Genomic DNA, 288,358 nt, shown 5'->3' on the forward strand with positions numbered 1-288,358 from the left:
CAAGCTCAATTTAAACATCGCCAAAAAGCTCACCCAGTTTTTGAAGCACCAGTGTTAACAAGAGCTTAGTTTTCCTGTTTTGTCTGTGATATGCACTCATCAGCTGACACAGAGTACGTCAAATGTTTGGCATCACTTAGAAGTTGCTTGTATCTTGAAATAAGGGGAGGACAGAATTCAGTCACCTATCTGTCATAGCTGCATACTGAGTCTATATATCCTATATATCCATATAGATAGATAGATAGATATAAAATAAACCCTACATAGCCCTATACCAAGTTTTCAATGCTGTTACTGTGCAAGAGGAAAAAGCATCCATCCTGTAACAGGAACGGTTGCTTCAGAGAAACAATCCGCTGTAACAATACAAAGTCTAATCACAAAAGCACATTCTGATGCAGTGTACATGCCTTATGTGCAGGGCACATCAGATAGGGTGTAAATCCAGCACTCAGGCTGTAAATAGCCTCAAATTGATCCCTCTCAGGAGTCAAACTACAGAACCAGGTATGAGACCAAGGGTGACAAAAATCCTTATCTTTACTGTCATCCTGTGTAGAGAGTATAGCGTGGCAGCAAATCCCACACAGCCTGCACTCTGAAATCATTCATAAACAATATGAGAAAAATAGGTTTAGCTTGTGCTAATAATCCATTCCAAAGTTATTTGAGCTCTTTTATTTCATATGAGACTTCAGAATCAAATGAAAAAACACCACAGGAATGTTACTTGTTGTGCAGCTTTTGAGCTCAAAGTCTGGTTGTTTAATCTGAGACTGAGCATTTATACAATACAACTAAACAAACCAGAAACTAGGCAATGTGAAATTTTAGCATGTTGCTCCTTCTGAAACACCTATGCATCAAAGATTGAAGTCAGCTTATATTGGCTTTTTAAGATAGTGGTTATAAACAGCATGAGATGTTTGTGGAAGACCAATCCTTCTGATCTGGAAGGCAGTTGGCCAAAATTATCCTCATGGAAGAGAGGGCCAAAAGGGTGATGGAGAATTCATTACTTAATTGATAGGTCACTCCAAATCATAGTGCCCTGTCATTGCAATTCTTACTTCAAGACATACAAAACTGACATTTCTGGTACATTCAACTCCACGCTGCTGTTCCCAAGCTTGACATTCTCAGCCAAAATTGATGCTACTCAAGACAGACATATTACTGAGGGGGAAAATAACTGCCTTACATAGAGACTTCATGAAAAATGTTATCTATGAATCCTGCTGATTTGTTGAGCAATGCTCTGTTTTCATCAGCTAATCTAATTGTGCAAAGCCTTCTGTATGAGAATCGGCCAAATCACTACATTCGCATTTCAAATGCACACGATGTGTTTATAACTCTCGTGAGACACACTGTCCACTCCATTAAAAATAACAACCTTTGTAGTTATGCATGCTAAAGTATCGGTAATCAAATCTCACGCTTCATGGTGTAAGATGATCACTAGAAGTGTCAGGAAGAAATTATTCCCCTAAGAGATGGCACAGCAAGATATGTTTGTTGCCTTTGAATCATCACATATTGTCAGTAACAGCATACTTGCGTGTTAGATCATCGATCCAACAATTTGTTATAGCAATTCTATCATCTGATGTTCAGCAAATCAGTCACTTCAAGACCAGCAAAATATAAATCTACTTTCACCACAAAGTAACCAGCACTAAATTTTGAGATGGTGAGGAATGCAAGCCTGACTCCTACACAAGTTTTGAAGAAAGGCATTTACTTCTAGAACTGCCTAATCAAAACTCCAGATCTAAAAATCTCCTCAAGTTTTGGGGCATCAAGATTTGGCTCTGAAATTTGCTACTTAAGGGCCGCTCTCACTTAGACTACTTTAAGTTTTCCATAACCCTTTAAAGCTGCCCAAATGAAGCAGAAAACATTCAAGGGCAACCGTGTTGGAGCAACTTATACGGCTGAATTAATTTCCCTTTGTCCCCTGCTTTTATGATGATTTCCAGGGAAATTAAATGTAGCAGAACCACCACTCCCCAAACAGACTAACACTGTATAACAGCTGGAATTAGGCAGGGGGAGGACTGCTGACCCAGTGGCATATTTCACACCTCACATTAGCCTTGTTTGCTACTGATGGGCTTTTGGTAACTACAGGAGTCAAGAGATAATCTGTAGTTGATGGGATCCTTCCCAACATATGAAGATAGCAATAACAAAGATGTATGATTTTTATCACTGTAATACAATGTTAGTTTCTGGTGCCATCTGTGCATTAGTCCTACCATAAGTCTGGTATTTTAAATTCCTCGAAGAATATTTCTAGGAGAAGAGAATCAGAGCATTTGCTTTTTGGTAGATCTATTCTGGCACTCTAGAAATTACCCTTACAAAACTGTCAGATTTCTTAAAATTAAAACAGATTGTTAATTCCTGGAAGTTCCTTCAGAAGCAGCATTTTATTATCACCCTGGCACTTCTTGCTCATGCTGGCTGCTATTCAAATCACCTTGGCACCAGAGTCCTGGCCTAGCTGCAGCTGCACATCACCTGGCATCAGTAACCTGGAAACAGTCCTTTGAGATAAATGACCACTGTGCCAAATAGCAGCATAAAACTGGACAATAAAATGTTTTCCTTCCAAGAAATAACTGATGCTGTGAAACTTTGCTGGCTCCTGCTGGCTCCCCAAAAGCTGTCCATGCACCATCTACACACAGCAAACACCCTTGCAGCGCCTGAAAGCTCCTTGCCTTCCAGAGAAAGGTGCTTGAGCATCTGTGCAGTGGCATGGTCCCATGCAGTCATTCCTCTCCTACAGGCTCACATGAGGTGGAAAGGATCTGTGGCTTGGTTTTCAGAAGACCCATGAAAAGGCTTCCAGCCCAGCGCTTCCCTCCTGGCCCACTGCCAGCAGGCACCCCGGCTGCCTGAACATTGCACCCACCCTCATGCCTAGCACTTGGCTCCCGTCACCCCCCATCCCCCGGCACCAAGGTAAAGTCCTCTTAGCTTTTCTAGTTTCCAGCAAGAAGTCATCTACTAATGTGCACTAAGCTGTCTTGGTCTGCAGTTTTACATTCTTCGGCGCAGCCAAGAAAAGAAAAATCACAAGTTTGGTATCACAACAAAACAAGCAGACATAACCCAGGCTATAAACCATTAGGAAGACAAAAAGCTCAGACAGATGCAAGAGGGTTTCTGTCTGCTGAAACGCTAATATCCTCAGTCCTCAGCAGCGTTACGCTGGTCTAGCCGAAAATGCAGCTTTGCCCACCCCTGCCAGTACTCCAGTAACTGGAGCCCAGCCTGCGGCCCCGCACACCCACCCGTGCTGGCGTATGGTCCTCACAGCTGCTGCTGGCTACCAGGGCTAGTGCCTGGCAAGGCTTATCTGTGCTGTAGAGAACTGCAAAGCCTTTCTGTCAGCCCACCCACACTGGCCAGAGCTGGCAATTACATTGTTTATACAAAATACCTTTTGATTAATGGTTAGAGAAATAAAAACTGTAGCATATGTTGCTCTCTGTATAAAATCGTAAGTCTGTCAGGCTTATGGTGCATCTGGCTGGGAACGGGGGACAAAGATTTATTCCTTCTGTTATACCCTGTACCCCCCATGTTTAAGTCTGAGCTCCCTCCATCATTTCACCTATTACAATCTCAGCTAAGTCAGAGAAGACATCTAAGCGTGGTCTCTGCAGCAAACCCCACCAGGGTGTCAGAAAGCATGAAGAAGAAGGTGGGACACGTTCATGCTGACAGACCAAGTGGTAAATCTTCAGCCTCAGCCCAGGCACAGCTGGGACACCTGCTGGCAGTGGCAGATGAGGATCCCAGGCAAGGCATTGGTTTCTCTTGCTCTTGTGGAAGCTGAGGAAATGGTTTGCTCACTCAAGGAGGTTTATGAAATTCCTGTTTTATAGATGGGACTCTGAGCACCCAGTGCACAAAAGTGTTGAAAGTTGGTGTTGTCATCTCTGCTTCACGGGTGTCTGTCACACCGGTTGTACCTGCAGCCAAAATCACACACCTTCACCTGGTGTTCCCACATGCTAACCTGGCAGTTCTGTCTCTCTGGAGAAAACAGACAGCAGCCCTCACCTCACCATGCTCCCAGGGAAAGCCCTCTGTGGTGCCACCACCACTGAGCCCAGCCTACAGGAGGAACTGGCACTGCCCACTGTTGTCTTGGTCATCTTCTCAAGTCCCTTTTGAATAGGTCGTAAGTTAATAGTTCAGAGAGTACATCCAAATTCATGTTTTCCAGTTGCATCCTATTACTTGTGAGGCACAAACAGCAGTGCTGGACTTGTGACAGCACAACAAACCAAGGCTTATCCTAGGGCCTGGTGGAGAGTGTGAAGTCCCAGGTTCCAGCCCACTTATGTAAACCTAGCAAGATGGTTTTGTGCACTCCCTTAATTTAAGGAAAGAGAGAAGCATTCCCAGGGAGGCACAGCCACGTCCCACACCAACCCTAATGAACAGATCAACTCTAGGAGGAAATAGGGCCAGCTGCATGGGAGACTGTCAGATCTGCGGAGAGATGACCGCAAGTCTTTGTTTCCCCAAGTAAGACAGCCAAGACAGTAAGGGGGCCAGGAAAGAAAGCCCAGTGCTCCATCATTTTTCACATTTTTTCATGCATATGTTTTCTGAAAGTCTTTTTGCTGCAAGTAGACTGTAATAATTTCTGTAGCATCGCCAAAAAGATACTTTTCCCTGAAAAGTGATACTATCTCTCTCTGCAAATTTTATCTCAGTTATAAATAAGGTATTGGGCCAGATTCTCAGCTGGCATAATTTCTGGGTCACTGAATCAAAACCTCGTGGAGTTGCACCTATCTGGCCTATTGTCTGTAATGCAGTTTAATAGAGGGACGGGACTCTAAATCAGGTTATCTGTCGCCAAACCACAATTCAAGGCACTTCCTTGCCAGTTCTTTGTGCCTGCGACCATAGATGACCAAAGGTTACAATACAGATCAGAACAAAGTGTGAACATATGGATGGCCCAAGCATGTTAATTTTTGAGCAAACCCTTATAAACAGAGACAGAAGAAGCCCAAGAAGGAACAAAGGAACAGTAAAATCTATTTGCGTTAACAAATTAAAATAAACAATAAATTCAGGAGCAAAGCAATTCTTCCCATTCCCCAGTGAAACACAACATTTATCAGCAAACTACTGGCAACGCTGCTTCAGAACTCCACACGGCTGTATTTATGCATAGCAGAAATCCTGCTAAACTTCTCAGCCTGGCAGAACAGAAACAAAAGCTAGTGAAAGTGATGGGACAGAGGTAAAGCCAAACAGCAAACGAACACGTATTGAAGCTGTAGCATAGAGAGAATGAAATAACAGCTCAAAGCAAACCCTAACGTGCTCCAGGACACATGATTGCTCTGCCAGGGCCCATTAACACCTCATAACTGTAACCCAGCACCCACAGAAAGAATTATATTTTCATATAAAACAACACAAAACCCAAGCTAAGCTCAACAAACCACTAAGAGGTAAATCAGAGTAGCTAACAGAAGTCAGACTCAATTACTTTAAAAAAAAATGTTACATGAAGCAAGGACAGCATCCCAAAACTTTGGAAGGGTCAGGCTGGAAAAACCTGATGGGTAGTCTTTGTTTCATAGCCAGTTATTAGCATAGCTGCTCGACTTGGACCTGCGCTCTTGTATGGGAAGAACAATTTCCCATGAGAGGAAATGTCCTTTCGGGGGCTGCGTGCCTTGTTGGCAGTGGGACCACAGTATGGGGAGAGACTGGGATAACAAACCTAGAAACCACTACGGTGAACCTGAAGGACTCATAAATAGAGATGACATCACCTGCCACCTGGGACCCGGAGAGGGGGACAACTCAACAGGCTAGTTCTTTTCAACTGAAACATTTTCCCAGGTGTTTTCTATCACCCTCCTTTCTGATGTTGCAGCCTTGCATCTCATGGTTGCACCTCTAATTCTTGCGTAGGCCAGCGGTGATTAAGAGACAGCCCTGAACTGCAGTGTTTGTACAAAGATTTTGAATGTCTTGGAGTTTGGGATCTTTGGAGCAGATCCTTTGGCTCAATCTGCAAGAGAGATAAAGATAACTGTCAAAAGGGAAGCCAGTGAATTCATGTTTATAGCGAACTACCCTGTGCGGGCTGAATTCACATCAGAGTTTGTCACAGACAGTTCATTACTTATGGCTGGGCTAGGGGCCCGCCAAACATTTGAGGAGTTGCTGGCCTTTAGTAAGGCCATTAAAAATGAACAGCCATAATAAATACTCCTGTTGTTATGCCTCCAGAAAGCCCAAAGGTTAAATGAACTATGAATCTTCCTCCTCTTTCTCTGACCAAGGTTACTCCAGATCACGATAGAAAAGTACCAGCTGGGGTTAGCAATTTTTTCCATCCGTTCTTCTACGATGTCCAATATTATGCACTGACATAAGTAGTGATCAGGTTGCTCAGGTTTTGCTGTGAGATGTTATGATTGCTGCACAGTATGCAAGCAATGGGAAAATGAAGACAAGGACTTTGAAAGGCATTTACTCAAATAAACCAAAAAAGCAAGCAGCCTGCTAATTGTGATTAAAATTCTGTGTTAATCTTGAACAGCCTAAACTCATGTCAGAAAACTGAAATTATACCATCAGACTGATCTTTGACTGCTGTATGGTGGCAATAGCAACTGCTTTTTAAGAACAGAGAAGTCCAGCAGTTCTAAGCAAATACTCCATCATCCATTTATTTTTCAACATCTTTCCTCTTAGCATTCAAACCTGTACCACCTGGCTTTAAAGTGAAACTTAACTTGCCTTGTAGTCATAACGTGATCTTTGATCTAGAGTTAAATGAAGATTTACTGTATTTTCAGACTGCTTTTGGCCAGCGCTGGAGAAAAGAGAGGAGACAGGGACTCCCTTGTCCAGTATGTCATTCCAGCATGGCTGGTAGGAGACAGCAGCAGCTTTATCAGTCAGTGAGTGCTTAGCTCAAGTGCTAGAAAATGGGGCTGCTCGTTCTGCCGGTGAATGTGTAGACAGCTTTTACTGTAGCTCCGAGTGATAAAAAGGTTGGAGCGTTTCTGAAAGCGGCTCAGGAAGGAAACAAGACCAAACTGCACAGTCACGTAGCACTTACAGTAAAGGGCATGCCTGGAAAAGGGGCCAGAAAGATGTGCTTTAGTCCAGGGTGGCCAATTCGAAAATAATGATACATGCATGTGAAGGAGGGGAGGGACCAAGAGACCCATATGCCACCCTGAATGTCCATCATATTGACTTATAGACTGGACCCAGAGCCCAGCAGGCAGGCCTCTGCTCCAGCCACTGCTTACTTATGTTATTGCGCTTCTGGTTTACATCTGTTTGTTTGTTGTTTGGTTTTTTAAAGGAAGGAAAGAGGTAAGGCAAAAAAAAAAAAAAAAAAAAGTAAGATCATAATGCCAGTCTTTTCACAATACATTTGTATCACCTCACAGAGCTCACACCTTTTATTCTTCTGAGCTCTAGTTAGCACTTCTCTGAAAGGAGTCATTTTGCATAGCATTTAATCTTGATCAGCGGTCGTGGCTGCTCAGATATTTACAAGTGTGATTAAGAGAAATAAAAGCCAGATCTTCCATAGACAGGAACGTGTTAGGCAATTTTTGCACATTGTTTTACAAGTTAGTTTGCAGGTCTGAATTAAACAAGTGTGTGTGTGGGAATTATCCTTCTCAAAGGTATGTTGACTTATGAAAAACTAATCCCAGATATAAATCAGATATAGGAGTCTTTCCCAGACAGAATTAAAATCTAGAGAAGATCTGGAGAGCTGAGATATGCTTGCTCTTGAGCACACTGCTAAGAGAAGCTTAGCTTATTCAAAGTTCAAGTTCAGCACCAGGTCAGTATGTCATGCGTTTCTCAGTGGTGGTAAGATCACTGCTGTTTTACCACGAATCTCAGCCCCTGCCAAGGCAGTTGCCCGGGCTCATCCATGATGCCCAGACCACATTCTGTCCCGTTTCTGATATTTGCACATCATATATTCACTTCTGTGGGAGACTAAGTCTGAGGAAAAAAGCACACATTTTTAAACAGTCTCTTAATGCACCATCAGTTTGTAATCCAGGAAGAAAAGAGGAAAGCCAGTGCTACACCACTGCAGGACTTTGCAAGTCCCCAGCAAGGATGTGGTGAAGTACCAGGGGTCCTTTCTCAGGGCCTCGGAGAACTGTTGTCGTATAGAAATTCAGTAGTTTTTTGGTGTACTCTGTGGGAGAAGGACTAATAGTGCTGATGTGTATCTTGCCTCACAGTGTGCTTGTATGGCAGTCAGTACCACAAATGTGTTGAATTGCTCATCTCCATCTTTCTAGTGAGCTGTTCTGTCCTCAAAACAAAACTTCCCCTCCTTGCTACCATCTACCTAATGCTCCATTTTATGCTCATATGTGTATGTTCACACACATGCCTGAATTCCATCCTGCTTAGCCACCCTGAACCCCCACCAGCTTCATCACTGCATTCACTGGGGCTGGGTTGGCAGCTGCTGTATAGACAACACTTGGGTTTCATCATGGAGCTATCCATGGGGTAAATTTTCATTCCAAACTTTCCTACTGTTTGAGCTACCAATCTGGCTTTTTTTAGCAGGGCGTGCAATTCACAGCAGAAGTGTAGCATATACAACCAAAACTATTTTGGGTACGCAGCACAGACTTTGTGAATTCTGCTCATGTTCCCCCAACTGTCCTAGGCATTTATACTTCCTAGGCAAACACTTAAAACACTTGAACACTGAAATGTACCTCTACTCACCACAGCATTTGACTCCATTCAGTTGGGTTCATGTGCTTACTTTGCAAGTACCCTGTCTTTTTAGTGAACAAAACTCTTAACAGACACCAGCATATCAGATGTATCTTTAAAAACTAACTGCACAGACCAAAATAGCCTAATTTCAAGCTCAGTTGCATTCCTGAACTGCATATTCTGATCCAAAATCTTACCCAATATTCATTTGTACCATTTTTCTTCAACTGTCTCAAGAGGCTTGTCAAATCTATAGCAAAACTTGCTCCATCTTAGAAGAGAAAAAAGTACACGTTGCACCAGACATTAATGCATTTAAATTGAATTTGGCAAGCTTAAATTTGGGATAACTGTGTTTCCTTCCTTATTTTTTTTTCATATGCAAAGTGATTGGTATGAGCATTGGCATCTGTCTTCACTTTTAATCTGTTTAAAACTTTATTGGCACAGTCATATGAGGCAAGTAAATATTTCTTTCATGAACCTATAAAACATCATTAGTTTATTTTTTTCATCATGTCAGGTTGGATAAGTATCTCACAGTGCCTGTACATCTTCATGGGGATTTTATTATTTATTTTGATTTAGACTGAACTAAAATTAAGACATGTCCCAAAGCCCTAAGCTTCTCTGACAGTCTTTAAAATATACAGTAATAAAATTGAATTAACAGGCTCACTCAGTGATTTCCAGATGGCAATATGCTGGTAAGAGCAGAGAAACCACAAGAGCTTTAGTCTCCTCTTTCCTGCCCCAGCACTGTAGCAGATGCATCCTTTGCATCTGCCCCATCCTAAAGTGGAAGAGCCAGAGGGAAATAGCAATGGGGCAGACAAGAACGGTATCCTGTTATCAAATTAATAACCTTGGCCATTCCCAAACATCAGAGGGGAACATCAGCTTTGCAGGCTAGTGCTCAACTGTGCAATTTTTGAGAAACAATAGCTCCCCGATATATAGTTTAGCATTTTATCCACACAGAGGCATTAACTACATCTAGAAAACTAGAGAATTAATTAGCAACACTATGGCTGCATTACTGAAGCTAATCAGTATTAATTCTCCGTGTAGACTACCTTGATGCAAATTAAGGCCATGTCTAAATATGCAGCCTACTGCAGATTTGAGGGGAGACGGGTCTACAGTGGGGGCATCAGGAATCACAAGCGCAGATCTCCCACAGGTTCATATTCCAGCTGATGAATCTTTAGTGCTCTGGAGTGGGCAGTTCTGACTCAGGACATTTAACTATAAATCTCATCTTTTGTCCAGCTGAAATAACCTAAGCCATTTCCTCCCAGCTTTATAAACTGGGTGAAACAGATAAATTGTTTTCTTTGAATTTATCAAATATCAGAAGAACCAACAATAGAGGAAAATGTTGTCCTGCATGACAAAGCCTGCACAACTTTGCCAGCACAGACCCAGTTAACGTCCCTATCATTCAAAAAAGAAAGCCGCCACCAGAAGCATAGGAATTGCTTCTGCTGATGTAACCTGTGCAAGAAACTCAGAAGAATGCAGTATTGTATCCACACTGAGCAAACCTGTACTGACACCTTAAAATGCATTGTCCCTGCGGTCTTTGCTAGCCACCACTTCATAGGAATAGGGCAATTTTCAATTGCAAACAGGTAGAAAATATTTTTTGTGCTTGAAAGCAACTACAGTACTTAAGAAAGAGGTGACTAACATTGCCAGCCACCTGTGGTCGGCACCACTGCAGATGCAGAAGATCTTTTTGGACTGATTGCAAGATGTGGGCTTGATCCATTACAATTAGTGTCTTCAAAGACAATGGTAATTGAAGGGGCTTGGTAGCTGCAGGATTGAGACCACAGTCCTGCAAACGCATGGGATGGAGAGAGAAAACGAGGAAACTACGCAAGCAGAGCTAAATATTTTTCTATTTTTTTCTGTTCCACTCAGGCAATTCTTCCTTTTGCATCCATGGCAAACACAACATGCCTTGTAAGTACCAGATACATCTCGTCCACTTACATGCCTGCTCCTCCCTCTCCTCTAGTCTTCCTCGCAGAGGACACTGGAAAGTGCTCTTTTACAGGAATCAGTTTCTTCAATGAAAAGATAATTCATTCAGAAGAATCCAGAAAGGAAATGAGTGTTCTCCCTCCTTACCCCACCAGATCCTGAAGCAAGAGGGAAGACATTTTATTTTACCTTCAGTCAAGCAATGATGATGTCAACAAGTAGTGCAATTCAATAGAATCAAAACATCTTGCTCCTGCTACCATTGCTGTTGAAAGTACAGAGAAACAATGCTCTGGACACAGCCTAGTTAAAGAGTAACCATTAATAGTTAAACAGCCCAAATGACTACAGACAGCACCCTTGCCATGCTATTGTCTCTTCTCCCTCTTGCACCTGCACCACCTGCAGAGGCACCCAGAGGGGGCCAGGTCTCTGCCGATCTGCAGGACAGCAGCGGGGGCCCTGCAGCTCAGGCAGCTGCCTCCCCATGACAGCTGGGGAGCCCTGGGAGCTGCAGGACCCCATGGTGTGGCAGAGGCCCAAGGCTTCCTCCTCTGCAGTGAAATAAGGAGACCCCTAGGCAATCCTACGTTGCACGGTGTCAGGTGGCGGCAAAATGGGGAACTGTAACAAGCTCTCTGCTGTTTGCTTTTTCCACTATAGTTCCCCTTCCTTCTCCATGGTATCCCGAAAGCGAAGGGCATCAAACACACAAGCCACCATCACAGTTGGAAAAACAGTATGCAACTTAAGTAAATATAACTCAGTTGTACCAATGAAATTGAAAACAGGGAAATGACATAAAAAGAATGTACATTATTTTAAATTGCAGGTTTTTATACGTTCACTTTTATTGCCTCACTCTTTTAAATAAATCCAGGACCTGATTTACTTTAATAAAAGTTTAATTTCACATCTTGGTTTCAGTTCTGTACTCTTAATTTATTCTATGGCCAGCCTTCCGACAGGAAAAGAGCTAGAACAGCTGGGGAGTTTTACGGCCAGGTTATGCCCAAGTCACTGTAGTACAGCAGTTAAAAGCAAATTCAATTGTAACTTCCACTGCATAGAAATGTTCTAATCTCTGCCTCCCCACCCCGCCATGTATTGTTTGGAAAAAGCAGCAAAGATCACACAGACACCTCCTGCTTTCAGAAGCCTCAGCATACCAAACAAAATCTGGATTATATTTCTTTTTACTTTTTTCTTCTAAAATCACCAAGTGAATTCAGAGCACAAAGGTGAATAACAATTACTGTCCTTGCTCTGCAGCTGAGCGGTTGCTAACCTCAAGCTCATTCAACATACAAAACCCAGATCCATTGGCAAAGTCAGTTTGGATACACATGGGTTGGCTGCTTATAAACAAGGGCAGAACATGAAGTGCAAGAATGGTTATCATAAGCAACTGATGCACAGACATTAAATAGCCTCTAAGTCATTCGGGACTCACAGGTCTCACGTTCAAACCCTGCCTCAACAAGTCTGCAACACAAGGAAAAGCCGAGAGGTGCCCACAGACGCACAGGTACGCCTTAGGGAAGCCAGGCTCCATACAGCTACGCTCAGGTTTTCTCCTGAGTGCCCCATTTCCCCAGGGAAGACCTGGCTGTCCCAGCTCTGAGGCAAGGGCTCCCCCCAGACCCTCCCCAAGGGCCCGTCTCTGAGGAGCCACCTCACGAAGCTTCATTTTTGGCCCAAGGCGGGGAGCCTTTACTGCTTCTCTGTCACCTCCAAGCCCCTTTGACCACAGGGCCTCCTCAGGGCACCCCATCCAACCAAGGGTAACCCCGCTGCGGACTCCCCCCCCCCCGCCCCCCGCCCCAGCCCACACATGCCACCTGCTCCCAGCCCTCACACTGTACCAGCCAGCAGCCAGGGAGGCAGTAGAGCCACCAGCGTCCTCCCAGCTGTACCCTCTTACCTCAGCAGGGAGCGTCCCGCCAGCCTCCGCCCGCCCTGCCGGGCCGCTGCCTCAGAGCGCCCGGCGGGCCCGCCTCACCCGCTGCCTCAGAGCGCCCGCCCGGCCCGCCAGCCCGGCCCGCCTCACTCACGCCCGCCGGGGCAGGAGCGGCCGGCAGCCCCCAGCGGGCCTGCCCTGGAGCGGGAGGAGGGGGCCAGGGGGTGGCCGGCGCCTGCCTCCTGTCACGGGCACCAGCCCTCTCCTCACCTGGCACGGAAACACAGCTGAGGCCTGTTACTGTCATCATGGTGGGGGAGGCAGGGGTCGGGGTCATTTGCAGCATGGAAAGGGCCAACCCGTGTCTTTCAGATGGGCACCCCTCAGAGAGCGGTTCCTAACATTTTCCCCCTTTACTGGAACATTCCCTCACCAGAGGCAAGAGCTTTCCCCCTGTAGCTGCTAGGGCAGGCAGGGCGTGATGAAGGCAGGTAGAATTTGCTCAGGCAGGGCTGGAAACCCTATGAAGGACAAAGCTGCCTCGCTCAGGACCAGAACATATGCAGCCAGAGCAAGGAAAGTCTATCTGGAAGAAAATAGCAGGTGTTTGCAAACATAGAAAATGAAAACACCCTTTGTGAGGCAGCTAAGCTCTCCTTGTGTTGAAGACCCGAGCAGCCCAGCCTGGCAGGGGGTCAGCAAACCTGCTGCCCTGGCATGCGACTCCCCCGCCACCTTGCTGGGAGGTCAGCGCACAGGGCCATTTTATTTCTGAAGAGGTTATTTGCAAGCAATGAGCAAAGCCTCACAGTAAAAGTGTAACGTCACAATTAGGATTCAAGACGCTAAGCGTCAGCACCAAGCACGCGGCTCTGCACACAGAGGCTAATGGATGCAAGCACAATTACTCCTATACACTGGTCCCTGTGTTTATAAACCTGCTCAGCTTGCTACTAAGGGAATTTGCATTTAACTTCAGCAGTAAGGACTTGTGCTCTGGCTGCTGAAGGTCTTGCTGATTGCTATAGTGTCTCTGCAATTGTGTAACTCATTACAAATGCATCATTCATCACAAGGTTCCCTACCCCACCAGCCACAGCTGTTACAGCTTTGCTCTGTGCTGACTGGTCTGCAGCTGTAGCATATCAGCATGTGGTTTTAAAACAAACAAAAGAAAAGAAAATTAAAGCAACACGTTTGCTTTTCTACCGTTTTTTCACAGGAGCAGATAATAATCAGCCTATCCTTTCTGCAACAGCAACAAGGATAGTTTTGGTTTTAGCAATGTAAATCATACTGTGATAGAGCACAGGTAGAAGGACCCAAAGCACTGTAGCACAGCTGAGCAGGCCAGCACACAAATGCTTAGCTGTAAACACCTGAATGTCGACTACTCAAGCCCAGATATGTAAGGGAGTCTTACATGAGCTACCGAAAAGAACAGGAAATAATGTTATGTTTTATTCATGTCCACAGAGCAGCACACAGCTCTACAAATGAAAATATAGTGATTTCCTCTCATCGGCCTTAAAACAGTACTAAATTGTAACCAAGGCAGCAGATTTGTTACCATCCTAAATTTATCATTTCTCTACAGCAACCAGGTCCCTTCTGCCTGGCTGTTGCTGCCAGATGTTCATTTCAGTGTAATTTAGCCATACACACAAGACCCTGGCTTGCACTGCCCTTACTCTGTTTTCCCTGTTAGCAATTCTCTTTGCTTCCTGGTCACTATTTCATTAGCAATAAGTCATGCAACAGACAGGTGAAGTTGTACAAAGAAGTTTTTATTAAGTGTGCTGATGGGCTGTGCTGCCTGCTGAAGCTTTGCAGAAAGACAGCCTCTGCATTCCAGGTTGCGATGCTAACCTTCACACTACACAGGAGTAAAAGCCTTCTCAAAAGCCCTTCTCCACTGCCCCTTAGGCCACAGTCACTCATCTCCTTCACCTAAAACAGCAAACCCTACTTCCTCAACCACACACTGAGTAACAACATGCAAGGACTCCACGCTCGTAAAACTAGAGCAACTCTTCATCAGGAGAATGGCCAGGACTTTATTAACACACATACAAACCCAGCTTATTGCTGTCTTCTTCCAACATCTTTTCTCTTTCCCCTTCTTTCTCCCCAACCCCTTTTCATAGCTTGTTCTTGTTCCCTGCAGACTGTTTCTAATGCTATGCTTTAAAGGGATCTCACCTCTATAAGAAGGCTATCAACTAAATCCATTCAAGGCACTTCTGCATTTAAAACTGAGCTCCAACAACATCTTCAAGAAAGCCAGCAGCTTCTGTTCTTCATGTGCATGAGCTAGAATATGTTAACCTGTAAAGCTGAGCACAACTGAGAACTCTAGCATAACATAGTTACAAGCACAAACAGAGAAAGATGAATCCTTCATTTATTAAAAAAAAAATCTTAATTAAAAAAAGCCAGACTGGAAGAACAGTGTTCCTGTGTACCTGTAGAAGCAGTAGTAACTGAAAAAGCTGGTTTGCCTTGTGGTTGACCCACTCCCAAGTATTTTATGAGTCCAAGGAAAACTGCAAGGCAGAGCACACAGACTATCTGAAGTGGATGTACACTAACTAATGCTTGGGGGTTTACCACACAGATTCTCTAGTATTAAGAAACGTTGAGCTGACATTTCAGCTTTTATTTTTCTCGCCAGCCCAAATTATTGTTGGCATTTTCCACAAAAACCTGTAAGCATTTAATATGCCGTATCTTTGTCTTATTTGGGTTTGGCTGAAGATGTCCACCAAGCTCAAAAGCTTTGGTGGGGTCAAAGGGAGAGGCGTGAGGAGCAAACTAAGCAGCAGAGATAGTGCATTTGCTTTGTTTTCCTAGCAAATTAGGCTAAACCCAGAATAGGTCCTAATAAAATCAAAGAATAAACTTCAAATATACCTGGGACTATGCTCTAAGCCCATAGTGGTCAGTATCTTACCTAAGTCTTGTCAGCAAGTGTCATTCTAAACCTGAGATTTTCATGTAGCATTCAGCTCACCATCTTCCTTACATTTGCTTTCTAACATTAGCCAGATTTACTTTCCTTAATGACCACCTTTTATGGCCTCATCTCTACATATATTTACCCAGCTGCTATGTATTTGCTAGGTGAGCATGTGTGTCACTTCATGTTTCAGAAAGGCTTTTAACCCTCGCCTCTGGGCAGCCAGGATTTCCTGCTCTGCAGCAGCAGGAACAGTGCGAGACAGGAAACACTGCTGGCTGCTGCCACAGGCTGGGAGGGAGAAAGGTCAACGGCTGTGTTTGTACCTTCTCATTACTCCCACATCCTCAGGCTTGTGTCTAGTCAAGATTGCATTTATCAATGCCACTATTGATAACCCATTTATGAATAACTGCACTTACCAAATTGCCATCTTATTTTCAGTATTTGCTGAATTTCATTTGAGTACATAGCATCAGTGCCATTCACTGTCTTCAAACTGTTTGCAATATTACGTTGCTGAGCTAGCACTGATTGATGCAATAGCAAGGCCAGAGATCCATTTGCTCAGTGTCCATGTCATACATAGGAATAGAGCCAAGCCCTCCCAGCAGCCTGAAATGGGAGTAGCTTTATTAAGGCCTTGACAAGGATGTCTTGAGACCATCCACTTTTTATTTTGCTTTGTTGAAGCGTCTTGGGAGGTCAGGCACACTAGGACAAGCCACATGGTATTGAACTGCAAAGTTGTGACAATCATTTGGAGCTCCTAATCATTAAAATTAAACTACATTTTATAAAGCGTGATTTTTAAACAAAACCATTTCCCACTTGTTTCCTAATTTGATCTTAAGTTCTAGAAGCATCTGCTTAAACTTTACATGATTGCAGTCACATCATTGGGTTTTGCGCACCATCTTCTTGCATACACACAACTTCATCGCTATGACCAACACTTCGGTTTTATCCTTTAGAAGGCTGCTATGATACTTTGTAGTACTACAACAAATATGTCAATTTAAAAGTTGTTATGTCCCCATATGTAGGGAGTGACTGCTACGTACTACCATGAAGGTAGAAATAGGCTGAACGCTACTCAAATGGGAATGTTATACCGGAATTTCTGAACAGTCAATTGAAACAAATTTAGCTTTATTCTGAATCAAAATTAAACATTCATAAAGTTTCCCATAGAAAGTTCAATGCTTTGTTTTTCCAAAGTGCAAAAAAATTCATAAATTAAAACATTTCACAGCATTTCAGTAGAGGTACATATTATTGCAACTTGTATTGGTAAATATTGCAAGTAACAATACAATTTGAAATACTATAACCCATGTATTTTTGAAACTGACTTTTTAATTTCAAACTGACAGCACTCGTATTTTTCAAAGACAGCATGGCAAACATTTTTGAGAAATATCTTTGATCACCTCTGCTCTTGAGCATCACAGCAGACCTTAAAGCCGAACACGAACAAAGCAACCACCTGTCAATTCTGGTCTCCATAAAGAGCCTAGGGAAAGACATCAGTTTATGTTAAAGTTATGTGGAATTCAGTCAGTGTTGGGACTACAAAACCATAAGCAGTGAGCATATAATATTTACACAGCTGTGAGTTCAGGTCTGAGTTTAGAAAACTTATTTTTAAGAAAGAGAACACTAATGGGATCTGGCTGTTGTCCTGACAGAAGTATATAATCATTTAAGATCTCCTTCAAATTGAGACAATCTGGATCTAAGTAAAGATGCTGCATTTTTATGCTGTTAATAAAAGGGAAACAAAATGCTTGACTGTCAGGTAGTTTTCTCCTTCCTGTGAACAAACACAAAAACTTGGGTCATACTAAGCAATTGTCATAGTTCTATAAACTGAGCTGTCATTAGTTCTCCTGTCCCCTGCACACTATGGCTTTTGCCATTTTTGAGTTGTATGCACTGAAGAAACTGCATTAACATAAGACAATTCAACAGCTCTTTCAAGATGTGATTTCACCCATTTTCACTTACAGGGCATAAAGGCTTTATAGCAGTGATACAGATACCCAAAAAATACCTCTTCTGCTTGCATGCGGTACATTCATGCATGCAGAACTTCCAAGATTCTAGGACCTGTAAAAAGGAAGTTTACATGAGACATGCGCACAACATAAGGAAACTATGTATCTGTTGCAATAGCTTAATATAGCCAGTCTTTAAAATATGGCGAAACTAAGTAAGAGTATGTACTCTCCTGTATTATATATTGAGAGAACTTTCCAAGAGCAGTTGAACATGGTCCCCTAGTTGCCCAAACAGGGAACACTGAGGAGGTAAAATTTCTGAACTGAGTAGACCGGTGTTCCGGTGCCATTTTGCCCTTCCTTCACTGCAATTCTCTTGCTTTCCTATTTTTCTTTACATGGGACACAAAAGCAGAGCTTCTAGTAGCACACATTTACAAATTCAATCTTACTTCTCTCTGCAAATGCCAAAGCCTTCCTAATAGTTTTCCTTAGGCAAGAGTTCACCGGCAAACTAAGACAAACCAAAGAAGACAAGTTAGTAGAATATAATTGTTTAGCTTCATCACAAAACCACAATTGTTTGGGCCCATTTTCTTTTTATTAATAATATAAGGTTCTATAGAATCTCTTAACATTACAACTGAAGTTTTACAGTTAATCTCACACTAAAATGACAGACAGTTTGGCTTTATTTGCAGAAATTTAAGTTACAACCTTGATAAACACACATTTCCAAGATTGAAAGCAATTTGGGTTTTCTGGATTTCAGTGCTAACCTATCCATGCCTTTGAAACTGGTATCAGTTAATTAACATTGCTATGGAAGAACTATGTGGCCTGGCCTCTCTTTACAGCTATAAGGCAAAGATGACATCTCTAACTCAACCAATACACTGTAAGTTAAGAAGAGAGATGTTTTCCTAAATCTGTAGGATTTAGACCCTGGATCAATTTCTAATAGATTTTTCCCCTTTCCCCTCAAAACTTTTATGAAGGTGTCTAATGTAAATAGATTTCAACAGGCAAGCTATACTCACTCTGCACCCTTCCTCCTTCAAAGGGAGCAGAAGCTGTGTAATTGGAAGTCATGACAAAATTAAAACTGCTTATAACTTACATATGGACAAAATAGTCAAACAATCCATGTGTTATGCCAAGATACACTTCTGATCTGCGTGGATCAAACTCCATCTCTGAACAGGCTACAGCTATGGGAACATGGAAGACTTCAGTATCAGAGAAGAAAAGATTTCTTTTCAATGGGTAATATTGTGTCTAGGTCTCCTGAACTCACGTTCCTTTTCTCTATTTTCATTAGAAATTAAAATGTGAAATTAAAGACAGTCAGTAATACATACATTTCAACTGCAGTTAAACTAAGCTCTGACCAGTTCATGAGATAGAAGAACCATTTAGGAAGACAGCAATAAGGTGGCCATTAGAAAAAAGTTATCCATTACATTTATAGTTAATCTTTTCCTCAAAGCTATCCAGTGACATTGCTTTGGGACCCTTATAGCCTGTTATTTCACCTTCCCATAGGACAATTGACATGCAGTAAAAATCTTTACTGCATTTTAAATCACTTCAGAAGCCAGTGGCTGTTTAAAGGTTAGACAGAGAATATGAGGTTTTGCCTGTTTAATTTCAAAACAAAGAGGGGATGAGGAAACCATAGTCAGCAAATTAAGAATTGGAAAGGATGTTGTAGAGCTGTGTTGTACTTTAAGTCAAAATTAGAGCTATAACTACTTGTTTTAGCTCTGTGCTGTCATTCTGAAAAAAGCCTTCAAATACTTTCCTTCAAAACTGATCCTTCATAGTTGGAAATACACTTTCACTGAGGCACATAAACACCCTTCATATTCACCAACTCCTAGAAAGGTCTCTTTCAGAGTGATACAAGTCATTAGCAAGATGTCAGCTGTGGTCATGTAGTCACCATCATACAGTATGCAAGATAAGTCCCTTGCATAAACATGTAGGTTCACTTTGCTGAGATACCATTGCATACTTAAGGAACACTTAACCACAGTGCAAAGACAGCTTCCTAAAACAGACTACAGATATTTTGGTTGCAGTAAGACAAACTCTAGGGGCCAAAGCCAAAAATATAGAAGAGTAGATTTTTGTGTCGAAATGTTGCAAAACAAAGACCATCCAAAATAAATCTAGCTGCACTGCAAATATCATTGTTTTATGACCTGCAGATCATAAAAAGTTTACCTTAAGTACCCTGACAGCATGCATTTTAAAGTGATGTTTTGAGTGGTCCATTTTTTTTGATCACTAATTATAGCATTGAAATTAATCTTTAAACAAGTTCAAAGTTGTCTGATATACAATATTTTTCAAGCATTTTAAACTTTTTGGTGTATTACTAAAACTGAGAGCTAAATCAGACTGTATTCTAAAATAGTTTAAAAACAAAAATGCAATTTTCCTCCTCATTAAGGGCACTACCAATACAAAAGGTGTCCAAACTGACACTACAGAGCTGTGAAGCAGTTGGCTAGAGACAGTGTCCTCAAAGGATAGTCTGTATTTTTATCCTATGCAATCATATACACAAATTATCAAAAAGTTGGATAATTTGCTTTAAGAAAAGAACCACCTTAAAAATGGAACATGAGTATTCAGAAATATTTTTAGTTTTACTGATTAAGCTTCAAGTTTCAATGTAAAAATGCTTACTCATACTGATCAAGAAAATATTTCATTTTCTTAAAGTTCAGTGGACAATTAAACTGTGGCTACTAGTGAAGTAAATGAGTCATAAAGGCCATAGGAAACTGTACAAAACTAAAATGGGAAAGCTCACTTTCAGGATGACAGTATGTTATCCACTTAAGTGTTTTATTAAATTGTTGAGACTGTTTCAAAAGACAGTGCTGGGCAGTTTCATTTGAATAGCCAAAACTTCTTTTCTTAACTGAAAAAGATATTTTGCATCTCTGCAAAACAAACTGGAGCAAAACCCATACACACTAGGACTGAAGTACAGATGAATTCAAAGTTTTGTTACAAACCTGTTTTCAACATACAGTGAGAAATGTCCATTGTACAAAACTTAATAGTGACTGACCTACAATTAATTTAAGATTATCCCAGCAATACAAATACAACTCAGAACTGCTCAATTGTGTAAGATTTTTCCAATAATACTGCAGTGGAGACCCAGTTTTTAGGTCTCTTTTGATCAAAGCCCACCTTCCAACATTAAGTATTCACCGGTTACAAATCTGTTACATACTTAATCCTTCAGTATGGTGAAGTACTTCTTGGTGTTCCCTCATCTGTCTCTTAGCAGCATTCCTTTAGCAAGAAGCTGGGTTGAGCAACTGCTTCTGTAGAAAACACTGTTGCCAGTCTTTGTTCTCCTTGCAGGGAATGCTTTAGTAAGAAACATATGGCAGTATCCAGCATTGAAAATACTGTCAGCTGTGTTGCCTGACCAAACCTGCAAAACCAAATCTGCATTTCCTGGCTGATAATAAACAACCTACTGGGCACAAAGTGTAAGAGTTTAAGAGCATTGTAAAGTAAAAATCCATAAACATCAACAGCAACGTTTACACTTTATTGGGGGGAGGGGGAAAGAGAGTGGCAAAAAATCAAGTTACTAGTTTAGTCTAGTTTAGTTATGTTATATTTGATTACTGGGATACCAATACAATGAAAGTGGAGTAATTTCAATAGTAACTTTGAAGAAGTTTAGTACATCATGTTATGCAGGGCTTTATAAAAGATTTTTGTTTCCAAAGATGTTATTGGGGTCCACATATTCCTTAACAGATCTCAGCATTCCCAGGCCAACATCAGAGATGCTCTCCTTCATCCAGCGCTTCCGTAATTTGCCTACTGGAAAAACAAAAACAAAGTGCTTCAATATATGGCAGGATTCTAGGAGCCAATCAATCTTGTGACCATGAATGAATAAACACTGTGTGATAAATGCTTTTATTCAAAAATGAGAAATGTTTTGCTTTATTTGATTTATTGAGCCCACCAGACTATCAAGCTCATTAAGCTCAGCATACTCCCAGAGGAAGACTGTGTTCCACACTGTCTACTTTCTTTAGAAACTATGAAATTCAGATTAAGCTTAGACTGAAATCACATTCTATTAAAACAGGGAATCAGTAATAATTTTTTAAAAGCCACCAAGCTAATTTTAAGGCCGTAGAGGAGTTTACTAAAAAGCAGAACCCCACACCTCTTGATTGCTTCAAAGTGAAAATATAACTCTATAATCAAACTTGAAACAGTACTGGTTTAAATAGCAAACAATTGTTTTCTAAGGAGAAGACTTAAAGCCTAGTTTTAAATCAGCAAAATATCTTTCACTCAAATTTTTACACAGCCTGGTAATTGCTCATACCATTACATAATAGCTTAGCTTCCCCATGTAAAAATAGATATTCACAACATACAAACAAAGCAAAGCTGAAACACCAGCCATTTAAAAACTCATTTCACTGAAGTCTCACAATAGTCCTGTTAAATGGCCGAGTGTTCACATACTAATTAACCAAGTCATCAACTCTGATTTAACAGATCATTCAAAATAAAGGACATTTTTTCATTAAACACACTATAACATTTAACTTGACAGCCTGAAACACAATCCATTTGTCAGTATGATGCCATATAGTAGAGGTTTGAGAGACAGATGCTTTAAGAGTATCTGAAGCTAAATTCAAGCCATCTTTTGTGCCCTGTTTTCAGGGTAACCATCAAACTGTCATCAGAATAATAAATTACAGGGAGACCTCTGGAGAACAGAGTATATTTGTTTATACCTTAAGGAATATGAGCTAGTCACAATGCCAACTGAAAAAGCAAATAAAGTGAGAAAATGAAATTTGCAGTTTGCTAGAAAACTATCAGCAGCATGTGTGTCAAGAGCAAAGATCATAACTGAAGGGCAAAAGAATTTGTCATGTGGTAGGAACTGTGGTTGTATTTTGCAGCCCAGCTCACGAAAAAAAAGACCCCATCTGTAAATATACCATCACAACAATCTGACTGAGCAAGCTGATGTACTTTAATTTTATCTGGGGAAATTTAATGCTACTGCTACAAAAAAAGAACCATGGATGTGGCTTGACCATCACCTCAAGTCACTCACACTGGCTCTTACACAAACAGCTGAAGAACAGTCATTACCATTCTCAACTGTTATCTGTAATATAGTTTCAGTGAATGTGTCCTGTGGTTATGGATGTAATTGTCCTGAAAAGACTGCAAACAACTGCTCCAACAAGATGGAGCACATTAGAATCACAGCAGGATGCCCAACAGCTAGCATGCCTGCCTCTTTTACACCTCCAGTAATAATGCAATTCCACAAGGAACTGAACTACTGTCTGAGCAGCACCAAACAGTCGTTGCATATTTAATGAAGTCGCTCACCAAGTGCTGGAAAACAGAAGGTGCTTGGAGTGCATCATTAGTTCTGTCAAAGTGATAATTTACACATCTATCTTGTCAAATTTTCTATGGTTTATACTTTTGCAATAATAAATCTAACATACATTTGATTAGTGAACTGGAAAGAAAAAAAAGCTGTACTACAGTTACCAGCAGTCCTTCACAAACAAGTTCAATGAAAATATTTTAACCCCTTGATAACAGTAGGTTGAGCCCCTGCTCCTACTGCTCATGTCAATAAGATATACATGGATTTTTCACCTACTCAGGTTTTCATATTAGAGTTAAAAAGCACTGAAGCAGTCTCACCCTTCAAATTTTAAATCCATCTGATTAAATGGAAAATAGACCAAGTGAAAGAAAGGCTCTGTGCAGACAAGAGCACCACTTCGAAAAGCAATGTTTATGTTTGTTTCACTTCAGGTTAGTGCTGCCCTTCTCCTCCACAGGACAATCCAATTAGCTTCAAGGATAAGAGGGGAAAGGAGAAGGAATTATTTTTACATTCATGGTAACATCTTTTACTATTATGGCATTTTCTAAGTGGCAAAGTTGGTTAACTCCACACTAAGCCTTGCCAAAGAACAGCTGTGGGCTCATGGAAGCCTTAACTTCCCCACCAATAAAAGATCTCAGTTAAGACTGATCTTACCATGGGCTACAGAAAACCACCTTTCCATTTCTAGCCTTTTAGTTTTAGGCCTAGATGATGCCATTTATATAGACATTTAACTGACATGAGTGTGCACAGAACTAGATTTTATCCAAGCATCTACCACTTCTGGGCTGTCAGCCCAGTACACTTTTCTCAATTAAAAATGATATCAAATTCATTTGATTCTGTACAACATATCATAACATTATTAATAAAGGTTCTCAAATCAGTTTAACATTGTACAATCAATTTGTAGCAGCTTAACAAGTCACTACTTAGCTATACACACCATTACACACACAGTCCTCGTTGCCCCAACTGGAAACAAATACAGCCATTCCTTCTTGCATCTTCTTCCTCTGAAGATATCTTACATCTTAATTATCCAAGATGAAGTACAACAGAATTAGTTTTCAAGTTTTACAAGTGGCACGTGCCCTGTTCCTGAGGTGTGCTGAGCAGTCCAATGCCTTAAAACATTCACTGAAGATTTATGGCTTCCTAATCTGAAGCCCAGCCTGTTACATAGAGTACAAACTCCCTAACATGACAAGATGTCTACTTCACACAACATACTTCAGACCAGAAAGCCAAGAAGCTTGTTCAGTAGCAACCCTGAGACAGTCCAACACCAGTTTTTTTGCAGCATTTTCAAATTTTATCATTATAGTCCATATAATCTCATATATGAAAGAAAAAAGCATGTGAGCAACTTCTCAGTTCTGATATGTGGCTGGTCCAACCCTTCACTGATTTCATTAGAAAGGTTGCACATGCTTCCAGTGCCCTTTTAATCTGTTAGGGAATAAAATACACTTTTGAGAAGGGCAACCATACTCTATGCTGCTCCTGCAGAACCCACTTTTTGAAAAAAACACCAAACATGCATCGACATTACACTCTACCAAAACTTTCCTATGTGCATGATTTTTCAAAGAAGTGCATAGAGAGCACATATCTGCTGGCCACAAAGATGATAAAACTGAAGTATAGCTCTCCTGGCTCATAAAGGCTACATGTGCTCATCTTCAAAAATGCATCTGGATAGCTGCAGAAAATCTGGCTCCTAAGAATGGAGCTACAAACAGCAGGCAGCAATTGTTTTTTTCACTTTTGGAATATGAAATACTTGGGTACACATGAACACTCTTGTAAGGAAAGTTTTAATTTAGTGACCAATCCCAGAAATAACTCTGCACCCATACAGATTTACAGCAGTGTGTGGCACCAGTGGAAATAGGCTCTAGTGGCACTGCACATGGCTCTAGACTTCCTCTGCTGCAGCCCTTTCAACTTAGAGGTAATTATTGCAGCATAGCTTTGCAAAAGGAGAAGCAGTAACAGGTCGTGAGAAGGGTGGGACTCTTCCAGCTGTTGCACACTTCCTGAAATTGGTGTTCTCTACAGAAAGCATCTCTCTACTCATAGAAATTGCTTAACGGCTTACTACTCTTCCAGAAAGAGCTGCAACACTGAGAAAGGTCAGGACATTAATACTGTAGTAGTGCTGAAGTACATTGGACCAGCGTACCTGAAATCTATCACATACTTAACACTTACCACCATAACATCTTACACATTTTCACTTTATATCTAAATAACTTCAGTACTTTCAAGTTTTGTGTTGACTAATCAGAAAGCCCTCTGCATTTTTTTTTTGGTGGAAAAGGCACCAGCGATGACTATTCTATTAAGACGTTCAGACCAAGCAAGAACATAAAACTGCATTACTTCACATAAGGTTACTCTGTCAAGTGTCAGTTTAAACTTGTTCTAATCCATACAGCAAGCTCTAGTTTAAAAAAAACCCATATGATCAGCCTCCAGTGCTTAACCTAAAGCTAAGATACTCTTCCCATGTAGATGAGAAAATGTGTTCAACTCCTCCATAATGGAATTTTACAATTCCAGATATTGTAGTTTGTGTGGGTTAATTACTACAGTGTATAGCTTAAACCACAGCCTCTTAATGATGCCAAAGAATTGCAATGAATTGCCTTGTCAAGCATTCAATTGCATGCAAGTAAGGTGCAGGGGGTTTTAGGGTTTGTCTTGGGTTTTTGTGGGGTAGTGGTTTTTGTTTTGTTTCCATACATAACCTGCCAGGAAATTGATACTCTGCCTAAACCTGGGGAGCCTGGGTTACCTAGTTAACCTTTTTTCTAGTCAATCTGTCTAGAAAGTAGAAAATGATTAATTCTATTATGTTAAGTGGCTAAATGGTGGGTTTGAGGAAAATAGCCCAAGCTGGTAATTGTTTCCTTAAGTAACCAGCTTTAGTTAGAACATTTCCTGCAAGGGAAACAATCATTAATTTTTACCCTGTTCCTTAGATTTACATGGGTGCTTGGGTTGCTAATACAGAAGGGATCAGGCTCAAATCCAGTCAGCTCCCTCCTGATGCTGTACCCCAAGGGGTTACAGTTGTATTTATACACCAGTCATACCTACTGATACTTCCTCAGCACACTGCATTTTATGTATACAAAAAAGCATGGTTTTTTACAAAACCTGAATTCAAGAACACAAGGTGTGACACATCATATGGATGGTTTTAGAGTTTGCCCTAGATGATTAGAAGAATCATGTATCTAAATAAACTTGTTTCTACAAGAAATTGTCATTTCTAAGGATGCTCTTTAAACGCTAAGTTTCTAGAAGGTATCGGTGGCTCTAGCAATCCTTATTTACATGAGACTTCAACTCAAATCTAGAAGGTACTCAGTGGCCAGAAATGCATAACAATCAAAGCTGTGTTCAGAAATGTGCACATTCTACCCGTAGGACATAGTCAAGGCAAGGTGAAAACTATGATAGTAGGAAACTAAGACCAGGAACGCTACAACTAGGATATCTAATTCCTGAATACCTTTCAAAAGCTTTTACTAACTCAGATTATGTCATAGCATTAGCCAAAAGGGACAATGGCAGCAGAAGTAATCACTTCAAAGTTACACATTAAAAAGCTACTTTAAAACCACTAAGCAGCTTTTCAGCAGTTTGTTCACAACAAGTTTAGTAAGAAACAGACCTAACACTTAGATTTTTATGATCCTGGCAGACTTGTCTGATAACCTTCTCTATAAGGAAGAATTTCTGGTGCACTGGAGAATGGCTGAATTCCCCCCACATAAAATACATAGCTGATCAAATAGGCTGTTAAGTGTATTTTTATAGCAACACATATGCCTCATTCTTTCTAAATGTAAACTCTGTTCATTACATAATCCAGAATCATTATCAAGTGTTAAGTACTAATATTAAAGTTGGAAAACCATTCCTGACAAATTAAATATTTGAAAGTCAAGAGAAACACTTCAAGACAGAATTTGATTAAAAGGAGAAAGTCATTTAGGTTGCAGTATTATAGAAATGATATCCAGATTTCTAAGACAAGAAAATCCAGGTAGTCTACTCCAAAATACAAGTAATTGTTACATTGAAAGGATAAATGTGTTACACAGATGTATATATCTGACTTCACTATAGCTTCTTGTGTCCATGAGATGCTTGCTGTACAAGGCTGGTATTGATACACTTCTGCAGTTTTTTGTTGGAATTTTCTTGTTCTCACATATTGCAAAGTGTGATCTTCAATATAATCCATTTAAAAATAACAGCTATACTTCTTAAAAGCTTTAAGTCTCAAAAGTCATTGGGAGAGGGGAATCTCCTCATAGTATTACTACCTTTAGTGAATCTTGCTTAAAAGTTACAATTATTTTTCATTAGCCTGGAGGGAGCAGAGGAGAGAAGAGATACTAAGACTAAAATAGAACCTTAAATAAAGTGTTCCTGAAGTTACTCTTCATAAAAGTATCATGATTTCAGTTCTCACTGTAGATTGTAGCTATATGTCTACCTGCAGTTAATACCTCCCTAGATGTGAAGTGATTTAGAGCTTTATGCATCTCAGTGTCACATATGTCCACTTCTTCACTCAAGGAATGTATGAAGATTGACTTAAGCAGGCTTCGTATTTCCTATAGCCTCAAGTCCCAGACTACATCTGTTTTCTTTGATACACAAAACCAGAGTTAAAATAGCTCCATTTATCACAGTGTGATTGTAGGCAGACAAACCAGCCTGTCTGTTTCCAGATAGTGAAAACAACTGTTATTAATCACAATTACAAGACAAATACTAGAAGAAATTGCACCAGTATTTTCTTTTACCCCACACAATAGACTAGTCTTGGCAGTGCTAAGAATGACAAAGCCTGAAGGTCAGTAAATAAAACTGATACTATTAGGCTAATTCTCAGCAGCATATGTACCAAGTATCAAAAAAATGAATCTTCAGTATCATACACAACGACCTGCCAGACAAAAAACACTCAAAGCAGAAAATATTTATCAGTGTAAGAGGTAGTCATGCATACAACAGGAACTTTAGTCTAACAAACCAAGTTTTCCGTATCTGTGGAGTTAGAAAGTTCAAGTGTGCAAGCTTTTGAAAATGCTACATAACAAACTTTTTTTCTTGTTCAACATATGCTGTAAGCAAGGTTTCATACGGTGAGGGCAAATACACCCAAATGTGACAAGCTCCAGCTGCATGTGAGTTAATGGATGAAATGCTAGTCACAGTAAAATACAGCTGCCACAGCAGGGGAGCACAACAGTACATCGGGGATGGTGGCGGTGGTAAATTCCACATCCCATATGTGATAATTGACTAGTCCACTATACCATCATATTAAAGATTTAATCAGAAGACAATAAGAGCATATTAAAAAACACTGAAACTGTTTTCACTCATGTTCTAATCACCTACCAATGTTTCAATATCCTGGGTGCTGCTTTAGCAATATCATTTCAGTTTCTATCAAAGCTAGATGCCCCAAACCAGCCCCAGCTAGAAGTTTCAAGTCCAGGAAGTCACCAAGATGTTTTAAAGCACACACTTCTGTTGTTCCCACACAGAGCTTTCTTAGAACTACAATTTCTTTATCTAATTTTAAAACATTAGACTTCCTCTTTGCTGTTATTTCTGTGGCCAGACAATGCCTCAAGAAAGCAGAGAGAAAAAAACATGCAATAAGTTAACCAGTTTCAAGAAGCTAGCTGCACAAACCAAACTGATTCTGCAACAAGTCTTTCTGACATTTAAGTTCACAGCATTAGAGATTAAAAACCAAGTTAGGTTATCTGAATATGTGGGAAAAGCAAAATAAATCATCAGGTACGTGAAGTATCACATATATGACACTGGTCCTTAAATTTTAATATTAAAGCACAAAATAGCTTGCAAAGAGGCTAGTAATTCAGGACAAGTAATCCCCAAACTCCAAAGAGAGGAAACTGGATAATCAGAAGTTAACAGACAGCAAGCCAGTAATATCAGTACTTACATAACAAATTACACAACAAACAGTAGATTGCAACATGCCCAGTTTAAAGTCACTAGCTCTTATGCAGATACTTTCACCAGGTGCCCTGGAATTAGGGCTAGCAGTATTCACCTAGCCACAAGGGACACTAAACTTTAAGACCAAAAATCCTGTTTGAGGTCTTTCTAACTGAATATACCTCTGCACAAGGTTCAGTAGAAGTTGTCCAAGAAACCACTCAACTACATTTTCAGGTTCTGAAACCTGTAGACTTCCTATCAAAGGTCTGAAGCTGATGCTCATAAATGCAGCACATTGTATGACTTGATGTCAAGCAAACCAGGTCTAGGGACACTCCTGCTGGAAGTCTGGCAAAAGGGTGAGAAGTTTCCAGAAAGAATGCCTGGACATCCCCTCCTCACCCCCAGTAAGTTCAGTTCACGTCTGTGAAATATTTTTCACAGTTCTATTACAAGCTATTTTATGTTACTCATGAATATTTAGCAGTATCAAAGAGACTAATATTAGACTGAGAACATTACCTCCATGGTGATGTGACAGACTCCCTCCATTGGCAAGTATTTCTTCTCTAGCAGCCCTCTAAATTGGAAAGATAAGGATTTATTCAACAGCAAACACACAAGACTTTTTAGTGAAATGCTTGCTACCATACTCATGTACACAGGTCTATGAAAAGTTCAGAAGTAATTAGGGTACACAATACAAGTGAACATTTTAGTTCAAGTCTGCAAATAAATCTAAGTGGGGATTTTTCAAATAAACATTACTAAAGCCAAGACATTTCAAATGGCATCTACTATAACAAATCTATTATTGCAGGAGAGAATATTCTGGATCACTTCCCCCTTGCTGAAACTAGTCTAGCAGCTGGGATGCTCATCTGGAAGATTAAGTGCCTAATGAAAAACTAATTGCAATAAGCAAGTTTGAAAACGTGCTCCTCAGGGTGATTTAAGATCCTTATTCAGACCAGAGTTTAGACCCAGATCTCCAAAATTCTGATCGAGGAAGTGACATACTTCACAACTGACAACCCCTCCATGGGTGAAGTCTGTGGCAGAACACAGAATTTATGTTACAAAATATATGAACACTTTCAAGCTCTAGAATCTTCTTTTCCATCCAGCTGATCATGAATAGTTAGACAGCTTAGAAGGTGTAACAAAGCTTTTCTAAGCACAAGCACTAAATATTTTCTTTAAAAAGCATACTTTTTTTTTTAGGAATAATGTATATAACCATACCTATGCAGTTAGAGATTTTCTCAGTTTGTCACAGAGTGCATATACTTGGTTGGTAAACTCGCTTTGTTAGGTTAAATTTAGTCACTTATAATGGAAGGCTTGCATCCAGATGATCACACTGCTAACCAAATTCCAATAAATGGTAATATCTAAGCATTAATAAAGTCTCATTAAATAAGCACTCAAGTATTAAATTCTCCAATGTCCTAGATTCAACAGCATGAAAGCCTCAGAACTTGTAGATAAAATTTTGCATCCGCTTGCCAGGTTCAAGAGACATTTCTGAAGAATATACTTAGCATATCATTCTTCTCATACTTAAATATAGACCATATCTCCACAGTCCTATTAGCAATTTTCTGGTGCTGAAGTTTGAGCCTATGAACCAAAATGTAGGATGAAAAGCAGTTTAGCCATAGCCCTTCTATGTATTACATATCCAAGTATTAAATCTTCAAGGTAACAAGGATATTAGTTTCCCCTAACTAGGTATAGTGTTTCACCAGCCCAAGTGTTAAAGCAGAGTTATTCCAAAGCTTTTTGATAAGTGTCAAAGCAGCTTACAACTGTTCTAACAGCAGACTATATACCAGCACTTACCTAAGCCTAAACAAATCGCCACAGCAGTTAATTCCCTGAAACAGCACGAAAGACCCCCTCATATACATTATTTTCTACATGCAGCACTATCCAAGTATGATCTTGATGGTTTTACCATGTATTTGAAAGACTAATTGACTATTAAGTGAAAGCAGCAGCTTTGTAAATAATGGAACTGTTTTGTTTCCCATGGATTTGGGTTTTGCAGTTGATAGTTTCTGCCACCTAAGAACAAACTCCAGATCAAGCTTTCCTATACTTTAGTCACAGCTACCCATTTGCTGATGTCTAAACCAGTCACCTAGTAGTCTTTACTTAGTGCACTTCTAGTGCGCACCTCTTTCCCAAGCTGCTAATGATCAAAGCTTTACAAAGAATTTTGAGCTCTTTCCTGTAAAATTCAGTTAGCCTGGCCAATGGGTTCATCATGTATTATAAGACATCACCTTCTCCCCCTCAACTATTGCTCTTGTATACATTACCTCAATTTGTTCATAGACATGAATAGGATCACTAATTCCTCTGTAGTTAAAGGCAAAGTAGAAGTAGACACATGCTCCTGCATCATAAGTCTGCGTCACCCTGTTGACAAGAACTGCATTACAAACAAAGCTTTATGGTATTAAGCCAGCCATTATGTGATTACACAATTAAATAAGTGACCTTATGAAAAGGGTAGCATCTTTTTCAAAATAGTTTTGTATGCTATTTGCTCATACTTCATAAGTGACTCAATGCTATGATTTTGTAAGTTGAAGCTTTAATTGTTACACTTTTGTGCATATAAGCAAGACTACGTGTCAAGACCTATCAAGTGCTGCTACTAATCCCTCCAATTATCCATTCTTATATGCAATCCAATTGCAGGTTAAAGAGAAAGGTCAAGATTACTAGTGTTTGTAATATCATTAATAGATGCACTTTAGCTACTAGCTAGCAAGTTTCATGACCTCTTCCTTAGTTCTCTTATTAATCAAAGGTTATAGAAAAATTTAGGTTGTTGCATGGTTTACCTGCAGGTAGAAAGAGGAGCAAACTGAACACCCTTTTCTTTACATTCTCTTACTATCCTTTCCTTTACATTCCTACAAAGGTCCAAAACCCTGCAACAGAAAACATGTTAAAATATAATTTGATAACATTAAACATGTTAAAATAGTTGATTTTATACAGCTTCCCAAAAACCACAGCTTTGGTTTCAGTAATTTTTTTAAAAGTGTAATTAATAAAACAGAAGATTCCTTTCTAGAACCAGTTTTAACTAGCTTAGTTTTTGTTCTAAGAATACCCCTCACCAAGACTTCACTAGTATTGCTTTTTCTGTACTTATTGTGCACAGCAAGTTACTCTGAAGTACTGTACATAATGAAAGCTCTTTTTCATAAAGACTAGGAGTCAAAAATGTTCAACAGAAAATGGAGGTTACCTACTTCTGTATGTCCTTACTTTCTCAGCAAAACAGCCTCAAATTTTTGGCAAAGTAGTTGACAAATACAGCCCACAGTAGAAAGCCTGAGAACTCTAAGGCCTTGTATACTCTGCTAATTCCATACCTTTGGTATGTTGCAAGGCCAAAACTGGAGATACTCCACCTAAGCACTAGCTTGCCAGCTTGAAATATTATAGTTCTAATATGGCAATGTGCTATTAAATCTTGTCATAAGCCATACTTGTTTTGCTTTTTCCCCCCCCTTCTAGGACAGACCCAGGTGCATCCAAAGTGCTAGAACAATCGAAAAATCACCATATTTCTTCAGCAGTATGTTCTCCCAGGAAGGTCTACAACGCTATACTATATAATTCAGATTAAGGCATTTTACACAGATCTAAAGCTACTTTGCAGATTGAAAGTAGTAATACACAAAAAAGTTTATTTAGTGAATAAAAAAAGTGGAGCTAAATATTTTATTCAAGTATCTCCAGCCTATCAGGAACAAGGTAACTAAATGATTCATGGAAAATTACATAGTTATTGTGAGTCAAAGTAGAAAGAGGTTTTTGAAAGCATTTGCTTTGGTGAGGACAATTTTAAGTATTTTCTTATATTCTTAGGAAAAAAAATATCTCTCCTGAAACAAGGGAGACAAATTCGCAGCTAAGTCAGCATCCTTCAAAATCTATAAAGCTAAAACAAACAACAATTTTGCTTTAACGTTGTCCTCAGATTTCTGCCACCCACAAGATACTATGCCAATTTTCAAAGCAGAGGCTGGAACTTACTGCTGCCACTGAATTCAATAGCAAGGGTACAGGCTCACCAGCTTAAGCCATCTCACTTCACACAGTTTCCACTTTGCATTAAATACTGTAAAGCTTTGAATCAAATCAGCTTCGATCCTGTTTAAGAGGCTTCTGGCTTACCAAATAGTCAGAAGCATTCAAAATTATTTCATATATTAAACTGTCATGGTCAAGTGGTTCTCAACTATAGCTAACAATAAAAGCTTAGGGAAAAACCTTAATCTTGGGTAAAATACATCTTTTCAGTTTTCATTCCCCTGCATTACCGGGGAAAGAAAAAATGTAAATGTTTTGGGTTTGTTTGTTGGTTGTTGTGGGTTTTTTTTCAATCTTCACTACAGACCTTTCTGTGTGAAATACGCTGCTGATCCCACCCATGTGGCTGCTTAGCACACAATATAGTTATTGTAACCACTGTCCAGCTTACTGAACTGGGCAATTTCAAGTCCTGAATTTGTTACAGTAAGCTAACTTAAGTAGAAATATTACTGAATGCTTGCATACATTGCATTTACAAAGTCTTGATATGTAATTTACTAGCAACTTTAGCAAAAACACACAGATGCAAGACTTGAGGCATATCAGGGAACCTCTAATACACATAAGGCCTAAATTAGAGTTCCCCCATAAGCAACCATGAGTTAGAAGTAAGTTGAATGAAATCAAGTACAAGCTTTAAGCAATTCTAAATAATCACATAATTACCTATCCCAAGGAACAGATGTCTCAAATGATTCTCCTATTACATAGTAATCCAGGCCCAGGTCCTAATAAACAGAGAAATTATCAGTAAAATTCAGCATCAACATCCAGGATTACAGTGAATGCTACATAGCTAACAGTTGAGCAACTTCAGTCTGAATGAAAAAAACTAGAAAGTCTATTTAGCAAAAACAACCACCTGTCCCAGTGACATTAGTTTATAATTATGAAAATAGAGTAGCTCTTCAAAGACACAAATGACAAACATTTTTATGCCATTGCTATAGTGAGACAACTTGTCAGGCTGTCAGCATGCCTACACTAATGAAATATTTGTATCACTATAACATCAAGCCAAGAGTTCTGCTGTGCTAACCAATACGTACCTAGAAATATTTGGAATGTAATTCCTATATAGGTAGAATAAAGACAAACATTTTGCACATTTTAAATATAGCCTGCTGAAGTACAGGGAAATTGATTTGACCCTGCCTACAAAAGCCAAATAAAACCTAGTATTCTGGATGTGCATACTATTCTAACAAAAAAGTCTCAAACAGTAAGACTAAAATTCATAAGAACAGCTGCAACAGTTTGGACTAAAGTTCCATTTATCCTGGAATTCTGATCTGAACTACAGCCATAAGCAGATGTCCAAAGAACATTTAAGAGCCAAGTAAGCACGTTAGTATTTCAAGTACTCTCCCAGCCTCCAATTACATTCAACCTCTAGATTTAAGTCTAATCTGGTTTATTTAGCAACAGCTTGTGCATTCTTCCATCTAGTTTTCTCTACCATTTATTAGAAACTATTTTCTTAACACATAAGTCAATGTTTTTATGACATTTTGCTGATGAAGGTCCACAAGTAAACTCTAGTCAGAAAGGGAAGAGGTATAGCCTCTGGGAAAAGTGAGAGATATCATCCAAGGTTACATGAAGATGCTTTCTCTGAAATCTAAATGCAAAAAGATGTGTCTCTTCTATTAACAGAAGTTTCAGCAGGTAGGCAAAAGGTGACCTACCCGAAGGTAAGCAATGACAAATGTCAGCATATATCCTCTCTGTCCATTATCTTCTCCTGCTGCCAAGCCACTGCAATTAACAAGAGTTTTAATTAGTTTTCCAGCATAATCATCACCAGTTTCCAAGAAGAATTACTTTATCAAATATATGTGTAAGCTGAGCTGTCTAAGCTGTGTTAGAATAGCCGCAAATAATAGGGTCTTTTCATTAGAAATGAGAAGTTACTTCAGATCAGACCTTTAACTCTTTCCCAGATTATGGAATGAAAAGATATGCGAAGAGATTAACAGTAACAAAATATTTGATGTGATCTTAAAATAAATCTTCAAATGTCACAAAAGAGCAAGGGAAACTGAACTAGGCATAGTGTATATTTGATGTTCCTTTACGGGAATATGTATAACTACATTTCTAAGCACATTGGATTTATGCACTTGTATGCTCACAGGCCATAAGAACAAGACCGACTTAAGATCCCAAAAATGTAAGTGATGAGAATGGATAAAAAGACACCACACTAAAGAAAAAAGGAAGTCTTGCTAAAAACAAAAAGGAAGCCTTGCTTTCACTATCTATGAAGTTAAAAGCATTATGAAAGTGAGTTTAACTACTGGTTTCTGAGAACAAGGAAGAGCTATGTATCTGTAATCAGTCCTCCTAGAAGCTCCTGTAAATCCAAGGAGGGGAGAAATTAGACATCTTGAAGAATAGAATAAAAGCATTTTAAACCAGGTTAAACTATCCAACAGTTAAGGCTATTAGTTGAGCAGCATAGATAGCACCATCTTCAAACAGATCTAATACAGACAAGTTTCCCCCCTTTATCAATACATCACCTTGAAATACCAAAATACAAAAGGATTCACAGCTGAAGCCTTTTCTAGCATACAACATTAAAAAATAATTAAAATACTCTTTAAGATCAAAAGTAATGTTATTCTTATCGCTGGATGTTAGCAAACTGCTCACATGACATCTCATTTTTATAAGTTGTCTTAAGTGGTAGAATGAAAGCACAGTGAAGACAACTTTCAGACAGGATAGCCCTGAAATGGATAAAACAGTACTTATATATTTGAATAGTTAGGACTAATACTACCCATAACTTTAAGAAAAAAGTATATTCACCATAAATCACACTTAATGATGATTCTTATCAATCATGCTTAATCAAAGTAGAAGGACAGAAACTACCTGATCATTATTCAGCCTGCCACTAATGAATGTTTTCTGTTCCTTTACAAGAATAGAAAACAGTCTGAGGAACAAATTCACTGCATTCCTTTAACTAAACACAAATTCCTTTTAAATAAGTTTCTTATGTTCACATCAATTCTGCAAAGATTTAGTGTTACCCTTCTGGTTTTGTCTTCCCTTTCTGTGGTTAAAATACAGAATCTAGCATTGCAAAACAAGCAGGTTCTATGCCTATAAGCAATTACAAGGGCTAGTTTCCGTTTTAATAACATCAATTCTATATTCAATCAAGTACTTATTTTTCTGTGATAGACAGCTGAAGTTATTTACTAAAGTTACCTATTAAGACTTAGCACAAACCATATTTATCAAAGGGAACATTCAGTGGCTAATTGATTACTGCCAAACTAGTACATTGAGAACATCCATACAGTAATCACTAGAAAAATGCGGTAATTTATTTTTTCCTGAACAGTCAACTCCCAGCTTTGTATGAAAAAGTTCTTGGAAAAGCATACCCAAACTTGGTGGCAATATCATAGACTTGCTTTTCATGCTGAAGAACCTTCTCTCTGTCACCCTCAAAGAGCAAGGTAGCTACACAAAGTACGTTGGGATCAAATCCTTTAAACTGCAAAGAAAGAAAACTGCATTATGCCACAACTTATGTGGTAGAATGCAAGCAACAAGTTTTTACTTTTCAAATTCACAGTACATGTTCTGATTAACAAGCATTGCTGCAACTAAGAGGAGATATTAGGAAACACACACCTTTAAAAGTTTTCCCCCAAACCAGCCAAGTTCTTCCTTGACAGGACAAACATTCAGAAGCCTACTGAAATAACAGATTCCCCGCCCCTCCTTTTAAAAAACAGGATAGACATAAAAGCAGTCTACCTATGCTGAAGAAAGAATAGGTCTTAAAATGTTTTCGGCAATAGGGAGACATTTATATTCTACCAATTATTCCTGTATTAGAGCAGGAAGATTTCTATGATGACTAAGTGTCACTGCCCTCAAAACAGTTATATCAGCAGCATGCCACAGAAAATCTCTATACTGGGAAAAGCACTATGGAAGGAAAAAAACTTGTAGCAAGGAGCATATCCCAGTAGAAATTGGAGAAAATTACTAAAACTTTAGTACTAATACAAAGAGGCTGTCTATGGCTTTGTTTTGGGAGTAACAGTTATGAGTCATATCTTTGCAACTGGTCCAAAAAGTAAAAGCCTTACTTATTTTCTACCTACCTTTTAAAATTATTAATTAGCTCCAGTGAACCACCACTACTAAGACTTCAGAGAGAATGGAGATGAATATAAAGTTGCAATAAAGTTTAATGTCTTTTCACATTTTTCCCTTTAAAAAGGGTAAAAATTTATAATTTAGAGCAATGTATTCTTCATGTATTGACAAGCAATTATTTTTTAAAGCCTTTCCAGTAGCATTCATCTCTTCTAGTCTCTAATGTTTGTGGTAGCTTGTTACTTCAGCACACAGCAAGGTTATATGAGGTTACATTAATAGTTCAGATTCAAATTCATCCTTTAAGCATAATAGCTATGCTGAGAAAAATCCCAGTGAGCTGCGATTCCTTCTTTTACTCCCTTAATTCAACAGATTAACCATACTGGAAGTTAACTGAAAGTACCAGGAGGTTCAAAAAAACCCCCACAAAACAGCTACGAGGTAAAGTATCTTGGGGTGGCTCAGTTCTCTAGCCATTGACCTCAAATCTGTACAGTGAGCCCTGGTCAGAGACATCTGAATTAGTATTTCTAAAGGAGGATATTGCATCCCACCAGCCCAACACTGAAAACCACCATGAAACAGACTATACCTCACTGTGCAAAGGATCTGTTATCCATTAATCCTACAAAAACAGCATAGCTAGCAAATAGAAATACTGTTACTGCAGTGAAACTTCAAGGACAGGAATAAAGATCTATTAAGATACCATTTATGGTACCTTCTTGTTCTAGAACCACTTATATTTCATCTAGTATGAATCCTTTCACCTATTCTGCCATCTTTTGGCTGTAATGCTTAGATAACACCTTAATTAAGAGGCACTGAGGGAACTAGATACTACAGTGTGAACTAGTAGGCAATACCTAAAGCATTCATCTATTAGTAAACAGTCACAAATTACATGGAGGAGTAAACCAGAAAGACTTTGTCCCAATTCTCTTAAGGGGTATCAGTTAAAACATTACTCCACTCAAGAGAAGAATGAAGTGTTAGTCTGATATGTTCTGTATACTGATGTTAACTTTTTGTATAGGGAGCAATTCACAGATGAAGCAAGCATAAGATGGATTTGAGTATCTTTGTCCCAGTAACATCTGCATTATCAGTCTCAGGGTCATTAAACTGGCTCCCTCTGTTCCTACCTCCTATCCCAGCTGGGAGTTTCTCCTAAATAGTGGTTGCTTATATCCACCAGGAGACTGAGCCCTGACAGAGCTCTAGAGTGGTCACCAATGTGGAAACTCTCAGTATTAAACTGCATTTCTCTCATTTTTGCAGCTGTTCTTTTCCTCCTGCAGAGCTGGAGGAATTGGCATACAGCATCCCTTGGTGATACGATAACCCAAGAAGCTGTGATGTTTGTTGCCGACTCCAGAAGCAGTAGATGTTGCCAACTAGGATTTCAAACTGACAGTAACCTTGTTGCCAAAGTCTTTACTACTTTAGTTATTTCCTGCGCTACAGCAGATCAGGGAGGGAAGACAAAATTTTTGGGCTATCTCCAAACCTAATAAGTATTCCCTAGCAAAAAGTTCCAAGACACATGGCATTTTCTACTTCAGTAGCCCAAGAAAGAACAGCAGAATTAACACTAGCCACTGTCTCTCAAGTAAGCCCACTCCCTGAAGACACTAAATATTATCAAATCAGAATTAAATTTTTACCTCCTCTTATCTAACAGTTATCTAAATCTAGTATGATGCAGTTTTCTACATTTGAATACCAGTATTTGCAGGAAATCTTTAGTTACTGGTTTTTGCTCCAAATTAGCTAACAAGACAGATAGCACACACAAAAGCACAAGTGAAGTAACTTTAGCACCAGATAATTCTGGACTACAAAGGGTATTCATTGGGATGAATTCCAGTAAGACAAAAATTCAGTTTACACAGGCAATTCAAGACAAATATCTTGAGGTCCTCCCAGAATTCTAGTTCATGCAACAAGGTAGGCTGCCTTGACAAAAAAAAAATCTGAGAAGAGGAAAAGATAGTAAAGTGTTGGTCTCACTCCATCAGTGTTAACTGATGATCAGTGGTCTGCAAGCTAGGCAAGTTGGTTCCAGTCTTGCTCTTGTCACCAACTCACTGTTAAGACAGGGTATATTAATCTCATCTACAGATATGACCAGTAAGAACAGCTCTCATGGAATAACTCCTCAAACAGATAATCTCATCTTGGATTAAACCACTTTGAGATTGTAGTATCAGTTAACTGGAGAGTGTAGGATATGTTACACCTGAACTCAGCTGCACTAGAGACAGTATACGAGAACAGGTATCTTATGAATAGCATGCAAAACTTGGAACAGTATTAAACCCCAAATATTACCTTTGTGATGTAGAATTTTTTCAGTCCATCCAAAAATGACGTGAAAATGGAAGCAACTTGTGGTTTAAGAGCATGACCTTTGGTAAAACGTGGAAAAAGGTGTGTTAAGGCAAACAGCACTCTTAAAATTACTAATTCAAGGGGCAAATAAAGTTTGATAGTCAAAGTTGCAAGAATCATCTGGGAGCACTTTGATTATCATAATTAAAGGCACTTTCTACTCATTTAGGAAAAGGTTCTTAGTAATTTTTTTTAAAGGCATACATACAACTGTGCACAAATATTTCATCTTACACTTAATTAAGGCTGCCCTAGTTTAGATTTTTGCAAGTATTGGCGTATGGAAAACTTTAGAAGCACACTTCATTAATTTTAGCAGTACAAAGCCAAGCAAATCAGTGACTTTAAGGTTACGCCAAAACTACTGAAACTAATAGCCAAAAGTGGTGCAAATTAGGAGTTAAGCAACTTTTTCCTTAACTGTTATGTCACTTGTGCAAAATTTTCTACACAGAGCTAGTAATTGCTTCCTTAATCACATACGGGGAACTAAAATTCCAGGATATATAAATGGTGTCTTGGAGTTTGTTAAATTAACATCTCTGCCTCAAGACTGGGTTTAATTGAGATGAAAGTCTTTTACTGTTTGTTCCATTGTTTTCAGTTACAAGCAACTTCTGAACTCCCATTACTGCTTCACTTCAACAGTCTTGCATCTGGCCTACATGCTGTGAGCCCAATTCATAAAAAAAGTTATGCACCATTTACATGATACTTCTTTCTAAAATACTTCACAAAGTACTTCCTCCTGAATAAAGCAGGAATTCAGCAATTGATTACTCTCCTTCCCTCTTCAGTAATGAGGGACTCTCCCTGCAGATATGAACATACCTCGAGAGTACACCTCTAAGTGCACAAAAAAGCACCAGATCACAAAAGGGCATGAATTTAAACCACATCTGCAAGAACTACTGTATTTAAGCCTACTTAATGATTACAAGAAAAAAATATCTATATTGACACACCTAAAACTGTTTTGCACATGACCATATAAGCTGCAATCTCAGATCAATGCTAGAAAGTAGAAGAATCATTTATTCAGTGTTGGGTTAAAGCTTGTAACTGGTCAAACGTCTTCCAAATTCAAAAGAAAAAAAAAAAAAGCATCTGCCTTCATTGTACATATCCGAGAGAAACAGTAAAACACAAGAATGACCAAAGCAAGCAGCAAGGCTTGCTGGGCTCAGGTTTTACAAATCCATTTCCTTGGTTTGAAAAACAAAGCTCAGCTTTCTCAGCACCACCATATTAATGGTATTTGAAGTCAAGATTCACCACTGCGGCTTCTGTCCAAAAGAAGTTTCAGAAAATCTGACTCGTTCAAGTGGTATCAACATAGAGGTTTTCAGAGTCCATCTCTATTCACATTTAGGTTTTCTGGATACAACCAAAATAGCACATTCTCAGCAAGACCTTTACATTCTATAAACTATTAGCTTCAAAGCAGTAGAACTTTAGGTTCTCCTTGAGAGTGTCTTGAGCCAGAACACATCTTTTGCCAAATCTCCTACAGTAAGACAACAGCTTTCCCCAATAATTCCTTAAAAATAATTGCTCTGCATGTCTGACATCGCCCTGTTTTGGTATTTGAACTAGCTGAAATTTCACAAAATATTTGTGTTCAGTAATGTTCTAGTAGCTTCATTGACTTTCTGTACTTACAGCCTACAGATTATTTCTGTCTGCATACGATTATGGCATTTACTACATCTAAGCTTCTTTTAAAGCTAGACATGCTTGCCTGAAGTGAGTAGTCATTGCCTCCCCCACCCAAATAATTGTTGCCACATCAGAATATTTTCACAAACCTGATACTTAAGGAATCTGTATATCAACCAACTTACCTTCCAAATAAGGTGCCTGCATTATGATTAATTTTTTTGCATACCAACTTCTCATTAGTACTCTCAGCAAGAAAATGTTTCAAGTACTAAACTGCAAAACTATAATTTCTGCTCCTTCAGCAAAACAGAGGAAGTGCCACCAGAGTTTCAAACTCTACCCAGCAGACTACATACCAAGAATGGAAAGGTAGCAAAAAAAAAAAACCCTCATATTTATATGCAGAGCATGGTTCTTTACTGGCTGTTGTAGTTCATGCTGTTTTCCCAGAGGCAAAGACAGGCTTCTGTTTCTGAAAGTAGACATTATCACACTTTTATAGCATAACTTCAGGTTCGTTGCCTTCTTAGTCTAGTTTTGAGTAAAGGAATTACCACCTAAACCAGACTACCAAAAATCAAAACCCTTAGAAGCATATTTGTCTAAGAAGATCTATGTACTTACCAAACTGAAACTGTGCATTGTCAACAAGGCGAATTGATGCAGGAGCACATCTCTTGGAGACAAAGTTAGAGGAATGAGAGGGAGGAAGTATAGAAAGATTACGTACAGTTTTGCTAGAATTCATAACAATAAAATGCTCATTTTAAAATAGCATACAAGAAAGCTCTTGTAAGAAAACTTTGATACCAGAGACCTATGGCCATCATAATCACTGAAAAGGGGTGACTAAGCTTTTTTTCCACTTGAATAATATCATCTATTAGGTATGTCTAGATATAATGCATTGAGAATTTTCAGTTCAACCTCAAGCCAACAGGAATATCTGAAGATCTTTGACCTTTCAAGTATCAAGTGTTTTTCTGAAGTGCCATATGCAGTAAAGATATCATTCTTCATTAAAATATCAAGCTTATGTTGCTACATAATCAGAGATACACATACATTACAAATACATTGAAAAAAGTTTAATTGTTGTGGGTTAAACCCGGCACGCAGCTAAGCACTACACAGCTGCTCACTCACTCCGCTGCAGTGGTAGAGGGGAAAAAACTGGAAGGGTAAAAGTGGGAAAACTCATGGGTTAAGATGAAGATAACTTGATAAGCAAAATGGGAAACCACCACCAAAAAAGCAATGCAAAAAGAAATCAGTTACCACCAGCTGACCAATACCCAGCCAGACCTCAAGCAATGATAACCCCTGGGAGGCTCCCTCCTCTAGTTTTATTTCTGACCATGATGTTATGTGGCAGGGAATGGAATATCCCTTTTGTCAGCTCGGGTCAGCTGTCCCAACTGTGTTCCCTCCCAGCCTCTTGCCTGCTACCAACCTACTTGCCGGTGGGAAGAGCCTGAAAAATAGAGAAAGCCTTGACACTGTATACACGTTGTTCAGCAACAGCCAAAAGATTGGTGTGTTAACATTGCTTTGGTCACAAGAACAAAGTTTTCTTCATAGCAGCTGATGTTAACTCCAACCCAGCTACACCTAATGTTCTGCCATCACACTGGGCTTAAAATCCATATTTGGGTCCAGCCTAGATCCTGCACTGTACAGAAGTCTGAAAACAAGTGAGAACAGCTGCCTTCAATTAGGCAAGCTTCTGGCAATACATATGCCTACACTGTATAATGTGTGATGGCCATATCCAGTCATACTGACATGTATGGCCACAGGAATATGACAAAGCATGAATTTCAGGCTTGTGTTCTTCTACTCTTCTAATCAGATGGATTTAGAAGTACTCCTCTATCACTTTGACATGTTCACTGTCCATAATATCATTAATATATATTTGGTCACACAACAGGAAGAAAGAGCATGAAGAACAGGCAGGTTGACAGAAGAAGGCTGGAGGAGTGGTTTTACATGAAACCAACCCACCCACAACCTGCAGGTTGGTTAATCTTACATTAACCTAGACCAATACAGACAAACAGCTTTTCAGACAGCTATCACTAATTATTACCAAGATTAATTCAAGGGGCAACAGAAGAGAAGAATAAGTAATTAAGGCTCAAGTAAACAGTGATCAAGTAAGGCTCAGTGAAACAGCAGCAGCAGCTTAGAAATGGAGCAACACTAAGTGGCTAATTGGCCTTTTTTCCTCTTCTAACTAAGCCCATAGCTAGAGAAAAGACACTAGCTCCTTAATTGAACCAAAATGTTGATCAGCAATATGATTAAGTATTCCCACACCATCCGCTTAGATACCTTTAACAGAAGAACAAGCACTAGCAGTAGAAGCACAACAGAACTGGGAAGTGCTGCTGACTAGCATATACATGTCATTCACATACCAGTTTGAACATCTGGTTTGGAACATTAAGTCATTAATTTAGACCAATCACTACAAAAATGTAAAGCTGTGTTTAGTTTAGCATAAATTAAAACATTTCTGAAATTACTTCACCCATTCAGGGCATATTCCAGGATTTGCTAAGTTTTACACGTAGCAAAGAAAAGTTAATGAAGAAAGAGGCTAGCTACTCTAAGATTTGCTTGGAAGCATAGCCACAAGGAAAAGTGTTATTCAATTTGGACACCCATGTCTGAGTTGCTACCTGAAACCACCTGACCACACTATTCAGAAGGCTGTTTAAGTACTACAGCATAAGCACAATTCCACCTCAAAATATCCAGCTCACCTGAACATGTCACTGTGCTTCAGGAAATGTTTTCTAGACATAGACCATATCCTTCCATTGCATGACTTCTGTTCCTTTGTCACTTTAGAGCCATAAATTCAACTACCTTTTACTTGTGCACTGCAACTTAGTTTCTTTAAATACTGGTTCCCTCTACATAGCCCTGAATTAATCTGAGAATTAAGCCCTGTTGAAGGAGATTCATATCTCAGCACAGAAAGTTTGGCTTTGCAAGTAACTCCCTCTGAAAAAAGCAATCAGAAGGCACATCCACAACATGACTCAGAATATCAAGCAAATTCAGAATGTACTCAATCCTCAACTGCATCATTTCCAAAAGCCTCATGGACCATATACACTTGATGTGGTTCGTATTACCTCAAATCCTCACTTCCCAATTGCCAGTAGTATGGCATGAGCATACCCCTAGTGCTAGAATCTGCGTCCTTGAGTGAAGTTAACATCTAGCTTTTCTTTACCTGCTTTGCCACTTCCCTTAAGCAGGCTACCCCTCGTTCAAAATTGGGGAAGACCACAGAGCCATACTTCTGGTATTCAGGGACTGGGCGAATCTTTATCGTAACTTCAGTAACCACTCCAAGAGTTCCTTCAGGAGAAAAAGAAAAACTGAGTGAAGTGTTGCAAGATATACTTCTTGCAAGTTACCCAACTTAACAATTGTTTACCAGGATGTTGTAAGTTAACGTAAATCAGAAGTCCCAAAAATTCACTATTGCAGTAGTAGGTGATTTATTCCTGACATGGTAAATTCTTACAAGATACCCTCTAAATCATGTTTGTTACTAGACTTGTAGACTAACTCTATAGACCTGTTTTAAGCAGTGTTCAGAGTTGCTTAATTTCAGTCCTTATTTTTAAAGTATATATTTAAAGTTTCATTGTATTATCCTAACACAAGAAATTCATGACTGCATAATGCCACTCAGACACACTGGAAGCCACAGCATTAAAGATGTTCAAATCATCGAGCCATTACAGAAGCTGACGGAAGATGCAGTTACATGCAATTACTGTGTTTATACCTTCAGATCCCATAATGAAGTGATGGATATCAGGTCCTGTCGACATGCGAGGTACTTGACAGTTTTTTTCTACTATTCCTCTAGGAGTTACCATTTTTATATGGATCACCTGTTTAAACAATACGCAATGACTATAAATACTTGCATTAGGCACACACAAGTTTTTTGTATGATATTAACTTTCTACAAAACTTAATATTAAGATCAATACAGTTCAGCTTTGTAAGCTTTAAGACATTATGTAGGCAGTCCCAAGAACTTTTAGAATAACCTGAGGACTGTTAATAACAGTCATTTTAACACAGCATGGTTCGCCCACACAGATTGTTTCCAGTTCTATGCCAAATCAAATGAACTGTTGACTACATGCAGGCAATATCAGTTAAAACTGTTTTGTTTTTTTCAGTGTAGACAGCACTTCATAAACATTAGTATTTTAATACAGAATATACATACACTTCAGAGGAAAAAAGTGAGGGTTTAAACTTTGCTTTAATATTGCTGCTTTATAAAGCTTATAATTCAGTTAGCAGTTGCTACAGAAATACTTCTATTAGGAGCAAACATAGCAGTAAGTTTTATGAAATAGATTATCAATATAAAATCTGCCATAAGACTGATATGTATGTAAGGCTAAGGCTCTAAGTTTGTTTTTTTTAAAAAATATTTTTAAATGTTATTGCTTCCAGCTTTATTCATGCACATGCAATACAGAGTCCAGATTTCTTTTTAATCCTTTATTCAATTATTTTATACCAAGGAATGGCGAGTTTTGGGTTTATGTAGTGAAGCCTTTAAATGAAGCAAGATTACTGAATTTCAGCTGATGGGTTTAAAACTTTCTAGCACAGGTAGCTAAGTAATTTTCATCCTGCTCTGAGTTGTTAAAAAATTTCATTATATGCATTTTACAAACTGTTGATTCTACAATAAGTAGATTTTAGGCAGCTTATATAACACACCATTTCTAGATATAAAGTTTCCTCAGAAGGTAAACACTTCCCTGAAACCTTCTCACTGTGCCATTTTGAAACTCACTAACTGTTCCAAATCAATTTTCAATCTTATTTCCTCCTAATGGAAATTTCAGAAGCTATTTTAGCCTGAAGTTACACTTCCATGATAGAAAAGCCTTCTGCTTCACATCTCCCAGTACAAGCAAAACTATACCATCCAGTAATACTTCAGGTAGTAGGAGACAAATGACACTTCACAAGTGTTAGTAGTTTTAGTTCAGCCAGGCCTACTGAATAAAAATGGTGTAGTTCCTGCCAAACTCAGTCACTGATACTGAAGTGTCATATCTGTGCACAGAACAAACATGTCTGAGCTATGAGCTGATGAAAAAGCCTGAGATGATGGGGATCTATTACCTAGAGCGGGGCTGCAGGAAAGTAGTAAGAAAATGTCACATGTGGAACAGCTATTTTATAAACTATGAGAGAAAGCTGGAAGTTTGAAGCAAAAAGGCTGGCAAAGTCTGAACAGTGATTATTTAAATATTATTTAGTATACTTGTCATAACAGAAAAGGTAACTTAAATCAAAAAGTATGTTTTAAAACACAAATTACCTGGGTTAATATAAAGATGAACCATTTTTATGGTTACAACAGATTCAAGAATACAATACTGGCATTCCCAGTCCATTGCTTCCTTCCTCAAAGCTCCTTCAGACCATGTGGCAGCGTTACATTTCACCACTGTGCATCCACATGGTCAGTTAGGTCAGCCTACAGATTTGAAAACTAGCCTAGGGGGGGTAGGAAAGTGGAAGAAGCTAGCTTGCTTGTCAGTTAGATGGTCCAACTAGACAACTTCAGGAACATCGAATAGGTAGGACAAAACATGACCTTTTGGAGTCACCCTAAAATTTTGACAGGATTATTACACTGGATTAACAGAAAGCACAAAATGATAGAAGGTAACACCAGAGTCAGGACAGGGTAACAAGTCCTTAAGTTAGCCAGTGATTACCAAGATAAAATTGACTTTTAAAATTATAATACCAAAAGCAAGCAAACTAGCATTTCAGTCAAGATTTGATGCCAAAACTGTATCACTTAAAACCGAAATCGACTATCCCTTTTCCCCTCTCATTGCGAGTCATTATAGAAGTTAAACCTGCAAACAGAACAATTAGAAAAAGTATTAGAGCTATTTACCAGATCTTCAATGTTTCCATAGATGTTTTTTTTCATGCCCGATGCTCGTGTTGCTACCCATCCTCCTAGTGAACTGAACTCCATGGAGTCTGGTTCATGGCCTGTACAGAAGCCACTTTCAGCAAGCTAAAGAAAGGAAAAAATAAATTTTACAGAGCCTGCATTTGTGTAGTACTCCAAATCTCAGTATTCTAGTTCGGGTTTGTTTGTTTGTTGCTTTTTTTAAAAAAACAGTATCCTGTATCCACACACCCTTTCATTCAGGTACAAGTTTTGGTTTTGATATATAAATGAAATGCAATTGATTCTGCTTCTACTGTGCATACACATCAACCTATAACACTCCTCCTCCATATTTTAAAATAAAGACCTTTATTGTTCATAAGGTGTGAATTCAAGTATGTATGAGAAAAATTTTAACTATGTAACTACCAACTTTGCACAAATGCAGCCAATAAGGCACGTAATCTCTTGTTCTAACCTAATGTGATATGCAGCACGTCTGCAGAAAACATGAGCAAATTGCCTGTACTTAATTCTCTCATGGAGTGATGTGTTTTAACATACAGCCATCTGGTTGGGCTTCCTGTATGCAATGCTGTCAACTATTTGTGATGCAGATCATGCATTCCTGTACATTAAGCAGTAACTTGTTTCTCATTTTTCTGTGTTAGCTTGGCTTTGCCATCTGCACAGCACCTGAGGTAGATTGGATGCCCTCAGAATCACACCACCAAAGCTGTTGAACAGGAAGAATTAAAGACCCAATAGTCTCACATTAAGTGATAACTGTGTTAGTGCATTTGAGATGATCAATCTGTGCTGACCAACTGAAAACAATCATGTTGGACATAGGTATTTAAGTATACCACATAATGTGGATCATTAACTATGTTCTGTTGTACAAAGTGGTTCTAACTTAAATGATTGAAAGTCACTTCTGTGTAATGTCTATGGTGATTCATCTAGCTCATGGTCTCCTCCCATACCAGAGGGGCTTGTGGCTTTATATGCTTACTTGTCATTTATTAGGGAAGGGTTGACCCTGCACCTTCCTCCTACCCCAAAGATAACAAGAAATTTCCTTGGCCAAATGCATATCTGCATTCTACCTGTACTTCAGTGGAAGTCTGCATTGGCATTAACTACAATATTAAATCATTCTTATGCTCAAATTGTACTACACAAAACAAGCACAACCTGCAGTCCTCACTTTAACCACATCCCACTGGCCAGTAATAATGGAATTCCAGTATACACAATAAGAATTTTGAAAATATATATATACATATACTTTAGAGTAGATGGTCTGATTTTGTATTCTTTGCACATTGAAAGAATTCCACAGAAGTCCTCACTTGCTCAGAGTGACTTGAGATATTAAAACCTTTGTACAAATACTAGTTTATTCAGTACTGAACAAATGGACAACTTTTCATAGTCAAAAACCTGATTGAAAAGATTTTGATCAAAAATATTAAAAGATAACTGCAACGGCAGTACTCCAGTTCATAAGAGCTGTAAGCAGAGTAAGGGGCAGTAGTCCTTTACTAAGTGAAAGGAAAAATAGTGGCATTTAAATAGACAGTTGTGAAATATCAAACCATTACCCTAGAAAAAGGTCGGTTAAACACAGAGCATATTCTCCTCACACTTTTAATTTGAAACTTGAAAGAAACAGATCTAGAAAGGTTAAAATATTACGATCAAATGATAAAAGGCAGGCAATGCTACCTTTCTCATCATAAACAGCTCTGTCAGGTACAACAAGTTTTCTTCTAAAAAGTGGTCTAAAAAAACATGTTAAGAAAACCCAAGTCCCTGCATTATTTGTAGAGTGCATTTAGGTACTAAGAATTGTAATTTTAGACATCATTTAGCTATCAAAACAAGTCCTAGAATTTTTTAGATAACCAGAACAGCACATCCTGAAGAACAACAAACATACACAACTTGCTTGATTAGAGGAGCACTTAGAAAGACCCTGAGAAGGGTGCTGTGGCTCTCCTGATGAACTGCAATTAAAAGCCAGTAAAGATTACTTAGAAATGAAGGTGATTTAATATTCCACTGGACTCTTGCTTTGGGCAACTCTCCCTCCTTTCAGCTACTCTCCTGTAGCAGTGCAACAGCATATCTGTTATATGTTCCAGCCTTCCTGAGGAAACCCCCTCTGGCCAGAATGATTAAACCACACATCACAAAGTGACAGTTTGAACTTTGCCTGGTAAGTGGTACCAAGTGTCATGCCTTGCAACCACACTGGTCTATCTAAGGTCTGAAACAGAAAGCATAGCATTACATGCTGTGAATTGTCACCTTATTACTGTAATCACATTTTGCATCTAGAGCCAAAAAGCAAAGTTTTTAAAGTGTTCATCAAATACAGCATTCAATGTGATACGGTTCACAGCCATGCATGTAACGCTTACCACACTAGTCTGCATGAAAACATACAAGAGTTAAGCTACAATTCAATTATTTAGATGAGATAACAGGAACAGCTAAGGAAAGCATGGAGAAATACTAGAGGTCTGACAAGTTAAAAATACCTGTTTTTCCAGATCTTGTCCAACAATGCCAGCTTCCACACAAGCTGTTAAGTTCTTCTCATCTATCCAGAGAATCCGATTCTGTTGAAAAGCCAATCAAAACTAAGAAACAGCATTAAAGATTTTTGTTCATTTCCTTCTCTAATGCTTCGGATCAACATGCTTGGTTATATAGTTTACTATTAATTCAACTCCAGTTATTCAGCAGTTGGAAGCTGAACCCCCTCACTCCCTCAAACAGGTTACAACTTATGAAGTCATTACTGTAAGAGGGTAGTATACTTACTAGACAATTCATACTAGAAATGTTTAAAGAGTCTTTCTGACTCTTCTGCATTGTTAAGTCAAAACCCTCACAGAAATTAAGAAATACAGTGATTTTCACAAGTAACATGAATGAAGGTGCCTGAATCTGACTATCTGGACATTAAGTATACAACAAGTATTCTTGAAGATACTCCATGGGTTAAATAGATTGCTTTCAGTTATTCTAGTTCAGCTCTTGGATTTTGACACTGTAAACTAGAAGCAAATTATACTATAGGATGTCAGAGTATATATATACTTTTGAAATTTAAGATACTTCGAAGGATTCTATTGTTTTATCTGATGAGACAGTCACTTCCCATCAGTACATTCTACTAAACAGGAAAATGTAGTAAACACTACAAACTACATGGTGCACTAAGCAATTGATGACAAGGACAATCCACTTGGAAAAACAAATACAGGTTTAACTTCACTTATATTAAGGACACCGCAGAAGCTTCAGCTTCTACTCTTCATTCTGAAGTATGCTTCTGGTGTACTATAATTTTGTGCATTAATATTCGGAGAACAGCTCTTAACTTCCCTTTACGTTGATTTTTTTTCAAGTGACAGAAATGTCAACATCTCATAGTCCAACTTAAACTATGATTTAAGGCAGTTGTCTCCCCTCACAACATCTGGGCTAACTAATTATTCAAAACCAGCTATTTCAGCTCCTTTCAGACACTTTCAGTTTCAGCATAAACTGCTTAACTGATCTAAGATGCTTATGTAATTAGTTTTTATACAATATAGACCCTACACAGATGAAAATACCCATTAAGTGTCTAATAAAATAGCAAAGCTTAGCCAATCATCTTAATTGCTCTGAGACACCCAGGTTTTAACTCTGGCAGTGCTTCTTTTCACCTTAATTTCCTTCATTACCCTCCTCAATGATTACAATTAGCTAACACTCATTCAAGACATGAAAGCGGTCTATTTTCTGACTTGGTGTATACTAGATAATACAAAAGCATGAGTTAACCACAATCCCTTCCCACTCTCAAACGAGACATAAGTCAGAGCTGTGGGTTATGAATCAGTGAGTTCAAATGAAGGCTTCAGTCAGCACTATACTCTTTGGATTTCACTCCATAGACACCCAAAGAGCTTCCTTCAATACACAACTACCGCCTTTGCAGAAAAGATCACTTTGTAGCCAGACACAACTGAGAAACATGAAGTTTAACTGAAGCACCACTGACTGAGTAGAGAAAATGGGGGTTGGGGGGGAACCAAGCAGCCTCAGATGACTGTCTGCCACTTCATCCGCACGCCAGCCCCCTGTTTAATAAGTTTGAGGACCCCTGTTTTAGAAGTATAAAGCTCCTTCATAACAGAAAGACGAAAACTAGCACTAAGTTTTACAGAACTGCATTTCTAGACTGCCATAAAGCTATGAACTTGACATACTCAAGGTGCTATATACCCAAAAATCTAGGGGTTTTTTTCTTTAAAGTTGATCCTTCAGGTTTTTTATAGATATTAGGTCACCTTACTAACCTTTGCTTGAAGTATTTCTTAGCCTGCAAAAACTAGTGAAATTTGCAGTAACAAATAGCTTCCTCCTAGCCTTTCATTTAACCTCAAATACAAGTTCCAATATAGAAGCATAGTAGCTTCCTCCAATTTTCACTTAAAGCTGCTATAACAAGGCTTAACAGTGATTTTTTTTCCATTGTTAAATACATACCGGTCATATGGAGTGGTACAGGTGTAACTAACATCAGCAAATTTCACTTAAACTGAAGGAGTACCAGTTTAATCACACTTAGTAGGGATAAATACTTCCACCCCTAATTAATTCTTGCAAAGAAAAAATGTCATTCCTTAATGATCACCAAAGTAATCACAGGATAATTTTAAAAGTAGATTTAAAAAAACCAACAGCTGAGTGACATACCATTTGTGATGTATCCAGTGAGACAATTGTTCTTTTTTCTTCTTCAGGACATTCAAGGGCACTAGAGACACTCGTCCCTCCTGCAAATATGGGAGTGAAATTGTCATCAAAAAATTCTCAGGTAGTTTTTCTTCACATAACATTACTCACTCCCTCCTTTCTGATATTGAACTTAAATTAAGATCACTGAAGTTAACTGTTTGAGGCTAGTGATTAGCCTTTTAAGGCTGTCCCTTCTCCTAAACTGGGTTTCAAAAAATCAAGGCAGCAGTGGAGCTGTCAATGCTTTAACAGCCCTTGATAAATCATGAAATTTTGTGACCATCTCAGCTGCTTCTGTTAAGTTCAGAATAGATTTTCAAAACTAGAAAAGTAAGAAATAACAAAGCGTCCAAGATGGAGTGCTATGATTTCTATATGTTCTTTTGTGGTCACTACGGAAGTCACTACACTTCTACCCATAAAACTGGCTTAAGAAGTCTACTTAATGCAAGAATGCAGTACCTATCTGAAAGCAAGTATGTAACTAAAAACACTGAATAAAACCAGATCATAGAATCATTTGTGTTGGAAAAGACCTTTAAGATCATCAAGTACATCCGTTAACCTAACACTGCCAAGTTCATCACTAAACGATATCCTTAAATGCTACATCTGTCTGCCTTAATACCTCTAGGGATAGCGACTCCATTTTCTTGGGCAGCCTAATGTCAAACTTCTCTACAGGCTTCTAATGTATTTTATAGGATGTCACAGAACAGCCTCCAAGGAGCCTTTGGCTTCTCAAAGACTACAAAAGCCATAGGAAAAGAGAGACTAAGATGCTAAAGAAATCCATAGTAAGCTACCGAAGAACAACCAATGGCAAGTACAGATACAGGGACAACTAATAAAACACTCCAAGAGCAGTAGAGCCCATCACCTTTGTTTCCAGTAAAAGGAAAGGGAGCATTTTCCTTGAATACCAATGCCTACAGTAGTAACTCCAGACATTGACTGTACTTTAGCATAAACAGACTTGGAAAGCAATCTGAAGATCTTTCTGTACCCTGGTCAGTGGACAAGATATAGTCAATATAGCTGTTTTCAGCTATACCAATTTACTAGTACCAAAGGTGACTTGTAGCAGTCTTACAGCTCTTCAGATGTACCTGGCAAGGGTGAGTTTTAGGGAGAAACCAGCTCCATCAGTTTGGTATTGTCTTCAAGTGACATTCTTGTCTTTTCAAATGGTTAAGTGTCCTTCCTACAGGGGCTATACTCCTACAGCATAAGCAAGTACCAAGTAAAATGCACGGATTTCTCACAGAATTAAGAGCTCTTGGCAAAGAGCTTCTCACTGAATAAGCTTATGAAAGTAAGCTTCCCGTGCTCCCTGAGCTCTAAGTCAAAGCAAGATAGCTCACCATCTACTTCAGCAGGCTTAAAGGAAAAAGCATCCATGATTAAAAAACCTGGAGTCCTCTTACACACGCCTTTACTTGTACTCTGTACCAACTACAGCCTTAGTCTCCTGAAAAGCCCTTGCCACAGAAGTTTAACTTTCAAACCAAACAACGTCTAAAAGGAAACCTGAATTACAGTTAATGATTTTGCAACATGGTGTCTGACCATAATCCTCTCTGGACCCATGAGCTTCAATAGTACAATAAGAAAAAACCCCAATTCATACATGTTTGTGGGAAAAGAGCACAAGTAATGCATCCAAAAACATGATACCTCTAACAGACATTTGAATCTCTTGACTTATTTCCTAGAAAACTTCCATGGCAGAGGTAGATTTCAGCTTCATATAATCAGTCCTCTTGCACATTCAATATTCAAGGTGTTGACATACTTTTAATGACTTCCACTAAATTGAATATAGCAGCTTTTAATACTGCAAGATCATAAAAAAATTAAGACCACACTTAAAACACTACTATAAAAAGACTAACTATTGAATTATGAGCACAATAAATTACTAAGATCACATATTTAAATTGAATTCAAGTAGAATACATTTTCACTAGTAATGTTAAACAGATTTGAGATTTCTTAACACTTACCACCAAATGGTATTATGCAGAGATTGTGTTTGCAGGCTAATTCCACAATTTTAACTACGTCTTCATGGCAAACTAAAAAAAGTCCAAACAGTTAAAAGAACCAACAGGATTTATGCTTAATACCACTATTTGCGCTTTGTACTAAATACTGCAGTCTGAATAAACAGCAGCTCCTTTTCCAACACCAGCAAGGAAGACATTTCCAAAGAGTTATGTGCTAAGAGCTGGGTTCAGAAGTGTCAGGGTTCCCAGAGTAAAATTTAGACCTGAAACAATTCTACGTTTGAAGAACCAACTACAGCCTTAGTCTCCTGCTCTACTCATGGACTGAGACCTCCTGCAAATTCTCAGGGCAAGATGGGCTACTAAACAGTTAGCGATTAATCTAGGTGTCTTTGAGAACAAATTAAGTTTAAAGCTTTTATTGACAATTGGCTGTCCAATTTATTTTAAACAAGAAATAAGTCTGAGAGCTGAACACCACATCTTTTTCTTTCTGGCTGACATTCAGTTTCAAAAGTAGAGTTGCTGGTGAAATTTACTTTTCTAGAATGTACTCTGTATCTGGTCAAAGAGGGAAGCAGAAATGCTTGTGCACAGACAAGGAAAATGATCAAATACAGCGCATACGTGAGTTTGAGCAAACAGCAGAGAACTGAGCAGGACGGAAATAGGCTTACAAACTGGCTACTTTGCTCTTGCCATGGAGAGCAGATTTAAACAGAGATAGTTATTTTATTTCACTTGCTCTTGGAGCTGCACAAAATAGTGTGCACAAAAGACTGAGTAGCAACTGCTACTCTGTCACCAGTGCTGTCATTGTCAGTACCTGTCCTCAAGTAGCAAGATGCATCTTATAGTACTTTTTTTATGCTTCCCATATGTGATTTTTCCCCTCTAATTAAAGGGGAGAAAACTGAACTAAGACTAAATTCTCATGAGAGATGTTGGTGTTTCTAATGCAGTGCAGCTATCAAAGTATCAAAGTTATAAAAGGTAGGAAAAGAGTTGGATTCGTACAGCTAAACAGAAAATAGCAGGTACTTGGATCAAACCATTTTTTGATTAGCTACTGAAGAATGGCACAGGGGAAGTAGCTCCTAGGGACCAGAGAAACAACTGAAGTAGACAATTCACACAAGCGTGCAAATAAAGTCATATGAGTTTAAGTACTCATACCCTACTAGATAGAAGCAAGCATGTTTTCTGCTACATATTACGTACACCAGCATTAGTTATTTTATTTGAAGTGAGCCTAGCCTGCATTCAGATTGCACTGCTCTTTCAGTCAATGACCCTTTGTGTAAAGTGTTCTGATAGCAGTTACAGGTGGTTTTATTCAAGTACAGCATGTTGTAAAACACAGTTAATACACACATTTCACTACCCTTCCACCATCATGTACTCCTTTAAAAAACAAGATTTAGGCTGCCATTCATACAGCTATTCTTGGGGAACATACATGTTCAAATCACACTGTGGTTAAGTCATGAATTCAGATTTCAATAGAAACTTCAGCTATATTTAATAATAAATTTGACTTTCCTACAGAACAATGGGATTTCACAGGCACAACCTGTAATCCATGTGTTAACAACTATGATTACTATTCATGAGAAAATTCCTTCAGTTTCTGTCAGTCAGTGAAGCAAGAGACAGCTTCCGCATCACAAGCAAGCACAGGAGTTTAGTAAACAATGACCTCCCAGATCAGAAGGGAGAGTAAGACAAAGCTTACCAGGCCATACAACTAGATCAGGAATTCGCTTAAACATTCCTTCCCTGAGTACAAATATCTCATGTAGGCAGTGACCTGAAACACAAACAATAAGTTAACAAGTTGAAACAAGGAAGCATCAGAAGCAGCACTTACATAAATGAAGTTCGCTTACCATGAGCTCTGAATACCCTATCTTCTGCATCTTGTGAATACGATATTTTAGTGGCTTTAAGATCCTGAAGAAATTCTTCATTTACAGTGGATGGAGGTACATCGTTAACATTTAAGGATGCCTACAATAAAAGAAAATAAGTTCATTAAAGGTAGGTTCACTCTTACACTCTTGACAGTGTTTCTGTACAACAACAGGTTAACAATGATACCTAAACGTAACTATTCAAGATCAGAAACACAGAATTTTTCTTCCTTATTTTCATTCACAGATTGCACTTCTCCCTGGTACTCAGCCAACTCAGCACACAGTTTTATTTCAGTAGCACATTTACCTTTTTTCCACCTGACAAATTTGGAGAAATGCACTAGCTTATGAGTGCATAATGAACAAAATAACTTTTTAAAGGCTTCCTAAGATCCAAGACACCTGCCTGAACAGAACTAGAGACTGTTGATGAACAGGTAGCAAGTGAAGGTCAAAATTCTTTTGACTATAAATTCCTCCTTCAATACAGAGAAATACACACTAAAGCCACTACCACTCTGCAAATTATTCTACTTACAGTTTTGTTTCCACCAACCCACTTCCCCTCCTCCTGTCATGTACTGAAAGTTACATTCACCTTGGACCAAAGCCTAATCAAAAGTCCAAAGCAAGACAAAACTAAGTTTGACTACTATAACACAACAGTCATACTTTGTAGACCTCACACATCAGGAAGACTTTCTAAAAATCCATGTTCTGTCACAAACATGCAAATGTTTCCAGAAAGCCTCCAGGTAGAAGTTTTAATCAACACCTTGTAGAAAAGTTTCCCTTTCAAAAAGGCTATACTGGACATTTTGGCTTATCAACAGACCTCAAATCAAGGTTCTGTAAGTGCAGAGGAAGAACCCCTGCTAAACAATTTTAACCACCCATTCTCCCAGGTTCTTACTATAGATGTATAGTATTCTTATAGCTTCTCAAAGTGCAGACCTAGCCATTTAGTTCTCTTTTGAAAAGGCCACTTTAGATATAGGCACTTAAAAACATAGTTCATGTGTTGCCTTCTTGAATTCTCATTCTCCAAGTAAGTTTTTTTTACAGGATCCATTTCCAAAAAAAAGATCTTTGTAGACATTAAGTTTAATGCTTTTAAGTGCTTTAAAGCTTCAGAAAAACATATGCTTTTTTCCCCTCCTTAAAAACAGAGTAAATAATTTATACTTTTCTATAGGTAATCTCCCTGCAGGAAGATGTCATCTTTTGCAAATGGCCTCTAATTAAAGAGCCCCTTAGAGATCAAGCTTTTATTTGACTAAACTAACTTCTCAGCTTCAACTACTCTGAAAGAAAATATTAACATGAAAAACTCTTGACCTCAAGTTTGAAAGCAGAACTGAACATTCTTCACTACCACATCTTTCATTTTAACTACAATCTTAAAAATTAAGAGTTGCAAAAAATTAGATAAAACACAGCGCAGTGCTTTCAAACTTCTGCCATGAAAACCTTCCTGACAAGTTAACTGACATTGCCTTCAACTTGAGAGAATATGGTTGCAATTTCATTACAAAGCTATCAGGAAAGACTACAGGCTGCCTAATGATGCCAAAAAGCTCGCTTAAAGCCCTACTATCAAAAATTATTCTGTACAAGATTGTCCATACAGTCAAAGGAACTTAAGACATTTATTTGATAAGCCTAGCCTATGCTTCTTCACAAGTACAAAGAGAAAACAGCAAAACTGAACTCACTTTTCTTTCACCTTTAAGTTTCTGGAAGTTATACTCACACATCTAAGTTTCCTTTCCTAGAACAGAGTTTTGCCCATCTTTGCTCTATATAACATCCAGAACAGCAGGTATTTTTTACCATTATGTGCCTTAAGATAAAACCTTAGAGGACAGCACCTGTTACCAAGCTAACAGCAACGGAAATAAGAGATTAATAGTCTCCCATGTGCCACCACGGCACTAGTCTATTCTGAATAGGTTAAGTTGGGAGAGCTGAAGCAGGAAGTTTTAAAGTTCAACTGGAAAGTTTTCAGGTAGTTAAAAGATCCAGAGTCATGGAACTTGTCTACCAGTGTCCACTGCTAGCATAGCAGAAACTGTGTAAGGTTATGTAGAAATTAAAAGTACTTAAAGGAATAATTCAGAAAGCACCATCTGCATGATACATTCATGACTGACAGCTAACAACATTCAGAGGTTCAAAAGGATAACCAAATGTTTGTTTCAGAGTTTTCATATGGATACAAAACCTAATAAAAATATAGTTTTAACAATAATTTGACTTCTGGAAGAGGATATGTGCTGTTCTGACTGACTTTAATGATAATACTATACTCCTTGAAATGAGGTGCCAGACATGCAAGGAAAAGGCTTTTCCCTCCAACATATTAGCTTTGTCACCTACAAACACAGAGGCTGAGATTAAGAGTTGTTCAGGTGAGAGGCATACCACTAGTGAGAGATCATGAATTTAGGGGCCAGTCACAATGAGCACAGAGGAAGTCTTGGACTGCTGCTCTTACTATTCTGCACATTCATAGTGCTCTGTTCACCCAAAGGGCAGAGCTCGGAGAGAAACTTGAAAGAAGAGAAATAAATAGATACAAATTAAAGATCTTTAAACCACTTCAAGAAAAAATCCTTGCAAGCTGTGCTTACATTTTCTATTGTAAACTTTGGTTTCTTACTGGATTTCTATAGACAGAACTATTTCATATAATTTTAAGTTGAACACAAAGTGCCTGAAGATTTTTGTTCTCCATACGAGGGACACCAACTATTAAAGCTGTAATGATTCCTTGCTGGTGGGGCTTTAAGTATCTTCATCTTTCTCTTCTACAAGTATTTTAATCCTTAAGTTTTCATCAAGATTGAAAAGTTGATTATTCATCTATAAAAATCTTATACACAACGCCAAACAAAAATATATCTGTATTTATTCTTATGGGACTGAAATATTTTAAGATTTGTGCATTGAAAGGCTAGACAGGAAGCCTGTGTGAACTAGGTCTAAACTGCTATCTCATAAATCTAGTCTGAAAAGCGAAAAGCTATCAGTAGGCCTTGAGCATCACAGAAGCAGGTACATTTACTGTTGTTAATTATAACAGAAGTTGCATACAACAGGGAACCCTCCAGTCTTACACAACAGAGGCAGGACAGGTGAAAGACAAAAGGACCAAGAGATCCCTCTCCTATTGCTGTTCCTATACCCGAGATTCTTCATGCTCTGACAACAATAGAAGATGAAAAAACAATACAGCATGATAACCTGATATATAAACTAGGAACTACAAGAGACATTAAAACGGGGATCCTGCAGTAGCAGTTGATACGTCAGACATATTGGAGACTCCAGAGTCCTATTATGTGTCAAGTCAGCCTGTTTCAGGTTACAACAAGATTTACAGAACCAGAGTGGCACAACATAACAGGAAAGCATTCAACATGGCTGGCAGACATCCTAAAGAGCTGGTTTGCAAGACATACTGTGGAATCAAGATACTATTTGAGAATCTGCTCTTGACTTCCAACTCTACTTCATTCTACATTTCTCTACTACATGTAGAAGAGGAACAACAGCTCTCAGGACCTTTGGTCACAAGAAGTTGAAGCAGCTGCTAGTTAAGACCAAGCCTGGTCAAGGAGAACCCTCACATCAAGATGATTTCTTTTAAAACATATTGGCAGATTGAGATCCTTCAAGTCACAGAAGATGAAAGAATGTTTTTATTAACAGAAGACTGAAGAAACATTTGAATTTTCAGGCCCTAAGAGATTACCTGGTTCAGAGATAACACAATCTTGAAGTCACTCAAGTAATGAGTAAAACTTACTCAAAGCAAGGTGGCTATAGTCACTGTACAAGCACAGTCTGCTTCCAACACAGCTGCTTAAGCAGCTATCTAGTCAGGAACCCAGAGCCTCAAAGGAATTCTTTGAAGGGAGTCAGGTCTCCTGACTAACATTAATTGCTCTTTAAAAAGCAAAATATGGATACTTCACAAAACCCAGAACATCCTGAATGTGTCTTTCTGAAAACATTCAGTTCAATCTTGAGTATTCTGGTAGCCAGTTTTAAGCACCCAGACCCATAAAAAAAATTATGGTCACATAAGAACTTTGAAATCATTAAATACACTGAAAACAGCGCAATTTAACTTCACTGTATCTTCTGTCTCTGTTACCATGAACAACATCGTAGTTGCCTAAAAATTCCCTCTAGGCTAACAGTTTCCAGTCTTGAAAAGCAACCTACAAACAAGGACAGAAAACTCCCTGTGTTGGAAATCTTCATTCCAATAAAAGTACTACCAGTTAACCTGGAACCACAAGTCATACTAAGTCACTGAAGGTTTCACAGCGTTTTTTCAAAGTATTCGACGTATAACTACTGAGGTATTAATACACTATATTTATATGCAATGTGACCTTCAGGACAACAGCTGCATCATCTTTAACAGTGTGGTCTTGGTTATCACCAAGACTAATGTTCAAAAGAACTGGTTCAGCTATTTACTTACTCTAGAGGTAGTTTTGTGCTCCAGACTTGCTCCAAAGGTTTTTTCTATCCATTCCTTAAAAGTTGGTAATACCATACCACCTAATCTGTACCTGAAAAGTCAATATTACAGAGTCATTTTAAATCACTGTATTTCAGATACACTTCTTTTGATTCTATGTATGCACAAAAGTTTTAAATAAAGTTCTTCACCTACAAGCCTACAGAACTTCTGCACATTTCATGCAACTGCACATTTCATTGTATCTGTTTTGTACTTCACAGAAAATCCAATCAATTGTCAACATCTTAGGTATTTTTTTTTCATCACCTTTGGGAATTGTGGCATAAGGCTTTTCAGATATCCCACCCCCCCATCTTTGCTCTTAAAAAAGGTCTCTCCCTTTCAATAGTGTAGAAAGCAGTGTCACAGTTTAAATGCCAGTTACAGGCAGAGGACATGTTTACTGTTTACATTGCAGTGTATCCAGTCTCAGACACATGAACCCAGCTCAGTACACCTTACATGTTTTCAAGAAAAGAACAGTGTTAAAGGTTCCTTCCTCAGAGTGCATCAGAATTCATCAAGCAACATGAAATTATTTTTATCACAAACACTTCAATAACAGCTTAGCCATGTAACAAAAGAACTCAGACATGGGACAGAGGAACTGTTTGTGATCATGTGTACCACATGTGAAAACAAGTAAGGCTGGGGACACACTTTAGCAGGTAGAAACTACTGCTATTAATTGTATACATATACACACCTTGTGCAGTTTACATATGCACAAGCATTCTCCGAAAGGAGAAAAAGGACTTTTCTTTGGTATTAAGAGCTTTCAGCAGCTGAGAATCTTTACTATAGTTTGCACCTGGGACACTGCATTAGGCCCAATGGGCATTCCTTCTAAGATTATTCAGTCACTTAATCCAATTGTGACCCTGTCCTTCACAGCTGTTGCAAACAACTCTACAACTAAGTCACATATTATACAAAAAGATCAATTCCTTTCCTTCCCTTACCTCAACTACCACCTAGTTCTCCTATTGCAAAAAAAAAAAAACAACACCCTACTCTATTCCTAGAGATAAAAGACTACAATTGTATCTCAACTCAAGCTAGACTCTTCAGCTTTGAAGACAGCATTCAAGCATTCCTCCTGCAACAGTTACTGTTCCATCACACCAATGTGAAACAGTTACATTAATTCTATGAAAAGGAAAGTGCAGTAAGCAATGAAAATTTAATGCATTCCCATCAGGGGTTTGCAACAAAGGTACAGATGGACTCAAGTGTCAGCTTGGTTTGTTTTTTCCTCCACACACTTTTTGGTATTGCCAACCTATTACTATAGGTAGCATGCAAGGGTAACCTTAATCACTTGTTCAAAGGACAAACTAAAGCCATCAGAAAACCAACAACTTTTAAGTCAAGACACAGACAAAAGTCACAATATTAAGGGAGTTAGTGAGTTTACTGCACAGAACACAACACAATTACTCAGGAAGCAAGCTTTGTATGTTGATGGTGCAAGAAGCTCTGCATACACACACACACCCCCCAAAAGACCTCCCCACACATACCCCCAAGAAACAGGTTTAGTTGCTCAGACTAGTAAGTATCATCTATCCCTGGTGAGATGGTAGTCTGTAACAAGAAGATGATTTGACACACAGAAAAGCACAACCTGTTGGGAAAGTCAGCATGGCTTTCATAAAGGGAAATCCTGTTTCACTAACCCTTGGAGTTCTATCAGTCTGTGAAGTAACCGAAATGAATAAAGGGAATACAGTGAACATGAAATTCCATGTTCCTTTATACTTCCACAGGTGTTTGCTCCAAAAGCTATTTAAGAAAATACATTGCTACAGTACAGAATGAAAGGTTCTTCTACAGGCTGAAGGATAAGACAAAGTTAAGACAAAAAGCAAAAGGCAGGGTTTATTGATCACTGTCCAAGACAGACTCATGAGTGCAGCCTGCCACACACTAGTACTGGGACCAGTTTTACACAATGTTTTCATCAGTGACCTGGATTCAGAGGACTCTCCAACTAGGTGACTAATATTAAGCTCTTTTGGAGAGACTGGAACTGAGAGAGAAACTCGACCTTAAAAAAACTGGAGAGGCAAATGAAGATAGAAGAGAAAATTTAGGTAATTGCAAAAGCCAAGAAAAAAGCAGCATTACTTGCATATTTTGCAGAATCAGACTGGTAGTCTGTACAGCAAAAATCATGGCATCTTGACTGACAACATACAACAGCAGCCAGTGCTATGCATCAACCAGGCAGCTGTAAGACAGACAACAGTTTTTTGCCATTCTGTAGAACCCTTGTGTATACACACCTTGAGTGCTGCACAGTTTTTGTCCCTGTATCTCCAAAAAGATGTAGTAGAACTAGAGATGTAGTAGAGGTTCAGAGAACAACTGTGAAGACCAAAGGGCCTTACAATCTGACTGAAATGCCCAGGACTCCTCAGCATGGAGAGAAAGTAGAAGAGAAGATATGACTGAGTCTTGCATAATCAATAAAAAAAGTAGATAAGCTGAAGAACTATCATTCACCTAATCCTGCCACACAGTAAGAGATACTTTATTTAAAACACAAGTACTTTACAGAACAGCACAGCAACCCGTAACTTGCTGCCATGGTACACTATAGAGACAGGTAGTATCAGCGGACTTGAAAGCTAGACAAATTCATGGACAACAGATCTTTAAGTGGATACTGAAAGGACACTACATCTGTATCTTTCCAGATGCTTATTCTCCCATTTTGACTTCAAACACTTTTGCCACCGTGACAAACTGTTCCATAGAAACTACACTGGTGTGGCCCAACAGGGCATTTCTAGTATTATCTATCAGTTAGAATAGAGATGGGGGGAAAAAACCCAACACTATCGTCCCCCTTCTAGAACTATGACTGACTGGTACTCATCAGTCAAACAGCAGCCTCAATGCTTCCTCCTGAAAAAAAAATATTCAAGTCCAGTCCTTCACCATTTTTCCCTTCAAAGTACACTGGGTAGATTTTTTTTGTGCAGCATAACCTACCCCAGATAAACAAAAATAACAGATGAAAGAATGAGCAACAAAGTGACAAGTGCCAGAATCCTGGCAAGATAAGAAAGATGATGAAGATCTCCCTAAATGTTATAACATGAACTCAAGTGCCTAAGACAAGGCTAGGCATTTTAATCTGGGCCTGGAAATTAAGAGCTGAAGCACTCAACATCCTAGTTTGAATCAAAGCTTCAAAAACCTAACTAGCTCATGCTAGTTTATACAAGCTCAAAGACCAGGAAAAAGTTTTTCCTGAAGGACAGTACTTATTTCAAACTTAATTCTCTTCCCCATGCTTTTTCTTTACTCTTACAAAAAGGGTATTTTTTGAACCACAGAAGAGACTGCAAGACTACTTTCCGCTGAGGCAGAAAAAACCCCCAGCATTAAGTTGTCAAGTGAGAGGCTTAAGTTTCACTGGAAGAAAAGTGAAGAAATCCTCAAGTAGACTTAATTTTAATGTCATTTCCTTAAAAAAATTCTCAGAAAAACAAGCTTGTGATACAAAGGGCTAGTAGGCAATAAATCAGAAGTATTGCCACTACAGAACATACAACTGAAAAGCCATTTATTTTTAAGATCAGAGGATAAAGCAGCTCCATGCACAATGGTTAAGAAACCTAAAACACAAGTTGAAAGTTTAATTAAGCAATTTGTTGATGATCAAGAGATTCTCAAAACTGCACAGACCTGCTGCACGTTACCTAAAGCTTTAGAACATGGTGCCGATTCTCAGTCTGATGTCATTCTCCAAAGGAAGTTTAATACACAGAGCATATGAAGTTAGACTCATATTAATTTGTCTTCAAAATACTTAGAATTCAAAATCCACTAAGCCAAACTACTTTTATTTTACTACACATTAGACTACTGTGCATAGAATTCAGTAAATCTGTTACATGAGGAACTAATAATCTGTTCTATGAGATAAAGCAAGTGTTACTACCTTCTTTGGATTACCTGAGCAGTGCAGTTTTAAAACTTTTTAAAAACTTACTAAATAAGATACTTCAGTTATATAAGTTTTCAACTTACCTTTTTCCTGTAAATTCTGCTTGACCCTTCTTATTGAAGATGAATTTGGAGTCATTATATCCCCATCCATTCCACTTCAGAAGTTCTTGCCTTAAAGGGAGAAAAATAAGTGAGAATGTTAGCATACTGCAAGCCCAAAATTATTTGTAGTTATATGGCTTTGGAAAAAAGCCTTATCAGATAGCAATACAAGAAATCAAGTACGTATCAGAAGTGCATAGCTTACAGCTAAAAGTAATTCTGCTGGCACAACCACTACTCCTTCAGATAGCATCCTAAGACTTAAAAGACAAGATGCTTTATAAAAACTACCACCAGCTTGCTACATGTAAGTCAGCGCACACTGTAACGTGATATTCTCAAATTGTCAAGAGTAATGTTTGAAAGATGCTTGGTTTTAAATCTACACATAAATATTAACACACAAATAGGTAATAGCCAAATATTTTCAGAATTAAAAAGACAATTCTAGTTGTTTGGTAACACTACTGTAATCTCTGTGCATTCTTAATAACATTCACTTGATGTGGCACTTTCAGAGACACATTTAGATTGAAAATACATTTTGGAAAGTCAAAAAAACCAAACCCCAAGAAACACAGGAATAACATACTAAATGCAACATGAATGTGTCACCATAAGAAAGAGAAGATAAAAAACCAAACCCACAACTGCCAAAATACAACCACAAAATTGAAATACCTTATGCACAACCATATCCTAAGAGATACTGTGTTGCTAAAGTCATTAGAAGTGTATCAATGTAAGATTTAAGACTCAGAAATATACAGAGTAATTACACATTAAACTAAGTAGTCTGCTATTTATTTACAGCAGAAATTAAATACTAACCTAAACCCTGAATTTTATTAATATAAATTCTTAGTCTGAAAACAGATGATCTACCTTGCTTTACCATATACAGTGAACAAAGCTTACTCTGACTGTCTAATGCAAAACTAAGATGATCAGAGGTGACCATTTCAAAAAGACCTCACGATTCAGAGAAAGTACTGCCTCAAGTCAGTTGTAGGTAACACTGACATTAAAAGGTAACTGGGTGATGACTGATTACCAAAGACCTTCATTATAAAGATAATATTAACATAGGCTGCTGACTGTCAGTGTTGTAATTAAGTAGACTTGGCTTAGTAAAAGTTCTTTCTTCAAACTGCCTGTACACAAGATTTCAATTAAATGAAAAAATATCCATGGATGTGTATTTCTTTACAATTGTTTGAACCAGACATTTCAACAAGCCTTTGACAAATCTAGCACTTTAAGCAAGCTTTATCAGTTACTGAGTACTGAAACTGCATTATACAGTTTTGTGAGATATTCAGTCTACACTGTTCTTCCACAGCGAGGAACTGATTCTAAAGTTTCAGCCAGAATTAAACTGTTTGAGCAGACCACTGTCCAGACACAGAAGCCCCTCTGGCTGCCTCCTCTCTTGATAGACTTGATCTTTAGATGTGTAATATTCACTCACAAAAGGGCAAGGATCCACTCATGTCTGATAGCACAGGAATGCCTTGTGCTATTGCACTGACATTACAGATTATGAAAAAGTGTCTTAAAGCATGTTATGCAGACTTGCCTATTTTCACACATTCTTATATTCCATATATGTGTATTTATAAATATTGTATATATTCATAAATTCCACAAAGACAGTAATTCATACAGTTGAGCTGTTCCCAGCTGTGAGCAAGCTGACACAGAATTGCCCAACTCAAACAGCATTTTTTTTTTCTCTTCAAGCTAAATGTTCCCCTCAAATCCCCATCATTTTAGTCCTCCTCAAGGCAAGATTTCTCCCTCTGCTGACTAAATGTAGTATTTCTATATAACTGATCTCTGTAGTCTGTCAAATCCTGTAAAGTCAGAAGAGACTTGATATTATTAAGTGAAATTTGAGGAAGGCTCAAGCAGTTTCCCCCCCAGTTTAGAGAGGGAAGTCCACTTGCAAGATAGTACCAAAATAAGCATGCCAAGTATGATGCATGAAACAGGCTAGAGAAACCAGCTGCAAAGCTGGAGACAGACAGACCAAGACACAGAAGACCAGGCTCTAAAGGAACATAAGAAACTGCCAAAGCACAGCTTTGAAACCACCATTAGTCCTGATGTTGGTACAGACAGATACTTCCCACAAAATCCAGGGGAGGTACTATTAATTCTGGCACTGAACAAAGACCCAGGCAAGAAGTCTTTCTGCTAAGCTGCCTGCATTCCCAGCTGTTTGCCTTTTCTAAAGGCCTACTTTCCTAGATTGGTGTTAAGAGTACTTGGTGCTTTGATCAGGCTTTAAAACACAGAAAAGAGGTTGGGAGTTAGAACTCAAGTTTATTTTCAGGTTGAACTACTCCTGAATAAAATAAGTACACAAAGGTTTATGCTGCCAGACAACACAGCTGCTTTTATTGGTGTGATGAGAACAATTAAATTAAGATCTAATATAACAGACTGCATGTGTGCAGAACTGCTAGTTTAAAACATCTCAGCTACCTCATAACACAAAATCAGGAGATCTCCCCCCATCCTGCATAATGGGCAGTATTCTATCTTATGGCAGGAAAACACCACGAGAAGTCACACAATTTATATTCAAAATTATACCAAGTGAAACAAGGTTTCTGTCTGGAGACAGGAAAGGCTGTTTTTGTAACAAGCCATCTTACATTTATTCTTTCTTTTTGTTTCATCATACCAAAGTATTGCCAGTTCAAGAACTGTTGTTTGATTAATTTATTGTAGTTCCTAGCACTTCACGCCTACATACCAAGAACACATTAGAGGAAATCCTGCATGCAGCTCCCTAAAAAAAAAGAAGCCTAAACAGACCAGATTTTAAAATAAGGATTGGTTAGTCAGCACTGATTTGTAACTGACATGGCCTACAGAAAGAGCAAGCTGTTGAGATCTTCTTGCATATTATTTGAGAAGTATGCCCTTCATGAACAAGAGCTCAAGACTCAAGACAATTACTTTAATCACAGAGAAAAGCAGGAGACATCCAGAGATATCTACAAGCCTCCTTGACTACTGAGGCAGTGTCATACAGATATAATTCAAAGACTGTAGCAGAACTTTTCTTAGGATGAGTGTTACATATTAGTTAACATATTATTCAGAAAAGGTGCAAGCGGCTCTGCAAGACAGAGGCCAAGGCAGTATGCTGTTCCTCCCCAGGTCTGCCTCACTACCCCAGCTCCCTCGATTAAGGGAAATACACTATAAGACACACCTGCTTTGCATTTCCTTGTCTTTCCAGCTTACATTTGGAAATCAAAGCTGCAATTTGACAGCATAAGAAACAGAAGGCAAACAAGGAAAAAGGTCTTTTTCTAATCATAAATGTTCCTTCCCCTTCTTCATTGTAATACTACCCTTTTGCAGCATTTATACACATCACCATTCCTTCGAAAGAGCTTTTCACACCCCAGCTCCAGCACAGCACTCCCACTGTAATACCCTAGTGTAGCAATTAAGAGTTGCCTGCCACATCAGCATCACACACCACATTTGCCTCTGCTCTCAAGAAAGATCCAAATTGTGACTGAGCAATCAATATAGCCTTCTACATTTCCCAAGATTTTCATTCCCAAAAATCTCAGTGTTAAACTTATACTCCAGAAGAGTATAAAGGGCAGAAAGAATTACTGAGCATCTGCAGACCTAAGCACACATTAAAAGCTCCCTCCATGCATGAATACTCAATATATCCAATCCTGGCTCTGACACCAAGGCACTCAAACAACAAATTGACCTGCGATTAATACATACCACCATTATACCCACTTAGACTTCTACAAACTATGTATCCTCTAACACATCAATATTTTGTACCATCTGAAGCAATTTACTTTGCAGTAGTAGTTGCTATCCTTGTTCTCCAAAATTTCAAGAGTTTAACTAAAAATAACCTGAATACCCTGCATAATATCTGAAAACACTGAATATCATCTGAATGTCTCAAAGCATGTTAAAAAGTTCCATGCCCCAACCTGAAAAACAAGAAAGATGCTCAGTTTGGCTTAGTCAGCTGACATCTTCATGCTACATGTGTTCTATGTGTAGCAAGGCAATTTATACACCCTTCTATTTTTCTTCCCAGCCCCCTTTCCAAGAATATATACAGCAAATACTCATCAACATTTTGTATTACTCTTGCTTTGAATTCAACATTACTCAGCTCTGTATTGTTATCTGAACTGTCTCATCTAAAGACAACAGCTTTCCTATTCAGTACATTGGCTTCAACCAAATACCAGGGCTCACTAACTCTACTTTCGGCTTTGACAGAAACATGGAATATTTTAGTCAGAAATAGTAGGAAATTACCAGTTCTTTCTGCCTTCTAACTTAAAAGCCAGAAATTCACTACTGAAATGTATGAAGTAGTATAAGGCAAAGCTTGCTTAACTTTAATACATATACACGCAAAATTATATTGCCTGAAGGGAAAAAAATGAAAGAAAACAAGTTACCATGGAAACAGTGACAATAGGAGATGAAAACAGTGTGACTAGGCTAAATGAATTTAAATATTTCACTTTCATTGCAATGCCCAACACTGAAATACTAGTTTGACTATGCAATAAGGATTTTTTACAGCAAAATACAAGTTAAACTTATTCTGTTTTTCTGGAAAACTGGCTATGGAATAATCAAGGAGACACTGGGCAGGATGCTGTTCAAGTCCCAGCACAAGGCACTATATTAAGCCCCCAAATGACCATTAAGGTGCCTACAAACTGGGCAGAAGCTCACAAGGTGACAGCATGCCCAGCCCAGAGTGGGGCAGGAGGGTGGCCCCTGACCCACCAGCTGAACTAGTGCTCCCGGGGCATCCAGTCACCTAGCTGAGCAAGCAGAGGCCCCCAGACCTGTGCTACTGCAACAAAACTGTACCTGCCAGCACTCTCCAACTTTTGTGTTTTAGCAAGAGGCACAGTGACTAGTTGAAAAGGTTCTTGTCTCTCCCTAGGAAGCTGAGGAACAAGCACAGGGTCTCCCACAGGTATCCAGGCTCAGCATGCAAATTTCACCCACATGGAAATTAAGCCATAGATATAGTTTTTCAGTTGTTTCAAATCCACATCACAAGTACATACGAGACATCTGCATGCACAATACTTATAACCAACAGTGGAGCAGAGTTTTCTACTGCAAAACAGAAGTATCACCAACAGTTAGAGCCTTTTATTTTCCAAGGTCTAAAGCATGTTGATATTGTAACACCGGAAGTAAACAAAGTTTTCTGTTATGATGAAGTTATGAGATTATGTTCAATGAAGTATCAGAACCAAGATAAAATAATGAATCAACTCCAAACATTAGCATCACATGATTTAACAAATGGAATTGCTTCATTACACAGACATACCATCTAAGCACAGATATATCAACAAAACTTCCCCCTTCCCCAAAATAATCTGCAGATATGGTACTTTATACACAAAACTGAGACAAACAGGCTAATTTACTCAAAGAACAAGTGACAGTTTCATGTATTTTCTTCAGAGAAGCCAGATGAAGAGCAGTTCAACCCAGCTGAATCAATGCAACTCAGATTGATGTGTCTTGGCCATCCATTTCCTTACAATAACCATCAGCATTTTCAATTCAATCACCAGCTGATACTCAGCATTAAAGCAACATACACATAAAATGCTCACAGACACTCCTGTTCCATGATCCAAGAACCCACACATTCTTGGAAATTAGTTTAAAGTGGCAGTTTTAAGAACTACCCCATGGACCAAAACACCAGTATTTGCCTAATGCAGAGGAGTCCTGCAGGTTGCAGAGTTCTTGCAAAACTCAGCACACGGGTGCAGTAAAACTGAGGCAGTATTATAGTGTTAAGGGGTTACAAGACCCTACCCAACAGTAACTCCTCAAAGCCCACCTCAGCTGGGCTTTTGGTTACCAACTCAGATCACCAGCTTGAAATTCAGGACACAGGCGATACCAGGAGGTCACTCCCACTCTCTCCTGAAGCAGTCTGGGTTATATAGTCACACTTCACAACCACATAAGCAAGCACTCCAGTGTTTTTGAAGCCAGTAGTACATTAGTATCAGGTGCCTGAAATTAGAAAAGGGAATGTAACCCAAGGAAGCCCTTCAAGAACTGCTTTGCAAAAGCATCATTTATCTGAAGAATGCCATACTGCAGGCAGGGACTATCTGCTGTACTTGTCATTCTTACACTACTTCCCTCTTGGAGGATCTTCCCTGCAGCAAACCAAATGTAATCGCTCTGAAGTCAAACAACATCTGGTTTATAATCTTAGACACATTCAGGTTCTGTAGCCCACACTTCCACTACCCCCCTGCAGCTGCACATACACCCGATTCAGTTGCTATTCTGTTTGCTGAATATCTGATATAGCAACACAAGCCTGGGTTCATAGCAGTGTAGCTCATAGGTAGTGTAAACCTACAATAAGCACCAAATGCAGACACAAGATTTCAGGTCTAAGACTTCAAGGGTTTAGGTACACAAAAGCAGTGTGCTGCTTTTTTAAAAAAACCCCACACTGTTCTGATAAAACAAATATTAACTCTCCTTACACATGTTCCTAGCCCTATTTCATTATTCTTCATTTCACCACATTGTAATAAGCAAAGCCCCAGGGAACAAGGAAATTTGTGTTTCTCTAGTGTTCTTTTGTAGAAAGCTTATGTCAATTAGGGTGAATTAAAGACTCAGGAAAGCCAAGACATTATAGCTATGCTTCTTGGTAGACACTTAGTCAAACGATGATTTTTAAGCTATCTCTATTCCACCTACCACTTCCACTGACACCAGCTTCTTTTATCTTTGAAGAGACTGCTCTACTACAAAAATGCACACACACAGCTACTTCCAGTTTACTTCCAGGCAGTAAACAAATAACAACTTAAAGATATTTTTTATAACACTGCAGATCAGTCCTTTGAGAAGTATTTTTGAAAGCTTGCAAAATCAGGAAATCTGCTTCACTATGTTAAAAAACCCACCACCAGACAACTACTGACTAACTTGGACAACACTGTTTAACCTACTGCATAAAGAACTTTTAGCATGCTCTAGCAAATACATTAGATAGCTGCTAAAGAAAATGTTGGCCTGTACCATCAGCCCTGAAGACTTGCACACAACAGCCCAGTTTTGTATATAACAACACTGCAGAGGCATCATGCTTGTCCACCACATTCAGCCTACAATTGATTTCACACTTCACATTACTTGTTCTCTACTAAGAGGTACAGTAACATCTCAGAAAAGTCTAGTTGGTTGCAACCTGTTAAAACTACAGGTGTCCTTACTTTAGTCCAGCTCAAAGTAGCTTCTAGGAAGTCCAAGTAATTACTCCAATCTATTGCATTAACAGATCATTCTATTCAGTTTAAATAAACAAATCAAGTTTAAATAACTATATATATGCACATCTATTTTCTTGTACATATCAGATCTCTGTACATATCAAAAAGCCTATCAACATTTTCAGGTTTTGCTATAAACTTGTATTTTAAATATTAAACATACTTTAACTTCTTCCTTATATCTAGGTTTTTTCTAATAAAATTTAACCAATGAATATGTCCAGTTTGGTTTACTTGGTATCACATGATCAAACAATTAAAGTCATATTACTTAAATTCTTACAGATTTCTTTCATTTCATCTGGCTGACATTCAACTACTTGGAACTGCTGACAGACAGGAATCACTGTTGCATATGAAGTCACATTTGCCCTCAGATTATGACATTTTTATCAGATTAATGCTTCCATATGAGATCATCTTACTTCATCTGTTCCTCTACTTCAATCATTAACCTTGACTAGCAATTAACTCCTTTGATGCAATCAGAACCTCCTGTGAATAGCCATGCCTTCCTCAAAGCAACAGGTTCTTACTCCTCTGATTTGTTAAGATTTTAGTTGCAACAGCCCTTACCTTCTTTGCTGTAAGTTTCCACCACCTTAAGCTCAGAAGTCAGCTATACTAGAATTCAGTTTAGTGTCGAATGCTGCTTAAACACTATTGTCTAAAGAGTTAAGCTTTTACAGTAAAGATTGCTTTGAGCATTGGCGGCAAGATATGAAGCCTCTGCTGTTACTTGTTAAATTCAAGTAGTATCAACTCCTTAGGAGTTAATGTTGCTGCTTAAAGTCATAATCATTACAAGCAACTACAGCAAGAATTGCAAGAGTCTATATGAAGGTATGGCAATATTAACATATTACCCTGTGAAACCTGAGTGTGCGCTTGATACAGACACACAGCTGACTATACACGCATCCCTTGGTTTATCCTGAATAATAAGAGATCCACAAGCCTCTCTTCATCCCACAGGAAAGAAGCTTCTCCACAAAGAGAGCAAAAATCAGGAAACCCTACCCTGCTTTCTCTTGCTCCAGGACAGAAGAACTTTAAGCCTATGAGCTACTGAATCAACATCTAGTTAAAAGGGAGTATTGCTTGAGTGTAACAAGGGCCAAAGTGTTTAAAATTTGTATAAATTACAATACAAACTATTTTGGCAAGATTAATATCAGTGCAAGCTCCATCTCTGAGGCACTCTTACTTTCTAGCATACATAACAGTTACTCTGGTACAACTGTGTTCTAGGGAGTTGTACTGCTTTGAGAACATAAGGTGCTACATGTTGAACACTTCATGTGCTTCACCTTCAAAATAACCATATGTAAGTTTTTGAACTCAAGACTCACCAGCAGAGCAAGCTTGCTAATAACCAGTCAACAGCATAAAGTTCAGAAAAACTAATTTCAAGGAAAAGTTCTTCTCCAACTCAATTTTTTATTAAGTTTTTCAGCATGCCTATCACCCTGTTAATGCTTCAACACACATTGTATAACTATGATCCCCATCTTCCACTGCAATACTGAATTAAAATACAAAATTCAAGCCAAGAATGCACCAAGGAGTAACATCTCTCTACTCTTACAGTAACTAAGATCTCCCTCAAGAGGATACTCTTTAAGTATAGAATTGCTTGTCTTTTTAGAGGACTTTTCCCATCTCAATCACTGTAATTCTAAGAAGTAGGGAACGTATTACATTCTTTAAACACATCAATTTGCAAAGACACTGTTTAGCCTTCAGAGACATTTTTCTCTGGAAACAGGAACAGTTAGGTGAGCACCCACAGACTGAGTCAATTCCACATACTCCCCTTCCTCTCCTCACTGGTGATGAATAATGTCTGGATAAGATCCTTAACAGTTTGGTCATTGAACTATCAACAAGAAAGTCATGTTCCTGCAGGTCACTGTCTAGTGACTATTGGATAAGCAGCCAGAATTTTTTTTTTCTATGATCAGAGACCTAACATCTAAAGTACTCCAGATGCTTGTTTGGGTTTTTTTTTTCCTTATCACAGGAAGTAGTCTACTTCACAGAAGAAACACAACATGAGGAGAGTGCACCTGGTCTGCTGCAATAGTGTCTGTAGCTTTGACACCACTTCAAACATTACACGTAAGATGCAACAGGCATAATAAACAAAAATCTTGCTTAAGGTACTTTTGGCTGCAGCTTTACTAGGAAAAACTTAAAGTAATAGTTCAAGAGAGGCAGAAAAGCTGAATCATCATATAGAAGACTGCAAGAAAAAAAAGCATCTGGACCATCCTGGTATTGCTGATAGAAGCCACACAGTATCACTGTACCTATCTACAGGTGAACTATTTTTACCAGATTTTTTTCAATCAACCTTCTGGGTCTCACAAACAGATCAACCAGCTCCAGACTAGCTGAAAGTCACTAGAACAGGACTCAGGTGTTCATCACTTGCCACCTCCAAATCAGTATAGGCAACAGAATTGTCTCCCTCCCCATCACTCACTGCAAAACTGGGTATTGCTCTCAAACACAAACTCTACCAAGATCCTCATATCCGAGCTATATTTAAGTATTAGAATTTTCACATGCAACATCTCAAACACATTTCAACTGCCTCTCAGATGTTCAAAGGCAATCTTAAGACAGAGATACAGCTCCCTTTAAGGGGTTGGTGGGTTGGTTTTTTTTTGTTTCTATACACACAAAAAGTCTGGGCTTTAAGTACATCAAGACAGTTGTACCTGTGGTGCAGACCAAGTTATCCAGCAGTTGTACCATTTTGTTCATAAAGTGCTTGAAGCAACATAATTTTTATTCTCAATGCAGAACAAGTTATTTAGAGTAAAAATACATATCCATTATAATCCTATAGCAAATCCTAATATGAGAGAGCTATGTTAATAAGTTATAGAAGTACAGGTGGTAAGTTCACTATGACTGTTTCTATAGAGAAAAGTAGCTATCCTTTGGGTCACATGCATCTTCACAAAAGCTATTTTCTCCTGTTCTTCAAGGATACAATAACTGGCTGTAGAACTTATGCAAGAGTAGATTTAAAATAAAACTCTGAAAATTAGCTAAACTGTTACTTTTTCAGAAACAGTGATTTCTTCCTAAATTCTAACCAGAGAAAAACTCAATATGGAAGGCAACAATTCCAGTGAGCAGCACTGTTTGTACACTGCCTGCAAAAACATCAAATTCCCTCAGTGAGAGAGAGCTAAAGGCTTTCTAGGTTGTTAACACCTGACCACATACCTATGACATCCCAGTCCTCCCAAAGCAGGCAAGCTCAGCTTGTGGCTCTAGGCCACAAATGGCCTGTTAGAACAATTCAGACTGTCCCTTGCTCTCTTCTTAAAAAAAGTTGAGAGCAAACCATGGGCTAAATGGATTTCCCCCAAAAGATCACCCACTACTTGCCCTACCTGCCTTTTTACTGCCCCATACACTAAGATACTAGTCCCTGTACACAGCTTGATGAAAAGTAGTAAGCTGTCTACAACCTAAACCTTAAAATGCTCTTACGGGACAGCAAGCCAACACACATATAGAAAAAACACACTGAGAAAGCAGAAATCCCAAAACAAATAAGTCCGCTCCAGCACAAAGGCGATATCACAACTGTAGCACTTAAAAGAATCTACCAGAAAAATAAATCCAAGAGCCAGTGAAAAAAAATTTTAACTAGCCAATCTGACTAGTTGTCTTCCTTGGTCTCACATGACCTCAAACTCCCTACTACTAAACGGAGCAAGAAACACAAAAGGTAGTGAATATGCTTAAAACTATTCATTTCCAAGCAGCTCTAGTTAGAGCCCAATGTACGGGTACACTGTTGGCAGCACTCATGTAAGGTGGAGGTTCCACACTCCTGCGAACAGGACCGAAGGCCAGTACACAAATGGCGCTTCTCACACGTGCTGCATTTTTCATTATAGCAGCCCCACAATATTTCACAAACATTAAACCGCTCCTCCGGTTACTAAGGTGACTGTCAGCAACTTTCCATTTTCATACAACCCCGCTTACTACAGAAACAAGTAAGAGGCTGAAGACCACCTTCCTTCGGTTTCACCCGGCCCCCACAGTGGTGGGCCGCCTCAGCACTTTACCCGCGCTTGGGCTTCACCTCGTCCTGCCTCCCCCGCTGCCCCCGGCACCTCCCCGCCCCGCAGGGCCTCCCATCAGGCCCCGACAGCCCACGACCGTCCCGGGCGGGAGCAAGACCGCACTCCACAGCGCAGGCCGCCCTAGTCCCAACCCGCACCGACAGCCGACCGCTCCGGGAGACCGCCCAGCCCGGCGGGAACTCCCCGGAGCGGCCCGGGGCCCGATGCCCCGCGGGGACCCCCGCCCGCACCCACCGCTTCTTCGGGATGGAGCCGGAGGCCGGCCCGGCAGAGCCCCCCTGCGCCTTGCAGGGGCTCGGGGAGAGCGCTTCCCGCTCCGGAGCCCGCGGCGAGCCCCGCAGGTGCCCCGAGATGATGCGCAGCCGCCGCAGGGCCGAGGACGGGGAGTCGCCGCCGCCTCCCGCTGCCTCCTCCGCCGCGGCCGCCATCGCACTTCCGTGTTGTGCCGCCGATCGCCGCCGGGTGAGAGGTCGGGCGAGCGGAAGGCGCCTGCCGGGGCTCCCCTCATATGGGCCGTCCCGGCATGCAGCGCCGCCCGCCCCGCCCCGCCCCGCGGCAGCGGTGCTGCCGGCGGCCCCGTCAGGCGGCCCCGGCCCGATCCGCCGGGAGCTGGGCTAGGAGTGCAGCCGGGGCAGGGCGGCCTGCCCGGGGCTGTGGCCCGACCCCGCGCGGTTTTCTCTGCCTCAGGGAAAGGCCTTCGAAGGCGAGGCCTGTGTCCGTGAGCAGGTGCGCAGCCCGCCACAGCAGCCGCCAGCCCAGGCAGCTCGGGGCTTACGTGGCGAAACATGAGAGAAAGGAGGCTTTATTGGCGGTTTCTCACCTCTTGTGCTATAATTATAGCCCCTGTAGATCTCTATAAGCAGCCTTGAGAGAACACAGAGGTACGTGTTCGTTAAAGATGAGGATTGCCTAAGTTAATGATGAAATGCTAATTAACGTCAATAACATAGGTGGGTTACTTAAGAAATAGGTTGGTGAGGTGACAGATAATCCTACAGGAGTTACAGTATTGTTGACAGGAACGCAAGTACCTGGTGAGTGGAGAGCTGCAGAGCCAAGTGCCTCTGGCAGTTCTTCCCCCATACAGAGGCCTCTGATGATCTGCGCCCCCCAGTAAACCCACACCACGAAATGAACGCTGACTGGTGGGAATACATCCCCTTCTGTAGCTGAGGCAGCTGTGCCCTGTGAGAACAGCTGGAATTCACCCTGTAGCACCACTTTGCAGAGGAAGAAGAGCTGGGATTTAAGAGGAGATACAGATGTGACACCAGCCCCAGGTGCTGTCCGCTACTAGGAATTTACCTTCATGCACTGGAGCGCTTTGGTCAGCTTTGAATTTCCACTCAGAAAAGATGTGGAAACTGGAAAGATTTTAAAGTAGAACAGATGAGAAGAGGGATTTTTTCATCCGAGAACAAAAAAAGGCTGAACAAACTGACTCCCTTAAAGAAGACTAAGGAAGATAGGTTGTCAGTCTTCAAATATGTAAAAGACTGCTATGAAGTGAAAAAGGGAGCAATCAACCTGCCCTTCACGTCCTGACTATATTGGTGAGAAGTAATCATCTCAAACTGAAAGACAGAACTTCAGAATTACCATTAGACCACTTTCTAATGGCAGTGAAAATGAAAAACTGTTGTCATCTGCCTCAGTAGAGAACGAAGTCACCTTCATTAGACAGTATTAAGAACAGACATCATACGTCTATCAGAGATGATACCATTACAAGCAGTTCTGCTCAGGAAAAAGTGATGGGCTAGATGACCTGTTCAGGTTAATTCCAACTTTTTTCCTGTGACTTGAAATACCTCACACTGTTGAAGCCTACTCAGTTGTCACACAAGACCTACTTTCATGATTGGCTTTTGCAGTTGGATGGCACTGACCAGTTTTTTGGAAGTCTTGAGCCAGTAATATCTATATGAATACTAATACATTTGTAATGACATTTTGCCTGTCATTGTTGCTTTATTTGTTCATTCCTGCCTTATATACTTCTATCCATGCTTGTGATGTATATGAAATAAAATCACATGAAATTCATAAAACTTTTACTTTCCCCTCTTTTGAATCTCTTTCAGGGACCAATTTCTCCCATGATACTTCAACATGATTCCTTTCCATTAGCTAAGCAACTAGCAGAAAGTTCTCCAGGGAGCAGCATCTAGCCAAAAGTTCTCCAGGGAGCAGTATGTAGTGCACAAGCGGTAAGACTCTGGTTCAGTTCCCTACTTCACATGCAATATTGGTGCCTCTTTGAGTCATAGCTCCCATATATAAACCAGGAATAACAGTATCTCCCTAGAGAGACTGATTTGAAGGTAAATAGACTAAGAACTGTGTGTCGATATAGGATCAACCCCTGTAAGACCTACCAATGAAAAGCAGTACATAAAAGCCACCCAGGTATTATTACTATTTGTTTTGCTTTTATTCTCAGTGTTGTTAATTTATTTTATACCCTTTGTGTACTTTGACTAGAAAATAGTCTGTAATTTTCCTGGGGCAGGAATTGCACTAGTTGCAGTGGGGTCTCAGCTTTAGGTTAGGTTTCTGGTATTACTGCAACATAAACAGCTGTTCCAGCAGTTTGATAGTTTGGTTATGGAGTTAAATTTCCCCCCTGTGAATAATTTGTATACTAGTTTCTGGATGAACTCATGCATACCCACATTTAACTGTCTGCTGCTGTGGAGGCAGTCTGTAGGGAACAAACACGGGTCTCTTGACTGAGTTTCCATTCACATTGTTTACAGAAGTTCTGGATATAGCTGCAGGGACTTTAAGTCACAGTTATCTAAATCTTTCCACATTGCTGAACACTTGCAGAGAGATACTAGATTCATTGTAGTAGGCTTCAGATTTGCCTAGAATGTTTCTTTGTATCACAGACACTTGTAAAGAATAATAATGAGCCTATTGCTCATTTGTTTGGTCCTAATCATAGAGGTTCCCAGTAAAAAAATTGAATTCAACTAGTATCCAATAAGCAGTATTTCTCACCACCTCAGAACTTAATTCTCAGAAAAGTTCCCAATTAATTTGCAAGCATGTGTGAGGCTGGAGATTTAACTGGGGGTGGCAGAGGCATGGTGGTATGGTTTGGAAACCAGTGAGAGCCCTTGTCTTACACAGAGCAAAGGTATAGCTAGGCCATACACAAGCTGTGAAAACAAAGGACTTTTCCGATAAATTTTCTTGCCTTGAGTGAAGTTCTTCAACAGGTTCTTGAAAATCACCTAATGTAACATGAGAGCCCCTGAAATGTAGGTAACATGGAAAACTGATGGAAAACACATCCAGCCCCACAAGCTCCAGCAGCTTACAAGCTGCTGAAATAGCAACTGTACACACATCCAGAAGAGAAGGTAGACTACTATATGCAACTTAAACTGTAAAAAGAATTTTGACAAATTTCGAAAAAGCTTTACTGAAACCTAAGAAAGTTCCTGGTCCCAGCTGAAAATAGCAGGAATTGCCAGTGCTGTAGTACCTGCCTGTGCTGTTCCTTTACTGACTAAATAGCAGGGAAAGGTTGTGGGACTTTTTACTTATTTTTCACTTTTAAAGCAGCACAGCTTTGAGTTGTGAGATAATTCTTAATTAACCTCACTGCTTCTGGGGGCAACAGAAGAACATTATCATAATAGTAGCCAATGAGAAAACGAAAGTAAAGAATCCTTTGTGTTATAGAAAGATGAGGAATTAGAAACTTTTTTTCAGGAGTCTTCATTTCATGGCACTACTTGCAGGGTAAAAACAGAAGGAAACACCTACTTAAATAAGGTGTGATTTAGATGTTCTTGCTTTCTGCAGTGCAACTACTATTTAGATGTGATTGACAGTAATATATTAGGACACCTTTTTGCTCTGTACTGCTGTATAAAAAGCCACCACCTACAGAAGAGGTGGGGTTTTGGCCACCCTAGGTACGGGATGGGTGTGGGACATCCAGAGCTGAATCATGGGCTCACAAGAAGCTGATGAGGCAATAAACGGAGGAAAAGGGCATAAGCCCTTGATATCACCTCTGGATTAGTCATTTTTTTCACCAGAGGGGAAAAAAAAAAAAAAAAAAAAGGCTTACACCCATTATGAACATGTCATTCAACACCAAGTAATTCATGCTCTGGGAGGAGTTTTGTTGATATTTGAACGGGCCGAGAAGTTTTCCTGAAAGGAGCCTATTTATCTAAGACTTATTTAGTCTTTGTGCCATTTTCAGAGAGTCATCAGAAACCCTGAGGGAAAGGCACCACATCCATCCATCCACTGCCAGTTTACTGCAATATAAGGCTCAGCTTGCAGGTCCAGTGCCACAGAACGAGAAGAGCCCAGGGCTTGGAGCTTACAGCTAGGGAGAGGCCTGCAGGGCCTCAAGCCATTGGCCAGGATCAGCCTGGATTTGGAAAGGTTACACAAGGGTAGGAGGAACTGAAATTAGGGAAAAGGTCATAAAAGCCTGCATAGCATGGGTCATGAGTGAAACCTTGGATCTAGTGATCTCCAGCTAGAAGCTGACATTGTTTATATGGAAAGGATTAGTGGGCAGCATGTTCTCTCTTTAAACATGTAAAAAATACAAATGTTTTTGTACATGGTCAACTCTCTCCTGGTAAAGAGAGAAAGTATCAAAGATAATCAGCTATTTCAGCTTTCAGTCAACAGGATGATCTGAACAGCTTAGTAATGCTAGAGCTTAGAAGTAAGTCTGTATCTGAACAAGAGCTGATCACTGGGAAGCAGGTGCTAAACCCTTGTCCATAATATATTTTAAAATGCATATCGACACTTCTGTGAAACTGCTGTGACTTCTCTAAGCCTTCCACTGGTCTCCCAAGCCAGAGTTATTAGTAATACATTATTATTATTATCTATGTACTAGTAATAACTCCAGATATGACTTTTCTATATATCACATTTTGCATGAAAGGAAAATACTTGCTAAATTGCTAGTTGTATGCATGGATGAGCTGTGCATCGATCAGTTCAAGTCTGGCCTTTGCAAACTGAATGATGCATTTCTATTTGTTTCTTCCGACTACTTCTGGTAGTAAAACCAGTTAAACTCTGTCACTGGTAGCAATAGTGGCAGATGTGTTTATCAATGTGCATGCTTCGCAGATTCCCAGTCAGTTCATTTCACCTTCATCAAGGTACATCAGTGATAAAAGGGAGACTAGGGAAAACATGGGCCCTCTCCGGAAGGAAACAGGAGACCTGGTTACCCAAGACATAGAGAAGGCTGAGGTACTCAACAACTCTTTTGCCTCAGTCTTCACTGGCAAGTGCTCCAGCCACACCACCCAAGTCACAGAAGTCAAAGGCAGGGACTGGGAGAATGAAGAACCGACCACTATAGGAAGATCAAGCTTGAGACAATCTAAAGAACCAGAAGATGCATAAGTCTGTGGGATCTGCTGAGATGCATCCATGGGCCCCATCCAGGGAGCTGGCAGATGAAGTGGCTAAGCCACTATCCATCATATTTGAGAAGTCATGCCAGTCCAGTGAAGTTCCCACTGACTGGAAAAGGGAAAAAGTAAACCTCATTTTTAAAAAGGGAAAACAGAAAGACCCAAACAACAGGCCAGTCAGTCTCACCTCTGTGTCCAGCAAGATCATGGACAGATACTCCTGGAAACTGTGCTAAGGCACACAGGAAATAAGGAGGTGATTGGTGACAGCCAACATGGCTTCACTAAGGGAAAATTATGCGTGACAAATTTGGTGGCCTTCTATGACAGGATTATAGCATTGGTGGATGGGGGAAGAGCAATTGACATGATCTACCTGGACTTGTAGAAAGCACTTGACAGTGTCCTTCACAACATCCTTGCCTCTAAACTGGAGAGACGTGGATTTGATGGGTGGATCGCTCAGTGGATAAGGAATTGGCTGGATGGTTGCACTCAAAGACTTCTGGTCAATGGCTCCATGTCCAAGTGGAGACCAGTGACAAGTGGTGTTCCTGAGGGGTCAGTATTGGGACCAGCACTGTTTAATCCTTTGTCGGCAACATGGACGCTGGGATTGAGTGCACCCTCAGCAATTTTGCCAATGACACCAAGCTGTGTGCTGTGGCAATCACACTGGAGGGAAGGGGTGCCATCCAGAGGGACCTTGACAGGCTTGAGAGGTGGGCCTGTGCAAACCCCATGAAGTTCAACAAGGCCAAATACAAGATGCTGCACATGGGTAGGGCCAATCCCAAGCACAAATACAGGCTGGGCAGAGAATGGAGTGAGAGCAGCCCTGAGGAGAAGGACTTGGGGGTGTTGGTGGATAAGCTCAACATGACTGGGCAACGTGCACTTGCAGCCCAGAAAGCCAGCTGAATCCTGAGCTGCATCAAAAGAAGCATGGCCAGCAGGTTGAGGGAGGTGATTCTCCCCCTCTACTCTGCTCTGATTACACCCCACCTGGAGTACTGCATTCAGCTCTGGAGCCCCCAACATAAGAAGGACAGTAGGGCCATGGAAATGATCAGAGTGCTGCAGCCCCTCTCCTATGAAGACAGGCCAAGAGAGTTGGTGGTGTTCAGCCTGGAGACGAGATAGCTCTTGGGAGACCTTACTGCAGCCTTCCAGTACCTCAAGGGGAACTAGAAGAAAGCTGGAGAGAGGCCTTCTACACGGGCATGGAGTGATAGGACAAGGAGTAATGGCTTTAAACTGAAAGAGGGTACATTTAAATTAGATATAGGAAGAAATTCTCTACTGTGAGGGTGGCAAGACAGTGGGACAGGTTGCCCAGAGAAGTTGTGTATGCCGTATCCCTGGAAGCGTTCAAGGCCAGGTTGGAAGGGACTTTGAGCACGTTGGTCAAGTGGAAGGTGTCCCTGCCTATGGCAGGGAGGTTGGAACTAGGTGATCTTTAAGGTCCCTTCCAACCCAAACTGTTCTATGATTCCATGATTCTTTCTACTGTAACGGCAGTCCTGCTGCATCTGAATAACTGAAGGGAAGAAAGGCAAGCTTCCTAGAAAACTCTGCGTAGAGATCTACAGCCCTGTCCAGTTTCAACTCTTCTGCAATATATGTCAAAAGCCCATCAAGAGAAAAAGCTTTCATATTTATTTATTGAGGCAATTCAGTAAAACCATAGTTACCACATATGGCTTCCTGCTGCTTTGTTGGTGAAAGCAAGCATAATTTGACAGTCAGCTTTCGAGGTGTGTATCCCAAAGGAGCTCAAGTGTGTGCACACTTTTTTACTGCCCCAAGGTCTTCTCTCCTTCCCCTTTTTTAAGAGAGCTGTCAATTAAGGTGAAATGTAACTGCCCAGCCTGACAAGGGAGTTGTGTAGAGGCTATTTGCCTCTACACTTTCCTGGCTGTTGCAGCTCCTGTACACCTGCATTTTGTCTTGGTGACTTCACCTCATAACTATTCTCTGTTCTCTTTATTTACTTTCAGAACCTCATTTTTTCATTCCAGCTTTATGCCCTTCTGTGGAAGACTCTGGCAGGAAGTGTTGCAACTCTGAAAATCCCCTTTGGAAAAGGAGCTTTGTCTTTCTCACCCAGTTTATGAATTTCTGCTGAATAGTTGGTAGTTTACTTTTGAGACATTTAATTCATATAATTATGATACTGTCCTCATTTGGATGGTTATGTATGTCTGGACAGGAAAGATACCCTTCTATATTTTCCCAAAATATATTGCTTTAATAGCCAGCCGACAGTAGAGAAGTGTTCCATGGGGAATTGAGGCAGGAGAAGCTGGATGTAGTAAACACTAATCAGGTTCAACAATTTTTCCTGATAATCCTATATCCTGGCACTCTCCTGTCCCTTGTGCTCTAATGCATACGGAGGGTGAGATCAACTCAGGATACTGTTAGGATCATTATGTACGTCTAATCCTCCAGGGAGATACTGGAAGCTAGATTGTATTAGAGCATTTTGTTAAATAATCCATTCTAAGTATGTAGTTTGATGCACTTAAATTCTTGCATTAAAATTTTCTCAATCTGTTACAATTTATCAGAATTTAGAGGAGGAAGAAGAAATGACCTAATAATGGCATTTGCTTAATTCTCTATTTCTCTTGCTTATGCCCCTTGACATATTATTGGTTATCTAACAACCATTTTTGTACTCCTGAGGGGTATATACCATATAAACTGTATTGTGGAAGAGAATGTTGTTTGGGTTTTAATTAGAAACTCAGTCCCTGTGTATCCTTTTGAGAAGATTGTAGGTATGACAAGAGCTTTACAACTTCTGGGTGAGACATAGCATCTTAGGAGGAGAAATACAAGGGTAAAGAGAGGGATGATTGTGCCTGAACGCAGTTTAAGTCTATTGGATTTTTACTTAATTAAAATAAGTAAAAGGTGCTGATGAAAAGCCTAGCGTATTTGTGCAGTTCTTGACTGAATCTTATTACAGAATTCTTTACAGCTGGAAAATGGACACTTGTCAGATAACTTAGCAGAAGTGTTTGACGTATTTCAGTTAAAGCTGTAACGCTTAACTGTGGCTAACTCAAAAAAATCCTTTCCTAGGTCAGATAGCAAGGCAGTTTAACAAACAAATCAGCTGTTGCAAATCCTTCCTCAGAGTTTAATGAGAAGGAACAATTTCTTCTAGTGTCTATTACATTTTAAGACAATTACCTGAGTATCCTCTAGGGAATACCAAGGTATGCAACATCAGACACACAATTAAGCAATGTAATTGCATAAACACTGTATTTGGAACAGGCAGAGTGTTTGCATAGACCATGCAAAAACTGTTCCCAAATGGAAGCTGACAAATAATCATGTGACTCTTTAAAATGAGCAAGACGCTCTTTAAATGTGAGTTGTGTTTCACTGAAGTGTTTGATTCTATGATCTTGAGGGAACTCGGATGTCAAAGCAGAATGAAACATCTACAGCTTAGATTAAAACTGTTAACTCTGTCTCAATAATACTTATATTATCCTCATATGATCCTATATTACCCCATAATTAACTCCCCCACAATATTACAATTGTCCTGTAAAGGTAAGTTAAAGGAAAGTTAAGATTTTATAACTAATAAGAGAGAATTTTATTCAACATCTGAACTTCCCAGTACATGATAGGTGCTTTGTGAAAATGGTAGATGGAATACAACTACTCTGAAGCCTCTGCATTTGTTCTGACAAATGCAGGTGCCCATAATCCTTTTATAATTCAGATCCATAGTCTTTGAACACACAGCTAAGAGTGAATACTGTCCCTGCCATTAAGGTCTGCTAAGGGTGTGAGTTAAGCTGTGTCCTGATATCCTGCAGCAAAATTGCAGTTAATACACTAAGCTACATGCACTCTTCCCCAAACAGCCCCTGTTCTCCCAATCCACTGTACTTGTATCTTTGTTCAGCCCTCAGTGATACTCACTTCCTATTTAGTCTGCTGCCCCAAAGTTTCCTGTAATGCTATATTATTCCTTCCAGTTTGGCCCAGCTTTCCTCTGCGTTGCCAAATCAGAGGTGCCTTCTGACAAATTGAAGGTGCTTTCTCTGTGTGTACTACATACATACAAGGGACCAATACAATTCGCCTTCACTTTTAGAGACACAATTCAGGATCACAAGTTTAGGAAGACATTCAAGAATACATGTAAAGATGATGAGAATAGATTAGAGAAGTCAGGCAGTGTAGACAGAAACAGGTTGTGGTATTAGGCGCTTAATGGTCTCTTCATGTGCTGTGCCAAGAGGGGATCAAGCCCCCTAGGCAATTACATGGCAAGATACAGAAGCAAACTGAATGGCTTTTTATGTGTTGGTGCCACAGAAAGCTTCAGTGGGAGACTGCCAATGCCATGAACTCAAGATAGTCTGTGCCCTTGTACCATGTTTCTTTCGTACCTTGGCAGTTCCTCGAGGGAGTAATGGCAAGGAGGAACTGTAGTCAGCAAAAGAGAAACCAGAGGCACAGAGCTGTGAAGAGGGAACTTAACCACAGGCTGGTGAGCACCATCCACCATGTGGTGTTGCACTCATGGCTAACCACAGCAGAAAGGGAGTGATTTCTTGGTTTATATTCAGATAAATTATCATTATGCCAGTACTATACCATTTGTTTGCTTTTTGTTTGGGGCAGAAGCATGCAGCTCCCACACCTCATTTTCATTCTCCTTTTCTTGGACCTGGATCTAAGCTCTTCAGTTTTGCCTCATCTGAGAAACAAAAACCTGGAGGAGGAGACAGGCTGAAGTAATAATAATGAGATCAATTAGTAAATGAAGGAAGTTTGAACAAATGTAGCCAATTCTGTCATTCTGTGAAACAAATGTTGATTCAACTATAATTTAGGCAAGGGAGCTAAAGACAGCTGAACAGAGTATTTGTATGAGTAAAAGCAACATTTCTGCTCAGATGCAAATCCGTTGCAGTTTTTAAAATACAGTTTTAACATCAGAGGTGCTAGTAAAAAGGGATGATTTTCAGGATTTTGCAGATTACAGCACAGTATATTAAGAGGAATGAGTGGCAATTTATCTGAATGTGGAACACTATAAACCGGAGCAGTTCAGCAGCTGCTGCACAGGCAGCTAAACTGTCTGTGATAAGAGCGAGAGCCTCCTGGAGAAGGGTAGAGTGGACAGTCATGGGTAGGACCCATTAAAAAGCATCATTACCTATAAGTAAGCAAGCACTGCTACAGCAGACTGAATCGTGAGAGTCACTAGCGGGCAGCCTGGTAGTCTATCTCCCTTTCACTTTTGGAATTACTAGTTATTTGTTGATTTTAATTTTTAAAATTTTGTTTCCGATGATGATGTGATTTGAAGTCATCTGCATATTTGATTATCGTATTATAGAACTTTAGTTAAGTATATAAAATTAAAGATTGCTTCAGCTGGTCGTGTGGAATTTACACCAGCAGGACACCTTAAATGCTCCTACTGCTGCTGCCTTGCCAGACCTGAGGGCTCCAGTCTCAGGCACTGTCAAGCCAATGCTGTTCACCAGTGCTTTGTTTCAATAGAGAAATGTGGTGCATACAAGGGATAACAAAGGCAGCTCCTTTTTTGAAGAACACAAAATAGATTAAGCTGGTCTCAGCTGAAAAGGATGCCATCAATTTAGACAGCAGCCTGCTCTTTCAGCTGAAAACATGGGAAATGGAGCAGCACAAATGGGTGAACGGCTTGATTCTCCAAAATATTTGTAAGATAATTAATCTCTACTGCTTTCTTTGTTTGATAGGGGACCAGCTTACTGCTCCATTACATGCAATGATATTGCTAAAGAAGGTAGGCATTTTCAAATGAGAGAAAAACAGAATTTATTTTCTCTTTAACACAAGATTCTTTGTGTGTTGAGAAGTAAAAAAACAAACTGTCCTTGTGTTCACGGCTCCTCAGCACGGCAGCACTGGAAGTGTAGGGGCAAAGGAACAGTTGTAAAACAAAGTGGGGGCAAAGAAAGCAGTGCCAAACTTTGAGGGAGAAAGTACTACTGTAAATATACCTAATGACTAGGCATAAAAAGAAGTACTGAGTGATTCCTCAAGCTCTTGTGAACTGAAAGCAGCTTGGTGAGAAACCTCAGGGCAATCATTCCCAAGCTTGCTGGAACAGCAAGACCCTAGGATAATAGCGTTGGCTCCCCTGCTAGAGCACTCCCTCCTGGCCAATGTATGGATTAGTTTTAAGAGGGCAGTTAAGGATAATAGTACAACCTTGTGACTGAAGGAAGAATAAAACTGTGATAATAAATTCAGCAGAGGGAGAGTTAGAAAATTGGGACATTTATCAGGACGATTGTCTTGCTGTGACAGTAGTTGTACTTACCCTGGTACAAAGCAGCTTGGGCCAAGGGCATTAAAACTGCCTTACCCATATTTAAATAACAAATTTCAGCTGGAATGGAGAGGGTAGACTCCTGGTACACAGAAAAGCAAGACAGAGCTGAAATGCCTGTTCTTCAGTCCATAATTTGAGTTTTTTCTTCTGTGTTTGAATTTTTCCTTAAATGGCTACAGATCATGTTTGTCTTTTTCCTCCAATAAGATGTTTAAATTCCTCATTTACTGCTCAGTACATCATTCAAACTCTCCAACTCTCAGAGCAGAAAGCACTGCTTTTGCACCTTCAGTGGAGAATGCTCTGCTCTTGGAGCAGGAATGCAGAGACATAGCACATTCCCTCTACAGAAAGCTTTTAAACAATTATTTTCTAGTAAACTGAAGCATGAATTTGTTTATCAGCAAAGCATTTTCTAAACACTTGTGTTTTAATGTCTAAATATATTTTATTTTAGCTTCTAATCAGTTTCTCAATACCATTAAAAAATTAAAAAGGAAAAATAATTTGCCTTAGATTTCTTTGCCTGGTACCATGTGTCCGAGAATTGCCAAGTGTTCCTGCCTTCTGTAGATCTTATTTGACTTGCACAGCATTGTTGGCTGTGTTAAAACAGGCAGACTTGATCCTTATGCCCTGTCAATCTTGCTTGAGATTTCAGTTATGTTTTCACTGGATTTAACATAAAAGCTTTCCAATTGGTTGGTTTTTTTTTTTCCCGTCAACCCTTCATTTTTCACTCCCTCTTACCTCTTGCCACCAGGGTTCTAAAATGTACTAAATGCTGGAGTAAGACTCCAGAGTCAGCAGCCCCGGTGCACAAGCATCTCCCAGACTTCTGAAGTGCTGAACTGTGACAAGCTGATCAGAATCAGTGCCTCTGCGGCAAGCTTTTGATACAGTGTCCTCAGCCCTGCAAATCCCTGCAGGTAGTCCCAGCACAAGCTAGACAGAGAGGCAGTGGGTCCTGGAGTCTCCACGTAGGGCAGACAATCCTGCCTTGTGCTGGAACACAGAAGCTGAAGCTGTACCCCAAAATCTGGTGACTTTTCATTTGTCCTACCAAATCTGGGGACAGCAAGAATCTTACATAGATGGCATCTCTATGTGAAAACCATTTAGAATTGTGCAATACTAAATTCTGATCTAAGGACATCTGATAAGCTGAGCAGGGTGGGTTAACAAGACATTTTCCGATCAGACACAGCTTAATCGTGTCATTGGCAAAGGACGGGGGAGTACTATTTGTGACCTTGGTTTCCAAAGCACAGCTTTCCTTTTACCCAGCAGATGGCCAACTGCTCTTGGTAACAGGAAATAAACCTAAGCAGAGGTTTTCTCTCTAACTTGTATAGCCCCACAGATGGACACTTTAAAGGAAAGGCAACTTTCTTAAAACATAAACAAAAAACCTACCATAACTTTAAACTGAAGGCCTGATTATTTTGTGCTCTGTGGTGGATCTCCCTTTTCTTCAGACAACTCTCCTTGAGTAGTAAAATACATGCAAGGCCTCTGGGAAGTGTAGCATGTACTCCAGGGATGTGTGGTTGTTTACTTCTACCATGCGAATGCGAAAGGCTGCACTAACAGAAATAGTAGGCGTTTGCATCCCTGGGAAAGCTTAGAAATATTAAGCTTAATTACAGGAGACAATATGAAGTTTTCTTTAGTGAAAGTCTATCTGCCATTCCTCTTGTTTTTTCTCTGAAAGTTCATTGCTGTTTCCAAGAGCGCTGCAGGTTTAGCTGGATCCAGCTGCACCCACCAGGTGGTTGCAGTTCTGCCTAATGCCTGTGACTTTAGGTAGTCAGGGGGGCTTCCTAGATGGGAATGTGCAAGTCTAAACTTGAGGTAGTATTTTCTCAAAAGTTCACATTCAGGATTAACCCAGGGGCTTGGACATGGTACTGTATCGTTCAGTTACTCATCTGGAGGGGACAGGTTCAACTCGTGCTTAGAAAGATCCCTGATGTTTTGTCTCCCACTGCTAGCTTTTAGACAGTAGGTAGTTACTAGCGTGGGAAGACCAATGGACAGGCATCTTCTAGCATCAGTAAAGGTCTCCCAATGACAAAATGAACTAGCTAATGGAAAACAAACTAGGAATGGAAACAACAAACTTTCATCCATTGCTAGGATATTATGCAGTCTAACACAATATGGCAGCCATTGGCAGACACTCAAAAGCTGGAGCATGGGGGGCTTAAGAGGCTTAGACTGACCAGTCACAGGCTTTGCCAACCCACATCTCCAGGACCTGAGGACACAGTAGATGTCAGTTCTCCTCCCAGACCTGCGCTGTTGGCAGTAGCTTTCCCTCTTCTGCTTTTCCTGTAACTGTTGCAGCCAGCACTATTCAGTTGCCAGGGAGGTATGTACCCACCATCAGAGATTACTGTGGTACAGAGATTACATAAAACAGTTTCCTGCTTTATTTGATATAATTTCTAGCACATTTTGAATTACTGTTTTATTATTCCTCATATGTAGCCAATTAGCTTTTTCTGTCTGAAAATCTCTCAGACAGCAACACAGCAAAGGATATAAATTAAGTAAGTATGACTGTGCTAGAAAACTAAGAAAACTGGCAGGAATCTTACAGGCAGAGAAAGTAAATAAAATAGCATTAACAATTTTAGCAAAGCATTCCAGGTTTTGAAATGACGTCCTTTTCAATAAGCTTTCTGCATTATTTAAACACTGACTGCAATGTTATGTGCAAACAATTTTAATGTTTGCCTCTTACTGAAACAGGAGGTTATGTGACCAGACCACAACATACATGTTGCCTTTTGAAGACAAGTTTAATAAGCAGTAAAGTATTATAAAAGTATTGTTACAGGAGGAAAAGCTCTTTTGAATCATTCTAACTGCTCATTTCATAAGAGAGGGAGGTTGTTTAAACTCTGCTGTGGTACATTACGCATGTAAGCCATAAAAAGTAACCTCAGGAGACAGAAGCACTGCCTGCACCAGTCAATAATGGGCACCACAAATGTTTGCCTTTCAGAGGTGGCAAATAATACAAAATTTGCACTTACAAAGGTATGTGCAAATGGGCTAAGAAATGCCAAACAGGTGGATTGAAAGGTTTCTGACATGGAAAGCAACCAACCTGTGGGGAACTTCTGAACAAGTAAGGCCAAGTGCATGCCTCTCCCCTGCTAATGTTCTCTTCTGTTCCGCCCTTCTAGCTTGGCATCTGTTACCTTGATATGCTTTTAATACTTCCTGCCCTGCCTCAGGTGTCTCTAAGCTTAGTATTTGATTTTTGGCACTCTTTTCCCCATCTTGCTTATGCTTGTTTCAGGCAACAGCAGCTGCATGGAATAAATCCTTTGGGTTTTATAGAGCCATTGTTCAAAGCTTTGTTTAAGAGTGCTCCTACGTGTTTGCAATAGTAAACAACTAAAGAAAGAAGCTGGAACTAATAAAAACATAATAAAAAGGCAGAGATAAATACTGTTATACAGTGAAAGCAATTGGAAGTATGCATGTACAGCCCCCCTGCTTTGGTTAGCACATTATGAAGGACTGATCATTTTTAGAGGAAGAGCATGCAGGGCTTATTTAATTCATGAAGATGTGTCATTGATTTTGTGTTTTGAATCCAGTTTTGAATGAATACCACAGGGTAGAGATGTTAGATTCGCTTTCGTCAATTTGTAAGTAAATTTCACTTTAGGTCCTTTTTCAACCAAGTGACCAGTACTTTGGTGCATACTCAACAGCCTCAGGGGCGATCTGGTTATGTTGGGACTACAGTTGTTCCAAAGGGAATGTTCCAGCTGAAAAGACAAGTCTTCCCTTTTTTCTATCATAACCCCTTTTTACAGAAGAGAAGCATTTGGCATACAACTTCCCTGGCGACACCACACCAGCTCAGAGGATGCCTTGCCACTGAGCTATTCCTTAGAGTCCATATTGGACCTTATTGCTGAAAAAAGAGAATAGCTTGGCTATAGCAAAATTTTCTCTGTAATCTTGTTTTTTTACTGGCTTACTCACAAATCACTAATTAAAAGGAATCAGTCCTTAGAACAGATGAATTCAGAGTTACCAGTAGGACTTGCTATTTTAAGGACTATTTAACATTTTACAAGAAAGAAAAGGAAATGACAGTAAACATCTTTTGATAACCTTGCATATTCCACTTATATAGCCAACTCCTATTTTGTGAAAAGCTCTTTGTATCTTGTGCATTTTTATATTATTTAGAACTTCAGAACACAAGATGGCAGTGTACATTGTAGTGATTTCAGGTTTCAAGTTGCCCCTGCTACTCAAATAGAGCGTATAATACCATATTCAGTCCTCTGATAATCTGATTGTGTACTTGTAGTATTAGAAATAAACCTAAAAGTATTTGTCAACAGCAGAAACTAATGCAACTTGCCAATAAATGAATATTGCATGAACAAGTGTTAGGTAAAGCTTAACTCAAGATTTTATTGTACATAACAACACTTTGGAGACATTAAAAGCCTCTTATGGAACTCCTCAATTGCAATAACAAGAGGGTATCCCTTTATGAAGGAATGGAAGTTGGCTCAGTCCTAAGAGCTTCAGAGCAAAATTGGCTGCTGGGGAAAAGCACATAAGAGAGCTGGCAGCCTGAAATATGTGAAAAGCTCGGGGCTCTCAGAGGAGTAGTGCAGACTACTGAAGTGGAACGTGCTGAACAGTATCTAAAATTGAACAGGTGCCTTTCTATGAAAAAAACAACAAAGCAGACAACTGGCATGACAATTCAGAGAAAAAAAATCCACTAAGAGGCATTGAATTAGAGGATAGGTTTCTGACTGGGGATAAAACTGCTTCAAGAGCTACAAGGAGTCAGACCTTTCTGTGCATGACTTTAGAGAAAGCTCAGAGTCCCTCTGGGTACCAGTGGGCAAAGAGAACTGCAGTAACAAACTTTATAGGCCATGCTTTTCTTGCGTTGGGTTGAGTACTGGACTGAGCAGGTGTAGCTAAAATATTGTCTTGGCTGCCTTTCTGAGCTGAACTCATAGCATTTGTTTATGCAACCACAGCCTTAACAGAAAGGCTTGCTACATAGTAAAAAAAGCTCTAAGGAAAACAGTAATATTTCAGAGTATAAAATAATCCTGGAAAAATTATCCCTGTGGGATGTGTAACACTGACAAAATTCTAGGCAGTCCTGCTTTCTCCCTGGGGAATATTCAGGTGACGTTGCCTCCCTGCACCTGAACTCATGGCACTAATGGGCAAGTCAGACTGAGCCAGAAGGTCAAAACTCAACACCAAAGTTTGGAATTTCTGGCTGTTAATATATCCTAAATTAACATAGTTATTTGGAATTAGAACATGAAAATACATATTCTTCTCTCAGACAGGTGTGATATTTCTGTTTTTCTCTCCAGAATATGGGTATATTTGTCATCCTCCATTGTACTGAGCACTGGAGAACCTCACAGCAGTGTGAGTGGAGCATGGCATACAGAGCTTAACCAACATTTTTGATAGAAGGTGGAACTGGGAATGTTGGTCCCCAAGTCTACTTTTCTTGTAGTCATTACCCATGTGTAAAAATGCTGCCCTGTTCCCAATCTCAGTCACAGTAGCTCCAATGAAAAGTTGTCAGATTTTTCATGGTGGTTCACTCCTGTCATTACAATTGAATCGATTGCTGCTTGTTATTGCCTTATGTTCCCACACATAAATCACTGGGTCTAGTCCAAGACTTTTTTCTCTCTCTGAGTTTGCATAAGATTGAATTTGGCATTGATTCAAATCAAATAATTCAAATGTCATTTTTGCCTGGTATTTAAACTAAGGCTGGGTGTGGGTTCATGACTAAAATAAAGTGTCTTACCTAGCAGTTTCAGTCATTTGGTCTATTTGTCACAGTAGGTTACAGAAAGTGTGGCATGCACAGAATTATACATGCACTTTTCAGCCATCTAAAATGGAGGATAAATTGAACATGTCATGGTTCTAGGGCAGTAATTTATATTGAGTACAAGCTGGGAAGGGACCAAAGCCAAAACCTCAGATCTAAATTACCTTCAGTTCCAGGGAAATTTTAATCCAAATAAAAACTTCACAGCTGTTCATTATATAATTAAGTGAACCAACAAGAGACCATGTCTCAGCACTCCCAAATTAAAGAACTTACACCAAAACTGAAACGTTGTGGCAAAGTCCACAGACTCCCTACACGAGCCCTGATCACCGATGTTCTCTGCAGTCATTGCCACTTGACTTCTGCTGTCTGTTGTAACCACTCCACATGTCTCTGTTGGCTTTGCATATATCTCTGTTCTCTGTAAATGGACTTTTTCAGCCCGATAATGTTTCCTCATTGAGAGTGTGTTATAAGGATTCACAGACTCAAGATTTTTCGTAGATAAACTATTGAAGTTGGTATCATGACCTTCTTTTTATTAGGGGTGCTAATGAAGCTAATCAAGGTTTGATTTGCAAGGGTGACACTTCCTTTTGGCAACCCAGGGAACTGCCTACCTTTCAAATCTCTATGAATCCAGAAACAACCAGTGTCCAGCTTTGAGAGGGGAAAGGAAAACATTGTCTTTTCTTGCTTCTTCTGCATGGCCTTCCCTACAGTCTGTCCCATCTTTTGCTTCTAGTCAAAACCCAAGCACTTTTTAATGACAGTCGTCAACCCACATAAACATACAGTGTAATTCCTTCTTTAGGTAAAGTAGTTCTTACTTTTCTATTCAGAATCATTCCTAATCCAACCTTCTTTAACCAGGTATAACCAATTTCCCCATAATCAAAGGTAATCTGCCCTCCTCCCACAATAAAATGTAGCTGTAATAGCCCACCCCAAGATTAAGCCCTCCCTTCCCAGTATTTCACAAAAACACCTCATTGACCTGACCCAACACAAATCAAAATTAATTTCTTCCCCATAGTCCAAACCAGTAACTTCTCCCCAAAATAAACCCTTTTCTTGACATCAGATTGTAATGACACTTGCAAATTCAGGAAGTCATGGTACAGCAGAATGATAGCAGTCCTAGAGACACTTAACTTTTTCATTGACAGCAAGCATCATCCCTCTGCCTTTAATCAACCCATAGGGCATAAGGCAAGGTCTGGTCTATGAGCGGATGGAGTGGGAAATGTCAGCAGGCTGGAGATTGCTACCTTCTGGTCCAGCACAGGCACCCTGGCTCCAGCTGGGGCTTCGGAGATGTTCAGGGCAGGAAGCAACTGAGGAAAAGGATATTGGGGGTTATTGCTATCACCGATACATTTCCCAAGTAAACACTGATTGTAATAATGAAAATAAAAGGTGATATATTTAAAATTGGCAAAAGTAATACGCCTGCAAAACATGCTGGCCAATGGTATCATTGAGGGCAAGTGCTTAACAGGATTCAGTAAAAGGTTATACATACATATTCATACATTTGTGTGGGGAATTAGATTGGACCTGATAAAAATTCATAATGGATATAAATGTTCACAGTTCGGGGCATAAATCAGCCACCAGCCTGAGGTTAGAAAATAACTTCCCCTATAGTCAGCTGGTTACATAATTATCCATTATACTTGTGGAGGGGGGAAAGGAGGTTGAAGAATAGGGCAATTTCCTCAGAGACATCTGGGAATTACTATTGGCAGACAACTAATTTAGATTTGATCTGGTATGGAAGTTCTTATTACATCAAATAATGTAATTTAGAATTAAAGCATATGATTTATTTTGTATTTCTTACTTTTCATGTAATTAAGTTCATGCCTGAGGGTAGCTGCAAGCCTTTTCCTTATAAGCTGGCCAAAGTTAGTAAAATTCACTGTGCTGTATTTTCTCACAGAACCTCCTTAAAAACAGCTTCAAATTTTCCAAGGAAGTCAGGCAGAGTCCCAGGAATTTAGCCTGTTGAAAAGCTAGCCAACTAATATAGCCAACTTACTGTCTGTATTAGCAGAGAAAAAAATTGCATGCATGAACTGCAGTAAAAATCATATTCTGAAAAGTTCTCATTTTTGTTAAGTTTGGATAATAACATAAAAAGGCTCGCAGAGCTCCTGAACATCACAAATTATAGCACATGTGCTACTCCAGGCCTGCTTTTTCTGTCTGGTGTTTATTGTCAGCTTGCCTAAGCAAGACATAAGTGTTCAGAAACTGTAAGTGAATGCAGGGAATCATTTACATTTGCTGCAGGGGCCACGGGATACTAGCTGCATTCTGCTATAGTTTCTGGAATTCATGTGACACAGTTACTGTAATTACAGCATAAATTATCACAATGGATGTGGGAAACTGAGGAACATTTATTAACCAAACATTAATATTAACCAGTTTTCACAAGAAAAAAGCGTGGTACCTGGCATAAGTCTGTCTTAAACATCACTTTGGTTCCTCATGCATTATACTAAGAACAGTGCACAGCAATTTCCCAGTGTCTAGAAGGTTCTAGAGCCACAATCAACACATGGTATGGTCTTACTAAAAAAATCTTGCTGTGCGAACTTGAGTGATCTCTTCAGACTGATTTATAAAAGGAATGGCTGAAGAGAAGGCAGAAGATGTAATGTAGTAGAGGGTTTTTTTTAAGGTTTCAAATCATATTCTATAAAAATCTTACTTGAAAAATGAATTCAAGCTGGCTTTGCTAGGAAAGCTGTGAGTTGGTTGTGGAGCACATGTCCCCTGATGGCAAGCGAGGATGCCCATCCCAGCTGGGGCTCCCCCAGCTTGGTTCCAAGTGCTGGAGGGGTCAGAGGCAGGAGGCCTTGCAAGCTCTAGTACCAGGCTGTCCTCATGCAACACACAGGGCCTGCAGAAGTAATGCAACTGCTTTATGTCTTTCTCAGAACAAATAGTGCAACAGCCTTAAGCACAATTAACTCTTAACAGTGGCAAAGTTATCAGCCCTGCAGCTGAATCTCAAATGAGGGTTATATAGATCAGGTGGGGTGGGCTTTGTTGAGACCATTTGACACCAGTCTTCTGCCAGCCACATACTCAGTTTTGTTGTCTCCTGCCTCCTTATGTCCTCCTGCTGCTACTGCTGACACCCTGCCAGCAGCAAGCTATTTCCCTGGGAAGCTCTCAGGCTGCTTACAGCCCAGCTGCCTCCTCCTGCCAGCTGCCTCCAAACTGCTGCTCCAGCTCCCACATAGGCTTCTCCCTCTCAAACAAGGCAGCTTACAGTACGCTGGCAACCCCAGTATATACTGGGAGCCTCAATACAGTGTTACAAAGACATACTATACATTGAACTGTGAGATGTTTGGGGTATGATGGATGTGGGTGTGAGGGCTGATTTTTTTGTTAATATTTTCATGAGGAAAATAAACTTCAGCATGCTGCTGACATTTACGGTTGTACATCGCAAAAAGCTGCCAATACTAATGAAGAGCGAATTACAGATGGGGTGTAAAAAATGGTACGCTCAAAAAGTAGTAGTTTTGATCTAGAATGAGGCAAATTGATAAACAGTGTAAAAATAATCCCAATAATTTTCCAGTGGAAGAAATAGTCTGAAAAGCATGAACTGGAAAAGAGAATGATGGTAAACCCTCCTTCTTCTGCCCAGGCAACTAGATGCAAGTATGCAGGGAATATGGCAAGGCAAAAGAGCAATGTAATTTTGGACTCCACATGAAAAGCTGTAACAGCACCAGGTTAAGTCATTTTCTTTGTGAATTTGGCCTAAAATACTCAGTTCTATACACAGCTTTATCAAAAATCAAAATATAAATAAGAAAGAGTTCTGAAAAAATCCAGAAAAACAATCAATGGCTAGAGACCAGATTTGTTTGGAAATACATGTATATGTTTAACTTGTTCAAACCTTTAAGGGTGATTAAGGGGAACCCATAAGGGACGATTCTTCTGGAAGACAGTACTTAGAAATACAAAGTAGGAAAAAAAAGGGTCAGCAGATCATAGGCTGCCAGAGATCCCAACACTGCTTTGTTAGCTACTGCTGCTGAGCAGCCACCAAATTAGTAGCAGATCCCAAAAGAGTGCATAAACATGAGGGTTGCATTTATATTCTGAGAATCAAGCTTACTTTTTGTTTCCTCAGAAACTCACTTTCAGAGACAAACCTCCCTGTTTCTACCACTTAATTAAATAAAAAGTAGGCATACTGTCCAGTGTAGCGCTGAAAATCACACTGATTGCTTGATATTGCTTCCTGTTCAAACACAGTCTTCATCCATCCCTGGGCCTACGTGTTACCCTCTCCCTATAGCACACTAATGGAGATGAGGAGTGAGGCTGATGGGTGGTAATACAATGTACATAATGACGTATTCAGGAGAGGAGAAAGAGATGCAAGTTAAGCTACAAAGAAAAAATAGAAGAACCAGGAAAAATATCAACAGACATATTGTGACTCCGGGGTTTCTGCATTTCTGACTGTTGCCTTAATGCTAAGGCAGAGAGGACACATCGACACTGGAAGCTAGTTTGTGCAACTTGTTCAAGGTATTACCTCTGCCGCCCAGCTAGCAGAGGCTGCATGAGCGTTCCTATGCAGCGCTGGCATCTGCCCTCCTGCCTATGCCTTGTCTTCACAACCCTGAGCACATCTGGAAGTTAGCACCCCACCAGATACATCAGGACAGGCTCAGCACTGATGGTTACTGATAGCTAACAGTCTGCCTGCATAACAGCCCTGTGGAGGAGAAGCAGAGCACCCTGTGCAACTGGCAGAACAGTATGAACAGAGTCAGCAGGTTGCTTAGATTTTAAACATGGTAAGTAAGGACTGCTTGCTGGGTTAGCAGAATATATGGGGCATGACAAGAGGCTGAAGGAGTAAACAACATACTATATTCCTGTCATGTGACTGTCAGGAGGAAAATCTCTAAAAAAGAGAAAAGGCAAGAAAGAAAAGTGGCAATAAAGCAGCCAGCTTCTCCCATTCTCTTTGAGAACAGGAAATAACTTGGCATTTCCTTATTTAGCGAACACTTTTGTTACAGCAGAGGATGTACAGAATGATGAGTTAGAGGATAAGGAACGCATTTCCTAGAAAATATTATGAACTTATCATAAATTAAACGCTATTTGAGTTATTAATTCTAATTGTATAGTTACTGTCAGGATACTAAAATACTTTGATAGGACAGATACTCCACCCGATGTGTGTGTTCCCTCTTGCGTCAGAAAATGAAAGTCAAAGAAACCTCAGTATTGTTCTTGCTTTCACACTTCCTGCATTTTTTTGGGTGTGGAAGGGGCAACAAAAAAAATCCATGAACAATTATAGTATGCATCTGAGAAACTTCTAGGTTCTCTGAGCTTCTGGGAACACTTGAGAATTTAAAGGGAAGGATAGACAGGCAGAGGCTGGGCCAGCTTACCTATGGCATAAATGTATTCCAACATTTGCAGGACAGTTGGGAGTTCAACAGCATATCAGGCATGGGTTTCTGACTCCAAAGCACATGATGCACTTTGGACTCTGTAATATGTTTATTTATAGTTAGTCTGGCGTCAGCAGCTAAAGTCACAAAACTAAGTCTTGTAAAACTATTCCCAGTATATTCAGTGCAGTGCAGGTTGCAACTGTTTCTATTCACGGAATTTAACTTGGATTGTAAATTGCTATATATATAGGAACATTAATTCTGGAGTAAGTTTCTTCATCTATTTTAGCTTATTTCAATATTTAATTCTAGAATGATTATTCTATTCTAGAACTATTTCAGAATTGTCTTGGCTCCAGAAGGTCATAGAAGTGTCTTTCATTAGACACAGTGAAATTGTATTATGCCCTGGGCAAAACAAGCATTAGGATTCTAGTTGAGTTAGGAGCACAGATCAGATCATTCATTATCTGCAGATGCCAGGACATTAAAACTTTCAATTGTTTTCTCACCACACTGAATGAGGCAGTTCATTAATACAATTACCTCTGTATAATTGGAAACTAAATCAATGATGACTGCACGATTTGAATATTACTTTAAATAATTTCGTTTTTATGATGCTATTCTGTTGTACATGGTATCACCAAATAGCTTATTCATTTTCCTGCCTTTCTTTGAGAAGGAAGAAGCACCTTTTCAACATTTCTAGTTTTCTGGGACACAGTGTGCATTGCTTTTAATTATTTAGGCTGACACACATTAACGCTGAAAGTCCATAGTCCATAGAGAGTGAGACAAGAAGGAAGGACCGGATGGATTATAACTGCCCTGGGAAGAGGAGCCAGCATCAGAGGTCTTTGGCAATGCCCTTAAAGGGAAACAAGAATGTGGGGTAGTCAACCAACACAGAACTTGAACACTGTGAAGGATTTCCCCTGCTCCTTTCAGAGGAGCGCCTCTAGTCACTACCTGTTTGCTCTACTGGAAAGAAGCAGTTTTTAAAGTATTTGGACAAGTAATAGGGAAGACGGCCACAAACTACTCACTCTGTGTGACGGTCTGTTTGGATCTCTCAAATTTACAGGACAATGTACTCAGAAAATTAAACTTTATTTTATGAGCTCATTAGGAAAGAAAACAAACACAACAAACAAGGGTTCAATCCCCTTTGTACAGGCTAGTCTAGCATGTGAATTCATTAATTCATCACTTAAATCACAAGGTTTCTAACTCACAAGTTCCCTTAATTCGTAACTTGCAATTCATTAACTCGTAATGTGTGACTTGTAACTCGTGCATCTATGAGCAAAATTATTACTTAGCCAATGCTGAGAGTGCTTATCCTTCCTCCTCTGTCATGGTGCAGGTGTCCCCTGTATCATACTGGGAATCACGAACATTTGTTCCAAGACATATAACCAAATCCAAGACATATAACCATACAAGCTATTATGAAGAAAACTAACTCTATCCCAGCCAAGACCATTACAATCTCCACACCTTATTCCATACCATTTACGTCATTAGGTCCCACACTGTCCAATAGATCCTCATTAGTCCCTTTCCCCCTTCCCATCCTTTGATATATATACACAGGTATCATCCCCTAAGTCTATGGACCAGCTCTGTAAAATGTCCGCGAAATGTCCATTGCGTTCATTAGTCCATGCCTTGGGTTCTATCTGTTACGGTGGTCACTCAGGACAGGAGAGGTGGTGTGGTATTGTAAACCTTGTCCTCCACTGGTAGTGGTTCCTGCTATTGTAATCCTATAACATGCAACTTGAATCATAGGTTACAACAATTTAAAGGTATATGCATTAAAATCTCCGCCTCTGGTCGCTTTGGACACCACAGTGTACTCCTCCCCTTGCTTCTGCATTAGCACGGACTTATCCACAGACCTCAGTCCCTTAGAGGTGGACCTGCTCCACCACGGACTTACTCATGGGCCACAGTCTCTTCAGGGGTAATACTTGATGTGGCCTGGCCACAGCCACAGTTGTTTGGAGGTGTACCTCCTCCAGTGCAGCCTTATCCGTGGGCCACAGTTCCTTCGGCTGTGTTGTGGACTTATCCATGGCCACAGATACTTCAAGGTGTGCCTTCTCCAGTGCACTTAGCTTTGGGCTGCAATCCTTTCATGGGCATACCTGCTGTGGTGTGGGCATATCCGCAGCCACAGACCCTTCTGCTCTGACATGGACTTATCCACAGCCACAGACACTTGGGAATGTCCTGCTCCGGCATGGACTTGCCCGCAGGTCAAGTTCTTTCGACTGATTGACACTGGAGCTCCAGCCAGTCCAGCACAGTAGCACAAGAACAGCAGCGATACCCTGGCCATCAGCCAGCCCAGGCATGTGCCATTGCTGTTATCAAAATGCTCCCAGGCGTAGCTGGGTAAGATGATAAGCCCTACAGCAAACAGCAAGAGCAAAAAGTAGCCGCTAACGAACACTAGAGTCTAACATACACCAAGGCAAGTAAGCCCCATGGCAAGCACAGGACCTTGCCAATTGATAGCCTAACAGCTATAACAGCTATAAATTCAGTCTAGCAAACTCCAATCAACTCTGTCATTACCTCGAACCCTTTGAGCCCCATGTTGGGCACCAAAAAGGACTATTGTGGTTTATCCCCAGTGGGCAGCTAAGCCCCACGCAGGCACGTGCTCACTTTTCCCCAGTGGGTGGGGAAGAGAATCAGAAGGGTAAAAGTGAGAAAACCTGTGGGTTGAGATAATGACAAAAGCTGCACATGCAAGCAAAGCAAAGCAAGGAATTCATGCACTACTTCCCATCAGCAGGTGTTCAGCCAGCACCAGGGAAGCAGGGCTCCATTACACGTAATGGTTACTTGGGAAGAGAAACACCTTAACTCTGAAAGCCCCCCCCTTTCTTCTTCTTCCCCAGTTTTATATACTGAGCATGATGCCATATGGTATGGAACATCCCTTTGGTCACTTGGGCTCAGCTGTCCCAGCTGTGTCCTCTCCCAACTTCTAGTGCCCCTCCAAGCCTGCTCGCTGGCAGGGCAGCCTGAGAAACAGAGAAGGCCTTGACACTGTGCAAGCACTGCGCAGCGATAGTTAAAACATCCCTCTGTCATTAAAAGTTTTCATTGCAAATCCAATACATAGCACTATACTAACTACTTGAAGAAAATTAACTCTATCCCAGGCAAATCTAGTTCAGTAAATAATTTTTTTTAAAACATTTATTGACCAAAAAGTCAGCATGAATTTTCACTGCATGACAGACACAATAAGCTCAACAACTAAGAAATGTTCTTTATCTTGTTCTTTTATCAAACTAACTTAATAGGAGGTGAATTCTTCATTTTTAACGTTGGTAAAATGTGCACCCAGAATTGCCTGTACATAAGCATCTGTACAGTACAAAAAGCTCTTCTGAAAATTGTTATCTGTTGAGTAGATTAGGCTGCTATTGCAAAATGAAGGGCTGCAGAGTGATACTGTCATGACAGCAGTCCTTCATCTCTGTGAATGAAAAGGGGGATTGTGCAAAGTGCCTCCAAAAGCTTCTAAAATACTGCCACAAAGTGGCTAAGTTGTCCTTACAAGCTCTTTTGTCTATTTTAAATGCATTGTTCTCAAGAATTGTTCAACTTGAAAGCAAATTAATTTATAAGGTTAAGTCATCAAGGCATAACGAGACAGAAACTCTGACAATCACGCATTCAAAGCATTTCAATGTCAGTTTATTCTACAGGATGAGACACGTACCAGCAGAAGTCAAACCATTCCTGATTCCTTGGAGCCAAATCTGAAGTTGAACTCTCCTCAGGAAGAATTCATACTCATGTACAAAGTCCTGCCTCTTCTTGTATTTCCATGGTTCCTGGAAATGAGTTCATAATCCATATTTAGTATCTGGGATGTGGGAAAAGGTTGTAGGCATATGGTTTCTATTTCACTAGCACCAGAGACAGGGTCTTCTCCGTGAAGTGAAGAAAGAACCAGCTGCTGTACTTCAGACTGTATGTTAACCTCACCTAACTTTTAGCTGCTGAGGGTTGGGGAAGATGAATTCCAACCACTGTGGCTGAGAACATACCATCTTATGCCAACAACCAAGCAGGGATCCATCTTATGACTTGCTGATGTAAGAACGGAGCAGAGTCTGTGCCACATGTGAAGCTGATTCCAGGGTCCTTGGTTTACACCTCGTGCAGAGCTTTCTGTAAAATACATGTCTCCTTATCACTGAGTGAAAAGTGAGTTTTGTTTCACAGAATCATTTCATCAGTGTTTTTCTAGTGACATAACAGGGAAAAGCTTTAAAATTAAAGTTCTTATTAAAAACATAACATTGAAAAAACTTCTAGTCAAAATCCCAGATCCTCAGAGTCACTTCTCATTACCATCTCAGTCAAAATAGACACTGGTTCAAAGTTCAGAAATTCATTGTGACTGGAATTCACTTGGCAAGTCAAGACTTGTCTCCAACATTTTTCAGAGGTTTGAAAGATTTTATTCCAACAGATATTTTCCTCCATTGCCCATTATTTGAAGGTACCCAAACTAGCAATATTTTTAAAATGTCTGTTTTCAGCAGTAGGTGGCACTATGAAGTTTCTATCTTCATAATTATTCTAATATAAAATAATGTAAAATGTTATGCAGATACATTGGAACGTCATCAAAATGTTAATAGTCCATTATCTGAAAACATGGCCAGATCTTTCAGTTTTCCTATAATTTTAAAAAGAGCATGAAAATATTTTAGCATAAATTCCAATAATAAAATGAATGTTTCTCTAAACATTACAATTGACAAAAAGTTTAATGTGAGAACAGGAATAATGAGATGTCTAATATAAAAATAGCAAACCAATAAAATTTAAAATTGCAGGTGACATAAGAAGCTCTCTATACTCTTTGTTACTCTTACATAAAGTACCATCGTGGGCTGTTCTTGAATATACTACTTCAGCTACTTAAAATTCCCTGGAAATTATATCTATCTCATTTGCATATAAACTGTAATATTACAACAATGGGTGTTAATGTATGTATACTCTTTATGTAAATTTTACAAGGTAAATGACGTATACTAACAGGGATACAGCAAATAGAAAAGCATTTAGATTTTTCTGTGCTTGGCCAAAAATTTGTATTTACAAGCGGAGACCAAAGCACTACATGTGGGCCTATATTCCTCTATGTATACTATATGGAGATGTTAACTATATCCCAAATAAACTCCAGGATTAGAAAGATGCAATGCTACTTGAAAATATTTTCTTCAAAACGTTCCTATACAAAAAGCAGCTATCAGCTATCACACAAGCCTGTGTGTCCAGGTATTTCAGGTTGTCTAAAAAATGAAAATAAATATATTGCAAAAGTATTGCCCATACTTTTGTTTCAGAAAGCTCCTAATGCTATATACGTAATTTGTCAGTGGCATACGGTGGGAATAGTGCAGTGAGATACAGCATTTTCATTAAGCTGGTATTTGGATGGCTGCCTTCTCATCAGAAATGAAGCACTGGTCTGCCTGAGCTGAAGGTGTGAGGAAAAGAAATTAAGCAAGGAACACCAATTAAATATATAGTCAATGCTCTTTTATCTGGCCTGGCCAGAAAGTGTCCTTGCCTTTTTTTTTTTTTTTTCACCCCAGGCTTCAAGAAAGCTGCTTAGCTTTGCATACTACTTCTGCACTATGATACAATCTATGGCAACGCCTAAGATTCACATTTGCTTTTATTTTGCTTCCTATTAAACAAAGCATGTAGAAAAGACACCTTTATAGCTTCAGGGCAATTTTTCATGGACTGACATTGTGTATTACTCATTTTGTGCTAATGTGGTCCGCTTGCTGTTTCTTTTACAATACTGAAAAAGTCAAAAGTTGGTACTTAATAAAAAAAAAATAATCATTTGCAAGCAGCTGGCATGGCAGCAGCTGTACTCAAAGGCTTTTTTAACTTGTGACAGCCCACTTCTGTTTCTCCACAGACTCCTTTCAGTTGGATTCAGTTGGGTTCACTTTTAAACCACAGAACAAAGTGGTACTACAAAAATAATACACAGGAATATACTTCAAACTTTGCTGATGGTTCTCCATTACAAATTATTTATTGTCTTCATGCATTCCCCCTCCACGGAATGAAAGCCATAGCATCGTAAGAGCTACTTCAATATACCTAGCTCATTTGGTGATGCAGCCCATGTTCCACCTAGACCTCCATATGTTTAGTGGCTCTATGCATATGTTTTAACTAAACTTCCATTGTAAGGCAAGTGCTCCTGCTATATCTACTACAGTTATCAAACATGCATATAATAAATCTATTTAGATTGCAGGTTCTTCTTCCTTCAAGGGGATATATCAATTTCATATGATTACAGCAAGCAGTACCTTTGGGTAGGTACTCTCCTGCAACGTGATGGTGCAAATAATTTTTTAAATTATTACAGATTTATTGAATTTATACGCTCGTGGTATTTTTTAAAGTCGCACTCCCGTACCTTGAAGGGCAAGTGTGAAAATGAGATGGCCACGCCAGCCCTGTGTAACCTGCAAGGTGCCTTGACCCAGCTCAGCGGCTGTGAGTACCCAAGGCAGGCAGAGCCCACCAGTGTGAGCCAGGCCATGGTAGCGCTGCCTGCGAGCCACGGTAGCCACACACGCACCTGCAAGGCAATAGCTGGGTCTCCTGTTACGGCTAGTTAAGTGTGTCCCAATTCCATGCTATTGAGTTACTTTAGATCACTCAAAGTAGCCTCAAAAATGGGCTCAAGGAGTGACAAAAGGATCCTTTGGAAGGTATGTATCGTCATCCACAGTCAGCCAGGCTACAGACACAGTGGCAGTGGTCTCACCCTTTTCAAAGCTGTATTCAGTGCACTGAACCAATAGACTCTTTGGCTGCTACTTCAATTTCCAAGTGGAATTCAGCTTGCTCTCTGATTAACGTCACTTACCAAATAATGACTTAAGATAAGCCACTCTCAATAATGTGGTAATTACGACACAGGGGCAGGGACCGGGGCCTGCGGCCCATCTGCCCTAAGGCAGGGACGGGGGACTGCGGCCCATCTGCCCTAAGGCATTCCCGCCTGGCCGCGCGGAGGGGTCGGGTGCCTTGTTGGACGCGTATGGAACGGCTGAAGCCGGCAGTTTGACAAAGGATTATCAGGAGCAGCGGCACGGCTGCTCCGTGGGGGGGGCTCGCCTGACGGTACAAACTCCACCCGATTCGTGTGTATCGAACCCCAAACCCCTCGTTCCTGCTGCGGCCGGTCGGCCAGCACGGCCACTTGTTCGGTGCCACTCTGCCTGGCCCGGTGCCCGGGAGGGCTGCGAGGCTGGGACCGTGTGGCGTGGCCCGGCCCTTCTGCTCCCCGCGGCAGCCCCCGCAGGGGGGTCCCTCCCCGCTCCCCCGAACCCACCGCCCGGCTGCCGGGAGGCGCCGAGCGCGCTTGCAGTACGAGCTGCGGCGAGGCGCAGGAGCCGCGCCGAGCTGCCACGGCTGCCGGGGGCCGTGCGGGGGCTGCGCGGGGAACGCCGCCGCCCGCCCGCCGCGGCCGTGACCGGGGGCGCCGGGGCAGAGGCTCGGGGGCGGCCGTGGTTCCCGGCACGGCCGCCGCCGTTGCCGGGAAAGGAGCCGCCTCCGCGGGCTCCCGCAGCCCGCTGACTGGCTGGACGGCGGCGGGGCGGAGCGCGGGGGCGGCCGCCGGCCCGGCCCGGCCCGGCCCAGTCCAGCCCGCCTCCATCCCCGAACAGCGCCGGAGCCACCGAGCAGGCGGCGCCGGGCCAGCCGCCACCGCGCCGTGCCGGCCTCCCCGTGCCCCCGGTCCCGCGCGATGGAGATCGAGCTGCCCCCCACCGCCCAGGTGAGAGCGCGGCCGGCGGGCGGTGGCGGCGGCGGCGGCACCCCCGCCTCCCGCCGCGGGGCCCGGCCCGGCCGGGTGTCCGGGCGAGGGGCGGGGCGGGCGGTCACGAGGCCGGCGGCGCACGTGGCGCCGCCCCGCCCCTGCGAACGCGCTGAGTCACGGTGGGGGCGGGGCCGCGGCGGCCCCTGCAGCCCCCCCCCCGGCCCCGCGCTGCCGAGGCGGGCCGGGCCGGGCCGAGCAGAGCAGGGCCGGGCCGGATCTCTTCCCGCCGGCTCCGGTCGCGGAAAGGTCAGTCAGGGCCCGCAGGAGTCGCCTCTGCAGCAGCCTCGGGTGGGGGCAGGGGGCCGGGGAGGGCGAGAGGGCCGGAGCCGGCCCCGGCCCCTGAGGGAGCGGCAGCCCGCGCCGGGCGCGGCCTCGCGTCGCTGCCCCCGGCGTGGCCGTGCGCCTCTCTGTCCTCGCTCGGGTGAGTTACCGCAGGTTTCCTTCTGTTGTGGCGTGGCTGCCCGTCGCAGCCGCCCCGCCGGGGCCCCGTCCCCGCCGGTAGCGTGCGGCCCGGGCCGGGCCAGCAGCGGCAGTTGCACAATCATGCACTTCCCTGGGGCGGCTCGGGGTCTGGCTCAGCCTCTCACACGCAGCCTGCGGAGCCTGAACCGGGCCGGCCCCGGCCGCTGGTGCGGGGCTGCGGGCGGGTTGCTCCCCCTGCGCTTCGGCCCGCTGGGGACGGCTCCGGGGCGCTGACCCCAGCGCTTCTCGGGGGCTTCGACGCGGGAGGTGTTTCCTGGGGGTCTTCTCCAAGGCGAGTCGCTGGGAGGCTTTGGGGTATTTGGGTGCGTTTGCGTTTTGCGCTCTTGTGCAAGGAAATCTCTTCTCTAAAAGCCTGGGGAAGTTCAAGGGTTTTGTGTTGCAGGCTGGTTGCAAGAGTGGGGCGAATAACTTAAAACATAATTGAACTCCATTTCAGATGTTTAGAAACGTGTTCTTCATGGGCTTTTAAATGAGAAACAGCCTTATCAGCTAGTTACTAGGTTTAAAGAAGTAATACATGAAAATCTGGAGTTGTTTTAATACTACAGACTTAAGACTGAAAAGTTTTGAGGCTCCTTCAGTGTATGTCAGTACAATACCTGCTGCACAATAGAGTTTCTTTTAATTCTTAATTGTCTGTCTGTTAGCCTTGGATACACCTTTTTCTGTTCATTGGTTGCTGTTGCTGTTCTGTCTTGAGCCACTCATAGCTCTGCCTGGCTCATCTGTTTTCTTAGCCCAGGATGGCACAGTGGTGATCTCTGCCTTGCCTCCTCAGTTGCTTGGAAAATACTGCAACAAAAATTAGGCTTTTGGCTTGTGCTACATAAACACCCTGTGAGTATCTTTTTGCCAATAGTATCCAGCTGTGGCATTTTTGCTTTCATTTCTGAGAGTCTTGACAGACTGATTCCTGTGTACCTGCTTTTGTAGCTCCTTGCCCGATCCACTGTGACTTCCCTGCTAGCAAACCTAGCTTTTATTACTTGTTTGCCTACTTTGTCAAACCCTTTCTACCCAGCCACCTGTTGCAATTTTCCTATTTGCAGGCCTAGCCTGTAAAGGCACTGTGTTTTTCAGATAGTAAATGATTACCATCTTTGACATGTACAGTTTTAAATGTATTTATTACACAGAAAATTCAAATACCCTTTCCCATGGAACATTCACTCAAAATGGGTAACAGGGAGCATGGTCTTCATTTTGCCCTCGGATTGCACAAGCCAGTGGATGGGAAGGATGTGCACTTGTGCAAATACAGTGAAGATTTCAGTCTGTTTTTTATGCCTGGTAGCAGTTGTCATGGCAGTAAAGGTGAATATGAAGGACTGGAGCTAGCTGCTCAACCAGAATGCAAAATCACCTGTTTCTGCTACATACTTCTGTGGGAGTTAGCAGTACTGTTGCCTGCAATATTCTTGGAAAAAGTATTCCTTTATTGTACTTTTCTGACTGGAAATAGGATGGGCCACTGTATGCAGAGGTGAAATGGGATGCTGCCTATTACACACTAACAACACGGGCATCAAAACATCTAAGAAAAAAAGCAATGGAACAAGCGTCAAGAAATTTCACACTTGCAAAAGTATGCTGTTCTCATAGTAGCTGTTCTCTTCAGTAAACTTGAAGTTACTGAAATGGTTGCCTGTAACCTTGTAAAACAGCTCAACAAGCTCATCAGTTATTAGAATTTGAACCTCACAACAAGAAGAGAGCAGAAAGAATTCACTTTCCAATACAAAGAATGAAGCTGTGGGTTGCACTTAAGCTGGAGTAAGACCAGCTCTAGCAAATCCAAGTAGGCAAATAATTGAGTGCCTGCTTTAAGTGTATCTGTTAGGGTTTTCTACCTAGAGAACTGCCCTGAAGAGTCTCTAGTTCAATTAGTGTGATCTCTTCAGTCTAAAGGGCTTTAAAGAGGAATTACACATACTTTTTTTATGACATGCTGCATTAAATTGTCAAGTGAATGGGTTTATTTTTTATTCCCTAATGGCCTATCATTTCCACATGAGGTAGATTCCACAGGCAAAGACAAACAAGTGCACTGCCCAGGCCTGGCAAAAAGTCTTTGTTTTTTGGGTTGGTGGTTCTTTGTTTTGTTTCTTGATACTGAGGTTTAATAACCCTGTTAAATAGAAACATCTGATCAAGATATCTGTAGAAATATATATCTGTGTATGCAGCTGAAATTTCAGTGTAAGAGACCATCCATATTTCTGAATATAATGTTACCTACTAAAATTATGGACAAGTTTGAAGGAAGTAGATTAGAGTAAGTAGTAGTGCATTTATTTTGACCCCCTCAGTTCTTCTGTGCTCATTTTGATATCAGGCTGCACTGATAGAGCTTTCTTTCCCTGAAAACTTGCAAAAGAATATCCTCCAGTTAAGCCCGTGGTAGCTGTAATGCAATATAGCGTATTTGGCTGAAATGAATGTAGACTAATAGGAGCTAACTGTGTCAGTCCCTTCAGGAGAACAGATAACTGGATATTATTGTTATTGTAGTAAATATCATATGAACACTGTTCTGTAGTTTGTCTTTAAAATGTGCTGAGAATTAACAGTTATATTGGAAATAGAAGTGAAAGAAGTTAATTGCCTCGGAAAATCCAACTTGAAGCTTGTGGCTGGCACTCAGAAGTTGGGGAGGAGTTTGGCTTTGAAAGTTTGTTGGGAAATGTTTGAAAGAGATCAAACTGGAACAAAAAAAGAATGTTTAGTGTAAGCAGAGGGCAGCTGGATGATCTTGTGTGCTTTAAAGAACTTGAGACATTTTTGTATCACTGTGTGGGTGGTTAGGAAGGTTTGTGTACACTTCCCTCTAATGTTCATGTGCAAGAATAAATTTTGGCTCTCAGTCCCTTTTTTCTTTTTTAATTGAAAAAAATAGGGACAGTATAATACTTACCCTGAATACGAATGCAGCAGGTTATATATAATCCTGAAGGACAAGAATGTTGTTAAAAGTGTGTCAGATTACTGTATCTGTTGTTGCACCGGAATGCTCTTTTGATTTGTTGGTTTCTTTTCCTCTGTATCTTCAATTTACAAAGCAGCAAAATACCTATTTGATAGGTATTCTTCCTTTTGTGATCCTGAATGAAATGAATGTAGCAGTAGCGTATTCAACAGACTTACTTTGTTAAAGAAATCTCAGTACCTTTGTGGAATATGCTGGCCTTTGTGAAATGAGGTTGAGGAATGCAAGAAGTGGAAGGAGCTAAGTCAAGTATATGTTCCTATGTTCTCAGTAAAATCAATTTGTGCTATTCTTTACTATAATTTTTCCTATATAGTTGTAAATTTTTGTTATATTTGGTCCTTCAGTAGAACCAAGAAACCACCAAAAACCAGCAAAAGCTGTCAAGAGTTTGTCATTATTGCATTCCAAAAGCTCTCAGACTTTAAAAGGAGAGTGAAAAAGTCAATTGCAGGCCCAGAAAAGAACGAGCTTAGGGAAGAAGGAGACAATATATAGGAAGTTCAGATGATGACAGTAAATGATACTAAGTGTGCCCATGCCTGTGACACTGGATGTGTGCTTCATTGGAAAGAAGGAATTTGATTTTTGTCTCTAGAACACCACTTCTTTTCTTTTTCCTCCCTTTATATTACGAAGATGAGCTTTAAAATGACTGAACTGTTCAGTAGCATTAGGCCGATTTGTGAGTGCGGTGTGTTTGCAATGATTGTGTTGGCTGAAGCTAGTGCAGTACAAGTCCAGACAGTAACTTGTCGGCATGAATTAAATATTAATCCCCTGCTGCTGTGCTTGAGTTCCAGCCAGCAAAAAGTCCTACAAAGTCTCCAGGTTAATCACCTAGTTAAAGTTTGTTTTGGCCTCCGTATCATTCCAACCCTAAGTGACCTATTATTTTAATATAGCACATTCCTAGAGAACATGAAAGGGTTTGAAGTTTGTTCGGTTTTCTGATACAGCATATTATACCAGAGCTGGACTTTGTGCCACAGAATACAGCTCTAGGTGAAGGGAAAAGAATACAACATATTGGTGAAATTAGTTCTTTTTTTTTTTTGGCGATAATCTTATTTAACTGGTTTTGGAAACACTTCATCTGCTGTCTATGCAAGTCTTTCTGTGTAGACCAATGAAAAGGAGGAGTTGGAAGTCATGACTTTGAATTTGTGTTACCCAAAGATGGCTGATTATAGCAAACTTAAATCCTCCTCGGGATTGCTCAAAAGTAATAATTTTATAGCATATTTGTTTTATTAAGGTAAACAGTGAAACCAGCCAGTGAGAAATGAAGCCAGCAATGCTCTCTGTGGTGTGTAAAACTGCTTTAAGTCGTGGAAGGCTTATCTGAAACAGATACCGACAAATACATTTCAAGTAAAGATAGGCATTGTGTGCTTTTTTCCTACTCGGTAGCTGCTTTCTGTACAGGAAAAGTAAAGCTAGTGACTGACAGTCACGTATTAATTGGCAGTGGCAAGAAGCTAATTGATCATATAGTACTCAAGTTCTTCTAAAGTGTAAGAACTGTTACTACTGTGCCACACAGTACCGAAGCAAGCACAGACACATGTCTTGTCTCAGGATTTTTTAGATACGTATTTCTTCATTTTTCTCTACCACCTTTTAAAATAAGGAAAAAAAATAAATACGTTCCCCAGCAGACTACCTTGTTTTAATATCAATTTAGCTTTACCTTAATGTGCATAGTCCAATGGTGCCAGTTTCAAACGGAAGCAAAGTCTCTCAGAACCATACATTTAAATTAAATTAATTAAATTAAATTAAATATTAATTTGGATAACCAAGCAGTCTGTAACAACATCAAGTAAGGATAAAAAAGTTGAATTTGACTACTTTGGAGAATAGAATTTGCCTTTGCCTTATGAAGCATCTTCCGTTTTCTGTCTTTAGCCGTTTTGAATTCTTGGTGAAATATTTGCTCAGTTTTCTTTAACAGACACATTGATTATTTTTTTTTAATGTTATGTGTTGATACATGGGCTTTATGTTTGGCTCTTAATTCCTACTGTAATATTCACTTCAAAAGAATAAAGTGCTTTGATATGTTGATCATGGAGATGTTGGAAAGTTAATAGAAGTTAATAAGAGTGTTGTTAACTCAAAGTTAAATTAGCATTGTTTTACAAGCACAGCGTAACTGCTGCTCAGTGGTATATTAATAATCCCTAGCACAAGTACTAATTGGCAAGGTTCTAGTAGAATGGGTAGTATCTAGTAGAATAGCTTAGAAATAAATACTTTTGTGGATGCAATTTATATACTACAGATCCGGTTGAAGTTTTTCATTACAGTTCAGATTTCTGATTTTGGTTCTGATTAGCTGCAGTTTTTATACCAGGAAGAAGGAATATAAAACAGTGTTTATTTTTAGGTGTTATTTTGAAGGTGCTGTAAGTAACTATTAATGTTTCCTATCTTTACAGTTAAGATAAATGTGGAAGAAGTATGTCTTTGATGCTATTGCAGTACTGGGGGAGTTGAGACCACCCAACTTCATACTTGTCTTGCAGTTTTAAGACTTTTAATCCAATTTATGCAGTATTATGGAACGCAATGAAAAAAAAAAAAAGGAAAAGTTCCTTTAAGTTTGATGTTGCAGCAATAAGTTATGTAACACCAGTTTGAAACCATCTCTTTCAAACCTTTTAAGGAAGTGTCTTCTGTATGACTATGAAATATAAAGATACCAACTTTTCCCCCCTTGCCCCCACCTCTGTCTTGCAGTTTCAAAGTTTTATTGCCATTTGCTGTATTGATTTTACATGCTGTCTCTTGTAAGTATAAAAAAATCTACTCCTGGAAACTGCTTGCAAAACAGAGTTTGCATACTTGAGAAATTGACTCAGAAGGAGCTTGGTTGATAGCCTGCCTTGAAGAAGAGGTTTGTTTTATGATTAAGGGTGTGCCTATTTGCTGTGTTTGAAATTAATGTGCACTAAATGTTGAAGCAGGGACTTTTGTACAGCTGCGTTACATGAAAAGCTGCTGTGACTTTGATTTGCTTCCTGCTCAGATCATCACCACTGTTTAGCCGCAAAGAGCTAGGATAGAAAGATCCTGGGTGGGGGGAGGGGGGGGTTTGTCTGTTTGAACCCTTGTGGTAAAATTAGTACCTCCCTACTTACTGCTATAATTAGTGGAGCAGTTCCTGTACTGCTTGGGCTGTTGGAAGATCCCCCCTCAGAATTCCCAGGTAGCACGCAGTTGATGCAGGTCTGCCACTGAATGCTGCCTGCTCCCATGTAAGTGGCCAGTCTTAGGTCTGCTATGCAACTGACATTCATGTTTTGTGCCGCCTGGGCCTGGATGCTTCGTCATTTCTCCCTTCTGTCTTCAGGAGCTGTTTGCTTGAGTTATGTGCTGTTGGGTAAGAAGCTGAATTTTGTCCGAAAACAGGGTATTTCCAGTTAGATTGCATGCAGTTCTGTGACCGGATGACCTGTTCCACAGTCAACTGGGTAATAAAGCGATGGGCATAAGAGAGTGGCAGGGGTGGGTGGGTGGCTCTGAAGGTTGGTGCAGCTCTGCTCAGAGGGTAAGTTTTTCAGAAGCTTGGTGGCTGGAAGGAGAGTGTGGAGACATTAATGGCAGTGGTCATCCACAACGTGTCAATGGGAATATTCTACCCCAGCTTGTTAGGCTAATGCTTGTCTGTACCACTAATGCAGTAGTGGTGACTGATATGTATGGACCGGTGCAGGTAATATAGTCATTGTCTTTGGAACAAGTGTACTGTAGACCTTGGTGCAATGTTCTGTGAATTATTTGGCATGAGATGCATGGGTGTATTTTCTGTTTTATAACACTGAATTATATTTGCATTTTCTTTTTCTGCTGTAGATGGGTCTTGAGCAGATCTGTCAGCTGAGGAATTTCTGGAAGATTGTCCCACTGATACTTGTAAAATCAAACCTGAGTAAACTTTTGAAACAAGTAGGATTTAAGATACCTAAGGATGAAAGTGGAAGTACTTCAGTAGTGAAAATGCTATTATTAAAATAGTGTAATATGAAACCCCAGAACTTACATTTGAAACTTAAGTCATAACTTCTGACACCTGGTCTTCTAAATTATTTGTATGGAATTCTTTGGCTATGGAAATGTACGTGTTTAGGTGCCTCTTAGCTGTGTATGCTGTAACAGAGAGAATTACAGCAGTGACTTCTGATACTGTACTTTCGAATTTGGTTTTTGGTATTTGAACTAGAATATTATTAGATCAATTCAGCTAGTATAAATTGTGGTGACTCAGTGGGATGTTGTAGTTCCATGGATTGTTTTCCAGCTTGATTTGTGATCCTTCATTATCTTCCACTTCAGGAATCTAGTCTGCACCTACCACTCTCGGGAATACTTGTTCAGCTGGTAACCAGTGTGAACACCTCTAGACATCTCTCATTTCTTGAAGTTTATTTTTGCTGGCAAAATGAAGAATGGAAGCCGCTTAAATAATTAAAACTGTTATGGGTGTGCTTTAAAATTATTCTGAAAAACTGTTACTAAGGTCTGAGCCATAGAATTATTTTAAAATCAAAATGAAGCTTGAGATGAGAGTTTTTTGATAAATTATGTGTATATGTGGCAGAGGTGAAGAACAAAGTCTTATAAAATGCAAGTAGTAATGACAATGAACAGTTCATAGCTGAGTAGTGACTTACCGTAACAAGACCTCTCTTTCCCTCATTGTCTGAATTAACTGTGCTATAGAGAAATTGTAGAATCTTGTCATTTTTTCTGATAATTTGCTATAACCTGATTTTTTTTTTCCCCAAGTATCTACTGAGGCATAAGAGAGTGAAGGTCAAAGGCAGAAAACTGGTTAAGATCCAGACCTGACATTTTCTTTGCATACCATATTTCATTATTTTACAAGTGATCTTCCTAACCTTTTTGCTTAGCAAATTTATTCTAATTATCAGGAAAGCAATCAAATCTCTACTAGAAAAAAATCTATAAATTCTGATTTTAGAAACAATCTGCTAAATATAGTGTACTGTAATATACTTGCAAACTGGATAGCCTCCTCCCCCCCAGTATTTAACATTTGTTAACCGTACACTTGTTAAACGTGCCTGGATTATGTTTACTGCTTATGGATGGAAGAGGTGTATTGACATGTTTCTTATTTGTGGCAAAAAGTCTTGGTGCTAGCATAGTGTGTGAGGGGACACATGTCAGGGATTGGCCTCTTCCTTGATTTCTTAGGTACCATTTCTTAGCCCATTTAATCTGAAGGCTGAGTGAGGCATCCCTGTGATAATCAGCTGTACAGGCTGCGAGCCTCCTGTGTACTCCAGGGGCACAGCCATGGAAGCCACAAAGAAAGTGGTTGGTGGTGGAGGCCACATCATTATGGATGATATGGAAATCATATAATGATGGAAAGATGCAATTACGGATGGTTGAGTTCTGCAGACTTTATTGTTCTTTTGAGAATTACTGCTTTTATATGATTTAGTAAGAGGTATAAACCTGTTTACCTACTCTGGTTCATGCCTTGGAAGATGAATTGGCTCCTTTTGTTTTCAGAGTTTATAAACTCAATACTACACAGGACTTTACATAGTGGGGGCGGGATTGCACCATACAGAAACAAAGCTTTAGTTTTGTACAGTGTTGTTCAACTTCTCAGTAGGTTTACAGTTTTTTAAGCAAAAGCTGTCATTGTGTACAAGAATGAGAAATTGGTATGTAGGTTCCTGACATGTTGGCCCATCTTGAGCTTTCTGGTTTAGTTGTTTAACTTTGCAGGACTTTCAAGTGAAAGAGCTTCCTGAAACCTTTGTGGGGGTTGATGACTTCTAGAGGATTGCTTTTTGCTGAGAAACATGTACATTGCAGGTGCTTAAGAAAATTAGTAAAATCTATCTTGCCGTATTCTATGGAAAAACAAATCTCACTGTGTATCTTGGTGGGGCTGGAGGAAGGGGAAAAGCTATACAGACTGCTTTCATGCAAATTAAATAACGACTTCTATGATGTTTCATGTAAATTTAGGGAGAGCATTTTTGGTCATCAATGCACAGTTGAATGGTATTTTTATTTACTGAAGCTTTTCTGTGTTATGTCACTAATGAAGGCAGTGCATGATGTCAAATAAACAGTTTAACCATGAATTACTTGTTTGGAAAGATAGTGTCACCACAGCAAAAATTTGCTGTGCTGGACCTCCCTTCCTCAAATATGTTATGGTCCTGTACTGTCCAGTGGTGACCAGTTGAATAGCAGTGTATTTTTGGCCTTTTTTCTGTTGTGTGGGGTTTTCTGCTTTGCCCTTGTAGAAACTAAATAACCTTTCCAAGTGTATTTGAAGTTGAACACTCACAAAAAAAAAAAAAGACCCTGCTTATTTATTTGCACTGACACTAAATTCCCAGCATTGTCTATATAAATTATGTCTGTGAAAAGTGTGCATTAATTGCAAGACTCTGATCCGTGGAAGTATTTTAACACCTGTGTCCCACAGACTGCAGTGGGAGGTAGGCACTTGCATATTCCGCCAGATGTGGGCTGACATCTACAGGACACCTTGCAGCTGATCAGCTTGGGAGCAAACTGTATTCCTTGCAATGTAACCGTATTCTTAAACTTTTAGCCTTAAGATAGTACTTCAGACTGATCAGGTGTTTGTGTGGCAAGTGAATTTTAAAGCATCCTTGTTCTTTCTTTGTCAGCTCAGCTCGGAAGTGTGGAAGAATTTATTTGGTGCAGCCTTACCGACCAGATGTCGGGTGTTTCTGAAGGAGGGCCAATGGATGTGTGCTGGCAGTACACCTAGTGAACCTCTCCTCTTCTCTTTCTCACACACACAGACTCCAGTTCCTTGCCATGGTAGTTTGGCCCACGAACAACAACAAAGTTGCTTGTGAGATCAGTGAAGTGAAACTTGGTGAGACATGCTTCTTGTAATACTAAGAGCAAGTGGTTTCCACATCCAGGCTGTAGCACAGCTGTAACAACCCATCTGGTGCAAGCACACTGTTTTCATGTTTGGTTTGAAATGCGCATTTCCAAAAATGTGTAATACTGATGAAATCAGAATAGCGGCTCATAGGTTATAACCGAAGGTTAATACAACCTAATAAATATGTTATTTGAAGTTTGGTTAGGTTCTTTTCTCTGGTTCTTTGTTCTTCTTTTCTTGCGCCCTGATTTGTTTCATTGGACATAAGAGCAGGCTATAATTTGACTGGATTGTGTTTCCCAGATGACTGAGCTATTATTATAAACAAGTCCTCTTGTAGATAAACTAATGAGTAGCCTGTGGCAATGTCCGCACACAGTACGTGCCTGGCTGGGTACAGCAGGGTAGCTTGAAGATAATCATTTAACAGGTAATTGTTTTCCAAGTACTGTAGGTTCAATATATAAAATTAATTGGGACACAAAGGCTTTTATATTCCTATGGTTAAAAGATGAGCAGTATTTTCAGATGCTGTATATTTTTTATATTTTTTGTTTATGTCTAGGATAAGGATTTTTTTGGTGTATAAATGCCAAAATTCAATAAATGCCCATTTTCTTATGATGCAGTTTTAACTTGGGAGGAAAAAAACCCAAACACAAATAAAGCCATTAAAGACCAGCTTTTGCTGAAATGAAGTAGACTTCTGAAATGGCTGCTACTGGAATACCTTTCAAAATGGAGTTACAGTGATTAGACAACAGCTAGAAAGTCAGCCACAACAGAATCACTCAGTTTACTTGCTGGGGCAACACATCAGAGCTTTGTTGATGTATCAAGCATGTAAAAAGAAATAGACTAACTCTTATAAAACAATCCCCAGCCTCCCAGTTTCATTGTGCAACTTGTGTAATATATTGTAACTTGAATACATATTATCTGTGTGTGCATATTGCCTTAATCATTTTGTAATGCTGCTGATGCAAGATGGAATAAAGTAGCAGCAAGTAAATGGCTCTCTTAAGCTGAAAGAGGGATTCAAAATCTGAGTAGAAGGGACCACAACACTTTTATACCAGCCAAATATACTGTGGAAAAATGAAATTGATTAACACAATATAATTAAGACCAAAAAGGGAAGAATGGAACCCATCTAACGGAAACAGCACAACTCTAAAAACATGTGAGATCCGTTGCTTTAGATACTGATGTTCCAGAAAGCATTCTGGGATGTCAAGAGATTTAGGACTAAGTTTGAAGAAGTGGGATGACACCCATGACCATTTTCAGCTTTTGCTTAGCAGCCAGGGTATTGCTTGTAAGTAAGGGCATAGTTAAATTTATTCAAGAAAAGTTCATAGTCATCGGCTCACAATGTTAGACCTAACTCTGTCTTTAGCCTAAAGACAAAAATAGGGGACTTTGGAACAGACACAATGCGTGACAGATCTGTCAATCAATACTAGAGAATAACTTCTGAAAAATCGGGTATCGTACAAACAAAACAAGTGCCAATGTCAGATTTAAGACTTTTCTTTCTGTAAACCAATGAGACTGTGGGTTTGGGCGCTTTTTTCCTAATTTTTTTTATTTAAAGATGATGTGGCAGGATTAGTCCTGGGACCATTCAGCCCCTGGAAATCACATACTTTATATTAAACTCTTATTATTTTAAGTCTACCTTCTAAAATATGTATTGATTAACAATTTAGGAAAACATGGCTACCTACTTCTGGAGTGTATGAGATAAGGGCATGAAACAATCTTCTGTAAAAAGATCTGTGGCACTAAGTAAGAATCCACTGATCTGTTGTACCAGAAATGGCCACCTCAAGGCAGACCGAATGTGGTGGGAAAAGGATATATGTATGTATTTCTGACTCCAGAGATTAATGAGCCAGAGAGGAAAATGTCACTCCTGCTGCTGTGCTCCAGGCTGGAAGGGAACGCTGTGAGGCTCTTGCAAATGTTCAGTGTTTAAAGGAGTGGTAGGGAGGTGGGGATTGATTGATTTTTACAGAAAAAGAAAACTGTTGTCGAAGTGTAGTAGTAAACTGCTCTTATATCCCTCCTTTTCTTTTTCTTTGCTGACTTTCTGACAAGGGTGTTTTTCTTTACCTGCTGTGGCCTCGCTCTATTGTTAGCATTAGGATTTGGGAGCTTTTGGAGTTGGTACATTAATGACCATGAACAGCCTACAACAGCTATTCTTTATTGCCCTTACATGCTTGCTCATTTTGCATTCTTCAGGCTTAAAGAAACCTGTCTTTTCACTGTTACTGGTGAATGTATGAGGTGTGTGTTTTCCCTGGCAGCTTGGAAAGCTGGCTTGCTATGGGCTGTATATGGGGAAATCATCATGTTGGGAGCTGTACAGATCTTAGTTGTAGCCTTTGTTCATATCATTCCTGGAAGACGATGCTTCAGGTGAAATACATAAATCATTCATCTCTGAGAAGGAGTTATTTCTGGATTGAGGGTAGGGAGAGTAGGTGGGCAGTTTCCAGAATAGCACCTGTAGGGCCTTCCAGCCAGCCAGAGCCTCTCCCCGTTTTTGTCAGGATAATACCCAGACAAGGCTTGTAGTGAAGCTTTAAGAATGCTGAACAACCCAGCCAAGGAGTTTTTCAACTAATCTGATTTATAAGAGTAGATCCTTACAGTTTTACATTTATTCGGGGAACCTGGAATATAGTGGGAGGTACGGTCTGAAGTGTGAGATCTGCGTTAGGAGAGAAGAGGCTAAATACCAGATCTGCTTCTGTTCCTGGCCTGGCAAAGCATTCTAGAGATTTCTTTCTTCAGTAAGAAAATTATGTTTGCCTAAAAACGCCTTTCAGGGACTGAGCTTACCCCATAAGTCTCTGTTGGGGCAGAAGAATATCCCAAGACATGTGGTTAGCATTCTTCAACGAGCTTAGTTGTATAGACATGGAGTGGAAATTCTCTTACAACATCAATTCTTTAAAGCTATGGCTTTCCAACCCTTTTAGAGTTCTTTTTCAGTTAAGTTACCCTGCTAGGGCTTGAAAAGAGCTTGCTGACCAAGATGTCAGGCGTCCAAAGACTCTTTAGGGCCAGGAAGAGCATGTGGGCATCAAGAAACAGAAGTAGGCTAGTTTATTGTCAGGGCGTACTGGTTTAGTGTCAGTTCAGTCACAGCAGTAGTTAGTGGCACAAGTTTGAATGATTAAAAAAAAAAAAAAAGACACCCCCTCACACCCACTGTGCTGGTTTTGGTTGGGATAGAGTTAATTTTCTTCATAGTAGCTGGTACAGGCTGTGTTTTGGATCTGTGCTGGAAACAGTGCTGATAACAGAGAAGATGCTTTAGTAATTGCTGAGCAGGGCTTACCCAGAGTCAAGGGCTTTTCTGCTCCTCACCCCACCCCACCAGCGAGCAGGCTGGGGGGGCACAAGAAGTTGGGAGGGGACACAGCCGGGACAGTAGAGCCCAGTGACCAAAGGGATGTTCCATACCATACGGCATCATGCTCAGTACGTAAAGCTGGGGGAAGAAGGAGGAAGGGGGGGATGTTTGGAGTTAGGGTGTTTTGTCTTCCCAAGTGACCGTTACATGTGATGGAGCCCGGCTTCCCTGGGGATGGCTGAACGCCTGTCTGCTGATAGGAGTTGGTGAATGAATTCCTTGCTTTGCTTTGCTTGTGTGCACAGCTTTGACTTATTACATAGCCTTTATCTCAGCCCACGAGTTTTCTCACTTCTACTTTTTTGATTCTCTTCCCCATCCCACCCGGGGGTAGTGAGCAAGCAGCTGTGTGGTGCTTAGTTGCTGGCGGGGGTTACACCATGACACCCACCCAAGCACCCTGTTTCCTCCTTGGTTGCCTGGGAGGTGTTGGTGAAGAATGTGGGACAGCAGGCAGCTCCACAGGGCAGTCAGGGATTTGACACAAATCACAGGTTGCTGTCATGTGGCTTTGCTTGACAGCTGTCTGTTCTGTCACATTTCCAAATCCTCAATCCAGACCTAAAATTGCTGTTGTCCCCCTCTGCCCTCCAGCATAAATAGCTTCTGCCATTCCCTTTTCCTCATTCTTCTCATACGGGCTGCTGCTTGTTTGAATTTTTCGTGTCCTCGCTGTCCATTGCACAGTCTTGAGTTAACTTTTGTTCTACAGTTTCTGGTGGTAAGAGATTGGAAATTATGGGTCAGCTTTCCAAACTCAAAATTGTTTTAAAAAAGTTACGGTGTGGGTTAACTATCAGCTTTCAGTGCTTTCTCTGAAGCATGAGGCTTATGTTTCCAGGATCGGGGTTTTTTTATGTAATTATGACTTGTAATTAAGTAACTTACCTTGAAAAAGATTTAGAAAATAAACCAGTAGTTACAGTTATTTCAGAGATCATCTGAAAACATCAAATTATTTATAAATCGTTCTTAAAGCCTACATGAACAAAATCAATTTTGCCTGAGAATGATGACGGGAAGACATTCAGCTGTTGCTTCCACAGCCTGTGCTTTTCTTAAGTGGTAAGAGCTTTCAGCTCTTTCTCTTGCATGGGCTTTATTACTTGATCCCCTCCCTTTCATTCTTGCCTTGGAGTATCTCGGGTCCTTGAGCTTCACTTCCCACACTTTTATATTTTTGCTTCATTATATAAAAAAAAAAGGTGGGTTTTGTTCATTCCTTTCACTTTCTGGAAAATTGGGGGGATATTTTGCCATCTGTCTTTCTGTGAGTAAGCTATAGCAGTGTTTTCCTCCTCCTTGTGGGGTGCCAGTCTGAGCTCTGTGCTGGATGCCATAGCCATGGACTCTGTTGCTCTTTGATTTGTTCATGCTGGCATGTGAAGTATCTCTTCTTGAAGTTCAGTGCTAATGGATCCTGAGAATGAAAACCAGATCCTTGGCTGGTGAGAGATTCTGCTGGTGTTACCCCAGTTTATGTTGCAAAAGGCGTGACGTTAAGAAGTAAATGCGCAATACTTACAATGTGCCCTGTATTAAGGGGATAGCTAACAACAGGTTGAAAATGCTGTATTGAGATAGATTGTTTCTCTGGTGACACTTGGGCTGCTGGATGTTTCCACGTTATCAGTTGTACCTGCAAATGGCCTATATTCCAAACAAAACCAAAACCAGTCAGATAAACCCAGCAGGGGTGAAATGAAAGACTGGCATTTTATTTAAAGCACAAAAGTCAGTCTATGAAAATAACATGAAAACAGGGTCTCTCTCCTTTGTTTACTCTACTGCAAATATGTTTGCTTAGGAGTAATAAGAGTTAATCGTCAAACTTTACAATGTAGTCAGAGATTTTCTCATAAAATGTATAACAGACTCTGCCCAGATGGCAAATGCCGATATGTAAATCTAAAACATGAAAATTTCCATTGGGGGCCAGATGGTGGCTTAATGTGAATTGTTTAACATTTATGTTTATCTTATTAAAAGTGCCTTTATATGTCCAAACGAAGCTATCGATGTGGTTGGAAGAGCATATCACTAAATGAACAGAAAAATCAAACCATGAGTGCAAGGCACCTCCTGCTTACATGGATCATGGGAAAGCAGAAGTTCTTCTCTGTTTACAAAATCATGAAGAACATATTATGAACAAAATCAAATCACTGTTTGCTTGGGAAAAATATTAAAACCATGTTACTTTCCCGGAAGTTAGAAATGTTGGACAATGGTAATACATTAAATACCATAATGTATTTCCCCTCAAAATAGGTGTTGGTGTTTGGTAGGAAGAGCTGAGCACAGTGCCTGCAATCCTTCCCAAGTGCGGGTCCTTCCTTCTGCAGGGGAGGCCCTGGCTCTTCCCGCGCTGCCTCTTGGCTCTGCCAAAACCATCGTTTCCTCTGATGCAATTCAAGGAGTTGCACAACAGGGGAAAGAACAAACGGGCGTTTGTGGAGTCTATCACATGAGGCCTGGCGCCTTTACAGTAAATATGTCTGATATTAGGGGAAGTGGTTAGCATGGCTCCGAAGGGCAGCAACAAGCCCTGGGTCAGATGAATCCTTTCACAGGACTCTCAGTGCACGTGATCCAGTTTGGATGTGAATCTGTGTTTGCTTGTTCCTCCAAATTAATCTTTCTGAGACCAGCACATCATGTTGAGGCATCTAAAAATCAGAGGGTAGCTGATGCACAGGCAAGAAGCGAAATGCCTTTTAATAACTTTAGTTAAACACTCCAGGCGTCAAATACACTGATTTTTGTGATGCTTTCACAGTGGAAGGGGGAAAATGCTTCAGTGATAAATGTAGAGTGCCTGCCTGTGTATGTGTGTGAGTGTTCAATGAGGCAGGGGAATAATTTAAAGACGAAGGCTGTGGAGAGGCTGAAGGAACAAAATTGCAAAATATTTGCTTTAGACTGCAATTTTTAATTTTTTTTTTCTTTGCATCAACTTGTGCTGGGGGTTGTGATTCACTCCTTAGTGAATCACTTGGGTCAATGTTGACTCCATTAACTTTGACCTAAGGCTTTGGGCTGATGGCCAGAATTTTTTCTTCTTGAGAAGGGCAGTATTACTAAAAGCATTGGCTGAAATTATAAATGAGCGTTAAATGGCAGGTTAATATTTAAATGACTGTGCTGTTTGATGGTAGTATCTATTAGTATATTAACAGAACACTTCCTCTGTACAGCCCATTCATGTGAAGAGTAATTTCTTGAGTTGTTACTCAAAGTTAAGGCTAATATTGCTCTATTTGTATAGAGCTTTTCAAACTGAAAATAGGAGGGAACTTTTGCAATTATATGGTGATAAATAAAAACAACCCCACCCTTTTGGTTTTAAGTGCCACAAGCACAACTACTAAATAAAATAAAGGTGCTTCCGACAAGCATCTCTCTCCAGGGTAGAGCACACCACCATTCAGCAAAGCTCCGCTCTTTGCCAGAGAGAAGATACTGGGCTAAATACGGTCCCTTGAAAAATAGTGACAGGAGCCAATCAATGCTGTAGTACTTCTCAAACAACAGCTCAAGATCCTGAAAACCGTGCAAGCATATTCATTCAAAAAATGATCCTGCTTGCTGAATTGATTGCTGCACAGACGCAGAAGTGATGGTGTACAGCCACAGCATTTTTTTTGGCCAGCTGGTGTGTCTTTGGAGGTCTCTCATCCCACAAATGATGCAGTGTCCAAAGCTATTTATTTTGATAATGAATACAGCCAGTAGCATGGCTGAAAAATTTAATAGCAGTGCCTTAAGTTTTTGCACTAAGGCTATGTGGGTTTTCTTCTCAAGGAAAACATGCTATGCCTTGCCTTCTCTACCTCTTTTTTTGATCACTTCTTTTGTTTTTTGTGATTTAAACTGAAACTTAGCACCCGTTTTGCTATTTTTGTGCTGTAGTCTGTTGCAACGTGGGGAGGAGAACAGCTCTGTTAATTCACAACCTTGTGCATTATATACACACACACAAAAATATCTTTTGAGTCACATTTTTAATGGTGCCTTCTAAATGAATAATTCAGAAGTGAGCCCTAAAATACAGATCCTGCAGTTTTATCCAGAACATATTGCAAATGCTCTGAGACTAGGAAACAGTTTTGAATCTGCTGCAGAAGGAGACAGTGAGCAGCTGGTAAACTACTGGCCCTTAATGAAGCTATACCATATTGCAATATCTCCAATTACTGCAGAACTTAATTAGTTTGTTTTACCCTGCCAATCTGGAAAGACCAAACATTGTCTTGGGCAGCCGCTGTAATTATTTCAGCTTCTTCATTGCTGGCCATTAAGGCTGAGTTTGGTCTCTCCCAGCAAGGTATATTAAATATGTCTTAGATTTGGGAATGCCCATATTGTTATGCACAGATATTTTGTGTAACTGCTTGATTTTAGAGAAAATAATTTTCTTTTAGTAACTGGTAGAGTAGTTCAAGCCACGTGTAAATATGAGTGCTAATGGTACAGAATTTTTAACAAAGAAATGAGATTACTGAATTGGTCTGTTCAGTTGTGGACTTGCCCTAAAGCTTTTTGTCGTAACTACTGTACAGAAGTGATTGTCTTGAAAGGCAGCGTGACTTGGTGTTCAGGTTACTTCGCGTCCTTATTTGAAAAGAGCCTTTAGAGAGGTAAGGGAGTGTTTTCATTTGGTATGTTGGCAAAATAGATGTATCTTAGGTATAGAACCGCTAACTGAATTGGTAAAGTTCTGTTTAAATGAAATTTAGTGTTCAGTATATTACTGGTAGTGTGCTAGCATGATGAGAATGCCCAACACTGAACACGATTTTTGTGTGCTGCCACTAAAGGGTAATTTTAAGAATAATGAAACATGACATTAAATGAAAACTCCCAGGCACCAGCTAGGAATTGTTGGCAGTTACCCATCTGACAAATGTGGCTACCAAGTATTAAAATTCTGTGTCAGCTGACATCCGAATTGATGATTTCTGAGTGTTAGGGTTTCTTCACGGGAGAAAGTAGTCCAGACTTCAGTCTTTAAATATTGAGTATTTGAAGAGTAAAAAACCACAATCAACCAATCCACTAACCCCCTTCCTCCTAAAAAAACCCCTTATACAATAAATTAAAAGAGATTATAGCTATATCGAATAATATTAACTGGTTGGTTTTCCCTAAATGGCAGAGTTTAATTTGTCTTCTGAAGCACTACAGGCGCAAGAGGTGATTTCCAAGGCATCGAGGTCGTTGTTAGCTGGCTGATAATGATTGACTCCCTGATGAGCCAGGGGCCATATTTGAGACCTATTGACCCCTAGTTTATACTCAGCTGCTCCAAACCACCCATGCCTAGAACCACACTTAGACTAGAACATCAACTTAGACTAAGCTTTAAATTACAATTTGTTAGTAATAGTCTTAATAATTGTGTTTAATGCTACAGTGATGTTATGTCATTTAGTGACTTTGAAACCAGGTTATCCTCCAACTTTGAAGCCCTGTTCTGCTGATCTTTAATATTAATACTTAATACCAGGATGGAACATAAATATTTTCAAATACATTTTGCAGTATCACATTACAGTTACTTCAGACAGGCTTCATTCTGTTTTTAGCCAGCTTTTACAATTTTATAAGATCATCTGAAAAAATTTTACATAGGCAAACTTTGTGATTTCTGTTCTTTTCTCCTAAAAATTACTTTCTTAATGTGACATAATTCATTCTATAGCTTTGCGTTTTCTGTGAGGTAACTTAGGAAAGAAGAATACATTTATCCTCTGGCTAGTTCATGTATTACCTTACCGTTTGTAAAAAAATTCCTTCAGTTTCTCTGAGCCTGTGTGCAGGCCACAGCAACGAAACCATCAGTTTGCACCCTTCAAAAAGGTCATATAGAGCCATATTTTATTCAGATAATTTCATAGGATTAAGAAAATAAGCCTTAGTTAATGAGTCTACCTGTTCGATATAGAAATTAAAAGCTTTGCTGTTGTTCTGAGCCACTTATGCTGCAGAGGATGCTTGCTCAAAAAAAGCATTTCTGTTACAGGACATGAACTTGATTGACATCCTTTGGAGACAAGATATAGACCTTGGGGTGAGGCGTGAAGTTTTTGATTTTAGTCAACGACAGAAGGAGTATGAACTTGAGAAACAGAAGAAACTTGAAAAGGAAAGACAAGAGCAGCTCCAAAAAGAGCAGGAGAAAGCCTTGCTGGCTCAGCTGGAGTTAGACGAAGAAACAGGTGAATTTGTTCCTGTTCAGCCAGCTCAGCGCATTCACTCAGAAAATACTGAGCCACCCATCGATTTTTCTCAGGTAAACTCTTAACATGTGTTTGTGAGTGTTTAATCCTTTTTCTAGTCACAGGAAGACATGTTAGTGGTTACCTAAAATGAATTTGCATTCATTGCTGTAATGGAAGATTCTTCAGTTATTCAAAGATGCAGTAACATTTTTTTCATTATTTTCCTATTTAGAGCACGCAGACTTCAAAACCAGAAGCAGAGACCTTGTCCTTTGATGACTGCATGCAGCTCTTGGCAGAAGCATTCCCATTTATAGATGACGATGAGGTAAGAATGCTCAACGCAGTGGTTTCACGGGTCGTCATCTAGGGAATCGGTCTCATTTGTTATGTTACATTATATTACGTTAATGTGTGATGGGATTTTTGTCCTCAAGCTGATTCCAGCTGGAATAAAGCGGCGTAGTAAGCTTCAACTGGGGCTGTGTCTGGAGGGAGTGGTACTTCTTGTGTTCCTTCTGCTTACTGAACCCTGCAGCCAGGATTCAGTGTGTAATGCCATCTGATGGCAACCATTCCAGCTACTGTAAAGGATGGTAGTGGACTTTAACAGTTTGGTACACTGAGCTTAGTGCAGCTCTCCGGAGTTGGTGAGTCTGAGTTGCTTTGTTTCCAGGTGCTGACCCAGACTATTTGATGTGTAACAATAAGCCCTTCACCAGCCAGTTTCTAGATACCTTTTTTTCCTATTTCTTTCCTTAATTTGAAAATGCTTTTCATAGGAATATTTTTATGTTATCCTGCTGTTTACAAAAATGCTTTTGTTAAGAAATACCTGTCTGTCTGTTCTGCAGAAATGGTAGAACACCAAAAAACAGATTTTTTGCTTTGGAAAATTCAAAGTTGTTTTTATGAATGCGGTATTTTTGTTATTGTTGGTTGGGTGGTTGGTGGGGTTTTTTACTTTTTTTTTTTTTTTTAAACACTTCAGGCTTCTTCAGCTGCATTTCAGTCACTGGTTCCTGCTCAGATTGATAGGAACCCAGTCTTCATTTCATCTGATCACGCTCAGCCACCGGAATCGCCTGGTTTAGTTTCACTTACTGATGCGGAGAATATGCAGAATATAGAGCAAGTTTGGGAAGAACTATTGTCCCTTCCAGAGTTACAGGTAAAGATTTAGTATGATGAGTACCTGAAAAAAAATAGCATGATATTTTGGAAGAGTATGGTGTTTTGGAGAATGCAATACAGTAGCATCTTAACACATGATCATGATTGTCATGTTGGATTCTACACCTGTAGGATGTCTATAACTCAATAGAAGCTTTAATTCTTTAAATGTAATATATTGGAAAACATGTCGGAAGAAGGAAATCAGTTGTTTATCAGAAGATCTTAATAAAACACAGTCTGTCTTACCAGTCAGAACTTCCCCATGTTTTTAGCAAATCCTTGTTTGCATCTCTCTGTAACGTGTTACGGTATGATCATGGTTGAAATTTCAGCTGCTTTAAAAATGGATAGTTCTGAATATGGAACTACAACAGGAATTGTTTCTACAAGCATTATTGTAAATGCTTTTTTTTTTTCAGTGTCTGGGTGAATCATTTATGGTTACTTTTGCATTCAACTTTCATCTAAGGAAAAGGTTTTGTAAAGATGATAACAACATATATTTAGGTACATAGAAGAGTCAGGTGTAGTTGTTATATAACTGCTGTTTATATGTGTTCAGTAAGAACTAATTACGTAATGTACATTAATTGAATATTTCAAAGGAACGTTACAGAGGACATCTAGGCTTTTTTTCCTCCTATCCTTATGTTTCTTCTTATATTTCATTAGATTTGACAAAACTGAGTACATTTATTTTCAGATACATTACTATAGAATGTCATAATGCTTTAGCATGGTGCTGCTCTACTTTATGCTGTTAGCCCAAGAGACTAACATGAGAAGAGATGTTAACTGCAGTCCAGATTTCCTGGATAGTATTGAGGATCACTTTTCCAGCATTTTGCCACCAGAAGACACCAGCCAGCGAATGCTCAGTGGAATGCCTGTAAATCTAAATCGTGCTTTAAAAAAGTTCGCAGGAGCTGCGTTTTTCCTGCTGCTCTGCATTTTCCTGTCTTCTGTTTATATTTTTCAAAATTTTCATGCTTTCCTAATCTTACTGCTGTGGTAGCCTTAAAAGCCCCACCTTAATTAATAAGGGCAATTGGCTGTGAAAAGGCAGCAGTGATGCTGAAAATACATTAAGAAGCCAAACCAAAATTATCTATTGCAGTAATTCTGAATAGTAATTGAATAATCTTCTGAAAGAAGGGAGATAAATTGAGGGCATTGCCTTTTACAAATTATGTTTGAAGAAAAGAAAAAAAGAGCTCACGTTCTAAACCTTGAACAATCTCTGGTGAAATAATCAGTGTGTGGTCCCTTCCTAAGAGAAGCAGCATCGTTTTGGTAATTGCCTAATTCTTTGGGGACAGCAGGCCCATTTATTTCAGCTTCAGTTAAAAAACTGCCACCCGCTTGGAAAGAACATTGGTCTTTTAGCCAATGAAAGTCCATCAACATAATAGTCTTTGATGCTCACGCTGATGTTAGCCAGCTTAACTAAAAGTATGTCGGGTGAGTTAATGTTCACAAGGCTTCACATCAGCACTCTGCTTCACTGGGAATTACATTCCTCTGCACTGAACAGCTGCTTCATTCAGAAAATCCTAAAAGAACCTTGTTTTTTGAGGAAAAGTAGTCTATCACATAACATGAAAGTAAGAGTGCTGTGAGTAATTGTTTATTAGTAATGCTCATTAAGTCTAATTCGGTAATTTACATTTACTGTACTCATGCCCTTCTTAGCAGTGGTGCTTGTGAGAAGTTCAGACCTGGCACCTCCAAGGGTCCCCACTAGCAATTTACCAGAACAGGAGGGCCCCATGCAGCTTCCATATAGCATTGGAATGGGTCTCTCCAGCATCTCACGATGAGTTGGAGAGGCTCTGCTCTCTTTACTCTGAGTAGCTTTGTCCAGAACAAGTTGCTTCACACCCTCGCTTAGGTATCTAGTCATCTTTCTAGATTGCCTCTCTGTAGTACAAGTCTGTTGTAGTGATCTAAGTTACAGCAACGTTGGAATACCTGTTCCATGTGTATGTTAATTGCTAAAGTATTTAGTGCTTGTGTGTTATAGAAAAAGGTTTTCTCAATTGGAGAATTGTTGCTCAACTTCTCTTGCGTTTCCCGTGTAGTGTCTTAACATTGAAAACGATAACCTGGCCGAGGTAAGCACAATCACAAGCCCTGAAACCAAGCCAACAGAGATGCACAACAGATACAATTACTGCAGCTCATTACCCATCATGAGAAAAGATGTTAACTGCAGTCCGGATTTCCTCGATAGCATGGAGGATCCCTTTTCCAGCATTTTGCCACCAGAAGACACCAGCCAGCTGAGTGTGAACTCTTTAAAAGACACATCCCCTTCAAACTCTGATTTCTGTGAGGATTTCTACGCCACCTTTATTGACACAAAGGCGAACGGTGACACAGCAACAACAAACACTATCAGTCAATCACTTGCAGAAATTCTAAGTGAACCTATTGATCTTTCTGATTTCTCACTGTGTAAAGCTTTTAATGGCAACCACTCAGGAACTGTACCAGAATGTAATGATTCTGACTCTGGTATTTCATTGAATGCGAGTTCCAGCGTAGCATCACCTGAACACTCTGTTGAATCATCTGCCTACGGAGATAAGGCTTTTGGTTGTAGCGATTCTGAAATGGAAGACATGGATAGTGCTCCTGGAAATGTGCCGCAGAGCCATGCCAGCGCGTACTCCTTGCAGCTCCAGGACCAAGTGTTTTCTTCCATGGGGCCGAGCGCTCGGACACCTAGTTTGCAGTGTACAAATGCACCAAAGGAGGAACCCCCTGCTGGTCCTGGCCACCCCAAAGCTCCGTTCACAAAAGATAAACCTTCAGGCCGCCTTGAAGCTCATCTCACAAGAGATGAGCAAAGAGCAAAAGCTCTGCAGATCCCTTTTCCTGTTGAAAAAATCATCAATCTCCCTGTTGATGACTTTAATGAAATGATGTCTAAGGAGCAGTTCAATGAAGCCCAGCTTGCGCTTATTCGAGATATTCGCAGGAGAGGCAAGAACAAAGTGGCTGCTCAAAATTGCCGTAAAAGAAAACTGGAAAATATAGTGGAACTGGAGCAAGACTTGAGTAACTTAAAAGATGAGAAAGAGAAACTGCTTAAGGAGAAAGGGGAGCATGACAAAAGTCTTCGTCAAATGAAAAAGCAACTGACTACCTTATACCTTGAGGTCTTCAGCATGCTACGTGATGAAGATGGAAAGTCTTACTCTCCTAGTGAATATTCACTGCAGCAAACTAGAGATGGCAATGTCTTCCTTGTTTCTAAAAGCACCAAGTCAGAGACTAAACTTTGAAGGGCAGCACAGCTGGCTACTGTTCTCCAAGTTACTATTTTTGTATCATCATCCCGATAGTTCTTACTGTGAGGTGGAATGCAGAATTAAGTAATATTTTTCAAGGAATTCTATGCAATGATAATTTTGAAGTTAATAATTAGTTTATGGAAGATGAGAGTTTAAAACTAATAGCGTAATGCAGATGGACATAATGCAGAACTTGTAATCTCAATTTTGTAACAGACATTTCCTTCTTATAGCACCACTTTGACTAGTTTCCATATACATGTAAATATTTAAAGATACCATATTTATATACTGTTCCTATCCGTTTTATTCATAGATTTATTTGATATATATATAAAAGATTTTAGCCTTCTAAATATGATTTCTTGCAAGACAAGCAGTATGGCTTCTGATACTTTTTTATAAATATGCAATAGTGTTTGTTTCCAATTTTTCTTACACATTTATACTTGCTTTATATTTAATATATGATTTTAATTTAGTATAAAAGTTGATACTTAGTGTTTGATTTTGAATTATCAGTTCATTAAACTTTTTTAACTCTACTTGATACACATTTATTTCCCTAAAGAAGGGAAACTTCACTAGTTCTCCAAGGCTAAGTCTTCATGTAACAAATATGCTTAATAACCAGAGATGTATCGCACAGCCTTGTCAGCATTACTAATGCTTCCTTCAGCAAAATTGTAACTGCTGTTTGGAAGGATTGTGTAACACAAAGTTAAGTTTCAAGTCTATGCTAGGTTTACATAACTTTTGTTTTCCTCTTTGAACACGGCTTAAATTCATGAGGTCTTTCCTCCAAAGGCATTTAAAAAATCTGTTAACTAAGCTATTCTCAGCATTTCCCAACTGAAAACTGTACACTTGAGTAATTGTTTGGGAAATACTCTGTGTGTCTGACTGATCAGCGAGCATTGTTTATCACTGTTATTACTTTGGGGCTTATGGAAAAAGGCATACTAACTGCCAACCAACTGCACTGTTTGGAACCTGTGCTCAATTAATCGTTAAGAGTTGTGGAGTTTAAATTATGATTTATAAGAGAATAAAAATTGGGCAAATAAAGAGCATTGCTTTGTTTACCTCTCTTTACTCTTCAAGTGGATTCATTGTACTTGATGGTCTTTTTTTTTTTTTTTGAATACAGAAAATGCATAACTTGTAATTCTATATATTGATTGAACATCAAAAACTGTATCATCTTCCCTAGGAAGCTTTAAGAAGGCACAATTAATCTGAAATGTTTTTTCTACTACTGATGCCTTGATACCATTTTAGGAATATTTTGTCAGTTACAATATTATGCACAACTTCATTTAGTATAATAAACACCAAGGTGTTTTGCAAGACCTTATAGTACATTTTTTTAAAATAGAGAAGGAACTGGAGATACTAAAGAAGGATAGAGTGAGACCCACAACAATTGTTTAATTGTAGGAAAAAGGGGTTTAAAGAGGGACATCAGATTAGGAAACCAACCTTCCATTCGCTCATTGTTCACAAAATGATATGGTTGTGGGTGAACTCCAGCTTGAGATTTCACAAACTTTTAAACTGTGCTGGAGTTGCATATCCAGCAGAAAGCATCTTATCTCATGGTCAGCCATGAAAGCCACAGGAACAGCTTTGATTATCATAATCCCAGTTCCATACTATATTGCTCTTTATGGACCTTCTGAGTGTCCTCAAAAAAAAAAAAAAAAAAAAAGTGCCAAGAAGTACAGGAAGCCATAGTTCTGATGAATATTATTCCATCACAAGATGCTGTGGGAGGTCTCCTGGTTTTGACTGTGATGTTTGCTGCTTTTGTACAACTTCCCAGTGACCCCAACCCCTCTCACCTGAACAGCATTAACTAGTTTGGAGCCTACAATTATGCAGGTACCAGTTCTGTTCTTTCCCTGTATGCACAGAATGTCAGATGCTATTTTATTGTCCAGCTGGTTATCCCACATAATATTTTATTTCTGGTCTTTGTCACCTTGTCATTCATCTTCCTGTTAACTCATTTACTGATTCTGAATAGCAGAGGACTCTTGAGTACCTGGCGTGCGCACACACTCCCTCTCACTCCGTCTGTGGTGCAGCCTCAGCTAACCAGGGAAGAGCAGGGGTACGAAAGCAGAGCAGTAACAAGTTTCACCAAGAAGGCAGTTTTGCTCCAGAGCAGCACAGTGCCAGGAACCACAATCCTATTGACTATATCCTCTTTAAAAGGCAGGTGTAATGGCCAAGTGCCGGTACCAGAAGAAAGTCTTCAGTATCTTTGGTACCTAAACCTGGGACTATCAGATATTCCAACCCAGCCTACCTTAAAAGAAAACTTTCCCACTTCTCATACCATCTTACTTGCTGCAAACTTCCAGCCCCACAAAACACCTGTCTCCGAGGCAGTAGATACAGTGAAGTCATGAAACCCCCCCCCTGTAGCCTCAGATTTCCAACATCCCTGGAAGCGCTAGGAACCCTGCCCATTACATCAAGTAGCAATGTTTATCTGGTTGCAGAGGACATGGGGAAATGTAAACCCAGGTGACCCAACTTGCACTTGGAGGCTGCTTACCTTGTTTATACTGACCTGCCTGTTAACAGCACGTCAGTCCGTCCTGCTGCGCAGTCCCTGACGCACTCCAAATGCAAGAACACACCTCTTCTGGGAGCAAGTGGTCAATACTGGTGGTTGGCAACCTAGGGGCTGGATTTGATGGATGAAGCAGATCTGTTTGCTCTGGATAGGGCAGGCAAGCACCAGCTAAAGTAAATCAAAGATACTGCAGCAGCGAGGGATATTTTTCTTTGCTGCAGTTGTTCAAATGTGCCTCTCTGGACTTTGCCACCAGCACTGCCCAAGAAGGAAAATGCCCCTGAACAATCACCCAGCTGGGTGAACACGAGGGGAATGTGGGTCACCGCAGTCATTTAAGGTAAGAGGATCTAACCCCTATTTAGGGATGGCAATTCTAGAGCGCAGGCATTACGGAGGAAGCGTGCCAGGCTATGGCCTTGGACAGTCAACACTAGTACACAGTAGCTCTTAATACACAGGTAAGTCAGATGGCAAAGCAGAGAGCCTGCAGAGCAAGAGCTCCTAGTTCCCCCTTCCCCCCCCCTCCGTTAACTAGGTAGCAAACATCCGACAATGTTCCCTCTAGCTGTAATATAAATACTTGAATTACAAATTGGCTATGAAACAGAGACTTGAGTAAAGCCCTGCCCTCCACTTTAATTCGGTCTTTATTTTAGCACTAATGCAAAAACTGAAGGCAAACGGCATCCTTACAGCCTTTGCAAGGGCTGTTGCATTTGTACTACCCACGTGTCTAAAACCCAATACAGGGATACTTACTCCGTTACCAAGAAGAAAAAAGCGACAAAAACCTGAATTAATGCAAAAGCCTTGTTTGAATTCCACCAGGCAAAGAATCAGTCTGAAAGAACTCGCAGCATGACAACTTGCATTGAGTTTAAACAAATTTTTTTCATATCATGAAGAGAGCAAATGCTGTACTCACATCAACCACCAACAGCATTAAGGGAAAAATAAATAAATTACTCCACATTAGATTATTTTGGTATGTGAAAACATCAGATCACAAACTATAGCTTTCATTTTATTATTACGGAGGTACAGAGTATGTTCCCAGACCTGAGAGTGACTAGTGACATTGCCAAGTCTAATGCATCACAATGCTGACCTCATACACCACCAAGTCTCCACGTGGAGACCATTTATTTCTTGATCAAAACATTCAGTGTTAAAACTATTAAAAGTGAAGCTGAGGAGCAGGGCTGAACCAAGGTTTTCTGGCTTGCAGTCCCAACTTGGAAAGATGATCCTGTAACTCAGCGTGTTGCAGTAATTTAAGACCACTTTGTGTTCACAGCACACAGCACTAAAAAAAGGTGATGGCAACGCATTTTAGATTGTAAGTCACTTGACAATATACACTTTATTCTGATACAAAATTAAAATATTTTAACAAATTTCAATCCATTATGGACTATACTGAAATTTTTAATTTCCATGCTATTTTTAAACTTGTTTAACCACAAGTTCTAAGATTTCAGCACACTGGCACCATTGCTCTTGAAGTCTTTGCCAGTTATTACAACATATTATTCTGTTTCCAATCTTGCGATATTATCTTCTATATGAAGGCCATTTTTTCTTCTACGGAGATACTCGCATTACTTTAGTTCAGGAAAAAGCTAATCTTAGATAGAGATGTCAACCTGTAGCACCCACAGCAGAAAAAGAATCACCCATCAGATATCTGAATTTTAGTGACACTCAAGTTCTTTCACGCTCCACACAATTTAAGGTACACACACTTGTCAGAGACCACAAACCAATATGTAAGCGAATATTCCACTGCAGTGTAGACAGTATATGAAAACACGTTAATGTCTTAAACACAGGAACCAAAGACAGCAAGTCAGTACATCACACAATCAATGCTTGAAGGACTAGAAAGAAGCATTCCCCTTCCCACCTTACAACATTTAAAAGATGTAAGAATTAAGATGCTGCATTTTAATTTCCATGTCCTAATAATAACAAAACATCACATCTGCACCAACCTGGGCCCCTTTTGGGGAAACATGTTTTTACTAACTGGAAGTACCATTTGCTTTTAAGATTAACACATGGGTTTAGGTATCAAATAAACTTCTGTAGAACTGCAGCTTGGGGACCAATGCTTCGTTAACTTTACATCTTTACTTCTCCATCTCCAGCCGCTATTTGTAATAGCGGCCGCTACCGGAAAACCTAGCTGTCACACGGTATTCTTAACTCTTGGAAGTGCCTCTTGGACAAGGACACACTGGACCAAGTACTCCTTAAGGACGTGTTTATCTTTGTCAAGGTTTATTTCTGAACAAATTGGGGTATAAGTAATTGAAATTAAGCAAGTTATTCTAAAGCGTTACAGACCAATAACAGATATTCACTGAGCAGAGAACAGGTCTGCAGCACTGGAGAATCCCCTCATGTGGAAGAAAGGTAGAGCTTTGCTCCGTACACAGGCCTAGTAACGGGACGCAAACCGCTTTTTGTTAAACTGACTTTTCTTAAAATATTTTTCAAAATTTTACTGTTAAAAACTTGTAACCTCCCACCCCACCCTCCCAGTACAAAAAGCATTTGCCCTCAACTGAATAAGCATGAGCGGCACGAATGCTTTTCCCCATTACCTGTTGCTACATAAGATGCCCATGGGAGTTCACAAGGCAACTCCGCCTAGCAGAGGAAAAGCAAAGGTTTTCCACTTCCAGGCGTAAGAAAGCAAAGCTCCTCACCTCAGCCAACAAGCTGTCTGGATACTACACTGAGGAGAGACTGTTACCTCATTGCAGCAGTTTCAAATTTTGGCTCAACCCTGTCTAAGCAAAAACACTTAACAACTTGTCAACAATGAAAATCTCAACATTACTGCAGTAAGTTACTTCCAAGTTAACTTTTAATTGTACATTACAGGGTCAAGAATTTGCTTTCTGGATGTTTACAGACAGCAGGTAAAAAGTTTAAATATTGAATCAGTCTGTGAACATGCCTAAGCCCCAGGTTAAACTGAAAGGCACAGGTTCCGTTTGACTTTTGTTTTCTGAGCAACTGAAGCATAACCAACACTAAAATAGAGACTGACTGCACAAAAATAATGCAGACTCAAAAACGTATTGGCAAGTTTAAATAGGTACTACACTGCCATATAGGAGTTAAAAATACCCTAGACCTGTAATAATCAATGATGCAGAAAAGGAAATAGGTGTTCCAAGAGTTAAGAACCAACATGCATAAAACCAGATCCCCTGAACAGTTCTTTTATCGCCATTCATCTGTAAAAATAGTCGTGCTTTCAGCTGGGTATCGTGTGACAGCATCAGCCTCCACTAAACCACCCTGCCTGAAAGCACCAAAACCTGAAAGGGAGCCCTGTGATTTGTACAGGGAAATACCAACCCCCACCCCCCGGTAAGCCAAGATTCCCTCCCTAGGAGGGAAATCACTCTGTACCCAACGCAAAGCGCCCGTACAAGATCACACGCTGCCGAGAACTGCGACGAACCACTCCAGCGTCCGTGCCTTTCTGGGCTTCTTTAAGGCTTCTCTTTCTATTACAAGGTAAGGACCGATTTCTCAAAACCCCCACAGTAACTAGAGCATGTATTTCAAAAACATTTAGCATCTCTGTCTTGTTGGTGTCAGATGCAGCGATTTTGTACCTGCCAGGAACAGAAGACTCTTGAATAGCAATTACGCCAGCAAGCACCCTTCATCCACAGCAGGAAACACGGGACGACACACGCTGCAATACTCGCTCCTTTATACTTAAGGCTTTCCTTGATACTAAAAGGCTGGCAAAGGAAAGCCTGGAAGGGAATAAGGGTTAAACAAGTGTTTTACTATACACTACAAATCTTACCCAGTCAGAAACCTTCAACTGAAGAGGATGTGCAAGACATTCCCCATTTTGTCAAGCAGCAGCTTCTCATTCAACCTGAAAATTAAAGAAATTACTCTTACCTTGTTCAAAAACCTCCCACTACTCTTTATAATTCATGAAAAATTTTAAAGGCAAACCTTACCTATGCTCATTGCCCTTCCTTTCAGGTCTAAATGCTAGACCTATTTTGAGTCAACTCAAGTAGCTATCACTCAAGGAGGTTCCAAAAGGTGAAGAACTCTTGCTAGACTTTCTTCGATATTTCAGCTGTGATAAGCAGATTTAACTAGCCTTTGGAAAGCTGCTCACTATCAGCACAGTATCTTATGCCTTCACTTTTCTGGAAGTTGAAGCTGTTGCTCCTGCTGCCTTGTCATCCTTTCTTTAATTATGCTGACTTCTCCATACTCAATAGGCTGCTGAAGTCCTGTCTTATGAGTCTCCTTAGCAAAGTATGGATCAAAGAAGTACATCCTAGATTCTTTAAAGCTGGTTAATCACTGTCCTCACGGCTTACACTTTTCCACATCACAAACAACAGCTAAGCTACCCCACCCACCTACAAAGCGGTCACTTACATCCATCTCTTAAAAGGTTGCATACAGATCTTGTTCATAAAGTTTATTACGACACTATTTTTCAAAGTTAACATTGTTGTCACAGTACAGCTACAAGAGGCCCTGTTAAAAAGAACACTGTCAATACATTCTAAAAAAATTTAGAAATACCAGATCAATTGTCAGAAGGGACATCAAACCCATCCTCCAGTTGTCCCTGCAACCAGATGCAGGCCCCGGGTACAAGTCTACACATCTTCTAAGCGTAGTAACGTACAAAGCAAGTCGGTAGTTAGGTGGCTCACTCCCTAGTGAGTTGTGGTTTAGTTTCCAATGTTTTCAAACTCCAAATGGGTTGTTTAAAAAACGCCTTTATTGAAATACAGCCTCCCCCCGCACCCCACGCCCAAATTAGTATGTACAACAACAGAAGCGTTCACTAAATCACCAATTCTTGCTTGAACTTTAGAGATACTTTAAAACTCCACAGAAAAGAATGAGCAGACTTTGAAATCCAGTTTGGAGGCTACCATCTTGACACCGGTTCCTTGTTTTAGTGTACTGCAGTCTGAATACACTCCGATAACAGCATTTAAATAACATAGTTTAATTTTTTTTTTTTCAAACAACACACTCATTTTTCTACTACTTCTTAAAATTGTAATTCATTATTAATATGACTGATTATGCCTTGAGCCATTTCATACATCTTTGCAGATTCATTCCTACACTGGAATTGCATTTACCTTATACTGCACATTGACCCACAAGTGAAACAGGTGTAATTCCAATAGCACATTGTCAAGCGTCTGAGTATTTTTCTTCTATTTGACTGGGTCCCTACTCTTCCGAGTCTGAATTGACAGAAAGCACTGTTCTGGCAATAGTTGAGTGAATGCACATCAGAGGAGAAAAGGGACAGACTGTAGCGCCTTAAATTTGGAGGTCAGAAGTGGCAACGAAGTACAATTTCTAGCCGTATGTGCTGATAAGATTTGCTACTCCAGTGCATCAAATCCAATCGTAACACGCTATCATTCTGCCTGTGGACACTCAAGACCATACCATTCTAACATTGTGGGAAGTGTATCTAGTCAGTAAAATACAACTAGGTTGTGTTTTGTGTTATCTTCGAGCTCTTAGCTGAGCACAGACATTCACAAGGGAAAAAGCTTGAAAGCTATACTACTCAGAGCCCATCGTGAATGGGCTTTTGGAACGCATTACCTGGGACTGTCAGTGATTACACCTGTGCTACCCTTGGCTCCCAGTCAGAAGAATGTGTCCAGAAAATTGCCTAGGGTGCATGCAAGAAAGTATATAGCCATTAAGTTATTGAGGAACATACCTATTACTCTCGCTATGACGCCTCATTTAATTGAAACAGCGCAGTCTGGTGTGAGGGAGAGGGAAACGGGGACAAAGGAAGGGGATGAAAATTCCAAGCCACCCTCCCCAAAGTATAGTTTTATTGAAACAGAATCATTGTATATCCCAAGGAAACAGGCACTTGATTCCCCCCACCTTAACTTCTCGGGAATTACAATAAATATAAAGGTAAAAAGCAAGTTTCTTTTCTCTTCACCCAAGACTTAAGCAACTGCAGTTATCCCTTATACATCTCAAATGAGACGGGAGACAGCTTTAATGTGTCTAAAGTTGGTCTTGTTAAAATATTTATCATGCCTTATTTTCTTGAAGCGCTAATACTAATACAGAACTACAAATTAAAAAAATATGCACAAACCAAAAAGTAATTTGAAATTTTCATTAAGATAAAGCTTAGTTCTATAATTCACAAACACTAATTTGAGTAACTTAATCCTAGTTATACATCTGAACAAACTATAATGTAACATACAGATGTTTTCCCTCTGTATGCCTATGTAACTCATGTCAATGACAGTTACATATATACACTGAGACTAGACCCCTTAAGACTGGAAATCAATAGGTGTTTCTATTGTTAACTTTAAATTAATACAAAATAGTAATTGAGAAATGCATTAATCCTCTCTATTAACTAACAAGGAAACACCCTAAACTACATTTTATTTCTGTTATAGAGTTCTCTGTACTAAATGTGGAAAAACTGAACTACACAAATATTGAAAAGTTAAAAATTCCTTATTTGTTTATTCCTGGTACCACTACCACAATTTACAGGGCAATATACCTGATGTAATGGGAAAATAAAAAGAAAAAAGAAAGACAAAGCTACAACAGATAAAGACCTCAGGAATGTACATCTAATCGACACTACATTGCATTAATCAATAGCTGCACTTTTTGCAAACTGTGGCTATGACAGTCCTGAACAAGAAGGGTTTCCTGTTTAAGCTGCAGTAACTTTTCTGACTATGGATCATCGTTCCTTCTGTGGCAGATTTTACAGTTCCTCTAATGCATTTGGGACGACTGTCTCAAAGTAACCTGCAGCTTTCCTGACAACTCCTCGCTCTCTCTCCTGCTAAGAACTGTAGCCTGTTGAATACAGGATAAGAAAATTATTACTCTCAGTGAACAGTTGTACATTATTAATCATCATTATAAAGATGCATTACACCTACCCTTTTTCTGGTAGCATTTTTAGAATCTTCTACCACCATAGCCCCCACTTCCACTTCCAGATCCATAACCACCTACAAAAGACAGGGTATATTATTGACATACAAGAATAACAACAAACTAAGTCCAAAAACAGCTGCTATACGAAGCAGTATTTACCACCATAGGGACTGCCTGAACTTCTGCCACCAAAGCTGCCACCACCTTTCATGGGACCATAGTTAGACTGCTGTTGTCCACTGTAATTGCCAAAATCATTGTAGTTTCCACTTCCACCATAATTACCTGAAATGAAAATTCGTAAAGTCACTTTTGTTCCAACGCATAGGATATGAAGCATGCCAAACTATGACATCCAACATAAGTGTAAATTTTAATAATTTAAAGCAGAATTGCAAGCATTTTGCATGCTACCTCTACTCACAATGCACAAATAACAGAAGATTCTTAGCATTTTGAAGGTTAGAAACAGGCATTTCACTGAAGATTAAAAAACATTACACCGTATCAGAATATTTATAGATTTGAATAGGCCAATAAATTAACAAAACAGACCAAATTTAAGGCCTCCAAACTCAGAAAAAAGTGTTTGTTTCACCATCATTCTTCCACTGCCCAACACTCTGCACATGCGACAGTAACATGAACCACGAACAGTTTATTTGCTCTGAAAGGCAACAGAACTAACAGGCATGCTGCATACACACAGGAGAGGGTATCACGAAGTATGCAGCAGATTTTGCACCATAACTCCCCAAACTTGGGGCAAATGGTGAAAAAACTTACATAAGCTTTGATTTATAGTCTTCACAAAGGAGTATGTGATCTACATGACGTGAACTGGTATCTGACAGCAACAGCATACTTCAAATGGTCAAACAACCTTCAGAATTCTATTCTACCTCCACACACAGATTTATAGCTGCTGCTTTTTGACAATTCCAGGCAAAAAAAAAAATGTATAGTGTATCAAAGTTAGTTCAGATGGAAAAGAACTTTCCTTATGTAACACAGCATTCTACATTAAGACTGAAGTGCACGACCCATTTTATGAAGCATCATACTTTAGGCATTGTACAACTCAAGACTTGGCTAAGTATGGATGTTTAATTAAAGCTGGCATCTTACCACCACCAAAATTTCCTCCTTCATTGTAGCCATCATATCCTCCTCCTCCACCTCCATATCCACCACCTGGGTTTCCATACCCTGGTCCTCCACCACCACCATAACCTCCTCTGCTGCCATAGCCAGGACCACCTCCATAGTTGCCACCTTTGAATAAAACAAGAGTCAAACTGAACACACCAAAGCTAAATACTGGTAAAGAAAGGTCCATTAAAATAAAATTTTAAAAAAGGCAAAACTAACACACACACCCCCCAACACCACCAAAAACCCACAATAAAACTCTCTCACAGTGTTTTCCTCTGTATTATATTCATTTGCACTTGCATCACTTAAGTATTTAATCCAAACAAAAAAACCCCATTAGTTTATGTATAACCTTGAAGCACAATATTTAAGAATATTAAGAATATTTAAGAATATTCTGGCTCACAGGAAATACGTAAGACATGCTGCTACCACCACCATCCATTACATGTAATAGCTGTCTCTTAACACGGTACTGACAAAGCCATTTGTGTGATCAACCTCTTTATTCCTCTGAACTTCAGTGACTGAAGCAAGCAAAGCCCTCAAAAAAATTCTTGTTTACAATTTTTATCTAGACAGCTTTATTTACATGTGTGTCAAAGCTGCTGGACATTCTTTTCTTCTGAGCACGTAAAGCATATCTGGAAGACTTAGTATTCCAAATGCTGATCTGATCTCCAGCATTCTGATGGGAGTACTTCCACACTGGGAAATAGCTCCGAAGAACTCAACATCACTCCGTGTATCTGCTTATATATGTGCATAATACCCACAAGTCACTACATGCTACTTCCCTCGCATCATGTGCCTGCCCCACCCTGCCCTGCCCCTGAAATGCTACTTCCACAGCCATTTAGTAATTCCCATAGTTCTCTTCAGATGTATTTTGGATACTCATCCAAAACTTCATCGTGAAAAAGATACTGCTGAGACATGAAAATCTCAAGAGTTGATTGAAAAGATTTCTGGTATGTTAGTTGGTCACTGCTTTATTCAGTTTCAGTCATCTGAACGGACACCTGAATCTTCATTCAGTTCTCAATAATCATAAACAGCTGCTGCATGACCTCACAATATGAGGTTATTTAAAGGGTAAATAAAGTATTTTTTTCCACCCATTATGTTGTAATGTACTTTAGCTCTGTACAGCTCTACAATATTATCACCAAAATCGACTTCATTTCTAAGGTGAAGGCAAGACTTACAGCTGGTTATAACATTGGGAAAGGAAAAAAAACCAAACCAAACCAAACAACAGTGAACAATACACTTACCATCACCAAATCCATTGTATCCGTCACCACCCCCAAAGCTTCCTCTGCTCCCACCACCGCCACCACCACCCCCATAGCCTCCTGGAACACAAAACAGATGAGAATGTTTTCCTGAAGATTAAGTGTTTAAGCCAACCGGCACAGGAAGTAGAAAAACAGGAATCACATTCTATAAACATTCCTGTCATTTACCTCTTCCACCAAAGTTTCCTCCTCGGCCGAAGTTTCCTCCACCACCTCCAAAGTTTCCACGACCCATGAAGTTGCCTGAGCCACCCCCACGACCTACAAAATATTTTACTTAAATTACATTAATTGAAAATCAGTTACATAAAATGACCATGCACAACTCCAAACTCACCTCTCTGAGAGCTAGCAGTCTGCATTTCTTGTTTCGAGAGTGCTTTTTTCACTTCACAGTTATGTCCATTTATAGTATGGTATTTCTGAACTAGAGAAAAATTGTGAAATAGGAAAGACAAATCATTGAAAGCAATATGCTGTAAAACTCTCACAGAAAGCTACTGTAAGGCATGACCACACTTTTAAAAGGAACATTAAATCTACTCCATCTCTTGCAACAGTAAAGCAGTTGATTATGCCAACAGCTTAGATTCCACACTGCTGTTCTGCAATCTGCCATTACTCTTTTATCCCGTAAGTCATTTCTCACTAGAGTTACATACCAACAATTTTATCAACTGTATCGTGATCATCAAAAGTTACAAAAGCGAAGCCTCTCTTCTTTCCACTTTGCCTGTCTTCCATGACTTCTATGGTTTCAATCTTGCCATATTTTTCAAAGTACTCCCTTAAATTATATTCTTCTGTATCTTCTTTAATTCCACCAACAAATATTTTCTTTACTGTCAGATGTGCCCCAGGCTTTACAGAATCCTACAACGCCAAAAGTGACATTCAGTGTTTAAAATTATTAGGTAAAGATTAGGAAATAATGTTAACTAACTTACCTCCCTCGAAACTGCTCTCTTTGGTTCAACCACGCGTCCATCAACCTTATGTGGTCGAGCACTCATGGCAGCATCCACCTCCTCCACACAAGAGTAAGTCACAAAGCCGAAGCCTCTGGAACGCTTTGTTTGTGGGTCTCTCATCACCTGCAAAAACATAGGGGGTACTCTACATTTCTGTACTAGGTCAAGTACCTATACCCTTTCAAAAAGCACAAACTAGTATTTGACACTTTACCACACAGTCCGTGAGTGTGCCCCATTTCTCAAAGTGCTCTCTCAAGCTATCATCTGTTGTTTCAAAGCTCAGACCTCCAATGAACAGCTTCCTCAACTGCTCTGGCTCCTTTGGCTCATGGCCCTATAAAATCAAAAATAAAAAATATTTTGAATACAAACCACAGAGCTAAAATTTCACAGATTTACTAAATATTATCTGTGTACATTATAACTACAAGTAGGTGGAATACATTTACATAAAAACAATGACTTCTAATGGGTTTAGACAGAAGCATAGTAAACATTTAATGAGGTGTGATTTTAATTAAAACACTAACTAACTAACAACTTCAGATTGCTCAAATGCAAACAGTAAAGAGATTTCAATGTAGTAAATAATTTGGTTGTTCCCCATTCCCCAGAAGTGCATTCATTCTATGCCTATCTTATGTTCAAGTTGCCTATTGCTCTGCAGGGATTAGGAATGAAGCACTGCTAGAAAAAGGGAAGTTCTAATAGTTTATGAAGCATAATCATAAGAAACTATGAAAAATTTAAGAACACAAGGAAAAAAGGTTATTCTGCAAATTGAGTGTCTAGTCTTTTGGGATATCCATTTTGAAAGGTTATTTTAATGCATTTTGAAGAAATTTATCAGTTTTTAATTTCTTAAAATTGCAAACTCTGTAGTCAGGATAATTTTGTAGGTTGACTGCATGTAAGCAACAAAGCAGAAGCACATACATGTTTTCAGTGTTATGGGGAGTATCTCTCAAACATGCATCAACATGGACTTACAAAAAAAGTGCCTTGTATGACAATTAATCAATGACCAGTAGTGGGTACAACTACTGGAATAATGCTGGTACCTTAACAAGCATTGTAAAACAAACTGGTTTAATTGAAGCTCTTGCCAATATCAGCTATATATAACCAGAACCATTTTAAAATAATATGTTAATTTTCAGAGTCCAGTTTTCTATAGCACAATTAAAGTGGGCTTACAAGTGCATTAGTGCTTCTGATCTTTCGGTGTTGCAGGATTTATTTTTTTTAGTTAGGCAGGGAATACCTCTACATTTGACAGGAGTTTTATGAAAAATTATTTCACAATTTTCTCCCATCCCTGAGACAGAGAAATCTTATAAAAAGCAACCAGATTAAAATCTTTTTTAGCAAGCAGGTACTTTTGTGCATGTAAAACACTTCACAACAAGATGCTGGCCAGCTATGCTGCATACAACTTCAGTTCTGCAGCATGAATGCTAAAAAGGCTTCACTGTTTCTGCTGCAGTGGGTTAGCCTAGACTAGGTGCAGCATTAGCCTGCGAGCTGAACTACATCTAACCAGCCACAGACTTCTGCACATAGAAGTCTTGCTTCAAACCTGAAGATTAAGTACTTTAACATCTGCCGCAGTTTAAATCGGGGGGGTGTGTGTGCGTGCGCTAGAGCTGGTAAGAAGAGCATACATCCCTTTGAGTGCAACACAACCACCCTAAAGAGCAATGAATACTGTGAAGCAATACATGACAAAAGAAAATTTGTTATATACTGCTTTAGGAAACCATCGGTTTAGAATGTTCAGGCTGTACTACAAGAAACAACACCCAAGATTGTGAAAAGCTGGCTGGGAAGTAAATCCCTGCATTTACACCTGCTAAACTTAGCAAGAAAGAGCCCTTGCATTCTCAGTAAGAACTTCCAATTTAAAGCACTAACTTTGTTACTACAGGAACATTATCTAAATGACTGACAGTCAGTAGTCCTGTGACTACAAAGTTTGCTTTCTACTGTCTTCCAAGTGGTCTGGCCTACAGAAGTATTAATAAAAAAATAAATCTCCGTTCTAACTATATGTAAACTTAAGATTTTATAGGGCAACACGCCTACTGTATGCAGAAACTGCTTTAGGTTGAACAAAGTAGTTTTCTGTTGCTAATCATGTTTTTAAGGTTTTTTTAATCTACTAACACTACTTAATTTTTAGCTGGGTTGGATTAAAGCTGGGAACATTAAGCATTTCAAACTGCCCTATGCATGTTAAAGGAAATCTATTATGTGAAACTGTATAGTTTAGACTCCTCAAAACCAAAAAACTTAGGTAAGGAAAAACTGCACAGACCTCTTACAGTTCTCTGAGACCCCTCAGGGCTACAGTATTTTCAGTTAGCAAATCAGACTGCTTTTACCTTAAAAGAATGACCACAGAATTCTTCAGGTCACTCCTGAAAGGAAAAGTGATGTCCTTTTCTGCTTATTTTTATTATGCACAACTGAACTGCCATTATCATAGGGGAGGAAAAACACTTGCTGTTACAGCTTCTCCCTTACTGGAGACAAATTATCCTCAGGACACACCTACGTTAGAGGAACTTTCCACAGAAATAAAAGGCAACATTTTCTTAGGGAATTAGTTGGGGGTTTTTCAGGCATTTTGCTGTCACTAGGGATAAGCACCTCCAGGGTTTTCACAGTACTGTCCTCTATCACACAAGACGTTTTTTCTCAGTCCTGCTGCTGCAAGTTAGCTGTAACGGCAGCCTCTCCTGGGCAGCAAACCTTGCACAACACATCTCTCCCTTCCTCCCTAGCGCAACTACCACAACTGCGTCATGAACAGCAGGTTCCCTCCTACTCAGCCCACACTGCAGACCATCACACCATTCTGCAGTGCTCCTTCGTTCGCAGGGCAGGGGGCAGAATAAGTAGCAGTAAGAATGCCCAGCCTGCCTGCAGCCAGCAAGAAGCTTCACTTCCCCCCCCCCCAAGCTGTTTAAGGGCCTTCCCAAAACATCGGAACAGGCTCTGAGGAGGCAGGGAACTTTCCCTCCAGCCTTGACTAGCGACTTCCTCAAGCCAGAGCTCTGCGCAGCACCGACCGCCTCCATTTTGTGAACGATCTCCTCTCCTCCACCCTCAATATGGAGCCGGAGGGCGGGGCCACGGGGGAGCGGGAAGGCGCGCGCAGCCGCCGGCCCGGAGGCCAAGTCCCAGCGCCGCAGTGGCGCCATGGGAGTGTCCCTGTCCCGCCGCCCCCGCGGCGCGGCGCGGGGGGGGTGGGTGGCCCCGGAGGAGGGCAGGGAGAGGCCGGCACCGCCGGGGAGCCTTTCTCGCCATCAAAACCCAACGACTGGTTCCTCCTTACTACCTAAACCCACACCTCCCTCCTAACAGAGGAAGAAAAAATGGCAACTAGCACCCCCCGGGGCTCCTGTAAAAATTCTCATCTTCGCAGAAATCCCAAGACCTTCTGACAGCGCTGCCGCAGGTACACACTGCCTTTATTCCGAGTTAGCTATCAACTTCACTTTCATATGGCAGGGCTTTTGATTTCTCTCTAAAGGCACAGTTTTCAGGCGGAGTCCTCCCGTGCACTGCTCCAGCAAGCGTCCACACAACGCCTGGCACCACACCTACGCTTGTCTGCGGCTACACCTGTACAGATGAGGCTGCTCTGTCCCCCAGGCAGTCCAATCCTACACAGCCTTCTGAAACCGAACGCTTACAGAAACTGGGGCCCCTCATCAGCTTTCTCTGTGAAATAATTTTCTCTAGAAACCTAGTATCTTTTAAGTACATTCCACGGCAAGCTAGCATTGTAAACTAAAAAGAGCTTATTTAGTAGGCAGCTGAGTGACCCCCACCCGTTTAACAGTCTATCCAAAGTCCAAAGCAATGAGACAGTTGCAACATTCCTTCCAGAGGGACTTTGCTTCAATACAAAATAACCACAGGCTACCAGATACATGCAACTCGGGCAAGGTTTGTTCTTAATTCAAGCGTTTGGGCCCTCCCACATCCAGTAGTGTGTCATTCCCGAAAAAGTTGGTTTGATCTAGCTAAAATGTTCAGGCACCCTGGAAAAGTAACGTTAGACAGCAAACAAATAAAAACAAATCAATCAGAAAATGTCTCAGTTATAACCTATATAAGCATATTTAATAGCCTTGTTGCTGATCTTAATTGAGTTTTATTTTCTGAAGGGTATCAAGCCTTTTTCCCCCCCCTCCCATTTCCACACCCTGCCCCAAAGTAACTAGCTCCCATCCTCCCAAGAACAGCCCCAACATCTTCTCTATACTACGCACCTTATTCAGTCTACGGTATTTCTGCTAGAAGCAAAAGAAAACAGTTATTTTTACTTAGTACAGCCTCACTTTCATTTGCAGTGACTATTAGGCAACCATTTTTTATTAAAAAAAAAGAACCTGTCTTCATTCCCACTAAAAACAGGACCTTGAAGATAAGAAGGAATCAAGTTCCTGCTGATACTCTGAAGATGCACGAATTTCTTAATAATTACACCTTGCTTTAATCACAAACATACATTTAATCAGTCTTGTTAAAACAGAAAACTAGAAAAGCAAAATTTCCCCACTATGTTAAACACCCCACCCCTTAAAATTCTAAGTAATACACTGTAATTTAAAGTTACTCTGCTAATACGGGGATGGAAGAAGGTAGAAAAAAAAAAGCTATGAATTAATATGTAAGATAGAAATGGTTAGGTCTGGGGTTTTTCTTCTTTTCCCCTTAAAGCTAGTTTTTTTAGATAAAAACCCACAATCCTCTCACCTGTGAAGATCGTCTTCCCTTCCTCTTGTAGTCTTCCACATCTCTCTCTTCCTTAATAGCAGCCATTTTGGAAGGGTACTCTAACTCAGCCTTTCTTTAAATCTAGGAAACCTAGAAAACAGGTTGGATAAGTCAGTACTTACCCCAATTCCAGTGAAGCGGGGTCTTCTCCGGCTGCAGTGAACGGGTGTGGCTTCATAGAAGGAAATGGGAGAGGGTTGAAAGTAGAAAACCCCCAGTATTTAAAAGGGTAGAGTAAAAGTCCTCGATCTGTTTTGCTCACAATTAAGAGCAGCCGCAGAACTTTTGCTATCCCAGTAAAGCTCTTTCTACAACTGTCAGAATAACTAGGTACAAACTAATGTAAAAAATGTAGGAAACAGCCTACTGTTTATTACTGTCTTACATAACTATCATGAATAGCACTGGCACAGGGCAAGCAAATTCCACCTTTGATACCCAAACCTGCTATGTAAATCAAATGCTACTTCTCTGGATTTTAAGCCCCTAATTATTTAACATTTTGCAAATATTCCTTGTTAGAATTATCTTACGTGTAACCTCTTATAATCAGTGATCCAGTAGCCTGGAATTGGAACACCAGAGGATGTATTAAATGTTTTCTGTATTGAAAAATACAACTAACACCAGTGCAAGAACCCTTAACTGATTCTATTCTTGCAACATCAGAAATTTTAAGTTGATCCTCAGCAATCTTTAGCACTAGTCATGTGCATTACTTTTGCTTCCAAGTGATGTATTTGATTACTAACCTGTACTATTTTTTACAAACATTTTCCGTAAGTATTAAATTATGTATGTATCATTAAAAAACCCAAGTATTTCACAAGATAAGCTTAGTGAATAAATCCATATCTAAGCACTCAAAAAACCCCCATGTTCCATTTAGCCTTTATTATTTCAAGTTTTCTGAGATCATTAAGTTACTTGCCTTACTGTACTGTATTAGTTATCTTTGGCTACAACTCATCACTACTTTGGATGTTTCTGAGACTTTTATTACAGTAGCCAAAACACAGTACTGTCAACTAAACAACAGGCTTCTGTAAAACTATAGCTGTGCTACATTAAAATAATTGACATTTAACAAGATTAAGTTTGTGGGGTTTTTTGTTTTAGGTTTTATTCCTGCAAACACTGCATAGGAAAATGCAGGCAGGTCTCTACTAATAACAGGTACTGTTATTCAGAGTAGAAATTAATTATTCAATGTAATTCCATGTTAAAACCCAGATTCAAATTAAACTATGAAATCAGAGTACCATGATTCAATGCATTAAAAATTTTAAAGTTTTTATGAAGTTAACATCGAAGTATTTATATTGTCTTAAGTTCCTCTCTACACAATGCTCATGAAATCCTTTAAATCAACCATCAGTTTGACTTACGAGGTACTAGGATACCAAGGGTTTTAACTGAGCCGGTCAATTCCTTAAGTCATATAGAAGAGGTATGAAACAGAATGTTAACAAGTCAAGGCCTTTTAAGAAAGCAGCTGTATGGCAAAATAAAACTTTTGTAATTGTTAAGGAGGAAAGCAATACACCTATTTGAGTACTCTTTTTTTAAAAGTGTGCAATCCCTCTCTCATTTTGTCACCTGCTGCTTCCCCCCATAAGGCTCCACGCAGGCCAACATAAAGCTCTCTGGTAGTCTCTACCATTATGGCCTCAGAAGACCACGATGGTCAAGAGACTTATCTCCTTGCTAATGCACACCCATCAGCTGAAGTGGAACACAGCTCTGCTGTCTGGCCCTATTCCTACCTTGCCTTATGGAAAGCTGTTAAAAAACCAGAAAGCTGTCAATATTAAGCTTCTTTCCGGTACTTAACATCAACAAAATACCCTATTCAACTCTAGATAAGAATATTCAGAACATTTCTACCAGCTGCGTTCAACTAGCATTGAAACAGTTGTATACTGCAAGTTAAACTACAGAACTGAAAGTAGCGTCACAACAAATCTGTTGGTTCTAATGAGAAGTCACTGGGAGATGCCTCATTACTCAAAGGAACCTACAATGCCAGCACATCTCTTACAGAGAGACAAATTGAGAGGCAAAATTAACATTCCCAAGATGGAAGTTTACCTATCCATTCAGAGAATACTATAGACATGTACTAGTCTTTTCTGTAAATAGCTAAAGTTGGACCTAATACAGTATATCATGCCAAACCTAAGGGTTAAAACAGCAAAACAACAGCTTTTCAGCTCTAAGTGTGCTGGCAGTTTATTCCCAACACCAATAGGAAAGTCTGCTGGGAAAAAAATACACAAGGTATTAGCTTCATAACTTATGTGATGGGTTTCCAAGCTTTACCGAAGCATGTTCAACTGCTTTGAACTCATCACTGGTCCCAGTTATCAAACTATTCAACAACACTGAAGCAGCTAAAACAATTGCTCACATGCAAAAGTTATTTTTAGCCATTTTGCTAAGGGATCCAATTTCTTCTCTGCTTTTAAGGCAGGAACAGAAACTAGCATGACTTGTTGGTTTCCCTGTTCTCAATTTTCAGCTTACAATGAAAAGGGTCCAGATTAAAAAGAAAAAACACCCAACAAACCCACACAAAAACTCTGCACCAATTTCACTCACCACACTTGAAATACTTGAGAAAAAAAATATTAGGTTTTGAGAAGAGAGGAAAGAAAAGCAAAGGGGGATATCATGACAGTATTTCTTTTCAGGTAGGGTGTGGATGATTGCCCTAGTCTGCATTCGATCTCCATTCAAGTTGAGGAAAATCTGAACCAAGGTTCTGCAGGACTGCTTCGCCATGTTGCTCACCACGATCATGGCGAGCTGCCACCGAACGTCGTGGCTCTTGTGCATGATTAGTTGGGGGAGTGGAAAAAGGGAAAGAGAGCCTCTGCACTATGCCTTCCCCAACCTCCCCAGGCAGCAAGAGTTCGCTACACGTGCTAATTCCCCTCGGGAAGAGGGGGATGGTACAGAGGGGCTGCAACGTATATCTGCATTCCTAAGCGAGAAGCAGCGTACCACGCTAAACCACCTTAGTGTTTTAGAAGTCTGTGTCTAGGAAAACGAATTGGAAAAGTTATATTCCTAGAACACTACTCCGAGTAGCTTACATGGGGGGCCGCACAGGGAGGACAGAACAATGACACACGCATGTGTGGGACTCGTTTCTCTCAACTCACCCGAATACACGCCTAAGTGTTTCGGTGTCCCCCAGGATAGCTGAGGAGGGCTCTGCTACACACAGCCCTGTCCCAAGCCGAAGGCCAGGTCTCCCCCGCCCACGCGCAGGAGCGCAACGAAATGGCGGCGGCAGCCGCTGTGCCCGCGGGGCCGCACGCCGGAAGCGCAGCCTCGCCCGCATCCTCCCCCTTCCTGCCAGCGGCCGCCATTGCGGGCTAATGCGCAATGTCGCGGGGAAAGCCAGGCCCGCAGCGCGGCAGAAAAGCTAAAAGGAGGCGGCGGCCGCTCCGGGGCGGCAGCGCGAACTGCGAGGGGCACCGTTAGGCGCAGCCCGCCCTCCCCCTTCCCGCCCGGGGCCTCTGGCGGGGACCTAAGGCAGCTCTAGCCCCGCGGGGGTGGGGAGGCGGCCGCTTCGCCTCCCCTGCCACCCTGCCTGGGCTCGGCCTAGCAAGTCCCGCTCCCTCCACGCGACGGGCAGTTACCTCCATTTTGTGACCAGGCTCGCCTCCTTCGGTACCAATATGGAGCCGAGAGGAAGAGGAGGGGGAGGGTGGCGGAGGGATCACGTGGCGGGAAGGCGGGCTGCAGCCGCAGCGCGACAGGGCGGGAGGGGGAGGGGGAGGCCCTTACCGCTTTCTTCTCCGCGCCCGCCACCCCCCGTGAGACCTGGGCCGCGCCAGGCCGGAGCGGCCCCTTCCCCACCGAGAGGGCGGAAAAAGACGGGAGCGAAGGCAGCCGGGGAGGGGAGGCGGGGGTAGGGTAGGGTAGGGGAAGCGAGAGAAGATAAGATATAACCGTGCCAGCCTTCAGTTAAGCGCCTTCCCGCCCTCCTCGGTCCCACGCCGGCAGCTGGCCTAGCGCACTAACCGCCGCCCGCTGTGGGGGTGGCGGCGCGCAGCCGTGACTGGTGCGCGCGGCCGGGCACCGCCTCTCCGCGCCACGTCAGGCCCCGCCGCCTCCCCCCGCCGCGGCTGCGCGTTCCCGCCTCTTGCCCGCGGCGCGCGCTGGCCGCCGTTGGCGGGCTGGTACGTGTCCGCCTGCGGCCGGGCGGCTGCCGTGTGACAGGGGAGCCACCGGAACGGCCCTGAGGGAGACGTAGTCAGGCGGGTTAAAATACTTTGTAGGAAGGAAAAGGAAAGGAGGGACTGTGATGGTTCCAGAGGACTTCTGCAGGAGTATCAGGGCGTGCCTGAGGCGCCCACGACTTTCTGAAAGAAATTACACGTCTCCACGTATTGTTTTTATCCTGGAGATGCTACAGAGAGGCAACTAAAAGGCTTGTTCTCCAGAGACTGTTTAGCATTCACCCTTCGAAAGCGAGGGTAGGTTAGTGTATTTCTAGTTGAATACCGAAACGAATCCAAAATTTTTTTATAAACTTCTCCATGTCTTCTGAAGCAGAAGCATTGCATGTGTCTTAATGGCGTTTGTCATCATAAACTAGCATAGGGAGTTTAAAAGAAAGGGTCTTCTCTAGGAATTTTGTACAGAATAAAGCATAGTTAAGCCCGTACATAATTTTTTTTTCCTTATCTGGAAAATGACATCAAGAAAAACAGCATTCTAAAAAACTGCGCTTAAAGTTTCTTCAGCCTTGGTTATCTTTCTGTCAGTACTAGTAGTTACTTCAGTATGATGACCTAACCCAGACAGGAGGTGCTGGCACTTACCCCTTCAAAAATATGTTACGTAAAGGAGTAAACCAATTGATGTGGCTTTACTGAAAGGTTTGTTGGTGGCTCCCCTCCCTGTGAAATGCTTGGCTGGGTTATGAATCGCCACAAATTCAGGATTAGCAGGTGATTTAATTTCCTTGTATCTTTACCCTGCAGTTCCTACAAAAAAAAATAATCTCTTGAGTTTTAGATTAGCATCTTTTATTTATGCAAATGTGTAAAAACCTGTTTGATTAACTAAAGAGAATTTTCCTAATAAGTTGAGAAATTTCCAAAAGGTTTAGAAATATTTTCCTACTATTGTGTACAGAAGTTGAAAGAAGTTTTTAGATTATTCCTATATTTTGAACTCTGTGAGAAGGTAGGTGAGTTCCTAGAAAGTAGAACTCGCTGGAAATCTCAGCAGCCTCCAGACATTTTTTGCACTGGCGCCAAAACCAACGATTTTCATCTTCCTTTTCCCAACTGACTAAACCACATAATTTAGCTTTTTATTTCAAATAAAATTCTTCACATATGTGTCATTTACGTTGCTTGTTTTCTTGCCCCTGTTACCCACAGGGTGAGACATACAATAGTACTGGCTAAATATGTCTCTCACTTTCAGAGGTTCTTATAATTTATACAGCTGCTGCCTCACCGAATTTGAAGAGTATCATGCCTTTATTAGTTTGACTGTCATTCATTTCACAGTTAAGTGTCACTCACGGAGGCTGATTGTCTTGCAGTCTCATTTGATTGCACAGCCATACACAGATCACATTTGAATTCTACATTTTCAGTTCATGATCATCCTCTGTGTAATCAATTGTACAGAATGTAGTAATTTTATAATGTAGAGCTTACTGCACTGACATAAAAGACAAGCCAGTAAATGAGGGAAGTGCACATTTTACAAAGATTTGCAGATGCTGATGAAAATTTTGCACAAGTTTGAGGTCTTAGATGAAAAATAATAATTTTTGAGGCAAACGATTTTCTGCTAGTAAAGTGGTTTCAGTTTGGTTGTTATCTAGTAGAATATTGCTTCCCATTTTGGATCACCCATTTCCTTCCTTAAGAGAAAATGTAGCATTTAATACACCTGTATCTATTCTGGCTGATGTAGTTTCATAGTCAGATGAAGCTTCATATTTGGTAGTAGATGTGGTATTGGTGATCTATGCAGATGGCTAACATGCTTTTCTTTTTCTCTTAGCACTGTTTGCAAACACATACTCTCCGCCTGTAAGCCAAGGAACAGTAGTTTGTACCCGGTTCAAAAAAAAAGTGGGAAAGGCTTTTAACTTCTATATTGAAATGTCAGTTTCTCTTCATTGCCTGTTTTTGTTGTGGGTTTATTGAAGGTTTTTATTGCTTGATTCTTGCATAGCATTTGTTTGTGAAGTGAATCTTTGGATATGTAAATATTGATGGTGAAATTGTCCAAAGGTTTTTTAGTGTTATACAGAGATTAAGATGCAAATATGAAATTGATCTTGAATTCTAGTCTCCAGAATAGTAATGTTAATGGAGCCAATTCATTGAATCATGTATATTTTCCATGAGCCTCTTAGACTGCAGAAACAAAAGGACTCATTATTAATTAAATGTTAGCATTGTGATAGTTTTGTAAATGTAGTTGGTTTGAATATATTTACGTTTCATACTTTGAAAAGGACACAAACTACAATTTTAATAAGAAGGCCTGAGTGCTGTATAGTAAAATGTTCGTGTGAGCTTCAGGATAAGATTAACATTCAGTTCTTTTTTCTGGGTTGTAGAGATACGGTGTTTTTAAACATGGGCAAGTGTTACTGCAGACACTTGAGTATCATGCAAGCAACTACAGCTTCTGCTATCCTCTTCATTTAGAAACAATTGTTTTCATCTCTGATTTGAATTGCTGAGCTTTGGTTAACAAAGACAGAATAATATATTAGTGTAAAGTCTGGTAACATTTTGGCAATTCTTGTACTTGTATGCAGTGCAGGGTACATGAAATTCTTTTACTTCATCTGTTAATACACAGAACCAATAACCTGATTCTTGATATTAGAATTAGTAGCATGATTATGCTACAGTATTTGCTTTATTTCAGAAATTGTTAAGAATACTCTTTATATATATATGTACGCATACATACATTTGTATACACACACACTCCAGAAATAACAAATCCTAAAGACCCTTTCTACTTAAGATTGTGCCAATTCAAATGTTTTGTGCCCCAGAACTCTGGCAGTCTCTGGAGGACTTATTTGCAGTGGTTTGAGATAGAATTTCCACTTTCTGTTTTTTTCCTGTGGAAGTCACTGAATGCATTTAGATACATCAGCTGCTTCAATTTACAGTCTCCTGTATTAACTTTAATAATTGATAAAGGTGTGTTTGAAGTAATGAGTCTATGAGCTAGTTTGAAGCACACACACACATACTTGTCCCCCAGCCTAGAACAGGTTTAGTAATCTCCAGCAAACATTTGGGAAAATAACACCAAACTCTTGCAAGTTAGGTTTGAGTCTGTTAGACTCACATCTGTCAGAGACTTTAGACCAATTTTGCATGACTTATATTCCTCAAGAGCTACATCTCAGAGCTGTGATCCAGGAGATGAAAGAGATCAAACAATTAGCAACTGGCTCAAAAATACTTTTATACTGCTTTCCTTTTGTATGGTTTCATTCAGGGACAAGGGATTAATTCTTTCTACAAATTATATCTATATATAAAATATCCTTTAGAATATTTAATATTTGTACCACATATGTATTGTGGAAAAGAATCCTGCATTTTTGATTGCTATAAAAAGGAATAGTTTCCTAAACATTTTTTTCTCATTTGCTTTGCTCTTCTTTGGATGCTAATTACATCTGAATATATTAGACTATTTTATTCCATAACCTGCTTCTCTCTATGTTTTAACTGAATTTTCTTAAAATTTTATTTGCTTGAACCCTTCTGGCAAAAATTAAAGGAAGAAGTGTGTATTGAGAATGATATTAGGAGTAACTGAACAATAAAACCTCTAGCAGCGAAGGAAAGAGAGCTTGCTGAGATGTCATTATAACATAGTTGGATCTGTAACTTTGTGCACAAGATTTTCACATTTATTGTCTAGATCTTAGGATAGGGGGAATTCTGTTACTAGCAAAATTATGCCCTAGACAAAGTGTAAGGGTGTCATATTAAAGTGTCAACAGTCCTATTTTAGGAGCTTACTTGAGATAATGTATTGTATGCCAAACGTTCTATGTGCTGAATTTGCACAAGCCTCCAGGGTAAATTTAGGGCCTTCTTAAAAGCAATATATACTTTGTTTATGCTAGATTTTTTTTTGTTAACAAACATACATTTTCTTTAAATGTAGATCAAATAGCAGTATATGCTAGGGGAAAAAAAGAATGTGATTGCCACTTACAGTTGAAAAGCCCAGGTAAAATGAAATGTAATATGTTGTATTTGACATGCCATTGCATGAGGAGTCAGCTGTACTAAGACTTGTGTAATAGAATCATCACAAATGGGGAAAAGGTAAGAAGTACAAGATTTCTAGAATATTTTTTAATTGGGATTCATGTTTACACAGGAAGAAAAACAACTTCAGATGCTGAAGAAATGAGAAAAATGGATGTAGCAGGTAATATTTGCTGTTCTTGAAATCAAAATTGTAATATGATTTTCTTAGTGTTCATTCTTTGTTACTAAGATTTGGAAAACAACAGTTAGCAGTAATTGTACAGCTAACTGAACAGTATTATTTGGTACATTTTTTTAAGGCAAGGAACTGCAGGTGGATTTCCTGCTTGCCTACGTATCTGTGCAAGAGAGTGGGGCAGCGGAAATAAATCTTGTTCTTTCCTTGACTGCAATGCAGATCTGGCTCTGGGAGGGGTTTTCATATCCACAGGACCAGACACATGGTCAGCGTTCAGCCAATAGTTAGCCTTACATCTGGCACTGGTTTTTTGTGGCTCAAAATGCCTTTTCTGACTGCTAAACGTGAAAACCCCTCACTTTTTTTCTAAATTGAATTTGCACACATTCTTCAGACTGTGATTTATAGCAAACATAATTTTAACTGTTTATCTCGTATACACTGTAGCTACCCCAACAGCTACTTCGCCAACAACTGCCACAGGCAGGATTTTTTAAAAAACAAAGCTACATAGGTGATTCCTTTCCGGTACTCAACTCTTCCAGCTATGCTTAAGCTGCTAGGATCATGCTTTTTGATGGCAAGCTGTGTTTTAATCAGTTTGTAAATTGTACTGCACACTCCACTGGCAAGTCAGATAAAACACCTGACCTGATATTTTGAATTTATTTTTTACATAATTATCTTCTAGTCTGTTGTTGCTGAGAAACATTTTATTCATTTAATAAAATGTATTTGAGATTTTTAGATTACCATGATGCCAGGACATACATACAGTTCTTTATATATAGCATGAAACATATGTGAATAAGGTTATGTCTTTCAAAAGCTGCCAAAATACATTTAAATTCCAGAGGGTAATACCACATGTGCTAATGTTTGTATTTGGAACATTAAGGCGTATCTGTTTTAAAAAAATCATCAATTCTTTCTAATGAATTCCATACAAGTTTTCTTTTTTCTTTCCTAACATAGGATTTTGTATTTAGTAAGGAATAGATATTGCTAAATACAAAATATTATGCCCTAAAATATGAGTGGTTCTAATTTAAACCAATATCATAAGCATTATAATAGTTTCTGCTAAGTATCTTATAATTCTTTTTCACTACGTTTAATATGATTGTACTGACCAATACCAGGAGTTCAGTGGAGATGATGGGCAAGTAGAATAAAACTCTGGTGAATGTCAAGAACTAATATACTCATGGCTGATTAAATCACTTAATTAAGAGAAATGTATTGAAACTGCTGGGAGAATATAGCCAAAAGTGAGGAAACTGTGGCTGCTAGTTAGTCATGTGTACATTCAGAGACATCAGGTGTGTAATCTGATGTGTTCCATGGAAAATTGGGTTATGAGTTTAAAAAAACACCATGTAATGCTAGAATATTTGCCACAGAAATGGCTGCACATGCTTGTTTACCAAATATTGTAGGTCATGTGCAAGAAACACAGCTGGAAAATGCTGAGTAGTGGAAATATTTATGGCAATATATAACCTGATGACATTTCTGCCTTCAGGACACACATGGTTTGAATTCATTGGCCATATAATTAATCATTTTCTATGTGTTAATAAGAGGATGGTAATATAAGCAGATAGATTATGCAAGAGAAATATAATATAAAGTCAACCGTAATTCATAAAAATGTATTAATGGTTAAGGCTGTAACTTCCAAACAAGTTATGTTGTGTAAATAGGAATAATTCAGATTTAAAATGTTGCTATTTTTGATTTTGGAAAAATGACAGGCAAGTATTTTTTGTGGTTTCCCCTGAAACCTGTCACCCTTGGTGAAACTAATATAAAAATTAGTACCTTTTTAATGCAACCATAACACTGTTGTAGTTGTATCACCTGCATTTAGCATGTACTTCATCAACCTACGTTATCCAGATGTCAGAGGACTTTGTACCAGATATAGTTAAAATGTAGTTTGATTTTGTAGTGTTTAAGGGATTTAATAAACTGTCAAACAATGTCCCCAAAGCATACAAAAAGTCTTGGATAAAGGTTTTAGAGTTACAAAATCAGTTTCTTGTGTGATGTACATTCCTTGTATTTTATGTTTGGCTGAGGATGAGGCCTAAAATCTGAGCAGGCCTAAGTCATTTTGCCGATAATACCCGTTTTCATATTCTTTCTGGGTGCCATTTCAGAGACTTGTTGGTCAAAACATGCAGACAAATGGGTCTGTCTGCTTCACTTCAGAGGGACCAACTCAAAGAAGTATCATCTGTGACACTGTGACTTTGGAGTTTCTTTCCAAGTTTAGTCAACCAAGAAGGCTGTACTAGTTTGAATATTAGCTGTAGTTGTACCGTAGAATTTCCAATGATAAAAATAGTTTCTTATATTTTTGTGTCTATCAGTATACAATATTTTATTTAAAAATCAAGAAAGTTACTTGTAACATGTAAATACAGAAAATACACAGCTGGCTATTTCTGTAATTTAAAGTTGCCATTTTATTTAAGCAAGAATTAACTGCTTTTTATGTTTTCGTATAGACATGTGCTAACCCTCTAGTACACCTGTTGCTTTTATTCCCTCCCTCTTGTGAAGTTAGCTATGGGATTAACAGATTTAGTTATTTTTAATTCTGTTCTGTATTCCTGTGCCCAAACAAAGCCTCTGTCTTGCCTATTTTTTTAGTTTAACACCCTCCCAAGAGTTTCAGAAAGCAGATTGATGCAATTATATAGCACATCCCAGTGGAAAACTAGGACTACTCTATCAGGCCTGGAGCAGCGAGGCAATATTCCAAGCTGACTGCTGGAAACCACAAATCTTGACCATTATTGCAAAACTTGTGATAGGAGCACAGAGAAGAGTATTATTAGCCAGTCATGAGGTATTAAATTATACATGACTTCAGCACTGCTGAAACATCAGCCACCAGCCTAAAGCTCTTCCCTTTTTCTGTTTTGTTCACTTCAATGACAAGAGGTGGATTTTCCTGTTTTGACCTTTGGATTAAATCTGTCAATATTGATTTTAAAATCTGCCTACTGTTCACCTTGTGAACTCAGGTTTTTGGGTGTTTTTTTTGTGAAATCCATATCTGAGATCCCATTGATGTTAAACCACAAGTATGTTATGTTTCCAAGTGGTTTACATGCATTTTGGTCTTAGGAAGCTGAGGGAATTGCCAGTATGTAAGCTGAAAAATATCTGTATATGTTTCACCCTGTTATTAGGGTTTTACTTAGTGGTATTCCAGTAAGAATAGAACATAAACTTTAGGCTGTTTTAGCATGACTTCTATATGTCTGCAGTCGCAAGCTTTTTACTCTAACAAAAGCTAATTACTGGACCAAAACAGCTGCTGCTGGATTACTTCTCTGTGAAGGGTAAGGAGGAGAAGGGAGTATTTTGGTATCAAATACAGTTTCTTTTGGAATGTGCATGTCCCTACTACATGCTGCTAGATATTATCTTGGCTTGATAACTGTCCCACAAACCTTCAGTTCCTCATAGCAGAGGCCATGTTCCTTTGTTGGCTGCCTTACATAAAAGATACTAGTATGCCAGAACCTACATTATTTACCACAGTATGAATACCATCAGTGCAGAAAGTCTCCTCAACCTTGCCAAAACTGCCTCAAACTTTCCTGAGACTCTCCTGGACACTGCTGCTCTTTCTAGAGCTTTGTGTTACTGCCTCTGCTGAGGACTGTATGGGAAATTTGCTACAAAACACTGTAGGACTGCCAATTTGTTACTTGTAAGTTACAGTTCAGTCTTGTAAGGTCACAGTTTAGGTAGGATGATTGGGAAAGAGGAGTAGACTAGAGTTCTGTCTTATTTGTGACAATCAGCTGTGTTTAACCATTCTGGAAGGAACTGAGTTATAAATACACACAGAATTATGAGTATTTTGAAAAATTAAAATAATACATAATTGCTCATTGTTACTTCGGGAGGGGAGGGAAATAATCTGTGTTTCTAATAAAATCTGGCAAAATGCTGTTTTCATAATGCTGATATTTTATATATGTATATATTTATTATTATTTTTTTTACTGCTGGCAGTATTTAGTTACGACTTCAGCTATGGTAATGGAGGATGTTTTCCAACATCCCATGATTTAACATGTTGGATTGTGAATTGAAGCAGCTGAAGTATAGGCCCACATTCCCCTCTCCTTACTATTTTTGAAGATGGTAACTTCCAGCAGGGGAGGTACCAGACAACAGGCAGTGTGCAAATGACTTAAATCTCTGCAGCTGTTGGCTCATTTCTATTCTGTTGCCACATGTTGTTATCAGTAATTTGTGACATTCATCAAATCTGGAAAGTGTGTATGTTTTTCCTTTTTTGTAATGTATGTGCTACCAGTGCAGTTAAGCTGAATGCTAAAGTATTAATGCAGTTTGTTTTATTACTCTGGCAATACTGCCCTAGCAATTACTGCTCAACAGACAGACTCTGTTCTGGAAAAAAAATATCTAGGTGAGATACAGCAAGGGAAAAAAAGTCATTATCTCTGAGCTAATCAGAAAGACTACCTTACTTTTTTTTTTTTTTTTTTATTTTCTGTTGTTCTTAAAAATTATATATAGCAAGGGAAAATTATATAAGAAAGAGGGGGCTTGATGAACTTAATGGAGGGAGGTTACAGAAACAAATAAACCCCTTTGTTTTCTTTACAGTATAAATGCTTGGTGAATTTCAGACTCTGGATGTTTCTGTGATTGTATTTACAGATAAGGTAATCTGTACTAATTCAGCTGGAATTGCTATCAAATTAGTAAACACTTGAGGCCATATAGAGTTTGCCTAAATACATTTATGTGATAGGCTAAAAGATTTCTGCTAAAGCTTACATCCATCCATTGTACTAGTGATATATCCTAGCTGACAAAATTCAGATTCCAAGCTGCGTTTTTCCACAATCTGGAGGTGTTTTGTTTCTAGGTTTGCTTTCTGATCTCTTGATAGACATTGTCTTTTACTGATGAGTGAACTGCAACCTTGCTCTTTTTGTATCTTCCCCTTTTTTTTACTTTATCATTGTATCTTCCATTTTATTACTATCACCTATTTTGAACGTATGTTGTAAACATCTTTATCCTAATCATAATTTTATTTTTATATTTATAATTTGTATTTTTTTCCAGGCTCTTCTTTTTTTTTTTTTTTTTTTTAAGATGGCTGATATAGTACAGAGTAAATTTAATTAAATGTTAATAATTAATGCTTATAATAAATACATCTTACTTGCAATGCCACATTAGTATTTTGCTCTGAGATCTGAATCCGGGACTTTTATCATTGTACACAGATTTCTGATCCTTGCACAGCATTCCACTGCAGTTGGTCCTTGGTAAAGAAGGAGTCATTCTTTACGAAACTGATTGGATGACCAGGATCTAGATTATGCCTGAATGGTGGATCTGAATTTTATAATAATGGTGATACTGATTTAATATATCGGTTCTGTTGCAAAATAAAATATGTTGAGTCATAAATTCAGTCCTATTTGTTGAAATAATTTATTCATTCAAGATAGGAACAAAAATTAAAGTTTACCTTGTGCGTTTATTTTAATGTTACATTCCTAAATCATGTAACATTTGTCTTCCTTTTGACAGTGTCCAAGTAGACTGGCTAGCTTAAATGCTAGTTGTAAGAGTACAAATTGTCCTTTATGTGTGTCATAATATTTGAAACCATCTTCTCATACATAAACCAATAGGTTAAGCAGTGTTAGATTTAAAATCTTGTATGTTCTGGCAAACAAAACAAGGCAGATTCATGCTATACTATACCATTTCTTTATTTCTTTAGGAAGAATCAGGATTTGGGATATCAAACCTGAATCCCTTTTGCAAAAAAAGACATTAAATACTTTTGACACCTCTACAATAGTATTATCTGAAAGAATATTGGATTCATCAGTAAGAATTGTTTGGTCTTGTAGTACTAAGGCTCTCATCCAGCCAGCATTGTGGCTGGTTATATATGAAGATGTAATATAAATCTCTTACTAGACTTAATATATACTAGCATTGAAGAAAAGGTTGCTAAATTCCTAAAAATGGATGAACCTGTGCTGAAAGTATTGTGTTCAAAACAATACATTTGTCAAATAAGTCTCAGATGGTGACTTACGTATTTGTTTTATTCCCCAAACAGCTTTGTATACAATTTAAATCAGTGAAAACTAGTGGTATTATGAAGCCTGGTCTAGCTTTGTGAGTGACTTCCCCCCCCCCCCCCCCCCCCCCCCCGCCCGCACCGTTCCACATATAAATACTGAGAAGCTTGGCATAAAGAACGCAGCCTGGGGCATACCCCATAAAACTTACAATGCAATTAAATGAGCAATTTCTACTGGAAATAAAATGGGTATGTTGAGCAGAATATGAATTAAACCAAGCAAGAACAGAGTCAGACAACCTTTCGTAGTACTCCAGGCTCTTCAAAAGAACCCCCAGGGTCAGCAGTACCAAATGCAGCTGACAGGTCAAGGCCAATCAGTAAAGAAAGATAACTGCAGTTTTCAATGAAAAGCAGGTCATTCCAAATTTTGATTAATGTAGTCTCAATGCTGTGGTGTCCACTCAACTGGGTTAGCAAAATAAAGACAGATAGCAGTGGATTAACTCTAACACTTCTTTATTATACTGGAGCCGTTACAAGCTTCTCTGCTGCATTCACTAAGACTAGGTTTTCTCCAATTTATGATCCTTCATCTCACATTGCCTGCCGTCTGTCCTGAATTCTGTGGAATTGACTCAGTTACCAGAGGCTGCCCTGTTGACTATTCGGAAGACTACCAAAATGACCTCAAAATAACTTTGCAACAAGGCAAACCCACCATGTTCTTAACATTATGATTAGTTCATGTTGGCAGCGTGTCTGTCCTGTGCAGCATATACAGCAAAAAGGTGTCAGCTCCCATGGCTTTGTTAAAACACTAGGAGCAACTAATTTGTTGTTTATTGACAGTTTTTGTTGCACAAAACAAAGACTAGAAACCTTTTGCTGCAGAGTGAACTTTGCAAGTGTAACTTGCCAGTGGCAAGAATCTGAGAAGTCCAGATACAGTGAAGAAAGAAAACTTTCCTCTTCTGAAAGAACAAATGTGATCCTAATCTGTGTCTTTTGATGGCATTTTTTGAGTTAGAAGAGAAACAAGAATGGTTTCTTAATTGTTCTTTTCTGTTCCAAGATAAAATGAAGACATGTTTGTATACATACTAGCCAATATGGGATTGAAATAAGGCTTTACAAAACACGAAATATCTGTATCAGTGAAGGATAAAACTCCTTGCAAATACGAAGCTACTCCAAGAGATTTAAAACACTTAAAGAATTTGATCTAGGTGGGTTTCTTCATTACTTTCCAGTCTTTTGTTGGTTTGTTTTTCTTTCTCTTTTGGAAGGTAAGAATTTGTGCCATACCAGTTTGAATATGTGTTATAGCTGTGTTCATTAGCCCAAGTCTTTCCACGCGTCGTCTTCCAAATCAGTCAGAACTGGTTTTGTCATTTCAGGCAACAGCATTTTTTGACGTCAGTGATTATCCTGGAAACATAGGTGCAGTCTGTATGCATAATCTCCTCGGTACTGGTGTGTGGGAGCTGTTCCTTGCTCTGGTCTTCAGCTGGGTGGAAGGGCAGTAGTTAAGCGGACTGAAGTCTAGCCTGGCACTTATGCTGTAGTATGCAAATGGCAGAATCTAACCGGTCTAGATAATAGTGAAGGCATAGGTGAGGTTCACTGTTTCCCTGTTAGGTAGGACAAAAATGTCACTATAAAATTATACAGGAGGCAACCTTTCTCAGAGTAAAAATTAGAATACTTTTTTCCTACATAGCTGATGGTTTATGTTATTTCATGATAGGGAGACAGCTATCAGCTAGATATTTTCACGAACCAACAGCAGAATTTGTAACATCTATAGCACTGTTGTTCAAAGTGTATGTTATCTTCTCTCTGGTCCTATGGAAGACTGTAAAAAAGAGTATGTGTAACTTTGTGAGCTGTACTGTTTAATGGTGCTGTGGCCAGAATGGCAGGGTTGTGTTGAGGTGACTGCCTTTACTGATACAGAAATCTTATCTCTATGTCCCAGCTTTCTGAATGACTTTTGTTGAACAGCTGCAGAGAACCTGCTGCATAACAGGAGAGAGCTTTCAGGTTTTTTAGGGAGGATTTTCTTATGCTACAGAAGTATTCTGTTCAGACCACAGCTGACAGATCGGTCTCATATTAGTAAATTAACATTGCTCTACTTTTGGTAGTATGTGAACGATTTATGCATTTCTTCGCCCAACCTTTAAATAAATCTAAAATTCATAGACAGTTGGCAACAGTGGCCTGACTTTTAGTTTGGTTTCTTCTGAGGCTAGGCAGCAGATGACTAGCTTGTAACTCCCCTGCTTTGAACTTTGTGTGCTTTTGAATGTGCGGGGGTGTGCGCCAATGCGTGTGTCGGGTCAGCCCATAGTGACTAGTCTGGAAGAACTGGAGCAGAACATGGCAGTGAAGTCTATTGCAATGTCAGAACCACTGCAGTCAGAGAATGGAAACCAAGTCCCTGCCTCTTAGGGCATGTGTATCCAGCCAGCAGACAATGAAAGCAGTAGGCTCTAATGAGAAAAGGGAAGCCAGTGAAGGAGTCAGACTCTCTGAAATTTATTAGCTGGTGCAGTAAAGCTGCTTCTTGGGAATGAACCTGAAGTGGCCTCTGAGTTTATTTGGGTTGAAAAGCCCAGTAAGGGAGGCAGTTTATTTGGGTTCATCCTCTTCATAATCCAAGATAGTAACCTCTGTGATCTTCCAGCCAGTAGCAAAAATATCAGAGTGTCTCATTTGTACACGGTACCATTTATTTTCATCTAATAAAAACAACTCAAGTCTGTTAACTATTATCTATTTCCCTTTGCAGGATGTATCTTAGCAGTCATCATTGATAATATTGCTTTCAGACGCATTTTAGTTTATAGCCCCAAATATTTCTCGTTTGCTTTGAATAATTATATTCTGTTAAAAGTTAGGTAGCTGGCTGGTTAATTAGTAAGATATAAACGAGCCACATCACTACATTTTTAAAGCTATGGTGCCAGCTAGTGGTGAGAGATGATAGACAGCGTCTCAACCTTGACATTTATGTACGGGTACAGTATATTTTTATTTGCATCATGATAAGGTGACATTAAGTTTTATTTGTTAGTTATCACTACCTTGTGAAAAAAAAAAAATGAAGTAAAATCAGCAGCTGCTATCATTTTCCAGTCGGATTTTAATTGGGTATTGTTTATTTGGAACCTTCCTGCTGTTACTGATGGAGTAATTGCATCATTCATCAGGCCATTTGCCAGTGAAGTCTTTTAGTCCTTAGTTTCTCATGTGTGAACATCAGTTCTTATGCATTGTGAACCTGTAGGTGCTTTTACTTTGCTAGAAAACTGAACTTCTTAAAAAATGCGGTAGAGTTTAGTTGTAAGCAGCAAAAAGATACTTAGACTGTTTCTGCAATTGATTCTCTTGTGAACACTAAGGAGAACTCTAGTGTGGCCAGTGTAGGGTAAAACTGATTATATTTACTTGTAACTGATACACCACACTAGGATGAAAATCCTGTATTCTATTAACATGTAAGGAAAATTCAAACAATTCATTATTCACATGCACTATCTGTATTGAAATAAGCTCACAGCAGAAAAGAAAAATAAGCAACCCTTTAGAACATTTATAAAGAAATGTAAGAAATAATTAATATTTTTAATGTTTTTTTGAACAAAGAGTCATTGACAGGCCATCTTTTCTAGTTTAATTAAGCAATAACTGATCTCAGTAAGGTTGTGGAAGGCTCTTGAATACTAATAAATAAAACCAGAAGATGAAGCATTTCTTTCATTAAATAGTAGGAGCTGTTTATAACTCTATTACTTACTGCTAAAATCAATTATTATTACTAATACTCTACAAGTAATTTATAACTGAAAGCACACTGAAGGTTGTAAAGCAGAACTTTTCTTTTTAAATGTCAGACATAGCCATGAAGGTCAGCTATTGTGAATAAGGACACCTTAGATGAACACACTTGTAATAATATTTGTGAAGATAGATCTAATGTTAGTGACAGCTGCAGGCAGTAAGCAGACCTGTCACAGTCTTACTTCCAGTGTAATGCATGGGACTACACTGGTGTAAGAATATGGGGATGTTTCTAATCCAAGGGAATAAAGAAAATGGAATGATTTTTTTGTGTAAGCCTTAACTAACTGATTTAGACACACAAGCAATTTATTTAAAAAAAATGCTTGAAATATTAACCTATGCAAGAAATAGTCTTCTGTTATTATATTTATAGGTGTGCTAATAAGTGTGATAAATGTGTCTGATAGGTGTGAAAGAATTTCAGGGGCCCATGGTGCATGTTTGTTTCCTTGTATGTAACCACTTGAAATACACTGTCATGCTTTCATCATAAACTTCCTTTGGTCCACTTCCCTTAGACTGTGTTTGTGACAGATGTGTACTTTCTGTTTTTTTCATGTGCTGTTACAACACAATTGCTTTAATTTAATACTACAGGGAATATTTAAATGAAAAAGACCTGTATATCTTAAAATATTAAAATTCGAGTATGAATCTTAACTGATTTCTTTTAACTGTGGGGTTTATAATTTGTCCTTCACACTTTTTCCTAATTTATTACTTAAATGATTCTGCAATTTGGTAGTCTCTTGACATTTACATAACTGTTGAATCAATAAGGTTTTAATTTTTCAAAGAACTTATATGTGTTGCCCATTCACAGAAAATTAGATGCACACTTTGAATTTGAGACCAAAAAATAGCATTATCCAGCTTCATTTTTCTCTTTTTGTGCTTTAAATTAAACGATTGTCTATAAATGTTATATTGTGCTATAATTTCTTATTTTATTTTATTATTTTATTGGAACACCACTATCATTAAACCCCACAAAAGTAGCTTATTCAGACTACTGACTGTAATGCTGTGAGCACTGAGGTTAAATTATCAAAGTATTTGACTTCCAAACAAAATAATGTGGAGCTCAGTGATCTAAACATAGTAGCTAACATTTATTATGTTGAAATATCCATTTGGATTGGCAGTCCTTTAGCTATTATAGTATTGTACTCTAAATGTATTTCTTGTCCAAAATGAGTACCTTGTGCAGAAGACAGAAATACAAAAAGATTCTTCTAAAAACATTTTAAAGGTATTTTTAAGTTTATTTTTCACATATTTACTGGTTAAGATATACATTTAACAGTTTGATTTCTTTACTGCTGTAGAACGCTTCTTGTTTTAACAGCACTGTGATAATATACACTTAGTGTATTCTAAACTGCATACCCTTGTGCATCTCATAAAACTCTCTGAAGTGTATGCATTTAAAAATCTGTATAATAGATTAAACTCAGTGGACTTAGAAAAATCCAGATTTTAAGCATAAATCTTGATGTAAAAAAAAAAAAGAAATAAACCCCTGCCTAAATTAAGTTGTCATACAATTCCTTTACATCCACTGATGTCGTGTTGGGGCTGAATTTGATACCATGGCTGATGAAGGAGGAAAAAAGATTCAAAGTAGTTTTAAAGTCTAAAGGAATGTGTTTGGAATGCCCTTTGGCAAAAAAAAGCTGCTTTATTATTTACAAAGAGCTACCACATATGAGTACCTGACAGCGGCATTTTCTGCCCTTCCTTGGAATGCTGTCACTGGAGCCCTCCACAGATCTCTTTGTCAGAAAATGTAGCAGCCCAGTACGGGTGTTGGCCACATCTGTCAGGAAACTGCTACAGATGGTTCAACTCATTAGCTGACAGAACTCCTAGCAAACATCATCCAAGAGTACAGGGACCTCACTTGGACTAAACGTTAAGCTTGCCTCCTGTTCAGTGCCATTGTGTTTTCTGTGAAATAAGATTCTTAGGCATTTCTGTTGGGCCCTGGATACATTGAATGTGAACCCGTCTGCAACCCTGTTTTATAAAATTTGCAAATGTAAGAATTTTAAATTAATACTTGTTGCAGCATTACAGCTCCACCCAAACAGTGTCTCAGGCATAGCTCACAGTATCTTTTACATTTTTTCTATATCTGGTATAAGTATGTCTCCATAATGATTTCACAACTGTGATGCAATCAACTCCAATGCATTTCTAATACATTATACATTTGTATTTGTAAAACCTTTGCTTTAGTATCATGTTTATATTGTTATGTGTTCAGTCACTTATGCAGAATTTATTGTCTTTCTTCTTGTTACTTGGTGTTTCTAGCAACTTGTTACATATTTATGTCAGTGTTGTTAGTAGGAGAACAATTACAGCAGGTGTGTCTCATCGTTAACTTCTGCAGCAGAGCCAGCAGAGGGAGCATACACATTAGTGGTTTATGAGACAAATTTTGGCCAGTTTTTTCCCTGTTTTTGCAAACACTTGTATTTATATTATATGTGGTTATTATATATGACAGTGTGGCCAAATCTTTGTACTCTAGAAATGCAGTAATTGTGGGGAAAAGCTGAGCTGTCTATTGTTTTATGATTACAAAATCAGCTTTGATTTTGCGGACTTGCATATATCAGTTTGCATACTGGGAGTAATTCTTTGGATAGTTTTTTTTTTTTTAACCCTGGAGAAAAGAGACTTTCCCTTCCAAACCCTCTTCTGTAGTACCACAGAATACACCATCTTTGGAAAAACCACAACATAAATTGGACAGGTTAAAATAAAAGGACAGGTTAAAATGACTTCACACACTTGCAAGGTCAAGTCCTTAATAAATCACTATATGCATTGTGTGCAGTTCAACTGTGTGAAATAGTCTTGAAGAGACTGTTCTGGTTTTAGCTGATAATTGGAGATATGTTTTTGGTTTGTGCAAAATACACTATGCAGACTTCTTTTTCGGTTACATTTAAATGCATAATTGCTCTGAAATCATTCTCATATTCATAGTCATCATGCCTTGGGACTGCTCCCAAAGTTGACAGGAATTTTGCATGAAAGAGTGTCAGGCCAGAAGGGTGGGGTTTTGTATAATCTTACATGTGTTTAAACAATACAATGAATTAAGTATAACTTTGTAAATTATGTTGTTTGCATCATGATTTAAACTTTATTTAAATACTTTTTTTTAATATATTTAGCATTATTACACTATGTGCTTGGTTAAGCCAGGCGGGGTTGATTATCATTAAAGTGTTATTTATTTCTATTTTATTAAGCCCCTTTTTATATTCATGTTACAGGTTAATTTATACTTTTATTTCATGCACTACTTGGCTTTACTGATTAATATGCCCCATGGCATTCAATAAAGCCAGGCAGTGGAGGAAATAAGAGTGGTATTAATTTCTAACATTGCTATAAATTTGCCTTAATAAAACTAGCTCAATAACACTGCAGTAGTAATACAATGGATGCTTCCAAATTGTTAGCAAAGACACAACTGAAAGAACAACACGTTTTTTTCCAGAATTTAAGAATGCTTGTGCTGTCTTTTTACTAGTGTTCACATTAGACTACCTGTTATAATACTGAGTGCTCTTACATTGTGTTCTATGAAGTGGTATATATTTTTCAAAAAGAGTTATTATTTTACTTAGTCAATCAATTCAATAAAATGCAGATAAATCCTTTGGATCCTTTCAAGTGCCTTGTGGATTTTCATAGCCACTGTAGTAACAGACTGCCTAAAACCAGGTTTTAAAATATCAAAGGAAAAATAGAAAATTCTGGAGTATGAGGACAAACAGTAAACAAGAAAAATTAGAATAATGGATTTTCTCTTTAGTAGTAAAGTAACTACTATTGATTTATGTTTTCCAATATTTTCCATTGATTTACATGTTGTTTTATAGTAGAGTGAAATTCTCAAGGCAGAAACACAGGTAGGATTGGTTAATGTTAGTTTTAGGTCTGCAAACTACTCATTACGGTGGAAGTATTTTTGCTATGTTTTATTTATTAACTATTAACTATGATATCAATAACTTTTTCAAGTCTAGATTGTGAAATCTGTAGTATGAAATTCTTCCGTAGTCTTTGCCATGTAACAGTTAGCAGTGACAAACTTTTTACTCATGACTGCATTCCTTTCTTGTGCAAACTCATATTGACTTAACTGAAAATTTTGCTCAATAAGAGGGTTTTGGATACAGCTGTTACTTACTTGATTTTAGTACAAAATAAAAGCATGATGAAGAAAGTTAGCATAAAAAAATCTGAACAAAACCATGGTCCAGAAGGATTGCCAAATCCTCAGAGCTTGATCCTGGAAGGTGCATGGAGAAACCTTTAATTGTTCCTGAAGCCAGTGGGATGTGAGCCTTCCCTGCACTTTGCTGGGTCAGACTTTAATAAATCACTTGACACATTTTGCAGAGATCACCTATGGGGTGAAAGGCAGCAAATGTTTAAAAGGATTAATATAAACATTATATATCAAATGGAACTTATTTTTGCATTCAGGCAGCTATGAAAATAATATTGTCATTTTGATAAGTGTATTAGAATCAGATGGTCAGCAGACTATCTACTGTCATTTGATTTTACTAAATAAATGCACTGATACACATTTACATAATGCATAGGCTGAGGATCTACCAATGTAGATTAAAATTCAAATTTTAGGCTTTATGTAATGATCTTTGCTTAATATGTTTTTCTAAATAGTAGCAAAACCTGTAAAATTGTCTTATTTACTATAAAAATCATATGTGTCCTGACATACCATTTAATTTGCTTATATGGTGCTGGTAATGTTTAATTATGTCAAATAACTTTGTTCAAGTGTTCTGTAACCTTTTAATCATAGAGTCACTGAAGGTCTGTGCCCTACATACGCAAGGTGTGATGTTTTGTCTGGGCTAGTCCTCTTGCAGAGTTCCTTTTTATCAGTTGTTTCCTCAGAAGAGTGTTTAGTTTCTGATGGAAAACTAAATGTCTTTCTGTATCAAGCCTTAAACAAGATATCAGCCAACAATAGGAATAATGACATTTACAGTCACATTAGAGTCGGTGTTTTAAATGGGGATAGAATCCATCATACTTTGGGGAAAGTTTGCCAACTGCTGTGTCAAGCTGCATAGCTTCTTCCAGAATTGTACTTTATGGAAGGGACCTCTGTATGCCCCTGGAGCGGTGGAAAATTAGGTTAGATAAATAGACCATTGATTAGATTGTTTGGCAGTTGAGTTTGCCACAAATGCTGAAAATCTGTATCACATATTAATATTGGTGATATATGCAGACAGTTCATGCTTTCCATCTTTCACTGACAACAGCAGGAGTTTGGGCTGCTCAGTAGCTCTCTGGATAAAGCATTTGGGGTGTATTTGAAAGGTACTCTGAACATTTTATTTCTGGCTGCACACATAAGCAGCAGATAACGATTATAAAGGAAAATTAACAAGACTAATTTTTAGTGTTTAACGCCCCAATGCAAAGCTATATATCTGTTTTCTTCTTGTATCATCACAGCCAGGCAGAGTAAGCTGCAGTGCTTGCAAAACAAAAAAATGTGTGTTTGGGCTGTGAGGCGTAACACGTGCAATTAAATATGAGAAGATCTCTTTAGCTAACAGCATGAGGGCTGGGGGTGGGATGGGTGAGAATGCCTCATCAGCGCTGCAAGTAAGGCATGAAGGGTTAAGGCAATGTCTTTTCCTTTGAGAGATTTTTAAAAAGCGTCCATTTTAAAGGCATGTCTATAAATTGTATTTGCCTTCATGCAGATGTTGAAACAAGAATACTTGCTTCTGATTCAACTTTCCTCCAAGTGTCTTTGTTGGTAGGGATAGGACTGATATTTTGATTTCTTTTGCTCTTTTGGTAACACCTCCCCCCCCCCATATAGCACACCTGTGCTTGTTAGAACACAGAAAATTCTCTACTTTTCGTAGAAGGAAACACGTACTTATTTTCTATTCTGCCCCTCCATGAAATATTTCTCCTCTTTCAATGTGTTTTTACGGAATTAAAAGGTGCTGTTTTTATTTAGTGGCTGGCAATAAATATTATTTATTTTTACACCTCCTTCTTTACAGCACAATCCTGGAAGAGGAACTGTGGTCTAAACATTGTTGTTAAGTTTTATATTTCCAGCCATGCATTTAAGTAAGTTTTGTTTCAAGAGGAATAGATCACTTTTAAGGTGACGTTTTCTGGGAACTAGAACCAAAAATTCAAAAACAATGTAGCCAGATCCCCGCCTGTATGTACAAGAGGGTAAAATGAACACAAGAAACAGCCAAACTGATTGTAATTGGGAGCATTAGAGTATTTTCTGGACATCTGAGGCAAAAAATACGTGTAATAACGCGTAATAATTTGTGTCACATTCTGCGTGAAGCCTTTGCAAGAGCCGGACTGTTCCGCTGCCGGCGTTCATTAGCAGTTCCAGCGGTGCCGTTACTTAGGCCTCCTCACAAGCAGCAAATCACGCACGCAAACGGACCCGCCTGGCGGGGGCCGCCGGCTTCAGAGCCGCCCCTGGCGGGAAAGCGCCGCTCCTCGCGCGCGCTGCCGTGCCCGCGCGCTGCCGTGCCCGCGCACCGGAGGCCGGGAAGGGCGGGGGGCGGCGGCGGCGGGGGCCTTCCCTCCGCGCCACGGCCGCAGCGCGCCGGCGCCGCCGCCAGGGGGAGCCGCCGCCCGCCGCCGCCGCTGCGCGCCGGCGGGGGTTGTGCAGCTGCTGCCGCGGGGGGAGCTGCGGGGGCGGGTGCGCGGTGTTCACGCGAAGGTATGCGAGGGACTGGACGTTACTCGGTACAGTTCCTACCACCGGGCCCTTTGCTAGCGGTCGTTACGGGGTCTCCGTACGGAAAACGGTACTGCTGGCGCTTCAATGGCAGCCCGCTGGGCGTGTAAGACCGTTGCAGCATGTCACTGCCTTGCAGCCTTTGCAACAATTTTTTTCTGCAAATAGTCACGACCTTAATAAAGAGATAGGAGAATAAAGGGGGGGGGGGGGGGGGGGGAAGGATATCAATTTGCATATAGCTATAATTCCTTTCCTTATTTGCTTTCCTCATTTTGCTTGCTTGCCTTTTTTTTACTCCTGGTTGAAAGGCAGATGCGAAGAAACGTCCTGCCCTACAAACTGTTAGAAATTGGCCTCAGTTGATGTTTTTGTGTGGATAGTAGTTTAAGTGCAATCCTGAAAGCACTGGGTATAGAGGTGAGTTTAGGAACGCTTGCCTCTGGCTGGAGTTTATGGAAACTCCTTCCTCATGCTTGGGCTGGAGCTGCAGATATGAAAAGGTGAACCTCACTTTTTTGCCCATCACATTACCATTGCTCCTTATGTGATAATAAATGATGATAGCTGTAGTAACAATGATGATGATAATAACTAATAACAACCAGCATGAAAAGCAGAGCAGGGAAGAGGATTTGCTATGAGAGAAAGTAATCAGAAACATTCTGGGCACCTTACCCAATCCATTTAACTCACAGAAATAAACACTATCTTTAAAATTCAAGCAAAACAAAGACTTATTTCTTTTTCTCTTCTCTTGAGCAGATGCTTGCCAAAAGCTCTTCCTTTTATGGTCCCTTAAGTGGAAGGTTGTTTGGAGGATCCTTAGAGAGTGTGGATGTAGTTTGCCGCAGCTCAGCCCAGATACAGAGCCCCATTCTAACTGAAAGATGCAGGCACTCATTTGAAATTTTAAAAGTATGGCCTTTCAAATTAAAAATCAATTGGCCTCATTTTACTGGGCTTCCCAGAGACTGAATCTGGGTAGCCACGCCATTTCTTTGTATTTAATTAATCATTTTTTGAAATAAATAACTGGCATGCATATAATGCATGTATACATTTATGCATATATAAAACTAGATATTGGCCAAGGAGCCTGGGATGGTTATCGCAGAGGGGTGGTGCTCTCAGCCTGGTGCTTTTAGGGCAATAATATAATAGGTCTTACCAAATGTCTGAAAGTCAAAGCATCTGAGATAGTATGGATGGTTTCTGCCAAATATAATTCTATTTGTACTGTGATACTAAGCCTTTTTCCTAAGATCCAGCAACTTTTGTGTTTGAATCTTCAAGTTCCTGTTAAATCCTGTACAGTAAACTCAGCTAGTGAATTTAGGGGGAATATAAAGCTTTGTGGCTTCAGAATTCCATCAGAGGAGATGCATCTGAAAATATTCTCTTTTCCATGGTTATTTTTATCCTGTTCTTTACTAGAGAAAATATGTAGGAAAAATGCGTTTCTAAAATGTGTTCCCAACTATAACAGTTGTTACAAAGCAGGGGCTTTCTTTTTTAAACTCTAGAGTATGTTCTTCCAAATTGCAGCATTTTTGTTCTGGCGTTTGTTACTTGGAAAGGGAAAGATGGGAATGACAGAAGGAAAAGATGAGAAATAGATGACAACAAATGGAACAACTCTTTAGGAGCAGTACACTTTTCACCTCTGGGTGCCACTGTTCAACTGTTTCTTGTGCAGTGACCATCTGCTTAGAAGTCCAGCTCTTACCACAGAAATATTCCCTGAAAGAAACTGTTAAAGAGATACTGCCAATATCTCTGGATAATCCAGAAACAAGTTTCTGATGTATGGATATTAGTTGTGCACTGTTCTGATATATATTTACATACTGAACAAGGAAACAGTAAACAGTCCTCATTTGTTCAGTTTAATGAGTGAAGTAGTCTGATGGTTTATTTAAAACTTTCCTTGCCTCTTTACTTAGAAGTTGAAATGTCAGTCTCCTTTTTTTTCTCTATAAATGAATTCTAGTACAGATTTATTAAGTATGCAGATTTACTGTAATCATTCAGTTGATTTAAACAAGTTTTACAATATCAACAATAATTTGCTTTATTGTCCACAACCTACTTAATTCAAAAATCTATTGACTGATATCATTTCTTTTCAACTGCTGTGGAACTGTTAATATTCAGAGCAAAATTAATTACAGTCTGTGTATCCAGCTGTTCCACCAGATTAATTATATTGTGACTATTTCTCCTAGAAACTCAGCCAGGGCAACTCATTGCTAAATGACACTAGACCCCTTCTCTGAACTGTACTATGATTTTAATTCTAATAAAATAGAAATCTTCTATGAATGAAATCAAGTGTATCATTTAACTCCTTCATTACTGTAATGCTGTGTTTTGGGCAACATTTTCAAAATAGTAAGACTTGCATTTTCGGCCATAATGATATGTACATTTCCTCACCCAGGGCAGAACACTACTGCTGTTTTGCCCATGCCTTCAATTTAGAAGTGTTCTTCCTGCACCATACTAAGTACCGCAGTCTATCAGTGAAAGCCAGCAAGCCTTTTCATATCTGCACACAGACAATGGAAAGTTCCATGATAGCCTTATAAACAGGCATAGACTGTATTTTTTTCTGTTCCATGGTTCTGTATATGTTCTATATATGCATTTTCTCAAAGTGGTAGAGGAAAAATTCAGACTAAAACATCTGTTAAAAATTAATTTCAACTTTGTCCCAGATTTGTACATTTTTTTCTTCCAGTTTCACTGGAAAATCCCAAATAAATAGAGCACTTCAAAATAAAAGAATTTAACTTTATCCTGGGAACATGCAGTTCAGGTTTTGGAAGGGGAAACATGTAATAAAATGCTGCTCAAATGAAACTGGTGAAGCTGTAAAATACGTAAGTGGAAACTTTGAGGAAACTGGCAATGAGAAACTGGAAATCAAGCAGTAATTTAAGTTTCACACAACCACCCTTTGCATGTGTGAGTACAAAGGAGAGGCTAGGCACAAATGTGAGTCAGAGCTCTCCTCTCAGGAACTGAAGGGACAGAGATTCCCAGCATCTGTTTCCTTAACTATCACCCAGAGGATACTGGTGGTAAATCACAATGAGTAAAAATAGAATCAGAAAACTAGTTCAAAACAAATGAGGTACTGTATTTTGCAGTACTTCTGCAGTAGATCTGTATCCAGCTCAGCTTTCATCTGTGTTCAAATTGGATGTGTCTGTTCACATTCACTTCTAAACAAATTGCTATTAAAATCACAAACATGGATAATTAGGATGTCCCACAGAATAGTCAGCCAAATTTGATGCCTAAATGGGAGATTTATCCTGCTCACATATTTTAATGAATGAATAAATGTCATCGTTGTAGAACAAGGTGGCCAAACCCTTCGGTAGTGTTAATCACTGCCGTTCTTTTGACGTGAATGGGCCTAGGTGGAGTTGAATCAACTCTGGTCTGACCAAGAAACACCAACTGGAAGAGTGAGTTTGTATGTATGAATTATATTAGGTGCCCCATTGATTTGTACATAATTTCCATATAATCAGTGGAGTCTGAAATAATGATACTTTGCCTTGAATGGCTATACTGAAGTTTAATTGAAGTACTGTGAGTTCTTAATCTGGAAGACACATATACTTGCAAGGATTTCTTATCAGCTGTAAGAGTTCTGAATTTATAATTGAATATAAAACATGTAAAATAGTATTTTACCCATTTATTAAAGCTGTGGTGTATTAAAAAAATAGCAGAGATCAATGTGGAATCAACATGTCTTCAGTATATCTTATTTGCTCTAAATAGCCGTGTTATTTGGTATGTGAATGTAATGTGACTCTGGGACTTCTGAAGAACCCCCCCAACCTTTTATTTTAGAAATACATACATTTATGTGCAAATAACGTGAGATATTAATTGAATCTATAATATTTCTAGTAAATAATAGTTACAGGTTTCAAGAAATGCAGTAGTTTTAATGAATTGGATTTTTCAGGTAAGAGAAGTTAAGAATATTTAGCAGAATTGATCCAGTAAGTTATAATTGACAACTGTTAGTGGCTACCATTTTAATAAATACTATTGTCAAGACAGAATAAAAATTCTATATCTTTTTTTAGTGTTTTGCCTCCTCATATTTTGAGGATATACTTCTTTAGTTTTGTTTTATTAATCATAAAAGAGCATTTAGTTTTATTCCAACACAAGATGTTTTAAGAAAAGCTCTTCCTTCTAGAGAAGTTCATAGTTTCAGTAGCAGTAGCTCTAAAAATTTTTGTGGTTGAGGAATATTTGATAGAACAATAAAAAGCTGACAAAAAAAGAGAACAATCATATATGCAATAAATGCTAAGAATGAACCTCTGATAGTTAAAAGGTCCCAAGCAGAAAAGAAAAAAATTTACAATGAGGATCACCTATCGTACTATCTTCTATGGCTATTATATGGAGAGAATTTGATTTAAATCGGTATCACAAACAATGCAATAGCAAATTAGCAATGGTGGTGTTCAAGAGTGTTTAAATTATCTGTATCTATATATAAAGGGTTTAAAATTCTGGAAAAAAAGTATTCTTGTGCAGTTCTGAAACTGGCAGAATTAACAATGTGACTCTCATCTAACCATAAGTATTTGTTATTTATCTTTCCTTTCGTCTTTGCTCTACAGTGCATGTAGAGCTCTACAGTGTCCATGCTGTAGTTTATCATTCTCTAGTTTATCATAATTACCTTTCTAAGGCAGTTTTCTTTCTTGGCATTTATATAGTTTAGACTCTGGACCTTGAGTTGGAGACTACATTTTAAAAGAAAATATTACATTTTTAGCCAGGTTAAAAGATTTCAATTATTTTTTATTTGGCATTTTGCTTAATTAGATTCAGGGTTCCACAGCACTATGTTCTTATGCTGCACGCTATTATGCAAACATTAGCACTGACACAGAGATCTTCCTCTTAAAGAATTTGTGAATAGACTTTCAAAATTACTGGTTGCTGTTGGTAGCCATCAAGCACTATGGCTTTACGATGTATCGCATTGAGTAACCAGCATATTGAAAGACAGGAAAACATTAACTGAAAAATATTCAGAAGTCCCCTTGATACAACGGTGACCCAGCTCCATTCAGTCCCTTGTGCTTACTTCTGTTTGTGACCTGATTGTTTCTAGTGATTTTCTTCCACTAGCATTTGAGTCATGTAGTGTGGTGAGTGCACCAGCTGCTTCCTTTTATGCTTCTCCATGCCATTTGGCATTTGTTTTCCATTTTGTGTGTTGACTCGTTCACTCAGGAGCATTAGCAACTGAAACACATGTGATTTGTTCATTGAACAGCATACGAAATTTGTTCGTATCTGCTGCTGAGAAAAGGTGTGAAAGACCCTAAGAGACATGAGGCAAACAAGGCACCAGGTAAATTAAAAGGCGTCAGAATTTTTTGGCTGTCTGTACCTAGTTTTCTCGATTAAAAAAAACACAAAAGAAGAATTTTATCTACATTGTATATATTTTTAGTATAGTTAATATTTATTAATTTCCCAAAGCAGCCCCCACTTCAAACAATGGCAGCAGTTCTTTTTAGCAGTGAGGAGAAAACCCTAAGAATTTAAGGCCAGTAGTAATTTGCAATGTGCAATTTCAAGAGAGTTATATTAAGCTAAATTATTTTTCTGTGCTTTCTCCCACTGCAGACAGCAACATGTTTTTTGTATTTATGCTGCCTGTTTTACCATTCTAGCTCTGTTACTGGATTACAGGAATTTGCTGATTCATTCAGTAATGTTTTGCAACATCCATTTTCACACTGTATTTGGTTAAAAAACCCATATGGCTCTGCATGACTGGGAAACTCTGCTCATAGCTCTGAAATGACTAGACTTGTCTGCAGACTGTTTAGTCACTGGAGGCAAGATTTAATGAAACTGTTGTCTGTTGTATTGTAGGAGCAGCAGCTCATTATTTCTTGTCCTAAATGAGTGCCTAGAGTTTAGAAATAGTCTTAAGTATTTGTTGAATTAGGTTTGTGTATGTATGTATATAATATATAAAAATGTTTATAAAATATCATACTAACTTTTTATGTATAAATATATATGTACAAATATAATATAAACATTTATGGTAGTTTCTGAAAGGTGTGCAAGCTAATGGAGATTGGATGCAATCTTGATAAAAAATAGAATGATTTCTAGAAGTTCAAATTAAAAAAAAAGCAAAATACCCATTGCTGTGTCTTAGAGAGAACACTTTTAATGACATGAGCAACAGGGTTAATCAGGGTTAATACTGATGTTAAGGCACTTGCTCCGCCCTTACCCCCCACCCCCATTTTCTTACTGGGTCCTCTGCTGCAGGTGAACAGAAAATGCATTATGCTAAAGTTGTGGGAAGACTTTTATCTCCTTATTAGTAAAGACTATAACACTGTTGCTGGTACAAACAAAGCCATAACCCCTTTCAAAAAACAGTTTTGCCATGGACTTTCCTGGAAAAAAACCCAACCCAAACCACAAAAACTAGAAGCAGGGTTTGCCCTGCTCCATGATCCTTTCTTTCTCTTGGAACTTAGTTTTAAGCTTCCTTTAGTTTTGATCTGAATTATTAATATATTTAATCATAAAATAATTAATTTTGCATACACATATTATTAAATTTTACCTGTCCAGACAAAATGCTAAGGAGTCACCCCTTGCCTAATAGCAGAGGAGACCTGTATTATCAGCCTAGCCTGCCGTTAATACCAGTGAAACACAGCGAGGTGGAGCAGGACCTCTTCACCACTGTCAAGAGAGAGATGTTCTTCTCCTGAGCCCCATGTCAGTGTCTCCTCTCCCTGCTTCAGTGTGCTTTTTTCCTGCTTGCTTTGTGGCAGTTGAAATGCTCATTCCATGTCTCTTTGTAACTAAGTTTTGGGTTTTTTTTGTGAGGAATTGTGTGTTGCTGATAGATGGCCCTGCAGAGGCATCGAGTAAGCACCAGAACTGATAGGAAGGAGGAGGCAGCCAGATGCAAGAGCTGAGGGAAGGAAGCAGGGAGGTGTGCAAGGTTGAGCAAGGAGAGGGGAGGAGACAAGATTTCCCTTTTTTGTACTAGATATAGTACAAGATTCTAGATTCTCCCATCTAAAACCTCGACTTTGCTGTCACATAAAAGGTTCTACAGAAGCCAATTAAATTTTTAGCAAGTTGATGCAAAGGGTACTTAAAACTATTTGATCTATGCATGAGAAGATCTTTAGTTGCCTAACACCAAATCCTACAGGCCAGCCATATTCAGTTCTGAAGTAAATTTTCCCCTGGCTTCAGTTTTTCTGGCAAGTTTTCAAGAATAAGTAGAAACCTTATCCAAGTGTCAGATTTGGTCAGTAGCCAATATTTTATAGAAATACACATGTAGAAAATAGGGCAAAGAGACTTGCTTGAAAAAGGCGCATCTGGAAGTTGCATCTCTTAAAAGTCCCTCTACTCAAAGGCAAAGCAGTCTTGTACGTGGTGTTCTCTTGTTTGGAAATACAAAAACTTTGCATGTGTATACTTTCACTTTACACTTGACTTTTGAGTGTCTGCCTTTGAACAGAAGAGCAGAAACACTGCAGTTTGTGATCCTAACATTCCCGAGGTGTGTCCTTTTATGCTCACAGGGTAGTTTTGTACTGTCGTGCCAGCTCCTGGGCCTTTTATTGCCATTTTTACAGCCTACTTTAAGTTACAGTTAATTTACACTCAGGTAATAAGCAATTTTAATTTCTTCTTGTTGTTCAATAGGCACACTTACTTGCAGCACATTAGTGGAATTTTTTTTATGAACATTGATTCCCTTCTGAGTTTTACACAGCATTCTTTGCTATCACACCGGATTTTTTTCATAATAATTAATTTATTTTAACCAAACTTTGGGGAGATAAAGTGCCATTATCTCAATTTTAGAGACGCAAAACTGAGGCATGTAGAAACAAGAATCAAAAGAATCTACTAATTCTAGGAGCACGGCTTGACAGTGCTGGCTTGTTTTTTCTGAGTATCTGGTATCATAATAGCACTGTATTATATAATAGCACTACTAATATAGTACCACATTAAAAGCACCGTTTCCGTTGATTTCAATTACTTCTGTCATGCATGAAAAACACACATTTGGGGATCACTTACCAAAAATTCGCTTTGAGTGACTGGCCCAATGTATAAGGACTGTGTAAGTCAGTGATAGCATCTAATTCTTTAGGGCAGGTTTTAACTGCCTTATTCAAGAAATCATCCATTCTGTTTCTATTAACTTTTAATTCTTTTAATTATATAGCTTAGCCCACATAATGTAACAAATAATTCTGGTTCTGGCAAAGAAGATAAAAAGACCTGAAGTGAGAGATGCCAATCATTGTAGGTAAGCTTTATGGAACAACAACCCAGGCATCATTAAAGTGGTTATTTGTTTCATGGCTGACTGCAAGCATATTAAGTAGAGAATCTGATTTGAGGAGACTTGTGAGGTCCTGAAGGTATTTCTGGAAATATCAAGCTCAATTCTGTCACATTTAGTCTGACTCACTAAAATGAAGGATAGTGACAATCATAGTGGCTGGACTCCTAAGTGCCAAAGTTGTACTGTCCATGAATTTTCACTGTAACTCTCCATTAAGAATACAACTGCATCCTTCTGGCTTCTGCAGCAAATGAAGCAGTGAAGTCTAAAAAGTCTTATATAAAATTCTAGCACAGAGCAGCTCCAAACTGTGCAGTCAGATGGGAATCCTGTGGAACAGTTTATCTGAAAATCTTTTCCTTCAGTCCTCACTGTCCTCTCTTAACTCCCACTTGAAATTCTTGTTCTCTCTGCTTGTCACGACGCTTCTAGGTATTACAATGCCTTTTGGTTTAGTTAGGTTTATGGAAAACTTGCAAGTTCAAAGTCTTGTTTAGCTGTTGAAGGATGGTATTTTTCTGTGAGTAACAGTCAGCTGGATCTGTGCCTTGTGTACCAAGTTTTATCAACTTGGCTGCTACCTGTAGACTCTCTCATGAGAACTGTTCGTTGTTGATGAAATCAATGTTGGTTGTGGTTTGGAGAAGCCTGTTGATTTTATTTCTATTTAGCTTCCGTTTAATTGGTTTTGTACATGCATACACAAACTGTAAAAATCTATTTATTTCAAGCGATCACAAACAGAATGGGAGGAAGTGTTTATATCCAAAACTTAATCCACAAAGGACACTTGGGTCCAACAGTTATTTTTATCTGGCTTTTTATAGTGACTAAATGTTATATGAATGCATCTTGCAGGAGCTGTTTATAAACAAATGGTTGAATCCAGTCCTGATGGAAATATATGGAACTCTGCTGGCCACATTCAGTTATAACAGGTCTGGAACTGGGCCATTCAATTCAGTAGATTAGTGCAGGATGTAAGTTGGTGTTGAATTTGATTCACTGCGGTTATTAGGTGTGTGAATATGAAGAAAATAGAGTCTTGTGGAAAAAATATTAACAGCTAAAAATCAAAAGCAATATTTCCATTGGGCATTTCTCCAGTAGGTGTTCTATGAAGTGTTAATAATATGCAATTAATTCTCTGAATGCAGCATGTGCACTCTTTTTATCAGGGTTTTGAATGTTTGTGAAAAAAGGATCCTTTCAGCTCTTTATAAGACACTAAAAAGTCTGTCTGCTTTTAAGGCTTATGTTCTCTTGGGAGTTCGAAGGAGAGTGTACAGATGACTTGGACCAGCCCTGACTCTGATACACATTGCGGATCTAGATTATACTACTTCAACACTTTATTGTAATATATAACAGAACATTATTGTCAGGCGCAGGGTATATGTGCAGTAAATGTATTTATATGTACATGGTTTTCTTAAAGATCTGAAGCCCCTTTCTTCATTCTATCTAAATTGCAGAACAGTCCTTCGTTTTTTCTGTCTACAAGCTTATGCACCTGTAGTTAATTGGATTTATAATTGGCTAAGATGGAGTATTTTTGGGGAAATGGTAGAAATGTTGGGAGCAGATGACTGCACAGTTCTTATTGTTGCTTTTATTTGAGCAAGAATAAAAGGACATGACTATAATGTTATATTTAAGTGTATGTCTACAGTCAGTACTCTGTAACTAGGTTCAGAATCTGTCCAATAATATTCATTTTTTTTCAATAATTGCTGCACTATTTTTAATGAAAGGACATGGAACATTTTTACAGATAAGTAATAATGGGTTTTCTTTTGCTGTATTTTTAAAGCAAATTTTCAACAGCTGTGATATAAAATTAATTATTTCCTGGCAGTTAACACTCATGTTTCCCATAATAAGATTTGTTTTCCTAGCTAACTGATGCCTTCGTACTGTAGGATTAAAATTCTAAATCATCTCAATGAAATGCCTCTTTCCATTTTTAATTGTTGAAGTCAGAAAGGGAATAAAACTACATAATTGCAAATGGGTTTAGATTTCAACTTAAAGACAAAGCTGTCATCTTAAATAAGTCCAATAACTCCTGGGAGCCAAGATAATTTTCAAAAGATAATAGCTTTGAACAAAAAAAGTCCAACAACCCAACCTCAAGTGATGTATATTTATAAACAGGAAAATCATTTTCAATTGAAGAGTAGTCTCTAGAGATCACTACACTTCCACAGTAAAACAATTCTCAGCTTGAATCCAATCCAATTCCATAGCTTTCTACTGTCCTAGCATTGTACCCTTATCAGTTAAGATGCTAATTATTTCCCCTTTGACCGTATCATCTGATTCTGATGATATCAAAGCAAACTTAAGTGATTAAACATACAATTATTGGACATTTGACGTCACCAAGTGGCAAGGTTCACTTCTTCCTCCTGTTCACTTATAATGCTATTGTCAAAGTACAGTAGAAGTCCTTTTGTATTGTGACTTTAATGGTACCTTTTCTACAAATGCTGTGCACAAATTCCTTTCAGGAAGCAAAGGAGAAAAATAAACACTTCATGTTATGAATGTGGCTTTTTACACCCTGACTTAACCTTTAGAAAATGTAAAATACAAGATCACAAGGTAGTTATGTTAGAAAATATTCACCTGGATTGCTGTATAGATTCTTTTTAAAAGGGAAAGCCAATAGTGTATAGTTGCAAAATGTATTCATTAGCCCTAATGGCATGTTTCTAACAGCAGTGCTCTAGCAGTCTTCCCCTCCCCCCACTTTCTTCTTTAATGGTTACAACACATTTACTAAAAAGTAAACTATTCCTTTTTTTTTTTTTTTCTGTAACATAAATGATAAATTTGGTGCTACACAAAGAGGTATTTTTTTTTTTTACATTTCTATTGCTTTTTGATAAAAATAATAACATATAATCAGAACCCTTAATTAACTGTTCTTGGACTGTCAGGAACATGTGAGAGAAAAAAGGGGCACCTTTGGGCACCAACACAGTAGGTTAGATTCTCATTTAAATAGCGCTGGACAGTATATACAAAACTTAAGCAGAGAACAGTTTATTCTTGTATTCACCTTTGAAGTCATTAGATTGACAGTAGTGTAGAGCAGTCCGTAGGTACACCTAGTGACCAGCAAAAGCCAATTGTAAATGCTTAGGGACACATTTTTAAGCAGACGTAAAACCAGAAATACACAGAACAGTAAGTTATTTGTGTCGCAGTATGGACAGTAAAGTGCTATGGAAGGTGGAATTATTCTGGAACCTGATACAAAGCCTTTGAAATCAACAATTTTTTGGATTTTTAAGTGCTGCAGGTCAGTAGCAGCTTCAGTTTTAAGTCTCATACAAATCATGGTACCATCACCACCCAAATGCTTTCCTAGCACTGCTGAAACATTGTTTCAACACTGATTTGTAGGAGAAAGAAACCACTTACTGAAGCAGTGAGACCACTTCCTGAACATTTTAATTTTATGGGAAAAAGAAAATAGTCATAGGATATTGAAAACAATAGGCTCAGCAGCTTTTTTCTGGGGGAAGTCTGACAATAATGGGCTTTGATTTAAATACTGTTATGCAAAAGTAATTTATCTTTCTTTAGGAAATCTAAGAAAAGAAGGAAAATGCTACTGGAGTTTCATTTGATTTTTTTCCCCGTTATGCTTATAAGGTCTGATTTATGATGTGAGTGTTTGTACCAGATATATAACTATGAATCTAAAATGTGCTATTCCTGAATGTTGCCTTAAAAATATTTGAATATATCCTTTTTTCTGAAAAAGAAACAAACCCAAAACCCTCAAAACCAGCAGATAACCCAACAACCAGAAACAAGTTAGTATCAGGATTTTCTTTATCCTATTTGAAGTTATATTATCTAGAAAATTTAAAATAAATTCTGTGGAAGAACATCCAGAACTATATTATATCCATATCCATTTATAAAAAAATATTTGTGTGATCTGAGATGAGATGTGGACCATGTAACATCCCATAAATGTTAAAAATTGTGAAATGTTTTAATACTGAATTTTATGTGTTTGTGAGGAAAAGAGAATTTGGGAAACCTGTCTGTATCAGGATGTGTTTCTGCTAATATAAATCAATTAGGTTTTACAGAGGCTTATGTTATATTAATGCTGATCAACTAAAGCAGGCACTGACTGAAGCAGTTTCCTTGGCTGTCAAAAATCATTAAAAACTAAAAGGCTTGGTCTTGAGAAGTATAATCAAGGGTTTTTGTGGAATAATCTGAGATTTCAGAATTGGCATACTCAAATCTTGATGCCTGTATCTAACTTAAACTTGATTATTCATTTTCATCTTCCTGATCTGTCTAAGAACATGAAAATTCTTCATGTATTGCCCCTGCTTATCTATCTGTAGTGTTATGTATAACTACAAGCTTGCTATTCATGTTACTAAAAATGAAATTTCTTAGCAAAAGGTTACATCATATTGAAAGACCAGGCTATACAATGGCAGATGAAATTAAATTCTGATAAAAGTATGCAACTACCATGGAAAAAAAGGCATTTCCAGCTTTATATGTGCAGGGATGATCTTTGAATTGATTATTACCGTTCAGGAGAGAGATAACTCCATCATAATAGACTTAGGACAGCTAGCTCTGTGAGGACATCTGGGTACTGGTAGTGTTGGTAGTGCTGGGTAATGGTAAAATTGAGTAAAATATTAGGAATTGTTAGGAAAGGAATAGGAATCAACCATTGTTAAAACCATCATGCAGTTGTATCTTCAGTATTTGTTTGCACTTCTGACTCCTTCAGACCCAGAGAAGTCATAAAATAAGACAATGACAACAGTGACAATAAAAGAAATAACTAAATAGATTAGGGTTCTTCAATTAGGAAAGCAGGTAGTGAAGGGAAATATGACAGATGTCTAAAATCTTGAGAGGCAGAGAGAAGAAGAATAGGGTTTGATTGTTTCTTCTAATGCAAAAATTCTTCATTATGAGAGTGGCAAGGCATTGGGACAGGCTGCCCAGAGAAGCTGTGGATGCCCCATCCCTGGAAGTGTTCAAGGCCAGGCTGGATGGGACTTTAGGGATCCTGGTCTAGTGGAAGGTGTCCCTGCCAATGACAGGGGTGTTGGAACTAGGTGAGCTTTAAGGTCCCTTCCAAACCAAAACATTCTATGAACATATGAAAAATGAAGGGCCATGAAATTAAGGTACAAGATGACAGGCTTAAAACAAAGGCAATATTTTCCAAAACTTTAACTTGACTGTGAAGAGTTTTGTCACTGGATGTTGTAGAAGCTAGATTTTTCCATAATTTAGACAGCAGTTAGATAAATCTGTGGAAGAAAAATCCATCAAATGCTATTAAACATAAATATTACCTCTAGTTCAGGAAGTCTCTCCCACAAATTGCTGGGAGCTGGAAGAATGTCCAGGGAAAGTATTGCTATATAATTGCTTCATTTTAATACTCTTCCCTAGGAACCTGCTATTGGCTTTTGCTTGAAACAGGATACCAGGCTACCTTTGTTTTGACCTGTCATGGCTATTCTTATGATCTGCCCTGAAAATAGCAAGCATTACTATTGAGTATTTTCCACTGAAACTCAAAAATCAATATATTCACAGTGGGAGTAACACAGCCCACAGGAGATGTCATTGTTCTAAATATTACCTGCCAAGTGCTTTTATGTCCTATAATTAAAAGTTTTTGTATGCTTACATATATATAAATATATGGGGGTGTTTACACATATATGTATGTGCATATACATGCAAACACACCTATATATAAAACACATTTAACATTATTGTAATTAATTTAATCTGTGATGGTGCGATCTTAAACTTGTAGGTTTCTTTAATAGCAATTTGCAATTTAGTATTTTTTATTTAAATTCAATTTAATAATTAATTAATTAATTAATCAATACGTTTAATATTGCAATTTGAATATTTCCATTGACTTCAAATAAGCTTTCATATTTTGCTGAAGTAGGGTATGAGTGTGTACATTGGGCATTAATATTACTAAAGGTAAAGTGACCCACTATTAATCACCGTTTCCGCATCTTACTATGCTTAATTCTTTCTCCTAGAAGTAAAAGTTATCAAATCAATTTTCAGTTGCAGTTTTTCAAGCATTTCTAAATAACCATGATTTTTGGCCTCTATTGTCTGTGCAGTTCTCTTTAGTCTTGGCCAATTTTATAATCTGATTCAGCAAACTCATACTCGTGTAATGTTCTTCATGGATTTAGCTGCTCAATTAGTGAAAGTTTGAAGAACAAGGCCCTAAGTGTCTCTGTGTCACAGCTGTCTAACCACTTTGATAAAATCCAGTCATTCATGTGCAAGCATAGACTGTATATTTTGCTGCTGTGAGATTATATACAGATGAGGACTTCTGGTAACAGTGGTCCTGACATTGAAGAAAAGCTATCAAGGAGCATGTAGAGGAGTGTTCTGCAATGAGTAGTTTGAAAGCATAACTTCAAAATACAGTTTCAGCATTTTAAAATTAATTTATTTGATATCTCTGGGACAAAATGGTGGTATGAAAACAAAGAGGAAAACCACACAGAACTACTGCCTTTTATTCTCTTGGACTTGTATGTTCCTCCTGTTTATTTGTTGAATTTACATGTTTCAGATCAAGATACTATTCTGAATTTACAAAAACAGTTTCACTGCAACATGCAAGAGAAAAAAGGTATAAAATACGTGATATATTTTAGGAATGTATTTTAAGAAACTTTGTTTTAAAAAAGATCTTAGAATACAAAGCTTTAGGAAGCATCTTCCATTAAATTCAGCTGAGTTCTTCCACGTATCAACAGTTTATTGTCCTAGAAATGTTTTTTTAAGTAATAGATTTGCATTTCTTTAATCTTAGCCTTTTTGTTCTGTTTGCATGGGATTCATAGTACCTCACTTCAGACACTTTTGTAAAAGTATAGTACTTGGACTATCTCTTCAGATACAACAGGGAGAGACAAACACTTCCATGGGTTGATTACTGAATGAAACTAAGCTTTGTATTGGAAGTTGTCTGGATGCAGCAAGTCACTTTAAAATTGTTGCTTTTAGGTTTTCTTATGTTGTTTTTACATTGTTTATTACAATATCAGAAAATTGGATAATGATGCATGAATGTGTGTGCAGCTGCATGTTTTCTGATCACTGTGTCACTGCATAGCATACCCTGATCCAATGATGGATCAGAGATGGTGGATACAGTAGAAAGACTTTCAAAAGGAAACACCAGTTCTACTCCATAATTGTACAAGATGAGGAGATACCATCATATTCATTTTACCAAACTGCCTGTGTAAGTCATGCAACTTTTATTTCACCTGTCACTGAAACCCATAATTTCAGTGCCAAGCCCATAACATCTTTTAGAGGATATAGCCAAGTGATGGACAAAGATAGTTGCACATTTGTAAAGAGAGAAACAAAAGAAGATACTAAACCTTTTTTGGAGTGGTGGAACAGATGTTGTCTGGATCCAACACTAGAATCCCCAGGGAAAAAAGTAATCTCCTCTGAACTAAGTGTGCATCGGCCTGCTGCTTCTCCTGCTATGATGGATGGTTACATGAAATAAACTGACTCAGCAATGATACAATGAATCTCACTGCCTTCTCTACTCCTGCTACTTCCTCCTATTTAGAATTAGTAGATAGATACTCCGATTAAAACCTACTGTCTAGATACAAACTATAACACTGATTAAATGGATTGTTTTGCCAAGGGAGATGTAGCTGAATTGCCCATTTTTCATTCAAATGTTCAAGCTTAGAGAAGTAGCTTCCAGCTCTAAATATATTGAATCACCATTAACCCAATGAAGAGGTTAGGAACACAGATACACACTTATTAGATGAGCAGAGTTGCTTGCCTGATAATATGAACAATTAAATGGTGGTGTTTATTTAGATCCTTTTAAAATGAATTTGATTCCACATGACAAGGTGTTGATTAAACTTGCGACAGCAAGAGTTCAATGTACCCCTGTTAAAGTATTTGTACAGGTCTGGTAAGGGCCCACTATGCAAATGCTGTGCATAAATAATTGGTTAAAAAAAAAAAAGGCGGAGACTCACCAGAAATTAGGCTCACCACAGTTATTACTTCTTCACAATTGAATAGAAGCCACTTCCCACAGGAATCAGTAATTGAACCCTGTTCATTCCATTCTGTAAAATGATCGTGATGTAAAAGTAAAGCAAAAAGCTTTGAGAACAGAAGAAAATGCACATACAATTTAAGAGTGCTGAGTTTTGCCATGTGAAATACATTTCATATGTGAAGAAATTGGTTTGAAAACATGATAAAATATCTAATTTTTTTTATTTTTAGCTCTGTTTATTTAAGTTAATATTCATTTTGGGTTTCTTCAGTACATAACAACTTACAACATATTAAAAGCGAATTAAACAGATGTATTTGTGTTTATTAGTCATGAGGTTTTAATGTTACTCACCAGATTTATAACAGCTTTAAAATGGATTAATAGAGTTTTAAGACTAAAAGAAATGGTTATGATTATCTAGTTTGACCATAGAGTGTTTCCTCTAGTGATTCCTCATTGACTCTGATGATCTGTGGTTGAACTACAGTAAATTTTATAGAAAGATAGCAGTAACAGAATATGACTAATTTGCACATTTTGTATTTCATATGATAATCGTTAAGCACCTTGTATGGTTTTCACATGCCTGCACATTTCCATTGTGTCTACTGCTGAATGTTTGAATACATGAGGGTTCAAGGCTGACTTCATAATTCTTGTTTTATCTGTTTATAAGTGTTGCAGTTTTTAGCACAGAGTAGTAAATTACTTGCTCAAACAGTAACAGATCTATGACAAAATTGGTAACAAAATAATTTTATGTATATTGATTCTGGTCCCACCTACTCACTCTCCTCAAAATACTGCCTCCATTGAAGTATTTAAATGGGTGGTGTGTTTTCCAACACTTTCATGAGATTTGAATTAATGGGCAAACTACCTGAAAGGAAATCTCACTTAAAATAGCATAATATGAAAAAATAAACATAACTTCCTCTTACTAAAGAGGATATGGTATAGACAGCTGTGGGCTTTTAGGGATAGCAAGGAAAGCATTGAATGTCATAGCCAAACAAAAACTGTACTTACTTGTGTTGATAATTGTTTAGCTGTAATTTATCCAGCAGTGTTTAAAACCTAACAGTTTTGGTGGTTTTGTGCTAAAGATTTCAAATAAGAGACCTTAGAAATTAGTACAGTTTTCTTTGTCAATGATAAAGGAAATGAGGAAAATGGAATTCCCTTTGACAAGATTTTAGTAGGAAAGCATTTCATTAAAATTATACTGTTGAAATTAATGAAATACTACTTACAGCGAAGAGCAGATACAACTGTCAATAGTGGTATTCTCTTTGAGGATGGAGTTTTAAGAAAGAATCACAGATATGAGAACATTATTATTGCTCTTTATGTACCTGAAAAGAAGTAAAATTTCATGTGCCATCAAAACTAATGATTGACGGTATCATGTTTTGTGTGAAATTTGATTTCATACTCTTAGGGCACTGATAATTCCCTGTGGGTTTTTTTGTTTCATATATGTATCAACCCCCCAAAACCTTGTTACTATTACTAGTAATATCTAATGTCATCAGTTTCATATGTAACTGTCTATTAACATGGAACATGAATGAATGCACTCAGTTTAATGAGTGAAGTTCCCAGCGGTGTGGAGATACTTGAAGACAACTGTGGTGACAAACTATTTTGGGCTTGTTTTTATTTTTGACGTTGCTTTTGGACTCTTAGGAAGTTCTGAAGTTAAGGGTAAGTTCTGTTCAAGTCAGGAGGAGAATATTAACACATATGTTGCAGTCATATTGTCCTCTAATGTTTGGCTTAAAGATAAGGAACCTGCCTCTACAAGGACAGTAAAAGTCTTTTCCCTAAGTTCAGGCCTGTATTCCTTGACCTGAAAGATAATGATTGCAGTCTCAAACCATTTTCAGGTGTGTGTCCAAGTGCTTATGTATAAAAGATGTATAGAACACATCTGCAAAAAATAGCTACATTAGTTTAGTAGGGAAAGGCCTATACAAAGTGACCTTTGCTAGTTAGACAGTAGTCCACAACACTGAGGATGGAGAATGTTACTTGCATCTTCAGAAATGAATTTGCTATATCTCCTCTGCTAAGAAATCATTAAGTGTTGTGATGCAACAGAAGTAATTCCTTTCTTTCCACCACAAGCAGTGAAAAGAGAAATGTCATTAAGTAATACTTTTTGTATAGCCTCCTGATCTTAGTGCTATAGGTGTATACTAAGCTGTGAAATGTTTCTTTTATTTATTGCTTGAAGCAGAGCCTATTGCAAATTGTATTTCCTTCTGTAGTAATTTTAAATGAATAAATGCAGATATCCTGGCACATTTTCCACTGGTATGAAAAGGAAGGAGATGCATGGTTTAATTGTTATTACTGTATTACTTTCTGATGTTTTGGCTGCTCATAATGATTGTCATTTGCTTTCTTTTGACCAGGCAGCTAATTAACGAAACTTTCCATAAATATTTATTGGCATGTGAGTTATAGGTGAAATTCAACCCAATCCAAAGGTAAATCTTAAAACTGTGAATGCTTCAGGTCTTAACTGTAAACTCAGCAACAGAGCTTAGCACACAGTGTGTGCTAATCCCACTCTGATTGGAAGCTGTAAATTTTCATTTCAGCACCACTGGGTCAGTTTGAGTTCAGTTACGCTGTAGAATGAAGTAGTTTACATGTCACTTTACCACTGCATGCTAACTCATTCTTTCAGTACTGAAGAACTGATTACCAGATGTCATTTGTGGAGGTAGACTCTCAATGAATACATAAGTCCTGTTCTACTGACAAGATAGAAATACCGTTTTGGGAAGTATTTAAGCAATTAAATTGAGATAACTTTAATTTTAATATATATATATATAACTAATAATGTTTATTTCATTAATAAATAACAATAATATTTTCATTTTAATAAGATATTTTAAGAATTTTTAATTCCTAGTAACATACTTTTAAAGTGTTAATTTGAAATTCAAAGCCCCCCAGGTTACTTGCATGTAACGGAAAATAGATTTTAATCAGTGTTTATGGTTGCAAAAAAGTGTCTGTTAGATTTATTCCCAAAGTGCTATTTGCATTTTGGTGAAATGATCTGTAGCAAATTTAAAAATTCATGCAAGAAAGACAAATCACTTTCTCAGACTAAAAATGCATCACTGGTGATGCATCATTGTCTTTTATACCTTCGTCATCATATCTCATAACACTAATACGCAAACTTGTGCATTGCTCAGAGGGTTTAGTAAATTTTATTTTTTGGTGATTTATGACTGTTGCTTTTTTGCACAGTTCTGCAGGAGAAAGATCCTGCCTATGTCCAATGTTATTTAGATCATGTCTTCAGGAACAGGAACTAGTTCATATGTAAATAGGAACTTAAGGCTGAGCTCAGAGGGTGTTGATCAGCAGTATGAGGTCTAGCTGGAGACCAGTAACTAGCAGTTATCCCAGGGGTCAATAGTGGGTCTGATACAGTTGAATGTCATCATGAGTGGTTTGAATTGTGAGGCAGAGTGTGCCCTCATCAAATTTGCTGATGACACCAAACTTGAAGGAGTGACTGATACAGCAGAAGGTTGTGCTGCCATCCAGAGGGACCTCAACAGGATGGAGAAATGGGCTAACAGGAGTTCAAGATAGGGAAGTACAAAGTCCTACACCTGGGTAGGAATAACCCCATGCACCAGTATAAGCTGGGGACTGACCAGCTGGAAAACAGCTTTGCAGAAAAGGACCTGAGGATCCTGGTGGACAGCAAATTGACCAGTGAGCCAGCAATGTGCCCTTGCAGCAAAGAAGCTTGAGAGTATCCTGGGCTGCATTAGAAGGTATATTACCAGCAGGTCGGGGAGGTGACCCTTCCCCTCTACTCAGCACTGGTGAGGCCACATCTGGAGTACTTTGTTCAGTTCTGGGCTTCCCAGTACAAGAGAGACATGGAGATACTGGAGAGAATCTAGGAAAGGGCCACCAAGATGAGTGTGGGACTTAGGGAAAGGCTGAGAGAGCAGGGACTGTTCAGCCTAGAGAAAAGGCGGCTTGGGGGGATTTCAGCAGTATAGATAAATATATGAAGGGAAGGTGTAAAGACAGAGCCAGGTTTTTTTTCAGTGGTATCCAGTGACAGTAAAAGAAACAATAGTCACAAACAGGAGCCCAGGAGACAGGAGATTTTTTTTGAATGTGTGGGTGATTGACCACTGGCAGAGATTGCCCAGGGAGGTTGTGGTGTCTGCATCCTTGGAGATACTCAAAAGCCATCCAGACATGGTCCTGGACAACCTGCTGTAGGTGACTCTGAGCAGGGCGGTTATACAAGATGATATCCAGAGGTGCCTTCCAACTGCAGTCATTCTGTGTGTGATGGTAAATACCTCTTAAAGTTAAAATCATTAAATTAAAATAACTAAATAAAATAAAAGCCCTCACTGCCAAAACTGGGGTGTAACTTTGATAAATAATTGTTGTATTGCTTCAGCAAGTGTTTTGACAGAATAGTGGGCCGTGGAAGGATGTGCTCTGAACATCCATTGACTTTAATTTCTCATCTTGTGCCTGCTTTTTCAGTTTTTTACTGGTGTGACACTGCCTAGTAGCAATAGGAAAGTCAGCAGAGGAACTGCAAATAACAGAGCTAGAAATTACACCTCAGTTGGTAGAATTTCATCACTGTGAGGATTCAGTGCTAAGAGCATAAGGAAGTATTTTTAGCAAGATAAATATTTACAGAGCAATCTTCTTTACTGCAAACTATGAATAATGCTGGCCTAAATCAATGTGTACCCTTGGTCTGGCTCATGACTATGGTTTAACTTCTGTTTGCTGCTGTTTGAACTGCCTGAAGACAGCCAGCCACACCCATTCTGGTTAAAAAAAAATACAGTGAAGAAAAATATTTCCAACTTTTCTGTGTTGTCTTTTCTTTCATACTTGGAAGCTGGCAAAGATGTACTGAAGAAGTTATACTTACATGCAGAGAACTTCATAAATATCAGCCTTCTTCTGCCTGGCTGGTTCTTGGTTTCAAGAACCTGGAGGCCAGATGCTGCAGGGAGGGTAGACTTCCTGGCAATAACCCAACTTTGTAAAAAAGAAAAACGCTTTGCAGAGAATGATGAAGAACTGGCTTTCCAAAGTTGGAATAATTTCATCAATTTACAACCAAAGCACGACCAATGATAGTTGCTATATACATCTATTATGGCAAATGAAATAGATTATAGTAGGCAGCTGAAATATTCTTATTTTAAACAGCGAATAACTGAAAGAATAGGAAGTGCAGTTTGAAGGAGGAACGTGTAGGGAGTTAGGTGCTGCTAGATATTAGCTGACTCATTGATACGAAGGCCAGTAAGAGGTCCCATTTAATAACTTGTTTTGCTTTATAGTTACGAGGATCTGTCATTTCATTAGAGTGAGTCATACTTCTGAGGACAAGAGGTCACTGTAGAACTAGTACCATACTGTTGGGAGATGGTAGAGGCAGAAATATACCGGTGATGGTTGGATGTGGCTAAATCTCTCCATTGAAGGCAGCAAGTACTACCTTAGGCTTTCAGAAAAAAAGAGCCAGTTTAGCTATGGCACATGAAATAAGCTGAAGACCTTTTAAATTGAATTAAAATGTAGAAAGCATAAATTTATACAAACACAAAAATAGATGGAACAGTTTCATTATTTTCAGGTATCTGCCAGGAAAAATCAGTGATTTTACAACTATTACAAGTCCTTCTCAGCTATCTTTTCTTTCTCATTTATGGGCCAGGATGAAAATTTGTAAGAATTCAGTTTAACACACTTTTTAATGGATGTTACTATAATAATAATAGGCAAACAAGCAAACATAATGAATAGTTCAGTAATCAAACTGAACTCATAACTAGCTATGAATAAATCTGTTAACCTTCCAATCAGTATAGAACATATCAAAACAAATGATTAAATTGATGCAAGAAGAAGTTTTCTTAGTCCTCTGTCAGAACTTTGAAGAAGCAACTTACTTCCTTTAATCTAAGACCCTAAAAAGCTACTTGTGTTATAGCAATGTTCTTTCTGTACCTGGTAAAAGACACAGCTGTCAGGTCTGCTCTGGAATAATTTGCAAAGACAGATCACTTAGTATACATGGTAAAATTGATCTAGTAAAGTTTCTGATAAATACAGAGTCTATATAGGTTTCTTTGTGGCCCACAACTTGAGTTTCTCCAAATCTCGTTGCTGTTGCATTAGCTATTGTTATTTTCCTTGCAACATAGCCTCACACATAACTCATGAAAGCTTAGGTAGAACAGACTGCTGAAGAGCTTTGATTTCTGCAACTTAAGGTACAGATTTGGGAGCTGTGATAATGTTCTCCAAAGTGTATGTGTGTGTATGCAGTCTATGTATATTCACATGCTAATGGGGAAGAAAGCTTCCATCTCACAAAATAAGCAATCTTTCTTTTTTTTTTTTTTTTAAATGTGTTGCCATTTCTTCTGCATTGTTTTCTTCAGGAACTTTGCTCTCTCATGCTTGTGGTTCCTAAAATGCAGTCAAGAGAACACCTTCATCAGATACTGATGGCAGTAGGAGTTGCACAGGCAATGGTGGTTAGCTGGCATAGCCAGTGGTGGAAATTTTTCATTTTTTACTCCTGCAGAGGGCCATCAATGGAATGGGGAGGCACTCGTCTGAAGTGTTGTGGGCAAGCTGAGAGACCACAAGGTGCTTTTATGTGTTCATGACTTCCTAAGTTGAAAGGTGAGCATTCTACTTTGTTTTCTGTGAAGACAGACTGTCAACAAGGCTAAGAAAAGTTCATAGTATGTAGGCTTCAGATCTCTTGTCCTACTTGGAGAGTTCTCCTTGTAGCTTCCTACTAATCTTGTGAGTTCTACTGATGTGCCTGTCTGTCTGGTACTTTCAGAAATACATCAACAAGATCAGCTTGACCCTCACTAGGAAAAACAGCTCTCCATTTTATATATTTATCATAGGGACAAATGCTTAAAAAAACAGCCAATGACATCACTAGTATCTTAATTTCATTTAGAGTCTTTTAAATCCATGACATTTACTTCCTGGCAAGAAGTTAGGGAAGTAGCATGTGGCCCAAATCAGAACAGAATTTATTAACTGCTTCAGTGGCTTTTAACCTAGAGATGCAGGACTGCTTTATCTTCCTATCAGAATTAATGAAATTAAAACAATTCAGCTTTTTCTTGTTCTTTTATGTTCTTTTTCTTCCTTATTGGCTTAGTGTTTGGTTACTACCCTGTTTTTTCAAATGATAATTAGACAGTCTTCTTTTGTCACTGTATGTTGACAGATTTCAGACACTATTGCAGCTTGTGTTTCAAACACAGTAATCACAAAATAAGAACAAATTTGTCTTCCTGTCAGCTCATTCTAGATTAAAATCTAGCATACACATTCACTAATGAAGTTATTGCTGTTCGCTATGCATTTATGTAAGAAAACAACTTTGAGCACTTGTAAAATTTCTGTCTTTCACATATATTGATTTAGAGCATTAGGCCAAGCTGTATTTCTGTAAATGCTTCATGAAAGTAATAGGCAGAGTATCTTACAAAGCTTGGAAGAAACCAAACAATTTCAAATACTGAAGTAGCTTTTAATAATCCTCATGAGAATTTTTTATCATGTGTTATAGTCTGTGATCTGGGTTGTTATCTTACTTCCTACCTTTATGCTCAGAATGGAATATAATCAATATAAAACTTAATTCCAAGTGAATTTTTTTCCAGCATCAGTAAGGAGCTCAGCTGTAATTCATTGTCATATCCATCTTACATTCCATACCTGCACAACTTTAACAAATGCTCTCCTCTTACAAAGCTTTTGTGAAAAATAAAACTTAGAGACTCTACTGAAAATTAATAGGAATTAATGAATTTTTAAGTTCTCAAATATTCCACATTTATGACTCCTTCAGGTAAAAAAACCCAGTTATTTATACCAGGCACTCAAAGAAGGATTTCTTATTAAGTAAAAGGGCTGCATACAAACACCCATTGAATTCAGTGGTCACTGAGTTTCCCTGAAGAAGAGTGCACATGGAACTCTACAGACATAGACATTAAAATAATAATAAAAACCAGGCTGTTGCAATAAATAGTTTTCATTAGTACATCAAAGAACTACATTCTTCTTTCCTTGCTTTGAGTTTGACAAACAAGCAAAATGTCAGATCTGCCTTCTGCTTGGCTTGTGTGGGTTGTTTAGTGTTATCTTCCTTAGTTCCTGTCTGTAAGAATTGCCTCATAGGGGTTAATTAATTTTTATAAAAGGAAGTGAAATTTTTGGGTGGAATCCATAGTAGAAGTGAAAACTATCAGTACTACTTTTTGGAATCTTGAAAATAAAACCTTTATATATAGATTTTAGTCTTTTTGCAGACAGAAATATTTTCCTCTTAGGTACTTTTATGAGCTTCAGCACCTTTGCAACAGATCATGCCCAATTATGTGGAATAGGCAAAAGTTTGCATTTCAGGCTTAAGAATCTTAGTTGTGTCACTGATAATGTTGGTCTAACGCTTGCCTCATTATATGAAAAGAATAATTTTTATCTTCCGTTACTAGGTGATAATGAATGTAGGGGAAGACAATGTATGGAAACTTCAGTAAGACTCAGTGCAGTAGAGACCTATAAAATGGCTACAGTGTAATAAAGAAGTGTTAGGGTTAATCCATTGCCATCCGTCTTTATTTTCTATTCCACTCCACTGCAACCACAAATATGAACTTGACAGATGTTAGTAAAAGGCTGGATGTAATCCAGGCTACAATGGTTGCTGTAGATAGAAAGTTTAAAAGTTTTGGCTCAAGCCTGCAAGAGACTGAGGGGAAAAAAAAAAAAAAAAAAAGAGAGAAAAAGAAGAGAATTTAGGCTTGGTGACTGATGGACAAAACACAAATTAAATTGATGAACTGTAAAATAAATTCATATTGAGAAATATAAGGTTGATACAGCTTCATGAAAATAAGGAACTTGGATAGCTTGAGATCTGTTATTTGTTGTTATGGCTTATAATAGTGTTGAGAGATAAGTTATGTATCACTCATTTTACATGGTGTGGTGGGACTTTCTATGCTGAGAGATTGGTCAGCTGAAAACCACAAGTATAGTATTAGTGTAATGGGCAAGCCTTAGCATTAAGGGATAGAATGTCATAGTTCTCATGTAAATATGAGTCAAGAGTTCAAGTTTCAAAAATCATATTTTAAAATCTGTGCTATGGTCCAGTATTTCAGCTTAAGTAAGTGTTTGTGATTGTCAGAATGAGAATAAAAAATACGAGCTTGGAACACAGCTCACCCTTTCTTGCCAAGGTAAGGATAAGCGTATTTCTTTCTTTCACCTCCCCAATGCCACTGATTTTTTTGGCTAAGGGCATGGAAAATATATCTACCTTAAGAATACAAGAATGTCTTTGTAACAGTCAATCTGTTCAGCAATCTTTAATAATGCTGTCTTTATTCACCAGACTCCTTTCCCACCTATCACATGTTGTGACGCTGAGTTCAATGAAACCTATATGGTAGAAGTATTACTACCTAACCAAGCTACTCTCTGCAACTTAAAAAGCTCTTTCTAGTGAATCATAGAATCATTTAGGTTGGAAAAGACCTTTGAGATCATCAAGTCCAACTGCTTATCCAGAACTGCCAAGTCCATCACAAAACCATGTTGCTAAGCGCCGCATCTGTGCATTTTTTAAACACCTCCAGGGATGGTGATTCCACCACCTCCCTGAGCAGCCTGTTCCAATGCTTCAACACCCTTTCAGTGAAAGAATTTTCCCTAATATCCAATCTAAACCTCCCCTGGTGTAACTTGAGGTCGTTTCCTTTTGCCCTGCCACTAGTTATCTGGGAGAAGAGACCGGCCCCTGCTCGCCTACAGCCCCCTGTCAGGCAGTTGTAGAGAGCAATAAGGTCCCCCCTGAGCCTCCTCTTCTCCAGATTAAGCAACCGCAGTTCCTCAGCTGCTCCTAAGACTTGTGCTCCAGACCCTTCACCATCAACGCTGCTCTTCTTTGGACATGTTTCAGCACCTCTGTGTCCCTCTTGAAGTGAGGGGCCCAAAACTGAACACCCAGTGTTCGAGGTGCAGTGCCGAGTACAGGGGATGATCACTTCACTGGTCCTGCTGGCCACACAGTTTCTGATACAAGCCAGGATGCTGTTGGCCTTCTTGGCCACCTGGGCACACTGCTGGCTCAAGTTTAGCTGGCCATCAACCAGCACTCCCAGGTCCTTTTGCACCACGCAGCTTTCCAGCCACTCTTCCCCAAGCCTGTAGTGTTGCGTGGGGTTGTTGTGACCCAAGTGCAGGATCCGGCACTTCTCCCTGTTGAACCTCATACAATTGGTTTCAGCCCATCGGTCCAGCCTGTCCACATCCCTCTGCAGAGCATCCTGCCCTTGAGCAGATCAGCACTCCACCCCAACTTGGTGTTGTCTGCAAACTTACTGAGGGTGCACTCAATCCCCTCAAAAGTGGGGAAATAATAATAATCTTTTTCTCACCCTTGCTAACATTGTATACTTGTTTGGTTCAGGAAAGCATGAAAACCTTGGACTTTGGCCAGAAAATGTTCCTATTGTTTTTGCTGAAGTAAAAAGTTGGCAGAAAACAGCTTCTTATTTTAACTCAATCTTTGCTGCTCTGCAACAAAATGCTCTACAAAAGCTTTTGCTCTGCAAAAAAGGCTCTGCAATCTAGGCCTCTTTACAGATAATAGTCTAGAAATGAGAAAATACAAGCAGTAGAGACATGTTTGTTGTGAACTCCTGTATCTTGGTTCTTTCCTATTTGTTCTTGGCTATTTTTCCAGTAGTAATGCATCATTTTCTTAGCTGCTTTTATATATCTGTTACTTAAAAGTCTCTCAGTTTTTAGGGTCAGTAGAGCTGAAATCCAGAACTTCATTTTTTGTGTCAGTGTCTTGATTTTGACTGAGGCTTTTCTTCCATTATTGGGAAGAAAGCAGCTGGGGTAGTCCTACAGCCTGGTTAGTTTTCTAGGACGGTAACATCTTTTGTGACCAATAGGTTTTTTTAGAAGAAAGACAGAATGTTCCTTCAATAAAGCTTGCAGAATTTTTTCCAATAGAACAATGTCTGTTTGATGGAACAAAAACGTTCCACAGGAATGTTCATTCTGTCACAACTATCAACAGAGAACAGGCAGGGAGGTGAGCTTTTATTTTCTTGCCAGGTTATGTACCAATCAACCAGCTTGTCAACAGCTGTGTGACCTCTTTTCTAGGCTCTCCAGGCTCTAGACCTGGCAATTTCTCAAGCTCCTCGGTATCCCAGTTCATCACTTGATGGGCAGCCAGCTTTTTCTCTGGCTGCTTGTCTGGATCACAGAGTTGCTTGCTCCTGGCTCGTCTAAGCTTCCAAGTGTCTTGCTAACTGGCTTTCTTCCCTTCTGTTTAGCTTCTGAAATGCCATTTCCACAGACTGCCTTGTTCCTCATCTCCTTGGTTTCTGAGGTTTGGTTACTGTGACTGGCCTGTTGTCCATCTAGCTGGCTCCATGATAGATGAGCATCAGAAATCCCGCTGGCTTCCCAACCAGAAGTTGCTTCCTAGCTGGTTGTCTATTTAACTGCTGTATGGATGATTCTCTGTAAGGCTTGCCATTGCAGCCAGTTGATTTCTTCTGATGGTCTGCTCAATGGCGTTCTCTGGACTTTTTTTTTTTATTTTCTACCACAAAACAGGTGGTTTGGGTTTTTTTAACTTTATATAATGGTTAAATATAATAAATCTTTAAATAAATAATTGCACAGTTTTCTCAGTAAATCCTAAGACTTTGGCTACCTGTGTTCTTAAGTAAGCAGGACATTTTTTAAAGGAACACTGTGAATTTAAAAAAACTAAAAAATAAAAATAAAAATGCTGCATCTCTTCTTTTTTGCTAACTGATGTGTTTTGTCCTCATTAAAATGTATTTCTCCTATGAGTTTCTAGAAAGACTCACATGAATCAGAGGTTGCTAACTTTTCAGGGATAACATGCTATATACCAAACAAATGTTATACCTCAAAAAAATATGCTTCTGTTATTTACAAATTTTATCAGTATATGTGCTGAAAGTAAAAGCAATGTGAAATACTGCAAAATTATATTTAAGATAATGGAATTTCATTTGAAATTTCTTACAATTAAAAATATCATCTAGCAACATTTAAAAACTGTTACCTCACTAGGTCTGGCCTGTGGAGGGAGGCGCAAAACTGTTATTTAGGAATATCATAAAGCCCACTTAGGACATCCCTATTTAGAAAGTTTTGATATTTAATTTCCCCTGTTTTCTATTCCTTGAGCTCTTTTCTGGTACAGATGCTGTTCTTTACTTTATTCCTGTCTTATATTTTGCTTGCTTTTACTTTTTTCATGCTGCTTGCCAATACTTGTAGGCTTTCTTTAAAAAAAACAACAAACAACAACCAAGAAAAAAGAAAAAAGAAACTGCTACTCTTTTCCAGTTACTTGGTTTCAACACCCTAGTCTCTGAAATTGATACCACTGGTGATAGTTGTTCTTGCTGCATGGAGTAATAGGTGGTACTTCTTTCTGGCCATAGCTAGACATTCTGATCACCTCTTCTGCTGACAAATGGTCCTTCATTATTTTCACAATCTGAAATTTCAGTAAAGTACAGAAATTGGAAACACATGAAAAAAATTATGAAAAAAGGTCGCCTCACACAATTGGTAAGGATCTTAAAGAGCAGGGAACTTGCTTTTCTCAAATGCTCTCAACAGTTTGAAAAATGAGGTAATATTCTTTTGTAGTTTCAGTTAGGGGAGATAAAAGATGTGCTGCTCATACTTTGTTCTACTGCAGTATTCATGATGATGATGGTGAGATTTTATTCTAGCCACTGAAGCAATAAAGTACCTGCAACCAATCTTCTGTCAATATTTCAGTATTTCAGAGTATTAGTCCCCTCCTCTAGTGAGAGGTGAAATAGTAACAGAGCATCAGGAATGGACTTCTGGTGACCTCCTGAGCCATCCCTCTTTCTGTCTGTTTCCTAGTGAGTGGAAAGCTGTTTTGTTCACACTGCTGCTATAGATACCTGAAGTTTTTCCATAAGAAGTACTGAGTGGAGCAGAGGAAATTCACAGGGGAAGATACACCTCTGTGGAGCTAAGAGGATGCATTTTAAGGCAATGAGAGAGAAGTTCTTTGTACAGTTGTTTTGAATGTTTATTTATAAATCTTTAGTAAGTAACTGTTCTTCAAAGCCAGTATTCACCCATGGCTTCAGAACCTAATGCAGGCACTGATACACATTTTTTCTCCTTTTCCAGCACTTCAAGCTCTTCAGTGTGTTCCTCTTTGGCACATGTTAGATGATAAAAACTGTTACAAATCTCATATCCGTGTTTGAAGCTTAGACAACTATAATGCACTCCTGGTATTTAAAAGCTATTTCCTGTAGGCAGTCAGGCCAAGGGAAGGTATCCAGAGTATATTGCGGAGATTTAAATATGTCTCATTGGCTAAGAAAAGAACCAAAGTCAAGCCAAACCAACACCTGTGTACCTTGTAATTAATGTGAAAGTTTTGTACTGTGTGACTAGAAACTCGATCTGTTCTTTGGTGTCACTTATGTTGGAAAAAGGTGAAAGCAAAGCTATGTGAATGGCTCAAATGAAAGAAATTTATAAAACCAAAGCAACTAGATTGGCTTTGCTGAAGGTTCTGGATCTGACTGTGAATAAGGACTAGTTTTTCTGAAAGGAGTACAACAAGTAGAATTTTTTCCAAGTATCTCTGTGAACTGTGATGCTTATAGCTATGTTTATATTTTAGGGAATAGTTGAGAGTTACATGCTTTTATATCTACAATATAGGAACAGAGAAGAGAATACTATTTGCAAATAGTAGAGGGGGTAATGGTTCCTGCTTCTAGAAAAAGAGAAAGAATTTTTTGCATTTATTAAGCAGAACTGGAAGTTATTCTCGGCTGAGTGATCCTTGCTAATTTAGCTAGTAGTGTTTATCATTATGCAAATATTCATTCTTCATGATGCTTATTATCTATTAATAAATCATCAGATTTTGTTGGTGTCAGGCAAGTATTATTACAAAGTATACCTAGCAGTAAAGTGACAAACCCTGTAAAAAGCTTTATCTAATTAAACTGTCACAGTTGGTATGGGTAGTAACACTGTCAACCCTACCCAGTTATTCTGTGTTTTGGCTTCTTATGGATTGGAGCTTAGTTCCAATATTCAAGCTGTCTCCAGGCCTGACCATAGCAGTCTGAAAAAGTTATATCTTCACCAGCAAAACCTAGTCCATGGCCATTTATAAAGCCAAAGAAAGTGTCAGGAAATATGGGAGGACTTAGAAATACATTAATGCATGAAAAAGAATTTCACAAAAGCTGGATATGGATTTGGTAACACCAACGTATTTAAGGAGGAATTATCTCAGACTTTATTATTTTGAAGTTCAGTACAAAAATCAAACTTATAATTTAGTTTTTCTACTTCAGAATTTCTACTCTGAACCTGTTGGGAGGTATTATATAAAATACTACACAATATTAACTAAGAGACTTTTAGAACTGGTTACAGTAAGTTTACATAGCAATTCGAATGTCTGCCAATGTTAGTGTTTTAGTGAAAAAGTTTCTTCCTTCCCACATCCTTTAAACATCCGTAAAGTATTTCCAAGAAAAGAAACAAGTGTAAAGATAATGCAGTATGTTTGGCCTTTCTGATAAAGACAGGCCTGATTTACAAACCTTTTGCACACCACTCATGTTCACAATTCATAGACTTAAACCCTTTTTTTCCTTCCACGTGCAATTTCCTTCTGTCTCATAAATAAAGAGTGGGGTTCATGAAGGAAAGTGAAATTGGCTTACATAGCTTACACAGTATTCCATCATGACAGACAAGGGGCACATTTATTTTCCTTGAAGGTTCCACGTATGATGATGATGGCAGAAGTAACTGGCTTGTGTTCAACCCACATGCAAATATATAAGCACAGAGGAGGTACAGTAAACCACCTCTAGGGAAAGCCAATGCTCTCCATTACTAGGGTTTGCATCTTCTTAATGGATCCTGGAAGTAGTGAGAGGCTGAACCTGAGGTCCCCCTGTCCTGCAGTTAGTGGAATTAATCAGAAGAGTGATGGGGCCTGTGTGACATCCCAGCAAGGTCTTTGGAGTTCTGGGTAAAACTTTGTTTCTGCAGGTCCACAGAGATTACTTCTACACAAGTGTTTTGTAAGAGCAATGAGGAAATTTCTGAGCCTAACTTTCAGATTCTGTTGTGTGTAAGTTACTGCAGTAGAGTTCTACAGCTATTTTTCTCAGTATTAATTTCAATGTTTAATTGATGCAGCCAATACGTATGAAGCTCTTACTCTCTCCAAAGAAAGATTAACTCTTACCTGCTTGTTGGTATTTGTATTTATTGAATTTTAGACTGAACACTTGAAAAAAAAAAGGAATTCACCTTTTGTCTCTCAATGATCTACATGGATTCACTCAGGATCTGAAGCCACTCCTAAAAGGGAACATATATGCTTTGCTATTATAGAAAGGTATCGCGAAATGAAGCCATCTGTGTGTTGTATGTGCTGCATCGTTTAAATTGTCATTAACCTTAACACAGCACCATTAACCTGGTCAAAAAACAAGACAATGAAACATTTGGGTGTACAATTAATGTATTTACTAATCTTTAACTAGGAACGAGATCTCTCTCAGCCATAATCTTTTACTGAGGGTACTTGTGGCCAAGGAAGCACTTACACTGTCTTATAACTTTAGTTTCTCTTATGTGGTTCCTAAAAGAACAAAAACAAAAATATACTTGCAGGGTATCTATTTTAAATGTGTAATCCTTAAAGAACAGAGATTGTCCCAGATGAGAGGTGTTACAGGACACCTAAATAGATGCTAAGTATGTCTGGACCACCGGAACTTTGTAGAACAGTGGCTGATCTGAAACAAGTCTTTATTGAGAGACTTTAAGAACTCTACAGGAGGTTTTTTAAGCTTTAGTGTAAAGAATCTGGGCACTAAAGAGACTAAGGAGACCTTGACACAATTGACCATTGTGGTCTTCTCTGTCTGTAATATTCATACTGAAGAGTAGTCATTAGGGTGTGGATTGGAGTCTCTGGCACTGCTCCATGACACATCCAAATCTACATTCTCTATTGCTACCACATATTGATAACATGCATATAAAATTATTTTGTATGTGCTTTGCAGTGGAAAAATATTATGGATCACTGAGTCTCAGAGGTATTTTCTTGGAAGTTTCATTTGACAATAAAACTCTATATTGCAGGAAGAACTTCCTACTCAGGATTTTAGATTAATTCAAGACAATATACATAGCATTTTTAATATTCTTCTACTGTGTGATTATTTTTTCGTAATGAAATTCAATCAAAATAGAAATAATCTTTTCTAAAAGAAATAATCACCTTTCTAGAAAAGATAGGTTGTAATAATTGGTTAGTATATATCTGCAAGCGCAAAGACAGAATTAAGGTTGAAAATTTATCGTTAACAGGCATAAGTATTACCAGGTTGTCAGGTATGGTGTACTGTACAGTATGTTGCAGTCACTCCTTATTACTTTGAAAAAATGGCATTTATTATTGACTTCAAGCTCTCTAGTTCAGTGGGTTTGCCAGACCCTTAAACTTACAGATAATTTATCATTTTAATTAAGGTATTAGGTGAATTGTATATGATTTTGTTTGGAAATTACTCCTTATCCTTTAAGGATAACAGTAAATGAAAAATACCTCAGTAATGTGTGAACTTCCAAGGACAGGGATTCAAGGGACTACAGATGCATATTCAAATCATATTGAAGAAACAAGACTGCAGCTTGGTTTATTTTAAAGTCTGCACTAGAAATTTCATAAATTTCCAATTCAGAAAAATAGGAAATTTACAAAATGAGCTGAAAAAGGGCATGAAAACAGCCTTATTTGTAATACTTTCACTGTTTGCTTTTCAGCTTTTATGAAAACATTGTCTATTAAACACAGTCTGCTCTCTTTCTAGGTGTTACTCCTGTTTTGAGTTTTGACTTTATCTATGTGTGAATAAAAACATCTTTATGTCAAGAAGTGGAAAATCAACAACTGAAAGTTCTTTTGAGCAACTTTCTGTGCACTTCTATTCATTGAGAATGTCTGACCATTGGCTGCAAAATTGTAGTTCAGTTTTTATTTTCTTGCGTTTTCTGAGCAGGGGCAAGATGATAAGGATGATAGTGTTTTGTATGTAAACCACAGAAAACCTGTAATGGTGCTAGGAATGCAGAATGCACTGTGAGTGTTGACATGGGTAAAAACGGGCACATGCCATGTGGCACAGCAGTCATGAATCAAGCAAGGAGACTGCATTCTCCTCTGACCTGCTCTGTGCCAGTGAATCCTTTTACCCAGGTGTGGTACCGATGCTCTATTAGTGTGCTCAGATGCCCAGTGAACCCAGTATGCTGGGATTTAAGGGATTTTTCTTCCTAATTAGATTATAAAATGGGAGACTTCACATTCAAATGTCATGATGGGAATGTAATACCTTATAGACATTTTGTGTCTATTGACACAAATACAGTGAAAATAAGTTAAAGTTGAAAAAAATTTCCATTACTTTATTGGAAGCAGCTCCTTTGACTTGTTGGTTTGATTTCTTCTTTTGTTTGCTTGGACTTGAACTTTTTTATCTTTTCACATAAAGCACATGGAATTTTATACTCAGCTGAATGCAACTTATGTTCAGAGAAGCTCAGTTTTGCTTGTGTTTTCGGGGCCATCTGCAAAGTAAACACGAGAATCAGCAAACGTACATACAAAGCCAGTTGTTTGTCCTAGCTCAGGTCAAAACACTGAAAGTTTGTCTGTGAACATTCTCTGAAATCCAAATGACTTATTATCAGGCTTCCTTTGCTTTTGATCCTGTTGTAGGATGATGTGTTTTCCTAATGATGCAGAATCTCTCATTAAGTTCAGGAAACAGGATATAAGGATAAGTCAATTGACTCAATTTATGGGCATAATAAAGCAGGCCCTATTACCTTCAGCAATCAAGGCAAAACGAGGTGAAACACAAAGTTGTAAAGTTATTATGACAAATAACTTAGTATTTACCTGCAAATACAGAGTTAATACACTGTGTTTTTGAAGCAGAATTTAAGGCATTAAAATCTGAAAATAATATTCAGAGTCTATTGTTCAGTCTGTCATCTCAGAATATTTCAGAATTCATTCAAAGCCAGAAATATCTGTTACTAAAGCATGATGAACTACAAGAATTTTTTTCAAGTGTTTCCTAATGTCTGCTCTACATCTCCTTTTGGCCTTTCTGAGTCAGTGTTAACAGCTGGGGCATTTTTTTTTCTTACTTGTAATATAATTAAAAACAAATTTAGCAGGAGAATAGAAGTTTTGTCCATTGGAGGCCTGTTAGTTTTTAGGAAGGTGATTGGCAATGTACACAGCTGTTCCTGACAATTATAAAGTTGAAACAGCTAAACAAGGGAAAGAGGCTGAATTTACCAAATATGGTTTCCTTTGTATGTCAGTGAAAACAAATCATTAGACTAGCTGGAGTTCTTCGTGCAGCATGCATAAATCAAACTCCTTTAAACATACTGCATTACAGAAATTACAGATGAAACAGTATCTTTCCAGAGAAAGCAATGCAATAGATGCTTCCAAACTGCATAGCAGGTAAAGAAAACATTGACAGTTGGGATCTAAGCTATACTTCGCCTTACAGGAAAAGAAATACGTTTAATTTCAGCTGGAATATAGTCCAGAACTGGCAGAGGGATGTTGCTTATTCATACAATTAAAAGTTGCCTTGAATTTCATCTACCTATATCCAACCAAATTCAAAATTATGCAAAGAGGTCTTGTGCTTTTGTGTTAAGTCTATCATGGTACAAATATTGCCAAAGGAGGAAAATGGGACAGTACTGAAGGAAATGTGTGAAGCAAGCTGTCAGTCATCGGTGCTATTCCCTAGTACTGAACTACGGTGCACAGGAACAAGCCTGTATTGAGGTGGTGTGGCTTTGTATGTGTTGTTATTCTGGGCCATATTTAAGGGCAGAGCTTTGAACACCTGCAACACTTTTTGTAAGGAAGACTGCATTCATGAGTGTCTTATATCCAAATTCAGTTCAAATAATAGTATTTCACTCATGTTATTTTTGACTTGGTCAAAATATCTTCTGTAGTGTGACACAGGAAGCAGATATTCTAAGGAGAATGATATGAGTGACCTTTACATATCATTTTAACGTTTGTTTATAAAGTGCTTTTGATTCTTAAGGAATTTTAAGTGCTAAGTGCAAGACATCATGCATATTATATAAATGTAAGTTCATTAGCATTAAAAATTCAGAAACAAGTTATTTGTAGTGCCAGAACTTACTATTCTTAACTTACTATTATAACTTACTATTATGTTCAGTCACTCAACAGGCAAAATTAAAGTACTAGCAACACCATTCCCATGCCAAGAAAAACACTGCATTTCAAGACAAGGGGCAAAGGAAGTAGTCAACAGTGTAAACATTTTCATTATCCACTTTGTACAACTGTTGGATAAAATTACCTTGTAAGCCCATTTACTGTATCTCACCTTGCTTTTTCTCCCTTGATATATGTACCTACACTTCTGAATAGCTACTGGTTGCTAAAATAGTCCAAATAAAATACAACAGCAGGGACAGCGCAGCTGCTGTTAAAGGTAAATGTAATAGTGATATTGATGATTTTACAAACTTACTTAGTGAATGAGAATTTACCTTGGGAATAGGGATGAGTTTGTTGTCCATCATTGTTACTTCATTCATCAGCTAGATGTTGCTGTGGGCAACTGGTACACTATTTGCCTTTCCTGATTTAGCTTGTTTTTTGGCCAGAAAGATAGGACTTTTGTTTGCTTCTTGTACTTGGTGTGAGTAGTAGGGAAAAGTAGGCTGCTACTCTGTGAGGAACCTGAACCTTACAACACCTGAAGAGCCAGAAAACCTCATGACTCTGTGCCCTAGAATTTGTAGGCTGTTTAGGAGCAGCCCAGCCTTTTGATTCAGCTGATTTTTAATTTTGCAGGTGACAACAACCTCCAGTGGCTGTAGTAGCTGAACCTGATTTTGCAAGTGCATTTATAGTGTCTCTTTCAAAATCAGTTTGTTGCTACTGTTAGAGAACTTGAACAATTTTTGAATGTTGCTTGTGATCAAATAATATCTAAAGAGGGAAGAGAAGTTCCTATTTTCCTTCTTGTTCATGTTCATAGCTAAGCCTTTTCTGCAACTGATATGCATACCCATTCCTCTGCTTCTTTGACTGTCATTTCAAACCTCATTTGAAACATTTTCTCTCTCCTGTTGTTTGTTATTTAACTCCATTACTTAGTTACTAAATATATTTATTGACAAGCACATAGAGTAATACTGAATGGCTTGTGAACATGCATGTTTTTACTGCTTTGCCCTCATAGCTACAGCTGAAAAAAAATTAGAAAAAGCATGTATTTTTAGATGTAATATTCTGATGTGCCTGCAAATTAATTATGTGGTTTCATGAATCTTACCAAAATTTATTAATCTTTAATTAGGTTTAGATATTTTGCCAACATATTCCCTTTCATCTTCTTTTGAAAACAGCATAGAAAAAGAGCACAAACTTACACAACTCAGCAGTACAGGGAGATTAGAATCAAAGCTAAAGGCCTAATAAAAAAAAAAGTAAACCCCCTAAACTTTCTGGGAGAGTTTCAAAGTGATTTCCATGAGGTTTGGATTGACTCCGCAGTGGTACCAACAATGTAGGCAAAATTCAATTTTACTGTAGCACAGACTTTGGGGGAGGAACAGACTGAAGGCTGGGATTTGAGGAGAATTAAGGGTGTTAGGGGAAGGTGAAGATGAATTGCTGGGGATCTGAGAGCATCTGAAAAACATTGGTCAGTAGGGCTTCAGAGGGAGAATTTTAGAAGGTTTTAGGTGGGGATGAAGACTTGTGGAGTCAATAAAGCTCTGGAGAATATGGGATCTGAGAAATCATAGCATTCAGTTTGGGAAATCACAAGAAATCACCTCCACAGGGTGAAGGTGAGCTTTGGGGGAGAGCTTAGTCATGTAAGACCAACGAGTGCTCTGAAGGAGTTAGGGAAAAAGGACTGGAAATCCTCAATAGGTTTCAGGATATACATTTTTGTTGAGTTTGTGGTTGGGCAGGTGTATGTTTCTGTTTGTCCCTTTCAGCCTTCCTGGGGACCCTTTTTTTCCTTCCAACCAGAAGCTTGTGTTCAACCTTTTGAGTCTCCTAGAAGGGGAAAGAAGGGAAAAGAGGAAGAAGACAAGGTCTGAAGATTTTCCTGGGTGTCGGAGTTTAAGAACAGACCAGGTCTGAGAAAGAATGGTGTAAGATTTGAGAAATGAACAGTATTCATTAGAACAGAGCTTTCTTCTCCATCTGGGAACATCTACTGGTGCTGAGAGGAACAGGCAGCAATAAACACTGTGCCATGCACCCTCCTGGGAAGCGATGGCTGGAGCAGTTGGCTGTGAAAGCTGCTCAAGTTAGGTCTCTTGTCTGGTTAGACACAAACAAGGTAAGCAGTGTGTCACTGCAGGCTGTTCCTACTTTGTTGCTTGAGTCGTCTGGTCATGTGTGAGCGACATAGGAAAGTTTGACAGCCTTTCCCAGAGCGTGCATCGTTCTCATTTCAGCTAATGGTTGGTTCGTGCATATATTGATGATAAAACTGTCAGGGTAGAACTGAAAACGTATGTAGCAAATCTTGACTTCCAGGCATATGTATTTCCTTTTAAAGTTGTATGTAAGGAAGGAAAACCCTATATAGCCACTTTGTAAACTATCAAACAGATCCAAGCAGTGGCCATAGCAGCTGTAGGTGGTTGCTGAGTAGCCAACATTTATATTTCAAAAAGTCAGTGCACGTCTGAAAAAGTTCACTGCACATTCATGTGTCACTGCATGTTTTTATGGCCCTGCTGTGCATGCAGAATTGTTTGTTTTCTTCAAATAGAAAATAGTGTGAACCTGACCAGCAGTACATAATAGCATAGACTCCTCTTCTAACATCTGGTTCCTTTCATACTGTAACAGGCAAACAGCTAAACATTCAGTGGCTTAATTTCTTTTTCTTTTTGTAAATCTGAGGCATTCAGATGCTTATCAGATCCTGACGGGCTTGCTGTTTTTACTTAGGCAAAGTCACTACTGACTTTGAAGCCCCTATCAGCTTTGTTTAGCTAATGAGCATTGACTTGAGAATTTGGCCCCAGATTCCTTTTATAGATAAATCATCTGGAGCTCTCACATAAGCAAACTGACTACTTATGTTTCCAGTATTTTTTGGGTTTCCTAGCATCAGGAGCATCACAGAATTGAATGACCTTTCTCACAATCCTTTAGTTTCAAATTGTGATTGGGAATTTAAAATAGAGGTTTATATAAAATGCTATTTTCCTGGCAGGGACGTTGAAGTAGTTCAACAACTTTATACCCAGTAACACTCCCACAGAAACAGATAGCAGTAGTATCAGACTTCAGTAGGAGCAGGAATAACAAAGAATACTAGGAAATAGGACTGTGTGACCAAACCTTTGAGGACTTACATCTGCAAAACATTATATAACATGTGGGCAGCTACACAGGTGTTATAAAACTGCTGGTGTTGAGGGACTATTTGATTAGCTAATTATCCTTATAAAGAGACAACTTAATCTGTGTGAAACTCCCCCAGCTGAAAACTCATTTTGCCATTCTATTTTCAAATTTTCTCTCCACAAACTGCAGTTAGAAATAATTGGAAATTTAGAAGAAAAGAAAGAAAGAAAGAATCTAATTTGTCAATAAAAAATATCAACTTTTAAAAATCCTCCCTGGTGGTCTGGTATTATTAAATATTCTCCTTGATTTTTTTTATCTTGGTTTATTGGAGGGAGAAAAACAATTATCTGTAAACGTAATTTTTAATGCATGGTAATAAAAATAAATGGTACAGCTCTGCTGCTGCTCACCTAAATCTTCTTCCCTGGTGGTCTAGTGGTATTAAATAATCTGTTCCACATGTATTCATCATTTGCTGACAGGAAAAGGAAAACTTTTTACATTTTACTGTCCACAAAACAAACACAATGTTAGTTAATCAGGTGGGGAAGATTTTTCTGAGGGTCACTCAAGAAACAAAAGAAACCTTTTACTTTCCCAGCTGGTGTAATTCTAGCTCTGCTAATTTACATGACAATTAGCATGAAACTAGAAGGCAGAAATTATTTCCAGGATGTCCTTTGTGTTCAGTTCTGTTTTGGCCAGATAATATTTGTTATGGTTTTATTCTTTTCTGCAACAAATTAGCTAAAGTAACGAGTGTTTGCCACAAATTATCTCATTGCTGATGAGTCATTCCTTTGCTTTAGGATATTTACTGTCTGTTTTACACTTATACATAATGCTTTTTTATGTAAATCTCCTAGTGCTTTACTAAATTAGATCAGCAAACATTATCCTGCCTATTTCAAAGACTGATTAACTGATTGGTGGTGGTGTGCAGTGTGGACTTGCCTGCAGCTGTGTGGCAATTCCGTGACAAGAGAGGAAAATAGAACCCCAGTCTCTGGGGTGTTTTCCCATCTTACAGACCTCTGGTATGTTCTACTGCAAAAATGTGAAGATTTTGTTTTTAAAATGCCCTTAAAGAAAACAAACTTTTGGCAATGGAAGTGGAGTCCTCATTAATTCTTATTCATCTTCTTTTCTGGCATTTGTGCAGTTTTAAAAAACAATGCTGGACAAATTTTCCCTTGGCTAGTTTTAAACAATGTGATGTCATGGTGTATGTAGTCTCCTCTCAGAGAAGAGAGACCAAAAAATATTGATTTGTTGGACAGGGTATTGTATGTATTAATACCAAATTTTGAAAATACAACATTTCTGCACTGTTATAATTCTGGTTTTGGCGTAAAGTTTAGTAACATATTTTAGAGATTTATCTGTGCTAACTGATGATTCTTTTCATTTTATAAAACAATATATATGATTTACTTATTAAATACAAGCTGATATTATTAACATATAAATCTCAAGTATTATACTGAGTGTATACTTCATATGGCACATTGGGGATGTTGACAGAAACTGCTTCATTTCCTTTGGGTTGTTTTACTTTTTGCTTTGATACAGTTTGGACGTTGAAAACAGCAGTGGGTAGAAAATGCATACTGGATCATTTTTACAAAAGCTAGTGCAGGGGCTTTTTTTCCTAAAACCTCTGTAAATAACAAAAGCATAATAGACGGCCACAAGATGTAATTTTGGTCTCATTGTGCTGTGAAGGCTTGATAACTCAAGAGAGGTAAACCACCAGAGAGGAACAGATTCCCTATCACAATGACTTTAAAAGTAAAAAAATGTTCTGAAGGGTTCACAGCCCATTCTTGGGAAGCACAAGAATGTATTTTTGCTTTAAAATAGGAAGATATGTACATTTGTTTTTAAACATGAATTGCTTTCATCTCAGAGGTATAAAATAATTAACTTAAACTCTGATAAAATCTGTAGTTTGTAATTGAAAACATGTGCATTGTGGGACCAGTGGAATGTTTCCAGCCGAGCTGTGTGTGGCAGAAAGGAATCTCTACAGAGCTCAAAGCATTCCTGGTTTTATGGTAAATGTCTCTCTCTCCTCACTGAATTCTTATTAATCAGTTTTATTTACATGGCGTTGTAGTGATCTACTGAAGAGTAAAATGCTTTAAAAACATTTTGAAAGAGACATTAAGAGTCCTTGAGGGAGTAGACTTTAATTTAGCAGCAAGTTCCATTATAAACCACATTCAGTGATAAGGCTTTAAAAAACCTCAAACTTCTTGTGTATGTATGTATGTATGTACGTATTTATATTCTACTGATGTTGTTGGAGTGACTCCTTTATAGTGGAATGATGAATGACTTGTGTGGCAATGATAAGGATATATTTTATTAGAACATAATATTTGTTCACATTAACTACCATGAATATATTATAAAAACTTTTTCATTACACAACTGGTCTCTGGGATGTGTAGTCCCCAGGGGTAGTAACACAAACTAATGTACTATCTTTGGAGCAAATGTCACACTGTTAAAAGTGAAGACTGAAAAGGAAAACCTGATCTAAAACCATTACTTGTCTGTATCAAACAGCTTCTTTTCCCCCAAAACATTACTTTTTATTAAATATTTTATTTACAAAGAAACTGGTAGCTGCTAGAGATTGTTATGTTCTCAGTGATGGAGTCTATTGTCATTTTCCCCAAATGCCTGAAGATATTTCATTTATTTCCTAATCTGGTTATCTGTAGTACCATAGAGTTGATTCAGTTTTAATCCCTGTAGCTTTCCTTGGAAGGCAGTCTTTGTGTAGTTACGTGGAAAAAAGTTCAACCTGGGTTACAAAACCTTCCGAGGCCTTAAGTAAGTATGTGGCAGCTTGCCTGTAGTAACTCCTATGCTGCTGTGGGACTATCAGTAATCTTATTAGATAATTCAAAGCAAGCTCAGATATTCCTATGTGAATTGTAGACCTACTGTTAAACTGTAACATAGACACGCACTCTGACTTATTTCTAAAATACCATGTACAGTTACGTGAAGGTGGAGGGTCTATGAAAAAAGCACTATCTGTTTGTGTAAATGAATGCTGAAAAAAAAATTAATTATACAATGATACACAGGCTTTGCAGGTACTTAATTAGCCAGAACACTTTTAAAAAGCACAGTGATAAAAACGGAAACTCCATTGTACAGCCTGTCTCCAGAAGCCTTTCTGGCAGGATGGCAGCTCTGTAGCACAGACCTCTGTAGCTTAATTTAATTGAGAAACTGGAAGTTACCATTAGAGGTTCCTATTTTCTCAGAGACCCTGCCATAACATGGGGGGAGAAAAGCATTTTGTTAATGAGTTGTGTATTACCACAAAGGAATGTCATGTTTTGTTCTCTGTTCTGGGGATGTAGGATCCTTCTGGTCCCGCTTCTATAAAGCCTTTCTGATTTCAGGTGACTCAAATCTCAAATCTGACATTATTACTCCAGTATAACAGCTTTCAATACTGGAAGAAGAGTGTAAACAATGTCATGCTTTGAAGGAACTTTTAATTACTTTTGTTGTGTTTTCTTTTTTTTTTGTCCTGCTAAGTCAGTCTGGGGTGGAAAGTTATCATAGGACATTCATTCTAAAGCCACTGAAAAGAGCTTTAAATGTTCAGTGTTAACCTTTAAGTTTGACAAAATGCTCTCAGCTCTGATAAATGCACAGAGATTTCCTAGAATAAAAAAGGTTTTCATTTCAGGATAAGAATTCATGGCTAAAACAATGATAAAACAGTGTCCTGAGCCCATTCAATTCTACCCACCAAGTCTATTTGTAGTATTAAATTTTTGTAAAAACCAAAATTGATTCTTCACTGCAAACAAACATACCACCTACCCTTGTGCTAATATGTTCTAAAGTACCAGGAATTTATATATTTATTAGAATTAAAATAGTAGTATTCTAATATGAACAGGAATCTAAAGGAAGCTAGTGGGTGTTCAGTTTGAAATGAACAGAAGGGATCCTTTTTCACACAAAAGAAAGCAAGCAGTGGAATTCCTGACCTCAATGTTTAGGTTTAGTATTGAACATGCAAAAAATTTATGATTCAGAAAACTATTAGACAGATTTCTGAGAGAAAAATATTAAATACATATTTACTGCTTTGGGTCAGAAAGTTCCCAAAGTACAGATTGCTAGGAGGTGAAAGGCTATTCTGGAGAAATACCAGTGTACAGTATATAATCCTTCTGAAGAATCCTTATTGGCCATAACAGAAGATAGGATGGGGGATTAGACAGCTTTCGGTATAGCTGTTCGTTGATACACTGCTGTAATATCATTACTTTGACAGCACTAGTCCTTTGTCAGAGTAATTCTTACGGTTGTTAGTCTCTTTGATATTTGCACTAATATAAAGGACATCAATCTTTATAGTTAAAGCTAAGAATCACAATAGTCAGTGTTTATGTTATTTTTGGTATTGCCTCCATATGTGACTTGAGGGAATTCTTCAGCTTGTATGCCTCTGTGTACCTAACTTAAGAAATTGTTTCTGAGTTTTCATTACTGAGTGTTAAGATTCTTGTTGAGGTTAAAATAAGAGTCAATTTATATTAAAAAGACTGTACTTAATGATTTTTATTTATCATTCTTCTCCTTAATTTTAATTTTAATATTTGCATTTATTTCACAGCATTTAAGTGTTATGTGAAACTAATGATGAAAAAGAGTGGTACATACTAGCAAAATATCTATCTGGAGGGGGAAAAAGCACATTTGGAAGGGAAACCAGTTATAAGCTGTAAATTCGAGGAAAGTATAATTAGTACCTAAAAAGCCTTTTGAGCAAAAATAGTTGTAGAGCATTAACCTAATTATCATTATGCATTATAGCATTACATTGACATACCCTTAATCATATGGAATCAAGACAATGATACATAAACTATTTATCAAATCTTCATGACTTTTAGTCATGATATTAATTATTGACCTTCTTCAAGGCAGTCATGAATCAAAATACGAAGTGTTTTGGATTATTTTTGAGAGAAGAATATACCTGTGGACATCTGAGAAGAGAGGGATGTAGTTGCATGAGAAGTGCTGAAAGGTGGTGGCAACCCTCACAGCCCTTTTATTTCAGGCAGTCTTTGATTTGAACTCATTGGTGAAGCAGTTTGAGTGGCCTAATTGTGTGTGCTCAGGGTTTTTTTCCTTTTGTACATAGTTGAATGGCAGCTTTCTGTTCTTTAGTTGTCATACATAAGACTTTACCTGTAGCAATGGTAATTTTCCTAAAACAAGCAAGTCTGCTGTCTTTGTGTATCTGCTGGAATGTATACTCATCCTCAGAACATGACAAAAATAAAAACATTTTTAGGTCACAGAAGCCAGAAAGAAATCTAAATGGTTTGCTGTTTGAAAGAAAAACCTGAGCTGTGACTCTGAAATGATCCCAGCTGGCAGCGCTATGAGTAGGAAAGTATGGCACTCTGGCCCATTCCAGATCTGGATGCAGGAGATGCACCTGTATGATAGCCCTGTGAGACCTATTAGTCCTACCCGATGGGCTTTCAGGTCTTGTGCTGGCGGCTTGTTGTTATGAGAGCTCTGTGGCTTCAGAGGAGGCCCTTCTACCCTGTGTAAATGGGTAACTGGGAGAACACAGTGAGAATATAGTATTGGAAAGTTACATTCAAGTCCTAACATTGACTAGTTACGTCCAAGGCTTGCATTATGTCTGCTAGGTTGCTGTCTGGACTTGGAACTGTGTCTGGGACGTTCATTCTTGAGAAGGAATGGAAAATCTTCCCCCTGTAAGGACTCCATTCAGCAATTGTAACTAATAAACCCAATTACCTGACATCATCAGCACAACTTGACATAATTTTCTTAAGCTATAATGTAGGTACAAAATTGAACCTATCTAATATAGTTTTGCATTATCCAGATACAAATAAACAAAAATAGGTTCACTATACAAGTGCTTTAAAAACTCAATGCACGAAAACAGAATACTGCCCTTTCTGTTAATATTGCTTTGTTTTGTTCCACCATAATGGAACCTTTAACTCATCTCTTGGCCTGCTCTTCCATGAGATAATGAAGGTAGCACCCAGTCCTTCTAAGTCTTGCATAAAATGCCAAAATATTCAAGAATACCACCAAAATTATTTTGTCTTTAGAACTAGATGAATTTCACCTTGGGAGTAGTCCTGTGTGACACCTTTGGTGCTGTTTCTGGAGGATCCGCTGAGATTTCTATTTCTTGCCTTGTCTGTGAAACACTACAACAGCCTGAGAGCAGTGCACAACCTGTGTTGTAATAATAATGAGCAGGCTCTTTTCCCCAGAAAAGCAGAACACCGTCCTTTTCCCACAGAATGTATAATACTGTCTGAAATATAACCAATAGCCTTTTGTTACTAAATATGAGTAAATATTAGTAAATTAATACTATAAGACAATGTACTTCATTTTTTTATTATGTGAGAGTCAAGTGAATACAGACAAATACCAAATATCAGCAATGAAAGGTGAGGACTGGCTGACTAAAGTAGTGTTGATGTATACAGTAGCTTTGGGCAAATGGAAGGCCATTTTATATGGTCACAAGGTCATAAAGTATCCCAAGATGCATATCAAAAAAGAAGGATTTAACTGATGGGTTGGAAAATGGGCACTAATACAGCTGATCACAGAGAAATCTTCCCAGAGAGGGTAGGATTGCTCTTCCTTTGTGATCTACTGGCCATCAGCTTCTTCCAGAGCAGAGAGCAGGGGCTATGGTGATGGAACCAACTAGTTAGCTCTTTCCAGGTGTATATTTGTCTCTGTAGCTGCAGGTCATGTATAGCTCCCACAGCTACTCAGGAGAGCTGCTTTTTCAGTGGCTCCTAGCCTTCGTTATCGTTACATTGAGCACAAGAGTTGCACTGTGACATTGAACATGCAGACTTGTTCTACAGGAACCTGCCCTTCCACACAAGTGAGTAAGGTGTTATATGTGAGACAATGAGGTGGTTACAGATCCATTTATGTGCAGTGTATACCTACGCCTGAAATGTGTCAGCTAAGCTGAGCAAGGTCAAACACAGGGTTGATTAGGCATATAGCAACAGCAGAATTAATAGGTTTTCCCAATAGTTTAACTTTCTCCACCTTTTTTTCTACTTCCTTCATCTGCACCTTTATCACATTAAACTGTATCATTATGCTAGCTGCTCATTAAAGAAAGCATGCTTGTGGCACTCTGTAAGTGTGGCCTGGCACCACTGTAACTAAGGCCAGAGTTTCAGAAGCGCTGAGAGCCTAGCAGTTCCAGTGGTATCAACAGGAATTGGAGGTGCTCTGCACAGCTGAAAATTCAGGGATCAGTTTTTTACCAGAGATCTTTCATAAGCATGGCTGTGTGTGTACTTGGGGAAAGGTATTAAAAATGCCAAAGGAAGCACTCATGTGCAAATGAAGAACAATAATGTTTTCATTGTGTTTTCATATGTTCACTTAAGATAAATCTTTTGGAATGTCAGAGTGAAAATAAAAATCCTTCACGTTATTTGTAGTTACTTGCAATAAATGAAACATCTATCAGAGTAGATCCAGAGGTTTACAGAGGGCTAGCCCATGTAAACCTGCAGCTCATGTCCTGGGGACAGATCCTTGCAATGTGGAGAGCCTCATTATGTGCTCAGGCACTGGCTGACGTAGCCCTCCTTGAAGGAATGAAGTTTATAGAGACAGCAGAGACATACAAGTTGAGTCTGAGATTTCGGCACTTGCAAAGGATGTCAAAGGGAATTGTGTTTTGAATGTAAAAAGTTACAAAGTGCTATGGATGGTGAACTGAGAGTCAGGTGTTAGCAGCTTTTTATGAGCATCCAAAATTACTGGTGATATTTTTGGTACCTGGTAGCTATTTGCCACTTCTTTATTCTCCTTTCAGGGAAATGAGAAAATAGTAGCACACAAAATAGTAATACTGCCTCATTTTATAGATTCTGGCTTTCTTCTTGCTTTTTAAGAAAAATGGGTTTATATTCTATTGAGGAACTCTAGAGAGAGGCTGACATAGAACTGAAAAATTCAGTGTTTGGGGCCACAGGTTCTGTGGAGCATACAGAGAAAAAACTGCATAACTATTCATTAGCTGAATGAGGCAGGGATCTGTGGAAAAATACTGCACGCAGTGATCTCATTTAAAGCTTCATCACAGACTATGTGGAGCTTTCTACTGAACTCTGAGTGTCAGGTTTGCTAATTTAGCATCAATTTTATGTAGCTGTGTAAGTGTGTAACTATATTAACCATCACAAGATCATCACAGAGCTTACTGGGACTGTCCTTGCAGGAAGACTGACGGCATGGATACCACAGGGCTTTTGCAGACACAGGTATTGTAGACAATGTAGCTTAATTTAGTAACAGCCCTTTCTTTACCTTCTACATTGTATATGCAATATTTTCATAAGTGCTAAACTCACTCAAAATTTAAAAACAACGCCTCCCCCCCCCCAACTAAACAGAATTCCCACTGATTTTGTTTCAGTCAATGCATTTATTTATGAAAGAACATGTTACTTAAGCCAGACCCTGGGTGCATTTACAAATACAAAACAACACAGTAATTTTTGGTGTATTACACTCCTAGCCTTTGAATGTATAAAGGATATTTTTTTGAATAGTGTAAGAGAATTGCTAACATTAAAGGCAAAATCCCTATCAAATGAACCCCAAAACCCTCTGCCAGAAAAAAAAACCAAAACAAACAAAACCACCTAACCCCCTAATTTTCATAAATTTACACATAACACAACCTTTAACTATGATGACCTTTTTGGAAATAAACTTGACTTATGACAGATCCCATTGTGAGGGGTTTTTTTAATTGTACCCTGAGCTGTGGGACAGTGTTGGAGACAGATAGAGGCCTAGAGATATCACTGGACTGGCAAGTGTTCTGTCCCTTTAAGAGTTTAAGCTTGGTTGTCATGATCAGTCTGAATGCTTCAGAGTAACAATAGTTGAAGTCCAATTTAAAAAAAAAATATTGAAAAAATAGGACTTCCTTCCTCAGCAAGCTTTAAGATACTGAAATGGAATCTGTGTTCCCCATCTTATCTGCAGCAGTGTCCAAAAAAATTCTCAATTTCTTAAATATTTTTTTAAGTGCTATGATTAGATGCCAGTAGTGTGCAATTTTTGTTTAAAGATAAATTAGGATGGAACTCTGTAGGTTAAAAAGTTCTAAAGAAAGAAAAGTAAACAGAAGCATGAATGGTGAAAGGAGAAGGAATACCAAATGAATAATAAAATATTTAGTGCTTTTCAATTAACTGTTTGAACGATTAGTATACTAGTATATTATATAATAAAAATCATGTCTATTAATTTTTTTGTGGCCATTATCTTGACTGTGATTTACTCCCCTCAAATCATTAACAATGCTATTAAAAAGGGGGATGTAGATGAACATTCTGTGTAGTGTGCAGGAAAATAATAGGATTATAACTGAGGGTCAAGAATGAAGCTGAGGACTAACAGACTTTAGAGGACAGAGGTGGGGGACTGGAAGGGATCAGACACCTGAAAGGAAACAAAACAAGGAGGAAGGAATACAGCAAAAAACATTTGTCCAGTTCCTTACAGTAGCTGAAGTGCTTTTCTGGTAAGATTCCGTCTCTCTTTCCCAAAATGCTGCCGTTTAATCTTAACCCTGAACAAACCTTCATTTCATGAAAGGCACAGCCTTTTTGAATCACACAGCTTTTCTTCACAGTGCAAATCTGTGTGTACATCATGAAGAAGATAAATATCTGTGTGAAGAAGAGTCCCCGGGGTCTTTTCTGAAGCAATGAAGCATCCTTGTTTCAGGTTACAATGGCAGCTTGAGGGCAGCATTTCCATCCAGAAGAAAATGGCTGTGACTCTTCATAAATAGAGGCCTTCTTGGAAAATGAGATAAAGTACATAACCAGGAATGTGTTAACCAAAGAGAGAAGAGAAACTAGCAAAATGAAAATGAACGGCTGACACATAGTTGGGAAAAGGTTACCAGTAGGAATTTCTTTGTCTGAATGGATGTTTTGTTGTATAAATAGATGTTTTTATCATGGTATTAGTTACTAATATTAATTAAAATTGTAATTAAATTTCCCTGGTGCTTTTCACACCTGAAAATGACAGTCCTTCACACAGCTGTAAGGATTCACTGAGTCAGAGTTTTGTGTTAATGTTCAAATCTTATGCTCAGTTACCAGCTAATTAGACAGTGCATTTAAAGTGAGATCATTCTTTCTGTATTTTTTTCTTTATGGTTTAGAGTAGAAAGGTTGGGCTGCTACAAAACAGGTAGTAGCAATGCTTTGTGACTGACAAAGCATGTTATATTACAAGGTCTGCAATAGGTTTTGTATGTCCAGTTCCTTTTTATAAACACAGGCTCTGGGCAAATGTCAGAGAAAGGTGGGAGAAAGGTGCTAGCCAGCCTAGCAGGGGGATCCTAACTGCCTTACCTCTGTGAAACAAGGTGGCTGAAGGTGGTGGCCTGCAGCCTGGCTGTGTGATGAACTCTCCAGTGTTTGCCTCTTGCATCCCTCCACTTTCCTTGCTTGATACGAATAGCAGCAGAAGAAATGTGCACACTTACATCCATTTTATTACACTTGTTTGTCCAGGTCTAACCACCGGGCATGCCGTGAAGTGTGTTGTCTGCAACTCCATTTGTTCCTGGGATACCTAGAGAAGCTCATGGGTTTTCAAGTCTAGAAATTATTTTACACATTTGCAAGGAGGGAAAGAAATAAGATGATCGTTTCAATAGTAATTACAAAACAAGGATAAGTTGTGAATATAAGCTGCAGCTGCTGTTTACAAGAACTCCTCATACTGCCTCAGCTCCTGATTTTGGTCACTAGAGTCCCTTTTGTTGTTCCACATCCCAATTTCTGAGTTGAAGTCCAGCAGGACTTTACCCCAAGCCAGCAAATATTCCCTAGAGGAAGAATGGACTCGAGTCCACAGTAAAAGCTGGAGAGTGAAGAATGATTGATAACTGTAGGTGCACAAGGAGATATATTTTCTCAGTGTGTGGTTGAGGTTTTGTTTGGTTTTGAGATGTGCAGGTTTCATCTCATTACTTGTTTCACAGGTCAGGCTCATGCCTCCCTTCACACATATCTGAAGGAATGAAGGTGAAGACCTTAAATAGTTGAATTTCTCACATTTCCACAGGCTTGGATGTGTGTTTTCAGTAATTTCTTTGAGAAATGTTAAGTGATTTATTCTTCTGCATTCTGAGTTACACTGTGCTTATCTGTTCAGGAAAAAAAATATCTGCCTAATTATTATTAATTTTAACAAAAAGCAAAATTATGTTGAGATTATGATACATTATTTTTGCATTATTTCACAGGAATTAATACATTTAGATAGCATAACCTGACATAATGAGAGGGAACTTTTACAAAATTTTTCACCTCCACAGTGGCAAATCATAATTTGAATATCAGCACCATGATATAATATCATCCATCAGCTGCTTCCCAGAATGCTGCAAAACAGCCAGTCACTTCCTTAAAGGTCTTTGTATAGTGACAGTTTAGAGAGCTACAAATTTAACTAGGTTATCTGGCCCTGAACACACTCAGATTAGTTCCACCACCAAATGAAGTAATGACTGACTGGATTTAAAGATCTCCAGAGAAGCACTTTTTGATTTTTAGAATGAATGAGAGGGATATTAATATATATGTGCTTTGTAATTTAAAGTTTTCTGTGTTTTGTCTGTTTCTTTATATGTTAAAGTTACATTAATCCACAGTTGTTCCTCATTCTCAACTGCTTTTATAATGAAACAGGATAAAGGATGGGTGCAAATAAGAAGTAAAGGGGCAAGAAAAGAATTAGCAAGTGCCATAGAAAAGTCAATCTAACTTTCATTGATCTTGACGTTCAGTATCTGCTCTCAAAGAGCCTTATTTTCTGTCTTATCGTTTCATGCTTCAGCCACTATCTTTATATAAAAAATTTAGCTAAGGGCCAGCTTTTAAAATATTCTGCATTTTCTTGAATGTGAGTTATTGTTTTAACATCTTCTGCCACAAGACTTCTGCTGATTCCTTATGGCCAACTGGCTTGAGTACTCTTCCTGTACCCTAGCATCTCCCTTATCTATCTTCTGGTCTTCTGCTGAGTCCTTTTTGCTGTTTGCCTCCTCCTTAGTGTGCTGATGTGAAGTCCAAACTAATAAACCTGAACCCCTTTAGTATTGTTGTACAGCACTGTTTATTAGATGTCAGTGCAACTATCTGCCATTAACTTACCTAATCAATGTTGAATTCATATATATTTGTGAGTTCTACACTGCAATTATGCACTCCATAAAAAAAGTACTTTCTTTTCTTTCTTTTATAGTTGCTAGCTGGTTGTTCCTCAAGAATTTTCAGAAATTTCTGTAATCTGTTCTTCACTGAATGCACATTCTATGTAGTGTCAAAAGCAGTCTGAAATGAGGCAATTATGAGCTTATGCATTAATATGCTTATTTCTCTCTCAAAGTTGAGAAAATCATAGTCTTTCTTTCATTAGCTGAGATGGCAGTAATACACAGCATCCTTGCAAGCAAAAAAGACCCAGTTTTGGGAATGAACAACCTTCAGAAACATTGTATGTCTTGTATCAGCCTCCACTTCTGCTTCCATTGAAGTCAAAAGCACTTTTCCACATGTGATATATTTTAGTTTTAGTCTATTGAAAGCAATACAATATTTGGAAAATCTCCATTAAAGAACAGTTACAGTACTGTTTACTACATGCACAATTTCGTAAGTCATCTTTCTCTTTCATTCTCTCTTTCATATGCTGTCATACCCAACATAGTCTGATCTCCTGTGAACTACCAACTACTTCTGCTAAAATCTATTAGAATCTTTGTTTAAGTGAGTCTTCTTAGATAGCAGATTTTGTACAAATATATATATATTTGCATGTTTTATTAGTTGCATAAGAAATATGGGGTAAAAGGAATGTTCTGAATGTCAATAAGTTATTTTAACTGTTTATGTGGAACACTTATTCTGTTAGCTCTTCTTATACACTATAATATCACACATAGATGCTGAGTTAATAGCGGCAGCTTTATGTCAACTTTCATAATACAAGTTATGTCTCATAAGTGACAAAATCTCATTAATGTATTCTGAATAGGTCACAGATAAAAATCTGTTCTGTTCATACAAAAATCCAGATACTGCACTAAAGAGATTGAAATGAAAACCTGACAATAGTGAAATAGTGAGTTGACAAAAATTCAGTGTATAAACAACCAAATGGAAGAAGTCTAAAAGCCTTACTATAATGATCAGAAGATGTGTATAGATAGAAATACCTTTTGGAATTTTCAATTGCCGGGTAACATCAATATTAAGTGATGAAGTTTGCTTGAAAATAATCTTTTAACAGCATGTAAAACCACTGTTTAGGCTGAGAGGGAGCTCTGAGCTTATTTTAGAGCTCTAGTGTTACTGAGGCTGGCATGGTGTCATTATATAATTGCATCCAGCTGATTCCTTTGCAGTAATCCCAACATTTCTTAAATAACTCAAAACAGAAAATGACAAAATGGTAGAACGCCTTCTTGCCTCCCTTCCCCTAAACATATATTAAGGCTGCTTTTTGCTGGTTCTTGTGTTTGTTTCTCCCAAATGCTTGTGATTCTTTCTTACCCTAGAATTTCCACTTAATAAAGTTAGTTTGGGCTTTGTTTGCACTTTTTCCCCCCAGAAAAACTGAGGCATACAGTTGAAGCACCCTTCTTCATTTATAAACTGCATGGGTACCTTACCATAAGCATATCCTTAGTATTATTCTTAGTTTTACTGTTGGTATTTATTGGTCTATTGCTTGTTTTAATTTGTATTTAAATATTTTGCATGGTAGCAAGCCACACATTTTGTGTTCTCCACTGTATCTAGAGTCACATTCAATTAAAGTTCACTGGTGTTTATCTGTGGGATTTTGGCTTGGCCAGAGAGGAGAGCTATCCACAGAATTCAAATGTGGACTTCACTGATGTTTAAAGCACAGTGGCATTTGGAACTAGAAGTTTGATTCTGGTCCACTGATATTCTTAATTTTACTTTGTTTATTATTGCTACTGTAACAAATGTGTTTCTGATGCACGGTTCTTCCTGTCCCTGATACCTTACTCTTAACTTCTTCGTACGACAAGAATGACCTGAAGCAAGTATCACTCTACCGTTTCAGTCATAAGATTAATTTTAATGGCAATAGACTGAAACTTCACCCAGACCGATGAATTCAGTTTGTTTAGAGTTGGTCAGAGAATTACACCCTCTCCTTCGATGCCATACAATTGACTTTTTTAGGTGATATATCTCTTCTCTATATTTATGCTTTAAAAAAAGAATAACTCATGTAATGTATTTTAACATATGTCACCCATGCAGTGAAGGTTATTACAAGCATATGTTTTGTCAGGTACACATACCACAGAGTGTGGCGTGTCTTCATAGGGAGGCTATCCTAAAAGACAGGGCAATTAAGTGGAGAACATTGGAAAAAAGTGTAAGGACATGGAAATAAAAGGGGGAAGGAGTTTTCTGGAGGCCAGTAGCACTCCTACTAATATAAATCATACTGTAATACTTCAATATATTTTATTTTAAATATGACATTTAATTTTATTTAGATGTAGCATAAATCCAGGGACAGCGATTGTTAGATTTAAAAGACCACAATATGTCAATCTTTCATGACAAAACAGAGGGAGTATGGGTAGTTGTTAGTTTAAGAAAGAATATTTTGACTGCTTTCTGGTTTTGTCGGTTTGAAGGTGATTCTGAATAAAGTACCTTTTCTTATTTGTGGAGTGGCCTGTTCTCTTCTGGGTATTTATTCCAAGAAGGATTCACCAGGTGCATTCCTTAAACATGACTCTGTATAAAGTATGTGTAGATCATGGAAAAATAAATTGCTTCAGACTAATAAGTTAGATCTATGTCTTTACTGTTGTTAGGCATAAATCTTCCTGTGTATAGGTCTAGAAACTTCTTGTGATCAGAACAAATGGTTCTGGAGGGATGGTTATGAATATGAAACCAGGAAATACCCATTTAAAGTCTGTTAATTTTAGCAGGAAACACAGGCTACTCTTTTACATGTATAAAAAGGTCAGAACGTTTGGTGAATTGCAGTTACATGCAACAGACATCACACAGGTGTTTTCTGCCTCTATACATTTTCATATTGAGATGCTGTCTTGTTGTTAAAGCTCTCTCTTTGGGTTTCTCAGGAGGCATAGGTTTAGTTCCAAGATTCCATTATATTTAGACTGTTAAATGATGTTTGTCATTTTAGTTTTGGGCTCAGCAGCTCATGAAGGAATGTGACTAATACCTGTCCCACGTTGGTCATTCTCTTGTCCTCTCCCCAGGGAAGAAGCATGTGCAATAGAATATCTTGGTCTGCTAGAGATTTAAGTTTTTATTTTAAAATTCACAAGTTGTTAGGGTCAGCAATGCCAAAGAAATGTGCCTTGCCCTGGGAATGGAATGGCACAAGCTTTGCAGCAGACCTTATTCTTTGTGGGCATTGACTCCATGCGTTTCAGTGAGCTGAGATCTATGTTCTGTTGGCAAGCAATCATTTGTTGTTGAGACTTTCACTGTTTTAGAGGAGAGTAACAGTTAACAGCCTTCCATGGAGAGCTTGAAGTGTTTTCCTGATGTTCTCTGGGTCCGGACTGTCAAGGAAATGAGTACATGATAAAATACAGTGTGTGGTCATGCTTGAGATGGCTCTGAACGAGCTACCTCAGAGCCTTTGGAACAAAGAGAACATCTGAACATGGTCTGCAATTCAGTTGAAATAAAAAAACCCTCTTGTTGTTTGTACGTATAGTAAGAAGAGGGAATTCTCTTCAAGACTTCCTTTGTGACCTTTGGCTATGAGGTATCTGGGCCTGCAGATAGCCACACGAACCCTGAAAGTATCACACTTTAGAACATGGTGATTCACTCCTGGCTAACCCCTGGCCTAACATTCACACAGCAATTTTCGTGGGCAGAAGAGGAGAGAATTTTATATGTAAATACACAGAATATTTTTGTTTATTCCTAAGTACTTGTGGTTGTCTGTTAATACCATTCTTACTAGTCCTGTCTATTGTAGTTTGTTGTAGTTAAAAAATGAAAAGTTTTGCAGCAGGATGGGAAATAACATTGAAGAATACATTACTGTACTCATGGTAATTATGTCTATGAAATTGCAATCCAACCTTGTAAATTATTGTAGGATGACTCATAAGTGGTGATAAGTTGTTATAACAAGTCTTTGGTGAGTTGGTATTTGCAGATCAGGTCCATAATTAGTGGAAGATCCAGAAAGTGTGCTCACATAGAGGCAGTGTCTGGAAAGATTTGAAGTCAGAAGGAAAGAATTTCTGGCACTTGCATGATTACAAGATCAAGTCTATAATGACTACATGAGACACAATGAGAGTACCGCTTTTATTTATTTTAACTATGTGTAAAATATTTTTAGTAAATTTAAATTTTACAATTTTTTTCCATCTGAGTATCATAAAGGAGTGGAATGTGCTGACCTTGTGCTAATTAAAGATTCTCTGATCTATAGTGTCTCCATCAGCTAAATGAGAGCATTTGTGTACTGCTTGTTTGAGGATGTCAGGATCTGCTGCACATGTAATAGTCCATTTGGAAACAGTGAACCCTTTCCCTCCAAAATGGTTCTTGGTATGATAGATAACCACTTAATAGCCATCCAAAAGAGAGAAAGAAAAAAAGAAATATCTGTCAAGAACGGACTATGTATCCATTGCTATGTATATATCTCCAACTTCGTAACATAATGCAAATGGGTTTTTAACCAAAAATCCTTTCTTATGGAGTGGAAATGGAGTACTAAAATGTTCGTACAATTCACCCACTATATACATTTAAACTTTATGATATTTACAAAAAGAGTATTTTCTAAGGAATTTCAAAATGCAAAGAACACCTGGACTAAGAATGAAATGGAAATGTGTTCTACAATTATGAATAAAGGCCCCTGATTCTGCAGACACTTGTGGGAGTAAAAAACATACCAGCAGCTCACTAATTCTTTCTATGGCTGATTTCATTCAAAAGTTTCCACAGATGCCCAAACCTTTGATCCTGGAAACACCCATGAACTATATTCTGCTCATAGGAGTAGCTTTATAGCTGTTAATGGGGCTACTTACATGAGTAAGACAAGTGTCTGAACACTTTTTAAGGAATCCTTGCCTAGATATTAATGTATAATACGAGCTATTAACTAATTAATGTGCACTTGTGAATGGTGAAATGCTCCTGCAGATGCTTAAGACAGTCTCATAAATTTGCTAACACTAATCATGCAGTAATGCTACTAATATACTTAGTTGTCTTCAGGTTTGGGCCATGGTCTTCAATATAGTGGTAATTTAATAAAATTTTATTTTAGGCTTGTGACAGTTTAATGTTTAAACCAATCAATGTTTTAAAAGTACTCTTAAAATTGTCTATTTCATTGTGGTCTCTGGGAGAAAGAAAGCACAATGGTAGGAAAACACGTCTATAGAAGCAGGTTAGTAAAATCTTTCATAAATATCCGAGGTGCAGTTTTCAGCTGCTGGTTTCATTACTAAAGGGCTACAGTGAAATCTATGAAGTGCTCATTGGTGAAAACATTACAGACCCAGAGTTGTCTTGCAGATCCTTTCTATTGTACTACAGATTCACCCAGTGGACAATGTATGCTCACATGCAAGTGTAAAGATACTTCATTTGAAAACGGTGCTCAGCATGATTGCGTGCCTTATGCTATTTTGCCTGTCTGATTTTTATTTATCTGAAATAATAAAAAAAAAAATACTAAGATTGGGCCAAGTCTGGAAATGTTCCTTGACTGGGCCTGAATAAGGAGAACCTGAGAACAAGAGGTATATGGAGTTGCTGGATTTAAAGATGGCAACCTTTGAGGCATATTGACTCACTAAGGAGATTTACGCTCTCTTCCTTTGAAGGGCAAAGTACTTAGGTATTTTTATATGTATCTGCTGTTTCCTTGATCAATCCTGTTCTATCATGTAATCACATTGAAAGGTGTATGAGCTTCTTGCGAATATCCAAGGAGGTCTCATGCATCTATTTGTTTTTTTCTGGTGCCAAATTCCCATTTGATTTATTTTCTAACACTTTTTTAATTAATCCCTGGGATCTATGGAAGCTCTACTGCCACTTTCAATGGGATTATAGCCCTCTACACTGCCTCTTACTGCCTGGTAGAATGGTGCTGATGAACTGCTTACTAGTTTTCTGCAGTGACATTTCCAGCTTCCCCCATAATATTAGGGATGTGAAGGACAGTCTTAAAAATTATAATGTAGCCTGAAACTATTTTGATCTTCAGAAAATGACTGTATCTACAACAGGGGCTTCTGCTTTTTCCCATCAGCCATTTCTCGTATTCATTTGCCCATAAGAATTCCTTGGCCCACTGGAACCAAAGGAGAAAAGTCAGTATTTTGAGTTCCCAGAGATCTTTTTTTTGTCTTTCTGTGAGTGAAGGATATGATGTGCACATGGAAGGTGATTGCATGCATAGTTCAGGGGGAATCACTCTGATGCAGAAAGACTGTCTCATGACTGGGATTAATATAAACACTTAATTACTAGTATTCAAATATTATTGTGAAGGGTTGACCCTGGTTGGATGCCAGGTGCCCACCAAAGCTACTCTGTCAACTCCTCTTCCTCAGCTGGACAGGGGAGAGAAAATATAATGAAAGGTTCGTGAGTTGAGGTAAGTACAGGGAGATCACTCACCAGTTACCTTCACAGGCAAAACAGACTCAACTTAGAAATTAATTTAATTTATTACCAATCAGATCAGAGTAGGATAATAAGAAAGAAAAACTAAATCTTAAAACACCTTCCCCCCACCCCTGCCTTCTTCCCAGGCTCAACTTCACTCCCGATTTCTCTACCTCCTCCCTACCAGCAGCACAGGGGGACGGGCAATGGTGGTTGTGGTCAGTTCATCACACATTGTCTCTGCCACGCCTTCCTCCTCAAGGGGAGGACTCTTCACACTCTTCCCCTGCTCCAGTGTGGGGTCCCTCCCACAGGAGACAGTTCTCCACAAACTTCTCCATCATGAGTCCTTCCCATGGGCTACAGTTATTCACAAACCGCTCCAGCCTGGGTCCCTTCTGTGGGGTGCAGTTCTTCAGGAACAGACTGCTCCAGTGTGAGTCCCCCATGGGGTCACAAGTCCTGCCATCAAACCTGATGCAGCGTGAGCTTCCCACAGGGTCACAGCCTCCTTCAGGCATCCACCTGCTCCAGCGTGGGGTCCCCCATGGGCTGCAGGTTGTTATCTTGCTCCACCGTGGACCTCCACGGGTGCAGGGCCACAGCCAGTCTCACCATGGTCTTCACCAGGGGCTGTGGGGGAATCTCTGCTCCAGCACCTGGAGCCCCTCCTGCCCCTCCTTCTGCACTGACCTGGGGGGCTGCAGAATTGTTGCTCTCACACAGTCTCACTCTTCACTTTGCTGCAATCGCTGTTGTGCAGCAACCTTTTTCCCCCCTTCTCAAATACATTATCTCAGAGGTGCTACCACTGTTGTTGATGGGCTTGGCTTTGGCCAGTGGCAGGTCTGTCTTGGAGCTGGCTGGCACTGGCTGCATCAGACATGGGGACAGCTTCTTGCAGCTTCTCACAGAAGCCACCCCTGTAGCCTAACCGCTACCAAAAGCTTGCCACACAAACCCAATACAATTATGTTTTAAATGTGGTGCAGTGTACCAGGTGTGCACTAAGTCCATATATGAAATTGTAAGACAACAGTTTAACAAAAGATTTGAACATGGAATGGCTCCTTGTCACCAAAAAGTTGGCCTAGACACCTGCATGAAGATCCAGTTCACAAACCTGCTCCTTTAGACAAAACCCTGTTGGAGAAATTTTGGAGCTGACTTTGACATAAAATTATCCACAGCTGGGCTTTCAACAGGGTACAGCAGGAATTTCTTTAGAAATTACTTACATAAAAACAATAAATGCAGTATTACGAAACAGACCACATGTATTTCTAAATATTTTAACCATGTTACAGGCTATTGTCATTGTTATGGATTTCTTACACAGTTGAAAACAAGACTGAAGTTATTGGGAATATTTAGTGTTAAAAGTGCAGACAGAAATGGCAAAGTTTGATTTAATTTACACAAGCAAAATGCAAAATGACCCTGCTATCCTTAAAGGAGTTGTGCTAGATTTACAGTAGTATAAAGAAGACAAGAAACTGGCCCAGGGTAGGCATTTTAGCAATAAAATGCACCCATTTATTGGGTGAAAATGTACAGCAGTAAGAGATACAAGGAAAATAGGCAGGATTCCGTCTGGCAAGGCCATGCATTGCCTCAGGAGAGCCTGCTGTCTAGGCTGGCTTTCACAACACCTCTTCCTGTAAAGAATTTTAAAAGCTCAAACACAAGTGTTACGTATCAAAAATTTGCCAAGGGAGGGAGGGAACAAAATGTCTGCCAGCCTGAGCTGTTCACTGTATTGCTTAAACCACTGTAATCCATGATATATAGAATCTTTAGAAAAACAATATGCCTTTTTAGAGTAAAAATGACATTCTTTTGGAATAGAATTTGTTTAAAATAAACTCAATGGCAGTCTTCCTTGGTATTCATTTCTTGGTGGAGACTTTGTACTCTTCCATCCTGTATAAAATTATTTATAGACAATTTCAAACCTTAGGAAAAGTGCTGTCGTCGTGATGGTACAAAGAGTTGTTATGTAGTAAGCTCCTGATCTTTATTTAACATCACTGCTTGTCCTAGCCTGTGCTTGTGATCTTGAAGTCTCATGCACATGGGAGAATTGTAAGCTTGTGGAAAAATGAAAGCATTTTTTAATGGAGATCAGAGTCAGATTCTGATTCTAAGATCTTGAAAAATATCCATGTCCCCCTTACTACTATGGATTTAATTTTAAATTATTGTCTTTCTACAGAGATAAATGAAAGTACTGGTAAGAACAGTAATACTGTAGTCTGGCTGGCACTCCACTATTGTTCCGGTAGGTACAACCATCCGGAGCAGACACTTCCAGGATTGATAGCAAATTTAAGTCGTTCAATACTGGTCCATCTTTAGTGAAGGGCACTATTAATAGCCAGGTAAAAGCATTTGTGTATTAGAAGATTCCAGTTATGGTCATATTGTGTCAGGAAGATGTCAGTGTTCTATCTCCACTTGCTACTAATGATTGCTAATATAGTACTCACAGGATAATAGATGAGGAGGGATGGATTACAAAGTTATAAATCAATCAAAGTTTTTGTGATACATTTATATGCTTTTGCGGCTTGTTAAATCATCAAAACCCTCAGATTGATTTTTACTTTAACAATCAATCCTCTCAACGTTTTTTAACATGCAGTCAAGAGTTAAATTTTTGTAACTATAAATATTGAGAAGAGTATTATGACACTAGCAGGAAGATTTATTACATTCTGATGGCAGAGCTGAAAGGATGTATATACTATACCACTGAAGTGTCAAGATGCAAAGGTTGATTAGTCAGAAAGAGTTTGTTTTACACAGGGGAAACTCATCTATATGTTCATCAGCTGATACGCAGCAGGAATTCATCTGCACAAATGTTTATACTCATAGATGGTCTGATATCAGCCTGCACATAGGATGGTGTTTGAGTTTGTATTGGGAATGCTTACAACATTATCTGTGATGAAGCTACAGCAGTACACAGGTAACTGTCACATCTAAGGCTGTACAGCTACTCAAATATTCATCATGGCTTCTGATAAGCGGTAAATGACCCTCAAAGATTCAGGCTTTCTGTTCACACATTTACCCAAAAGGTGAGATTCCAAGCTAGGAAGTCTTTTAAAGGGAAGAGAGCAATTAAGTCTTGGGGTGTAATCAGCTACTAGCTTTTGGTTTTACAGGTATTTTTTGTATTTCAATGCCATCCAATAAGTATATAAAAATTTGACAGTTGAGTAGACCAGGAACAAGACTAAATCTACAAGACCCATCATATGCAATTAATACAGCTTCCAAATAGAACATGTTTTTATTAAGTATACATTAGTTTACTGTGAAAACTGGTCTGTGCAATATTTAGGAGGCATAGCATCATACACAAGAAGTTATGCCAGTCTGTTGAGCTTTGGCTGAGAAAAGAGATTCTCAAAAGTTGGAGGCTGCAGATCATTTGCAGGGAGGTCCTTCAGTAGCTTGTACAAGTGTCCCATATAGTTCTGCATGATGTTTCCATCATTGGTGCCATCAAAGCCACGCAGAATCTTGCAGGTATGTGGAATGTCTTCAGTGCAGCTGTATGCAGTTGGCAAAGTGCAGGAGCAATCTGAGTTGAGATACACATCAGGTGTGTTGTGTTAAGTGACTCTGCATAAATATGGTCCATCGCGCTGGTGCTGTGAATGTTCTAGCTAACCTGCTTTTGCTTTAGCTACTCTGGTTTATGGCTCAAGTGGAACAGGCAAGTAGTGTGTGTGTGCACACATACATGCCCAGTTCATAAGTGCTAAGCTGACTCTATTATTTGCAATTGCCTGCACAAATTTTTCATCTTAAACCATTCTGGTGAGGAAAAAAACCTTGGTTTTTTATGTTAACAGAACACTTCCTGAAAGGATTAAAAATAGGCTAATGACCGATATCAAAATATACTTGTGTACAGGGAGACATTAATTTGGGAGATTTATTCCCCATGGAGCTTCCCCACAGATCTAGGCTTGTTTTGATGATAATATTTTTGTCAAAAAAACCTAGAAAAAAAAATGCTGAAAAACATTAGTTGCTCAGGTCTGTAGATAAGACAAACGTTAGTGAGTTAGTAACAATAAATAATAAGTACAGTTGTTAAATGGACCTCAGTGATCTAGTGACATGGTCACAGACCAATTACCATGTTATTTCCAATTGCATGTTAGTGTCACTATATACTATGGACACTTGCAACACTATAGCACAATATGCTATACCTAGAAGTTAAGAACATAACCAGTAATTCTGTCTTAGGAGAATGTAGTACCTTATGAATATTTAGTTCAATATGAGCTGTCAATGGTGTAGCTAAAGTAGGCAAAGGGTTCCTTGGCTGTATGAGAGGAAAAGTATCTGTAGAAATAAAGTAGTACAAATAATATTGGCAAGATCACTAATAAGATTGTGTTGTTTTCTGGAGACTGTCCTTCAAGAGGTAGATGTGGGAGTAAAAGAGTTCAAATGCAAGCCATGAACATTATGCAGGGGCTAGAAAACAAGCCTTATTCTTTCAAGAAAGAAGCAACGACTTCTACATACACAGCTTCTTAAAGATAAAGTCAAGAAGTACACAGATACTCTTCTATGGAAAATAATGTGATAATTGGGCTTTTCTGTCCTGCTGACAAAGCATAACAAGATCAAATGGCTGAAAGCTGTGAGAGTAATTAGATGCAGGAGCTGCTTGCCAGGTGAGGTGGAGGACTCACCATTACTTAGATTTTTAAGGAAGGGAGAGCAGATCTTCTTTGCAAAATAAAAAAAGTAGTCCAGTTTCAATGAAAAATTCTAATACTTGTGTGTTTATAGGGACAGAAATTTGGGGTGGCAGTGAAAGTGGATTGCTGGAGGTTTCCAGTTATCTTTTCTGTCCTTAGAGTTTGTAAATCTGAGTTCCTCCTTTCTTTTGCAGGTTGTAGCAGGAACTGATATGTTTGCATTGCTCTCTCTGAAATGCTTTTGCATTGTTTTGTGAAGAGTTCTTAAGCTTCAGAGCCAGTCAAGGAGGAATTTCCCCAGACATCCAATTAAGTATATAGATCCAAGGATTTTGTTTGTTTGCAACTTCCTCTAAAGGAGGGAAAGCTCACCATAGCAAGACAAGGGACACCAGATAATGTGGGCCGGTGTTCTGAGTTGTACAGAGAAACCTCTAAGATGCAGCTGACTTGTCTTGCTCATGTACTTGTGTTAGACTGACTGCTGTCTGGGAGGGAATACACCTGCAACCCAGATGGGGGAGGCTCTCTATAGCGAAGGGTAGAGTTCATGTGCTGAGATCACTTGGGCTTATCTCACCTCATCAGTTTCCTGCCTGTGTTGAAGTTTTGCCTATTGGGCTCCAATTTGTGCTCCCTTACCTTTTGCCTCAGCAAGTAATTTAATACCCCAATGAGGTCAAATATTTTGGTTTAACTAGAAATTTTGGGAATCAGTGTGGGCCATCTGAATGAAACTTAATAATTTCTGATTAACAGATGGCCAGCTGGAAGCATCTAATAATTCTTTCTGACTTCGAACTATAAGATTTTGAAATACACCATTTAATGACTTATTTAGGCTCTTTGCTTAACAAGATTAAGAGTTATGGTTCCATTTTCTTCTTACATTGTGTTTAAAGACGCTCTTACAACTCTAGTGATTATTATTGTCCCACTAAATACCTCTCTGAAAAATTCTGCATCCTTTAGCTGGAAACTGTCAGCACTGTTTTTACTTGGTGAGAAGTGTCAGTAAAGACAGATGTCAAAGCTTCTGCTAGTCAGAATTTGTGGCGAATGAAGAGACGGGGCGCAGCTTGATGCAAGCAAGTTGTCCCTTTATTAGTGATTTTCTTACAATTATATACATTTCTATCTTCTACATATTACACACTGATTGGTTAAATCTTAAGCATAAAAAACACTGATTGGTTGACATTTAAGGCACACCGTTAAAACAATAGGAACTGATTAGTTTACCTTATCCTAGCAACAATTTCTATTCTAAGATTAGGGGTTTTCTTCCTATGTGACTTTCTTAATTAATAAAGTTCCTTATCGGCACTATCCGTTCCCTTATCTGGCTACTTGTTCCTCTTTGTCCATCTGGTTGCCATCTCAACTGCAACGGCTCAAGAGTCTGCAGTTAGCTTGCTCCTTTGTTCCCAGGGCTTGTGCCCTACAAGTTCTAACATGTCTCTATTCATCAGGCTAACAGTACTTGGACTCTTGTTCTTGAGGCCTTGTCCTACAAGAATGAACTGCAGATTGTGCTTGAGCAAACCGGGAGGAAGGAGGACTGGTACATACGCACTATGGTAACACAATACCCTGTGCCAGGGAAAAATTCCTTCAGTCATTGTATGTCATCAGTATGTGAAGTACAAAGGGGTCCAAAGTAGCTTCATCACATGTTCTAGGGTTTTTTGGAAGGAGTTCAAAATGTATGGGTTTGACACATGAAGACTGAATGAAGATTGTACTGCTTAGTCAGAGCTTCATGGCAAGCACTGGGTCCTTCCTAACGTGCCATGATACATGCTAGTATGCTGCACTGACTTTCTTACTTTGTAGAGAGGGTTACAGTTCAACCAGTGTCAGTGATGAACCTGGAACTACAATACACTGAGTTCCTTTAACAAATGTGAAAAATGACAAGTCACACTCAGCTTAGCTCAGAAAACCAAAAGTGTTTTAGAGCAGGCAAAGCATAATTCTGGTGACTGCTGAACTATTTAGTCTGCTGAAGTACAGGGTCCAGCAAGATTCAAACACAAGATGATGTCTGAAGTTTCCTTACCCTTTGTTTCCTTTATCTTCATAATGAACAAGACTTCACAATACCTAACAGTACTCCTCTGTGACAGCTTTTTTTTTTTTAACACAAAGATGGAGGAAAATAGTGGGTGTTGTGTGCAGTACAGTTTCCGTGTTTATTAGAAAGGTAAAGACAGTGACAGAAACGCTAAGAAATGCAGGCATTTTTTCCTAAGCTGTTACCCTCAGGTATGCAATTGGCCAGCTGTTATAAACTGCTCCCCTGTTTCTTTGTAACATACTGATCTGTTTTAATGCTAAAAGCACAGTTTGGGGACAAACAATTAATTCTGCCTAACCTTCTGAAACTCATCTTCAGATGCTTTTTGTGAATATTTACTGTAATGTATTCTGTTTGCACTACAGTTTGTAGGTTCAATATAATCGTATCTTCCTCACTATATGCATGTGAACAAGGCTATTTGTGCAAGCAGTGTTATCTGTTATTCTATGAATTTTGTTCTTTGCATTGTTACACTTTTTCTCAGCTAAAAAGTGTGCTAACCATTTATTATAAACAGAAGCGTGATTGCATTTACTAGACACATGACAAGAATAAAAAGTAGTGTATTTTTTTTAAAACTATTCACAAAGGTATGTTTAAAGTCTTCTCTGAATACATTATGAGGAGTGAGTAAATTGGTGAAAGTGCAAATCAGTTTTGCAAAGGCTTTGCAAGGAGGAAAAGAGCTACAATTGTCATGTTTCCTATAAAGTGATGTGACCAATGGTAGCACTAAAATGTGTCAAGAAAAATCTCCTATTTAGTTGTAGCCCCAAAACCTGAGCCCCACAGTCATCCCAAAAACCCAGCCCAGATTTACTTATACTGAGGAAACTCCTAGCAATTAATGTGAAATGAAACTACTACATTGGATGGTCTTTCTTGCTTGTCCAGCCATTAAATTAACTCTTTAAATGTATTTCTGGTTTTGATTTTTGTTTTGGTAAGGGTGTCTAAATTCTTATCAGTGTTAAAAATCAAACACACAGACTAATGGGCTGCTTAGGATAAGGCATTTTATCACTGACATTTTCTGAGATTAGAACAGGCTTTTGAAAGAAAAAAAGACTAAACCCTGGAAAAATAAATACTATTTGGATTAATTGTATTGTTCCCTGCTTCTGTATCATTGCAATAAACTTCAGCTATAATGCAGATGTTTCATTTTGTACACATAGTTTATAGAAAAACAGTAAGACCTCTGGTCAGCAAACAAGATAGGCTTTCCTGAAATGCTTCTCCCTTTCCACTGCTTCCTTGTGTTTTATTGATAAAATATTTTGCAACTTCCTGACTGTGCAATGAAGTTGATTTAAAAAGGAAAAAAATAAATATTTGATGTACGGAGGAAAAGAAAGCATCACACAAAAAGGCATCATCTAAAAATAAAGCAAACTACTTGGCTGGCTGAATGACATTTTGGGTTAATACAAAATTCTATTTTTCATTCTTTTTTGGCAAATACCCATGAAAATTTACTTTTGCTTTTACCTGGACTTTCTGTCTTTTCTCACCTTATGTTGTTAACTCCAGACTCCTGTAAGGAATGCACTGTTTTCCAGCTTTTGTACTTTTGTTTAGGCCAAGAGCTTCAGCTGGATCTTTCTGTATTTTGCCCCAGGCACTTGTCCCGCTTCCCTTTGACAGAAGAATAGAAAACCACATTTGCAGTATTCCTAAATTAATTATATTTTTCCAGGCTTAAAATACTGTGACAGATCAACAAAACAGTAGCAGAAAAGTAATTCCTTCAAAAAATATGAAAAAAGGAAGTTGTGTAAGATGGTGTAATTAATCTTGCAATAAAAATAATTGTTTACAGTTAAAATTAATGTAACATGCATTCCTCAGCAGATAATAAATTATGGGTTTTCTCATTAGCATTTGAATTGATTTCCTCTAATTTCTGAAGAACACATGAGCATGTGACTAGATTAAGTTTAATTGGACTACAGCTGGTGCTGATTGTGTGTGGATAGGGTGGGGATTTCTGACTGATTTGGCATCTTTCTGCATTGTGTTTCATTGTCTGTTTCTTCCTGTTCAGCTTTCAGATTTTAAGGCACTGTGAGAAATATTAGAGAATTAAAATGCAAAAGAACCCTCTGATTTGTGAACACAGAAAAATACAGGTGAAGTATTTACAGAAGGTCTGTGGTGTCAGCTAGCAAGCAGGCTGAAAGCGAGGCAAACGCCAGACTTCACAGCCAAACTGCTAGGCACTATAACATACAGATAATACAGACGTTAACAGAAGAGCATTTTTGAAACTTACTATAGCAGTGTAAGGCACTGCTGAGTAGCTCTCTGCTGCTTTCCCACTAACCAAATGTCACTGCTGTCACAGCAGAAAGTTGACAGAGATCTGTATTATGTTCCAGGGTTCAGTATAGTGTTTTAACTAAAACCATGAACTGGAGCATTTGGGCCAGGAGTACACGTTCTTTCTTACTAACTCTTGTTGCACAGGCAGTAAGCTGTGTCAGATGATGAGATTTTAAAAATTGCTAGCATTACTGGAGTTCTTCTATCAGCCTAGCTAGCCCAGATTTCTTCCTCCAACAGCGGCCACCTATGGAAGGGCATGAGATTAGGTCAAATGTATGTAATGATAATCCCCTTACTGTTCTAGTCTTCATTGGTGTATGGTTCTAAGATTTAATGAAGAAAAGGTGGTATCTTTGTGTTTAATAGTTGTAGATGGATTTTTATTTCATGCAAATATCTAACAACTTCTAAAATTCCCATTGAATCTTCAGCATGCCCAGCATCCTTTGTCTAATTTTGTTAATATAATCATGCATTGGTTACCATTTTCATTTGGTACTGTCTAGGTCTTGTATTAGAAAAGACCTTTCAGCTTCTTTATGCAACTTCTGATTTTTATAGTTAGGATCATGTCTTCTCAGAGGCAGGACTTTAAGCTAAAGAAGGAATTTACTGTCAATATATTCATTAAGGAACCTCCTGATTGCTCATGCCCTGCCGTGTTGTCCCTCCAACAGGTATCAGGGTGTCTGAAGTCCCCCATGAGGACCAGGGCTTGTGAGGCTACTGCTGTCTATAGAAGGCCTTATCTGCTCAGTCTTCCTGGTCAGGTTGCCTGTGGAGGCACTCACTGTAAATGTCACCTGTCCCTGCCCTCCCTCTAATTCTGACCCATAAGTTCTTGGTTGGCTCCTCTTCCAGCCCCAGGTGGAGCTCCATGCACTCCAGCTAGTCATTGACACACAAGGCAACATCCTCTCCTTGTCTCCCCTGCCTGTCCTTCCTAAAGAGCCCGTCTCCTTCCATTCCAACACTCCAGTCATAAAAGCCATCCCACCATGACTCCATGATGCCAACAAGATCCCAGGCTTGCAGGCATGCTCACACCTCTAACTCCTCTTGTTTATTCCCCATGCTACATGCATTTGCATAGAGGCATTTAAGGTGGGCCTCTGATGAAGCTGTCTTACTGGCTGAAGCAGCTGAAATTTCTTTGTTCTGCTCTTCAGGCTCATCCCTGCTGATCTGCGATCCCTCTCCAGGCTCTGGACATCTGTAGCTGCCACTGGCATCAACTTGGTAGGAGTGGGATGGATTGAGGTTCTCCTCCCCCAGAAACTTTAGTCTAAAGCCTGATAAGCCTATGACCTATGACCATCTAAGAAAAAGAGATGCTTTTCCCCTTTTCTGGCAGGTAGACCCCATCAGCCAGCAGCAGACCAGGTTTCTTAAAGTGAGTCCCATGGTATAAGTAGCCAGACCCCTGGCTGTGGCACCAATCCGGTAACCATTTGTTGATTTGCTGGGTTAACTGGCCCTTTCAAACCCCTTCCCTTTGACCAGGAGGACTGATGATAAAACTACTTGCACTCCAGAGTCCCTTACCACTGCTCCCAGGGCTTCTCAATACTCCTCAGAGTGTGCCTGGCTATATCAGTGGTGCTCACATGAAACAACAAAGTGGATGATAGTCAGTAGACTGTATGAGGCTTGGTACATCTGTGATGTGAGCCCCCGGTAAGCAGCACACTTCTCCAGAGAGCATGTTTCTGTGTAGAAGTCACTCCAAGTCCCAATTGTCTTTGCTGGCTTTTTCTTTCTGTTTTTAAATTCTGCTACAACTTTTTGTGCTAGAGAAACCAAAGCTGTATTGAGTACTCAACAGTAGCTCATTCTGGATTCATACCGTGACATAATGATGTTTTCTGCTTTTTTCTGTATTCCTTTCCAAAGACTGGAGATTCATAGGGAGTACCATGCTAGTCAGTGTGACTGGGGGTGACAGAAACAGGACTACTAAATATAGAAAGGTACAGAGGGCTACCTGTTGAAATGAGCATCATGAAAATAGTGAGTAATTTAGAGACTACACATCTTGTCTTCTACTAAGATGTTTCACACACTAGAAAAAGAAACTGTAGATGACAAAAATTCAGTGGAGGAAGTGCTGAACTTGGGCATATGGTGAGGTTATTAATGGGAAAGAAAAGGCCACAAGGTATAATGAAAAGGCAGATGCTAACAGTGAGAAATTTAATAAGAAATGCAGATAGAGAGCCAGACTCACTCACAATGTAATTCAATTTAGGTCAGCATTTGAGGAAACATATGAAGAATGAATTTGGTTCATGCTGTATAATCTTGGGTTTGATTCAGTCATCTTTTGTCTTCCAGGTGCTTTCCATCACAGCTGGAGATGGAAAACAATGTTTACTGTTGGTTCATGCTGTACTTGAAACAAGTAACACATGTGAGGGGAAGTAGAGAGAATGTTTTACAAGTTGAATTTAAGTAAAAATATTTTAACTAATAGATTCCTCAGATAGGTTTCCCAAACTTTCAAATGTGCACTAAGGCAGACAAAGATATTTTAAGAATGAGTAGTGGACTAAGAGACTTTATATTTATGGCATTTCTTTAGACCTTTCTTCCTAAGCAAGGAAATCTGTAGATAGATCAAACCTGATTAGAATGGAGAGAAAACAGAAAAAGACAATATAGAGGGTATCCTTACCCAAAAAAATCAAGAAAAGAACAAAGAAAGAGTGAAAGATGTCTAGGTTTTGCTTGCATTTGGATTGAGGAGTTACCTACTGCATGAGCTGCCCCATTTAATTAGCTCCTTCTTTTACATATACATCGCAGAGCATAATTGGAAATGTAGCCCTTGCAACGTATGAAGTATTTGGTGCTGTCTAGTGGATATTTTTGGCAGAAATAAGAACATATACAGAATTATCTGTTCTGCCTACTTTGTCCCTTTTTTTCTGGAAGGTTGATATTAGCTTTTGAAACATGATCTTAAAAATGAGACATTTGCCTGATACATGTATGAAATAATAAAAAAAAAGAAACAATTTTCCCTTCTTGAGTTAAATATATTACACAGAATTAATTCCCCCATGTGAGATTTTGGCCAGTAATTATACAGTTGCTTTGAGAAACATATAACGGCTTCTTAAACCTCTATGAACACTGAGGAATTTAGTTTTATGTTTCATCTGAAAAAACAGCTCCGGCAGTACATTGTGTGTTAGCACCATGCTGAGACATCAGCTTACCACTAATTTGAACAAAAGAATACCCCCTTTTCAGGGGCTGACACTGACTCTTCTAGATGAGTTCTTCATGGAGTATTTTCTGCAAAATACTGTTCAGACATTTGCTAGATATTAGAGATTTGTGAGATTAAGGAAGGTTAGAACCCTAGATATTCTGGCTACAGACCAATTTCATGCTATCTGTTTCTTGGGACCAGAGCTGTTAAAGTAACATCTTGTAGTAAAGGAAAAAAATCTCAATACCAAATTCTACATTTCTTAGTTAAACCTAGATATAATTCTCTATTTAATTATATGTAGCAGTGTATTTATGTAAATTATTATTTATTACTTGTCTGACAGTAGTGCCTAGAAATTCATGTCATAGACCTGGTACTCACTGTGTTCAGGTCTTACAGGCAAAAGAGCTCCAGCTTGCATGTAGTGTTTCAAATATATTTTTTGAACACTGGGTATGGGGTTTACTGTGTGTACCAAGGAAGACAGGATTACCAGGCTAATGATCAGCTGGCAGTGAGATGCCCTTTTTAGAAGAAAAGCAGGGAAGTAAGCAGCAGTGATGTTTTTGCAGTGCTTTCTGGAAAAAGTCAACTGCTGGTACGGTGCCTGCAGTAAAAATAGTATGTTCCTTACTGTTTGACTTAAGCATGAAAAATAATGATGCCAACCTTAAAAATAAAAACACTAGAAGAAACACTAGTTGAGAAAAAAAGAACAAGAGCTGTTGATTGCAAGTCTGATCAGACCTGTTCTGCATTTTCCTTTTCTACTTTTTTGGTACCTCTTTTGTCCCATCTCTAGCCGTGAGCAAAAAAAAATCCTTACTATAAAGTGCAAACGTCCATCTTATATTTAAGCATTAATTTGGAGAGATGCTAAGAACTTCCCAGCTTCTCAATGTTCTTAAAAAAGCATTGCAGGTTTCTAGGGAGCCTTCTGCAATCAAGGGCTCTTATAGCCTTCAACCCTCGCCAAGTTTTTTCTTCTGTGTTCAGTTTATATGCCTACATCCTTTTGAATTTGAGGATTTAAGCTCGTCTCAGCTAGACTCTGGCTTCAGTGACACACTGCTCAAAGTATATAGTACAATGTGACTGCAGCAAAATGCATTATGTACCATCTCTAATTGGTTGGGCTGTCAGTACAGGATTTTAGCCTGCCGAGAACTTTCAATCTTCTGTGCTTTATGTGCATTAAATCTCTCACCATCTACAAAACGCCTTCCCTTCCCCCTTTTACTTTGTGCTGTAGGAGAGCTATAGTCCATAACCTTTGTTTTCAGTTTTATCATAAATTGAAATACATGCACACTTAAATTTTCCTAATAAATAAAGTGCTATGTTGTTCTAAAGCTGCCTTTTCACCTCATTACAGCTCAGCGGAGTGGAGAGTGATGTCATGGTTGACCCAGCACCAGCATGCCCATAAATGATACAGTATGTTCCCCCCTTTACTTCCTGGCTAAAGCACTGGGAAGGAGCTTAATATGAAATTCATGCCGTGATGACAGATTTAAAAGTTGCTACAGACTGTAACAGACAGCAACTGCATTTTGCAGACATACATGACACATACCACTCTCTTGTATTCTTAAGTGATGACATTTTCAGTTTAAAGAGTTATGCTTCTATTGCGTATTATGGCTGTCTGTCTACAAAATTAGGTGGGAGGAGGGAAGGAAAGGACAGGACAGAGAAAACACTGAACTTGATATAGAGCTCTGCTTGGAGAATATGTCGAATATTAATCAGTGGTTGGAGGGGCGGCACACATCAGTTTTCAAGCAGGCTGCACTTCTGCTCTGTGCCTTTTGGGGGATTTCAACTGTTTGAAGGCAGACAAAGCAGTTGTACTTCATCTGGTGAAATGGGGCCCTTGCACTTTTAACAAGGAGAGTCTGAAAATCCAAACAGTGCTAAATTGTAAATCTGCAAGCAGGAAACTAACGTGCCAAACTTGAGACACCCTTCTTTGGCTGGGCTTTCTGAGCAATTAAATAAATAGCCATCATGTGGTGTCTCTGGGGCAATAAAACATGCTGCTGAGGAGAGTTAACAGGAATGGGCCAGGGAGGCTGTTGCCTGATAGAGAGCTCTGATGTTCTCCGCTTGCACCTTTGTCTGTGCTGGAGAAGCTTCTCATGAAAATAAAGCTCAATTGTAAATATGAGCACTGGTTCATAACCTTGGCATCTTCCTCCACCCTCTGCTGGCTGTCCTTTTCTGCATCTACTCTGTATCACACTATACATGACAGGTCAACTTACTCAAATTGATACAAAGCAAAATTATGCCAATATGTAAGAATGGATTACTAGCATTGCGCTAGATCAGAAAACAAAATGACATTGGCCTTTTATCAGAAGATGTTTCATACTGTTAACTACAGTTTGTGCCAAATAGGCAACCTCCTGCACTGGAAAGCATATCCATTAATTTCCTTCGGGATTCCTAGATGCCCGACCAGGATTTCAGAAAAGCTGAAGAAAAAGAATACCCTTGAGAATTCCTCCACATTCTGTTCTGAGATACATGTGTGCAGAAACAGGATTTTATGATTTTTTAGATGGTGGGCACCCTTAAGTCAAAGTTGAAGGAAATCAGCCCCATGCAGAATTATGTCTCTGGCATGGTAGGAATGCCCAGTCACAAGAGACATGATCAATAAAGCTGATAGTTTATGTACCTCAATATTGAGTTTCAACGTTTTGATTTAAAGAGTTCCCAGTAACTTAGCCCATGAGGGCTAAATTTTCCTGCTCTGCATGAATGAAATGTTGCCATTTGTTCAATATTCAGGTTATTTATCATTTAGAGTCCTCCCCATGTTGTTGTCTACAATATTACTGAAGCCAAATCCCCTCACAGAAATAAGCAATTCTTAAAAACAAGTATAAAGCTTTATTCAATAAGATATCAACTAGTGAATAGCAAAGCTATTTGAATTAAATCAAAGCAGAGTAAAAATTTGGACACTGTTGACTCCACAAGGTTTTGTCTCTCAGGCAAACTTTTTTGATTATCAAAGGAGTTGTGGAATTTTTGACCTTATTAAAATCATGAAGTGCTGTGAATTTCATCAAAAGATTCACTATATGAGATTTCCAATTTTGGCCTCAATTGAGTTTGCTTGCAGAAAGATTGCTCAAGTGTACGTGCATATAAAGATTCAGTTCTTCACCAGATAACCTGATGTGAGACTGATATTTCAAGTATATGACCTATCTTTCAGTTTATCCTACAATCTCTAATTTACATGTGTGAGTAAAAACTGTGTAAACGCCTAAATGCTTGACCGTGGTTTTGAAGAGATGTCACACTATTTTTCCCACCCAGTCTTATCTGAAATGTTGTAAACAGTTTTGACATAGATGGTAGGGTATGTGGCTTCCCGTCTTCTGTTACAGGTGCCAGACCAGTGGGAACATCTTTTTAATTCTTCATTCATTCCAGTTTCCCACATCCATATCAATTTATCCTTGTCTCTTGCAGAGCCTCACTTAGCTGAGTAGCTCTCATTTGTCCCCTGACCTTTGACTGCTACTGGTTATGTTTGGTATAGGATAAGGAGGGGAAACTGCCATGAGAAAGCTTTCTTTTTTCTTCATCAGTCCCTTGAGGAATTGAGCCGAGACACTGCAGAAAATGTGAGGATATTTTGTAAGCTTCTAGATATACTTGGATTCCAAGTGATGGTTTTAACAGTTACTGTAACTGCAAAGAATATGACAAAGTATTATTTAGGAAAAAGTTATTGTCCTTGTATTTTCTGGAAGGTCAGATAAGGCTATATTAGTGCAGAAGTCATGCAGATTTCTTCACAGCAGAATGCAATGTCAGCAAATGTCAGATTTTTGTAAATTACTGTTTTGAACCATAAAATATTAAATTGCCATCAGTTTTCTGGGTTTGTTATTTTCCAGCATACGGGGGGCAGTTACTAATTTTTCAATATTTCAATATTAAGATATTTTAAAATGAAACATAACAATGGAAGGAATTAGGGACTGTTTAAAACTAGTGGCCTGTTCTCAAACCTGGAGCATGGATTAGTAGCATGTGAGAAGGGAAATCACCAGGGGTGAAATATTGACCAAGCTAGCAGGTCCTCATCAAATGAAAGTGTAACAAACTAGAATGTTATTAATCACTACTTATGTGTGCTTTGATTTTTTTTTTCCTAAGCAAAATCATTAGTTGTGAGATGTAATATTGTAAGTGCAGTTCTGTAAAAATTATTAGGATTTTTTTTAAATTCAGTTATCCTCATTCTGATTATTGCTAAAAAAAATTAGTTCATTGTATTTTGCTATTTCCAAAGTCTTCCCTAGAGATCTGAAACTGAAACTGTCATGGGAATGTTTTCCCAAATCTTTATTTGTGTGAATCTGTCCACCAGATCTTGCTGACAAAACAGGCTGGCCTAAATAAACACAATTCTATTTTTTGTGTTTTTAATGAGACCCCTATGCAGGTGGTGACAGTAAATTAGTAAAACTTACTACTAGAACAAAAATCATATTCTTAAATATGATTTATAGCTGTTAAACCTAGAGCACTGGGACTCAGCCTCTGACCAATTATATGCAATTTCATGAACCTGAATATGATTGTACAAAATGTGATTAGCAAGTTATATGTGTATCTGGAATATAAGATTAACTCTCTGTGGGAAAACCTTTATCCTGGGATGTGAACATTGCCCTGCATTGCAGGAATAGGCATCTGCCTTCCAAAGAATTGCAAGTCTGCTTGGACTTCAGCAGACACTGGAGTGGTATTAACTAGCTTTGGTTGCCATCTGAGTTCGTTGGGAGTTCTCCTGGACATGTGAGGTGAAAGGTGGTGGAAACAGACAATGACCCAACACCAGGAAGACTTAAATTTATTTTTGTTTCAGGACAGAGAAATCCTTGAGAAAGGGTTGAATTTGAATAGGTTATAAATATGTATTTGAGTGATTAAAAAAAAAAAAAAAGTAAGTTCCAAATCTAAATCTTCTATGAACACAGAGCTGGGAAGGGAAGTGTAATATGGAAGCCTATGTATAGCTAATGGTTTAACAGCTGGAACATGTAGAATGACAGCTATAGAGCTAGAACTTTCTTGCAGTGACCAGCCCATGGCACTCAAAAGGTAACAGGCTGCTGCACCACAGGCTGTATGGGCCAATTTCCACACCACAAGACTGGTGCGGAAGAAGTGTCTTCTAGTGACTTATTAGACAGGCAAGCTCCCTGACCTGCTGCAGTGTAATTGGGAAAGGACCTGAAACCTGAGCATCCTCAGGCAGTTTGTAATAGGAGGCTCCATAAACATGTGGCAAAACTTTGTTGATAGGTTTTTGAGTGTATATGTGTGTCTGGATTTACATATAAGTAATTATATGCTGAGTGCATTGTATTATATTTTAGGCAGATATGGTGCACATCAAATTACAGTGACAGAAAGCAAGGGATATTGAGCCCAGATCTGATTAGCACAGAACTGAAGTTGTATACAGAAATCATTGTATTTTCTTTGTTTAAGAGTCAACTGGAAACAAGTCTGGAATTTTTTAAACGGGTCCACTTCATTGAAATCAGTAGGGTAAATAAGTCCAGAATTTGTCTGCATAAAATATTAGTTGTTCTTTTTAACTTTCTAACAGTAAATGGGTCTCCATGGCAATATAACAATTGTTTAATAACAAAAGACAATATGCAATAGTGTTAAGTAGAATAAACACAACTGCATACATTTGGCTGTGTCTTTGCCTGTATGTATGTTACAGAGCATTAGTCCAGTGCATGGCTGCTCAGAAAGAAATGGCATGTACAGAGGACAGTGGACAAGTACTGTCCATATCAGCTCAGAGACAGAGATGAGGGCTTGCCAGCGGTTCCTTTGCCAGTAGTGGGTACAGAGAAAAGGAACCACAACAGTCAGTTGCAAGTGTCCCAGCCCAGCAACATAGAAAACTGTTACAGTACAGGAGCATTTTAACACTTACTACTTGAAGTTGTATAATGCTCCCTGGACTCTCACATTCCTCACTAGGATTTACTTTTACTCTGATTTGATTTACAAATTTGGAGGCTGATTCTACAAACTTGATCATATGACTTGTCCTTAGAAACACAAGTTATCCTCCTGGAGTAAGACTAGGGTTCTTGAACTGGTATCTCCTTCAACAACAGTTACAGAAAAAGGACTTCCCTCTCCCTTGCCTGTATTTATGAAGCAATATTTATTTCATATAGAAGACATATATGTCTAGCTGCATCAGAGCAACATCTCTATGTAATTGTAAGCCTGTTACACTTCAAAGTATATTATTTCTCTTTTTTTTCCCTTGATTCTCATACAACACTGGAATGTTGTCTCTGATCTTCAGCGAGTTGATACATATCTGTGAGTATGGCAACATGACAGGAAAAATGCTGGAATCAGACCAGCCGATCTACTTCTCTTTAGTGCACAAGAGGTACATCTGATTTTTATATGGGGATAGAAGAGCATCAACTGCCTTGAGGTATATGACTGATGCAGAAGTGACTAGCATTACCAGTTTGCTTCCAGTCTGACAGGTGAAGTTGTGGGGCAAAGCTGATGAACATAAGATGTGCTTTCCTCTCGAACTCTGGCTAATATGGCCTAACTGGTAGGCACAGTACCAGTTGCAGTGAAACATGGCAGCCTATGTCTGGCTTCAGGAATTCACACACCAGGTGGCAACTCAAAATTAAATATTTGCTGTGCTGTATGTGTTCTCACACCTTCACGTGTTGTTAGCACTGGTTTTGAAGACCAGGAGATTACATGAGTCTGACATAGACAGCATGGGGAAAACAGATACAGATGTGGGAGATGAAAAAATACCTAAATAACATGGAAGAGAGGAATATATCACAGAAGTTTTATCACTACTAAAAGCACCTCTTGCTGTATCACTGTGTGTGTAACAAAAACTGACAGACATAATTCCCATTCTGCTTGAAAGGAATGCCTTTACATTATTCTCCTCAAAGCTGTTTGGGTTTTGGTTGTTTGTTGGTTGGGTTTGTTTTTTTTTGTGATGGCTACAAAAACTATAACAACATGCTGACAAAGTCAGTGTCATTGCTTGCTGGTATTCCTCTGTTGGTCTGTCATTGTCAATCATCTGGTCTTGGAAAGTGAACTCTGAGAAAAGACCCCATGTGTTTTACAGCACCTGTTAGAGTGGGGTCAAGTTCATGGTCACGTTAATACAAATATATAGTAAATAAAATTAAAATCTGCAAATAGACAATATTCAAGTGGATACTCAAACCAATGAATAGTAGTCATGCCAAAACAATCACAAAAAGAAAGTGCACAAGAGATTAGTCTGAAGGCCTCATTGTCCTTCAAGCAGATGTTGTATATGTGATTGCTGTTGGAATTATTTTCATGCCAAAGGTGAGCACATTGTATATCTAATGCAAGTTTGTAACGTGATATTGTAGAAAATAACATTTCCAAAACTCTGGATGGCAGATGCAGTAGCTTTCAATCAGTTGTGGTGCTGGGAATTACCAACAAAAGATTAAAGGCCAAATTCCACTGATGTCCAGTAGTAACCTATTTCACCAACCATATAATTGCAATGAATAGACAAAGTAAATCAGGATAAAGGATGGCACAAGATGACCATCAATGACAGTGGAAAATGTTTTTTTTTGATGGTAGATGGTGTTTACCTAGAAGGGATTGGATAGTACTGGGGGGGGGGGGGGGGGGGGGGGGAGAAGGCTGAGCAGCTAGAAACTGAGTTGTAGCTCTTAAAATGGCAGAGACCTCTTTATCTAATACATTTCATACAGAGCCACTGACCTTTGATAACTAAAGTTGTCTGAAAATGATGGGGCATGGCTTATTTCTGTTATTTAGAGCTGATCATCCTAACCATCAAAGTATTACAAGGGTTTTGCAAGCCAGATTGTGAATCTCACTTCTGAGAAGGAGCAGTGTCACTTCTTGTAGGTGCTATCCAGCTTGTAGCCTGAAAGAATTAACATCCTGACAGAATTTTCTCTGATTTCAAATGACATTATAAACGCTTCTGTACTTATGCAAAATTCTTTCTGCGAACAGATTTTACCCTTCCCTTCCCTTCCCTTCCCTTCCCTTCCCTTCCCATTTTTCTTCTCCCTGTGCTAATATGTGAAGTTCTGAGTAGAAATTAGCATTAGCCAAAATTTAGACATTTGGCTCTTACAAAAAAAATTGTTTATGTAAGACCCTGCTTGAAGTTTTCTGTCTGTTCCCTACAATAATTAGTCAAATATTATACTCAAGTTCCTATAAATGAGGAAGCCTGGATTTGGACTGGGTATTAATTCAGTGACTTGAGATGATGCTGGTGCTGTTATACTCTCATACTTTTTAACATCTGTTGTATTTCAGCTGACTAGTAGATAAAGTGCTATGGGCACATATGTAGGAGTGCAAGTCATGTGCGAACTACTAAGAATAAACTGGACCAAGTCTGTTGGTTATTTTAGGGGAAATGGGACATGTTAATCCCTGTTTTACTTGGCCTAAAGCTTAATCCCAGAATAACGTTTCAAGCTACTTTCAAGATGAATTGTTTTTTGGCATTTTCAAGACTGGAGTCAGCAAAGATAATCTTCCCCCAAAGCTCATACGGAGCTGATTTTGATTCTGATACAGCATTTATGTATTTATGTAGAATTCTATTTGCAGTAAGTTTTAAATGTATCAAAAATCAGTACAGTTCATTTTCATCCTGTTACAGTTAGATTTGTTTTTTTTTCAAGTCTTTAATTAATCCGTGATTAACCTTTTATCACCTAAATATATTGACTGATAGCTGTGCTTCCTAAAAATGGATCTTATGGTTTTGAATACTGGTGTAATTCAGAAAATTTGACATACGTACAACAGTGTTTTAATTCCATTTCATTGTGTTGCTTGTCATGTCTTCCCCTTTTAGGACTTAATTTGCTCTCTCTTTCGCAGATGTTAGAAATGGACAAGACCAGTAAATATATTCAGACTTCTCTTACCTTATTTCATAGGCTTTTGACAATGTGTTTGACTGTTGTCTTGACTCTCTGGGGAGACATCTGTGATTTGCTGAAAATCTTGGTACCTTTGAGTTACCCTTTGTGTCCTGGGGGTGAAAGAAAAAGGTTTTGGATTTAGCTGAAAGTCTTGTAAGGAGATACTTTCAACACTTTCAGTTAAGACATGTTTTAAAAATGTTTAAACGGATGACTTCATGCTTCATTTTATGGCATTCCTGGAATACTGTTACAAATACAATAAATGTGCATTTAATCATGGATACTATGCTAGTTGTCATTTGTGAGACAGTGCAATAAAGTCCTCACAAGTTCTAAATGGCCTATTTTATATAGAATACAATATCCTTGAGCTATAGCAGTGATGTTCATGTTAAACTCAAGGATTTAAGTTTTAAATTGAAGGGTCTTTCTCTTATTTTGCCATGCACATGACTTCCCGTAGAAGTTAATCTCTAAATGCACTGAGTCCTCCCATTTTATAACATATTTTATAGGGGAAGATAATTGCTCTTGTACTGCTTTTTGGTCTGATTCTGTTAAGTTTATTCTAGAAATCTGTCATCTATAAATTAAGCTAACAAGAATATCCACATCTAAATAGTTTTGCTATGGTGATACTGCCTTAAACATAACAAGGGAAGCAGATACGATCCATAGTTTATGCATACTCTGTGACATTTACCATTTGACATAAGAGATTTACGTCCGTTCATCAAAATATGACTCCTCATCACAGTCTTCTAAAGCTAAGCCAGTAATATACATGATTATGGTAATTTAAAAACGAAACATAGTGTAGGAAAAGAACATGATAAATGCATATCATCTTACTCTTTATGGGTCTAGTAAATGTCATACCTTAGGCTAGACCAAATACCTTTTGAATTTCCCATGCAAAAATCATTTTTGGAACAAGTCAGTCAACAGGCTTTTCCTTACTCATTACTACTTAGCCTAAAGATCTTAAGAATCTGTTCTTGTTTCATTATCAATTTATTTCTGAGAAACATTATTGTCTTCACCTAGTTCTAAAATCATAATTTCCCTTCAGTTTGCAACTGGGAGAAAAGTAAATTATCTACCAATTCTGTAGAATTGCACAGAAACTAGTTCTGTGGCTGGATCTTTCATTCCCTGTGTGATGCTTTAATATGGAAATTAATGTAACAGATACTCCTCGAAGAAGTCTCAGAAAGGATGAAAAAAAGGTGGGTTTTATTGGAAACAAGCAATCAGCTAGATACTTTAGTTGTCTGTATTTGGAGAGCAGTAAATCCTTTTAGCAAGTGGAATAAACCAGTGAGAATAACTAGGAAGGCATTTAGTGAATTACACAAAGGGTGTGTGGTTTAGAGCTTTTCTGGAACGCAGGCTGCAGTTTAGCTGTCGAGGCACTATCATTCTCCTCAAAGGTGAAATGATTTAGAGGCCTAGAGAAACTTAATTTTTCTTGATCACCATGTGCAACCTGGAATTTTAATGGCAGGCATAATTAATTCTTCTGATGTTAATCATCAGGGCTGGGCTCCACAATTATCAGCCTAGTGCAGCTGGGGCATGGTGCAGACATGAAAAATTAGGAAAATGAATCAGTAATAGGGTGGCAGATTTAATCTGCATCATGAAAACAAAGTTAAAAAGAGGGAGATCGAGAGAATTTCAGCTGAAGCTTTTGTGCCAATGAGCACTGACAGAACTGAAAAATGTTGCCGATGTCCAAAGTGATTGGTAATTACCAAGCCATTGAATTTTTTATTGTCAATTTATCATTGCGCCAGAGGTTAAATTTAACATCTTCTTCTAAAGCCATCACTCTAGGAGGAAGGCAAGCTTTGCATCACGTGGCCCAGGAGTCAGTGAAAGGTTAATCAGGTATTCCTTTAGTTTGTGTGTGCTTCCAAATCAGTCTGTCTTTTTTCTGTCCTTTATGCTGCATACATACCATGGGGTATTTTCTAATTTATATTACCTGTACATTTCAGAAAAATATTAGATTGCACTTCTCAGCATAGCATCATCTACCTTGCTGTGTATTTATAATGCTGTATTTTTATACTTCCCCAGGCATATTTTACACACATTTCAATATGTATATGGAAATTTTCTATACACAAAGAACTGTTATGATACTAGGCAGGTATTTCCCAAGTAAGGAAAAAGATAATAGTGTCTGAAAGTACTGTAGGAATTTTTAAAAAAATCTGATATAATTTGTTTTGCATTGGTTTTTGGGGTTTTGTTGGGCTTTTTTTAATTATTATTTCTAAACTGTGTTACTTGGTTTGTACTTGATTTTTGCTTTGTTCCGCAGCCATGTTGTTTGTGAATGGTCCAGTTTAAGAACAGGGTAACGTTTGGAATACTAGAAAGTGCTTTTGGGCTGAAGGACTATGAGGGAAAGGTTGTTTGCATTTTGCATCTTGTACAATGCTGAGTACAGTTTTGGCACTTAACAAATAAGAAATACCCACAGTTCATAAAGGACACACACATTGCTCCTTTAAATCTTCCCCCCTCAAGAATATTTAGTAAATGGTAGGGTCTTTTTTAATGCAAAAGCCATAAAAGACTGAAAGAAAGACAGCATCAAAACATCCTTGTAATAGAAATATGTGGCATAAATATACATTCATATGTTAGGGACCAAATTGAGCCTTGAAGTAAGTGGAAATCTGTTCAGTGAAATAGTAGGATTTGTGCTTCTCTGATTATTGGGTTGGATCTGCCCTGAAAATTCGAAATGCATATTCTTATACTCATTGCTATGTAGCTGTCTTTTAATACAATGTTAAATACAACTTCTGTCTACCTGCATTCCTACCTTAATTCTGCTCAGTAATCTGTCTTCTATTTACTATATTTTTTGCGTGAGTGTTTATTTTTGATTCCAGGCAGTGCTCTGATTAGGAATTGTATGCATTTTCTATAAATTAAAAATGGAAATGGCCTTTAGGGGGGAGTCAGTAGAGGAATCAATGCATGCATTAATTACTGCAATTCATTACCCAAATAAACACAAGACTCGGCCTTTTGCTGGATACAAATTTAGGGACATACGATGTTTACAAGAGACAAAGGCTTGTGATCCTGCTCATGTTAATCTACAGATCAAAGTATGTGAGCCCTTTCCTAGTGGAGGCTCCTTTGGGGATACCATAGCTGGGATCAATCCCCCTATGCAGGCAGTGAATTATTACTGCTGAATACAAAAGCTGCTCACGTGACACCACTGTCCCCTAACAACAGGGACACTTGCTCTAGACAGTGCTTTATAAGAGCATGTTTTCTTGATACCTCACTTTTCTATAATTAAACTCACATCATAAAGCAATAGCTGTACAATGACCACTGATTCCCTTCATTAAAAAATATGCTTCAGTTTGTAGTATTTGTAAGAAAAACATGAAAATGCAACCTTCAGCTTCCCAAAGGGTTTCTAGAATATAAACAGAAGGTTAGAACATATATAGCAAATACAATTATACAGAAAAAAAATCAGTGATTTACTGAAAAAATTTCCTACTCTTCTGAATTAGTGTTCTTTCTTTTCCTTAAGAAGAGACTAGTAGGGCATGGGAAGAATGCAGTTTTTCTAACAACATCTGGATGTCTGTCTTCATCATATTTTATAGATGGGGGATAAATTACCATACAAAGGTTTGTGTTCAAACTGGGACACAGAATGTGATTTGAATATCACTGCATTTTGCGTAGCTGCCATGGTGGATGTGAGGTCACCCCCAGTCTCTGCAGCTTACAGCAGAACACCAGCCAGTTCCTTCTCTCCTGTTGGAGCACTCAGCTATTTTAATAGGATTCTGACCAAAACTGCAACTAATTAAGAATCAATTCAGGACCATTAGTAAGTGGGACTAAGCTAGCCAGTGTTGCATATTTCAAAAGAGTTCACTTTAATGAGAGGAGTTCTTGGACAGGGGAAGAAAAACCCCACAAGCAGATTAAAGATAATGTAGGGACCTTCTCTAGTTAAACTGAACAACTAATGCTACACAGAAAGATGCTGAACTTGTAGTCCGCTCTAATTGATCTACTTACTGTTCTTAAGGAAACTCAAAACAATAATGAATGCAGGTATTAACTGCATGTTAGTCATTCAATAGCTATTTGTAAACATTAGCAATTGTTAACATTTTGCAGTCTCTCTCTTCGTCAGAGAAACATGTCTGTTTTCAGACATATTAACCTTAGAACTGTCAAGCCATTTTCTCTTCTTTGGGCTTTGTACTTTTGCAACATCTGTTTATCTGCACTGCATTGCCTGCAGATGGTATTTTAAAAATTTGTTAAGGGGTTAGGATGCCATATTTTTGACAGCTGTAGTTTTGTTTCACCGCAGAACAGAACTTGGCTAAAAATGCAGTGCTTTGAGGGAATTATTTCTTTTTCATTATTTCATTAGTTGTGTCAATTTCTCCCCTAATCTCTTGCTATTGTGAGTTCTGTTAATGAACTGGTAGCATGTAAATGTAATCATTTTAGGAGAAACAGAAAAAGCAATATATGGCTGATTAATTTGAATTATTAGAGTGGGAATGCATACAACTATATTGAAATAGTCTGATATTTAAGTACTAAAATCACTGTACAGTAAATTGAAAGCACAAACCCGAACACATTACGTGGTAAGTCCTAAACCTCACAATGAACCCAGCTCATGAGAAACTGCTTGGACAAGGTTTCTCAGTTTGAGACAAACTGAACAGTGACAAATCTGCTGTGAGTGTGTTTAAGAAAACAGAGCTGTTTATATTCCCAGCATGTGAACATGAATGGAGACCTCAGTGCAACACCTTTATAGTTGCTACACATTGTAGATGCTTTGTAGAATAAGTTAAGAATTTACACAGTAATTACCAGGAACCTTTGTTATTTCAAAACACCAATTAATTTGGCTGCAAGGTCAGAATGTACTAGAACATCTTTCCAATATGCTTGTTTGAAAGATGAGCATCTTGACTATTTAATTGTTTGTTTTCTATTTTACAGTCTAAGCTGTATTGCTAAACAAACACTGTGCACTCAGTACAACATTCTCTTGCAATAAATATCAATCAGAACAATCATAACAAGGTGAATAAATTTTGGTTTATTTATCTTTGTAGGAAAAGTGGACCCTAGCCAGGAGCAGGAGGGTCTCCCTGTCACTGCCATTTACATTAGTCCTTGCTTTGTATACATGTACTCTTAATACAGGGACTGTGTACACCTTGGAAGTACTGGTTTTAGAAGCTGTGTCTTTTGAACCAAGCTTCTTTAGCTTCTGTGAAAAAGGAATTGGAGTTTGTGTTTGTAATGACAGGTGATAGCGAGAGCAAGAACAGAGGAAAGTAATCTGGAGAGGGCAGGGAAAGGCTTTTAAGGAGGCTGGAAATAAATCAGGACTGCCTGTTAAACATGCACATTTAAAATTCTTTTTATTTTGAATCTTACTTGGATATTGCAGTTTATAAACCTCAGATGTACGTTGACATTTAACAGGGGAAATGATTGACAGATCAACAACTACAAACTTTTTTATTTTTAATAAAAGAAGCAAACAAGTAATTTCAGCTTTTTCTTTTCGGTGGGTTGTATGCTAACACCTGAGAAGGATAAAAATAAGAGTCCTCCCACATCCTGGTCAATTCTTTTGGCTTTTACAAAATAAATGGAATGGAACAAAGTGTCACCTGAATGTATAGAGGGATGTTTGGAATGAGGACAGGCAAGGAGAGACATGACCAGTATTTCCATGCCAGTGGAGAGCCACAGACCAAGCATCAACCCTCAGGCAAGTAAGCCTCAGAACAGCTCCCAGATGCTATAAAACTATTTCATAGTTGTGCAGCCATTCTGCATCTTGTGGGAAGAGAATTCTACTGACCTGATCTGTGCAAAAAGACACAAGCAATATCCTTTTTTTTTTGTGTGTGTGTCTTAAGAAGTGATCTGAATGTTTTTCCATTTCTATTCCACCACCAGTTAGAAAAGTAAAGCCTCTGCTTGAGCGGAAAGAGGTGGAGCTCTCTCATCACTTCCATCTTCTGGGCCTTATTTTTATTCATGTATAATAAGCTGTGAGGATCTCCTTGTGTTCACTTAAGGTCAGCCTGTTCAGCATAACAATATAACTGCAGAATTATCAGTATTGTCAAGTTCAAGACTCCTTCCCAGTTGTATGTGGTGTCCTTTAGATTTTAGTTAAGAATATGTTCTTTATATAGCTTAGTTTCCTGACTATTCACTCCTCTCTATGAGAAAGCAATGAACCTCAAATCACGGCGAGTGAGGCATTTTTATTGGGTTTTGGGTTTTTTAGATGTATGTAATTATTTTATGGTGATAGCTGACAAGGGCTTGGTAAAAAGGCTGATATGCTACTGGAGAGCCTACATCAGGTAAGTAATAACGTCTTGTTGGCTAAAATTTCTGATACTATGGAAATTAAGTCTGAACCATCAGTTTTTATCTTTACTTCTTGGCATGTATTTACTGCTTGCTTTCCCATGCAGTTCGCCAGCAACTTATTTGCATGACTGCCAGCAATATGAAGACTGCAAGAGCATACAATTGCCTTTGCCTTCCTTTCAGAAATTCATGAAACACATTTCACATCCTTGCAGGGAAGATCTTGTCTCTAAACAGGGATCGGCAGACATGAAATGGAGTGAGAAGCATGGTTCTTTTCCTTCCTCTTCTTGGATATGTAGCACTCCTTTATTGGTTCTCCTCCAGAATGAATTCCCCAAGGAGAAACTCCCCCTTCTCTATTGCAGTGAGGGTCAGCTGCTCCCTTGGGGAGGAGGAAGCCAAGGGTGGCCACAGAGGCCAGGCAACAACTTCAGTGAGAGGGCAAAGTCGTACAGCACCTGAGTCGGGAAAGCACAGCAGGATGGTGACAGTAACAGGTCCTATTGATAGACCAGTGATGACCAAGGCATCAACTCAAGTTGAGTCTGTCTGGAAAAGTCAAGCAACAATTCAGGTGTAGGTCTGGGAAAAAGTACACCTACAGTGTACCTCAGGCAAGGAGGGCCAGGTGCCCAGGACTAAGCTTAAACGAGGCTCCTGAGCCCATGGGCAGGGGTGTGTGGAGGCCCCAGGCAGGGCAGTTAAGGTCTATTAGTGCACTCAAGGCTGAGACAGAACTTTATAGTTTACAGTCCAATCTGCATTTCTCTTGCTCTGTCCAGCCATTGAAATCTTTTTTTCTTTGCCATCAAAAATAAACTTACACAGTGTCTCTGCACTTCCCTACTTGTCCTCTATTCCTCAGCTCTGCCTTTCTTCATTGGTCTAAGACTTTTAATGCACAGTGACAGCAAGAACAATAAAACCTTGTTAGAATGTCACTTGAGGTTTGGATAGAAAACAACATTTATTATAACTAATGCATGACCTCGTAGCAATTTTGCTGTTGGTGCTGCTGCATACCATGGCTACTTGGAACTTCATAGCCCCAGCAAAGATGTTTCTACTTCCCAGCCATGGCTGGTTCCTCAAAGAAAGACTGGAGTATTTTTCATATTTGCTGAAGGAATTAAGTTTACAACACACAGCTGAACCTATCTGATACTCTACAGTAGAAGGCAGGGATCCATGTGCACTCAATCAAAATCATTTTAATAAATTATAGCCAAAGGGAGGGATGGAAGAGGGCAGGACAAACAGGAAATAGGTATGTTAACATTTATTTGAAATGATTGTTGCTGATAAAGCATCCTGCTGGCTCTCCTACTTTGTCAGATAGTAAAACAAGGTCACAGAGCACTAGGGAAAAGAGAAAAGCAATGATATGATAATCATGGACATTATAGGCAAGGAACAGTATGATTCAGAATTGAACTGAATGATGGCAAGGACTGCATATTAGCCCATGTTTTGCTAGTTCTGACATTGGGTGTTCAAAACAAGGCTTTGTAGTCCTATACAAACATATCTGATAAAGTGATTTTTCCAAATGATATGTAACTAAGTAGGTTAAATTATGACTTACCTTTAAAATACCTACATTTTTGGTTCTATAGTACTACAGAAGATAAAAATCTTTGAATTGAAACAAACAAAAAAAAATGAATAGAACTAAAATTGTGTTATCTCCCCCCGCTGCTCCCATCTCAGCACTAGCTTCCTGAGGAAACGCAGTCAAGGACAGCACAACTTAATTCTGTGACTTTTATTTCAGTGGCACTGTAAACCTGGCATTCACATGAAGGTGTTTAGTCATATATTGGCTTTTTCAAGTCATTGTCGTCTTGTGAAAGAAAATTGCATCTTTGAATATTTTTTTTTAATTAATGATAAATACTAGTACTATAATACCTGATCAACCTTCTTTTACTCTACTTAGGGAAAGTCTGCCTTATTTACAGCTATTTAGCTATTCAGATCCCACCTCTACCAAAAAATAATCAAGTACATGTATGCCTATGAGACACAATGGTCTAGGACACATAAAAATGTATGTCTACATTATGAGTTTCTCTAGTTTTCTTGGGAAAAAAGCTTCCAAGTTCAGGTGTACTTTAATAAAATTTAGAATTGAGGATTATTTGTGCAACCACAAAGCCTGTGGGCTTTTCTTATTATTTGAGGGGTTTGGAAGTATGGACGGTATGCACTAGACCAAACTATAAAGTTTTCCATTGGCAATCACCTGTCAATAATCCCTGCAAGCTAGTAACTTAAGGTGGAATGGAACAGGACATATATAAAGGTAAAATATTAATGGAAGCTGCAGCCCAGAGCTTATGAGAGGCATAGGGCTGTGGTGTACCTTAAGACAAACCATGCCATGTGATGATATGTCCAACTGATTGCTACTGGTAGGAGGAGCATGTTAGGCAAATTGGCACGAGTTAGGCAAAGACATAATTAGTCATTCATTCTGACCTTAGAAATTGTGAATATCTGTAAGTGTAACATATTTTATTTTCATAACAAGTTCCTGGCACCAAACAGCACAGAAGTAATTCATTCACCTCAGAAGCTTGTTTAGCAAAACTAATTTGCTAGATTAGAGTATGGCAAATATATTTAAATTGTAGTAATTTTGATCCCAACATAAAACCAGCATGAATGAAGGTCCTTATCTTTTATTTTGATCAAGCTGTGTGGTTGCTGTACCTACTCAGAGGAAACAGCTCTATGGGATGTGTGCAGCAATCTGCTTGTGCAGATCAGAATCCGCAACTAGGGGCTAAAAAATTAATGCAATGGCCAGCTAAACTACATATGCTTTTTAGTGAGTATGAGGTCTATTTGTATGATTGATGGCTTATGTTTGTTATCTTCCTTCAGGTAAAGCATTTGCTGCAGGCAAGATTTCTACAAAAACTTTAGGACTGAGCCTTAAAAAAAAATTTGCTTTTTGAATTATTTCTGTCTCTCTTTCTTTGAGTGAACATAAAAGGGTCCACAGAACAGTGGTGTATAAAGATAAAGCCAAGCAGAGTATTACATCTTACCAGTGATACGCAAGTGTTAGTCAAATGGAGAGATGACAGTGGAATAAGGAAGCAATTAAACTTCAATAAAAGAAAATAAGGAATAACATTCCCATCAGATCTAATCACATTATGTATAGCATAACTTTCAAATTGGAAGTCCATAAAACCCAACCACACCTCAGCCAGTTTGTCTGGCATCCGTCCTGTATAATAAGCCAGAGGTTCCTCGTGGCACAACTCCAAGGCAGTTTGAAACCATGTCTGCAGTGGGGATGGCACTGAGCCATGTTTCCAAAGAAGCAGAATAATTTTTCTGGTGGGAAAGGTCAGGCAGTACAGAGCCATGAGGGATGAGATTCCCTTTTTCGGCTTTTTCTCCATTCTTACTCCTTCAAATATATTTCTTTTAATAGTAAAATTAATTCACAAACAGAAAACCTGCCATTAAAGCAATGTTAAAGATCCATTTAAACTGACAGGCATCAGGAAATCCAGAACCAGGCAGCCTGTCTTGTATCATTATAAAACTTAGTAAAGAATTTGGTAGGTTGCTGGTTACCTTTTCTCTGTCCTTCAGTCTCTTCCCCAGCAAGCTTTTTAAACTAATACGGATAAATAGAAGAGAATGTAATGGATTCTTATTCCCATGTTCTATATTTGATATTTGGAAGGCATGTGTGAATATAGTAGTTAATTTACATTTATCTTCCATTTTAAATAATAATCTTATCCATAATGCATAAATGGATTCCATATGCTACCAGACAAATCATTCCTAATTTTCATTATGGAAGCACATATGGAAACTGTGCTCACCGAGGGTAAAATCCTGGCTCTATTGAAGTCAATGGCAAATTTCCCACTGATTTTGCAAGGGCCAAGGTTTCACCCTTGATGTTCAGCCACCCTAATAATACAAAGAGCCAATGGTGAGAAATAGCATCCTGTCTTCTTGTTCTGTCTTCTCATATGTCAGATAAGTTTGAGCAAGAACTGAGTTGTCACGGAATTAAAGTAATCCATTCCTCTGAGTTTTCTAGCTTGCATCAAGTTCTTTGCTAGGGGTGAGAGGGGATTTAGTTATTGCAGTCACACAGTTGTCTGTAAATGTTATGAGTGCCAGCTATTTGAGAGAATTTGCAGAGAGAACTGGAGATCACTGGGAAATGACGTAAGAGCTAGTGTGCATGGGAGAGGAAGGGCAATATGGAGCTTTCCAGCAGTAAGAAGCATGTCCAAGATTTCCAAGACTGACCTTGATTCAAATTCAAGCATCCCTAAAATTCACACAAATTGAGCCTCTGGAAGCCTTTTGCATACTGAGTGTTTCAATAAGAGCAACACCTCCATTTTCTTACCAGAGCTAGGAACTGACATTTTGGTTCACAGAACAAATGAAAATATTTTATTTAACATGTACACATTTTAAAAAAAGTTCACAAATTAAAAATAGACCATCAGTTTGAAATGAAAAAAACCCCAAAAATTTCCAGTTAGAAACCATGAAGACATTTTGAGGTTTCTGTTCATTTTGCTCCCTTTTTTGACCTTAAATATTGGTCTGGTTCAACTAAGATTCTTGCAGCATTCTGGTTAAATTGTAGTTTTGACAAATCAATTTATAATTTGAATTTATGAAAACATGTCACTCAGTCTAATTACTTGTTAAGATCCATTGGATTGGAATCTTTTCACTAGAAGAAAATTTCTCATTAAGCTAATCAGCCAAGTTCTTGGCTGGTGCAAATTTGAGTATCTGTACTGGTGTTCCTGGCAAGATCTCTGAAGTCATCACCATCACATCACTGTCTGCTGAAGCAGGCGTTTTCCATGTGTAAGGACTAGGAGATTAGGCATCATGTAATATGTGAGAAGCTGGTTAATAAAGGGCTGGAACAATAAATTCTATTAATAACTTGAATTTTGGATAATTTGTCTCTGCAAGGTATTATTCCATTTTATTTTGTCTGCATTTTTATTTTCAGCACTAGGACATGACAAGTTGTGAATTATGATCTATTCATTCATACCCAGTTTCAACACAACTGGGTGTGAATGAATACTCCATAATTCATATAGTGGAGTGTCTTATTACAATTATAAAATTTTATTAGAAAATGTTTTTTTAATATTTATATTGTTAATTAAATGATGATGAGTCTCATAAATTCTGAACAATGAATTAGGTTGTATTAGGCACTGTTCAGATTTCATCTGTTAGCCAATCAAGGTACACAGACTTCTTCATTATTTAATATACTATATAATAATGTTGGGCCATGAGATTTTTCTTTAGTATGTGGAATGTCTTTTTCAGATGGACTTTATCAGAAAATTTTCATTATTAATTTGTAAACATAAGGGGAACTATGGAAATATTATTTCCTTCTACAGATGTCAATTCACTAGGTATAGGAAAGAGCATTTAACTTTTCATTTAAAAGGTAAGAAATCCTCAGCTCACCTAAACCTTGGGCAATTAAACAGTGTTGGTTTTGAGGGCAATAGCAGTCTCTCCTGTCTGCTGACTTTCCTAACTTCAATCTTTTGTATTTCGGATCTAGCTCTGCATTTCATCTTCTCATTGTGAAAGCCTCGTTCGAGGTCTGTTTGTGAAAGCACTTAAACATGTGCTTAAAGTGAAACATATGCTTCAGTGTGCCCTAAATTATAGTGAGGTCTGAAGTACTCTCACGTATATAGAAATTGAAGATGAGATACATAGTGGGAATTGTAGTTCAAGATAGATGTGGATTAGATGACATTACTAGGATAAAGACATTCCAATTCTGATCGTTACTCATGAAATCAAAACCATGCCATCTACATAAACACTACATAAATGATATGGGAAGATGCAGCAGCCAGACTCAGATAAAAAGGTGACCTGTTCAGTTAAAAAAAAAAAAAAGTGACCGTCTTTATATGATTTAAACAATAGGAAATAATTTAGACCAATTCTGTATCTTTATAAACATTTTTTTTAAATCTCATACATTTTCCTAATTGGTTTGTATGAGAATTTCCTTTTGAATTTAATTGTACAAGGTTGTGGATTAATTTAATGCCTGCAGTAGTTAAATTACTTTACAGTGCTACAGGCTTGGGGAATAGCAGCTGGAAAGCTGCCTGGTGGAAAAGGACCTGGGAGTGCTGCTCCATGGCCAGCTGAACATGAGCCAGCAGTGTGCCCAGGTGGCCAAGAGCATCCTGGCTTGTATCAGAAACTGTGTGGCCAGCAGGACCAGGGCAGCGATCATTCCCCTGTACTCGGCACTGGTGAGGCTGCACCTCGAACACTGGGTGTTCAGTTTTGGGCCCCTCACTTCAAGAGAGCCACAGAGGTCCTGAAACATGTCCAGAGAAGGGCAGCGTTGATGGTGAAGGGTCTGGAGCACAAGTCTTATGACAAGTGGCTGAGCGAACCAGGATTGTTTAGTCTGGAGAAGAGGAGGCTCAGGGGAGACCTTATTGCTCTCTACAATTACCTGCAAGGAGGCTGTAGGCAGGTGGGGGTCGGTCTCTTCTCCTAGATAATTAGTGACAGGGCAAGAGGAAACAGCCTCAAGTTACACCAGGGGAGGTTTAGATTGGGTATTAGGAAAAAAATTTTAACTGAAAGAGCGTTGAAGCATTGGAACAAGCTGCTCAGGGAGGTGGTGGAATCACCATCCCTGGAGGTGTTTAAAAAATGCATTAAAAAACAGATGCAGCGCTTAGCAACATGGTTTTGTGATGGACTTGGTAGTTCTGGATAAGCGGCTGGACCTGATGATCTCAATGGTCTTTTCCAACCTAAATGATTCTATGATGAGGTAAAGACCTGCAGAGATGTGCTGATAATTCACGTCCTCCCCAGCATTTGATGTTCTTTTGATTATAGATGGTGTAAGGGCCCAGTCCCAGGTAGTAATTCTCTATGCAAGGAATGCAGGGCCGAGTCCTTTAAAGCAAGGATTATGTGTGGCAGCAGTCTTCCCCATCAGGTGTTGCTGTTGTGAGAATGCAGCCAGGGTTGCCTACTGCCGCTTTATTAATAATGGAACGCTCACAGAAATTCCATGCAAAATTGATTTTTGAACAGTATGTAAGAATCTAATATGAAGTCTTAAACTGTCATTGAAAAATCTGTTTGTAATTTACTTTGCCTGTAAGAACCTACTGCCCCACTCTAAACAATTTTACTGTATTTCTCCCCATTAAACAACAATTTTTTGCATATTTTTCAGCCTTCTTGCTGTGACATGCCACTGTGAGCTGATAGATAGATATTTAAAACCATACGTGGGCTCAGTTTCTTTTGTTGCCTTAATCAAATGGCAAGTGGAGATATCATTTTCATCACAGTGCAGGTGAACGGTGTTAATGGTTCATTATCTAATGCAGAATGTTAACTGGTGAATTGAATTGCAGATGTACTGTTTGAAGAAGAGCGAACATGCTTCTGTGGCTGCAAAAATTGTTCTTTTTTTAAGCTCTGAAAAAATGACTGTCAAGTACAGAGCAAAGATTCCTGGGGTTGAGGCCCAGGACAGGGGAATGGGAGAGCTTCATTTCCGTTGCTTTGGTTCCAAAGCTTGCTTTGTGCTTGAATTATTTTACTAAGGGCTTGATTTAACCTCCCATGCACTGACCCAAAACTTGTATCAATATAATTGCAAGTGTAACTTTACATGCAACCCTTGATGATGCTACTGATTAATAATATGCATGTACAAATAAGCTCTAGAAACTTTTAGCCGTTGTAAAAGGCTGAAGATACTTTTCCGCCTCATTTCTTTATCTCAAAAATAGAGCTGAAAATACTGTTGGGGAAAAAAGGGTGTTTCACTGATGTTTGCACAGTTTCCACAAGTATTCTGCAAATGTGTGGCATTTTATTTTCAGTATGTGTGACAGAAGCTTTTTAGATGACAGAATCCCAAGGGTATGGCTTCCTTGTTTAATACAGCATTTATAGTTACCAAAGTACTGAGGAACAGCATTGCTTGAGCTTGTTTGTATAGCCGTTCACTCCTCTGCAGCTGGGCTGTGGCTTTTGACTTCATTGTATCCGACAAACCTGTCAGGATTATGACATTCCAGAACCACTCCACATTAAAAGATCAAAGACATGGTTCCGCCAATTAAACTGAAGGGGTTTATAGGAGTATGAAAGAAATTTTGACAACCCTGTCCAACATGTGCTACTATTTGTATGACTTGAGAGATGGTGATTCCAAGTTAAGTTATTTCTTATTTTCTAAAGTGTTTCCAACATAATGGTTGACATTTAATAACTTGGGAAAGTATAGGAATTGCAGGAAACACTAACTGGCTTTATATGCTACTTAACCATAGGTTCTCGATCAGCTGGAAAAGGTTGTTTATATTGGAGGCAGTCGTTTACACTTTTGGATTAATAGCAGAACTTGAATTATGCATGGATTTCCAGTTCTTTGGTCAGGGGAAGGCTTTAACACTTGACCTGAAAAGAATAGTTCAGAATTTTATAATTCTGAATCTCCACTTCAAAATTATTTTATTTTGGGTATGAGCACAAAACCCAGCAAGGTCCTCACTAAACAATTAAAGTATACCTCTAAAACTAGTGGCTTCTAAGCAGAAGAGTAAAGCTTATCTTCCAGAAAATGTTTGCTACAGGAAACCTTGTAGGTTTTGTAGGTTTCTAGTAGGTTTTGTAACTTTTATTATAATAATTTTACAACTTACGATTAAACTCTTGGATAATGGTTGAGCAACCATCCAGCCTCTTTGATTGCTCCCACACTTAACCGGACTTTCCAATCGTGGAAGTACACTCAAATGCTGCTAAAAGCAATAAAGATAAGTCTAGATTTTCCCCGTTGGGGGTTGCTGCTGAGGTACATAGCTGGTGATGCAGAGTGGCAGTTGTTTTTAAACAGCAGGTTGGGTAGTTGGATACCAACTGACAAGTTAGTAATGATTAGGAAAGTTATGAGAGAACACGTCTGGCAGAATAGTTTGCTGAGTAGCATTTCTCTAGGGAGAATGAGGTAGCCCAGCAGATGTGGGGCCTATGTAGGTGACAGGGCTTGGAGTGAGAAATAGGAGAGCTGATAGCTGGAAGCCAAAACTACCAGGTAGCTGAGGAGCAGAAATTTACGGCTAGTATATGTTCCATAAAGTAACATATATTGCATGAAAACATGAAGATTGCTAAAATTTGGAGATACTGCCTTGATAAGCAAAGGCTGCATTGGAGATGAATATGAAAATGCATCAGTATGTTAGGAGTTCTTTCTGAAATGACCTCTATTAATCTGTGGTCTGTGCTGCAATATAATCCTTTCTCTGACATGTAGACCAGGACACTGAGCTTGGTTTCTGCTTCTTTACCAGCATTTAGTGCTAGTTAATAATGAAATAGGAGTGGGAATGCTACAACTTGGGGATAAATGTCATTTCACACTGCTAACAAAACCTGGGAGACTTGATAATCAGAGGTTATGGCTCAGTCATGCAGATCTGTTTCTTGAGTTTCTAATACAACAGGATTTGTCTGTGAAACATAAAATAGCACTTAGAGTATGCTGTTTCCTCTACATTTTTACTGAGTATATTCCTGTCTATCAGAGAAACCTCTTACCATTTCACCCCCCATTCCTTTGCTAGTACAATCTAGGAAAAAAGTAAGATGCATTGGACTGGAACTCAAGAGACATGAGCTCCATTTGAATGTCTCCCACAGCCTTTTTTGACCTGGGCAAGTCACCCTTCTATGTTCACTTCTTACCTATATGTTGGGGATAGTAATTATTTGCCTCAGTTGCCTAACCAGATCATGAGCCTTGGGAATCCAAACTGTATGTAGACACTAGACAGTACAATGGTATCCTTGTTTTAGTAGACACTTTTAACATCTCCTGTACCTAAAAATGCGTTAAAAAAAATGCAAAGCTCAAAGCTCTTGTAGAAATGATGGATACTTTCTGTCCTTTGTGATCAGTCTCACAATGTATGGAAGATAAAAGGGGAAAATATGGTGACACTACAGAGTTCTGCTATGAAAGCTTGAAAACACAGCTTGGAGTTGAAACCTGTTGGGTTTTTTCCCCCTTTTACCCTGTCCATGAAAGCAGTAGCTGTTTTTGCAGAAAAGGAATAATAAATGCCATGAAGTGCTTAAAAGGGATGACTATATGAATCTGCCTTGTTGTATGAATATTGTTTGTTTCAAGAGTAGAAAGTAAAGTCTGAAACTTGGCAGGAAAAATATGGGCTATGGCTAGCTTCATGCATGCCTTGGCTTCCTGCATGTCTTGGCTTCCTGCACTAAAAGAAATCATTTGGTAAAACTGAGCAGATCTGTTTTGCTTCCTACAATATTTGATGAGCAAGAAAACCTCCAATGTTTGGCTATCTTTCAAAAACTTTATTGTGCTTTCACTGTTTAGGAAATTTTTAAGTTAGCATTAGCATGAAAACCTACAGATGTTAGCTTTTTATCCTTTGTCTAAGATCAGATTTATCTGACTAATCAACATTAAAAATGTGTAAATTTGTGGCAAACACAATGAATCTTGAATATATTAAAGAAACAAACAGATGAACCATCTGGAAACAAGACGTAGATCTGAAATAACTATGCCAGTGGCACAAACCAAGCATACTCCTTGGCATAATTTATATGAAGCAACTGTATCAAGAGCCAGAAAATATTCTTTTAGAAGGCTGAGTTTAATAATGACTGCACGTTATCATTCCACTTGCTGGGTAAATATTGACAAAGGAGTGGCACATGCTGTAGAAATGTATCTACATCCTGCATTCCCTCTAGGGAAACTTATGTATTCTGAATTTTCCCTACTATTTTCTTTTTCTTTTGTCTTTCTTACCCCTTTCTCGTCTAAAATGATTGCAGTAGGTGTAGCTGTGCAACTACAGGGATCAGTTTGTTAACTTTGAAATTATTTTTGATAACTGATGCATACACATTATAGTGCGTAATTGATTATGCACACAAATACTTAATATTATGTAAAATAGGACAATTTGATAAGTGGAGAAAATTTGCACATCACCATTAAGTAGATTTTAATTTTGCCATACACCATTAAAGATTCACACATAATTTATCAGGTTTTTTTCTTTCTGCTATCACCTGAAAAGATTTCACATTGTCACATAATCCCAATGCAAATGGATAGATGGAAAGTAGTCGATGTTACTATTACATGATTAACTAATGTGTTTCAGCTAGGTGTATTTTCCAATGGCATATGGAATGTTTTGGCAGCCTGCAGTTTCATCAGCAGTGATCATGGCGCAACACAAATTAGACCTTGTATTCTTTACATCTTTACATTGCTGGCAAAGGTGAGACACCTCAACAAACAATGCATCTTGACGAATCTTTGCAGGGTGTTCTGAATGGTGAATATATTGCAAACCTGGATAGAAACTAGGTTGCAGTATATCTTAAAAGTGACTGATTTAAACCCATACCTAATGTATCTTGTAGGTTAGCATTAATTTGACTTGCTGAGTGGATGGAATTTATGGGTATAATGCATTGCACTAGGCAAATAAAAACATCCTCCTTCAGTAATAAAGGGGAAGGCAGGCTCCATACTGGCAAGCCAAGCACTGTCTTCAAAGCTTTAGCTATGTAATATCCATCTTACTACTGTGGCACAGTGATGCAACACATTGCAAATGACCCCTGTCAGGAAATACTGCTCTGGTATTTGACTTCAAACTTAGAAATTTTTTTATATTTAAAAAAACTCCACTTAGCATTTGTCCCTTCAATACTATTTTCATTTCCCCCTTTCCACTTTTCTAATGTTCTTAGCATCTTAGCTTTCTACTCCTCAGGCATTTCAAATTACCGTATTTCAGAAGGTTTTATCACCTTCCTCCTCACTTGTTCTTGTTTGACTTGGTTCTATAACACGTGACAGCAAGCAACATTAAAATACTTGTGCTAGTACCTACTAGTACATCATGCAAGCACATCACAGCAAGTATAGGCTTTGCTCTGGAAAGCTTACAGTTTTAATTAGGATTGCAATTTTAATGATATTTCCAGAACAAACCTTGGCAATGGACATGGAGAAAAGGAATAGATTTTCCACATTGGTAGAAGGGTTGGAAATAGAGCCTATCTATATCTTTTGACTACAGCACTTTGTCATTGTACTGGTACTTCTTTTGCTTCTACTCTTTTCCATAAAGAAATTGGCCTCATTTCGCCTTTCAGGAAAAGATGACATGTTTATCGTGAAAGCTCTACTACAAAAGCAAGGGCTTGACTTACTGAAATAAAGCTCCATTACACTTGGAGCTGAGCCTATACTAAAGACCTAGTTGAGACTGTACTCAAATTATGAAGTGTTTCTCTGAAATGTAGCCTATTTTGTAGCTTGATCCTTCCTCTTTGACAGGAGTTTGAGAACACAGTTAAATAATCAGAATAAAATAAAGTTGTTTCAGTCTGTGCAAATGGGTTGGATGATGATTTAAACAGATAAACAGATGAGATTTCCCTTCATTTGTAGGGAAGCTGTATGTGTATATCCAAGTATAACCAAACATAAAAGATGTGTTGAGTATTCTTCCCCCCCCCCCCTTTTGTTTTTTTTTTCACTTTCAGGAATACTTTTTAGAAGCTGGCAAGTGTTTGCTCTTTCCAAAATCTGTGGAAATTATGATCTGTGTGTATGCCTTTGCCTGTGAGGTCAGCCAAAGGATTTTACCATTGGTGAGAGAGTTTTTTTTAAGCTCTAAGTATTCCACATCCTAACAATTTCAAGAAAACTTATATCTTGCAAGAATGACCCAGAGCTTTGTGAATCAAAACAATGCCTTTCCTCACTAATAATGGAAAATTTTGGGGGTTTTGGCAGCTGAGTTTTGTTTGCTTGGCATTTTGACCCTGAACACTCTTAAGCCTAAACAATTACATCTACTCAAGTGAGCTAAATGAACATACTCAAGCGAATGAAGTTCCACAAATGCTTAAGAGCTTGCTGGCTAACTTTTTGAAAGATATGCTCTAGTTCAGCCACAAATTACTTGGCTAGACACTGGAATTGCTGGGTGAAATTCTATGGTCTGTGTTTTGCAGCACTTCAGACTAGATGATCACAGTGGTCCCTTCTGACCTTGAAGTATGTGGATTGGGTGTTAACCTCTGTTTGCAAAGCCAGAGTGAGGAAAATAGGAATGTGGAGATTTAGCATATCAACTCTTGTTCAGTTTTTATTTTACTTTTAGCAAATCCCCTAATCAAAAGAAACAAGTTGTCTGGAAGCCCTAAAAACCTACTTGCCAGTACTTAATCACTTGCCCAGTTCAGTGTTAAGGAAAAAAATACCAGTTAATCAGGGGGATTTTTCTAAATGCCTTTCTGAGATTTTCTCAAAGTCTTCATATTGCCAATCCTTTAGGGGCTCCTAATGTTACAGAACCTACACTGTCTTAGCTGTAGCATTTACTTCTGAGTGGCTTGTAACAAACATAGCCTGTTTGAAATCAAACACATGGAATATCCCTAGGATTCTCCATCTTTAATTTCTTACTGTTTCTAGTTATAGATGGAGAAGCTGAGCTTTTTTTCCCCCCGTTAAAACAATTCTGTAGTAGTGCTGCTTCAAAGGAGAGGTTTTATATTGCTTTTGCCATGAGAAGGCTTATTCTGGAGTGGTTATGTAGCAGGCTTCAATAATATTTTCTCCTTTTTCCTGAGATGCAATGGAAAAATGTGGGTTTTAATTTTTATTTTTGATACACAAACATTTCAAAGCACAATGCTTAAAAATAAATGTCCAGTACAACAGGTCCTTTTGCTCCCTTTTACTGTGATACGCATTTAGTTGCAAGGGAATTGACAGCTCTTAAGCATCCAGTAGAAATTCAAGATACAGCTATATATCATGTCTGATATTGACAATTATGCATGTAAGATCTCATTTCATATTTCTTGATAGTTGCATATGTAAGTTCTCTTGTTACTTTGCTTGTTTTCTGTAACCTGAAGCTTAGGAATATGTTTCAAAAGTAACTTCTGTTTGCTGTTCTGATTTATTGGTTTTGAGGATGTTGCCTTTCTGATACCTCATCAAGCAAAGGTGTAACAGAGCTGTTCACATCCTTTTTTCTTTTTCAGACTTTCAGCTGCTGTTTCTCTAAATTACTCAGAGGTAAGAAGAATAGCACTGGTGTTGTGCAAGCTTCAGCTTAGGGTAAAAGTCCACCTCTGTTACACTGGCTTGAAATGCAGAATAGAGAGTCATCTTTATTGTAAAACAGTAGAGACTGCTTTTCTTACATGGCTGTTCAAGTGGAAAGTGTATCCTTCCACAGCTGTAACTACTGTGTGGTGTTAGGGTTTTTCACTTTCTAATATGAATTCAGAATTCATTTTCAGTGTATAACCATTTCTTTCTAGTTAGTGAACAGGACTGAATACCACAAATACAAACCTGCTAGCATGTGGGTAGATTAATTTATCCAGAAGTGGTACTTCTTGGTGCACCTCTGGTGCTAATTTCTAGATGCTGATACTTGTGTCTACTGTGTAATGTCAGCTCACAATGAAATTCAAAAACATTGAAAAGCAGTTTGTCTAAAGCACTTCTGACAGCTTGAATCTTCCAGTTGGATGACTGGCTCACTTAAAGGCTGGGCTTGGTGTGGATTGTATTTCTACATGAAAGACTTACTGCTTTTTCACATTTTTCAATTTTTGTCAAGTAAGTTTTGGTGAAAACCAAGTACTACTGATTGTACAGTGATATACAGAAAGATAAAAAGGATGAGATGTTATATTTTTACCTGCAGACTGTGGTGAGACATGATAGATAGGTGAGCTCATGATCTCCATGTTGTTTCACTGTAGCTCATCCCAATACAGGAATACTATGTCTTAGGCTACAAGAGAGCTCTCTAAATCAAGATGTAGTCAAGATCATAAACCATGTACTTATTGATCAGAACCACACAGAACTGCTCTAAAAGTCTGTTCCTGCATTCACTGAAGTCAATTTCTTCCTTGATCATTTCAAGGTCCAATTCAGGATGCCAAAAAGGACTGTGCCTAAATAGAACAGTAACCTAAAAACTCACCCTAGGTAAGGTTGTTAAATTTCCAGTAGGAAACAGCTGGCATTAACCCTAAAATAATGTTGGAATTTGTGAATTTTTTTTCTTGATTCCTTCACCCTGTCCCATTTTCTATTTAAACTGTGGAGCCATTGTAATTTTAGCCACTTTAAGACCATGTAGTGAATGATACAACTTAAACACTTCAAATTTGCAGTAGAAAATAGTGTATAAAGCGAAATCCCACAGAAGTCCACAAAAATGGTAATAGAAACTCTGCTGGGTTGATGCTTCTGCTTAATGCACTTTGTTTCCTTCGTGTAATGGTCAACGTACTTGAACACTGTGGCAGGTTTTAGCTGCCATAGCCCATTCACACACACACACAAAAATAATAATTCCAAACTACAGGAGAGCTACCTGTTTTACAAATCAAACACAGAGTTTTGATTTATACTGCTCTTTTAGAAAACAGCGGGGCAGTCATTGCACCACCCTTTCTGCAATACGTTCAGTAACAAACCATTTCTGCATTTTATTAACCACATTTTTTCAAGAGAGTCCTTAGACACTTCCATAAAAATCAAATGACTGTTTTCCATCAAACAGGAACCTGAATGACTTCTGCAGCTGCAATGGAAAGTTCCCATTACCCTTGATCAATAGTAGACTTGAAAGGCACTTTTGACTTCTTTTTTCTTCTCTTTGATAAGCAAAAAGAGAGGATTCCCTAAAAGCTTTTAGGCTGCTACAACTGGTCCTTCACTGGCAAGGCAGTTACACGTGTTCCACCTCCTTTCAGTTTGCTGGTTCCAGTATAACATCTGCCTGCTCTGGTTTGTATATCAGCCAACCAGTTTCATCCAGGTTCCAATCTTGGATAGACATTGAGTTAGACAGGAAACAACACAGCCTGAAATAATGAAAAAAAGATGGGGAAGCTGCCAGGGGTACCCTGGTGACATCACAGCCTGATCTTTTTGACACTTTTGGGGGAGACAATGGCAAACAAGTTAAATAAGAATGGTGACAAACAGAATTTTACTGTCCTCCTAAATGATACATTCATTTTTCTCTTCATTCCCGCTAGCTTTTTCATTTAGGTCTTGCTGAGCTTGGAAGTTTCTCTTTCTCTTTTTGGAGGTGAGAAAAGGAATTTTCTCACTTCATGGTGAATTTGTCTATTTAACATCCCTGATGGTTGGATCCGGTGTTCCCACTGATGCACTAGAAGAGGAATGTAATTAACTGCATTATCTCTGTGTAAGAGTTACATAAATCTACTTGGGAGAAGAAGACTCAATAAGGGGATAATTTCCTCCTTTGATATGTCTGACTCCTATTGATTTGAATGAAAATGTATGTGCATCTAAGACACAATTTACATAGAGAAGGGCCTGAACTAAAATTTCTGGGTTGACCTACTAAATTAGGGAAGAACAGGAGACAAACTTTGCTTCCCATAAAGATCTTGTTTGGTAAATAGATGGGAAGTACAGGAAAGTAAGTATTTTTTTGAAGTGCATCATGTTAAAAGATAGGCTAATTCTGAGAATACCCATGAATTGATACAATTAGACAAATAAAATACAGTAAATTCTTTATTATTGTAAACAACACAACGAGTTTTCTTTCATTTCGCTATTTCAAGCATAAAGGAAAACTACTGTAGGAGGAAAAGTAGTGACAAACCGTAGGCCATTCTGATGTTTTTAAAATTAAGAAGCAATAATCTCTTCAATCTGCAACCATTCACAAGAAATTAAGAAGAAACATGCTCAAAGTACCATCGTTCTCCTCACATTCTCAGCACTATTACTCATCAGAAATGCTTAATTAATCCTGAGATTGGCCATTTTTGCTATTTAACATACAAGAATTTCATGTCTTATCTGTTTTCATAAAGGAAAGCAGACTGACATTAAAACTTTCATCTGCTGTGAAATCAGAGTGCCCTGATGCAGGGATTGTGTGCAAAAGGTGTAAAACAGCTCTTAGTGCCATTTCTGGAACACATGCATTTTACAGAGGCTTTTCTGTTTCACTGCTGACAGAACTGGGAGAGGAGCCCATCATGCTGTTATGCAGAACGGTGGTGTGCCTTACTGCTCACCGTCAGGAATGGTGCCATACTGTTTGCTACTTCTACATTGTCCACTGTCCTGCAAGAATCACCTCATCTGCTGGACCAATGAGACCATTAATGGAAACCCTGTAGTATGCCATTAGAGCTCCACTTCTTGATCAATAGTTATTTACTTCTGAGAGGTCAGAGCTTGGCTAATATAGCTGAATAATTTTATTGATAGATAACATAACAATGAAAAATAAAGTTTAAAATAGAAGATGAATGAATTCAGTGCTTTCTTCGGGGATGAATATTGTTATGTGAAAATTTTAATAGCTGGTGGAATGCTGAAAGTGCAGGCAACAAAAGCATTGAATAATTGTCCTAGGACTATAATCAGACTTCCATTATTGACCTCTGCTAATATTCTACTGTAACTGTCTGCTAAATTGGTTCCTTGGGGCTTGAAATATACAGTGATGTTATGAGTTCCTATTGTAAATTGCCACACAGAAAAGTAGCAAGTCTCTGAAATAGTGCTGGCCCTAGTTTGATCAATACTCAATTCTAAGCAGTGCAAGAGGCAACTGTTGCCATAGAAACATTGATGTCACCGAGGTTGAACAGTGGCTCTTACAACAAATCATTTCCTTTGAGCAGTTGTAATTGACTATATGTACAGTTTGCTGTCACCTGAGACTATTTACATCAAGCCAGTAACAGAGCTGCATTAGTTATTCTGGGAGTAAGAGGGTTAGCTCTTCTTTTTGTGACCTTACAAATACCTAGGAGGATATTGCCATGGCAACCAGAGATATAACAGGATGAACATTAAGGTAGCTACATAATGCAGTCGCATTCTTTTAGAGCATGAGAGGTAGTTTTAATAAACTTTATCTAGCCATTGCATAATATAAACATTACATTAGATATATCTCACAACTTTTGACTTCTAGAAACGTTACCTTTGGCGTAGGTAAAAGGAAGAATCTTTGAAACTGGCTGCAGAACTTAAATGCTGCCCATTTTGTACTGAGATGTTACAGAAACATTTTTACAGGATTAGGGAATGAGTTTAGAATGGAGAGCCTTTTTCTGCTCTCAGATGTAATGGTGCATGCTGATCTGCAGGTAGTGCTTATTTCAGAATTTGTTTGAATAGTTAAGGTCCATTTCCTCAGTTAGCTAGATATTATTTACATGTATTTTTTAATCACAAAGTCAGCTGGGTGCTTAAATACCTTTGTGCCCTCACGTCACAATCTTTTACATCAATGGAGGTTTTAAAATAAGCACTGCATAAGCTTGTTTAGTGCTTCCCCCCTCGCCTCTGCCTTAGTTCTCAGAATGATTCCTCTGGCGCCAGTGGAACATCACCATGCCCTGCAATGCTTGGTAGTTCCATGGAAGGGTGAGATCGGGTCATAAAGCGCCTGCAGTATCCAGCAGCACCCAAGCGGTTAAAAGGAAAACCTCAGTAATGCCTAAAGAAGCTCTCTAAATGCAAATAGATGACCTTGTCATGAAAATACATATTATAGTACTTTTAAAAAGAGTGGTATCTGATGTGATACCATAACTACCCAAACCTGCTACATTCTGTAGTGTAAATATAAATTTAGTGACCTGTCAGTCAGTCACATAGACCAACATTCTCTGGTAAATCGATAATAAAAATACTGTGCATCTACAAGCTATCAAGTTTCAGACATAAATAGCTAGCTTACATATGCCTATAATTGCACGTATATACACTGTTTTCATGTTGTATACTGCAAAAATGCTTATTCTGTGCCAATGAAATCTCGTATCACACCTAGCACTTCTTTCACAAACTGTATCTGTGTGAAGACCTGTTTATGAAAATGCATGGTTGACTCATGGAAATTCATAACTGCTAGAGATCAAGGCCTCCAAGACATTTCTAAAAAAACAGCAACAACAATGCAACAGGCAAGAGCTGTTTTTAACAGTAGCATTTATATAAATGGGATATATATAAAAAGGTTATTTTCATATTTTAGGACATAGCTATCTGATGAAGGAAGAAATTGTCCTTAGTCTACCCAGAAAGCATTTCAGAATTTCTTGGATCTTTTTCTGAAATTTCTATTACTGCTTGCTGTTATGTACAAAATCCAGGGGAATTATACCGTTGGTACAGCAATTTGTATACTAGAATGGTTCAGAAAGATATTAGGCCACAGGTGTTGCCTGTGTCTTCGGGTGAAAGAATTGTGACTTTTTCTGCTATTTAGAACTACACTTCATGGGAATATATTTTTGAAATGCAACATGAAATCACAGCTGTATAATATACAATATATAAAAGTAACTGAAAATAAAGTATGTGCTGTCACTTTGATTTAGGTGCAATAAAATTAATTTACAGGGAAGAACTGAGAATGCTGCATTCTTTCCTTTCTTCCATTTCAAACACAGGCTTCTTTCCCTACCCACCCACCTTTTCTTCTAAGGAGGGCTGTATAAGTTTGCTGGGCTAAAGAAAATTATCTCTAATGTTATATCATTTTTGTGATCCTGTCACATAGATGACTGAAAAAGAACATAGCTCTGTTGATACATTTAAAAAATCCTCCACCAGAACTCAAATGCAAATATTTTTTAGTATTCAGAGACTGTACAGATGAAAGTCTGGTGGTGCCTCTGTTCTCATTTTATTTCTGGGTGGCCATGTCAGCTGTTATTTGGTTCTGGTCTAGTTGACGTTTTGGGTTGAGCAGAGCATTCTGTGAGCTTGATTTGCCTCCACTGTGGTAGCTGCTGTTAGCATGCAGATGACCAGCTGCTCATTTAGATGAGACAGGCCTTTCTAAAGTGCTTATGATTGGTTTTCAATAGTTTTGAGGAAAACTTGACTAAAAATGAGAGATTAGATTGAGAGGGCATTTGTGTTTGGATATTCTAATGCTGTGGAAATACATGAATTCTGAAAAACATTGTCAAAGTATGAACTATAAACACTGTAGTGGCAGTATCAGGTACAAAGGAGACCAGAGCACTATTTATGTAACCGGCATACTTAATGAGAATGTCACTATTTTGTTAACTGTAAAAACCTGCCAGTCCTTTGTGTAGTCAGAGCAACATAGCAGTGAGGACAAGTTAAAAATATAGGGTGCTGAGAGGCAGGCAGGGCCTTGGACATACAGAAGCAGCAGCAGCATAAGTACAAAAGGGTTGGGATTCTGCTGTCATTACAGATATCCTTCTGTACCCTTCATGATTCACTGGCAGAGAAATGCAGGTGCAGTACTGATAGCCTCTCTTGCTGAAGTGCAGGGTTTGGGACAGGAAGAAGTATTTTATACATTAGATGTGCTAATGCAGGCCAGGACTGTGAGCCATGAGTGCAGTATAGCCAAGGGACAGCTCTTGAGGCTTGATGAGCTCTACAAATGTGTGTGTGAAATACTCAGCAGAAAGTCTTAGGTTGCCAGTAGTCTTTGGCCAGCACTGTGTATAAACTTTCCATGACCCACAGAGACGGCTGTGCTCACTGAGAAGGCCGAAGGGGTTGAAACTGAGGGTAGGATTCTCAGGAGATGGAGGCCTAGAAAAGGAGAGCTAAATTCTCAAAGCTGGATCTTACAGTCTGTGTAATGAATTCCCACAGGTCCTTTAAAATGAACCCAAACCAAACTTTGTTCAGCACTGTGTCCTCCATTTTGGAACAGGAACATGGCAGATCAGTTTTGTTCATCTCCTTATTGTGGCCCTTTTTGTGGTGGATATGCTTCAGTGCAACAATAGTTTCTTACTGGCTGCTCTGTTAACTATTGCAAGTGTAACACACTTGACCAAATATTTTGTCTTTAAGAAGCTTCGGAAATTAAATTGTTTCCCAAATCTGAATGCAATAGAAAGTCAATAAAGAATTCTTTTTTGGCTCTGGAGATCTTTTATAGTCTGGAATTCTGAAAGCTGCTGCTCCCCTCTCCTTCTCCGTCCCATTCCCTCCCCTTCAGTAACTTCTCTGAATTCAGCATCAATTAGTCTTGATTGACATTGCTATTAAGTCAGAATCAGCTCCATTGTCTTCAGTGGAATTTTCCTTTCTGGTTTTAGCACCTTGTCCTTCCCAGTACTGCTGTTAAATTTTAATTTTGATTTGTTTGTCAGAAATGCAGCCAGTCAAAGCTCTGGTATAACTATATTTATGCTCTTAGTTACAGAACAAACTCCTAAACACTTTGTCTCAGGGAGAAAAAAAAAGACCAGTTAGACTTAGATCAACTACTTCTGTTAAAGGATCTCGTATAAATGTCCATATCCTGGAGAAACAACCAGCATTAAATTTCTTTCCTAATGTTGGTTCGAAAGTATGAAGATTCCCTAATTGCCATGATTTTTTTTCCTTATTATTCAGAAAGTTTTTCCTAACCTGGCAAAAGCTGGCCCAAAAAATAATTGGGTTTGAGAAATATGGAAAAATTTCTTCGCGCATGTTGAATGTCTGCTAAATCTATTAGTTACCCCATGGAGGGCTAAAGATGACTAATTGTATCCAACCTGTCATTAGTTGTGGTGGTGTGTTTTATGCAGGAGACTTCTCTTTGAATGACATCGACTGTATGAATAGGTTTGACCTCTAAACTGTGGTAGCAGTAATCCTTAGTGTATCTACAAAACTATCGACTAGCGTGGTTTATTTTGCCTATATGGGGTAGGGTTTTTTACCAGTAACAAGTAATTTTTTTGGTGTCCGCATGGGTGTCCACAGCCAGCAGTGGCTTGAGAATGTCTGTGTGTGGGAAGAGTGAGGGAATGAAGGAAGGGAAACCGAGAGAGGGTTGCCCACGTGCTTTGCCATGATTGACTCTTTCATTACTGTGACCCCAACAGTCAAGGCAGCTGCATGTCTTCCCCTGCACCCCTACTTATCATACCAACCCTTTCACAGTTACAGCCTCCTGGAACAGAGCTGTGTTTCTCTGCCCCTGACCATACACTGGACACTGGAGGAAGAGAAATCTTTTGTGGCCTGAATATTGATGAGGAAACATTCCACTGAGATTCTTGCATCTGTGCCATTTGCCTGGGCTGTGCCTTTAAAGAGTAGGAAAGCTATGTGTGTCCTGTGTGTCTGGGATGCCGAGCCCTGACTCCTCTAGGTGCTCTCACCCATTTTTATGAGGGAAGTAAGGAGTGTCTCATCTCTTCCTGCTGTGTTGAGACCAGAAGGAAGGGGGCAAGCAGGGCAGAGGTGGTATCTTGAGCCTTACACCTTCCGTCAGGCATTCTGGTCCCCATCACTGCTTGCTAGGCATAGCTCAGCATCTTATGTCCTAGTGCCTCCCCTCAGTCAGTACTGTTTCCTGAGCCCTTGTGTCAAGCTGTCTGAGCAGAGGCAGAGAGTGTGGATGTTCATTCAAGGTCTTTTACAGAAGGAAGTTGTGACAGCTATGATGAATGAGTAAGAAGTTGTGAAGAAGCAAGAATCAGGTGGGGAGGTGAGGAGGCAGTGATGGGAATAGCTTCAGACTATCTTGCAGGCCTGGGGCTGCCTAGCTGTCTAGGACAATGTGGAAGACGAGCATCTTTTCACAGGCTGGGTCTTAGCTGCCCACAGCACAACATGTTAGTTACAGAGGGAAACTGGTTGTTTGGCATCTACTTGCATATTGGATATCTAATACAGAGGTAATTTCTTTGGTCTTTAGTGTAGGTGTGTCCTATAGCAAACTCAGACAGAAATCCAGTGGCAAAAAAAAAACCCCAGTGCAGCCAGTTTTTTGGTGATTTTTTTTTGTTTGGGTTTTTTTAAAGTTCCTTATCACAACATTTGCTTCATCTCTTTTATTAAGGCATCATTGGAGTTCTTTTTTCCATCCCTGTCAATGCCGTTTCTCTTCTGCAGTGTTTTTTATCACAAAGAATTTCCTTGATATTCTAGTTTTGTCTAGTTTTGGTAGCTTTCAGTCAATCTTATCTGGTGATGACAAATATAAGTGCTTTTTATATAAAGCAGTATTAAGCATTTTTATTCGCACTGGCCATTTCTTCTTCTCCAGCACTCCAATATAAACTGTTGTTTGACAGTGGATGATAAATTAATCTTCATATGCAAATTCCTTCTGTGCAGTTAAAATTAACATTTATAATGCTTTTTTGGCTTAAGTATGTAAATCTCTGACTATGCTATGCTTTTACCAGGGCTATATAACAACCTCTGTGTCTATACTTAAGTGAACCTTTCCATTGCCCAAATAGGAAATGCTGAACTCAAACCAGTATGAGTTATGGATTTATTTTCATGGCAAGACATGATTGACTTTACTCAGGGTGTAGGAAGAAAATACAACAGAAACTATAATAAAAAAATGCAGTCCATTTGTCCTTCATGCAGGCAACCATGGAGTTCCTGTAGTATTATATATTGCATCTACCCCAGTATCAATATAAGATTATTAGTAGATAATAATATTAAAGTTCATCATGATTAATGTAATTAACAAGCATACAGAAAGCAATAAAGATTTTTCTGTGTTACTGGAAATGCTTTTAGATGCCATTATGGTCTCCACCATTGTGTATCTCTTATTTAAGACTGTTCTTTCCTTTAGCTGGAAGCTTCCTTTCCTAGCAAAAAGTAGAGCTGGGCTGGACAGTTCATCTGACATTAAGCTCCTCTGGGCCGGAATGCTTATGCAGAGGAAGGAACTTGTTCACTTAAGAAAGTGGTGGGACATGCTGCCTCCTTTCCTGGCCATGCTTATACTGTTATTAAATAACATAAATAATAGCAATAAATTATTAATAGAAAATTATACTTAGCACTTGCATATGCAATTTATTACCAAAAGTGGAGTTATGCCTTATTTGCTCAGTGCAGTAGGCCATATTCTCAGCATTTAAGTTTGATTTTTGTAAAGAATCAGACTAGTCTGTTACTGTAATTTAAAAATTACTTCCAAAAGCCCAAACCAAGGGAGCTAGAACAGATTCCATGCTTGTCATTTAATCTGATGATGTCTAAGAGTGGCACCATGGATGTTACAGGGAAAAAATGCACTGTGCTGCTGCCACTGCCAGAAAAGAGCTGCTGAGAGCAGACATGTGAAGGTCTGTATCAGAAGGCAGAGTTGGTCTTTAGTGTAGGTGTGTCCTATAACAAACTCAGACAGAAATCCAGTGGCAAAAAAAACCCCAGTGCAGCCAGTTTTTTGGTGGTTTTTTTTTTGTTTGGGTTTTTTTAAAGTTCCTTATCACAACATTTGCTTCATCTCTTTTATTAAGGCATCATTGGAGTTCTTTTTTCCATCCCTGTCAATGGGTTAAATTCAGGTTTCCTTGTCTGTGGTTTATTATAGAGATGTTTTGAACTATCTCAAAAAGGATTGACTTTAGTTAGGAGAATGATAATCTTACGTTAGTGGTGGAAAGAGCAAGCCTGTCATAAGGACAGTAGTGAAGATGTAGAAGAAATGTTCTAGCAAGATTGAGGAATCTCTGTGGATGTGTTGAAGCATCCACTCAGCTGGGCTATGTTCCTGTGATCAGTCCCTACTGAGAACATGATGGCCTTTTTTCTTGAGTACATTTACTTACTTCCATCTTCGTTGCTTCCACCAATTCAAGATGCAACTCAGACAAATCTCCTGTTTAATCATTCCTGGGCAAACCAAGCAGCCATGCATTCCCATTGTTAAAATACTGCAATGTCGGTCTGTTCTGTCGGTGCTAGTAATGGCTTTAGAACAGCCACGCTAGTTCAGCTTTTGATGCTTAGAGAAGTTATGTGTTAAGGAGTACAGTTGGGCCTGCATCACAGGCTCAGTAATAAATGATGTTCATTAGATGCAGGTATATTTGTACAAAACAAACCCTGTTCTTTCTGAGACTAGGATGAGATACGCTAGTTTGCAGTGGAGAGTCTGACTGATGCAGAGTAAAGCTTAACACATACCTAATTACAGAGCAGACTTCCCCTTTCTGAGATTCAGAGGCATTAATTAAAGAAAGAAATTTATTACAGCCTGCTCCATTATCTCCAGTCACCTTTACACAGATGAAGACTAAATTCTCTCTCTTTCTAACAGAGTTCTGCACACAGAACTATAGCAGTTTGACAGAGACTTTCTACATTATGTAGACAAGCAAAATAGGATTTAAGAGCAACGGTCCACTTGGTAGATCTACTTTATAAATCATGTTTCTTCTCCATCTACTCTGTTTCTGGGAGGTGTTTACACTGTGAACCCATGAGTTAACACCTCTTTTGAAAAAGCTGTAGGCTCCTGGTCAGGCAACCTGGCAGAGACATTCAGAGCAGGTGCCATAATTGTGCAACTGGCACTGGTGCCAGGCTCAGGTTGAAAGCTTTCCAAGACATCGTGTGCATGGCACAGGTGTTGGAGGCTGATGCCTTTGAACTCCGTTGTGTCACTCCAATCTGCCTTGCATCACTGTAGCCTGTTAGAGGGATTACTTTGTTGTCTAGATGAGAAAGGGGCTGCTAATTTCCAGATGTGGAGGCTAGTTTCATGGTTTTGTATGATGAATTGACAGTAGTTCCAGAGCAGAAATAAGCGTGATTCTTGGGAACATAACTGTACTGAACACCTCCCAGGTTGCAACACAGCAATAAAGTGACAGAAAAGAGCAAGAGGAGACTGCAAAGCTAAAAATCTTACAACAAGAATAGAGCCAAGAAGACACTTGCTACTGGTACAATTGTTAAAAAAAAAATTGCAACTGTAAAAGTTTGTCAAACATCAGAAAATCTTGCTGTTCTCACAGAAAGAGACTGTTGGCAAAGCAAACACCCTGAAAGTTAGTACATAGTTTAGACAACACCCAGTGACTGCCTGATTAACAGAATTTAAAAAACCAGGGAGACTTCATATATGGGGCCCAGCCGCCTTTGTGACTAGTTAGGTCCAGTTAGGTCAACTTCTACCAAGTATTTCCAAACAAGCTATTTGTGATTAATCCTAAAGATGAGTCCGAGCTTTTTTACAGGAAGCCAGAACAGAGGTCTTTTGCTGAGGTCATCTGGAATTCCTCAGTGTCTTGTGAAAAGGGCCTTGGCTACCTTACCCTGGCAAAGACAAGGAGCACAAAAAGAGCCCATACTCTAGCTGGGCACAGACAACTAAGTAGGAAGTTGACAGTGCCCTTGTAGAACCAGCTGTGTCTTTAAATATAATATAAACAAAAATAAAGGGTGCTGAGACTCTCAGCTCTTGAAGTTCAGATCTTGGATCTAGACTACGGGCTGTCTGCCCATTAATTAGATAAGCTGTGTCCAAACCAAACTTTTTAGAAACAAGTATTTTAGCTTCATACAGGCTGTAGTTGCTAGCCTTCCTGCTAACTTGATCCTGTCTCACCTTTACCCCATCGATGCCAGGCCAGTTACTTCAGTTGGGGTGTGCCTACCCCCTCCAGCCTCCCACCTGGCTAGATTGCACAGCACCTCTGGGCACATTTTGCCTTCCAATGGCAGGAGGAGGTGTATAAACAGATGCAGCAATGCTGGGAGCCTTTCTTATAGCTAGTGACTAGGATCATGAACTCAGCTCCGTGGGAGTACCTGGAGTGGCTCGTTATTCTGTTGCTTAATGCTTCCAGCATGGACAAGTGTTCTTAGGGGGCACAGACTCTAGCTGATGCAGCAATCTGCCCTGGTGTCCAACCTCTAGAGAAGCTCTGTTCAGTGCTTGCTGCAAGTCCTTCTGAGTCCTTTCTGGAGCAGCCACAAACCTGCCTTTTGCACCCTCATTCTCTTCTAAATGGACAGTGGGAAATTTCCAGGTCTGTGCTAGTCTTGGCCTTGTCTTGATATAATTCCATTGAGAAGACACCATGCCAGACTTTCACTGTTTTCCAAGTTCAGCACTGGAAGGGAGCAGGGCCTACCAGGAGGTGAATGTCTGGCAGATGGCATTTGCCTGTGCTTCTCCATTGCTTGCATTAGGAGCTCAGTATTGTAGGCCATTCAGGGAAGAGTGCTTCATGCCTGTACAGCAAGCATGAGGGCACTCATGTCAAGTTGTCTCTGTAAAAGCAAACATAAATTCTTCCCTTTTCCTTCTTTGCATAGCTAGTGCCCAAAGACTACATGATATAGTCTCCCCTAGGCATGGGTCCATCTCCCTTCTCTTTGCTTAGGCAGAGATGTCCAGAAACACCCTCCCTGATTCTTGATTTGTACTCACTCCTCTGTGTGCAGGGGATGGGTGGGGGCAAAGGAAGCAGGCTTCTCTCAGATGCACTCTGTATCCTTGAATTCATTGCTCAGGAGGGTCATATGCCATCTTTCTTCCTGCAGCAGCTTACAGCTGTCATCCTTCTTACCCCCAGTCTTTGGCTTCACTGTTGTAGGCCTCCTTTTGCTATTTAACCATCATCTGATGCCAATGCTAGTTCTGCCTATATCTCTGCCAGGACATCTGGCTGTAGCAGATCTTAGCAATCATGGCTGTGGGGCAGATTATTGAAAGCATGAACCATGTGTTGGTGGCTAAATAGAAGGAAGGTCATTGCCTCATCCCTGGCCCAGATGGCAACTGTGAAGA

General features: G+C 38.9%; 3 protein-coding genes and 3 long non-coding RNA genes across 41 annotated transcripts; 4 read left to right on the forward strand and 2 right to left on the reverse strand.

Annotated features, from left to right (window-relative positions):
• Nucleotides 1-2,806: 2,806 nt before the first annotated feature.
• Nucleotides 2,807-11,689, forward strand: LOC130154131 (uncharacterized). The gene is made up of 2 exons (XR_008823610.1): nucleotides 2,807-2,976; nucleotides 10,714-11,689. It is a non-coding gene; the product is annotated as an uncharacterized LOC130154131 (long non-coding RNA).
• Nucleotides 11,690-20,478: 8,789 nt separating this feature from the next.
• Nucleotides 20,479-103,174, reverse strand: AGPS (alkylglycerone phosphate synthase). 5 transcript variants are annotated; one of them, XM_056348248.1, is made up of 22 exons: nucleotides 103,064-103,174; nucleotides 96,573-96,764; nucleotides 95,006-95,187; nucleotides 64,692-64,781; nucleotides 60,606-60,696; nucleotides 56,081-56,201; nucleotides 55,927-56,001; nucleotides 54,189-54,260; nucleotides 52,141-52,220; nucleotides 49,926-50,006; nucleotides 47,374-47,499; nucleotides 45,211-45,319; nucleotides 44,647-44,774; nucleotides 42,021-42,072; nucleotides 39,675-39,751; nucleotides 36,611-36,723; nucleotides 34,895-34,964; nucleotides 33,873-33,934; nucleotides 31,940-32,029; nucleotides 31,409-31,508; nucleotides 29,604-29,661; nucleotides 20,479-21,502 (listed from the first exon to the last, which is right to left on the reverse strand). In XM_056348248.1, exons 3-22 carry the CDS (start codon nucleotides 95,011-95,013, stop codon nucleotides 21,381-21,383), a joined length of 1,725 nt encoding a protein of 574 aa, XP_056204223.1. In that variant the 5' UTR covers nucleotides 95,014-95,187; nucleotides 96,573-96,764; nucleotides 103,064-103,174; the 3' UTR covers nucleotides 20,479-21,380. The 5 variants fall into 5 exon arrangements, with proteins under 5 accessions (XP_056204223.1, XP_056204219.1, XP_056204220.1 ...); XM_056348244.1 differs by lacking the exon at nucleotides 103,064-103,174 and adding an exon at nucleotides 101,469-101,644; XM_056348245.1 differs by lacking the exon at nucleotides 103,064-103,174 and adding an exon at nucleotides 101,261-101,644.
• Nucleotides 76,746-104,559, forward strand: LOC130153460 (uncharacterized). Of its 4 annotated transcripts, none has more exons than XR_008823389.1 (3): nucleotides 76,746-77,069; nucleotides 78,273-78,398; nucleotides 103,038-104,559. It is a non-coding gene; the product is annotated as an uncharacterized LOC130153460 (long non-coding RNA). The 4 variants fall into 4 exon arrangements; XR_008823390.1 differs by having other exon boundaries at nucleotides 76,749-77,069; nucleotides 103,050-104,559; XR_008823391.1 differs by having other exon boundaries at nucleotides 76,749-76,914.
• A 2,469-nt stretch (nucleotides 104,560-107,028) lies between these two features.
• On the forward strand, nucleotides 107,029-132,832 carry NFE2L2 (NFE2 like bZIP transcription factor 2). 5 transcript variants are annotated; one of them, XM_056348249.1, is made up of 5 exons: nucleotides 107,029-107,182; nucleotides 127,074-127,343; nucleotides 127,505-127,600; nucleotides 128,264-128,443; nucleotides 130,530-132,832. In XM_056348249.1, exons 1-5 carry the CDS (start codon nucleotides 107,153-107,155, stop codon nucleotides 131,736-131,738), a joined length of 1,785 nt encoding a protein of 594 aa, XP_056204224.1. In that variant the 5' UTR covers nucleotides 107,029-107,152; the 3' UTR covers nucleotides 131,739-132,832. The 5 variants fall into 5 exon arrangements, with proteins under 5 accessions (XP_056204224.1, XP_056204227.1, XP_056204225.1 ...); XM_056348252.1 differs by lacking the exon at nucleotides 107,029-107,182 and adding an exon at nucleotides 107,325-107,470; XM_056348250.1 differs by lacking the exon at nucleotides 107,029-107,182 and adding an exon at nucleotides 107,487-107,645.
• Nucleotides 132,833-135,348: 2,516 nt separating this feature from the next.
• On the reverse strand, nucleotides 135,349-153,646 carry HNRNPA3 (heterogeneous nuclear ribonucleoprotein A3). 25 transcript variants are annotated; one of them, XR_008823387.1, is made up of 14 exons: nucleotides 153,506-153,644; nucleotides 149,522-149,632; nucleotides 149,035-149,058; nucleotides 144,963-145,085; nucleotides 144,725-144,871; nucleotides 144,440-144,650; nucleotides 144,115-144,204; nucleotides 143,946-144,053; nucleotides 143,754-143,864; nucleotides 142,450-142,596; nucleotides 141,481-141,606; nucleotides 141,324-141,395; nucleotides 138,176-138,250; nucleotides 135,349-135,643 (listed from the first exon to the last, which is right to left on the reverse strand). XR_008823387.1 is itself a non-coding variant. In XM_056348255.1 (13 exons), exons 2-12 carry the CDS (start codon nucleotides 149,585-149,587, stop codon nucleotides 141,343-141,345), a joined length of 1,206 nt encoding a protein of 401 aa, XP_056204230.1. In that variant the 5' UTR covers nucleotides 149,588-149,632; nucleotides 153,506-153,644; the 3' UTR covers nucleotides 135,349-138,250; nucleotides 141,324-141,342. The 25 variants fall into 25 exon arrangements, 22 of the variants coding, with proteins under 22 accessions (XP_056204230.1, XP_056204240.1, XP_056204233.1 ...); XR_008823386.1 differs by having other exon boundaries at nucleotides 135,349-135,983; XR_008823385.1 differs by having other exon boundaries at nucleotides 135,349-137,975.
• Nucleotides 153,647-153,768: 122 nt separating this feature from the next.
• LOC130153461 (uncharacterized) lies at nucleotides 153,769-163,480 on the forward strand. Its single transcript, XR_008823392.1, has 3 exons — nucleotides 153,769-154,032; nucleotides 157,955-158,005; nucleotides 163,318-163,480. It is a non-coding gene; the product is annotated as an uncharacterized LOC130153461 (long non-coding RNA).
• The last annotated feature ends 124,878 nt before the right edge of the window (nucleotides 163,481-288,358 follow it).

The sequence above is a fragment of the Falco biarmicus genome, chromosome 8 (assembly GCF_023638135.1).
Source record: "Falco biarmicus isolate bFalBia1 chromosome 8, bFalBia1.pri, whole genome shotgun sequence".
Classification (NCBI taxonomy): Eukaryota; Metazoa; Chordata; class Aves; order Falconiformes; family Falconidae; genus Falco; species Falco biarmicus.

Coding starts and splice junctions, on each gene's coding strand:
- AGPS (XM_056348243.1), bottom strand. CDS start 76,616: ATGGCGGCCGCGGCGGAGGAGGCAGCGGGAGGCGGCGGCGACTCCCCG. Junction 56,202..60,605: donor AGCACAAAACTACCTCTAGA/GTAAGTAAATAG, acceptor CTTTTATTGTAG/GCATCCTTAAATGTTAACGA. Junction 45,320..47,373: donor ATGGAAACATTGAAGATCTG/GTAAATAGCTCT, acceptor TTGTTTAAACAG/GTGATCCATATAAAAATGGT.
- NFE2L2 (XM_056348249.1), top strand. CDS start 107,153: ATGGAGATCGAGCTGCCCCCCACCGCCCAG. Junction 107,183..127,073: donor AGCTGCCCCCCACCGCCCAG/GTGAGAGCGCGG, acceptor TTTCTGTTACAG/GACATGAACTTGATTGACAT. Junction 128,444..130,529: donor TGTCCCTTCCAGAGTTACAG/GTAAAGATTTAG, acceptor TTTCCCGTGTAG/TGTCTTAACATTGAAAACGA.
- HNRNPA3 (XM_056348255.1), bottom strand. CDS start 149,587: ATGGCTGCTATTAAGGAAGAGAGAGATGTGGAAGACTACAAGAGGAAG. Junction 144,054..144,114: donor GACTGCTAGCTCTCAGAGAG/GTGAGTTTGGAG, acceptor ATGTAATTTAAG/TAAAATATTTTGTAGGTCGT. Junction 143,865..143,945: donor AGGAAACTTTGGTGGAAGAG/GTAAATGACAGG, acceptor CTTAATCTTCAG/GAAAACATTCTCATCTGTTT.